Here is a 238,657-nt window from a genome sequence, read left to right as displayed (position 1 = left end):
TGTGAAGACAAGAAAGACAAGACAGATAATACCTGCATTCGTGTTATCTTTTACCTGCTGTGTGTATTGTTAATAGAAACATACTGAGCGACATCAATCAGAACTTTTGTGTGTTTGAACTGTTGAGATAAAAATCTAATGCAAAGCAGTAAAGTAGGAATTAAAAAGATAAGAAAGAGACAGAACAGACAGAATTGGACAGGCTGAATTTTATATTTGTTGCTTATGTTTTCAGTACTACTACTATAAGTCTGATTAAACACATCACTACCTCCTTGCAAACTAAGTTTTAAGACTGAACTGGATGATTTCTTCTTCGTTATACGTCTTGCTGTAAATCTTGTCTTGAACCAACCCATCTAATCAGTGATGGAATGTCACTTATGCATCCTGCAGCATTTACTCAAGGAATATTGCTTCATACTCTACTTCACTTGGAGGAAGTTTCCAACAACTATTGCAAATATGTAAGCAAGCATGTACATTGTGCCCATTTGCACACTCTGGAGTTGCGATGCATTAACCATCTGATGAATGTACATATCGATGCACATCATGAATGGATTTTGTTCGCTTGCCTTGTTCCTCACTTGTAAGTCGCTTTGGATAAAAGCATCTGCTAAATGAGGGCAGTGAGAGTAAGCTGTGAAGTTGTGGGCTGGACGGCTAACTTACTTGAAGCTCACTAAAGGATGGGAGGTGCAGATTTATCACTGCAAGTAACAGCTCTCATTCGGTCACTTCAATTATGGCTTCTTAAATAAGATACAAGTTATATACATGTAATGACTATTTTGTGTATGGTATATATTAATGTTACTTAATATTCCTTATAGACTATGAATGATCCATTGAAAATATATTTGGACACATTAACCTGTATTTGATTTACAAGATTATTGGTCATAATTGGAGCATTTCTGACTTGTTAAATTGCTGCCTAAGTTAAGGAATGTCTTCCTCTTTGCAATTTAACTTAATTTAAGTAGCACTGATCATTGCATTTTCTTCATCTTCTTGGCAAAGTAATTAGAGCGTTAAACTAAAGCAAATCAAAGACATATTCCTGATCCCATATGCCAGCAAAAAGTTTACCCTCAACTCAGTAAACACAGGAAAAGTATCACCACACATGTGATTTCGTGCTGCCCTGCCTCTGGAGTCCTGTGAGCAAGCAAGCCGGCACTTCTCAAAACAAAGTGGACATCGAGTAACCACGAGAGCGAAGCGTATCCATGGAGAGATTACAACTACAAAGGATTTACAGTCAGCTAATGACAGTCTCCATGATACACTATCTTGCAACACACCCACACACAGGTCACCCCGCCTGATATTTGCCATCACCATAGTAACGTCTCATTGGTAATGTTTTTGGAATTCCCCGCAGCGCGTGGTCCCTTACTCACACACGCTGATGATTCAGATAGGCCAGTTGTTCCTTTGGTACAGAGAAGAATGTAAGGGGAAAAAAGGGGAATAAGAGACAGACTGAATTGTGGTTTCCACTGCAAATTGTGAGTCACGAACACAAGGGAGGGACAGAGACAGAAAAAAAAAGAGACTATTCTGGGATGGCTGCTATAGCAACATAATAAGCAAGGGGGCAGGTACTTACAGTGATGTTTCCATAGCAATGCCCTGTGTGTGTATGGATAAATATCACATGCCACAAAGCTGCAAAGCAGTGAGGAGCTCGGCTCTGCTTTGGTACACAAAGTTGGTAATTGTTATTTTAGAGCAGATGCCCCTCAATCCCTCCCATTTCTCAAATGCCGTCCTGCCTTTTTATGTCTGTACATTAGTCTGATCTGAACGTACCGATGCTGGGAACACCTTTCACAGGTCGAGTCTTGCCATTGCCGTCGCGTATTGCAGCAACTAGGTTACTTAAAACTTGCCCTCAGGTGTATTTCTGTTGCAAGAGTTTCTCCTGCCTCTCCGCCCTGTGGCTAACGTCCTGGCTGTTGTGCCTCAGCACAAGCAGACACCTTTCTGAAGTGCACATTCCAGTCATAGCTGAAAATGCTCTTCACTTTCCATAGGTGGGATATAAACCACCAGCAAGCCAATACATGAAACGGCACTTACATTTCCCAAACAGGGTTAGGTTGTGCCTGCTAGTTCAGTGTGTTGATCCAGGTCTAAACTGCCTCTCACTTATCTGAACATTGCAACAGGAAGTCTATTAACGGTCCTGAAAAGAAGTGAAACAATGCAAGGTATTGTAAAGGGTGCAGAGTTTTAGGTATTATAACTGCAAATTGCCTGTTTACAACAAGGGACAATTGCACTTTTGCTTTATGAACAGATAATGGATAGCCCCAGGCTGATTTCAAGACTGACTGTTCAGTACACACCCAAAACCAAATGAAGCTGCTACTACTACTATTGCTGTTGTACAATGTCGAATTGTAAGCATTGCACCAACTGGAAAGTTATTATTAACATATTTGAAATTTCACTCGTTTGTTGTTCCATGGATCAATATTTCTGCCCAGGGTATTGCGTATTAGAGTTGTGCTTTGGTTTGACAACATCACTCCTCCTGTTCCACCTCCAGATTCTAGTAATATGAGCCAGAAGCCACTGTGGGGTTTCATGTCCAAAAGAGCAGGGGCAGTCTGTTTTCCCTCCGCTGTACCCCCGCTCTCCTCTCTCATGTCACGCACTTTCCTCTCCGCTCTCACACTGGCGGGCTCTGTTGTAGGACGACACGAACTCGGCAAGAAATGCACCATTAACAATCGCATCTCTAAACAATGATATGTTAAGGATGTTACTTGCAGGCATTGTCATGTGTATGGTTACTACGCAGTGTTGCCTTGTTTATCCCTGTCTTTCTCAACTATTTCCCCTCAGCAGGCTCACCTTTGACCTCCCTCATTCTATTCCAGTACTGAATTACTCTGCCGCATTTCACTGACGCAAAAATACGTGCAGCTCACACCCCTTTGGAAGAAACGCCCCTCACTCAAGGTTAAGATCTGAAGCTCACTTTTTCTTTTTTGTCTAATAATTTAACGGACACACCACGATGTACAATATTTAGATATGGATCTCCTTCACTGTTTTCATAATGTTCCTGTTTTACATGTCTGTTTCATTCACGTTCGTCTACCTAAAATGCAACAACAGGGCTTTAAGGTGAAGTAGTCCTGACTAAAGATCAATTATCCTGTTCCTATTCCTTTTGTTAAGGTTTAGTGCGTGTGTGTGTTTGTAGGACACACTCCAGACTAAAGTCTTGGGGAAACTCCATAAAACTTGGAGGGTGGAACCTGATATGTGTGGTGGCTGAGTGTTGTTTCTGTGCGCCTAGAGACGTCCCAACCACTCACGCACAATGTTGCGTGTACACTTGTATAGGCCATGAGGCCCAGACACTTTTGCAGAGCTGTAAACATGTCAGAAGGGAAGGCAAATATCTATTTAGGGGCTTTGTGGTCATAGTTACAAACAAACGTTGAAAAAAAAAAACCTTGTGCATTCCACTATCTAATCATAACTAATTATAACTCATGTCGTTTCAGACTCTAAAACCCATACGAGAGGTACTTCTGTAGCTTTAGCATATATCTGCAATCTAGTGAGATTGTGCAGAGAGAGATTGTGGATTTCTGCCTGCAACTCCCCAGTGTTAGCTCCCCCCTTTTCCAGATGAGCATGTTGCACTACCAGATGCTCAGCACATGCATACCATGCCTAAAGCTCCTACAGGGGGCTGACAGCCACACTGTGAATGTGGCGGTGAAACAATACAACCTCTCTGTGTCCCTCTCTCACCAGTGCTCCTCACTGCTGCAACTGCTTTTAAGACAAAATCCACCCCCACCGCACTCCACCCCAGTGCACGGACATAGAAAAAAAAAAAAAAATGGCCATGGAGCGAGGATCTGTAGAGAGGAAGGAAAACGAAGTAGTAGTGAGTGTGTGGCCAAGATAGAAATAAAGACCAGGGGGAGGAAGGTTGGCAGGACTGGAAGAGAAAATGTTGCTGTTGGCATCAGGTCTTGTATTGTTCTTGTGGTTTGCTTCAGTTTAGTTTTTTAACTCTGAAGTTACTAAACTTGAATAAAGGCCAGAATATCACATGGACTCGATATTGTTGCTTTTGATTTGGAAACTGGCCTCAAGTGCGCGTTTGCTCTGTTTCGCATGAATATGATATCTCATGAGATGATGAAAAGGCTTTTGTGGCACCACTCCTTCAGCAATCGAGGGGTTAGCCGTCAGCAGTGTTGTAACTGCAGCAATGCTGCGCATGAAGTCGAAGCTATTTGCTCAAGTTACAGCCCTCTTCCACCGTGATCCACAGGATGGGTGAGTCATGTGTTCAAGGACTTGGGCGCTCTCGCCGTTGTGGGAACATTTCCATTTTCTGATTTCCATGAGACCACAGAAACAAACTAAAATGGCCTCCCTGATTCAAAACTACGGTGGAAGATGGTTGCGCCAAAATGATCCGAAATCATGCTTAGTAAGTAGGAAAAAATGACACATCTGACTCACTCCCTGATGAGATTCCTCTCTTGTGCTTCTGTCACGTGTGTGTGTGTATAGAGAGGAAGAAAAGAGGCCCGCCCAGTGTCTTCTAAACTTCAGAATTTATGCAATATATTCAGAAATTCAGAGACTAATTCAGTTGATTTTGTTTAAAGCGTTACAGAACATCTCAAAACTGATATTGTGAACGCATAATATGACCAATTAACTGAGTTCATTACATCGCCTGCTCCAGGTGTCCTATTTAACCAACAGGTAGAATGAAAACAATGAAGCGCCCAACAAAGATCTCATCTCTCTCGTTATGGCAGAAGTGAAAGGACAGGCCTGCTGCAGGTGTGGGAACAGTCAACAATAACTGATCTGAAGTGTAACACAAATGTTCCTACCGCTGGGTGTGTCTGATGAGATCAAGTGCTTTGTCTTCACAGCCTAACATCGCATTTGAATACGGCTTCATAATGCACTGCTTCTGGAAGCGAATGAAAAAAGGTTTTAAGCTTCTGTTGAGTCAGATGGGAAAAGGATGACTGAATAAAAAAATGGCAGAGTAGTCTGCACTTATATGCAGCGCTTTCCTACCTAGGTGGTATTCAAATTTTACATTGTCTCATTCACTCATTCGCACACACCCATGGCAGAGCTGCCATGTCTCACCGGAGGCAACTTGGCGTTCAGTGTCTTGCCCAAGGACACTTACGACATGTGACAGGAGGAGCTGGGAATTGAGCCACTGATCCCATGATTGTTAGACAGCTGCTCTACCTCCTGAGCCACAGCCACCCTGGATGGTCTATTCCTCTTAATGAAAAGTGTTTCTTCTTTAATGATACCAACTTGCAGAAGTAGGCTCCGAAACACAGCATTTCTGCATTTGAGGAGGGTGTGGTGAAACCAAACAACAGATTTTTCTGTCACGCCAACTAAATACTACGCATTTGCAAAATACTGTATATAGTGCAGGGTGATTAACCTGAAGACAACTGGCTAATTTTGTACTTTTGAATCAGTGTGCAGGCTTTTCTCAGGGATGGAGTGCGTACATTGGTTTAATTAAAAGCAGTCACTAATACAACTAAACATGTTGATGACCTTTGGCCTTGTAGACCATGCACCCAAATGGATGTTCTTTATAAAAAAAATATTTTCCAGGCTTCCTCCTCTCCTTGGGGAAGCACAAGCAACATCAAAACAAGAACCCAGAGTTTAAAGCAGATGACATTCCTGTCTTAGCTTGAGCAAACCACAAAGCTCAGCCCAGTCATTTTCCCTCTGCTGGATGAGCTCCACACAATAAGCTTACCTAGTCTTTGCCTGCCGTCTGCAGGAACAAGAGAACCCTGCAACTCAGTGGAGTTTTAACTCAACAGGTCTACAAAAAAAAAAAAAAAAAAGACAGCAATGGAGTATCAGTGTAACCTTCAGTAACCTTCACACCAAGTTGAACAGTGTTTGACTGACCTCTGCTGGTCAAAAGTTTCAAATCTAGTGCATCTTCAACCACAAGGTGACATCAGTATGTTTAATTATTTTCTACATACCATATTTTCTGTGTTATAGGGTGCACTTAAAACCTTCAGTCATCTCAAAAATCAACAGTGTGCCTCATTATCCAGAGCGCCCTATAGGGCGGGAAATACGGTCTTTGTAAAAGTTATTTAACAATGACAATAATGCCGCATTACTCTAAGTGAGTTTATTCATCTTGGGGTGCTTCGAACAAAATGGATATTTTTAAAGAAATTAAATGCATTTGTAAATTTGTAGATTTTCACTCTCAAAACAAAACAAACATTTAGGCTAAAGTCATACACCAGACAAACTCATATGTAGCATTGTGGAAAACGCTTTATTTCGCACAACAAACAAAAAAAACCAGTTTGGGGCCCACTGAGACAAAATTCACTCTTCTTCAAACAGTCATTCCAAGTCAAAGTTGCAGTAAAGTAAGCACGTGGTGGCTGAAAGTTCATAGGTCTTTAGGTTTGTAGAGCAGAAGCGCAGAGTGCTTGTGTTCTGACTGTCCCAGTGTCCTCTCACTTGAAGATCTTGCCCTGGTTGAAGGATTTACCCACGTGCTTGAACTCTCCCTCCCAGGCGAAGTACTCCTTCACCATGGTCTTGCACTCCTCACTGTCTGGATTCAGCTTGCGCCAATCGTATGATTCATAGTCGATCTGCCAGTCTTCAGACAGCTGGAGGAGACAGAACGTTCTATGAATGAAGGTAAACTACATTTGTTTGATGAGTTCATAATCGCTCATTATTACGAAGCGACAAGATTCGGCACGCCTTCTTATCCAGGTGGGACTATTAGAACCATCACAAGCTGTGCTGAAACAGCGTTGAGCCCGATTTTCTTAGTCTTGCACATTGTGTTCAATTTTGAGTTGTAATGAATTTAGTCAGTGTCAGAAATTAAAACGACAGTAATGCATTAAACTACTCAAACTCAAAACGTTGAGCTTTTGTTGTCACCTGTGACCACAGCATGAACCAGCCTTTTACTCACTGAACAAGAGATGACTGGGATGAATATGGTCTCAAGTTTCTCTTCCCCCATCAGATTAAGACTTTGCGCCATGATTGGACACTGCCTTGCCCAATGACGAGGGGTTTTCCAACAACGGTCATAAGTTAAGATCCAAATACGTTTTTTTTGCTTAAGAAACGTATCTGGCATTACTGCAGTCCACACATAACACTCCACAAATTATTTAATGTTAGTTTGTTCACACAAACTGTGGAGGGTGGGGATACTGTCATACAAGTCTGTTTGCCATTTGAAATACTTACGGTGAAAGCCAGGTCCTGGCCTCTGAAGACCCAGATGCCAGAGATGCTGCTGTCGTTGTTGGTGCCAAATAAGATGACACTGGCAAAGGCGTTCTTTCTGAGTTTGTCCAGGCGCTGGAACATACCTGGTAAGATTGAGGACAGTTGATATATAGTGAAGATAGGAACAAGGATCAAGTGACTGACCTTTTAGAGATGACTACAGTGCAACACTACAGTACCCAAGGGTCAATTTGTGACCACAGCATGAACCAGCCTTTTACTCACTGAACAAGAGATGACTGGGATGAATATGGTCTTTGGTTTTTCTTCCCCTGTCAGATTAAGACTTGGTGCCATGAATAGACACTGCCTTGCCCAATGACAGGGGACAATCTGATTTTCCTGAAGTGACCCGACTTCTGATTGAAGCACATTACAATGCCGGCTGTGTAGGCCTGTTATACATTCACTGTTGTGTATTCTTATACTCATAACTTTATTCCAAAGTGGAGGCCCATGAAGCAGTAAGTTTTTGGAGCACAAGGTAAGTTTTTCAAATTGTAATCTAAGTGTAATCTATGAACATGACCTTCCCCGACTTCTCTGAAAATGCGGCTTTAATTAATATAAAAATAAAATGCTGCTAAAGAATCTAGATGAACATGTGTTCCTATACAGCCCTCTACAGTCCTAAATAGACATTTAAAAAAAAAAAAAAAAAAAAAAATCAATGTAGGTACATGAATAACAAGATGAAAGCCGACAGTTCACCAGGTTCACCAGCCTACAAACTTGGGTAGAAGAAATTCATGTCAACACATGAACCAGAAAAACGCCTCCTAACAAGTAGGACCAAAGCCAAACTTAAATCCTTTTCTGGAGTTTCTTTCTAACCTCTGAGCCACCCTGATGCATGAGATAACCAGTGGGACTGAAAGAAATTTGTGCCTTCACAAAAATGACTTTTCAAGTGCGACTACACCTTAACGTCATTTAGGTCATAGTGCTGGATAAAGTGGCTGCTGTGACTCACCTGTGATAAGGTTGCAGCTCTTGAAGGTAAGTGTAAGTTCCTCAGGGTATTTGTACTGGCCATACCAAATGGAGTACCCCTCACGGTCAAAGTGCTCCCAGAAGTGAGGAAGGGCTACTGTCAGGGTGTCTTCGTTGGAATATTTTCTCTTGAACTCATCCATGACAAATGGGCTTAAATAAAATAAAGAGAGAGTAGATTAGGTCCACTGTTATACATGTTGTTCTGGAGGAACAATAAAGCATGGAAAATTAAGTAGATGACAAAATTGTTGTACAGATTTTCACCAAAATATATGACAAAAAATAAAAAACTACACCAGACACATAAAACTTAAGGGGTCTACAGGACTGCATTATATCTCAGAGTAACTTTCAATACCCATAAGTTCTATCATATTTGTGGCCACAGCATGAACCAGCCTGTTACTCACTAAAACAGAGACGACTGGGATGAATATGGTCTTTGGTTTTTCTTCCCCTGTCAGATTAAGACTTAGGTGCCATGAATAGACACTGCCTTGCCCAATGACAGGGGACAATCAGATTTTCCTAAAGCTAGTCTGATTGAAGTACATTAAAATGCCAGCTGTTTAGGCCTTTCATGCACTCTGTTACGCAATGTTTAACAATAACTTTAAAGGGAATGCTTGCTGTACAGGTCTATTACTGTCCAACACATGGTCGGCAGATCAAACATCTTGTCCTGTAAATCACTGAATGTTTCACCATTTCACCAAATGCACCACCATTTCACCAAATGCACCATGGGGAAGCGCACACTAAGAGCTTCCTACCTCTTTGGCAGGTGTGCAAAGGGATCCTTGGCTTTGGGCTCAGCAGCCAAAACAGCATCACAGTCATCCATCTCCTCCTCTGGAGCAGGCTTCTTTTCTTCCTTTTTCTTTTCTTTCTTCTCCTGGGGCTTGGCTGGTTCTTTTGCTGCCTTCTCTTTCTTAGGAGGGGCCTCTTTCTTGGGCTGCATCTCGGCAAACTTCTTGGCTGGATGGACAGAATGCCAAGAAAGAAAAAATGTTTCATTGCATGTTCTGTTTCAACTTAACAGTTCTATTTTGAACTCCGGGACCCTTGGAAAACCAATTGTGAAATGTTACAAACTGAGATTTACTTTTTTTACAAGGATAATTTTGTATCAGTATTCCATTTGGTTAATGGGTATCAGCATTCATGGCAAGTGTTTGTCAAGTCAAACTGCATTACACTTCAGTTATCTTTATGCTATTCTACAGTTCTGGCCTTGTTTTGAGCAAGATTGCTTAACATGTGACTTCTGATCACATTGCTAGTGACTCACCATCAAACTGGGCCATCTTTTCACACAGCTTGACCTCTCCAAGAACAGCTTTGAACTGGGGCTGGTTGACACAGGTCACGAACCAGCGGGTCACATTAGGGTATGGCTGACGGAAAGAAGGCTCAAGGACCTACAGCGGACAGAAAGGCGTTCTACTTCAGTCATGAAATACTCTTAAGTCTTAATTACTGTCCACTGTGTGCAGCTGTGGGTTTGTCAAACCTGTTTGTAGAGCCAGAGCATGGAGCACACCACAGTGATGTCAGCAAGGCTAACCCTCTCTCCCACAAGGAAGGTACGGGTGTTCAGATGTTGGTTCAGCACAGTAAAGACCCGCTTGATATCCTCCTTCGCCTGCTCTGTGGCCTGGACAGATCCAGAAAGATGACTATGCAGGATTTTACATCATTTGTTGTCTGCTACATAAGCAAATACCGAGAATGTTGCTCTCTGGCCAACTGGCTCCCACCTTCCACCACAGCTACAATATAATAATTTAAGTCTTAACTAGGCCAGAAAATGCTGAGCTACATACCTGTTTGTTGAACTGCATGATTCCCAGAGTGGGGAAGACCCATGCGCTGGCTGGAGGGACAATCTCTGAGTCAGCAAAGCTCACCCACTGCAGCACCTGGGCTGCAGCCTGAGGGGTGGCACCACGAATGGCATCATTGCTCACTGCATGTGAAAAGAGAGAAATGTGTAAATCAATTTAAAAAACAAAAATAAAATAAAAAAGGTCATGTTAGAAATCTCACATTGCGTGCACCAAACACATACAATAAATAGGTACTCATTCCTTTTAATTTGAACACATGGAAATACAGTTACAAGTGCACACTAGTTTGACAAAAAGGTATACATGTGCAACAGAAACTGCTAACGTGTTACTTGTCCAATTGGTATAACAATGGTCGTATTCCAATTAGGCATGTATGTACCCGTGTGCTACACTTGCATTACCCTACATGGAATGGAGCCAATGTGGAGAGTTTCCAAATTAAACAGCACAAGATACAAAATTAACCACTGAATTAATAGGAAATTTGAGACTTACAGTAGTGAGCAATGGCGTTACTCTCAAACAGACAGAAGCCGTCATCCCCCTGGTAGGCAGGTACCTACAAATAAAGGCAGAGTTAAGGAAAAACACATTTTCTATGTTTTTATTCAGACATTTAAACAGTTCCATACCGTACCATATTCCCCTCACATGCATGACCAAATGCACGCCTTACAAAACAGTGATATAATCAAACCACAAGGCTTATCTACTTCAATACGACAATTTTCTAATGCGCCAACTTTAATATCTGCATTAACCACTTTAACAACATTCACTGTTGGCAATGAAGCATTACTATGAAACTTGAAACTCTGCTAGAGCTGTCCTCATTTAAGCAAGTCTAACATTTGCACCAACCTTGCCCAGAGGAAAGTTGCTGAGGAAAGCAGGAGTACGGTTCGTCTGCCCGAAGGTGAAGGCAGGGGGGCTGCTGGCAACTTTGAGCCGAGCGCCACTGTACTGGGCCGCAATCTGGGCCTTGAAGGCCCGCCAGTTCTCTGGGTATGTATACAGAGTCTGAAAGAAAGAGATAGAGAGTATACAGCAATGATTTACCAGGTACAAGCATTTAACAAGACTAATCTGTATGTTTCCACTCACTGCCCACCTGATTAGATACACCTGTAAACTCAAATGCAATCCAATACAGCAGCTCTGCCATGAATCCTACTTTTACTAGATTATAATTGGCGTTTTTTTGTCAGTAAGGTGATCCTGCTAGTATGTTTATTCTTGGGGTTACGTTGAAATGGAGTGCACCATTTAAGTTTCTACATTTCCAATAGAGACTGCTTGATGTGCCTTAAAAATACACTTACAGCAACAGCTCAGATATAACACTGCATGAACTCTGGTCTACATTATATTTGTCCCACTTAAAACTTTCAAAAGTGATAAATAAAACTGGATTATTTAGTTTCCAACCCAGTGAAGTAGTGACTTGCTTAAAGTGTTCTTGAAACAATGAATGATGCCACCCACGTCTAGGTGCTCGACCATTTAACACTGGACCAGGCAGGAAGGAGAACAGGGTGCAGATGGAAACGCTGAGAGATAAACTGTGATAAAAGCTGCCTGCTACAGCTACTTTAACTTCTGTTCATCGTGTAACAATCAAAAACCACGGGAACCTAAATTCACGTGGCTATTAGCTGGCTTCCAATGCTAACTAGTCACTACTGGTGCTAGAACCGGTCTTCGTTTGCAGCTTTAACCCATTACGACTAAAAGAAACCAGCTCTGAAGTTAACCAGCGTGTGCTGAATTGCCAAGGAAGGTCAAAAACATTTTAAAACTAAGATAAGTTATCACGGCTTGACAATTACTGCGCTAACGTGGCACAACGCTGGGCCAGTGGAGGGGCGTCATTCTGTCACAATGCAACGTCAGGATAGCAAATGCTAACCTTACCACGAACACTGAATGAAATTCTTGGCAAATACACTTTTTTTCGCCTGCATAACGACCTGAAACATTTGTTTACACCTAAAAATGCTCAATCGAGGTGCAGATGGGGTTGATTTCGGGTGGATTATGCCAGATAAGAATAAAGAAAGCTCCATATCTCCATTTTACTCACCCCTGCCGCCATCTTCAGGACGAGAGAAAGAAAGAGCGAGGGCGCGCTCGACTGACGTATTTACGGCCAGAAGACGTGCGCGCCCCGAGTTTGCGCGTTCACGTCGCGCCTCATGCTACAGGACATTTCAACGCAACTGATTTGATTGAAAAACGTAAATTAAGTACAGATGTCATCCAGCTGCAGCAGCTCATCACAAAAAAGGTCGATAGTCCTACAAGATATTAACTCATTCTAATACTTAAAAGATAGAAAACATTATACAAATGTAAGAACAAATACAACACTTTATTACAAATAACATACAAAGAATAATATATGGCTGAGATGGAAATGATGAATTCTATATAAAATAAGTAGTAAATAAAGTAAATGGATTACTTCTGTAATGTCTACCAAGTTCTTCTCAATTTAGCAAACATACTCATGTTTTTTCTTTTTGCACCACATCTAACAAATGTAGGCCGTGCAGCAAAGTAATGAATTAGCTATGGAGCTTCACAACCTACCACCACACTGTCTGAATCGCTGTAGAAAAATATTAATTTTAACAAAGAAACAACTAAGCTACTACATAAAAAGTTCCATGTGAAATTAGCTTCCTCTGGGGCGAATCAGCTCACAAGACCTGGAAATAAAGTTGAAGACAAGTTCAGGAATTATACACAAATAAACTATAAGATTTTATAAGCTGTGTGCCAAAGATTACTCTGTTGCAGCCACAGCAGCCAAAGTAAAACAATAAGTGGCCAATTTTGTCAGACTATGAAACAAGTTTTCCTCACTGTGCAGAATACTTCATATTACGCACAGCATTTTATTAATCCATGCCCATCTAATGCACACCTACTGCCTGTATAACAATGTTTTAAAGTGTAGTACTCACCCAGATAGTCATCCATGAGAGATCCAATAGCAAACTAAAAAAACAAGGATAAAGGTTGTTTTTAGTCTTTATACTAAAAATAACATTCAGCGTACCATTTCTAGTCCTACTATAAAAGTACTTACAATGTCATTTTTGTCCACTCTTGTTCCCACAATCTTTAGTCGGATCTCATCGTCTTGTTGGATTACAATGTCCTTTGGAAAGAGAAGACTCCTTTCATTTTAAATGCTATTTGACTCTAAGAGAAATGTATTCAAGTGAAATACAGGAGGCAGATAAAAAAATAACACTGAATATCCTCACCTCATCAACTGTCTTATAACAAGGAGGATTAGAGTTGGGGTCAAATTCCATTTCCGAGGGGATGGACTGCAAAAAAAAAAGAGGTTCTAGTCAGAAAAGCTAAGTAAGGCATAAATCTAATCTAAAAGTATCAACCATTTCAGTCAGGCACTATTGTGATGTTTGATAGACAGTGACTTACATGGCGAGAGATAAAGCAGGACATGGGACCAATTTCTGTGAACAATCCAACCTGCAAGAAAAGAGAATCATTTAAATCATGCAAAGCTATTATTCATCATTTCACAATCAACAACTAAGACTTCATTTAAGGGATATTTGCTTTTGATAAAATTAAAGCATGAAATACAATATTATGTTTCTAATTGTCAACTGATAATACATAAATAACCCTAGTTTAGTTTTAACTGATTAATTAATCATTCATTCATTCATTGTAACCAATGAAACTGTCAGAACATGTTGGCTAAAAGAATAACATGTTAGAGTACAGGTACCATGCTGTTCCTTTACCTTGTTAACCTGAGTGACCACAGCATCCACCACTTCCCCTTTGAAAGGACGGAATACTATGGCCTTGTACTTGACTGGATAGAGGACAAAGCCTCTGCCTGGCTGGATCACACCTGCTCCAATGTTGTCAATTGTGGTGACTGCAATGACGAAGCCATATCTAAGGGGGAGACACAAATTAATTAATACCATTGTATTCGTATTGCTGCATTGTACATCCAAGAATGTTAATGCAAGTCAGTGCCTTACTGCCCTGAACAGTTCTGTTGGTTCGATTATGACACAATATCTTACTCTTAAATGAGAAAAATAATCATCAATCAAAACCATCTTAAATGTTTTTATACAAGAAGGAACCACCTATTTGTTAATTTCAGACCTTCCCCTGAATATTGCACACAACTCTCTGCATTGGATTGTGATTCACTGTGCGTCAGTGCCATCTGAACAAACATAGAATACATGCAACATCGACACAATGGCAGGTTTCACACACTTTCGAGTCAAGTGACGATCTTTGCGCCCTTTAACCAATCAATTCAGAACAAATACGAATTCATTTGTGTGTTGCAAATGAGTGTTGAGTGTTGCAGCAACTCACTTGCCGGTGCAAGTACCCTCCACTTCTGTGAAAAGCTTCTGCTTCACGGTGTTGAGGAGATTAGGACCAAAATACCTCGGATGTAGTAAGATTTCATGCTCCAGAGAAATCTGTGGGCACAAACGTAGGTCCGTTGAAAGACAACGCGTCCACCATTAGTTACTGAGAGCACAGCTTTACGCGTGCTTTGTTTACATTTCCATGGCTGTTATGCTGTGGTGCTGCTGAATTTATTGTACTGAATGAAATGGATGCAGTTTACCTATTGTGCTTAGAAACTATCAACATCTTAGTAGAGACTAAACTTTTGTTTAGCTAACATCATATTAGCAATGCTAACCAAGATGAGATCACGCTGGGCAAACATCGACACACAAAACATCATCATTCTGCTATTCGCCGGCCCATATACAAATACAAACACGTATACTTACATGGTAAAACATCGCTGTTGAACTAATGAATTCAAACTCTATTAGTATTCTAGCCTATTGATAAATAATCCAACTTGTTTTTTAACTCAATGAATGAAAACACGACGCTTGTTCGTCTCTACCAGGTCTCTTCCGGGTTACGAGGTCAATGATGTGGACATTTGTTGCCCTGGGTTCTGTATGACAGGCATCATACGGCATTTAGTACAAATCTAGTTGCAAACTAAGCATCAGTCTAAATAATCTTAAACGTAAATGTGTTGTTCTTGTTACCGTGTCGTTGAAAAACTAGCTTAGCTTAGCAGACATATGATCACAATAAACAATACATGGCAGCCAGTGCGCACACATGCTGACCCCTGGCGGTGAGGAGGACTGATGTGTGCGGGTGGGACAGACAGCGGGCGTGATTCAGTGCTGTGCTGTGATTGGGTCGATTGACAGGTCGCGCACATTTAATAACAAAGCAAAACATCGGGTTTTAAGTAACAGAGTGGTGCGATGGTTGAAATATTATAAAACAGGCTGCATGTGATTGTAACTCAACGACACAAGCAGGTGAGCGAGAGAAGGAAAGAAACAAAAAAGCAACCTGCAAACCGAGCTGACTGACATGGCGAGCAACATCTTGAAGTTGTGCCGTCCTCCTGTGTGCACACAGCTTGTAAGTTGTAGTACTTTTGCGTGCATGCTTTAGTCTGTTTCTGTGTCTGCTTGAAACTTTGCTGTCCCCCGCCCAGGCGTCTCTCCGCTCGGGCTGCGTGCTGTGGAGGAAGCCGGCGGCTGGAACCAGACATGTCTCCAGCGATCAGCCAGAGAAAATCAGTCGTTATCCTGTCCCGTACAAGAAAGACCTGCCTTATGATATAGTTGAGCTTATGGAGGAAGTGGAGTCAAAGGTGAAAAGAGCCTGATGTGATCCATTTACCTGTTCAACACACTTTAAGTTGGATTTGCTGGCTGCTGAATGTTTGTTTTTTTCCAGGGGGGCTTCTTACCTAATGTCTTCAAAGTCCTGTCTCATAGACCTGCAGAGTTCAGAGCTTTCTTCGCATACTACAATGAACTGATGAACAAAGAAACAGGTGTGTTTGTGTTTATGTGTTCCAGTAATTCTCTGGATGCACCCTGAGGACCACATCTGGTCCTGACACGTCCCAGGCCCTCTATACAGTTCAGGGCTCAGTCATTCATGGAATGAATGGAAAACCACTTTAGGAGTGCAGATGGCACGGTACACACGGGAGCAGGTGTGATGCTGAGTCTGTTTCATCTGATGGTCAAATAGTGGCAGGTAGCACAGGTAACACTGAACAAGGTCTGGCAGGAGCAGCTCATCAGGTCGGGAAACTAACCTAACGATCATTCAGATCAGCAAGTCCTGTTTGGTGTGCCACATAACACATCTGGGTCAAAGCCAGCTGTGTGGTCTCGGCGTGTGGGTATTGAATAACCACAATTTGGCTTTTTGTCAGCTGTTTTTAGCCTTATCGGTTTTGCCCTTTACACTTCACTACAATTCTATTCTGAACAATAAAGCCACACTCCTTATATGACACTCCCGTTTCATATAGTTCTATTTCTCAGAAAGATTTTTACAGGTTTTTACGCTCTCTGAATATCTGTGGCTTAGTCCAAAACCAGGTTTACTGATTTATCTGATTTTGTTGAATAAAACCTTGCCCAGCTGTAAACTAAATGTCCCTCTTGGGTTGGAGAGACCACATCCAACTAATTTCCTAACTAACTCCAGTTTTCCAAGTAGGTCCTTAACTGCATCTTGTTATTCTTGTGTGTATGTGTCTTTAGTGTGTTTGTGTGTTTCTTATTTCACATGAACTTAATATCTGGTGACTTCCAGGCAGATTAACCAAGGCAGATCGTGAGCTGATTGTAGTGGCAACCAGCGCCCACAACAAGTGTCTTTACTGTGTAGTATCCCACAGTGCACTGCACCGCATCTACTCTAAGAACCCCACTCTTTCCGATCAGGTGATTGACCCAGTTTTGTGTTTTTGTAATACAACACTAACTGTGCTAATCAAGTCAAGTAATTTCACTCAGTGATAATTCTTCAGTGTGCCTAATTTGCTGTTTCACTTGTTTAACACAGGTTATTATCAATTATGAGATTGCGGAGTTGTCGCCTAGGGAACGTGCCATGCTCGACTTTGCTATGGCAGTGTGTCACTGCGACACTATCACAGAGCGGCATTTCCAGGCCTTGGAGGAGGTGGGCTTTGACCGTGAGGACGCGTGGGACATCGCTGCCATCGCTGCTTTCTTTGCCATGTCCAACCGGCTCGCCCACTTCTCTGACATGAGACCAAACGTAGAATTTTATAATATGGGCCGTATACCACGGGACAAGAGCAATGACAAGGTGGGAGGAGATGGCAAGTGAAAAGCAGCTATGTTATAGACATGATTATAAGAGGTTAAAGGTCATGTGCAACAGTGACAATCTCATTTCTGCTTTATAATATCGTCTCCCTCTTATATGAACAGTCAGACTTTATTATTAGATATGATGAAATTAAAGTTTAATTTCCATCTTAACACTGGAATTACTGTATATTCAGATCTTTATTCAGGCATGTAGAACAACTAGAAACTGTGAAATGAAGAAAGTGTCCTTTATTGGTATTTAATAAATGCTTTAAACCATTGCTGTATCAAAAGTGTTCCCTAAATATTGAGCAATCTGTGAAGCTCTCTTCTTTCTATGTTCCTTTTATGTGCTAAAAATATGCTTTGTTTGCGTAGTGAAACACATGATAAATAGTGAACTAAATTGCAGAATGTCAGAAACAGCTTTTCCTTGTTCTGTCCTCTTTGTTAACATGTTTAATACTGAGTAGTACTGTATGTACAGAAGTGATTAGCAGAATTGACAGCAATCTAAACATGCGTTCTTCCATATGTTTTCTAAATAAAGTATTCATTAAATAAAATCCTATTTTTCTTCATATCAAATAAAGATTTGATACTTTTTTAACTATACCTAAAATAATTATTATTCTTTGAAAACAATTCCAGTGAAGCATATACCTCACATTAAGTAGTAAAATGCAACCCTCTGTGGGCCAGCTGAAAGAAAACAAGCCTTCATTTTAGTGATCTGCTGCTTGTTGCCACCAGATGTCACCATAATAATGTGAGAGAGGCAAGACACCACTGGCATAACCAGGGAAGGGTACCAGGGCTGAGTAATAAAGAAGATGCACATTTATAGTAGTACAAACATGTGTAGGATCATACACGATGGGTGCACATTTTTGCTAGCTTCCTTGACTTGAATCGCATTCCTACTCCTACATACATTGGAGTTACACATTTTCCTACAAAGTTCATTTTGCTGAGAGCCTTCTGCTAATGAGATAGTGAAATTTATTCACAGTCCAAACTCGGTATTTACTTCAGTGGAATGGGATTCATAGGGTAAACACGCACACGCACATTAAATTCTTCTGTTGTACTATGTGAAAAAGAGCCTATTGATGTCCGTAAAGGTCATTTCATTGACAGTTTTCTCCCTGGGCCTCTGTTGTCCTGTCCTGTTCTTTTCACCCTGACAGAGCATCATATGTCTCAGAAGCGGCTCATATACTAGATCCTTACACAGCACCAACCCTCGTGACCCTCATGTCTGCTATTAATATTAAAAGGAGAAAACAGGCTCCAGACAAGGCTGATTTATGGTTCAGGGCTGCCCTGCATCCCTCATCCTGTAACTCTTCATGTCAAGAATAAAACAGAAAGGTGAACAGTTCTCAAGTATGGGCTTTCCCTCGTCTCTTATTACAGTCTGTCAGTACTCTTATAGACAAATCAATATGATGTTGTTCCTCCCGAGAGCCTGAAGAAGAGTCTCTGCACGGATTCTTTAATGTCGAATGGGGCACGAGTTAGGTATAGAGCAAAGTAAGAGGAGTGGTGAGGAAGTGGGTCAAGTTTAATAAAGGAGTGCTGCTTCACACCCGTGGAGTAGACATCATTTATTAAGCCTGGCTTCCATGCGGATGGATTTAAATATAACAGGAGTAAGATGTCTCACAGTGGGTTCTCCAAGAACTTACAGCAATGTCAAAGGAGACTGAGTGAGAAATTTGATTTAAAAAAAAAAGAGTATTACCATATTTTATTCAATTTCTGTACAATATTCAAACAACATTTCATATTTTTATAATCATTTGTATAAACATTATGCAAAGAGTTACTGTATCTGGTGAGAGATTGTATTTAACTGTTACCATGCACAGATCCTACAGATTTGATTCAGCCTAACAAGATATAATTTCTGCTGTTTAAAAATGCTGAAAATAATTTAAATGAATGCACTGACATTTGAATCTGTTCAAATGAAAAGACGTGTTTGTGGTCTTAAATGATTTGTATTGCTTGTGGTTCACAACTGTTGGATCAGGAGGTTTTCTTGTGTAGTAAATGAATCTTGACGGTTGGCTACAGAACGCATCTGCAACTGTAGGCATGTGGGAAATCTGTGGGAAATATGAGTGACTAGTTTGAAAAATGTGTGGCCTCTTATTCCCTGACTACTCTTCAAAACATCCATGACATTTTCTACAATGCTTTGGGAGGAAGGTCTGTTTTGGAGGATGTGTTTTTTCTTAAAATGATGCTTTATTCACACACAGGGGACACGTTGAAGAAGATGTAGGTGGACTGAATAACTAACGACATATTATGGGACATTAGCTACAATTAGACTATTATCATCCTCATTAAGATTAAGTCAGTTACTGTTAAGAATGTGTGTGAGCATGTGTACGCACGTACCATTGTGTTAATGTGGATACACATATTATTTACCTTCTCCAACAACATGTGTGTATGTGCCGTGGCATTCGCAGCTGGGGTCATTTGCAATCATTTGGTTTGATAGACTTTCCCATATAACTAAACTCAATCATGCAGCTGGGACACTGAGAATCACTGAGTATCACAGGAAATAGCCTATTTTCATTAAGACTTTCTTTTTTAAAAAGCATTTCTTTGAAGTATAAGAGATGAATAGATTTGATACGATGAGAGATGACACAAGATGTGTACAAAAGAAAAGTCAACTTGTACGTCTTGAATCTGACCAAGGCACCGGTACATCAGTCACATACTGTATGATGGTGATGAAAATGACAACACTGGCTCACAGATGAAGGTGTTGCAGCAGCCAAGGAAACACTAAGTAGCAGCCAGTAAGAATAGGAACAATCCACCTAATTGATATCTGCTAAAACACAAGGTAAACTCCAGCTCTTCTAAAGCCCACTGAAGCTGAAACTGTTTGTTTTGCCTCAAAGCACAGTCAAATATCCTCCACTACCAATCATCTGGTAACCTGAAAACCGAAGCAAATACTAGTTCAGCACACTGTTTCTCCACACGGCTGAAGCTCTTTCATGACCTCTCAGTCGACCGGTTCAAGAAGTGTTTCAGATTAGACTATTCCAGACTGATAATCCAAATGCACATTCACTCAGATTACTTCGTGCCTGCGGATTATGGGTCATGCATTATTGCGTATTTGCTGCTAAAAGAGAGCGAGTCATGGCCATGTGCTGTTTTTAGTTTTTTTGGTTTGTGTATCCTTGTTCTATATTAGTTCTTATTTCTGCAACATAGTCTGGATTTGCTTTTCATATGTTGGCCAACTGTGTGTTTAGTCTGACAGCGTCCTGCAGCCTGTTCTCTGAGCTCTTGACCCGGGACTACTGGTTCCACTACACTGAATGGAAGATTCATTATTTGCTGTGATGTGTTTGGTCTTCTGTTTTCACAGGTTTCAGATCATGAATCTAGGTTTTAATACGACTGGCTCAGAAGTCTGCTTTTTTTTCTGCGGTTGTCCTTGAAATTTGGCAACTTCAGTACTTGGCAGACTCTGTTATATTTGTCTTTGCAAATGCTGTGCTCATTTGTTTGGGTGTGCTATGAATATGAATATGAATCATTTCACTCATGTAATTGCCACCATGTCTCCACAGGGAGATTAACACATATCAAATATGAAACTCCCATTTTGCCTCCAGCCTGCAGATGGTGCCAAGTAAACTGTTCTCCAGACCTCTGGCCCACACAGAGAGGAGGACGGGCCCAGGTCTGACAACGAAACCCCGAGTAAAGTGAGAGGAGATAGATGGATGACAGGAATCACTGTCCAGCAAACCCTGGTGTGGCTCTCTCATTTGGCTGTGTGTACCATTAGCATTCATGTCTCTTTTTTTCCCACCCACTAAAATGAATCACAACTTATTACAGTAATTAAACTGTCACGAAAGAATGAATTAAATAACACCGTAATGAATTACTGAAACTGAAAAGGCACAGGAAGATAGAATGCAATCAAGAAAACAGAATTCATCAAAGGAGACCATAAAATGGAGAGCATTAAAAAAACTACGGCTCTTATTATTATTATTATTATTATTCTAATGCTCACATTAGCAACCATATTTACAATAATGACAACATTAACATATTGATGTGTAAAATATTTTCCATTTTTAATCATGTGGGTCTGCAGGAATGGCCGCAGAAGACAAACTGATTAGATTTCAGATTGAAATATAACCATCATTATATTAATTAATAAATATAAAAGAATACACATATCATATTTGTAATCATGTGTGTATTCAGATTATCTGTCACACAATTCTCTAGCAGTCTAATCTTGGAGTGTCCCCCGCTCCTCAAGTGCGGCCCCCCAATCAAAAGATTTTTTGATTCCACCCTGGTCAGAGTGAGACTGTTTGGACCTAAAGAACTGGACAGATGGCCTGGCAACATGCAGGACACCGAGGAGAAAGATGATCATTTGGTGTGGCCGCGGCGTCCAGCAGGGCTGTTTCTCAAGCTCCAGCCTCCAGGGAATCGTGGGAGTGGTGGATCGATTTGGGACTGCAATGAGAAAACGTGAAGAGAGAAGTTAAACTCCCGGGGTGACAGCCAGTATCTGCTGCGCCGCTGACACGTTTCCGAGCGTGTTGAGGAGGTAATAGAATTTGCTTGCTGAGCCGCGCCCACCTCCCATAAACACACACACAGTTCCACCCACCCACAATCCACCTGCCACACACACAGCAAGAGCATCATTTTTCTTTTAACTAATAATGCTGGCCCAGCAGTTCAGCAGGCGGAGGTCGTTGCCATATTGGCTGGTATTAAAATTGAGCTTCAACTCATAACTTCTTTATGGATTTCATTACTTTCCTGCCCTTTCCTCACTGTCCACTATAACTCCTTTGCCCTGTTCATGGTTTGGATTTCAAACATAATGTAGCTACAGTACATCATATACTGTGGTTGCATTAGTCATTATCACAGATTAGATTTTAATCTGTATTTCCAGAAATAAAGGAAAGCATCAGTTTTGCCTCATAACTTTTTGATTCCCTGGGAGGTTTACATCAGCTGCACACTGAGCTCAGCAGTCTGACCGTTTGACACTCTGAACGCGCAATCTGGTGTCGCTCGTGTCCCAGCTGTGCTCAGTGTGTGTGTGTGTGTGTGAACGTGTTCATGTTGATGACATGGTTGTGTTTGTAATGTACTCATGTTAAAAACACGTTAGAGAAATTCACTTTCAAACACAACAATTAGTTTATTAATCAGACAGTACTGTTTTTCCTTTGCAAGTCATTCTGACATAATTTAGTTGGATTTGTTTGTGTAAAATTATAATGTAGATTACGTGTTGAATGTATTAAAAATCACTAAAATTATTAAAATAATTATTGTTTCCTTTCATATTTTCTTTGTTTGCTGCACTGAGTGGATGTCGTGCTGCATTCGTGACATGAATAAAGAGTGAACTAGAACTGAGCCAGTGTGTTTGCATCACCTAAGCAGCAATTGTGGGCCATAAAAATCACAGAAGTGTTAATGCACACTGTTTGTCCCATGTCTAAATTTAAAGTGGCATCACAGTTAAATGGTGCAATTGTATTACATTTCTGTTGCATGACCAACGCAGCTGCTCATCTACAGTATTTCAAGTATTTCAAGTCAGCTCGGCCCAAATTACAACTATAGTATCTATTGAAGAATATATGATCACACAGTTTTATGTTTCATAGATCATAGATCCAAATCTTCTAAGGAATCTATTTTAAAAAGCTTGTTTAACATTCTGTGTATGTACTTTGATTGGCCTCGGTCTTGCATTATTTTACTCACTTTTAGTCCCATAATCCATTAATAAATGGTTGGAACGGTTAGAACACGGCACTTTAGTCTCTATGGGGGCTGCACATTCTTTTTTTAATTTTGTTTAGGGTAGTGTGTCTGACTCCAGAGTAGAAGGTTGTGTGTTCAAATCACCTCAGGGTCATGGGGTTAACTTATTAACTGGCTCGTTGGTCTAGGGGTATGATTCTCGCTTCGGGTGTGAGAGGTCCCGGGTTCAAATCCCGGACGAGCCCTTGTTTGGTCGCAGTAGCTCAGATGGTACTTGTTTAAAAACCCAAGGGTGAGTGGTTTGATTCCCAGTTCCTCCTGACTGCTCGCTGAGGTGTCCTTGGACAAGAGACTGAAACCCTGTAGTAGCGCCGAGCAGCTGTCCAACCAAGGGGATCAATAAAGGATTCATTATTATTATTATCCTTTCAATTATTATATATATATATATATATATATATATATATATAATAAATGAAAGGATAATAATATATATATATATATATATATATATGCACCTACTATTTTGCCTGTGTTGTCTAAATGATTCACACAATTAAAAGCTGAGAAGAATATTTTGTTGGCCTCACAAAAAAGAAACCAGAGATTCCTAAACCACACAGGGAAAACATGGCCCACATTTTTTGTGTTGCACGCCTTTTCGGCCTATTTCAACTCAGATTTCTATTTGATTTACTTTCCCATTCAATTTTGTATTTCTCTTCTTCGACTAAGACCAATTACAATTTTCTGAAAACCAACATTAATGAAAAAAGGGAATATACAATTTTGCTAAACATGCCATACCTTTGTTGTTATTATTACAACTGAGTCAAAACCAAGCTTATTCCAGTTTTACCTTGTATTATCTTCATATTTTGCCCTTAAGTAATCTGCATGATCTGTTTTCTTCCTATTTGGACGCTCTCAATAAAGCAGCATGCACTTCTAACTTGTGGATGAAGTTTAAAAGGCTTTAAACTACTTGGTGCTTTTTTTTCCCTCAGTAATTTCTGCAGCCGTACAAAGAGAAATCTAAGAAGCGGTTCAGCTATTATTTGTGTTTTAGCTCTCCCTCTATTGTACATCCCTGCAGATCCCCACAGATCTATCCACAGCCTGTTATACAGAGAATAAATAGACTTTAATTAACATACAGAGGCGAAAACTTACATTTGGAGTCATAGAGAAAGACAAAGAGAAATAAAAATGCTGGAAGGTGGAGGTGGAACTATACGTTTACAACTTTGTTGTTTAAAGCAATCACTTAGCTCCCTCTACAAAACACAGAGAAAAATTATTTACACCAGAGCCTTTCATAAATCTACAGTATGTTCTCCAGTGATATTATGGTGGACAGGCATGTTGTCGATTGTATGGTGTCACAGAATCCAGTGTCACATCGCTCTTCATTTTCCTTCAACGCTCATGTACAGTGAAGTCCAACAATTACAAAGTCCTGCTCTATATAAATCACTAAACACTGTTCATCGTACAGTATTTGAATTTACATTAGAAAGAATGGCACAGGTCAACATCAGCCGGCACAGTGCTTTATGATACAACATCCTGAATGTTTCACTGTTACACCGTGTCAGATCTTACACATTCTATTAGCTAAAATAAAAGAGTAAAGACAAAGTAAATCAAAATGAACATTACTAAATTGCATCTACACTTGTAAAGTTGTATCTAATGCGTTGTTGATGAAAGTAAAAGCCAAAAACAGTGAAACATCTTATTGTAGTTGCTAAGCTAACATCAGCACAGGGATGATACATCATCAGAAAACATCCGACTTCCCTACAAAGAGTTCAGAGGGTAAGTAGTCAGACTGAGGTCACAGTAGAGGTGCATACTGTGACTCTCTAGAAATATGGCCGTGTTTATTAGACAGAGTGGAGCCCAGGATGCAGAGACGCAGTCTTACAAGGCTCTCTGCAGCCGTCACCCCCAAAACAACCAAAACTTCACGGAGACAGTGTCTGCTCCCCGACCATCCAAATTATATATATAAAATCCAACACAAGAGGAGTGATTCATAAGAACTTCACAGAACAAAATGTATTTATGAAATAAACCCACTCACTGTTTCAATCTTGTTCTGACATACAGTGTTTTTCTCCAAAACCCTCTTTTATCTGACCATTTTTAATAACATAACTTTATTAAACTTTACTTCATTTAAGAAAAAAATCCACTACAGTAAATATTTATCTGAAAATGCTGTGGACAAATATAAGGAACTGATTCCATCTTTTATTTCAGAGCCATCTCCTAACATAGAGAAGGGCAGTTAACTTAACTTTCCTCCAGCACAAGTCGACTATCTTGTTGATAATACTGCAGCCTCACTCCAAACAATACTCAATACTGTTGTATTGAGTATTGTTTGGTTTCTTCTGGAGTGAACTATTGTTATTTACTGTGATAGTTTTCCCATTTAATTCCTTAAAAAGCTCCCAGTTAATCCAAAATGCTGCAGCCTGAGTTCTGACTGGAATTAGCGAGAGAGAATATACTTCTCTTATGTTAGTTTCTCTCTATTGGCCTGTGAAATACAGAATATAATTTAAAACACTTCATATAAATACATGTGAAACACTTGATAATCAAGCTCCATCATATCTTAAAAACCTCATAGTTCCATAGTTCAGGTTCAGGAGGCAGACACCCTCTGTACATTTTGGACTAGGCTTAAAACATTTCTTTTTCATAAAGCTTATAGTTAGAGATGACTCAGGTGACTCTCTTTGTTATGCTGCTATAGATTCATCTGCAGGGAGACCTCTGCTGATACACTGAGCCCCTCCTCTCTTCACTCCTATGCTCTCATCTATGCATTCAAATGCTACCATTGCATGTCATTAACTTTGTCTTTTCTCTGTCTCGTACTTGTGCTTCCTCCTCTCTTGTCTCGTCCTCTCTTTCTCTGTAGGTATCCTCGGCCTGGTTCTGGAGGTTTCTTCCTCTAAAGGGAGTTTTTCCTCTCCACTGTTGTCTAGTACTTGCTTAAGTGGGGTTTTTTGTTTTTCTATATAATCCTGTATACAGTTATATTTTGTAAGGTCTTAAACAGTAAACACTGTAAAGTGCTTTGAGATGACCTCTGTTGTGATTTGGCGGTAAACAAATAACATTTAATTAAATTGAATTAGATTTTATTGTATGTGTGGAGTTACATATACACAGGACTCAGCACTCAGATGGGGTGTGTTGCCGTCTTTTAATGAATGGAGCAGATAAAATGATAATATCCATACTATTTTCAGGGTAAACACAACCACAATGTCGCCACCTTGATATCTTACTCAGTGTAAAAAATACAATTACACATGACGCTCCTGTACAGCCCCAGTGATTCCACATTTTTCCACATCTGGATCTGAACAATTTGTCTCTGACATCAAGACAAAGCAAGACACTGCATTTTAATTACTTATATATGTCTTGAATTTGATAATGGAACAATAATAATGTGTATTTTTAAACATTTCCTCATTCATTGGGAGAGTTTTGTCTGCTGATTGGTTGACTACATAATTCAGCTGGTTGACAAAGTTGCACTAAATGATCATTTTTCTTATCAAACACCTTTTTAATCCCCAATCAGTCGCCTGCGTTCTTCCTTCGTTCCTTCTCCTCTGCTACTGCAACAACTATGTGAAGTCCTTGGAAACAGCCTCTATGAAGTTAGGTGCTGACATCAGGATGGTGAAGGTACAAATGATGGAGAAGAGAGAGAAGGCCACCAGACACAGGCGGTCAACCACTGCTGCTGCAAACTTCCACTCACTGCAGATAGCCTCAGCCTCGTCCTGATCCCGGAACCTCTGGGCTATGTATGACACCTCCTCCAGGATGCGCTGGATCTCTGGTGGGGGGATGCCAACTCCAATTCCTGGTCCAGCTCCTGTCCCCAGAGCCCCAACACTTCCAGGCGGGTCAGCCTCATCACTAAGAGATCCATGGGCACGTCCTCCAAGTGCTACCCCAGAGTCACTAGATGTTGGGCAGTGTGGACTCTCAACAGGGTGGTAATTGCTGAAGTAGAGGCTCATGGAGCCGTTGGAGGTGCCTGTAGGACATGGTGGGCAGGATGACTGTGAGTGGGGCACGCTGAGGCTTGGTACTGTTCCCAACTCTATGGAGCTGGTACTAGAGTGGTGCTGGGAGGTGTGATGGTACTTGTACCCAGGCCGCTTTCGCTCATCACCAGGTTGTTTCATACGTAGAAACCAGGCACACCAGTTCAACAGAACCACCCGAATCTGAAAGAAGAGAGTAAAAGTGTCTCACGCATACCCTCTAAAACTTTCCATGAATAATAAAACGTGATGATTATCTGATTAAATTAGTTTCACTCACCCACTTGGGCATCTTTCCTCCCTGAGGGTCATGATGGTGAAACTGCAGCACTATAACTGTAACCACCACAGACATTCCCACAATCATCATGGTGCTGGCAAAGTATTGAGCTACCCCGTTAAAAAGAAAGAAAAATATATGTTTTTAGTTTTACGCTCAGATAAGGAAGTACCTTTGTTTTTTTAAATAGTTTTTCTCATTTTCAGTTTTTTAAGTAGCCCATGGTTACACTTAATTAAAATGTACTAACAGGTAAAACATTAGGCTTAAAATAATTCCAAAAAATGGGTTGATTTCACACTTGAACATGAAAGGAAAGCAAGTCTGATCAATCTGTGCAATGAGTTGCATTGCCAAAGGGAAAAGATGCACATGAACTCAAACAGGGGGGAAAATAAAATCTGTGCAAAAAATGTGACAAAACAGAGAGCAGGGACAAACAAGCCCAAACAACAGTGGAGGAGAGAGAGACAGATTAGTGCAGGTTCACAGTTTTTATCCACACGAGGGGACAGGACTGACTGAACAATGTGCTCTTTCCTCGCATGTACACACACTCATCCACAGTATATCTGAGGGCATGCCCTCCTTTCTCCTGTTTGCAAATGACTGAACAAAGACACGCTAATGGCAAAATACTACTACACCTACTACTGCTGCCAAAATCAAAGTTCATATCGCCTCATGATCAGGTGTTGTGATTTTATTTATTAAGTAAGATGAAAGGGTAGATCAAGTTAAAGAGCAAGTTAAACATTGAAATTTATGTTAAATATGAAGTGGAAACATATTTGCTATGTCCTGCCTGTAATATAAGAGTGAGACCTTTGGTCAGGAACTGCATTGCTGTTTAAAAAGGAATGCGAACTAAACAGAAATAAATTAAATGTAATCTAAAATAAATTTATTTAACATATAGTAGGTCAAACTAAATTAATTCATATAAAATGCACACATTTGTCTTAGCAGGTGAATAAAGAGTTGAGGATAAAAGTCATATGGCCTGACTCTGGCAGCTGTGTTCAACGTTTGCTTTATACGTATATTTACAGTCGGGCTCAAGCAGCTACAATAACTCATATCAGCATTCAGCCACTGTGTTGTAAGGGGACATGAGTCATTTTAACAAGGCTACTAAACGTGTCCCAGTTGGCCTTGTGTTCAGGTCGGGGGAAATAAAAGAAATAACAGATTAAATGCTTTATTGATGACACATTTATCAAGCTCAGTGAGGGCAGTTAGTGGTAACTGTGTTCAGCATGATCAAATAGGACTCACATCAATATACTTGCAAGATATACAGTAACTATATAATACACTATATTTCACTGTGACCCGCTGAAAAAGGATGACACTTAACACGAAGGACTGCAGAGTGTTGGACTGAGTTCACTTTCTCTCACACACATAAAAGAAAATCCCCATTCTCTGTATGTGCCACTGCAGAATTAAAGAGCGTTAATCTTCCTAAGAGGTCTGGCTCTTCACTCCACAATACATTTGAAGTCTCTTTCTGAGAACTTTGACTTCAAAAGTTAGTCTCTCTCTCCTGTACTGCCCTCTTTCTCCCACCATCCATTATTTCTTCTTCTTCTATATATTTTTTTTTCTTTCTTGCCTCCCCAGTGGAGAATCAGACATTTCACAGTCCAGTAATGCTGCTGACAGCTTGAGTTCTGGCCACCCAATTTACACCATCCACCCTCGGGCTACTCAAACCAAAGCTCAATCATTCATAGTTTTTGTTATTTTTCAGGGCACTGTATGAGGTCAGGGAACAGCCTACATTGAAAACACTCAATATTTTACTTGTATTTCCACGATGTGCAAGAAATACTGAGGGGGACAGTTAGGCTACTGTAAATGCATTAGTAATGTCTGTGTGTTGATAGACTGAATCAATATTACTAGGTTGACTATTTTAGGAATCCTTTCCTCTCTGTTTATTAAATCTTTTCACAAGAGGTAAGTAACACTGCATCAGGTAAAACTTTCATCAGATATTACTTCAGTTCATAAATTTATGTCTGGATTTTATCTTCTTCTGTTACAATGACTCCTCCTCATTCATGCACACTTAAATGCGTTAGATGGGCTCACTTAGACACATAAATTCAACCCACCGATGAGAGGAACAGAGTCAGACGTTGCGGGCATGATCTCTGCTACCAGGAGCATGAAGACAGTCAGTGAAAGCAGCACAGTGATGCCTTGAGACAGATTGAGAGAGACACATATAGAGGAACAGAGAGCACATCATGAGCTAATACATAGGGATGCGATCATGGTCACTGGTATGTAAAATTATTCCTGTAGATATTTATGCATGTTATCAGTTTTGTTTTCATGACTACAGCCATCTGTCAGGCAGCTCCTCTGACATGTTCAAGGCAGGTTACTAACTACCTTATATTGAAATGCAATTATTCCAAGGTGATTTGACATCCACTAGATAATATGATAATATGATTCATAAGGACACGTTTATAAACAAATATGAATGCACCCATATGTGCATACTCTTTAAACTGTTTATGCACTAGTGTACAGTACTGTGCTTGTGTAAGTTTAATTCTTTAGATTAATTTTTGCATTATTTGACATTGCCTTTTTTTTCTAAATTACCTCCAACCGAATTTTCTTTAATGCAGTTTCCTGTTACCGATCAGCCAAACAGATTTTTCTGCAGCCAATACATATGTCTACCTATACAAAAACATACATGTTTAAATGTTCAGCATCCTCATCTCACCCAAAGAAATCTTTTCCCCAGAGTCTGCAGGTAGCAGGAAGACCAGCAGGGCCAAGCCTGAGATCAGTACACATGGAATGAGCAGATTGAGGCCATAATATAGAGTCCTGCGCCGCATGGTGACTGTAAATGTGACATCAGGGTAAGGCTCCTTACAGCACTCATAGTATAGCTCATTACGCTTTGCTGGCACACCTGAGGGAAAAGCAAATACAGTACAGGTAATGTTTTAGGTTTGAAGAACTTTACACGTGGCACTCCTGTGACATCACTAATATCTCAATGTGATAAATCAATATCTCCTTCCAGGGCTGTTGCTAGCACAGATGCATAAAAATGCTCAACAAGAAAAGAAAAAAATCATTGTTAAGTTTTAGTAGTTGAACTATCTCACCTCCAACTCTAGGGATTCAGTGTGCTACACTCACATATGGCCTGCCAACATTCTTATTGCATGCCATCTGGTGCTGTCTGACACCCACTCCCGGCTAACCATCACCAAGGGGCACAGGAACTGAGATCTGCTGCTACTCTGTCCCTGCTAGAACCACCCTGCTTGAGACGTCTTCCAAAAATTCTCCCCTTTCCAGTCCATCTAGTTACAAACATCCAAATGAATCATTTATATGTCAGTGATACATTTGACTGAGTCTTCAATGAGATCATAAAAACGGTCATAAAAATGACCCTCTGCAGAAGCTTTTTTTGTGCAACAACTTATTACAACCTACTGCTGCTTTTCTAATAGCAAATACCTGCAGGGCACACACACTTTGGTCTGCATACAAACATAGGCTCTCTTACCCACAAGGTCCCATTCACCATTGGATATGTAGGTGGATGTGTCCACATCTAGCATCTGGAGGTCCAGCAGCCAGCCGTTGTGCGTCCAGGAGCCAAACTTCAAGTCACACTTCTGAACGTCGAAGGGGAACCAACGCACGTCAATGTAGCAGGTGCTCTTCAAGATGCCAGGGGGGATGTACTGACAATAACCTGACGCGTTCACCAATACGTTGGTGTGGAAAGTGGCATCAAATCTCTCGTCCGCACTGGGAAAAGAGTAGCAGAGGGTGATAATGTGTGTAGACAACCACTTAATAATGTGTTGGTGAGGTAAAGCTCTATTTGCTCCATGCTGCTGATCACTTTATTGCCTTTTAAGTTGTTTTTGTCATTGTGCTTGGATACCACAACCAGGCAATTACTTGGAAATGGGTTTCGTCAATTTAAGTCTTTGCCTAACCGTACGAATAAGAGGAAAAAAATCACAAGAGATTAATTTTGTCATGTTTGTTACAATCAGCAAGAGCCTGCACATTTGGTTAAGACCAACTAAGGGATAAGACAAGTATTAGTTAAAAGTTAGGAGACTGTTTTGAAGAACATATATTTCTACACTTCTACCATTTGTTTTTGCTAAATAAAAATGAATTATTCAATCCTTTAGTTCAGTTCGTATCTTGTATGTATGTATTTGTTGTCTATTTGTGCAGGTTTCTCAGTCTCTCTGCAGTTTCTGCCGCAGTGTTGAACAGAGCAAAGTGATATATCTAGCCAGCCATCCTTGGAACAGCCAGCTTGCTGCTCCAGTCCTTCACCCTACATACACACAGTTGAAACTCAAATATGAAATCCAAGGTGCAGTGAAATTCATTATTCACTTTCATTCCTATGCTAAATACCAGAAACTGAGTCAGTGACACAAGAAAACACAACAGATGCCTCCTTCAAGGATCTGCAACTCACCATCACCTGGGATCATATATGGGGTGGATGCATGGACGGGATTTGTCAACTGTAGGAATGTGGCAAATGCGTCAGCACATTAAACAAAAGATTTTGCTCATAAAGCCGTTTATGAGTCGTCTCTGTGATCCCAAAACTGCAGGAATCTGTGGTGGTCAAATGGTTTTATCATTCTAAAAGAGGAATTATGAAAAATTTATACCAGGATATGAAGCTGGAAGTGATGGATGAGTGGACCAGGGTCATGGATGGGTAAGGTGTTTTACATTCACATGCATGCAACATGTACTGTACTCTAAGTGTCCACAGCATTTTGGTTATTCACCCTCTTTTGTCTATTTATACTCCATTTGTGTATTTGTGTGGTTGGGTAGGTTGTGTTGCTCTCTGCTCGTGACATCAACAACCACATAACAACACTTTCCCACCAATACAATACGTAAAGTTTCTAATTTCTACTGTACAGGATGGATGGATTTGGCTTCACTTAGCAGCTTGGATACAGCATCAAAAGCTAAAGAATTAACTGAACAAAACAGAATCTGGAGTTTCTGAAAGTCTTACCCCTACTACCTACCTCTGGGGATTTACAGTAAAGAAAATGCCTACACACACGTACAGCTACTTTAGCTCTGGCACTTAAACTGAACTCTAATTAAGTATTAAAGAGAAACTCCTCTCACGTTGGTGAGTGTGTGAACTTTAATAAAGTGCCAGAGGCGAAGTTTGAACTTCCAGAGAATTTAGGCAATGTCCTCCATTTTGTCTCTTTGTACAATGTGAGATCTGTTCTCATACAAATCGATTTACCACTGTAACAACTAGCTGGAAGAAAGTTCTCCTCTATCCCCCATGCATCTTCATGTTTCATTTTATATTTATGTTTCAAACGCTGCATTAACTGTTGTATTGTAAAAAAAATTTAAAATTAAAAATTATTGTGGTTGAGCAGATGAAGGGCATAATCCACTTCTACACACACTCACACAAATCAACACACACACACACTTGCAATAGAGATAATGTCAGTGTATCTGAAATGAGCCTCATTCAGCCCCAACAAAAGAACGCAACCTGCATCCTAACAGAATTTTTTTCTAGATGATCCTATTCCATTTGTCCCTGCCTTTGCACAGATTGAGTGATTTACCTTTCTCAGGGGGTTATGTGATGTAATTTATTTCTTTCCTGTGTTTGTAGCTATCAGCTGTGGCTCCAGGTGCTGGAGGAGGGATGTGTGGGCTGTCCGAGGCGGAGCCATGCAATGAATTATGCAAGCTTCTGCCTTACTTTATCTGAATGTGTGTGCTTTCCTGCAATCAGTGCTAGTGCATGTGTGTGTGTGTGTGTGTGTGTGTGTGTGTTGATGTATATGAGAAGGAAAGTATGTTATGTACAAGACTTTGATATTAAAAGTTTAATTGGAGCACACAGAGACACACATTATACTTTAAAAGATGAAAACACGACAGATGAGTGAGACAACCAGCAAAAGCAAAACAACTTTAAATAACGTTCCTCTTTTTGTAACTTGTAGCTTGTTTAAGTATCAGGAATAGATTTAATGAATATGATTCTTTGTAGAGGAAAACAACCTGTAATGCATTGCAGATATTAAAGATGCATACACCTGGACAAGTGATAGCCCTGGGAGAATGCTAAGTGGCTGTGTTTGTACAGTGCACACCAGCACGCATACACACAGACATAGAGACAGAGACACACACACACTGGTAAAAGAGTACTGTGGACATGGTGGAAACAGACTGACCGACAGCTACAATGGTGGCAGTGACAGGTTCCTGCACCATGGGACATGAGTCATAAAAGCTTTTTCCTCACTCGCTCAACACCTGCTGCTCCTCTCTCGCGAGCACAAACAAATGACAAAATGGAAGTCACAAAATGTACCTGAGGCAGAGAGAGCCGTGCAGGTTGGGATAAATGCACTTTTAAAGTCACAATATGACCTTGTTGCTACACTCACCTGTTAGAACAGGCTGACGCATAACTTAAGAACTACAGAGAACACTTTTCCTTAAAGTATCTTCTAATTTATCTTCTTTAGCAGTCAGCTAAACAGCCCCAGAGGGTCCTGACATAGGATTGTAAAACAGAAGTTAACTAGCTGGGAAGGATGCTGCAGGCAAGATGTACAGCACATTTATTCCTGAAGAATATAAGCAGAGAGCATATACACATGTGAATGAGTGCTAAATGAATTACATAAGCATCATGTGTTATACAATATGAGTGTTTTAAGTGTAAACTAAAGCATTTTATGTTATTACTGCCGTGTCACTAATTAAAACTAAATATAAAGATATTATTGATTAAACTTACACATTATTTTGCAACATTAGATCCTTATAATTGTTCACAAGCAGAATTGAGCTTATTCCATCTATTCATCCATTCAACTATCCGTCCATCTAAACCAAACAGCAACACAAAACAAATTAAAAAATACCCATTTCTTCAATTATTCCCTCTTCATCTTTATGGCCTGATAAAATGCTCCGTCTGCTCTGCACATCCACCTTCCAAGCTGGCAGAATTAGGATTCAGTCTGTGGTTTACCTGAGTTGGATGCCCTTGATGTGCCTCATCGATCCCTAGTCAAGTGAGACCATTAACCTTTCCCTCTAATGACAGATGAGGTCAACGACCTGCACAGTTGCTTTAGATCTAGATAGTCTTTATCTATTCTTTACTAAGTCATGCTCACCTGAAACAAAGACGAAACAGTTGCACACTGGCCATTATGGCGTAGACACATCATATCAGGAGAAGCCAAATACATTTAATTAGGTTGTATAACCATTTCTGTTTGTTAAAGTAACTACTAAAAAAAAAAACTGTCAGTAATAGTTGGTCTGAGCCGCGCATGGGACACGGTTCATTTATCCCCCTTTGATTTGAATTGGACAATCTCAGCTGTCTTGCCAGTATAAAAACCATTGCAAATATAGCAAATGACCAAATATTTTCCCCAGGCTGAAGGCAAGGATACGGTCTGACTGGTATAAATCCATGACTCACAGTAAAAATTATCAATGTGTGAAACATCTTTGTGAGACTGTGCGAGTTAGTGTGAGCACAATAATATGAAAATATGAAAAGCAATACGAGAGATTTCACACCGGGAGGATATGAGTTGAATGACTCATCACAGACAATATCTGATGGTTCTGTTTATCTCCCCTTTCTTTACTTTGAATAGATACTATGTTAAGCTGGTATCTGACCTAAACACTCCTAAACAGCATTAACTTGACATTAAAACTATTGGAACTAATTATTGGTTGGCTTGTCTGCAGCATGATAAAAAGCCTGAATGCATCTGCTATTCAGCACAGGAAGACTGTACTGCTGATTTTGGCTGATGGACATTATGTAATGATGTGTGTGCTTTTCCATTATTGTGTGTAATTTTGTGATAGTATGTGTGTGTGTGTGTCTGTGACTTTATTGCCTGCATGCATTTTTTTTGTATGCATCTGCCTGTGTGTGAAGATATTTTGAGATTAGTGTTAGAGGTGTGTGTGTGTGTGTGTGTGTGTGTGTGTGTGTGTGTGTTTCCAGCAATGATCCATATTGTTGCTGAAAATCGTAACTTCTCATCTCTCCTTAGGGGGCATGTAAACCTTCTGGCTTAGTTGTACAGCAGGCTACAGCTTCATGTTACTGTATCTCTGTCAAATTCAATGGAGTGAACAAAACCTTTCATTTATTTTACGGTTTAAGGTACTGATTTTCCTAGAATGAGAGAAAATATGAGAAGTGAACATCACACAGACACCAGCACAAGAGAAGGCGGTCAAGAAACTACCAATACATAAACAAGTAGACGGTGGGAAGAGGTGCAGAGTAATATTCTGACACCTTGACAGACAGGGACAGGTAGATGGGATGATGTATAAAGAGGAGGCTGTGAAGGCAGGGAACGATAAAATATGGAGACAAAGAGTTGATTGAATAGAGCGAATAATGGTGAGACAGTGAGTTATGAGAGAGAAGAAGGGAGACATAAATAGAATGAGATGAAAAGAGAGGTAGTAAGGTGGGGGGGGAGGTGTATGATGGAGGGCGAGAGGGAGGAGAGGAAGCACAGGCTAAAAGGCAGAGATGGGGAAAGAGAGGGGTGAGAGCGGGGAGATTAGAATGGGTAATCCTGGCAGATCTAAAAGCTGAGCTTTTAAAATTTGGGTTAATACCCCCAAACCTTTTGTTTTGTCCTTGTGTTCCCTGCAGTGTGTGTGTTTGTGTGTATGTACTGGGGAAATAGAGACATGCAGAGAAACATCTGGGGATCCTCTTCCATCCACTCAACATCAAAGAAGATCAACTACATGCACGTCTCTCCCTGAACCTCACTTTGTCTGTTCAAAACTATCTAAACAAAACTATCAAATCATACATACAATAGTCTGCATTCATCTCGTCCATTTTTGTTGCAACGCGATCACCTCACACTGAAGCGTGCAAGTGAAATGCATTTAAATGTTTTGGAGGAAAAAACACCTGGCCCACATTTCTAACCTCACACGGAGCCATGAACGGCAGAGTGAAGCAAACAGCACTGACCTGAATCACAAAATGCAAAGTTCACCCTCATTTACACAAAACAATGCAAACAGAATGCTTAAAAAACAAACACTTTTTATTATGTAAAAGAATTGTTAAGCGAAACCAACTAAAATCACATCACCAAAGTTTTTTCCAACTTTGCAGATACAGGATGTTTTATCTCCCTCCGCTGCCTGTGTCACTCAGTTTATGTTTGATTGGGTGTGATTGTTTATCATTTTTGGTCGTGGTTTGTGGAGATTAAATGCTGAATTTAATGTAATACCATCAAAAGGATTAAACTGGTGTTTCACACAGTCAAAAATAGAAATGGGAAGAAAGCATGCCGTGTCTGACAGGTGCAGTTATCTCCTGCTGAGCAGTAACAAGTCGGATTACAACACCTGCTTTTTGTGTAAAGTTTGACAATGAGATAAAAAAAAAATAGAAATTTCTAACAGACAAACTTTCCAATTTAATACAATAAATCTAATTAATTTAAGGTTGTAGTGAGAAGCAGCAGGCAGTTCTGACCTGTTGTAAAGAAGGATGTCAGGGGTCCAGATCTGGTCTGAAGGAAATCGCAGGTTCTGGACACCGGGGTAGTTTTCTGGGTTCCAGCTCAGGTAGATGTCTGTCCAGTACTGAGACAGAGAGACACTTATTAATGATATTAAATCATTGTTCTCACTTCTAATACAAATTGAGGGATAAAAAGACTCTTCCAGTTCTACCGTCAAAATTTAATTGATTGTGAAATTATCAAGAACAGGTTGTTCCTGAAAACATGCCCCTTGACCTTGCTGACCCTGCAGTTCAGACATTTTGGTAGAGGGTGGATTTTAAGGTTAACTTTTTAAAACATTACGTTAACTAGCGGGTTTTTGTTCCATTATTCAGGGTGGCAGTTTAAAAAAAAAAAAAGATGCAATGCCAACTGGATATACAGTAAACATTAGATTATAAATGTTCAAAAGTACAAATAATTATTACAGGACATAAGTTGGATCTTAATGTACAGAGTTAAGATGTAAAATAATCAAAAAGCACTTAATGCAGCGGGATTTTAACAGATTTTAACACAGTCACTGTGCATTTAGAAGATACGTGTGCAATAACGTCACAAATCAAGCTGAAGCACATTAAGTCGATGATAATGTGCCCTTCTCAAACTTTCACTCACCAGCTGCAGCCAGGCGTTGGTGATCAGTACTTGGTTCTTCTCATCCTGAGAACGCAAACAGAAAAAAGAGGAGGAAAGGAAACACAAAGTTTTACTTTTGTATGAAGAAAAAAAGAACAAGGCCACATTTAATGCAATGAGATGATTCAAATTTGTTTTTGGAGCAGTTACTCTGAAAATAAAATGGAAACTACCAAATAATGCACTTTATTTATTACAGCATTTAGAAAACTATGCATTTTTGCAAGCATCAGAATTTCTGCTTCCAGTGCAAAGTGAAGAAGTCAGGACAGGGATGGATTCTTTGCTTTAGAGCGGAGGGGTGGAAAGATGAGTGGGATCAAAGAAGTTTTTGTTTTTCAGCACACTGCACCTATTTATCTTTTTATCTGTCGTTTTGCTGTTTTTCTCTGATGAACATGTGGGCACACAGCTCTTCCACAGTGTTTCCTTCTGATGACCCAGATGACTTAGCAAAAGTCACAGCTGACGGCTATGATGGAAAATGTGCATCTCTTCAGAGATTTCAAACCCCTCTGTGGTTTTATGTGTGTGTCGATGTGTGTTAGCAATTTGACGACATGATTAAAATAGAATTGTGGGTCATAAATATTGTAACCTGGAAATATTAACTTCAGTCATTGAAGGTCAGACTGTCTGAAAGCCTGCAGCATCTGTGGATGATGAACATTTATAGTGAAAGAGACTTTAGTTCCTTAATCTACCTGCAATAAAATCATTATTGTCAGTCTCATTAAAAGGTCAATTATGTAACTGTTGCATATTAACAGTGAGATGTTCAGTTCCTCTTATAAGTTGTGATTATCTCTGTGTTTCTGTAAACACTTGTTTCATTGGTATCCCAGAGGATGTTAAGCTTATTGATGTACTAAAGAAAAGCTAGGCTAAAATATAAGGAAAGCACAGCTAGCGATAAACTGAAAGCCAAGCAGACATATGCTGTATACACTCAAACATGCACAAATAAATCATTTGTTGTGATTTTCTCTATAACACGCAGATAAATTATTGTTTTGTTCTGGGCAGTCATATTAAATGACCACCAGAAACCTCTCTGCAGAAACCTCTACTGTTCCATACAAGAGTATGTTGTGTGTGTGTGTTTTCTTTTATTTCTTAATTTCTGTTTGAACAGTCATCTAACACTTTAAATAAAAAACATGGTCAATTTGCTGACTTTTGTCTCATTTACCTGTTATGGCATTCTGCCCACTTAACCACTGTGTATAAACTAGTTACTTGTCCGGTCAGGGGGTCTAGAGTAAAATGAGTAAAATGTGTATAATTCCTTCATTTTCACTCAGATGAAACGACAAATATTATGGGAACAAGGGCAAACTGATGAAAAGCGTGAGTCCCTGAGGGAAAAACACGCTCACTTACATATAAAATCTGTTCTGACAAATGAAAGCAGACATGTCACTGGTATGAAAGTCACTGCATGAACCAAACTAAACTCTCTTCTCTCTGTGGACCAGCTCACTGACAACTATGTATTTAGCCTGGATCTCAGTGGTGGTTAATGAATCAAGGACTAATTTTGCTCTGGGGAGCAAAACGCCCTAAAGTGCCTCTTTGGAGCTGTCAATTAAGGTGCAGTTGCTGACAGTGATTGAAAGTAAATCAATGGCTGTGATGAACAGCATATGATGTACAGTATATTAGTGTGTGTGTATATTACATTTACACAGACACAGATCTGCTGCTGGATAGGTCATTAATGTTATAGCTTCAGACGTAAACATCAGAATAAAACTTAGGTAAAGGAAATGCACTAATCATATTTATGCCTTTGTGAATATAATTTTTCTTTTTCACATATTGCCTCTTATCTTACATTGGATTCTTCACTGTGTATGATGAATATAATGCTAAATAGCTGAAATGTAAATGTGGTGCAATTACCTTTCAGGTTTCCATTATAATGTTACACTGTATACACAATAAGAAAGTTTTATTTTTGCCACTCTTCCTACATAATGCATTGGCTAAACTGAACACACACACACACACACACACACACACACACACACACACACACACACACACACACTAGTTATTTCCTCACCACGTCGATGATCTGCAGCAGTGTGAGACCCAGCTCCACAACGATGGCAGCCGAGTCATTGGACACAGGTCTTTCTAGTCGATTGTAGTTGGCCAGCAGCTCCTTGTACAATCTCCTTTGGTGTTCCCCCTGCAGGGACCCTATAGGAGCCCAAGAGCAGAGCAAAGCTTGCATTGTTAAATCAAAGTGCTAAAATAAATTCAAGAAAAACTTTTTAAACACCATCAGTGTTTTGGCTTGGCCTATCCCTTTTCAGCAATTGTATCTTGGAACACATTCTTCCGCATTAGGCCCATATTCTAATCCAGTAAGTAGCTTTAATGGTCTTCCTAACCTTTTACCCTTCATTTGTTGGCACCGGGCTGCAGTCAGATTATATTTTACCTGAATAAACCTGAGTTTAAAACAGGCTGCCACATACTGTAGTTATTCAATCTCTGATTGGCTCCAAGATGTCCCAGGTTTGCACATTGCTTTCTTTAAACATGTTTTTGGAATGAGCAATGCATAAAAGAGATGTCTGTTGTTGAGCTGAACATTTTGATGAATTATGAATAAATACATGTGTGCCGACATCTGCTCACACTTCCACTGACTACCAACACACACACACACACACACACACACACACACACACATACACTTAGACTGGTAGGAGTGTGAAGTGTAGTCTTAACATCCAGGGTGATTAGGATGATGTGTTTGTTGGCCCAACTCTCATCACCATTATTGATCCTCTCTACCTAACCTTCCACGCCCATTTAGCACTATCCATTTGTCCCAAAATAAAGGGAGACACAAACACACACACACACTCTCACATACACATAATCACTCGTCATTGTTAATGACCTTGGAGTCGCTGAACAAAAAAAAAAAGAAAGAAATTCGTGGAAAAGGGCTGAAAAGTCACACAAATACTGTATTAATATTAACAAAATAAGTGCAGGCAGAAGGTGGATAGTGATACAGATCTGATTTTACTATGATGATTAGGGAGCTGTAAGTGATAAAACATAATTTTGATTAAAATGATTAAAACCACGAGTCAGGAAATTTGTGTAATACAACACATACAGTGACTTGATCGAGTGTGGCCTCCATTTCTTTTTTGTTGACCTCTCTGTGAAGCCAATTGTGCAGGTTGGACATAGTTTAGAATGGCACACTGTGTAAAGGGCACGGTCCCACAATTCATCCTGCACGTCAGGACAAAAACAAGCATTTAAGTGCAATGAACTTGCTCTAGACCTAAACAATAAAATTATGGTGAGGCATAGATCAAGGTAGAGGTATAAAACCATTTCTAAAGTGTGTTCCCAGGAGCAAAGTCAGTCAGTAACTGTGAAATTGAAGAAGTTTGTAACCAATGGAAATCCTCCTAGACTAATGGGGTAAGAAAGTCCTCAATCAGGGAAGTGACGGAGAACCCATGCCTGCACAAATCCTCTGCAGGGATAGGAGAACCTGCTGGTAGGATGATATGTCAGCATCAATCAAGCCTTTATGGTAGAGTGGTTAGACAGGAACCATTCAGGTAAAAGGCATACAGTACGACAGCTCGCTCTGAGTTTCTCTCTGATATTACAAGGGAAAGTATTCTCTGGTCTGATGAGACAAAAACTGAACGCTTTGACCCTGCTCACCATCTGGATAATACAGTCCCTATAGTGAAGTATGGTGGTGGCAGCATCATGTGGGGCGCTTTTTAAAGTGCAGAGACAAGAAGACGAGCGAAAAGCCCACAGATCACAGAATATCTGTAGAGAGACTTGAAGATTACAGATCACAGACTCTTCCTATCCAATCAAATAGAGCTTTTTTTTTTTTAACTTGGTTAATATGTCTTACATCTACATCTGCACTCTAATAGACAATGAATCTACAACAAAATAAAGTGTGCAAAAAGTCAGAAGGTGCCTAATAGTGTACTTTCTCAGTTCATTTCATGCACATGTATGAGGTTTAGGTCAATCTTTTCTAAAAAAACAGCTATTGGCTACTATGACCTGAACTTAGCATTAGCACCTGCTGTGCGAAAATGGTCTGTAGACCTAAAGAAAACGAAGACAAACTCTTTTGAAACTAGTCATTGGTTTAGAAAGGGTTTCATAAAGACTGTTACAGACAGTTGCATACATAGTATGATGCATATACAAATATAATTGACAAATTACAAACATGAAACAATTATTACTTGTCCTATATTCTTCACATACAGATCTATATTCTTCAACCAAGTTCATATGGTGCAGAACGTAGATCACCCTCATGAACAGACAGTACTTCCTTGTGTAAAATTACAGTGGACAATCCAATGAAAAGAGATGAAGGAAGCAAAGAGAAGACGTGAAGCACTGAAAGGAGAAGAAAAATGAAAGATCAAAGGCAGAAATGTAATGTGGCTGAGCAATAAGGAGCGGGGATTATAGAGAAGGAGGGGAGCAAGCTCTACAGCCCTGTAAAGCTGTGAAGAGGAGAGAAGTATGCCTTTGGCCCGGCATGGTGCTGATTGGCCCATTAAGACTGTAATGAGCGGAGTTATTGCAGGACTGCGCCTGGAACTAAGGAACTAAGAGAAGCTGCTCAGCACAGCAGAATATTTTACGCTGCTCCTTATGAGCCACGCAGCCTCTGACTCGCTCATCTGTCTGTCCAGGGTCCACTTCCTCAGGTGCAAGGTAGATTTGCAACAGACACACTTAAACACTCAAACATATTCACACCCATGGACATGGAAACATTTTTGCACCATATTATCTTAAGCATGTTCTGGTGGATACACAGGATACAACTGATTATGCAAAGGCACAATCTCAATAAATTAATACAAGGCACCACAAAGTCATAAATCTATCCATCTTCGTACGCCCAATAACATTTGCACACACACGTTCACACCAATTTAAATACAGCTTCATCTGGAGCTGCTCTCCTGCTAACATCTCTCCTGTGTCTCTCCTGTTTTATTACTATGAAATGTGAGCGGAGACCCAACAAACCCAACTAAACTAATAAAGTCGGTGTAGAATTGAAAGCTCAGTCTCTGTTGCTGCTAGTCTCATAAAACGGCGTTCAGAAAGAATTAAATTATGAATAAAATAAACCATTGTGTCAACTTTAACTCCCAAACTGTGTGCATCTTACGCCAGGGATGAAGGAATAGAGCCATGTTTTGTTTATGTCTTGTTTTTTTTGTGTGTGTTTTTTTTTTTTAAATCATCTCACTAATGAAGCTGAAATGAGAAGCGGGCTAGCAGACATCATCTTCCAAACACAGCGAGAGGTCTCATCAAACTCAAAGAGAATGAGAGGAAGAGGGAGCAGATAACTAAATGGCCTGTAAATGAGAACTTTAACTTATTAAATCTGACCACAGGATCAATGAAAATATAAACTATGTAACATGACTCCTAATGTTGTTGTAATATTGAAAAAATTTGACACTAAACTGAATCCCAATATCTGCTCTTCTTTACATGTCGTTGGACCTTTTAATATCCATCACATAAACACATAACCATTACTTCCATTAACATTACTTTCCCGTCACAAAGAAGAAATTGGTGTGTATGTGATGCTATATATATGCTAAACAAAAATGCTAATGATACACTAATGTCGATCAATACTGCATCGCTCTAACATCATACGAGTCATTACAGGAAATGTCAAAGGTCCCCAGTGTGTCCAGATGTGATCGATTAGAAGGTCACGGATTGGTTGAAATGAACATCTGTCAGCAGAACAGTACAACAGAAAGAACGCCCATTATTTAGAAATACAATAGTATGTTAAGGTCAAACTATTTAAATATATTATCATTAGCACACCGAGTCAAAATATTAATGAAAGTCTGTTATCAAAGAATGCAGTGAAATGACTGATCCAAAATATCCCACAGAAACAGATGACATTTGGTTGACACTGAAGTGTGCATAAATACCTGACCTCAGCACACTGAAGTAGCTCCAGGACGTCTGCATATAGAATTAGTTCTAGTTTAATAAGCTGAGCCAGACCGCTTCTGGGCACCTCAGCAACCCAGAGGGCATCAGCACCCAAGGGGACTTTTTATTTCAGCTCAGCGGCACCTTGCAAAATATTAATACATTCTGCATATTCACAAGGTGTCCTTTGAGACCAAGCCAATTTTGTGTGTGTGTGTTTCCTAGACATCAACATTTGTTAAGACTATTGAAGACTGTTGGACATGCAGATTAATGTAAAAGATAAATGGAAAGGAAAAATGTGAGAGCTTGTTCAAGAATGTGTCACACTACATTTCAATCAGGGAGAGGCTTTTATGATTTAAAGTTCCAAAGTAATTTAAATATTAAAGACCTTTTCTATAGGAGCAGAAGGAACACATACAGACAGGTACGTGGGTTGAGGAATTGAAAACAGCTACTACTGAGTCACAATGGGACAGCTGCAGGAATAAATCTGTTAAAAGAATAAAGGGAACGAATAACTTTGCTTAGAAGAACTCAAAGCATTCATTTCCATTGTATGGAAGCTCTGAGCGCGTATCAGACGGAAGGACGAGGACTGCTGATGAATGCTAGCGACGTTGAGATCGTCGTGTCCAATCACTGAAGCTGATGAAATAGAAGCTATGTCAACCCAGATGGTTTTAACAGAGCTTTGAATGTAGTGTATTCTCAACCTTCTAGCTTTTTTCCCCAAAGCTTTCAGCTGCTTCTCAGACTTCAACAAAAGTTACAAGGTAATTTTATGCTTTAAATTGGTTTGTATTGACAGGCATGTACATTGAGATCTATCAATACTAATCTACAGTGTCTGTTCAAAGCTAAATGTCTAATATGCAACTAAGATTATAACTGTAACTCATTACAATTGTAGAATTTCTTGCTTTCCTGCTTTTTTTCTGTTCTTTACCACTTTCACTGCTCCACTTTTCCTGAATGCCCTTATTTATTCATTTCCAAATGTTGTGATATCATTTCTCTCTTTGCATATTCTTCTTTTTACCTCTAGCCTTTTTTTTTTTTTTTTTACAGCATCTCTACCTGTCCAGTATTTACATCTCTTCTGCCTCCAGGGTTTCTGTTCACATTTCAAAGCCGGTTACATTGTGAGAAGAAATAAGCCTGAAGACCATTGTCAGTGCTGTCACTAGGTAGTTTGCATCATCTGCAAACAAATGGTGGGAATTTAATAGATGTGTCTGAGAGGTACTTGTGTTCCTGATGCAAACGCGAGCATGCAAACATAACTACAGGTGAATGGTGCAATGAGGCATATAATAGATAATGCGCCCGTGTGCACTATTCTTGAGTTTGTGACATCTCACACAGATTAACATTCACCAATACATTCACATCAATGTCTCATCTGAACATTTTTTTTACTGGGTCCATGTGTTTTGATGAGGCAACATTCTCCTCCTTTCTCTCGTACGCGCGCACACACAACTCATTGTCATAAACCCAAACAAAGACAAACCGAACAGGATGCTATTTCAGGCAGAGCACTTAACGAGCACCTCTTCCATCAGGGTGTTTTAGTGCCCCCGATGAGCCCGGCTAAACCCAGCCAGTCTCATCTGCTGTCCAACACACAGCACACACACGCATAGACACACAGCACGCAGAGGAATGATGACGGCTTTCCAAGATAATCCGTCATAGTTATGTGTATTACATAATCTATCATCAATTAGGACAGGATTTTAGTACTAATATGCTTTTGGGAAATGCCAGCACACTTCTAAGAGAGAAACATGATAAATGACTGGAAATTCGCTCTAAAATAATTGATTTGAAATCAATTAACTGGCATTCTTACATGCGATATATGCCTCGTGAGCATTACTGACATGCAAAAACAGCGGCTGAATATGAAGACTAGTGCAGAGCTGCTTAAAAGGAAAAGTCCTCATTCAACCAAAACTAATGCAAGGCCTCATTAGTCTGAGTTAGATGAGAGTTGGTGTCCTACAAAGAATTTATGAGAGAACTTTTGGTTTAGTAATTCCACCACAGCTGCTTAAAAACGAAAATAAATCCAGATATTGGGTCGTTTGTCCTCAATATCTGTGACTTAAAACAAGTCCAGTTGCCACTGAGCATTTGAGATATTTGTGCTCAAGTTTCAAAGTTCCCTTTATAAATGTATTATATTACAAATGTTACACTCAGGTTTTTTGTAAAGTCAAGGTCTAGCTGGATTCCCCAGCCGTTGTTCAACCGAGTGACATTGCCATACATGAGGTTAACAAGGGGGCATCCAGTGCAGCTGAAGTGCCTGAGGTTCCCACCATTGTAACATGAACCCTGATGAAGGGTACACAGATGTGGTGACTAAACGGTGAAGAACATAAGAATAGAAGTAAAAGGCTTTCACACAATTTCACTTCAGTTAAGCTCTAAAATTAACTTAGATGCTGACAGAAGTAATTTATTTTGAGGCTTGTTTCGTACAACACAAAAAAAAAAAAAAAAAAAAAGAAATCACACTGTAGTGAAACAAACCCCTCATTTGGAGTAATCTTATTTCACACGCTGGTAAACATGCTGCTAAATCTCAACACTTCATGCAAAAAGCCAAGTCTATTATCCGGTCTGGAACATAACAGGGCTCTGATCCCAGAATGCTGTGGGACAAAGAGACCAGAGGTATGAACCTGGAGGGGGGGGGGAACAGGGCTGCACAAAGAAATCGCTGACAGACCGCCGCTCCCTAAGGGCCTGGACAGTCAAACACCACAGCAGATACATCCACAGACATTCTGATGCAAATATCTTTTTAATGTGTCTGAGCGTGTGTGGAGAGGCAGAAGGAGGAAAAATAGGTAGTACTGCATAAACACAATAGAGAGATATCTCTGAGGAGCAACTGTAGAAACTGTACCGTCAGAAATGTTTGCTGAATATGATGTTCAACACTGGAATGAGAGGGACTACTACATGCATTTTATTTAACCTTGTTTTGCACTTCTAACTTGAAAATCTTATCATTTTACTTCAAATGGATCCCCAGAATAAATTATGAACCCTAAATCAAGCATGAAATAACCACTTTAAATATCTAATAACTATGTTAACGACGTTTAACATTTATTGTTTTAAAAAAATAAATCAATGTACAATAATTAGTACGAGTTAGTACCTGTTGTTCACAGCTGCTCCATCAGTATGAAAAGCTTCTCCTTTCGTTTATTAAATCCCTGCAGCCATCTTAAGGCAGCAGAACACAAATGTCATAAATCTACACCATCTGATTTGCAGTTAAGCACATTATGCACAGCTGTACTCCTGTCTTTGAGTTCACCAGGCTGCTGCAACGTTCCTCCACACAACACGAGCATCAGAGGCACTGAAAGGCATGAAAGTGCAAATGCTGTTTAGTTATGTTTATGATGTGGCCTTTTATATTGTGCTGTACAGAAGAACTGAAATTAAAATTCCAACGGCACTAGATTTGTTGTAGTATTTTTTCTTTATTCATTGTAGAGATATATGTAAAACAGTATGATGGACTGTAATGTAATGCTAATGTTTATTCTGACACTTCTTCAGACCTGTGAATGGGTCTTATCTATCAGAGGGTACTCATCTCTCCTCTCGATTGAACTTGACCTTGACAACCATTAGTTAACTGTCTATCACCCCAGGGCGAAGAAAAAAACTGGAGCCAGGCATTATAATGTATGGAGGACTGCAGCGAACCATTCGTCTGTGTCAGTATGAATGCATGAGTATGTAAGTAAAGTGACATTGTCCTGTACAGTGCCTACAAAAAGTATTCAGAGCCTTTAAAGGGGCAACAGCTGCCATTTGCACAGCATCTCCCCCTGTTTAAGCTGGTAACTCTTTCAGCAGTAACAGGTGTCTTGATGGTCTCCCTCACTAGACCCCTTCTTGCAGGGACACCCAGTTTTTGAGGACGACCCACTGTAGGTAGATTTATGCCCGTGCTCTATTCCTTCCATTACTAAGTGAAGGATTTAACTGTATTCAAACTGATATTCAGTGACTTGGACATTGTGTGTACGAATCTTCGAAGGTGAAAAAAATAAAATAAAATGTCATAATGTGGGGTCAAGGGAGGTCAGCAGCGAAGTATCCAGATGTTCAGCAACTGCATCTTACCCCAGGTGGCTAGCCTATTACCTAACCGGTACAAAATACAGACAGAGACTAGAGAGAGACAGTGAGGGGGAGAAAGTCTGAGAAATGAGACAATGAAAGCTGATAAGAGGCACTAAAAGAGGTGCCCTTTATCATATACTGCCACGCTTCCTGCAGTCTCACAGCTCTCACTTGCTTTTAGGCTTGTTCATGCTATGTTCCTTAGTCTCCAATACAATACCAGCTGGTAACAAAAGCTGTAAGAAGGGCTTTAATGAAACCTGTCAAAACTGGACAAAAGGCATGAGAAGGGCAGCATGTCACTGATAAGAAGTGATGCTTAAAGTCATTACTGATGAAGGTAAAGGCATCATCAAGGATACAGAGGGGACAGTGAAACAGAGATAGATGACGGACAGTAAGGGAAAAACAAGTACAGTTGTGTAAATACAAATTGTAGAACACTGAATACTAAATACAGCGTAAAATCACACGTTCCATTATAACAAACATATTCATCATACACACACACACACACACACTCTTACACTTCTTCTCTCTTCCAAGTCACCAGGGTGAGTGTTCATTATACGGACGCACAGTTTAAACTTTTGCCCACAACCTGTTGACGTTGTTAGTATTATCAATGAATGAACAGCAGCACTCACACCAACCACAACACTTGACGGAAATGCTGAACCAGTCAATTTTATATTAAAAAGTGCACGGCCTGGGAAAGTCTAAAGTATTGCTGACTATGGAAAAAATCCCGCAGACTCTTGGACTGGAGTGTGCAAGAGAGAAAAAGACTAAATGAGAGAGATGATGACATCAAAAGAGATAAGACACTGGAGTGAAAACAAGCAGATATTATTACAGACAACTTCAGGCCTGTGGGTCTGGTTTACACAAAGTGAAGGTCAGGAAATAAACTTCATCAGAGGGCGACAACAGATATTAGGAACACTGTAAATTTAGGCTGGACCCACTGTGTCCGACAAGTTATAAAATCACACTCCACTTTCAAAGAAAATAAATGATACAATTTCCTGTTTTGGCCTCGTCTTGTGTTTCCCTGGAGAGATTAAAGTCGGCTATCTATGGCACAGTGAACATGCACATACTAAGCCTAAAAGCGGCTAGATGGTTGTTTAATCCCCGTGCACAAAGCCTCCGGAGTCCATTCTCCTTCCAACAACCAAACATGACACATCGTGACAGAACATTATAAAGCAACACGCGGACATCCACTGTGTGTTAGACAGCATGTGAGCTGTAACGTCACTGACTGGAGTGTATGGCGTGGTGAGGACAGCGGAAGAGTTAGAAGTTTCCATATATGTGCATACTGTATATACACACATTGTCCCACTCTCTCCTCTATAGCCATTGAGTGGCAAACTGGTAACAACCGAGATGTTTCAGATGATGATGATGATGCAGTTAATGATGGGATGGGACTTAGGAGAGAATTAAAGTAATGCATGTGCATCCCATTGCACACGAATAGGCAAACATTAATGCTGCGACCGCCACACACCACACTCAACAACCATAAATGCAAGCAGACATGCACAATGTTTAAAAATAACTCTGTGTAATAAATCACCATTTCAAGCTGCCGTGAAGTGAACGCAGCCTCAAGGATGAAGTGTATATCGAACTAATTCACATCTCTTATTCAGATTTTCAGAATCCAGTGTTATTAAACAATATTGTGTGACTCTTTTAAATAATTTCAGTCTTTCACAGGCTCAAATCAAAAAACATAACATTTTACTATAAAAGCAACTTGGTTTTGTTTATCATTATGTGAAATGTTGAAACCACGGCCTAAATTCATCAAAATAGAACAAAACAGCACCTTCAGTTTTATTTACTTATTTACCTTAGTTTTAATTATGCAAAGGACTTTGCAAGAAAACTCAAATAAAATGGCAAAAATACAAACACACATATTGTTGAGAGTACATTTAGGACTGTTGATGCCAGCAGAAAACCAAACAAACAAGCAGAAACCCCCCATTCTACCTGCAAAAATGCTTTGAAAAGTGATTTCAGCACTGTGATAACGTTTTTAAAACACACTCATGTTCTTTCAGGAGAAAGTGCATCAAAAGAAATAAGCAAGGACCACAAAAAGCGACCATGCCCCAAACCCACCTTTGAAAAGGATGGCGGTCCAAATATAAAATCCAACCGAACATGGTCCCCAAAACTTGCAGCACCGCATCCTGGCAGCGCTCGGTGGACTCCGCCGGCCCCCAGCTGTGGGCTCTCAGCGTCGGCTAGACAGGGGGATGTGCTGCGGCTCGGAGCGATGAGGACATGAGGCTGTGGAGAGTCCAGCAGGAGGGAGACGGAGTGTGTGAGATGAAAACAGAAAGAAAGAAAGAAAGAAAGACCCGAATCGGCGTGGAGGAGTTGAGATTGGCGCGTTCACGTAGCTTCAGAAACACATTCCCTTACTTCCACCGCGCTGCGCATCAGCGGGGGCGCGCACCAGAGTTGGCCAGAAATGTGTCTGCTTGTAACTTCACATGTGAACTGAAGAATGATCAATAAGCACTGGAAGGAAGAGTGTCTGCTGACATCCAGTACAAACGCTTAGTGAGATTAGAGACTGTTGTTTTATAGAAACCAGCTGGAAATGTGTAGCTTGGTTTAATATTTCTTCTCTACACTCATCCTACATCCATGTCTTATATCCTGTCGTATGTCTGTCAGCTAGTACAACAACGAATTGCCATTCGATTTAAATTAAATCAATTAACTCACCTGTCCACAACCTGTGCTCACCTACATGTGATGGACTCACTCAGCTGGGAAAGTGACGTCATCAGTGCGCATTTGCGTGCGTGTCTGATGCAGCTCCACTTGTATTTGGATCAATACACACTGTTGACATTTAACTGTTCATGAGGTGCTGCACAAACACACAAATCTTCTCAGGAGTCAATTCAAAAAATGAATAAAAATGCACATTCACGTTAAACAGTGATGCCTTGTGATTTGTTTTGTTTATTTATTAGGTAGGTTTTGTTATGCCGATAATGAAAGGGTGAAAAATGTCCCTAGAGGATTGAGAATTGTGCAGAACAACAGGCAGATGAAGTTTTCAATTAGCCGGTGAACAAAGTGGAGCTTTAAGACCACAACAGAGCGAGAAGGATGGTAAAGACTGGAGTAAAGTAAGCACAGATCACCACCCAGCCCTCCTCCTCCTCTCACACAGCTGTAGACTGCAATTTCCCACTTCCTGGTGTTACAAAGAGGTTCATCAACTGCATTTTTGTCGTATTCGTCTCCCTTTTGTGCGAGCTTGGCTCCTAATCAAATGACCTATTTATTCCAATCCATAAATAATTTCAGCTGAAAATAGGATCCGACAGGCGACGAGGGGGGAACACTGCACATTTCCCCAAATGTTTTCGACGCCTGGCTCCGTTTCTCTCTCCTCTCAATGGAACAGGGCATATCATCTAAGAAACAGTGCTGTGCCAGTGGTATTAGACCGGCTCCTGCTATTTTTTGTACCCCACGTGTGTGTGTGTGTCTCATGGAGCCTCATCAGACAAGATTTATGCTGTTGGATGTGATTTGGTACAGAATTCCATATCTGTCTGTGCTGTAGATGGGCCGGCAGCCACAGTGGGCTCAGTGAAACCTCTGATCACAACCTTCATCCTTACGCTCGCGCTCTCCAGGCAAAATTATAGTCACAGAAAAAGGCAGTGACATTAAACTAATCCTCAACTGTGAAGTAAAAGCTAAAAGTTCTCATGAACTTACCACAAACTTTACTGAGGCTTAATGAAGAACTTTCAATTGTGCTGAAACAACAAACATAAAGTATATCAACAGGTCAAATGAGGAAAACTCCAATTAAAACAAATTATTATCCTTCTCTTAATTAAAAAAAAGATAATAATAATTGTTAAACTGAAACGTGACGTCATCCATGTAGCCAGGACTACCGTACACTTTATGAATGTGATCTCGCAGACTGTGGTTAGATGTGACAATTGTTTCGGTACATATGACAGAATGACATGTGTAACAAGAAAACAGGACAGATGAATACTGTCAAATCAATTTTAAAACTGGAAAAAGGCTTTGAAGTACAAACAGCTGACAACATTTATTGCTGTCACTGTCAGAGGAGGAATGGCAGTTTGTCAGGTTGATTGCATTGAATTATACTGCAGCATGAATATGCATCTTTCGTATGCTCAGTGACTCTCAGCGAGTCAGCGACCCTTAAGCACCATTCATGTGTTTTTCTCCCCGTGTGCTGCCTCGTCTTACATCCATTGTTGAGACTCTGGGCCCTTTGAACCACGCATCACACTTAAATATGATCCATCCGCTCTTTTCCAAACTCTAGTTGATACTTATCAGACACTTCTAGCAGCACGGTGGAGGTTTGGCACCATTAGGACTTGTCCAGTTTATTTAAAGGTGAAAGATCAGAGAAAAAACATAATGTTTGTAGATTTACTTTATATTTCCAGATTTTGTCTAAAGCCTGTCAGGTCTTCTCTCTGAGTTAGGACAGGGAGGGAATCTGCATCATAATCCAATGAATGAGATGTTCTCTGTTAATGGAGTTAAATGTTGCAGAGTTACTTTTTTCCTTCCTTTCTCTTTCTCTTTGCTTTTATTTCTCCACATTGCTCTCATCTTCTTCTACGACTTTGAACAAACCTAGCAGACACATACACATACTAACTGACATGTGAGACAGACCTAATACTAATATGTGATTGTACGAACACTGTGCTACAAATAAAAGCTACATTTCCAATTCTATATTTTGTTAAACGTCCCTCACACCCCCTCTCGCTGTTTCTAAATTAAATATTTGTAATATTCGCTTTTCCCAGTAGAGTGCTTGCGTGTGTGTGTGTGTGTGTGTGTGTGTGTGATAGAATGGGGTCACATGTGTTTTATAGTTTGTCTGAGTCTACCTTTGATGTGCGGAAGACACAAAAAAGCTTATGCTGTGACAGAGAGCGCCCAGGTCCCAGCGCTACCCAAGGTGTGTGAGTGTACATACTCACACACTCACACTTGTTATTTTGGATTGGTTTTTTGTTATGTTGTTAATGTTATAATTAACATTTTTTGCACTCTAAACATGTGTTTTTATATATAAATAGTGTGTCTTTGTCTTTTGCAAACAGCTCCGCCGTTGCCAACCAGTGATTTGTCTGTGTTTCACTGAACTGTGCAACTCAGTCTATTATGGCAAATCAAAGAAAGGTCAGCCTTCTCACACACTTGTGCATTTTTGTATTGCACACAAGGGTGCGGGAGACTCACACAGTCTGGGGAGCAAAACACAGTGGGGAAAAGAGAGACACAGATACAGTATGAGCAGGTTTATATCTTCAAAGAGGGGCTCATAAAATTACATGCATGGGAACACATTTACACACATTTCTTTCTACATTAAATATTTTAAAAAGTACACAGTGTGATTTTAATTTGTTGTCTAATTGTCTTTGTGAATCAAGTCTTTATTCTCAGTTCAGCTTTCAGGTCATTTTTAATATTACATCACAGGAAACCTCCCGCTCATACTTTAAAGGATCAGCTGTATAATGCAGCACCTTAACAAGTAGAAACCCAAATTAATACTCTCGGGAGCTGCTTTGAAATGTCTTTGAAAATGCCTTTCTCAATTCCAAAAACAGGTTTTAAATTGCCTTGCTATCCCTTTAGCTAATGATACATTGTACAGATTGTGTTCAATGTTCAATGCATCAGTTAAGTTATATAGTCTGAATAGAAACCTTTCATTTCTGAGATCCTTATTAAGTTCACAATTAAACGTGCCATCATGAGATGTCATTTCCTTTGCAATAGTCTTTTCGGAGAGATTTGCTTGTATCTACTGGTGTTTAAATAAGTTTCCAATCACAGCTTTCATCTTCCAATAAATTCTGTAAAGCAACAGAAGGGTTTTACCTCTGTTATTGTCCCTCAGTAGATAAACAACAGTGGTCAGTGGATTACTGTGCTGTACAGTATAACTGAAGCTAGGACTCCACCTAGTGGAATAAAACAAGATGCACATATATCAAAATACATTATTATTATGATTATGTACACAATCTTTTATGAGTAAACTTTCTAACAGTGTGCTATATTGATGTGGTGAGTGACATTAAAACCAGTCACATGTTTACCAGAAAAACACGTCTGCAGTGAGTTTGGTGGCTCACACAGCACCGTCTTTATGTTGAACGGCCAAACCTGTTCCTGAGGGAGAGCCCAGAAACGCGTGGGTTTGTGTGTGTTTGGATGGGCTGTCAGAGCTCTGGCACCCAGATAAGGACTTACCTTGAGCGGCCTGCCTGATGCTTAACTCTATTCATCCCCCTCGTTTGCCTGGAGGAAAATCTGTGAAAGAAACTCTTGTTTGTTTTCACATCCAGGCGACAGACTCTGGTTTGCTGAGGAGAGCTGTGAGGACAGTCAAACATTCGGTTGATCAGCCCGCTCACATCTCTCATACTGCAGGTAAATCACTAATTTCTTCTACATTTTATGGCAACTTTTATTTCACTTTTTAAATTTGCTTTTCTCACATATTCACAGTTACTGTGACGTATTCAAGAAGAACCCAGTAAATATGAATATAGACTCAGTAGTCACTTTATTAAGTAGCTGTATAAAATAAAACAACCCAATACAACAATTCTACTTTAAATGTTTATAAGGTGACAGAAACACGATAATTCACATGTTTATTATTTCATATGTTTATTATTATTATTGTTATTCTGGTGTGGTCTTTATTAAAATGTGTTTCTAATGTTTTGTATTTCTGTTCGGGTTAACTTTTTAAATGTATTTTAAATGTATTTTATTGCCCTGTAGACATGAAGTTTGTGATCCTCTTTGCTCTTGTGTGTGGTAAGTTTAATATTTCCATGCACCACATCGTGTTCTTGAATGTAAATTGTGTTTAATATACAGAAACAGTGCTATTTTATATTGTATATGTAAAAATAAAAAGAAATCCAATTTCCACTGCATGTAATTTACTGACTTGCACTTTTTAAACAATTAGGAGTTTTTGCTGCCCCGTTTGTCAAAGAACAGGAGGCGAAGCGATTCATCAGGCACAAGAGACAGTCAGGATACTGGGATCCGCACCACTCTCAGAATATGTGGGGTGTCACTGTTCAGGAACAGGTAGTACTGTGAACAGATGGAATAAGCCATGACCTATAGCAAATTAAAAGCCAGGAGGTTTTCAGGTGGTTTCTCTATGACAAGGTATGGTTCCTCCTCAGGCTAACGAGTACTGGACAGCACTTCGGACAGATGCCCAGTACTACATGGACTTAAGCAGCCTGATGTTTGACCGCTCTGTCGCTACGTGAGTGAAATGATCAGCAGTCAGCATTTGCATCCAATGTGCCCTACAGAACAGCAGTTCTATTACACTGTGATGATTTACTTTGCAAGTGGAAGCACCTTATGTGCCATCATTTGAAGCACCTTAAGTAGTGTGATCCATAAAACTTTATATATTTCTGAACAGTGCTAAGTTGTTTTTAACATCACTGATTGCATACTTGTGTTTTTCCCTCTTCTTCTTGTGTCTGTTATCTGTCTATGTTGCAGTGAAAACAACAGGCTGTATATGGAGATGCTGCGTAATGCCAGAGCTCACCTGGACAGCCAGACAGGTCAGCACAAATAGAAAGAAGAGGAACTCAGGAGATGAGAATTCACAATGTAAACAAGAACAATATGATGGTCCTGAGTTTTTAACAACATTAAAATGGATCCTAATGGTATGGAGTATATTTTAATATATGTGAAAGAATTGTCTTGTTCCTTTTTCTTTCAGTATTATACTTCCTATATATATTACTACTATGTATTAGTACAGATTAGAGGTTGAAATAGATAACACTTAAAAGACAGCAGAAGATAATTAACTGTGTCTGTCGATGAACGCACAAAACCAGGACATTAAGTTACAGCTACTTTGTTCATTTTCATGGATCAAAAAAACAATTAAGCAGAAGTAAGTTCCTAGTCCTTCATGTATTCTTGACTGTTGGGATATGTTTTATTTCTGTGTTTTACCACTGGGTGGTGCTGCCACCTGTGGATATTCACAATATCTAAATTACATTATGGAGAATTGTAATAGTCATTGATCAATGTGGAGGTAAGCAGGTCATACAGTAGGACAAATGAAGGATTGTGTATTAAAAACATGTTTATTAGTGGGATAAATTACTTCTGAGCTATACAAATACTGTTCTTTTAAGGAAGGTGTAAAAGTCCATACAGTTTTCATCATTTGGTTACACTTTATACTACTTTATACTACTAAATATTATTTATAACTAGATTGAGATATACATACATTGTGCAAGTAAGTATTTAACAGAAAAACTGATTACTTGATGTCTTCATTCCCCTGATGTAGACTAATATCCTCAAAGATTTGCTGTGTAAAAGATGGTAGCGCCTAAAAAAATGTGTTGGCTTGTTTAAATGTTGTAAATACCAAGAATTAGTTGTACTACTGTATGTATTTTGTGCTTACAGGGAAAATATATATATATTACAACACATACATATAGATCAATGGCAGTTTCACTGTACAAACATAAGAATGAGGAATTCAGCTACATAAAGAAATCGTACCAGTCATTAAAACCTGTAGTGTATTTTTTATAGTTTGATTTATGCAGAATGAAGTCAGTGGTTTTACTCTACTCTTATTTACTCTCATAAATAGCTTTCTAAAATGCTCAGCATGTGTAATCTGTGAGATTGCTGCATGCTTCTTCTAATTCTGTGGCTTGGCAACTGAAAAATCATTATGTATGCAAATCTATAAGCAAAGACATTATGGTGTCACAATAATTGAATATATTATGTATTAATGATATACTGATTATGTGATATGTTGCATAATTAAATACAACATGGTAAAAAAAATTATACATGTACTGACCTAATGACATAACAAATGTTATACAGTCAATCTAGAGAAGAAACCAAAGCAACTAAAAATCAAAAAGACGAGTTTTGTCTTTTTAAAAGCACCTGCAGTGGCTTCTTCCTGCTCAGTGGTAATAAATGTTTTATAGATCTTTGAAGGTGGGTCGTCAGTTTACTGTGAAAGGAGGATGTTGTCGCTACTAGTTTGACGGTGGATCCTCACTTGCAGTGGGAGGAGGGATTTTCAGGAACATCTGCAGGGCTGGAGTGAAGATGAGGATGGTGCCCAGAACTGAGACAGTGAGGAATGCCCAGAGGAAGATCCTGTCTAACACCTGGGCCACAAACTTCCAGTCTTGTACCACCTGGAAAAAAAAAGCAGAAACGGTGTGACATCAAATATCAGAGTTATGTTAATTATTTTAATTGTTCTTGATTAATAAACACACCTCGCGGATGAAGTGCTCTTTGCGGATATGTCTGCTGATGTAGCGCACTGAATAGATGGCCTTATCCAACATCATCGACCAGGCTTCATCTTCCTTCCCCTCAGAAGTCGCCTGTCCGTGGGCTCCGCTGTTCGTCCTCTGTCCAGATCTCCGACCTCCAGACCGAGGCTTCAGCTCAGGACTTTCAGGAGCCAGCTCAGGGTAGTGATAGCGATCAGTGTGTCCTCGCATGCAAAGCAACCTCGGCAGCTCCTGAAGGAAGAGGTTACGAACCCACGGCGACATGGGGTGGTAGGTGGCCGAGGAGCGATGGTGCACGTTGATGACAAAGACGGTGACGATGATCGACAGGGTGACGAAGATCATGATGAAGAGCAGGTATTCTCCAATCAGCGGGATCACCTTGGAGGAGGAGGGGATGATCTCCTCTATGACCAGGAGGAACACAGTGAGTGACACTAGAACAGAAGTAGAGAGTGACAGCTTCTCTCCTTCATCTGAGGGAAGGTAAAACACCAGGACAGTCAGGAAGGACAAACCCAAACACGGGATGATGAGGAAGAGGGTATAGAACAGCGGCAGCCTCTTCAGAATGAAGGAGTATGTGATGAAGGGGTACGAGTACAAGCCATCCTTTCTATTCCCTTTGGCACCCGTGGCACTAAGGATCTCCCACTCCCCATTATCAAAGAAGTCCTTCCGATCTACCTGGTTGTCTATCAGAACCAAGTCCACCATGTTGCCATCATAGGTCCAGGAGCCAAACTTCATGGAGCAGTTCTGACGGTCAAAAGGGAAGAAGGTGACGTCCATGGTGCAGGCGGATTTGTAACTTGCAGGTGGCGTCCAGGTGATGGCACCATTAAACTTGACAATGGCTTTGGTCATCAGGGAACCCTCGAACCTCCCATCAGCGCTGAAGACACACAGTGCAAACGTCAGACATCTTCAGAATCTCAATACCTGTTGATTATGTTGATGTTTTCTTTATGTCTAATCATTTATGTCATTTGAAACTTATCCCACTTCTCATAGAGGACGATGTCTGGGAGCCAGATGTTTTCAGAGGGAACTCTGATGGAAGTGATTCCTCCGTATTTCTCTGGATTCCAACGCAACTTGTAATCGATCCACTCCTGAAAAACAAACACAGGCCAAAAGATTCAGTATAATTGGACCTATCAAGAAAACGAAACAGATTTTATCTAGTCTCACGTTAGATTATAAAGTTAAATCATGATTAATTAATTTAATTCATTAAAACCAAATGGCCTCTGTTTATTTTTGTGTCTTTCTCACCTGACACAGCCAAACGTTAGTTGTCATCAGCTGGTTTTTCTCATCCTAAAACAGACACCAGACAAAAAAAGTGATACTGAAATGGGAGAAATAGCCAAACATGCAGATTGATTGATTGATTTATATCTCATATACAGCTAGTGTGTCTACAGACATATCAGTTAACATCAGTTTTGTTGAAGACATGCACATGTGCTAACAAAAAATAAGAATTATCTACAGAATAGTATGTGATGTAACATGTTTACAGTACAACCATTGTGCTCTGGACATCTGTCAAAGCTTTAGATTTGATTAGTGGAGCAGATGAGAAGCTTGGTTAAAAGTAAACAAAATCTTCCTGCCCTTTTCCTTTTCCATTACATTAGACAGAATATCATTGACCTGTCTCTGCCAGTTCCTTAGCAAACACGAAAAAGAGAAAGTTGAGACCAGAGTGCAGACGACCAAGCTCAACTAATACACAGTATACCTATAACAGGAGATAAATAGAAGAAGACAGCAATGGAGAGATGAAGAGTGGTTGACACAGATTTGTTTCCACATCACCAAAGTTTAACGGGACTTCCGAAAAATAAACTTGGCAAAAGTGACGTACTGTATTCACAGATGTGGCTGTTCAGTGTATCCAGACCAGGCCTCAGCTGTCAGAGTGAGTTGGATGTTTTGGTGATCACATAGAGCAGAGGTGAACCATAATCTAATACAGAGCCATGCTGCATCCCAGAAACACTCAGAGGGTGTTATTGGTTCTCTGTCTCCCTCTCTCTCTTTTTCTCTCTGTCTTTTCCAAAATCCAAAAGATCATCAGCATAAATCATTCTTCTCTGTACATCCACAAAGGTGCTTTGTTTCATTCATCATTGCTCGTCTTTTCCCAGCGCACGTGTCAGGTGTTAAGAATGAAGAGTTAAACTTAAACTGGTTGAGATTAATATTTCAAGCCGAGGAGAGTGGTTCCTCCATTTACATTCTCCATTTTATCCTTTGGAGCGCCTAAACCATCCCAACCTATCACAACAAGCCTCTGAAATATTAAAGGAACACTCCAGAGAAAGACTGTGTGGTTGGAGATATGACGGGAGTGTTCCTGATCTATTTCAGGACCAGGGAAAGCTCGGCTCCGCGGAGCTGCCAGAGGTTTGGTTTGGTTTCAGCACCATGCACAGTGAAATGCCTGAAACAAAAGAAGCTCAACACAACCACATCTCTGTTTCATTTTCACTTCAAAAGGAGTACGTGTTGAATTCTCCCCCTTGACACAGAGTTAGACATTTTTCTGTTGCCTTTTCTCTTCATGTTGCTCATTACAGAGCTTGTTTATTTGTTGAAACATATTTTCAGCTCTACAAATGACTTCTGAGAATATAATTTAATGTGATTTACAAATCTGCTGTACTGCACCTTTATACCTTTACTAAAATGGAAATCGAACAGTTCAAGGAAGGTTTAGAGAAAAAAGGGCGTGGATTTGTCTTGCTGTGTGTTTGTGCGTTCATCCTCACCACATCGACCAGCTGGGAAATCTTGAGGCCGAAGCGTACTTTGACAGTGTCGTTGGCACGCTGGATAGGCCGGACCCAGCGCTGGTAGCCTTGGAAAAGGTTTTTCAGCAGGGCGTCCTCCATCTCCGCCAAGGACACAAAGTCATTTGAAGCTGGAACAAGGACAAATACGGATTAACAACCACTCACTGTACTGAGTGGTAAGACGATAGAGTAAAGTTAATTTTGAACATTTGCCCTTGAACAGGGTCGACGTGTAAAGAAATATTTCACTTTAGTGTTTTATATTACTTAAACGTACATTAGCTAAACATAGCAGTAATCTTTTTATACATTAATTGTGTCTCATGTTACATAAGTGTTTGGACACAAATTAAAAGTTTGCAACTCTACAAACAAGTTTAGTCAGTAGTTTGCATGTTTACAGATCACCCCTCTATAGCAAAGTGCTTTGGGGAAACTGAAATAGAGGAATTTGCATTTGTTTTACAAAGAATTGTGCAAAAATCTATGTTTGGCTTGTTAACTTTGTAGTTTGTTTAGCTGGATTAACAGATTAACAGATAAACATAACAAATCAAAATATATGCAAAAAAGCTGCAAACAAATCCACATAGTTTCTAGTCCATATGAAGATATAGAGTCCAGTCCCCCAGCTGTGGACAGAAGCAGGTATTGAAGTCAAAATTGCATAGAGTTACAAATGTAGGGGGAGGAGGCACAGATAATATAACTGTGTCCAGGAGCTGGACAGTCAGCACATCGGCCGCCCTGAGGCAATATGATGTCTCTGCGGGGACAGAGACGGGGGATATTGACAAAGAGACGGCTATAATGTCAGACACAGGAGACATCAAGTTCAAGAGCCTAATGTGTGTGATGATGGCAGAGGCAGGAGCAGTGGGGCGACCTCTAACCTGCTGCTGGTTCCTCGTGTGGCTCCACATCTGTCTGACATCATCTGACTGGATGCACAGGTGAATAAATGTAATGTAACTCCACAGCAAATATAAAACCATCACATCAGAGAGCACTCACTGGGTCAAGGACTCGGTGAAGGGTGCAGAGAGTTGGACTCTGATATCTAACACCAGCGCTCCTGTCAGTCTGACTTCAACAAAACACACTCATGTTGAACTGATAAGCTGCTTAAAATCACTTCTGGGTGCTGCAGCAGTGAAGTGGAGCATGGTGAAAACTCTTTTAGTGACATATTCCAGAAATGTCAACACTTTTCTCAGCTCCAAATAGTTTTTAGGTTATCAATGTCTTTACAATAAAAAAACTAAAGCAATCGTTTTACTTTTTAAATCTACATTCTGCTGCATTTTACTATACAGTTGTCAGATGTCTTATCCGATATGAATATCGCCCCACATGATCTGTCTGTTGTCATCTTGCAGGCTGCTTCACCAAAAGAAACGAAACTGTGGATCAAAAACACAGTATAGTCTTTTCTTACCGGTGATCTTGGCGAGGGACAGCGAGCAGGACGTCGACAGGAGGAGGAGGAGGAGAACCGCCAACTTCATGGTGTCGTCCGGGTCCAGCTGAGCGCTCCCGCAGCTTCACGTTACTATCGACTGGTCCGCCGGAGGAGACTACTGTGCGCACAGTGTGGTGGCAGAGACGCCGAGATTTCCATCAGTAGTGCTAAATACCGTGAGAAACATGCCCTCTCCTGCAGTTTTTACAGAGGGAAGCGACCCGGTGTGAGGGCGCATGTGGCCGGTGTCCGTATCTTGTGACTCCAGTTGGGGAGAAGATCAGCTGTGCGCTAGAGGAGGGAGGGGGAGGGAGGGAGAAGTGCCCGAGTGGAGCCGTCATGTGGAGTTTAAAACCCCATCTGAACCACGAAGCAAGTTTGATGGTTAGTAAGTGCGGTGGTGCTGCTCATGAGTGGGTTTTATTGGAGAGTAGATATAATGAGATATAATGCGCATGAAATCACTGTTGTTCCTGATCTGGGCTGTGAGGGATGGGTTAAACTGAGACATTTTCCTTTAGAGTTTCTACATTATTTGCACATTTTCCAAAGGTTTCCAACAAATAACAAATGGATATGCAGCATTTCTTTCCCCTGCTATAAGCTGTGTAACAGGCCACAATCTAATTGGCAGATGTACTGAGACCAACTGTGTCTCATTTGCTGAGTGATGGATGTGCACATCACCGCCGCTGCTCATCTCGTCCACTGGAGAGCGCTAATGGGAACATTAACCCAGGACATCATGTCATCAGGGATTAAATCCCAATAAAGGCCTTCTGTGTGAGTTTAAGGTCTCCTGCAGACATGCTGTAAGTCATATTAAACAATATGTGTTTGATATGTCGTCTTTTTTCTCAATAACAGTCCAGACATGTTTCCAAGTTCACTATTTCAGGTTTTCTACACGACACCTGTTTACGTTTACTTTCATGCTTCACGTGTATCTGTTTACCATCTTATCACAACATGCATTGAACAGGCCCAGTCTCACTATTTCTCACATCGGTAGTGAACAAATACGGCTGTTCTTCCAAAGCTTTTATTCACTCTGGTGCAGAAGGAGGAGATTAGGTTTCAGCTACAGAAAGCAAACACTTAATATAAACATTAAAACTCACGACAGCCTCAGATATATTGAACACGGCTCCCGCAAGGAAGAAGGAGAAAAATAAAACGAGAGTGAGGAAAGAGAGACCATAAAATCAGACAACATACAGTAAACCCATTAACATCTGCCCAAACAAGCGTGCACACAAATGCTGATGGTGGAGGTGATTTACTGTATAAATCACAGCAGATAGCAACAACACCTGCAATAAATAAAAATGTGCTGCAAAATCCATACTGTGCTGCCACCTGACTTCTCACAGAGCGTGAAACAGGTTTAGTTGAGGTGAGAAATGTTCTGTTCATAGAATTGGAACAATGAGAATGTTATGTTTAAGTTTATGCATATTTTGATGACAATCTGTGATTAAACATACAGTTTTTGGTTAGAATGGAGAATTAATAATGTTGGTTTAGCAGCCTCAACATTTTAAGACATTGTGAGGGTGAGAAACGTTGGTCGATTGTTGTTGTCAATATGTAGTAGATCTATTTTAATGTCTTAGGATCATCATCCTGGTGCATCATTCAGCTTCCCCTGAGCTTCAGCTTGCACCCTGACGTTATCGCGTTGGTCCCTCATCCTCGATAGCTCCCTCTGTACTTTACCATCACTACACCACTGACAATTGTCAATAAAAATTAGAAAAGAAGTCACAATAAAAGCATTAAGCACAAGAATATCACACAAGGTGAAAAGTAAGAAACACGTGAGCAACCAAGCAGTGGAAACCAATGGAAATCCAGCAGACAAGGAAACTGATGAAACATGAAACCGTTTTCAGAGGAAAAAATGTCCCTGTCACTGTCAGAGTCCACAGACTTCGCCATGAACAGATTACATTGCGATTGTTTCTACTTCTAGTTCCATGAAAAAGTGTTGACAGTGAGGTCTGTGGATTATACAAAGCATCCGAGACAACGTTTCTGGAAAGATTCAGTGAAGAGCGTAGGAAACTGTGGAGCTTCCAACTGAACCCTCTAAAATCTAAATAAAAAAATCTCATCAATAAATACCTGAATATCTACCTGGTTAGATGATCTTAATTAGCAGAAATAACAGTAAAGACAGATAAAGATGGATCTGGGGAATTAATGTAAGTCCTTACAGGGACTGAAAAAATAAGCAGCACAGGCTCAGGCCCACTTGCACATCTTCTGCAGTTATTCAGGCATGAAGAACACATTTCCTCTTCAGTATTTTTATTCTATCGTCTCCTCTTCTTTCCCCTCTCTCTCTCTCTCTCTGTTTCTCTGTGTCACACACTACCGCTCCACCATGTTCCCCCATCTTTCCTTCTCCTTCATAGGCTGAAGTGACAGGGATAACGTGAGGCTGATTATCACAATGAAATTATCCTGATTTTCTGCTCCACTTGGAGCCATGGGGCGGGCAGCTGCTGCCTCCGAGATCGTCCCGTCCGCCTCGCCTCTAATCATTCGGAAACATAAATTCTCGCGGGCTGGAAACCTGCCGGCCCCTTCCCAGACGACTGTGTGCAGCTGCACAGTGTGAGTGTGTCTGTGTTAATGTATGTGTGTGTGTGTGTGTGTGTGAGGGAGAAAGTGAGACACAGAGGACAGAAAGTGAAGGGAGAATACTTTTTCTGCATCTGTGTGTGTGTGTGTGTGTTCACAAAATGTTAATGCTTGTCTGTGTGTGCGAAACTTCTCTTCTTGGCTCCACTTGGTGTTGTTTTTGTTTTCTCAGCTGTTGTTGGGCTCGTAATTAAAGTCTGCATAATTTGACTTGGTGCAGAAAAAATTAATAAATAGGAGGAAACAACCCCGTCTCCCAGGGCACGCGGGTTTAATCTTAATCTGTTTGTTATTGTAAGGGTTTAAAAAGAAACTGGTGATAAAGGCAGGAGGGGGATACAGCACAAGAAAATCAAATCTCACACAAGCTTCAAAGGAAAACACAAAGTCAGTGGTCGCTCACATTTTAATAGCAGTAGCCCACTAATGGTACCGCCAACACTTTAAGTAAAGGCCTGATAATCTCGTAACCTTTGAAATCTCAATGGAACCAAAAGTAGCTCTCAGGAAATAGAAACTTTTTCAAAACTCGGTCAACTTTTAAGTGATCCAATACAAAGATCCCCACTCATCAATAATGTAGGAGCTCAGCTATTTGATAGTTTAATCTTCTAAAAAGAGCCGCACAGTGAAGTAGATGGAAAGAGACTGACCAGATGAGAGGGAAACGGTCATTAGAAAGTTGATCAAAACTTACAACAGAGGAAAGGAAAGGAGAGTGAGGGATTAGGAAAACATGGCTACACAGTATAAACTCATTACAAGCTGCATTCTGCATTCTGGGATGGGGGGGAGCTTCAGGGTCACAGGTCAAATACACATTTTCTTCAGTTCGATACATCCGACACTGCTTGAGTGGAAAGAAATTAGCAGTTGAATGAGGTTTCTCACAAACCAGACTCACTCACACTAAATATTTATTGACCTCCTAACATGATACTTCAATCCAGACAGCTCACGCCGATTTTCCCTTTTGTTTTTCGTCCGGCTGACGTGACGAGGAGAAAGGGCCACTGATGGTTTGAAACTCCAGCCTGCGGAGCAGTGTTACACTCCTGTCTCCTTCAGATAACGTAGGAATGGCTAATGAGCGATAATCAAGTGCAACAGCCAGATTAAATAATAATAATGTGTGTGTGTGTGTGTCTTTTCTGTCACAACACTTTCAGTCCAGCGCCAGTTGGCAGAGAGAGAGAATGAACTCTAACCCACCACAGATGTTGTCATCAGATGTGAGTCAACTGTGCTTTGTGTGTTTGTGTGCGTCTTATCTGTAGTTGTGCATAAATGCATGAGTTCTTTTTTTTTTTCTGCGTGTATATGTGAGTGCTTGTGTGACGTCCGCACACGGATGACCTGTGTTGGTCCATGTGCCAGTATGTATGTATGTAAATCTGCTTTTGCTTATTTTTGTCTGTTCACATTATCATCCCTGTGCATGTTGTGTGTCTGTGGCTGCACATGTATGCTACATGTACATATGCATTCTAGTGATATAATTACTCCTCAGGGCTGTGCACCCTGGAGTGCCTACAGAGATGATGGTGTGTGTGTGTGTGTGTGTGTGTGAGAAGACGTTCCTGTCTTCATGTTACATCTAGAATCAAAGGAACGTGTAATCTTCAACTGCCTCCAGACAAGACGGACAAAAAAATGAGGCACCTTATTTCACATACCATGTGTCACATTACCATAAAGCTGCCGTGATGAGATCAAAACTGATCTCATGGCAGAAGACTTCACTCAGGTTCTTAATATACAGTACAGTGTTATCCACTTAGGTGAAGGACAGAGAATCGTATCATACTATCCACACAAACACCTAATGCAATAGAAACAATACATTTAATTGTAGGAAAACCCTGTCACAATTAACCGGCTGTGAGTTGAAGAACATCTTGCTGTGCAGTAGTTCAGTCCATAACCTGCCTCCCTTCTCACTTTATAATCCGGCAGAGCAGTTCCTGAGGAGCTGCAGTTGTGTCATGGTGGTGGATTTAAAACACAACACAATATACACAAACTCAATCAAAAGGTTAATCACAAATTATGAAATGTCTCCTTTTTGTCACATGGTGTCTCTAGTTATTACCATGGAAATATATATACAGTAAGCCTTTCTTCTTTGTTAGCCTAGTGGTAGCATGGTTAACTATGTATATTCCTAAAATAAGTCAGTCATTACTTTTTGAAACTGTCCAACTTGTATTACAGCAAAGAGCAAACTTTAGACAGTCTAACACGACAGCCGCGTCTTAAATGTCTTCGTGAAACCTTTTCTTGGCTCCAATCACTGTCCAAGGTGCTGAAACAGCACTGGCAGGACTCATCTCTGCCGTGGGCTCGTCACAGTGCTGATCCTCTCTCTGCCTTTAGAGCATGTCTCCTCAAGGTCTGCGGCTTTAACTATGTCCCAGGTTAAAATTATACCCAAAGGAAATGGCAAGAGCAAAGTTACACAAACTGAGTTTTCTTTGTAATTTATTTAAACTATTAAGGTTGTTTGAAGAATTTTGCAAAGCAGTGTTCTTATTCTCAGCTTGAAATGTGTTGGATCATTCATTTGTTGTAGATTGTGTCATTATTTCTGTCATATGTGGTAGCAGTGCCATACAAGTGCTGTTGTCAAAACACCATCGGTCAGGCTAGAAATGTGAAGTTAATGTGAAAAAATAACCAAATGCAACAGAAAAATGCAAACAGCCCCTTGATTCACGAAGGTACTGTATACATTTTTCCAAAAGATACACTTAATATTGACTTCCCAACTCAGAAACAGTCCCAGAAGCATTTAAAAAAATGCTTTATCTTAATTCTATGCCAATCCATCTATAAATATTCATCAGAGAGTAAAATTAGAAGCCTGCTCTTTGCGAGCACATGTGAGGGTGTGTTTGGTGTGCGCCATATTCAGCTTCAAGAGGCAGTCAGCTGTGTGTATGAGAGGACCCTGCATGTGTGCGAGTGTTCAGAAGGCTCCCATTGGAATGAATTATTTAGAGGAGAGTCTCCTTTACTTATCCACGGTGACTGGCCGCGGGCACGTACCGTTCTGCTCCTGACAACACAAGAGGCAACCCTAATTCACCATAAACCATTCTGCAGTATTCCCCTGTCTCACCCCAGCCCACCCCAGTGTTTCCATGCTAATGCAGGTGCACTGCAGATTACCCCCTATCATAGACTTGCTTCTCACAGGTCCCATCAAAGACCTTGACAAAAAGATTATAATCAAGTTAGGGTGAGGGTTAGGATTAGCCCGATGAAAACTGATTAAATGATAAAACTATTGAAGCAGACGGAATAACACACTTGATCATGAAATGTGAAAGGTATAAAATTAAAGTGAGTTGTTGGAGTTCTGCTGTCCAGGAGCTGGATGTTAACCATTGGCGTCAACAGTGAAGAATCATGTAAAATATTTATCCGTGTGGCTGACTTAATAATGTATTATCCCTCAATTTAGTACCCAGAGCTTTGCTGTGCTCTGCTTTGCTCTGTCACTGAGCACCAAGTCCAATCATTCAAGAAAGATTCAAAGCTTTATGAGAAAATCTAACGTACACAATCACAAATTCTGCTTAAAGTGGCTGCAGCTTTCAAGAAGCGGATGATTTGTCTGCATAATAATGTTGTAAAGGCTCATCAGAGCATTAAAGAATAAAAACATTGTCTTACTTTTTCATTCTCTGCTATATGTTTGAAGGGCAACTCAAGAGGTCGGAGGAGAGACATTAAGGAAAACTGCATACATCATGCAAATACTGGCCAAACACAGCGGAAGACGCTGGTTCTCAGGCTGATTTCTTCGTAATGTGGAAGTCTGGCATTAATGTGACCCTGTCAGGCAGCAGACTGAGACTGATGGGATACTGTGCTGACTGCTACTGCTGCATCTCCATATTTATAACTAGACTTCATCCTTTCCATAATCCGCATGTACCGATATCCATGCAGAAGAGACCGCAAATAGACTCACATAAACACACACGCATACTGTCGCTATCTCTCTGTGTGTGTTTTTCTCACTCTCACTTCCTCAGGTGGCATGTGTAGTCCCCTTCTACCCTTCTTGAACACACACACACACACACACACACACACACTCACACACACAGAAATGTGCACATGCTTATTCAATGCACACATGTAGGGATTAACTGTGAGTGGAAGAGTTGCTGGGAGCCACAGAGTGGGCCAATTCAAAGCCAGAGTCAGACTCCAATATGGCTTGAGGGGGGGAAAGGGCTGCAATTTGTTCCTTCACCACCCTGAACTTTCACTGTGTGTGTGTGTGTGTGTGTCAGTGCTGATAGGCACAGTCAGACTCACCCGTGACCTTTGATGGAGGGGGGTAAGGAACGATAAGTCAGGAAAAAGAGAGATGCTTCAAAGAAAAATGCTTTGCTGTGCTTTTTGCTTTTGAGTTGCTGTTTGTGCCACACGGAGCTTTGATTCATCCAACATACTGTATTTGTTCTTCAAATTCAAGAATCCTGAAGCAGAGATAATATGAATCATTTCTGCAGGATCAGAGTCTCTTTTTGCCTGTAAGCTACAGTCCCACTGACAATTTCCACTGACCTGCAGTATTTTGATGGCCTACTATGGCATTTGGTTTTTCACCCATTCCTAAATTCATCTCTCACTCCTTCTCCACCGTCATCTCCACCTCTTTTTACAGCTTCTGCCTTTCTCTTATCATACAGATGTTGGCCACTATAATCTGTTACTTTATTATTCCTCTTAAACAACAGTACCCTCCTCTCTGGGCAGGTGGTCACACAAACAGATTGTGGGACAGAGGGAAACTCACACAGACATCAAGGAAAAAAAAAACCTTCACATTTAGAGACATTTAGCCCATAATGTTGTGTTTGAAGTTACTTGAGACAATTTGATTACTTTAAGTCTTTTTCTTAGTTTATTCTACATTGTGCAATTTAAAGTGTTTGTATACATTTTTAGTTTGCACTGATGTGAATTCAGTTGGTGCATAATTAGACTTACAGTGACACCATATGGAATACATATCATCGTTAAGGGTGTAAAATGAGATACTGTCCCTCTCACAGGCCATGCATAACAAACTCCACATTTTACAAAGGTATGTACAAGGAAGATTTAGAGGTGAATGCAGGTATTTGACAACAAGAAATCTATCCTGAAGAAAAATGAAAGCATTCAAATGACCTTTACATCACTAAACCCTATGTACATATCATTACCAGTTGTCAAAAAGTGAAGTAGACATGATAAGAGGACATACTGTATAGTCTTTCTCAAAACTGTATTGTCCTTATTGCATTGGCATTCAATGACAAAGTGCTACTGCAAAACTCATAAAGGTATTCAGGCTCTTCTTTCGCAGTCATTCATATCTTAAGATACTACTACAGATACTAAGATACTACTACAGTAATTATAATGATAATTACTTAAGTGATTACCTGAAATGTCATTACACTGTCCAATAACAAAGATATTTTCAGTAAACCACAGAGTGAAAATGCAGAGAACAATGCACACAGTGGTAGAGGAGAGATACGCTGTAGGCAGTGGCAGGTCCTAGCATGGCACATGAGAGGTGAAAAACAGAGAGAGGCAAAGACGGACAGCAGATGTTAAAATTACAGTTGAAAAAAACTGTGATTTAGACAAGGAGACTGGAGAACAGCCTTGCGTGCACATAGAGTAGATGGCAAAGGAGAAATAGGGGAATCTGGGTAAGTCATATGTGGAAACAGCTGAGGGCTACTATAAGCAATGGCAGATGACTGGGATCCAGAGGAGAGTGAAAGATGGAAAGAGTAGAGACAAACAAAATAAAAATAAAAAGGGGGAAAACAAGAGAAGAGAGCCCAGATAGCTAAGAGATGGAGCAACAGGAACAATTCTTCCCAAAGTAATTCAAGTGGGTTACGGAGAGAGGCGGAGGTAGAATAAAAGAGAGAGTGAGGATGAAGATAAGTGCCTCATTTAAAGAAACTGATGAGTGGCTGAAGGAAAAGTCCCAGAGTTCCCAGCACACACACTGTCACAAAAACCCACAGGAAGATCCTGTCGATAACCATGGCAACGTATTTCCAATCATCCTCCACCTGTGGAGAGGAAAGTAGACAATTTAGGTACATGTACAATTGGAAGAAATGCACAATGATATCGTCTGTCTCTCCTTAAAAATACTTGAAAGTTATTTGCTAAATGATAATTGTGAATATTAAAGCAACAGCACCAATTGGCTGCTTGTAAGATAGGCCCAGGGGACCATCACTATTTGCTTCTATGAATCTGATTATAATTAGAGTTTATACACTATACTGTATGTGTATATATCAGGCCTACTCCTCAATCGGTCAGGTGTGGATAATAGGATCGTGACTGCACTGACCATAATGCCATTATGTGCCTATAGAGGAGGCAGTTTGGCCATTCTGTATGCATCAGCGACAAGAGCAAAGCTTTGCTAAAAAAAGATAGAGCTGAAGCAACAAACATATCAGGACCATCCAGAGTGCGAGAGAGGCATACGCAAAGCCCTCCATCTGTAACACGCAGATTTACGCTCCCTTTATATCCCCGTGTAAATGGTTTCTAAATCATGGACCGAGCTCAGTAGAAAACCACACACTGCTGAGATAACATACATACAATAAAGCTTTATTGTTACGTGTTTATGTTCATCTGTGTACATTGTGAGTACAGAATCTGTGCACAGAAATCTGGGGACAAAAATCCAGTTCTTTTATTTCAGGGTTAAACCGTGGTTTTTGGCTCACGATTAGTGGTTATGGCTAAGGCTCCTGTGATAGCCCCCACACATTTCCAATGACCTTGAGGATATGTCTTTCTCTTATTTTGTGCTTTTGTCTCTCTTTAGGTCCAGGCAGAATATTTATGGGGCAATTGCAACAGGGTACAACTAGCTAGACCATCCACAGATGCATTTAAGACCAGATGTCCCCCAGGCTTGTTTGTTCACTGACCCTTATGCACCACACCATGTTTGTTCGGTGTAATCTATGTTTAATTATCCCATACAGTAAATATGCTACTTCAGATTTACAGATTAATCATAACATGTCATGTCGTGTTGGCTTTAACACATCATTTAATCTTACATTAAAGCTGTAATGTTATTTTTTTCTTAAAAAGAGAGTGTGAACTATCCCGCTGTTCAGGGAATATTTTTGTCTACTAAGTGTGAAACTAAATCAGGGATTATTATTAGACCTTCCATTGCAAGATACATAATGTAATTACTCTGGGGGTAATCTCTGACAGCAACCATGAATTATTTTGATTACTCAATGATCTGCAATTCTTTTCTTCAATCCACAGTTTATAATGTCAAATATATTTAGCACTATCCCACAGTTCAAGGTATAAATGAAAAATACATTTTGCATTACACCACTAATAGTTCTACTGCCTAATTGAGAAACAGTTTAATCAACACAGGCAGGTGAAGCTTCCTTATTTACCTCCTTGGCTTTGTTGCGAGTCCTCATGTTCTCTGCAATGTACTTGACGCTCTCGATGGCCTGCTTGATCTCTGGTGACACCACGGAGAAGGCAACCACAGCGTTGACAGGTGATGGGGCATTTAGCGGCCTTGAGAGCTTAGGGAGCTCTGACTCCTGGGGTCCCTGGGCCTGTGGTGCCTGGGGAGGCGGAGGTGGCACCTTCAGTGGAGGGACAGGAGTCGGTACCTCCTTGCCTCTGTATGGGCATCTCCTGTTCATATCCCGCTTCATATCGCGGTTCATCTCGCCGTACTCCACACAGTTCATGGATCCACCAGCTGAGGAGGCCCCTCCTGCTCCAGAGCCACCATCCAGTGGTGGACACGCTACACCTCCAGTTATTCCTCCAACACTTACACTTCCTGATCCACTTCCTACACTGTTCTTTCGTTTCTTGTTTCCCCCACTGCTTCCTCCACCACCTCCTACTCCTGCCCCCCCTGTAATGACAGGGGTGGAGCATCCCTGGTCAATAGGTCGTCTCATCAGCATCACTCTTGGCAGTACCCCGAGGAACACAGACCTCACCCACTCTGGCATTGTGTGAGTCATGGGGGTGCGGTAGTGAACATTCAGCACAAAGACAGTAATAACAATGCTGAGTGTGACAAAAATCATGGTGAAGAGAAGATACTCGCCGATCAGAGGGATGACGAGTGACGTTGAAGGGATGGTCTCAGTTATGACCAGCAGGAAAACAGTGAGGAGAGAGAAGGACAGAGATACATAGGGTGACCTTCTCACCACAGTCAGATGGGAGGTAGAAGACCAGCACTGTAAGGAAGGAAATGAGGAGGCAGGGAATAATGAGATTGATGGTGTAGAAAAGCGGCAGGCGTCGGATGTAGAAGGAGTAGGTAATGTCTGGGTAGATCTCTTCACAGCAGTTATACTTGATGTCATGCTTGTATCCTGGTGCATCTATGATCTCCCACTCTCCACTTTCCCAGAAGTCTTTCAGGTTTACCTGGAGATATGCAAATATGAAGCAAATGTTATTTTAAGTGAACGGCTTAACAGTTGCAGTGTGAAAATGAGATGACTGACTAAAGGTTTTCTGAAGATATGAGAAAGATATGAAATGTATAGTAAAATAAAAACAGTTAGATGGCCAGGACTTTCTCCTTGTCTATATCTGACCTTTGAGCCAATGAGCACCAAGTCAATCTTGGCCTTGTCATAGGTCCAGGAGCCAAACTTCATGGAGCAGTTCTGGTAGTCAAAAGGGAAGTAGGTGATGTCCATGGGGCAGGAAGACTTAAAAATCGCTGGAGGAATCCAGGTGATGGTGCCATCGAACTTCAGAAGAGCCTTGGTCTTGTCTTCCACAAGAAAATCGCCTACAGCACTGTGAGAGAATATTATATATTATATAATAATAATCACTGAAAAGGGCAGAACTGTATAAACGAAAAGTAGAGAGATGCAAACTAAAAAGCAGGAGGTTAGTGAGAGCCATTTGATGAGTGGCTATAACATAAATAATGCAACAGAAATCTAGCATTAAGTGCATTAATGCACATAGTGCACTGATCATGGAGCTGGTTGCTTCTTGTCATCTGCGCATTAAAACCTACTTGTTGTACAAAACAATGTCTGGTCTCCAGATTTTATTGGATGGAACTCGTATGAACTCAATCCCGTCATATTCGGCAGGAACCCATCTGAGTTTGTAGTCATTCCAGACCTGCAAGTCAGAAACTTAGCATACTTCAGTGTGAACAAGTAATGTGACAGACATCTCATACAGGATCAACAGTACTCACATGTCTCAGCCACAGATTGGTCTCCATGATCTGATTGACTTCATCCTGTAGGGACAGAAAGGGTGACTTAGTCGGCAAGAGAAAAGGGACTTCGATGAATGGATGAGCAATATGCTGTTATATTGGTTTTTATATCGATTGTCTCTTCTTACCACTTTGACTAGTTGAGATATGGAAACCTCAAACTCCACTGTGACTGGATCAGATACATTCTCCACTGGTCGGATGAACTGGTTGTACCGTCGGAACAACCTCCGAAACAATCTGTCCTCTGCTTTAGATGAAAAACAGCCTAAAGAAACAGAAAAGAATTAGAAAAAGAACAAACGGAATAAAGAGATAAGCAATTATAATGACAAACAGCAGTGAATAATGGAATTTTACATTTCCTGTGTTAAATTGTGGGTGTTGAGATGTCTTCAAAGACCATCACTGCAAGTAAATTAAACTTCAATATATGTAAAAGCTCAGTCACTGAAAATAGTTAAACAAACAAAATATTAAAGGGACACAGTGTTTTTTTCATGATGATCGACAAAACCATTTTGTAGTCTTTCAAATAGAAATAGAAATAGAAATAGAGAAGCAGAACGACACAAAGAGAAACACAGGAGCAGTTATTGGTGGTAGTGGCATCAATATTCCTCACCATTCTTACTTTGATTTTTGAGATTTTTAAAAAAGGATCAGTTCATAAAAATCATCATTCAGTCATTTTGTTTGCGCCACAAACTAAATTCCATTCACCTCCACTCTTCTTGGGCCAGTGGATATCCGGAGAAAATAAAGACAAAGCTACTTGCATTTAGTTAGTTTGATTTGGGTGAAATGTCTGTTTGCTTTACACAGAGAGAGATGGGAGATCGAAGCATTTTGCTTACCTGTTTATTCAGTCAAGGCAAAGCCTGAAAGCTTTTGCGGCATCTCCACACACGAGATGCTTTTAAGCAAAAGAGAGCGTAGTGTTGTAGACGTGAGTGCCCTTTGCAAGGTTGGATTAGAGGTCATATTGTGGAAAACTGCCACTAGTAACACTAGTGCCAGGGATGGCACATAGACCCACGCCTGTCCAAGCAGAAAATGTTGCCTCCCTTGAGACAGAATACACTCTCACCGATAGCACAACTTCCGACTTCAATAATGGCTCCAAATCCTCTGTACATATCTGTACTAAATAATAGCAAAGGCCGACTTCTCCCATCACAGCTTTCAAAACAAGAAGTTTAACACAGTCCCAAACCATTTACATTTAGATATTTGGCAGACGCTTTTATCCAAAGCGATTTAAAAGGTACAAGGTAAAGGCAGGGTACGCGTAAGGAGGTCTTGCCTCAAGACCCCTACGGGAGGTAGGCCGGAGCTGGGATTTGAACCCCATGGGAGGGCCGGTGATCTTACAACTACACTATCCAGCTACCATCCCTCTATTCATGAAGATGCATGAATCATTTTAGAGATGGAGGAAAATGTGTTTCACCAAAAGGGCAAATGGGGCACAACCCACACAAATAGCCACAGTCATTGAAAAAGGTTTGTTTCCTTGGCAACAACTAAATAAAACATGGTCCGTCGATGGGACACTTTCTTTCTGTGCGGGTCAGTTAACTCTCTTCAAACCAGAAGGTTACAGCCTCACTAATGTGTTTATGTATCACTGTAACTGGTACAAGAAGCTGAACTGAAATACTGTGTGACAGTAGCTAAAATAGTTGTAGCGTGTGTCTGTTGTTGACTTCTAGAGACAGAAATGTATATATAATAAACTACAGTAGGTATGGTGCTTTGATATCATCTGAACCTATATGGTTGAACACATATTTCATTTTCACTGTCCGTACAGTTCTTCTGTTTATTGCTGCAGGGAGTACCACTAGATGAATATCTTGCAAAGATCCCAGATTACACTTTGTCTGGTGCCTTATTCTGAGATACTTCTTTGTTTGCTCATGTTCACAGCTCAGACTCACCAAGGCCAGGGAAATAACAATACAATCGACTTCTATCCCTTGTTCATTTTAGGGGCTCTGAATCTGATCTGAATGTGAAGCATGTCAGGAAACGTCCCAGCCTAACAGTGATTACACAGAAACACAGTGAAAACACCTCTTAAAACATTTACAGAGTACAATTTTAATTTACAAATTCCCAGGGGACTAACACAGCTCAGGGGTAGACTCAGCTTACTGAGCTAAAAATTCTATCTCTAGACTCACAATGCTTTGATAATTACAACATCTGGTGCACACAAAAAAGACCCAAAACAAAAAAAAAACACACATCTGACTCCAGACAATAATTAGCCCTAGATAAAGGTGTTAACTTAGAACATTAACAAAATGCTGGCTTCATTTGTGCCAAACATATTACGCATTTAATTTTATCTAAACCTCTATCACTATCTCTCATAAATCCACAGTGAGGTGTGAATCACACACAGTCTCATAATCAGTGCATACACAGCAGGGTGCAGACCAGTAGAGACAGAGGCTATTCAAGCCCCCTCAGAAAATCAGCTCGCACAGCTTTTCCCTTCCTACATTATTGCCTGAAACATTTTCAGACTTACCACCGCGACAAAAGCAATGTAACCGAGCTCTTTGGGGAAATAAATAAGAAGAGAAAGCCCAAAACGTTGTTTTGAAGTTTAGTCTTAAAAAAATTAACAAACAGATTTATGCCAAGAGGTTGACTGTCAAAACAAAACGCTTCCTGATGTAGTTCTAATCGATTTAAATTATACTATACAACTTTTTACCAATACATTTGTGAGGTCACAGCGAGAGGTACGTTGAGTCTTAAAGCTTAATGAAAAAGCCTCCCTCGAGAGACACTTAAGTAATTTCCGCTTTAGGTACCTGCCTTGAAAACTGCCCGCTGCTCCCTAATTCGCTGCTCTGCCAGAACCTTGTTTAAGCCTCTAATTGGCCAAGGGAAAACCAGGGCAATCACTATACATTCAGCTCAATTAATTGGACCTTTTGTTCACAGGGACAAAATAAATTGAACCAATTTTTTTTTTTCTTGCTCTGTTGACACGGTCACTCCCCTGCTCCCTTCTTTGTTCTGCCACTTAAGAGCTTAAGTAGCCTTAGTTTAAAGACAGTTAATTATAAACTTTGCTCTTTCACCTCAGCTGAATCCACACACGCTCGCTTCAACATGAGGGTATAATTTGAGTTAATTTATATGCACATGACAGTGACAAGAAGTTATTTATAAAAGATTTCTGATCAAGGATGCTTTCGATTAGTCTTCTTTCTTCTGCCCTGAGCTCATGTCATTTGTGTTCAACCAGCTGTGGAATAATATTTTCAACATTCCAGTTTCATAAAGTGTCAATTATAAATCAGTTATACCCAGATGTTTACTTTATAGCAGCAGCAATCAGTAAATGCTATTTGCTAATTAGAACTAGACACAAGTACAGTTAAGGATGATGATAATATCTAATAAATATTTTTACTTTGTGAAAAGTTAACAGAGCAGACATAGAGTTCATTTACTGGAAACTCAATAGTCGCTGAGATTGCAGTTTGGACTGAAATGGTGGACCAGCCCTTAATGTAATTATCCCTAGAACCACTTCATATGTCATTATAATTTCTCCCTAAGATAATAACAAAATATGCCTTCTATTTTTTCCAGTTTTAGCATGTTGTTAATCATCTCTGCTGATGAAAATCAGTTTGACAGTCACATTTCCTACACTCGTCTTTGTGGTATAACAAGAAAGTGATAAGCCTTTGTTCTGACGTGGATGAAACCAAGTCAAGCAGTCAGGCATGGCACCCTCAAATATCTGTGGTGATTTCGAATTAGCAAACCAAATAGTGAGACTGACTCTCATGACTACAGGAGTTTGAAGCTGCGGGAAGACCCATGGCCTGTGGGAGACTCTTTGATGAGGCATGTGCTTAACACGATGAGGCTAGAAGCGGGTGGTGGACACTTTGAAGGAGCTAATTACACTCCAATAATACATGGCTGACAGTGTATGCGAGTGCATGGAAAAGAGATACAACGAGAGAGAGCGACGGTGGTGAGAGGAGATAGGAGGAGGAAAGTGACAGCAAGAAAAAGCAGTGAAAAGCCAGATAGTGTGTTTTTGCTCTCCAGGGTTTTTGATGGCCTGACTCTGACATGCTGCATGACGCACTAGAGGATCCATGGTGATTACTGAGAGTGCTGTGACCATTCCTTAAAACATATGGCATGATGTGACCTATGTATGTCTTCATGTATGAGAGCTCGCCTACATACATAGTATATATATATATATATATATATATATATATATATATATATATGTAACTATGAGTGTATGTATCTGTGCAGCGTCTGCACATGTTCTGTGATGCATGAAATGCGATGGCTCCGTGCCTCCATGTTTTCATCTTAGAAGACTACACGACAACAAGCTAATGACGACCCTGCTTCACATGTGGGACTTTGGGAACAAAAATTACTTTCAGATACAACAAGTGCTTGTTTCATCTTGTATTTTATGTCACAGTGGAAGGAAACTGTGTCACATCAGGATATCGTGACACAGACGCTTATTTTGACGAATTCTATACTGCTATTGGTGACAATGACCAATACAGTACAGTGCACTGGTGTCAATGCCAGGAGAGAAGTTAAATGATGGAGTCCCTACTGCCGGGAAACTGTTAAGTCAGTCTTAGCATCTCTATTGCAAGCAGGTCAAAAAGTATGTAAATGTCCTGGGTTAATATCTATTGGCTACGTCACAGCAAGACTTCGCTTAAAACCAGCTAACCATCTTCACTATGTTTAAAAAATAGTGCGGTCTAGTTCTGATATAACAAATTCTCACAATAGCTCTCAAAGTTTCTAGGTACATTTTAAAAATCAAATGACAGATTACTTTGTGTGTGTAATCTGTCGTGAGAGCTCTCCTTAACAACTGGTTTAAGTTTACCTAAGCAAAATCTAAACATTTCTAGAGATGCTTTTTTGCAGGAGGACCTGGAAATATTTTGCATTAAAAAAAAAGCAAAACAAGAATTTTCTATTTAGTAACTTGGGCTTATTTTCCCAATTCAGTGATCTGCAATGAAATAATGGAAACATGTGGATCAAATGACATGACAGCCAGAGCACCCTGGTAGCTGAACGGTTACAGCACATGCCATGTAACTGCATCTGTGTCCCTGGTTGGAGTCTGACTGGTGACCTTTGGTGCATGTCATATCCCTTCTCTTCTCCAATGTTTCCTGTCTGTCTTCTTACTTGTACTATCAAATTAATGGCATAAATGCCTTAAAATAGCTTTAAAAAGACATGATGACCATAGTTGTTGCTTTTAACATGTTTCTTCCTTTTGAGTTTTACCAAATGGGACATTTAGTGATTACATTCCTCACACCAACCAAGAAAACCATCATGGTCCATGAAGAGAAAGGAAGTTTTTACACAAATGTTGTTAGGTTTCCATGAACAAAACAAAAATGCAAATTGGAAATGGATTAATGGCTTGATCGATCAATAGACGGCTTACTAGTGTACAGAAACATCAGGAAAGGGAGACAATGTTGACAATAAATGACAATGTTGCGGTATAGTCCTTTAAGAAATAAAGGCTTCAATTGTACTAGTTTTAAACACATTGGACAAATAATACAATACAAAACACACCATATACCAGGAGAAACAGAGACCAGTCCAAAGAAAACAGAGAGTGCAAAGTTGTAAATGTCCTTGTCCTCCATCTGAAATGTTGAGATTCCTATTTCCTGTCTCTTCCTCTGTCTGCCAGCATGACTCACTTCACTGCCAGCACTGAAGACCAGGACATCCCAGAGGAATCGGGCAGCAGGAGTGTGTGTGTGTTTGTGTGAAAAAGCGTGTGAAAGTGTGTGTGTGGTGGTAGTTGGAGGGGAGGATGATTAATCCATCCATAGGGGGTGGAATAGGGTCTCTGCTTGTGCCTGTGGTGGTTACACAGAATGTGTGCGAGGGGTTTGGTTGCAATAATCACACGACAATCGCGTTAAGAGGATCCTCAAGTCACCACACAGTCCTTAAGCCACGTGCACACTAACTTGCGCACACACAAACACACACACACACACACACGCTGATTGCCTGTCATACTTTACTGCTGCTGGGAGACAGACTAGAGAGCTGTTCTGTAGTTCGAAGCTTAGAAGAGCATTTAAGTCTGGCAGAGGAGCAAATATGCTTGATGATGCAAGCAAACTCCATACAAGCAGACTTAATGTAGATAAAGGCTACAGGGGCTTAACATGAACCATTTCGAATACTGCTGAAAGAAATAACATTTTGGCTTTTTGTTGGCCACACTACAGCCAACAAAGTCTGTTGGGATGACAACTTGCCCTTCATGCTCTACTGGGCAGACCTTGTTTAAAAAGCAGATTGTCTTCAGACTGTCAACACACAACTGCAGTCTATTAAAATGCGCAGTAAGGTGAGATCTGGGATAAAGCTTGAAACATAATGTACATTGGATCCACTATCTCTGTAGATGCAGGCCATCACTCGTGTTAATCACTCAAACCTTATGGACTCTATTCTGTCCTGAAATATGCTGATGTGCACACAATCCATCCCTCAGGCTGCAACTTTATTTTGAATGTCATAACTCCAATAACAACAATCCGATGCTGTACAGGTCTCTCACTTCTTACTCCCAAGCTACTCCAAGCGGCTTCTCTTTTGGACTAAAACACCCCAATCCTTTGGACTGCAGGATCAGCATTTCCTGTCCTGGGGAGAAGTCACCTGATCCTGGATGGCAGGAGACGATGCCTTCTGAAGCCCACTAATCGGGAACACCACTGGGAGTGTGTGTGTTGCAATATGTGTTTTTTTCCAGGCACTTATCTGCATCTGCACAGCCCCTGTTCAGAATCACACAAAAGCCGACACAGCCAATGAGGGATTGAGGGAAAGAGGGAAGAGAAGAGAGACAGAGCACAGAGGGAAGGTGAAGGCAAAATCCTTTCATACTGTATTTCTGGGGTTTTTTTCCTCAGACCAGCCAAGTTAACCGGCTCTAACTAGCAAGGACAAAGACTAGATTTCCTCTGTTCTCCTGTGAAAGTATTGACACTGTCATCCCTCCATGGCACCATTTTCTTGTTCCTTTTCAAATTTGCCTAGTTCAAGGGTAAAGCGACAAAGCAGTCGGCTGTGGATAAATCTCTCTAACTGACGATAATGACAGTGCGAGGCGGAGGAAGAGAGAAGCCGGTGAGTCTGACCCATGTGTCGTAGAAGACGCGTCCCATCTCTTTGACTCAAAATCTGCAACAGCTTGCATGACGTGTGAAGCCACTGTCTTTCGCAAAATGACTGAAGCATGACCTAAGGCACTTAGTTCTGCTCCCATGGGAGAACTCCATACACCACATTTCAGACAAACTTAAACTTAAACTTAAAGAAACATTAGAGCTCAGACACTTTTTGACTGGCAGGTGAGTGTAAAAACTACAGTCAGCACTGATGCAAAGAACAAAGATGCTGCCAAAAACGATATATCCACTTACCAGTCACTTTATCCTACACTTAGATGCAGTGCTCATTATCCTGTTTGCTCCCAATGGCAAAGAGGCCCTCCCAAGAAACCAGTCTCCAGGATCAAAACAACCATTCATCTACATCATCAGCATACAGCACAAAAGTTTTTCTCTAAAGCATTTATCTATTCTTTGTTCTGCTCAGGATCCCGCGAGAGCCGCTCAAGGGCCCCACTTCACAATCTGCTGTTTTAAAGCACACGGGGGACTTGAAGCCTTTCAGGCATTAAAGACTTAACATACACCTAAAAAGTGGGTGTATGTTTTTGGAAACAGGAAGAAAGGGTGATACAGACAATGTGCTACGGTGATGTAGCAGCGATTTTTAGGTTCAAAACTACAGACTCTAACCACCAGCATCCAGTTCAACCTTTTCATACAGCTCAGAGGCTATACTGTGATGTACTACCTAACCCTGACCTCTGACCTCTGTGGGTGGAGAAACCTCAGTACATGAGGAAGATGTAGGGATGGAATCAACATTGCCAGTCATCGGCCAGCTGTTGGAGAAACACATGCCTCATCCATATGTTGTCCCTTTTTAAGATGCATGTGCCACAGTGGAAAAGCTCTGAGCAAACTGAACCTAAACCCAGTGTAAGAATATAACACACTCAATACTTTGAGAACAATGTCTCAAATTTATTTACACACGTCATCCAACTTGCTTTCTAAACTGGAGTCAGAGCAGCTGTCTGCTTCTATCGAGCGTTTCCACTCGGCATTTGAAATAAACACAATTGATTATCCACTCAGAAGCGCAAAGGAGAGTTGACAGGAGGCGAGAGACGGTACCGATAACTTAAAAGTGACGTGAGAAAAGAAAGACAGACAGACCGACACCTCCAGTGCTGGGTACAATGGTACGTTTTTGCGCACCGATCCACGGCGCGCCGTGTCTTACCTTGCGCTGCGAGGAGCACCAGCAGGAAGACGGTGGTTAGTTTCCCGGAGAAATTCATCGATACATCAGCGCTTAGCGAAGCTTTCTGCAAAAAAAAAAGACGACGGTGATGACTGAAGTGTTGTCAGTAAGCTGGTACAGACGCTTGTGGAACCTTTGCAGGACCTTTTTCCTTTGCGCTCCCGAACGTGGTAAGGTTGGACTCACGGTGCGCTCCACCGACATGGACAACTTGTGCACGTCCCGCCTTCCCCCTCCCATCCTCCTTCCCTGCGTCCCACACCCACTCACCCACGGGCCAAACCTGATTCACAGTGACTCACAGGTGATAAGTTTGGAATAAGAAAACGGTTTTCTGCATAATCACGTCCAGCCCTGCACGTTAGTATGTTTGAATGAATGGAAGAAAGAAAAACACATGATCTACTGTTTCTGTCTCACTTGAGACAGTTTAAGAAAACCTACAATTGTACATTTGAACAACGTTTCTGAGGGAAAAGAAGCAGAAAGTTAACTTAAATGTCTTTAACCCACAGAACTAACACCACATCTACTCAATGTACTGTAGCTCTAAATTAAGATGCAGCAAACACAATAAGATCGTGTTTTTTTCAGTGCTGAGCTGTAAATGACCTATTTAGTTACTTAATTGATTTTGTAGGGATAACAATGCTCAGGCAGCTTAAAGTATTAGCTTCTGAGTGATAGAGCCTTGAAGGCTGCAGTCTGCCCAGTTCAAATAATGGAAAGCTATTAAAGCTCAGCAGCACTGCCTGAATTATTCTAGTGTATGCAAGTCTAGACTGACTACTGGGGAAAATGCAGCTATTGTAGGCTTTAGACATACAGTAATGGAAACATTGGGATTTATCTTCAGTCTGAATTTCTTGCTCTGTATTCTTGAATGAGTGGAGTGAAATGATCAAGCTATGAAAATAAAAACTTTTCAAGCTATGAAAATAAAAATGTATTTTACACTGACAATATAAAACGGGTATGCAACCAATGCACTATTTCCTCATTTTTTCTGTTGGTTGACTGATAGTTTGCACACAGTATGTTATTTTATAATCCACAAAATAACATGAGGTGCAGAAAATTATTCTGGTCTGGTTGATTAACATTTTATAGAACTATGTGTGCACATATGCAACATCTAAAGATGCATGCACAGGTGTTCATACACGTTTTAGCATTCTTATAAATCAAATTTGCATCTGCCCTGCCACAACATTTAAAAGAGACTACTGCACATACACCTGCCTCTAACATGGAATTTCCGCGCATATGCACTGTACATAATGACATTCACACAAAGGAAAACAGTTTGGAAGTCAAGTAATACCTCTTCTTGATAACAAGTAAATGACCATTATCACATCTATCAGGAGATAGACTGAGATGATTAGTGTCTTTTTAATGTAACAGGGAGTGTGAGGGGCATGTATGCATGTGTGAATTAAATTAAGACTTATGTAAATGCAAGCTGATGAATTCCTTTATTACATTTATTAATAAGCAGCACTCACTACTACTTTATAGGAGTTTAAGTTTCTTTATTGTGTTGCTCCTGGTTGAGTAGGCTTCAAATATCATGTGTTTAAAATGTTTCACAAATCACTGTTCTTTAAATCCAGACTGATAGTGACTGAAAGTGTAACACTGCAAACTAAGTTTCCTGTTGAGAGTTGTTTTGCTTCAGAATCAGAAAGAGAAATTATGGCAGAAAAACTCAGTAACAGTGTGAAACGAAGTAGCAAAAGAAGCATGTCCTGCTTCTCCACCCACCTGTCCTGGCCGGTGGGTGGAGACTCCTCCTCAGCTTTTCTCTGCATCTTCCCAAATCAAAAAACACAAAGGGGAGCAGAAAGTGAAGAGGTATCAGTGCTTCATTCTCTCTCTGAAAGAAGATTAATGAAATGATAGCAGATGGGAATAGTTCTAAGAGACAGCACATCTGCAGCACTGCAGGAATTAGTCAGGTTCACAGGAGGAGAATATTGCCCTACAATGTCACAATCAGTTGGCTGGTGTTTCGGTACCGCCTCCAGCCGAGCTGACATCAGAGAGGGGAAACGCTCTCCTACCTTATTTCTGTCTCACTCTGTAACTTCTCTCTCTGTCTTGTTTTTTTGTCCCTTTGTCTCTCGGTCAGACACACTGTTAAATAACAGCAGGCATCTGGTCAGACAGCTCAGACAAAGCACAAAGACCCCGAGGGGCTGGTGGAGACAGCAAAGGAGAAGGAAAAGGGCAAGTGCAGTTACAACAGTGTGTGTGTCAGGCAGAACTGTCCTGGTTCATTCATATCAGACTACTTCTTCATAGTGGAATCTTCGATTTGTTCCTGTTATTTCACTTTCTTTTTCTTTTTACAGCAGACACTGGTGTAACTCATGTTATCACTCGCTGTAGTATTTCATTCATTGCAGAGCCAGAGTCTATTGTACCTGCTGCAGCCGGCCACGGTCGGTTAAATGAGATCAAGGAGAAAGCCACAAGAGCGAGGAGGGTGAATAAGGCACTTTGTTGGGAACGTTTAAAGCTGAGGTTCAGGTTCCTTTCTTGTTCTCCTCACTTGTTCATTATGCGTTTTAATTACCTGTTACACAAACTGGTAAGATGTGTAATCTGAAGTAGCAGCAAGTGTCTGTGGCAAATTTAGCATCAACTTAATTGTTGAAAACACACTTGTCTAATTTTCTTCCCTTTAGGTGGGATTTAAGGCTGAATGAATAACTATTATTCATCAACAAATCCACTGTGAACCTTGAGAAAAAGTCATTCTAAGTGAATTACATTTTTTTTTTAGCATAATGACAACATTTTGTTTCAGCAAATAGTAAACATGTTGAATACACACACTGAATACATCAATACATTTATTTGATTTGTTGACTGACATAATCTTACAACAGTGGCTGCAGCATTATTTATAGTTGTGTTTAGGCGTCTAGGCACTAGTTAAGGTTACTGAAAGACTGTGGTCTGGTTGAATGTGGGTGTCCAGTTTGGCAGCCAGGTAAACATACGAGAAACAAGATAAATAATATATAAATCAACCATATCAAAACTGCCAGCACATTTAAATATTTACAACAATGTGACACATTTCCCATCCCAGTCAAATGACAGCGAAAACGTGCCACCATGTGCTAAAACTAGCCTATTAGCTCGATGCTAATACATAATGGAATTCTCCATTGCAGCGCTAACGGAGATTAACATCAGTAGTGATGTTATACAGTAGTGAGGGCTAAGCCCCCCTAAGGATGAAACCCTAGAACCGCCCTGAACTGAAGCATTGATGTCATGTATTTAATTGTTAATTTTAGGTCACAGAGATACTAACTAGAGTGGAATCTCAGATTTTATAACTGTATGGATATGTGTTCCCGACATCGTGCCATCTTCCGTTCCTTACCCTTTAACCCCATCTAAACAGTTTAGCCTTCTTCCCGTGATTTCTTCTGCTGGGTCTAATCCCTCTGTGACACCCACTGCCATCCTCTTTTATTAAAGCTCTCAGCGTCCCCTTTCCTCCCACAGCTTGTCCTGTTCTACCAGTCACGCTACTCTCTGTGACCCCGCTCAACCCTCTACCCCGGCACTCACTGCTCACTCCTCTTCTTTCTCTCTCTCCAGTTCCATTAACACCACAGAGAGTTTACTTCCTATTTTACATCCATCCCGTGCACACTACGGGCAGTCTGAATGGTCATGCTGTGGCCTGTTGCAGCCACTAGCAACTAATTAAAGTTCCTTCACTGCTTGAATCCCAGTTATCTGATTGAAGGGTTCTGCTGCTAATGAAACTGCACCGCATTTTTCCCATGAACCCTCTGTCATTCATTGTCTCTCACACTCTTCAATCTGTGTCATGTATCAGTGGCAGAACAGCCGTAAATGATAATGTTTCCGCTTCTTTACAAATCCATTCCGCTCAGTGTTTTTGTCATATTTGTCCATCTTGATCTCTGAATGATCAGCATTGTCATTTTCTGTTAATCAGCTGCAGCCCGAGGGATCGAACAGAGCCAGGCTAATCTGACTCATTATCTGGTCCACTCATGTTTGTCCACAATGATTGTCTGTCCCTCGTTTTACAGTCACAGATGATCTGCTCATCACAGCTGCACGTGGTTTTTAATCCATTTGAAATATTAATTTAGTGGCCAAACTGGAGAATCGTCATTATGAATCATTATTATGACCTTAATTTTAAGACAACTGCTGACATTCTTTACATTACTGGTGACCCTAGAAAGGTAAATCTCATTAATTTAAAGGTATTAGACTTAACATAAGGTGGGTATGCGCAAGATCACCAAGAGAATGACATAATGCCATAAACAAGCCGCCGTAAGGCCCTAGAGCGGTGGTTTCTGATCTTTTTGACTTGTGACACTTTAAATCAAAACAGTCTTGTTGTGGTCCCCTGATGCACTGGACTACCAGTTATGACAAGTTTATATAAAGAGAGATTCCTTTTGTTTACAAAGTTTATTGTACATAGAGTCCCAAAAAATGTAAATAATCTGATGGTCAGAAATAAGCAAATACAGTCATTATACCCTTGTTGTATGTAGCAAAAACATTTTCATTTCCAAGTTTGTTATTTTGTGCTTCTTTTTGTAACCCCTCAGAATTATGTTGTGACCCTTCAATTAATGACAGAGGAAAAATCCTGATCTGTGAAAATTTTGATGTGTAATTCTTAACTTAAACACATACAGTAGCTACTTATTACCGGAAAATACTCTCTAAAAGCTGTATATTTGCTGCAGCATTGTTCCAAATAAATCATGAATGTGTTGCTATTTTTATGATGAGTTATCACTGCTTGTAAAACTCTGCAGTGTCTCTTATAACCACTAGTGAGCAGCACTGTGATCTGTCAGCAGGTAGAAGACTCGAGGAGAGATTTATTGCTCCAGCAGGGACATTACAGAGTGACTCCTGAGCCCAGTTTAAAACCCTCTAAGTGTTTGGACCACGGCTGTGTGTACATCCCCTCAGCTCAGCGGCGCAGCAGCTCAGAGGGGAGGATCGATGGCCGCCAGAGTCAAGTGCACAGCAACTACACATTCTGAAATGCAGTGATGTAGTTCATAAATATCGACCACAAGGCTGAAATGGCAAGTATAAATCCTAAAGGAATGTCCTGTGATGGATAATGGGGGAGATGGAGGGCAGCAGCCGACTACAGGAAACAGATCAAACTGCTGACACTCACTGCTGCACCTGAGATAGAGGAGTAGAATTACAGCACTAGAACAGAATAGAATAGAATAGAAGTGTCTTCTATTTTTGACATAATCATATAAAAAATGTAAAATATATGGGTGTGTATTTATGCTTCTGTATATGTTGACCCATGTGCAAGTGCATGTGCATATTCTACATATCTACAATGGCAAGTATGTGAACCTTTTTGAATTTCATGGTTTTCTGTGTTAATTTATCATAAAACATGATCTGATCTTTATCTAAGTCAAAGAGTATTAACAAATATGATGTGCCTAAAATAATAACACAAAAAACTCTGTCTTTATTGAGAACCATGAAAGTATGTGAACCATTGAAATTTATAACTCCGTGACAGTAATGTCAACCAGATGCTTCCTGTAGCTGTGGATCAGACCTGTTCATCATTCAGGAGGAACTTTAGCCCATTCTTCCTGCAGAACTGCTTTAGCTCTGTCATATTCTTTGGACGTCTCATGTCTGTGGCTCTCTTCAAGCCGTTCCATAGCATCTCTATTGGGTTGAGGTCTGGACTCTGAATTGGCCACGCCAAAAGGCAGATTTTGTTTTTCTGAAGCCATTCTGTTGTGTGTTTTGGGTCATTGTCCTGTTGCATCACATAACTTCTACAGAGTTTCAGCTGACTTACAGACATTCTCACTATATTCTGAATTTTTTGATACACTTGGGAATTCATCTTCCCACGAATCACTGCAAGCTGGCCAGGCCCTGATTCAGCAAAGCAGGCCCAAATCATGATATTTCCTCCACCATACTTTACAATTGGGATGATGTTTACAGGATGATATACAGTGATCTTTTTATGCCAGATATAGTGCTGTGTGTTCTTTCCAAATAGTTCAATCTTAATTTCATCATGATGGAAGCTGCTGCTTCCATCATGAGGCACATAACTGTATTGTTCTTGTGCAGAGCAAACTCAAAAAGTTAGAGTGGTTTTTGTCAGTCAAAGTACCGTAGTAGAGTGTTCTAGTCCACACCTTTAAACAAATTTTCTTAACTTATGCACAACAATCTAATTAGCTTTTTTGAGGTCATTATTCCAAGGGGTTCACATACTTTTAAGTCGCACTGTGAGATATTAATGTTTTTTCATAATAAAGACATTAAAGATCAGAATTGTTTTGTGTTATCATTTAAGGCACATCATATTTGTTAATACTCTTGACTTAAGTGAAGATCAGATAATGTTTTATGCCAAATAAGTGAAATTCCAAAAGGTTCACATACTTTTTCTTTGACACTGTACATGCTGTGTATGGGTTTGTCTTGCAGAGAGGAAGAAATGCTTATTGATCTGTGACTACAGCATGAAGTGGTCTTTATGCCAGCTCCTCTGCTGGTCTAACACACTGCAGAAGTCTTGTGTGTGTTTATGGCCAACCTTCATCATCCCTGTCTCCTTTTATCATACCTCTCTCTCTTTCTCTGCCTGTCCCACCATGCTTGTTACTCCCCTCCCTTTACTTCCACTCGCACAGATACAGTTCTTCTGTCAGACCTGGAGACCACAACACCAACCCTTTCTGCATTTTTTGTCTGAATTGTTCGCTTCTTTCTGGTGGTGACACACTGTGAAATGGATGTAAAAACACAGATACACATTCTCACATTGGTCATTCCACACAATGGTACACTTTAAAACTAATTTTAGAGTTTTTTACTGCTTGCTATTTTAGTGAAACAATGGAGCACAATGACAACAACATGATGTTTGCTGGAAAAGTATGATGCATATGGCATAGGCAGTCAGAAAAAAAGCATCATAACACAAAACATTGTCCAGATATCTGACAATGTGCATGTGTGTATTCACTCACATGCTGGGTCCTTTTAGCAGTCTTACCGCCTCGCTGCCATGTTAAGCTAACAGAAGGTGAAGTTACAAACCCCAGGGATACAAGACTGTCTAATCAGCTGTATAATATTTAGCCTTGGCCTCAGAAAGTTCACACACACACACTAAGGAACTGTCCCGCCATCTACCCAGAGAGTGTGCTTACTTTTGAATCACCTCATGAGGCTAGAAATGCGTCAAATGGGGTAAAAGAGCCTGGAGGATTATCAAAGTTATACTTTGTTCCATCCTGCACAAGGTGATAGTCAACAAACATGTTAAACACACATTTGATAAGAGAGGAAGCGCTGGTCGAGGCAGTGCAATGCTTTAAAACCAGATAATGACAGAAAGTGAGACACACTTCAGTATAGAATGACCACTGGACATGCAGTGATTCATCATCGCTACTTATTGCTTTCATTTCTCTTTATTGATCCAGCAAGCAAGACATCAGATTGCATTAAAGCCCCTTCTCATAATTCTCTGCATTTATTGTCTGGACAGACATAATTCAACACAAACAGGTCACGCACTATGACTGGCCAGTGAGAAGGAAAAAAATAATAATGTTTCATCCCATCCACGGAGAAAATGAAGATAAACCAACTCAGCACAGTACACGTTTCCCTGGCTAATGTTGGTTCCAGTGGCAGATGACAGTGTTATGGTGATGACAATGTATTATACATCTGAGAAATAATTACAGGGCGAGTATTCAACATCTCTGAGAGCAGGCTGCGACAATATGACAGAGGAGACAAATAAAGAGTCTGTTTGGCTAATTTCCTCTAGGTCGGTGTGTATAAAATACCATCCAATGTTATTGCTGCTGGCTTCTTGGTGATGGATGCAGACAATCAACACCAGCCTCATGGTGATTGGTTTTACTTCTTGTTTTTTTTTTCTTGCACTATTGTAACATCTCTCCGTCACTGTAAATATGGCTGTTTTCAAATATCACTTGAGAAGGAGTCTGCAAGAGTATAAACAGACTCACATACACCCTTCCATTATTATTTCCAACAGTCCCACAGTAGGCTGTTCTGTGTCTCCTCTTGCTCCCATTTTCAGTGCAAATATGACCAAAGTGATTCGTCTTCTTGTCTTCGGGAGTCTGTTGTAAATATGAAGCCCATATTTTCATTAGAAATTCAAACCAAAATAATTCCAAACAGATACAAATAAAATTAAGTCCTGAGTTGCAGTTGCTTGCTGGCCAAGTAAACCTCTGTGAACAGTGATAGGGGTCCACACACTTGACATGATAAAGGTTTTGGTTTTAAAATACTGCTACATCTTAGTCTTAAACAATAGGCAGAGCATAATGACCGGAAAGTGGATTCACTTCACATTTTAAATGAAAAGATGACTCTGGTTTAATATCACTTGAATCTTATTTTTGTATTTTGATCATTGACTTTTTATAAATTATAATATCATTGAATACACAAGTCAAGTTAGCTTCCAAATGAATTCCATTCTGAAGCCTTGTTTCTCATCTCTCTACTGCCTAAATTTATTTTGGAGCTAGATGCAGCCACTCTATTAGCCCATTCCTCATACTTGCCCACTGAATGGTGGCCAACGCTATGGAAATCTGACCCAAGATGTTAAAAACCAGATTTATCCTTTAAGTGCACTGAAATAAATAGATCCCATTTCCTCAGTGAATGACAGATGAGTGGGGCCGAGGATGACAGAATGAGGAAAGGGATGGAAGCTGGGAGGGAGAGAAGGTGGTGAACGAGGGATAAAGTGCATCCTAATCATTTCCCAGTGAGGGTGTGGTGAAGGTGGACATGTGAGAGTTATGTGTTAAATCGCTGTCAGAACTCTGATTCTGGAAAGGCTCAAAGTTCATGTTGGAGCCACGTAAAGACCAGAGTTCCAGTTTCTGCTTTCAGTTATGATCGATGTCATCAATAATAGGGGTGTTATAACTCTGGAACAGGGGCTGCATGAAGAGGCCCACAGTCCCAACCACACACACACACACAAAGATCCACAGGAAGAGACGGTCAATCACCATGGCCACGTACTTCCAGTCTTCAATTATCTGCAGAGAGAGACAGAAGTTAAAAACAGAAAACCCAACATAGATACTTATGGATCTAATATATTAAATCAGGATAATCCCCTTGTTTGGCTCATTACACACTCACACACACAGATGTATATACAATAACACTTACCCCTTCATCATCATCCTCACTCTTCATCTTCTCAGCAATGTAGCGCACTCCGTCCACTGCATCCTCCACGTCGATGTTGCACTTGAGCGTCATCCTCTTCCTGAACTCCGTGTTCTCGGACAAGTCGCTGATCTTCCAGCCGTAGCGTTTGGCGGACTCCTCGTTGACGAAGAAGGACGAGGAAGAATCTGCCATTCCTGCAGGACTTCCAGTCCCTCCGTCTGCTCCGCGTAGCTTCTGATCAGAGTACGATCGCTGCTGGTGTTTTTTGCGGAACTTCTCACGGATGTTGGAGCTGCCAGGTCTCCGCATGAAGAGGTAAGAGGGAAGCTTGTACAGGAAGACACGCTTCACCCAGGGAGGCATAGTGTGTGTACTGGGGGACCGGTGGTGCACATTGAGGACACAAACGCTGGTGACAATGGAGAAGGTGACCAGCACCATTGTAAACATCAAGTACTTCCCAATCAGAGGCACTGCTAAAGATGTTGGTGGCACAATCTTTGAGATTAGGAGTAAAAACACAGTCAGAGCCAGGAGGACAGAGATGCAGAGAGTCATCTTCTCACCACAGTCTGATGGGAGGTAGAACACCAGAATAGCAAGGGATGTGATCAGGATGCAGGGGATGATCAGGTTGATGGTGTAGAACAGAGGCTTTCTCTTGATTATAAAGTCATAGGTGATATCCAGGTACTTGATGTCATTAGGGTCTTCGTTTTTGCGTCCAGGCAGCGAGACAATATCCCACTCACCGCTGGGTTTGAAGTCATCACGACTGGCGAAATCACTGAGTAGGATAAGATCAATCTCGGTGTGGTCGTAGGTCCAGGAGCGAAACTTGAGCGTGCAGTTTTGCTGGTCAAAGGGGAAGTCACGGACTTCGATTTTGCAGGCTGACTTGTAGATCGCTGGTGGGAGCCAGGCCACCTCACCGTTGTTGGACACCACAGCATTCGAGTAGTAGGAGACTTCATAAGTCCCGTCAGCACTGAGTGGATAAAAATGTGGATAAGAATGAACCAAATGGCAACAAATAACAAATTAAGCTAGAAAAATTACACGTTCAAGACATACTACGCTGGTGGAACTAGTCCTCCTGCAATATTATTCATGACTGTTAAAGTGTGTCTTCAGAATGACACATGCAAAGTTACATGACGTGTTTTTAATCTTAAGGGAAGTGATTAGCTTGGGACAAATCCAACAACAACCCCACAAAATCTGCTGAGACGGACTTTTCTTCATCTTACCAAGCAGATGCATTATAGATAAGTGGTCTATCAATTATAAAGTAGGTCAGAAATCCAACCATCACACTTATCTGCTGCTTTGGGGATGGAGTTAATATGTAGGCTAATTAAATATGCAGAGGACCCACATGCTTACTACGACCTCTGGTCACCCACGCTCTGCCTGGCACTGTGCTGACCACTTGCTATCATTTTGCTTCTTAAGCTGTTATGTTGTCAATGTGGTCTTCAGCTGACCAACAATCTGCGTTTGTTAAATTTTAATACTTACAAGCTCTGTATAAACAGTGGGTTAACACACTGACCAAAACACAAAAGCTACATGTGATTTCATCAAACTCACTTCGTCTCAGCTTCCCCCGGTGTCCTTCATTCAAATTGCAGCTTTAGTGAATGTACATATGTATTAACAGCTAAATATGTTTGGCTTAAAATAAATTACATAAAAAAACTTATTCCACAAAAAATACCCCTGTAATTAATAATAAATTATAATTATTTTTTTTATGTAGCTGTTTAGCATGTAGGCACCTGTAGGGTCTCTATTTTAGCCTTGTTTCTTTCAGTATCTCTCCATCACTCTTTCTGTGTAGAAATTGTAATCTCTTAACCAATAATAATCGCCTAGACAATGCTAACAATACATATTTGTGTTTTATCTTGTCCCGAAAAAGGTGCCAAGTGTGTTAAAAAAGGAGAACTAAGATGATAAAGGGAAGAGGAGAATAGGACACACACAATCTGCCACAAACCAGACGCACTTGTTGTAGAGGACGATGTCTGGGAGCCAGATGTGTTGTGACGGGAGTCGTATTTTCTTTATTCCTTCATACTCTTCGGGGTCCCACATTAATCTGTAATCATTCCAAACCTGATGAAGAAGTTGGCACATAAGCACACACACAAGTTAATAGATGCATTTAAAAGTCACTCACTTGCTCAAACACATGCATTAAAAATGATTGGTATGCAGATAAATAAAAACATGCATTGAATCATGTTACCAGATAAATAAATATCAGTTCTTGCCTACCGAGGCACGACTGGTACAGAAGTTGTAGACGAGTATTATAGACAAGCTGAGCTCACCAGTTAATCAGGTAATGTCTTAATTAAATTGTTGCCCCACCCCAAACCCTGATACATGATGGCTGTATACGACACTTGTTGTGTCACTAAGAGGCATCGTTTCGACGTGAACTGACATCACACTTATTTGAAGACTTACACATGAGAAAATGACAAGAGGAAGAGTGAAGGCACAAACCTGAGAGAGCCAGCAGTTGGTGGTCATGATCTGCTCCCTCTCATTCTGAAACACAGACAGACGGTTTATGGCTGCAGCTGTGTTCTTGGATTATGGTAAATTAGTAGGATTTGCCTCTATGAAACAATGTGTGTGGTTTGGATTTGTGTGTTTCCTCACCACGTTGATCAGCTGAGCCAAAGACACCTGGATGTAAACAGCAACTTGCTGGCTGTTGTTGACAGCTGGTCTGATCAGCTTGTTGTAGCGTTCTGGTGACAACAGTTGACTCACCAGCCGCTCCTCCACCTCCGCACACAAGGCAGCTGCAAACACGAACAATACATTGAGCACAGATGTAAAAAAAAAATAGTGGAAAATAACGACATATATCGCTATGTATAAGGTAAAAGATTAAGACAGATTACAGATTAAGTCTCATGCTCATGAGCCACTTTAAATATATTATTTCATCTGCTAAAAAAAGGCACATAATGTTTGTAGCTGGTCTCACTACCAGAAATCTGAAATGTAGAAATCTGAAAAAGAAAACAACAACTAGCTCATTTTGTTAGTGTATACAACAACAACATATCCCACACAGTCAAAACCTCATGTGAACTTACTCTATTTCAAAAGGCTAACATATCTTCTGGCTGTTATGTAATCGCATCCTGTTTGACGCCCTGCCGAAATGTCAAACTACAGCCTGCACAACAAATACACTTCTCCGATTTCAATCTCCCTACTTTCGTTATCTCAGTGGAGTGAGTGAATTGATGCGCTCATACAGTATGTGTGAGTCTCAGATGATTGCTGTGTAGTGACCAGACACCTTGGGCCAAATACACGAGGGAGATCTCTGAGTGATTCAGTTTGATAGATGTGCGTAGGTGGTGGTCTACGTCAGAGCAGCTGTTTGTAAACTGTTAATCTGATGTGACTCTGACTACAACTTCACCCACAACAATACAGTCTGATGGTACAGAGAGGTAAATACAGGTTTAGTAAGTTATTTTAGGTTAAACGGGTTAAAGTATCTTTAATAAATACATTTTAATTACTATCAAAAAACAACAACAACAAAACAGAAATTAAAGATAGGCTCAATTTATCAGCTCTTTATCTGGCTTTAAAGAGCTACTTTTTAACAGTATTAACCTTTAAGCATTATATTTGGCTTGTTTACTGTCAAAAAAAAAACAAATCAAAGATCTTGACACTAACAGAAGCACACACACGCATACTCAGAGCAGTAGTTGGTGAAGCAATGTTTAAATCTCGTGTTGTGAGGTCTCACCAATTAGGTGCTGCATGTTTTCCCAGCTGTAATGAGTGTGAAATGAAATTAGAGTGTGTGTGTGTGTTTGCGGGAGGGAAAAAGCCTCTGCAGGTCAGATGTAATATTACTATAAGGTGAGAATCTGATACGCATTCATTAATCTAACTGCCTACTTCCAAAGCGTTCATATATTATGTATATTGTATGTCAACATTGTGTGCAAGAATCAGTCCTAGTCATATTTGAACAGCACTGTAGGAAGAGTTTGTGTTGGTGTTCAAACACTACTGAACCAGCTGAAACATAATCATCCACACAGTAATTATCCAATGGGAGGCTCCTATCCATTTTCTTAGTTAAGTCAAGGTGGTGACTTTTTTTTATTTTGGACGGACAGTGTACATCTGAACTGAGATCAGCAACATATTTGTATCCCAAAATCCCCAAACTGCACCATTAGCAGCTTTGGACAGCTATGAAAATGTCTTATTTTGGCATTTGACTCACACTGGGTTTCAGCAAAGATGCAGCTGTCATATCAACACATATTCAAAGTAAGATATAAAAAATCTCAGACGTGTAAATATCAAACTGAAAAGGCGCTGAGCTTTAGAGGCGGGTGCTGGAAGACGAGGTCCACTGTGTTCTGCACTTGGTCAATTTAAATCGACTTCCAGCAGGCCTATTTTTGAAAAAAGAGACAGCTATGAGATGACACTAAACCTCTAGGGTAAATGTCTTTACAGAGTCTCGAAACACAGAGCTCTGTCTGTCAGGATTAGACAGAGACAAGAGACACGGAAGAGGAGACGAAGACAATAGGAAGGCACACACCACAACAAGCAACAGCAACATCAGAGTGTGGGACAAAACCATTCCCAGATTACTATAATCTCAGGATAAAACTAATCAGGATGATAACGTATCGTAGTGGTGACTCATGGGAAATCACAATGATTCATAAGTTCACTTGATGGGATCATAGCGTGTGAAAAATTAATTGTTCACATACAATATGAGTGAATAATGGTTTGCATGTTTCCTCCTGTGCGAATGAAAAGAAAATAGCGTGGTGTGGAGATTTCCATGGACACACGTTCTCTAAATGTCTCACGTTTGGAGGAAAATGCCCATGAATACATCCACAGTGCAGAATCCATTTAATGAAAGACTGCTATGTAATTCCACCCAGTTTACATTTTAAATGCACACATGGTCTCTGCTGCTAATGTAGAAGCTCCTGTGTTTGTGTTTCTCTGATTTCTAAGAGATGTCATATTCCCTTAAACATGTAAAGAGACTTAAAATAAATCCTGCACGTCCAGAAGTGTAGTATAGACTGTATGGAGGTATTAGGTTTGACAGATAAAACAGTAGATGAGATGTGTATGAGGCTGTTGTAAGTATAGATGGAGCATTAGGGGATCTACCTGCAGGTCTCATCACACACACACACACACACGCTCGTACACACATGCACACTCCTGTTCGACTGCACTCTCCACACCTCAATAATTCATTGACGCTAAAATAAAAATGCCATCATCTCACAAGCACAGAGAGCTCAGACACAATCACAGATGATTCTCCAAGTCTTTCTTAGCCAGATAAAATCAGCACGCTGTCTTCTTCACAACATGCAGGTACACGTAAAACCAAACAAAAGAACAAACACTAGGACACCCTGCTGGGGTCTGAGGGCTGCAGATGGATGGGCAGGCCGTGCCATCGGTGCAGAGAAAGAGACAGAAAACATCTAAATTCTGCATCCTGAAGGTGCTTTTTTTATTGTAGTGAATTATTCAGTGAGTTACCATCTGCGGTGGCCTTCTGAGGCAAAACTATTTAGGCTTCAGCTGTCTTTGGCTTTGCTCAGTACACTGACCGTATCAGTCCTGTTATAAAAGAAGCCATCTATGTGCATCCGCAGCCACTCGGTCAAGTTCCAGAAAGACGCTTCACATTGCTCACGGTGCAGCTACTGCCTGAGAGATCTTTGTGTTTTTTAGCATCTCACGGGATTTTTTTTGGTTGTTTGCCCTCAAACCTGTCATCAACACAGACATTCTTCCATCTGTGGGGATAAAACCCAAATGTTCTTTTACTACAATGATATTTTTATCTGTCACAACCTCTATGTTCTGTCTCCTTCTGTCCTGCTTTGTACTCTTCTTCCCATCAGTGACGGGGACATGTGCAGGGTGAGATCACAAGTGAGACAGTGACAGCAGTAAAAAGTGGCTTTCTTCTGTTTTCATCTTCCTCTGTGTTCATCCCACATCCCCACTAGTAAAGTGTGCACCAGTTTCTTCTAAAGACTCCTCTCTGATTTGAAAGTCACATTGATCTATATCTTCATCCGCCTGTTTGTCTTCTTCACTCAGAATCCAAACAAGTGAGCCAACGCAATGACTAATAGTTTACTACGTAGTGTGACTCACTGGTGTTGATGATACAAACATCTGTAGTTATGAAAAAGCAGTTTAGAAACTTTAGTTAAGAAGCAACCATCTTAGGATAACCCCAGGACAAAACTCAGTGTTTCTGCTCACCCACTTAGAAAGTTTCACCCAGAGGCCACAGAAAAGCAGAGTCAGGGTTGTTGCGAAGGGTTTGTGCAACATGCTAAACACAGATTGCGTGAGTCCCTCCTCTTGCACTCCTAGGCACTGTGCAAGTGTTTAATGAGCTAAACATTGAATCGGGGATAGTTGTGGCACACATTACATTTACTAAAAGATGCAGCTGATACTGAGAGAGACAGAAGGGACAGAAGGCAGCGTGTGATGAAGACCTAAAGATGTCAAATACATTAAGGTATAAGAATAAGAGTGTGGAAAATATAAGATGAATTAGAGTAACACACAAAGAGAGAAGACAGAGGGTGAAAAAGGAGCTGACAGGACAGAGGACGGCCACAACAGCGTGGCTGACTGCATTAAGTTATTGTGTTCTAGTAGCCAGGGTGACGTTTGATGGGAGTCGTGTGGCACCGCAACTGCAGACAGGTGATGGTGGAAGAGTCGCAGAAAGGTTGTGAGGGAAAGCAAATCAAGGAGCGATACAAGGGTAAAAACTGACCTTCACCTGCATCAACTCTGGATTTGTACTGTTAAAGTATCAGATAAATAAATTCAGTGAATTATACATAGACGTGGACATGTTGCTGTGTGACTGTAAACTCCCACTAGGTGTGAGTTTAAGTGTTTGTCTCCACAAACATACAAAATCACCATAAAATGATCAGTAAGTTTAATTATACAGAACTATTTATAACCACGATCATTTGTACACACTGAACAGTTAGTTTTTAATCTGATGGGCTATTGATTGAATCCAATAAACCTAAATTGTATGATCTAGGAAAACTATATATATGTAAAGGTCTATATATATATGTTCTGAGTAGGATTCCCCTCCATGCGGCTGCCTGATTCAGCACCATGGACAGCTCCCCATACATAAAGCCATATGAGGTTCATAGAAAACTAAAGACAAAAAGACTTCTACTTCACATCCACCTCTGATTCAAGTGTAGATTTCCATCAAGTAATCACTCCATTTAGATCCGTGTTATTATAATCTGAGGACCTTTGCCCATAATGCAGCCCATTAAACAGAGGGAGGCCCACTGAACACCATTATGAGATTTCATCAAGTAGCTTTAAGCGCCACTGGGTGTTTGCAATTAGAGCCCCATCATCCAACTGTTGAGTCATTAGAAGACCACAGTGCCTGATGGTTCACAAATGCTATTTGATGTGTTGGTTATATTAGAAGCTATGATTCCCGTCACACCACTACACATGTAAAGCATTATGACAAGGGGGGGGGGTTGTTGCGTAAAAATGAACAAGTAAATTGAGGCGTGCTGAAAAATCACGTGCCTGAGGTGAGTGACACGCGGAAAGGCCACTTCTTTTACCCACTGGCCTGTTTTCCAGTGGCCCCCCTGTTATCTTGAAGGTACAGTAAACTGTGGATTAAGCAAGTCCCCGAAATTGTGCTCACACAGCTCTGGTCTGTAGAAACGGTGTTGGTGTGTTTTTGAGCTGCAAAGTCCACGTGTGATGATACATTTCATTTAGAAATAGCACGCAGGCTGTGATATGTCACAGTGAATGGATAAATACTGTCTGATTAAAGCCTCATGCGCAAAGGGATCAAAGATTACTCACTTGCCACGGTGATAACCAGGAGAGCCAACGCTGCTTTCACCGGGGCTGCCATCGCTTCCCCCCCTCCAGTGCGACAGACGCGCGAAAACTTGCGGATTGGAGACTGTTCCTCGCGCGTTTTCTTCTCTTCTGAACTCGACGTTAAGTGAATAAAGAGTGAATTCGAAAAAAAGAAAAGGAAAAGCACAGGTTGGATTATGTCGGTCTCATTGCACTTGGCTTCGCAGGTGAAGGTCGGCAGCTGATTCTTGGAGACATGGAGAGGAGCAGTGTGAGCGCACCGACTCCACCGCTGCTCCTGGAGCTGTGATTGCGCGCAGCGGAAGTGGTCTGTAGAGAACAGAGCTCCCCTCTGATTGTTGAGCGGTGGTAATGGTTTTCAAGCAGTGGTTTTCTCGGGGATATGGGGTCACAAACTACTTGAGATGCGGCAATCCTGTTATCGTCAAAGCGGCCATTCTCCAGATAAAAGATTTAAGCGCCCCGGTCCTCACACAGCCCTGCCCGCCCGGCGCGCTCCCTCGTCGGGCGTCAGTTTCACTCTCTGCCGTCTTGATCGACGCTGTTTGACATGTGTGACCACAAGCAGGAAGCGATAAAAGTCAGAAACCTCCCCAAGGGAGGACTTTTAATACCCAGCAGCCACTGAAACCAATCTTATCTTCTCCAATCCAATGAGTCCCTTGATTGAAGTTTGACTTTATGTTAATAAAATCACACTTTCATGAAGCTCATAATGGAGCAGCTGCAGAAAGTCAAAGCTTTTTTTTTTTTTTTTTTTTATGTTGTTGGTTAAAACTACAAAAGAGAAACTTAATCTGTTCATTCATGAGAAAACAACATCACCAAAGTTGAGTGGAAGCTGTGCTTAAATAGGAAGTCGGTGAAGGTCATGTTATCTGCATTAATCACATTGTGGCTGAGCTGTGTGCTTCCTCACTGAGGCTAGTAATGGTGAGGGGGGGTGTGGTGGTGTAGGGGGGTCAAGACGTTATGTACAAGAAGAATAAAAACCCTTCGATGTCGGCAGCCCGTCATTTGAAATATAGGATAATCTAGTGAGTGTGGTGTTTTGTTGATCCCAGTGGGGCAATTGTCCATTGTGTATTCCCACCACCATCACCACAAGGAGGTCAAAGGTAATGCAGCTACAGGAGCACACAGCAGAGATGGGGGAGGAAACTCTTTCTAAAGGTCCCGACAATGACTCTGAACAAATTAGACAGCCCTGTTAGAGGCAACATCTGGTGTGAAAGTGCTGCAGTAAAAACACTGTGGCAGAAACTTTGTTTGCATCAGTTGTTTAAATTCATCGTAACACAAAGACAGGCCTGGTAATGACAACACCAGCAATAACTAATAACTAATTTACTGTGATGAAGCAGCCTCAGCTGGTGGTTCACGGGTCTGCACTGTGTGTGCATGTAGGTGTGGTGTGAATGTAAAAGCTGCAGGCCTCCTCAGTCCGCACACGTCAGTGCAGCAGAACCACCCTGGAGGTTCCTTTGGTGATACGAGGAGAGGAGAGGGCAGGTGGAGGACGTGGCCTTTAACGTGTTTTACAAAATGACTCCAGCTCATTATTTCACTGCATGGACAGAGAGGAGGAGAAGGAGCAAAGTGAAGGTGTGTGTGCTGTAGATTTTCAAATGCATCATTCATTCATGCCCTCTACAGTGACGCACACAATATCCTGCAAGACATTTTCTTTTTTTTTTTTCCATTACAACTCAAACATGTGTAGCGAAGAGAAAATCAGTCTTTCACCTGAATCTTCTTCCTCACGCAACTAATTCATATTATAGTTCATACATTCACACACACACACACACACACACACACACACACGTGTTTTATTAAAATTAACTCCATAGCCACAGCTGCAAATGCAACCAAATTTTGTTAGCCTTCCATTGCTCCCCATTATAACCACACTTCAGCAACATGTGAGCATCCGCCTCCCAATGTCCCCACCCGTCTGTACTAATGAACATTATCTCTGCATCCTAAAAGCAATGGAGAGGAGCAGGGGGGGGCAGATTTGATCAGAGCTACTTAGGGTTCACTGTGGGGTCTGCTGAGGCCCAGAAGAGCCAGCTAGCAAACACACACACACACACAGCACATATACAGTGTTAAGAAAAACTATGTGAACCTTTTGGAATTTCACGGTTTTCTGCATCAATTTGTCATAAAAATGTGATCTGATCTTCATCTGAGTCAAGAGTATTAACAAGTATAATTAAGTATGTGCCTAAAGTAATAATAAAAAAGATTCAGATCTTTCATGTCTTTATTGAGAACAACCATAAAAACCTCACAGTGCCAGTGGAAAAAGTATGTGAACACAAGCACAAGTTAAGGAAATTAGTTTGGAGGTGTGGACTAGAGCTCCTTCGACAGACAAAAAACAATCTAACTTCACTCCACACAAGAACAATATGCTTGTGTGAGCCGTGCCTCGCCAAAAGAAGCTTTCAGAGGATCTACAATCAAGAATAGTTGATTTACATGAAGCTGGACAGGGTTACGAAGTGATGTGAAAGACTTTAGAAATTCACCAGACTACAGTTAGACAAACAATCTACAAATGGAGACACTTCAGGTAAATAAACAACCCAGAGTGACAGACAAAGATTCGAAGGCATCATTGGAACTGGTTAACATCAGTGTTCATGAGTCTCCAGTAGGTAAAACATTGAACAAACAGGTTGTCTATGGTAGAACACCACGAAGGAAGAAGGTTACTAAAAAGAACATAGCTGCACGCCTGAAGTTAGCAAAGTTACTCTGTAATCGTACTAGAAGATAAAACATACAGTACATACACAGTACATAGTATAAATATAACCATATATTATATGCACAGCTCTATGTGTGTGGGTAATGAATTCTCCTCCTCCACACCTAAACTCAATAACATCTGCATCTATTTCCCAGCAGCTGCATCATCATATTGTATATCATTTGAGTGGATTAAGTTTGTTTTCCTTCCCAGCCTCTCTGTCATCTAACTGTGTGTTTGTTCGCCTGCAGGCAGCACAGTCAGAGACAGTGTGGCAGATTCCCCTCTGCGCTAATGTTATCATAAATTCATATCGCAAGGGGGCATTTGTGTTTTGGACTGACAGTATGAAATGGGGGTTTTGTAAAATCCAGACTGGTAGCCTGTCACAGCAGGTCACTGTCCTGCTCCGGTGGGGGAGGATCAGCCTGATGGGAGTTCCTGGATGCACAGTGATGAGCATGTCTTCATCTCTCTTTAGCTTTCTCTAATCTTCCTGTTGGTGCTTTGTGTTTCTCACCATTGGTCATAAACCTCACTCCTGTTTTCTCTTCGCATTCTTTGTCGTTGTCTTCCAGTGATGTTTCTGCTTCCTTCTCACCTCCATTTATCTCTTCACAGTGCTTCCCTCCCACTTTCTACTTTTAATTCCACATACACTGTCACTCCTCTCTCATCTCGTTTAAACCAAAGTGGAATAAAAAACCCTGCTGAGCTCCCAGTCGATGGTTTCTGTGATGGCCCCTGAGCCAATCCAGTGAGTGAGTGTGTTCTCAGTTCCAGTATTTCACATCCAGTAAGTGGTAGTCAAAGCATTCGTATTGGAAAAATCATTAGAGGCTGCACAACTTTTGGTGATGTGGAAAATTAGTCAAACTTTCAAAAGTCCTGATAATGTTCAGGGTTAGCAGGTTTGTACATACATGGCTGCACGGTCTCTGCAGCAGCTCCCCTCTATTGTCATCATTACTGAAGGCCAATTCTTAGCACAGCACATAATCCACAGGCAACAACAGTCTGAAAGACTTAGCCCCCGAACACGGGCTATGGTGGGGTTTCACAATCCAGCATGTTCCCATGACATAGACACTAAAGAAAAGGAAAGAGAAGGAACATGAGGAAGTTCATAGTTCATAGTTAATTGCATTAAAACAGCGGCAGGTGAGTTGGTTACAGCAGCAAAATTTGGCAGAAAAATTAATGCATCTCATTAAAGTTTCTCCAGTCAGTGAATTTGCTATTGGGACTAAAGTAAATTCACACAGATACAGTTTGTGCAGCTGACTGATAGCAAGCAGTCGTGACCGTGCTGACCCATGAACGAGCACAAAGCAAAGGAGGGAAATAATGGATGAAGCTCTCACAGCATTGCACCTTTATTTAACCTTTTTAGCCAACGTAGGAGGGGATCCAGAAAAGAGGAACAACTTAAAGACAATTCTGACATAAAAGCTGATGGTACAAATATGTGTCATGAAATATATTGTGTGAATTTGTGGACGTCTTGGCAACCATAGGAAAATCCAGCTATTTGACATTTAAGAATCAGGAGCAGTTCTGCAAGCGCCCTGTCATCACTAAGCCCCTACCAAATATTTCCCAAAGATTAAATTTGTTGTTCCACTTCCTTATGTGACTGGGCTTCAGGCTAAAAAATAGGTCACAAACACAGCAACAAATACATTTCCTGTGCATACCAGTGCACAATTTAAATGTACTGGTATACAGAGGCAGTACACTTACTCCAAAATTAAATATTATTATAGAGTGGTAACATTAGTAGCTGACGTATGCATACCTGAGTCAGGTTTCCGTGTGGCTTGCATCCAACCCCTCATCCTGAAATCACATCCACAAGCACATTTACACATATACTTCACATGCAGATGAATGTTCCTTAACCACGGACAAGACGAGGAGCAACAACGTGTACTTTGACATTCTCAATAAAAAATAAAAATCATATTACTGTCAATATTGTGCATGGTCATGTGATGTATTTCTTCACTGTCTATTCAATTATTGTTAGCATTTATTGGGACGCATCCTGGTAGCCAGGGGGATAAGCAGCATCTAATCAGAGCATTACTGGTTTGAATCTGGTCAGTGACTATTATCAGATGTCTTCTTCACTCGCTCCATGTTTTCTGTCACTCTCTATCAGCTATTGTCGTTTTTCCCCTCTTGCTTTTCTCCAAATGATCCACAATTTTGCACATAGTCTGCACAGCAGATGTTTGATGTTTGCTTGAAAGCATGCAGTTATAAATACTAACAATACAAAATAGCTCCCCCTGTTCAACCCAAATCAACCCGGACCACACAGATCTCTGTTAGGCCAGTAACTGGAGCCAATATCACCGTCAGAGGGTAACGTATGTAACTCATATTGGCCAATTTGTGGCCTTGACCCATTTGCCAACCTTCCTCGAAGAAGTAACTGGCACTTTTCCATTTTCATTGTGTCAAGCTTTGCCTTGGAACCAACACTTAAATACGGCAATAAATTGCATTACTATGGCCTGATCTGACACAGTGAGCAGACATAAACCCCCCCCAACAAAAAATGACCCCCAGACAAATCATCGAGCCAGGGGGCATCAGATGTGTTTTTCAGCCTCCTAAAGAATATAAAATCAATGGAGAGACCCGATGTAACCATGAAGGCTTTAATGAAAACTAAAGGGACAGAGAAGAGGACAAGATATAAAAATGGCAAATGTGTCTGATGTCACTTAAATCAAATTCATTCTAGTATTAGAGCATCAGTCACTTTCTTTACAGCACTGTGTGCATCTGTTTGCTTTCATCCATTTGAATGTTATTATTAAGTGTGAACAATCATGGATTCGTGCAGAAGTTCCTCGTCCACTGTCAATATGAAAACAAATCAGACGTCTCACAGCAAACTCTTTAGTTTTAGCCAGACTTGATGGTTAATTTTCAAATAGGATTTTAATCGGAATAGGATTTGGCTTAAATTCTAAAGATGGATGTGATTTTGTCAAAACATTTAGAGAAAACATATCAATGTTTACCTCTTTAAACTCAGATATAAGGCTGCACGAATGCTGGAAGCAAGAATATGACATTACTAAATTTTAAATCACAAACAAATGCATAACAAACGTTTGACTTTCTGTTGTTTTAACAATAAATCACAGCCAAAATGACATAAATCCATTATTGACATATAAATAATTTAATTTAATACATAATCATAATGCAGTACTTTGGATTTTATTTCTCTCAAGTGGTAAAATGTGATGTGTTTCTGAAACTCTTGTGTTATATAATATTATAGTCTAAAAGCCAGTGAATATGTGACTTGTCCGCATGGCTCACAACAGCTCCCTGAAAGCTTGGAAGATGACTAGAGGGTCCTATTGTGTTAGTGTGTACAGTATATCACACACTATGTATATATAATGCACTCTGCACCCCTCATTATGTCTCTTTCTCTCTCTCACACACACACCTCATATCTCACTAGTGACACTGATGACATCAGACAGCTCTGAACATGATGACATGGCCAGCAGCCGCCTGCTGTGCAGACGGGGAAATCCCTATGAAATAAATATCACACTCACCCACTCACTGACATGTTCACATTTAACCCTCACCCTACTGAGCGTGGAGAGCGAAAGATATAAAACAGGAAAAAGATGAAAGTAAAGATACAGTGCATGCGAGCGTCTACAGTACGTGAGTGTGTGACCATGTGTGTGACTATAAGTGAAGTAAGCAGAGCTTGGTGGCCTCAGCTTCTTTTTATATACAATCAGGATGGAGAATCCATGTACCCTGTCAGCTTGGGGCAGTCTGAACACACACACACACACACACACACACACACACACAATCTTACAGTACATTTGCACATTAAAAGTGTGGGCTGCCAGGAGAAGAGGAGCAGCTTTCCTGCCTTCGTTAAGGCGTCACAGGATGAAGTGAAGAAAGATTTATGCTTTAAGTCGGGGCAAAAAAAAGCATGACCAGCTGTAATATGGGTGTATTATTGTGTAAAACCGTCAAAAAATTGTTTAGGTTGATCCATGAAATGTTGGCTTACTGTTAACATTTGTGAGTGATTGAGCTTCACACAACTTACATAAAGCCACTCATTTAAAACAGGCTGTTAAGTTGTAGTGTAAAGATGCTGTTTTTGCAACAGCGCTAATAACACCTAAAATAAATACATTTTAAAAAATAAAATATAAATTCTGTTGATTCTTCGTGAAAAGTCTCTTCCCCTCTCTTTGACCTGAAACTTAAAGACCTGAATGAAGCCCCTCTTCTTCACAGCCACACTGACTGGAACATGACACCGGCCCCGGCACAGCCTGAGGACCCAGCAGCCAGTCACACATGAGTGACCAGAGTGCAACTAATCAGAAAGAGGAGGGCAAGAGTCTTTGCCGGTGGGACACCTCTTGGGCAGCTGCAGAATTACTGTAAGGTAAGTAAGTGCAAAAATGTGAGGTTCCTATTGTTGTTAAGAGTCTGAGTCAACTGTACAGCTGCATACCACCGCCATGTTTGGTGCTGCCTAGTGTGGAAAATTTCCACCACTGCTACTGTCAATCCTTCTGCAAGAGTCTTGAATGTTGGAACAAACATGGCGGTGGACTCACCTGCCATCTAACATTTGTCAGCCTCTGGCCTCATAAAACCCTGGTTAGGACACAAGAGAAAGCAAGACAAGACACATACTGTTTGTTCCCAGAGTTGAGTAACTGAGCAGACAGTTTTATGCAGAACACCCCTTCCACTTCACCGCTCCACAGCGGAAGCCAGTTAAAGGAGTGGGTGGTGATCATAGCATAGGCGAAGAGGGGGAAAGAACTAGGTGGAGGAGATGCATAAGTAAAAAGACAGGAGAAGAGGAGGAACAGTGTGACGAGACAGTAGAGAACAAGACAGAAAACAGTGCATGATGAGGACAGGAGGACAAGTAAAGTCAGAGGAGGGTAGGACAGAGGTGGTAGCGGAGAGATAAACAGGAGTAGAAAATGGACGCGATACAGTGGAAGAAAGGAAGCAAGAGATGCATAAAAGGAAGGGGGTTGAAGCAGCAAGAGATGAAAAACACAAATGGAGAGCAAAGGCAAACAGACTGAAAGACAAGGACAGGATGACAGTGAGTCATCAGGTCCAGTGGCTTCTCATTTATTTAAACATGAAAAATATACATATACAGTGCAAACACCCTGTCTGTCTCTTAAAGCGGCAGGAATTAAATGTCTTATTGCCTTTGATGTATGAAACTTGCTCAGTTGATTTTAGATATGACACATGATCTTACTTTTGACGAGAGAGAACGTTTCTCAATAAGCTCTTTCACGACTTAGAAAACCAGTGCCATAAAGATTTGTAGAAAAATGTATATAATATAAAATAAAATAAAATAAAAATAAGAAGATAGAAAATGTTCCTCGTCACATTCTTCACAAAAGTGCTTTGCAAAATGTCTCCAATGAAAAACAGGGACATCTGTGTTGACTGCACCTCTAGCAGTTATATGCATATTCCGCAGTAGATATTATATTTGTATGTACTATAACACTTGTTCTCTTCTGTTAAACCACAGAAGGCAGAAGAGAAGAGGCGTGTGCTGCCACGTGCAAAGCTGTGTGGGAACACACATGTACAAGAAAACTATAGCCCACTTATTACCTACAACTCAGACTGATAGGAGAATACTATACATCAACAATTTAGGGTCATCCGCAGTGATGTGACTGTTTACACATTGTAAACCAACAAGTGCAGAGTGATGGTCGTCATAAAAGAGCAGCAACACCACCTGGTGGCAACTTGAAGACGATGCAGTACCTCAACATGTCAATGATGGAACCGCCTGGAGCAGCAGTTTGTTTTCATTATCATGTTAAAGCACCGCTTCAAACTTAAACTAACCGGAAATCCAGCACAATCAAACCTTGTTTACTACACTGGTGCTGAATGTGCTGCGTAAAACCAACAAGAATCAATGTATACAAAATGTTAAGTTTAAAAAGTTCATATCAAGCCTTTTATTTGGTATACAGATATTCATAGATTTATACAGTATATATAGATATATGTATATATGCAACACATGTGCCACTGCAAATTCACAGACAGGGAAATAAAGGAAAACAAAAATATACACTGTGCTTAATTTCAAAGTAGTACTGTGAAGCGCTTATTATGAATGATGACCAAAACCATAATGATGAGGTAACTGCCAGGCAGAAAAACAATCACTTATAATGGTTGAATAACAATAATAATAATATTAATAATAATAATAATAATAATAATAATGTACTAAAACTAACTAATCAAAGAGGCAACCAAGAAGTATAGTGGCAGCATGGACCCTTAGTGTTAAACTAGAGAAAGGATTAAAGTCTATAACATACATACACAGAGTATGCATACAGACAAACGTACAAACAGGAAGTAAATTCAGTCATTCGTAGGAGCAAAAAACTCATTGCTCATGTCATTACTCTTCTGATACACAACAGAAACTCAGGCATGCTCCAGGACATCTAAAAATCTCTCTCTCATACACAGACATACTGAAAACGCACACAGTCATGTACCACAGCCCTGCATTATAAGGCTGATCAAACAAGATTTGCACAGTTGTTGTGCATGCATGTGTGTACACACACACACACACACACACACACACACACACACACACACACACACACGTGCACACGCACACACCACGGCAGGATGGTAGGTCAGGTAGGTTGTTGTTCACTAAAAGATACAAAGGCCTGCATTAATGTGACAGAGGGAAAAACAGCAGACAGCAAAATAAGGAGGTCAAGTGGGAGTCAACTGAAACTCAGGAGAAGGGACAGAGGATGAAAGGAATATGAAAAAGCAACAACAAGGTAAGGAAATAGTGTGTGTGTGTGTGTGTGTGTGTTTGTGTGCCTGTGTCCATGCATGCATGTGTATATCAATACATTGGGAGCAGGCAGTGCTGAACATGTCTGACAGACAATGAGGAGTATCTGGTTCCCTCATGTGGTCACTCCGAGTCTCTTTGGACCTCTGAGGCGTCGGCCCTACATATGGGACATGTCCGGTTGGCCTGGAGACAGAAACAGGGAACAGAAGCTCATAATATAAATGACACAAAATGCCCCGTTTCGTCTGTACATACACAGAGAGGAACAAAACTAAACTTGAACTCTTTACATCCCATTTCTCATGGAGGCTTTGTCTAGTGCCGTATGACTCTAAAATCATAAGACTGTGTTATGACTAACACAACAACTTGGTGTTCAAGAAGCTCTTTCAGCATTTTTAGTGGGAAATCACAAGTTTCCATTGGGGAGTTCTGAATGGTTTACAGACTCTTCTGACCAACTTAGAGATACATCTGATATTACATAAAATCTGTTAATCTTAAATAAGACTGAGGTTCTAATTGCTAACACCTTACACGTGTCACTCGATTTATTTGTTTGTGTTTTTAAACAACAGAAAATCATTTTTTTCCTCACAGTGACTTTTAGGATTTAAAAACACACCATTACTTGGTCATTTAGCACCTAACATATAAACGTATGTACATTTACACAAGATAAGATAAAATCACGGGTAGGATTCAGTGTGTCCCTCAGATGGACACACTAAACATTAGTGGCAGTACTTACCCTTAGCCATTTGTCGACACACTTCCCATGGAACTCATGGCTGCAGGGCAGGACTCGCAGCAGTTGGCGTGACTCAAAATCACTCATGCACACCACACACCTGCAAAACCACAGATATGATCGTGCAAACAACAGCAATACTAGCAACCAAACAGGGCTCCAAGCATTTTCAGTTACTAAACTACAGTGTCTGGAAGAAAATATTTTCCAGAGGCTGTCTGGACGTTGTGTGTTTACTGGCAGGTGTTATGATACTTACGTTGAAATTCTACTGCAAGAGTACTGAAACTGCTTACTAGTATTAATACACAATATGCAGGACAAGTTGTTAGCTGTGAGGAACATGTGTCCTTTTCATTTTATGATATGCTTTGGAGAAATTTGCAGCTATCATCAGCTTGCAAAAGCCAAATTCTGTCCATTAACTGCACTAAGTACAAGTCAGTTACTGAAACAGTAAATCCACCAAAATTCCCTCAGTTTGATCTTGAGAGACTTCAAGATCATTATTTGTGGTTGTAAAAGGGTGGCACTCACAGTGTTTGTTCGGACTGATGGTTATTTGGATTAAACCGATAGGAAGGAAGCTGTTCAATGTCTCCCTTGGTCAGCCCTCGAAGTTTGGCCTCTCCCAGGCGCTCAGCCAGGTTCAGAAGGGCCTGTGAGTGCAACATCACAGAGGTCAAAGTCTGACACACATAAAAACAAAGGGATGAAATTTCTAAAGACAAACCTCGTAATTTTCCACTTCTCCATCGTCTACATCAAGCTCTAGACTGATGGCTGGACCTGTAGGCTGGACTGGCAGCATTGATCTACAGAGGGAGAGATTTGATAAAAGAAATGTTCAAGTCCAGATTAGTTTGACAAGCTCTAAAAAAATGAAAATGACGGCAAGGAAAATGTATAGTAATTAACATAAAATAAGGACAACAGTCTGTTTAACTGACATCTGGTGTGGAAGAAAAACAGCAGCTGGTAAAAACTGAGGTGATTTGAACTACTTTGTGTACTGACAGGTGGTAATTCATAAAAATACATAATTTATTAGTAGATTAAAATGTTATATGAGCCAAAGCTGTCAAATAAGTGTAGTAGAGTAAAACTAAAATATTCAAATATTTGTAATTGAGCATAAGTAAAGTTAAATAAAAATTTACACTGCACTTAACTACAGTACTTAAGTAAGTATTCTTAGTTATTTAAAACCTCTAACGTTTATGCAGTGACTGCTGTGTTAAATGTTGTTAAAGTTTAAAGACCTCTGTAAAATATCTTATATTGGGAAAGACTTTCAAAATCTTTTTGTAAAACTTCGATTATTCAAATCTTCAACAAAATAAAAGAACGTGTTCATACTTTTTAAAATTAAATGTTTTGACATTACATTTTTATGATTTACTTGGAAATTCCCTTTTCTGTTCAGTTGTATAGGCAACCCAGCAGTATAAAACATGTTTTATTATTAATTAATTCTTCTACTGGTCTACTTACAGGAAGTAAGGCAGGAGGCTGGGGTGGTAAGGCGAAGGTGGCAGTGGCTGTTGTGAGCGGTACCGTCGCCCCGGGAGACGTCGAGGGATAAAGTTTGGATAGGACTAGGATGCAAAGGGCACAAAACGCATGTAAGATCAATAACACAGACAACCGGACTTCCTTCTTGCTAGGTCGAAACATTTCAATCCAACAAAAAGGAAGTCCAGTTGCCATGACTCAATTTCCAGATTCACCTGGACGACAGAGTCATTACTGACACCATTAACACAACTTCCATTTAGATTTTCCCCTGCTCTTGGGAAGAATATCTGTTTTATATATATATTTTATCAACATATTGAAATTGCTCACCACTCCAAAGAACTCCTGTGGCAGGGGGTCATGGGAGAGAAAGTGAAGCTGTGTGGAGTGTGGGGTTAGGGCAGGGTGGGTGGTCGGGGGATAGTGGAGCCCTGCACCCAAAGACAGGTGTTCTCCAAGCAGCTCCACGTCATTCTCTATCCGCTGTAATGGCTGTAACAGTCAAGCCACAAGAATCAATCAGACCTTTGTTCCTTGATTACTTACTTACTAAAAGCTGAAAAGTCACACACATATCATTTGACCGCTTTTAGGTTCGACTACAGAACACATTCGCTGTGGCATCGCTTCAATAAGCTTTTTAAGATTCTGTCACAACATTTATTCCCGTCCAGACTTCCAGGCATAAATTTTTCCACCAAGAGCTTGTATTGATGATGGGAGAGTCCGACCGCTGCACAGTCTTCGCCAGCACATCCCAAAGATTCTCAATGGGGTTAAGGTCTAGACTCTAGACTCTGTGGTGGAGTCATGTTCCCTGAACCAATCTTTCAATATTTGAGCCTGATAAATTCCGGCATTTTGAAATATGTCAATACCATCTGCGAAGAAAAAATCCATTGATGGAATAACCTGGTCTTTCAGTATATTAAAAGGTAGTCAGCTGACCTCATTCTTTGGACAGATAATGTTGCTGAACCTAGACCTGACAAACTGCAGCAACCCCAGATCATAGCACTGCCCCCACAGGCTTGTACAGTTGACACTATGCATGATGGGTGCATCACTTCACCTGTTTCCCTTCTTATCCTGATATGCCCATTACTCTGGAACAGGGTAAAACTGGACTCATCAGACCACATGACTTAGATGTTTTCTTTATTTGATTCATGCCAATAATTTGACCCTTCTTAAACAGATCAGCATCTTTTCCACGACCACAAGATGTGTATTCCGACATGGTTAAGAAATTAGAAGCTACTCACTGCATCAGTTAGGGTTAAATAACTTGTTGACAGCAGAAACATAATCATCTATGCAATAATTATCCATTAACTATTTGCTTAGTTAAATCAGGGTGGTGACTTTTTTTTGGGACAGGCAGTGTAAAAAATTGTTACCGAGTATGATACCCAATATGCACAATACTGACATTCTGGCAAATAGCCTGTGTATGACTGCTGATATTTTAGTAGATGTCCTAAATTATTAATAACTATACACTTTTAAACTACATACAAACACGAAAAAAGAGCAGCACAAAGTGTTTTAGCTCAAATGTATAAAATATGCTTCATGCATTTTGCTTACATTGTAAAGCACATTTTCTGTTGCATTTTTCAATACAGCAATCATAGACTGCATATATGGTCACTATTCTGCAGTGAAACCAAGTTTTATTATCATCAATTCGGAGGGAAAATGATCCACTCAGGGTGTTAGATAACACAACACGGGACGATAAAATCTTGTGAGTTCTCATGACTTTTTTTTTTTTTTTTTCATAATCTTTAAATTGATAACAAATCACAAAAGTTAAAACAAAGTCACCAAAACAACATATGGATTTGTACTCACAGATCGGGCCTGCTGTGTTGGATAAGGTCCAAACTGTCCAGGCTGAGGCAAGTGAGGTGGGTGATGGGAAAGATGTGCTGGGGGATGGGGGAGGTGAGGAGGGGGAAGCAGGAAGGCTGGGTCACTGGACAGCAGTGATGGGAACGGGTACGGCATGGGTAAGTGTTGCACTGAACATGTCTGAAGGACCTGGCAAAAAGAAACAAGATTTAATTTAGTAAGGCATGCTGCAAACAGAGTTTTGTCAAATAAATAAAGCTAATCAGTAACAGGAAATGTGCAACTGTGGAAACAGCTGGAATGAATCTCTTAGAGAAACACAAAAACACTCACAGGGGGAGGAACGCTGCAGACTGGATAGTGCTGTCCACTGAAAACCACTGAGCATGCTGGGATTTGCTGAGGGGCAGAGCGAGGCGGCAGGCCGGGTGGTGGCCCCGGAGGAGACACAGGATATGATACTGGAGCTGATCCCTAAATATGGAAATTAACAGGGCAAAGTCCTCAACGTTACTCACTCAAACGTTGACTTAAAGATAAGCGGCTGTAATTAGAAAACATTGCGCACATCCTTTCTGGATCAAATAAAGCACATCAGTGTGTCTCATACTAACCACAGTTGTGCTTTCGTGTTAAGAAGCACTTATTGAGTGTCATATAGGTCAAATGTCTAAAATTGCTGTTCTCAGTTTTAATTTTTGTTTTTGAGCTATTCAAATATTAAAATTAAACGGCAAATTCACACGGCATATCAAGCTAAAATGGAATACATTTTGTGGTTTTGTGATGTCATTTAAATGACATCAAATTGACTGTATTAAACAATTCGACTAAACTTAGTCTTGTAGCCAAATTTACATTTTATCTTTTAAGGCTGTAACAATTCTGAAAGACCAAACCATGATACACATGTCCACAATCTTATATTGAGGTTTCAAACGAACAAACTGAACCACTTTCCCCAATCATGGTCAAGTGATCACGCCTGCTGTGGAAGTCAGGCTATTTTTCCCCCCATTTTACAAACTGAACCATAGCTTAAAAATTAAGGTCTGAATTTGGAGAATAATTACACCCCTTACATGATGCTGTAAAATAAAATTAAATGCTTGTTGTCTTTCTGAAAAGACTGATGACACGTTGGAATTTTTTTCAAGGGTAAAGTTTCCACACCCACTAATAAAGTTTCCTCCGCCCCAGATAATTTACATTTTTTTATTAAATAACCCCCCTGGGGAAAAAAAAGCATAGAAGCCATGTAGGCTAATAGAGAGATACATTAACCAACTGAATTTTTAACCTACATGGTGGTGATGAATTTGCTTTCATAAAATTACAGGAAATGTACTTGGTGCTTTCAAGATCAAACAAACCACAGTAATACATTCAAATGAAATCACATTAGTCATTCTCTCTGTAGTCGACATCAACTGCGAATAGGTTTATAAACCCACGAGCAGCTGGATTTAATTTTCACTTTGCATTGTTTTTAGAAGACGTGTCAAAAAGTGTTGTGTGTGTCTCGTTTGTGTACTGAGGATCAACACTACCTTTCAGAATCACACGGTTATTAAGAGCAAACCTTATTTTCTTATTTCTGAGACATTACAAGAATAATTTTAGTCCTTTTTCAACTAGTGGATTTTTACTAATACACATACTAAGCAGGCCACATTATCTCTTGCACTCACCTGCTCATGGAGATCCAGCACCATACTGCTCTGTTGCTGGGAAGGGTGTGGGTGTTGTGGGTGAGCTGCAGGGTGCAGCAGCCGTGGAGAAAGGTTAGGGGACTGATGGAGAGGCCTCGGGGAGGGGTTTGGCGGATGGTAACCTGGACGTTCTTCAGACCCAGGACCAGGCCCAGGCCCTCTGGGAGGTTGCTGGCTGTAAGGTGGGTAGCCCTGAGGAGGAGCTGGGTGGCGATAGTTCTCATCCTGGTGGCCTGGCGACGGGCCATGGTGAGAGTGGAGGTGGTGGTGGTGATGGTGGTGTGCATTTGGGTGGTGATGGTGGTGGTTGCCATTGCCGTTGTAGTGGTGGTGGTTGTTGTGGGCGTGGTGGTGGTGGCGGGTCAGACGGTCTCTCCGACCACGCTGGCGTCTCATTGGAGGGCTAAGGTGGAAGAAAGAGCGGAAAACTAAAGAAGAGGCAGAAGGAGCCATGTGGTCACTCACATCACCATAAATACCAGGGCCGCCACCTACTGCAAAATGTTAAGTCAAAACAGAAAAAGACAGAAATGTGTTTTATCCATAAACCTTGTGCCTTCAGTGTACCATGTGCTCAAGAAAAACAGATTCTCTGAAAACACAGACTCACAAATAAAACAAGCAGGTACATCTTGAAGCAGGGGATGTTTGGCCTTTTTGCTTGAAACTTAAATTATTTGTAGATCAAAAATAATTTCACTCATGTATTAAGTTGACAAAAAAAGATCCACATAAGATATACTGATTAAATCCTATAAACTACAGTATACAGACTAAAAAACTAACACAATCAGCTATTTCACAATTTAAATAAAGATATTTCTAATTGATTTGTCATTATTTTGATAAAGGTAGAACATTTACCAGGTTGAATAATGAAGATAACTGTTATATTACCTGCGGCGGTTACGAACAGGCGTGTGGCATCTCTCTGGCATGAAGTGCGGGTGTTGCCTCCGGCTGGGAGGCAGCTCCCACGGACGAATGGGAGACGAAGGAGTAGAAGGAGGACCAGAGTTCAGATCCAACATGGACTGCTGGGAAAGACGCTGCCTTTTTGGGCTTGGGCTGTCTTCCATCTGCACAGAGAGTTTAGGGAGGACAGAATGGTTTGTCGGGAAAATAAAAACAAAAAGGGAGAGCATTAATAAAAAGCAATGACATTCAAACTGTTGTCAAAGCAAGACACAGCAGAGGAAACAGGCAAGTTTCATACTTACTTTGTCCCGATCCTCGCTGCACACATTATCTGGATGAAAATGTAGCACTCCTCCTGCAGGCCGCAGAGGAAAAAGCATAATCAGATAAGATAGGGCTGAGAAACATCAACATCACAAGACACATGGACATGCAACAACACAGACAACACACAGGCAGCTGATAGACTTTGATTTTATTTTCCATTCTGAGACCACAGTGGAAGCCAAAAAAGACGTTATCGTGACTGTACTGAGTTGCAGACTTAACACCACAGAATCCAGCACCGATAAGAAAAATGTGCGTCTCACTCCTTGATACGCAAACAGAGTCCTCTGTTCTCACTGAGAGTCGGACTTCCAAACAGGCTTTTAAATTTAGTGCTTAAAAAAGGCAGACAAGAGGAACCCATCTCTTTAAGATGTCACGTTAGTACTCTCCTCTGGTTCACATACAAATCATCCCCTCTGATCTAAAACCAAAACCCTGTACACACTGAAAAACAGAAACACAGATGTCTACAATCAAACATGCAGTATATAACACACCCACGCTTGTTGCTGGTTTTGCATCGCTGACATTAAATGGTTTGAATCCTGATAACAAATTCTGTCTCTGGACATCAACTTATAATCAGAGTAACTTGTCTCAAAGTTTCCATAATGTACAATCTAAAGAAGAAAACAGCGATAGACTCTCTGATTAGTCGACCGGAAGAGAAACATATGTTTGTTTGTTTTTATTTTGGTTTTAGAGCATTGAATATTAAATGTAAGTATTCTTGACTTATTATAAAATGATAAGTTATTTATTTAATAAATTGAAATAATTATTAGTTGCACAGCAGGTAGAATACCACAAACAAAACCATCATATAACTCTCAGAAACCAAACATTACCGGAAAGCCTGGGTTTAGAAGTGTAAGCAAGCATATGCTACCCTGAAGTGTCCCTAAGCAAGGCAGCAAACCATTTTTAGCTCTGCAACAGCAGCTCAGTACCGCAGGTCTTCCCTTATTTTAAGGTCTTTGTGTTAGACAAACAAATAACAGAACTCTCTCCAAAGATCAATAGACCATCACAAAAAATACTGCTTAATGACACGACTGAGATTAGTGTTTTCCAAAAAATGAAATACAAAAAAAAAAAGAAAAGAAAAATCACATCACTGGATAAAGCTGTAATGTCATAAACATAATCTCAGGAAAACACAATGCTCCCCCAGCTGTTTATCTGCCAGTCCACATGTGCAATCTGGATGCAGCATAACACGCAGACATTTCAGCGGCTTAAGAAGGATGTCCTTGAACTCAGTTGACAAGAGTTTCCTTTAAGCAGTCCCCCCAAAAAACCTTTAATCACCAAAAGGAGGAATAAAAATTCTGGTCTCTTCATATCTTTGTTTCCCCCTGTATGCCTCCCTCAACCAAACAGCCCCTTCAGCCTCCTTAGAAACAACAGATCTGAAAGTACCCCCCACCCCTTTCTTGTCTTCGCAAGGCGACTCCAGAGCCATATGAAGTCTGCCGATAGTGACAGCTCAAAGACACCCTGCTAGTGGCTGCAGAGAACACAGGGACAGTCGGTTGACTGACTAGCCCACAGTACATCCAACACACTGGGTTACATGTTTATTCATCTACCATTCCTTTTCCTTTAAACCTTATTGGATCCTGGGCCTGTGCCGCCCATGTGTTTTGTGCAGAACTAGGTCTGTTAATGCTGATTCACCCCAGAGGCCATAGGAGAGGGGATTGTGAGCCAGAGTGGACGGGTTCTGCTAGCGAGCACATATGACCTTGTTTCCTCCAAGCATGGCTGCTGGGGAAGACTGACACAATTTCTTTCACAACTGATAGTCTTTGAGTATTTGATGTTATCAAGTAGCAAATTCTTTATGTTCTTTAACTCAGTTTTAAAAAAGACCAGCTAAAAAGAGTCAAGTTATTTTACCCGAATAGACCGAACAGTTTTAATGAAGGCTTGTCAAAGCTCACTGTCACACTGGGTGGTAACATGACTGAAACTGAGGGGGTGAAAGAGGAGAAAAAGGATAAAAAAAAATGAAAAAAAAACAGAAGTCAGATGGGGACACATTTCTAACAACCCTACATCATGTCTAACATTGACATTTTCTGCATAAAGTGATACAATAATGGTGATATGCTAAATAACAAACAAACAAACAAGCAGAGTCAAATATGAAACCTGTGACACACTTAAACACGCACAAACACAAAAAACACACACAGACCCCAGCCATTAAGGAAGAGACACGTGCAGTTGCTAAGAGGAAGAAGGCAGCTCTTACAGCTGGGATACACACTTCTTAAGTCATTCATACAAACCCCTCTGTAGTCTCTCTGGGAAGCATGTGTTTCTGTGTGTGTCCTCTCTGTGTGGGTTATTTTGGGTGTTTGGCAACGGTGCCGCTATTAGTACAGAGGACCATTAAAAGCCTGCTTTCATTCATTCACTGCATTTTTTTTTGCCTTTGAGGGAATCCAATCTGGTATTACAGAAGATTTCTCCAGTGACTTAACAATAGCCAGCAATGGAAACATGCTCAACACTAAACAGACTGGTGCTAAAATCCCTGAAAGAAAACTCAAAGTGTGGTTACACTTTGAATTTTTTTTTTTGTCAAGTTCCCTTATTTCCTCATCTTATTTTTTTTATGTATTGGGGAGTTATCAATCAATTGTTAGTGAGTTTGGGTTGGATGAAGAACCATTTATGTGGTGGCCAATTTAAGACTTTACAATATCAGTCTCTACAGTGATCTGGAACAAAAAGATAAAATCAGGAGAAAGAGAATTAATTTCAAACAATTTCAAGGTTTTGTTTCAAGGTAAACTGCTTTTGTAAACTCAGAGAGTGTCGGATATCTAAACCACTGGACCAACACATCTTCTACGATCTTCACAGAAGTAACATAATATGACCTGTAGGCCTTCAGTACCACCATGCCTGGACTATCCAAAGGAAAATTCTGCCGTGCTAAATTCCTACTGAGGGCCAGGATAATTTGCACTGTGAGTATAAAGTCAGGCAGGGACATGAGACAAAGTTCACGAACCTAGTTTGATCTATTTGCCTGTGTAAATTCTATTCAAACCTCAACAGAATCACCTCTGTTACAGCAGCTGATCCAAGCTGACATATAGTTTCCCTTTCAAGCAACAGCTGGCAGTGAAAGCACCTCTCAGTTAACTGTCTGGAAGCCTGTTAAGCTGGTAGTGGTCTGCCTGCATCCCTCAGGGGGTGTATCCTGTGTTGGTGTGTAATGATGCATCTAGCTGTGTTGCAGGCCCTGTTTACTGAAGTCTGCTTACCGGCCCCAGGGTGTCTGTGAGCTCCGTGCGAGGAGTGGCGCTGCGCCCCTGCGGACAGGTAGCTCCCCTGGGCATGCTGCTGCTGGCTCTCCGGGTAGCTGCGACCACCGTGGTGTGGCGCCCAGCCGGGGTTGCTCTGCTGCGAGTAGCTCAAGCCTCCGCTGGCGTTCATCAAGCCTCCGTTCCCGACCGCGTTACCGCCTCCGTTGCTTCCAACACCGCCGTTCATACCGAAATGATAGAAGCCAGACCGAGACCGCGATCGAGTCCTCGGGGGGTCCATGGCTGGGGAAGAGGAGGAGGAGGAGGAGGGCGGTGGTGGATAAACGTGATGAAGGAGAGATGGGCGTCCAGGAACGGACAGGAGCCTCCCTCGTCAGACCGCTTCTCCGCGTCTCTCTATCCACCCGGTTACCTCTGATGACGACAGGTTACTGCGAGCGTTTTCTGGGGCATTTAAAGCTGTTGTTGTTATGTGAAGGGGTGAGATACCTGGAAGCAGCGGGATCAGGGAAGCACAGTCCTCATATGTCGCACAAGCACCAGCTGCACCGACTCCATCCACTCTTCCCCCAGATATCTGAACTGGTCAACTTAACTGAAGCCGCCTATTTGTTTCCCCAATTACGACGTTACATAAGTAAATACAGTAGTTATACGTGCATGGGGTAGAACAAAACTATAATCACAATATTATTTTCTCTAAGTTATCAGTGGGTTTCCTTGGTACAAGAACACCAGCTGAGTAAGTCTCGGGTTATCTATTGTCTTTTTCCCAGCGGAAAACTGTCCGGTTTTCCCTCAGTAAAATAAAGTAATTCTTTTGAAAATAGTCTTATTCAATTTGTTTTAATACGTGTGAATCAATCACCGACACACATGTTAACAAACAACAGCAACTTGAGTTAATATCGCTCTGAGCTCAGAGGCTAACTAGCCAAGTTAAATGCTGAACTCTATCCTTCAACACCATCAAGATGGCTAGCTGTCGAGCGTTAGCAAACTAAAGGAAACCAGCCGGTAGCTCTAAAGTTATTAGCATAAACTCGTGAATAAATTACAGCTAAACTGCACCGGAAAGCCTGCTCTAAGTGGTAAAGTTACACCCCTTTGCGTTGGCTAACTATACCTGCTCGTTCATTAGCATAATTTCGATTTTCCAGCTAGCCCAAGGCTAACAGGAAGCGGGGTCTAAGGGGGAAAACAAGTACAACAGTGCCGACATTACAAGCTAGCTAACGTCGCACTGTATCGATGTTACACTAGTCGCGAAACGGTGCTAGTCGCGGGCTATCTCGGACCGCATGAGAAAACAAATTGCTACCTGATCCGCCAAGTAAAGGTGGACAATATTTGTCCAATTTAAATCCCCTCTCGCGTTCGCTATCGACTGTTTTCTCTGGTCAGTGGGGAGTGTAGTGAGATCAATCAATGGGAGTTTCACATCTCTGTCGAGTCACCACCAATCGAGCGCAGAGAGACGTGTCGCTCCCAACAAAGCAAAACCCGCACTATGCTTCCAGGAAGAACACATAACTCCAAAAGCAGGACACATTTTAATTTCTACATCACATGTCAAAGCAAGATTTGCCTTGATTGTCAATGCTGAAGGTCGACGTGTAGCAGCTCGCACTCGGAGTTGACTACTTTGGTCGGACAAGCCTCGGGCAGCTGCTCAGCTCATTAATAATTCAGCAGCTTCAGACCAGAATACTATAAGACAACGCGCTGAAAGCTAAAAGCCACTGACTGCAAACAGCTTCACAGGCAAACAAGCTCGAAGTTTAAATGCACTGCACCTCAACCCCGACCTCCTCTAATGTATGAAACGTCTGACAGTGTTCACCATCTTTAAATGTATAAAAATAATCAATCAATTATCTGGGAATACACGTTTATTGTCTTTATGTTACAATATAAATATTAGTCTTTCCACAGGCCAACCACAGGTCTGTATCTTTGACCTGATTTCAAATATTTAATAATAGAAACTTAGGTTACAGTAAAACTATTTATACAATTAGCACATGATGTATAAAAGCAGGCACAGAGTGTAAAAACCTATGAATACTGTACATGTATAAAATGTTGTCCGTCTGTACAATATTAGCAGATTTTCTTAAGGTTAAATGTACCTTACCTAAATATACCAGCTTCCTTCAACTGTATTTCACAGTATTTGCATTGACAACAAATAAGTAATTCAATCAAAACACAGATACAAAATATTTTTCTTTTCCAATTACTTTCCTTAAAAATGACATCACACTTCATCTTCTTCTGTGGCGTACTCTTTGCTTTGGGGAAAGAAGACGTTCACTTCCAATGTCTAAGTCACCATGAGGATACAAGTCGCCACGTTTTATCCCCCCTCTCTTCTTCCACCTTTCTGCCTCTCTGCTTTTTCTGCTCTTTCTGCAACCTGCGTCATCCCTCATCTTTTTCTGTGGAGGGGAAGTGGATGACCTATGACTGTGGAGGGAGTATTTGAAGAGGTCTGCAGGGCAGGCTTCATCATCAGAGTTGCACAGGGACCTCCCCAGTAGTCCTCCTTCTCGCCTGGCTTGTGCCTCCCTCCTGAGCCTCTTAACCTCTCGTCTCTCTCTGCGCTTCTCTGGCCACGTCTTCCTCCTGCCAATTCGGTTACATGCTTCCAGTTTTGTCCTGCTCCTTCCTTGAACTAGCTGGCTTTCCTCACCACTCTCTCCTGTTGGTTCAGATGAGTGCTGCTGGTCTGATGGAGGCAGGGGTCCAGCATTCATGATCCCTGAAAACACATAAATTGATATCTTTCATGTTTGGATTAATAATAAACTAAATGTAACGTGAAAGGCATTGCTTACTGAGACAAACCCACTGAAATTATCAACAAACTCCTCAGTTCTACAGAGCATCTTTCAAACTGACCAGCTGCAGAGCCCATTCACCAACAGGTTTCCAATAAAGGAGTGTGTCAGTCTCATAAAAGACTTCCACCAAGGATGATCTTGTCTATTCTCACTTATGTCTCCTCAAACAGCACTCGTGAAATAAAAGTATTTGGGATGTTATTCAAGATGGAGCAGAGGAATAACTTCCAGGGCAAGTGAGTATCAAGAAATGATCGAGTAAGGGAATTGGGCTCCCCCCATGACTATTCACCTTGACATTTTGCCTTTAGCACTACACAGTGGGACAGAATTGGATGTTACATAAACCACAGAGGAATGAGCAGTTAGAAGAGATGAAGAAGCTTTTTTATCTGCTTGGAAATATGGCTTATTTCTTGCCATGAAAAACTTCACTCGACATGGTATCTCACCAATGTAATATAGTGTAGATAAGATAAAAGACGCTCTTAACACTGAGTTAGAATTTTATTGCCATCTCTTGCCTGCTATATTCATTAACTTTATTAGTATAGTATAACAATAATGTCATTAGATGTCTGTAAAAACGACTCATTGGAGGAGTATATGTGTCGTGTTTTCCAATTAAACAGAAATAAATTCCCAAGCCCTTATTTAAACAAAGGAATAAAGTAAAATATGCATAAAATGAAACAATTGTATGTAAATATCTGCAGTAAACTGCATGTACAATAAAGTGGTGCTTTGTCACCTTTGATCTTTTTCTGGATCCTGGTACGACAATGGAGGATGTCCTCCATGGTGTCATAGTAGCAAACATAAGGCAGTGAAGGAAAAGTCCCATTGACCATTCTCTTCTTTGTGCACTCCTGATACCGACAGAAAGAATAAAACACAGATGTAGGGAGACGGTTAGGCAACAGAATGAGAGTAAAAATATTCAACTGAAAGTAAGGGAGCAATAGGAAGAAAAAGACAGGTGCAGCAAAATTATACAACTTGAGAGAGGAAGAACATATTCTACAGATGTATCCTGAAGAAAGAGAGAGACAATAACAGATGTGAGACAGTAATAAAAAATAGACAAATAAAAGCAAAGGGATGATGGGTTAAGCATTAGAAAGAAAGAAGAGGAACATGGATTAAAAAAGTAAGGGTAGGGTTCCTTTCATTCACCACTTACAAAGCCGTAATGTCCCCTTTTAGAGCAGTTGTAACAATGTGCTTGGTATCTGTTATGTTTGTGGGTGTGGACTGTCTGTGGCCTAAAGGGCACCTCAAACTGAATCTGGAAAAAGGTCAAACAAAGGAACATTTTGTAAATTTTTAAGTTTTAATAATGCACGCCCATGAATACAGGCTCTAATTTTCACAAGGCTATTAAAAACATTCACCCTGTTTGCATAATTTCTACTCTCTAATTTAGAGCATAATACTATAAACAAAAAAGAGGTTATGTTTATACAGTTAGCCTATAGACCCTGCATCATGCTTAGCAGAGACTGTAAGAAGATGGAAGTAAAGCAAACATTTCAACTCACCGTCAAGTGATATTGTCTCCATGTATCAGGGCAGGCCTGAGGAAAACCGAGACATTTTCTTTTTTGAGCAAGAAGGCAAAAAAAGTGTTATTGTTTACCAAGATCAAACAGCACCTTACAAATGGGGCCCACGCACACCTGAGGCAAAATAATCCGTCAACACACAACTGACAAATCCTTTCAAAGTTGCTTCAACACAGTCACACAAGCGCTTAAAGAGACCTAACCCGAGGGTTAACAGACAAACTCACATCAGACAGGTGTCCTGTCATCCCACAACGCTGGCAATGTTGGTTCCACACTGGGGGCTTTTCACAGGGCTTCAGACCATGTGAAGGCAGTCCACAGGTGGGGCAGGGGCGTCTTGGACAGTCCCCCTGGGTATGGCCCTGGATCCCACAAAGTATACAGGTGGGATATTTCTGCAAACACACAGACAAAAAAATAAGTGGGTGCAAAAAACCACCAAAGGTGACCGTAGGATTATAACAACACTAACACAGATTGTGGCACAGTATAAGGGAAAAACTAAGAGAGGTAGTCAGAAACATAGTGAACATTTATATTAAATATCACAATAGAAAATATTAATGGTCTGTCATCAATTTCTAAATTTGACAGCATATTTATCACCAGCAGACATATATTTGATAATTAAAAAATAATAAAACAACCACTATAACACACCTACACAAACAGTATTTTACTACAATCTCTCGCTCACCTTTTGAATTCAGCTAAGTACTATGGGTATTTCCAACAATTATGATTGTTTAGATGACTACTGAACTGAACTGCCTGCTTACTATTAACAAACTGTGTGAAATTATTATATGAGAATATAGGAGAAGAAATGTAGATAAGGGTGTTGCTTTACCCTGTGGTAGTAGCACCGTTTGGCAAGGTGCCCCGTCCTGTTGCACATCTGACAGATCAGAGATCGATCGGGCACAAAATAGCGGCTAGCCATACACTGCAGCACCATGTTAGGTAATATGAGAAGACAAGGAAATGACAGACAAAAATCTAATTATGTTCATAATATTGAGTTTAAACTGCAATATTAAATCAAAACCAATTCTAATTTTGAAAACAGTTCTTTCCTCCTTCTGACACTTTTCTAATTGCTTTGCTGTTAAAAAAGTGTTACACTGTCCTGTAACTGCAATTATCTGTTTCAATTCACACACTGTCATGCATTTTTAAAATCTAGTTTTATGTATGCAAACTTTTATTATTTTAATTCATTTCTATAAAAAATATATAAAAAATATAAATAAAGAGCAGACAAAATACTGACTACAACAGATTTGCCAGATACTTGGATAAAGATAGTGGAAACATTTTTCTCTGAGTAAATGAGCTCCTAGTATTCATGGAAATTGATAAATATAAAAACTTACTTTGTCCTTCTCTGATACAGCCCAGGTGTCTTTTATTGATTTTCCATTTACATCTGTGATTAGGAAAGTAAAAAATGAATTTGTGTTAACCCACACATCATCTGCAGCTCTGATATAACTTCATCATCCGTCATTTTCAGGGAACTGTAACAAAATGTAAAAAAAAAAAAATCTAGGATCTACTGTATCAGGAGTTTTCTGAACCTATTTCCCTAGGTATTACGTCTTGTAAAAGCTCTCAGAGAAACCTAATGAGAAAAACTTGACATTCCCACAAAGAAGCTACCACAAAGGATAACACCTACAGGATGCGTAAGGAGAAAAGTAATGTGACTCTATTAGTGGTGGGGTTTTTTCTCATTTCAATTCACACTCCATTTATAGCAATAGCAGTGTGACTTTTTCTGTGTTAGAAGAAAATCAACATCCCCAACCACCTTGCATACCTTCATCTCCAGAGTCATCCTCAGAGCTGTTCCAGTAGCCCACGTTGAGCTGGATGCTTGAGTCTCCCACCTGCTCATCTCCTCCCAGGATCATCCATTCCTCGATGTCACCGTCTTCCTCCTGCTGCACCTGCTCAAGGGCAGGACTAGAAGCAGGACTAGAAGCAGGACTAGAAGCAGGACTAGAAGCAGGACTGGAGCTGCTGTCCTGCAGACCTCGTCCAGAACTGACAGAGTAAGCTAAGAGGAGCGGAGGTGAGCTTTCACTGCTGAGCCCTGCAACTTGTTTACTGCTGCTGTAATGTCTCTGGTCACTTAACTCGATTACCCCATCACCCTCTGAACTACAGTAGTCTTCAATAAAGAAGGGCTGATCTTCGCAGCCAGCTTCATCACCATCATCACCATCATCATCTCCGTGGTTCTTTAAATGGTCCATTGTACAACCTGACACGGCTGCAGCTGAACAGCGCCGCACAGCGACGGCAAGCAACACTGCTATCAAACACCGGTTGCTATCGACTCAATGACCACAGCTAACCGAGCAGAAATCAAAACTATCCAGTTAGGGAGTTATTTGTTTAATATTACATAATATTTGACATTCAGATGTATTCAATATATCTTCATATATGAGCTACCGTAGGCTAACCAGCGCTATGCTAACGTCAGTTAGCTAAGTGTAGCCGAGAGTTCATAGCTAAAATTAAGTTAAATTCACACACAACCGAGGCGAAGAAAGTCTATAAAGGCGATTTGCCCTTTTCACCCCACCTTATATGAGTTGCAACTTCGCACAAATCACAATATAAAGGTTTCCTTTGATAAACATTAAGGGATTGTTACATCCATGCATGTTTACATGTCTGAAGCGCTTTACCGGCGTTTCCGGAAAAGGTTGGACAACCAAAACTAAACCCTGCGTTAAAACACGGACTAGTTTCTTTCCCGGAGTTAATTTGGTAATGAAAGATGTGCATTTAAACCATCATTAGGAAAATAATTGTTATAAATCAGTGTTAAATTACTACTCTCTGTACGCAACAATATTATATTAGCTTTAATTATATTCGTTTTTTTAGGCTTTATTGTCAACTTACACGCCACAATGCAAATAATTTCTCTAGTTTCCAAGATTTATTTTAATTACAGCTGCATGCTGTAGTTGGTACATGGAAATTGAAGGCAATAAAATGACTTTGGTCAGATTACTTAGTGTGTGCTCTATGTGCTCTCAACCTCCACTCCCTGGGCTCATTATTGAATATAATCCAAAGAATAGAAACAAATAAACTGTAATTAAGGCATATATAAAACACGCTACAGTAACTTGATAAGCCTTAATGAAACCACTCAAAAGACAAGAATTGTCAATAAATGGTCAAAAGTATCGTAGGTATTAAAAAAAAAAGGTATCTCAATTAGTGTCTCATTTGTAGGCTATACTGTAGATTGGTGTAAAAACCACAAGGTATAGTATTTTATTTCAGTGTTTTACTACACCAATGTTTGTTTTTTTAACGTTCTGTTGTAATACAATCTGTATTTTCATCATTATCAATTCGAGATTTACTGGCAATTATTTACATTGGTGAGGCTACAACTTGACATTATGAATCTTAAAGTAAATAATTTAAAAGAGATGTGTTTGATATGAATTTGTCTAGCAGAGCCTGAGCTCAGACATTGTGAAGGAAAATAAAACGTAATGTAACAGGATTGTTTATTGTATTTCTGTCAAATCATGGCTACAACTCAGCTCACAAAAAAAAAAAAAACAGAGAAGTGAACCCGTGCGTCCAATCAAAGGCTGGTGCCACTGTCCAGCGCTCAGGTGCTGCAGACTCAAAAATGTATGTTTAAATGAAAATGTGTGGTTCTCGACACCGGCTACACTTTGCTCCACCCGCCGACTAGAGTTCAGCGGGAACACGGAGGTGTTTTACAATATAAAGTCCTTCAGCAGTCATGGAAGTGCGGTTTGGACAGGTGCCGCTCACGGTTACGCACAGTAAGTGTCATCAGTCCGTTTATTTGACAGTCATGTGAAGTCATGTAGCCTTTTAACTGGTGCCTCATCCATCCGCTCCGGTGCCCAGGGCACGGTGGAGTGAACCAGCTCGGCGGGGTCTTCATTAACGGGCGCCCGTTGCCGCACATGGTGAGACAGCGCATTGTGGATCTCGCGCAACGGGGCGTGCGTCCCTGTGAGATCTCCCGCCGCCTGCGGGTCAGTCACGGCTGTGTCAGCAAAATACTGGCCAGGTAAGTTCATGTACTCTGTTCATTGATTCATTAATAAATAGACAGGGATCTCTGTCAAGAAAGTCGACTTTTTTAATTTGAATGCAATTTATGCCAGAACTGTATGTTCCTGTTGCTTTTTCTCACCTCCAACTTGTAAATACTGCACCGATGCATGAATTCAGGCTCCAGGTGAAATGTTAAAATCTCCTGACAGAACTCAGCCTTGTTGATTCAGGTACAATGAAACAGGGAGCATCAGCCCAGGAGTGATTGGAGGATCTAAGCCCAAAGTGGCCACTCCCAGAGTTGTGCAAATGATCCTGAATCTGAAACACAGCAACCCCACCATGTTCGCCTGGGAGATCAGAGACAGGCTGCTCCTGGAGAGAGTGTGCGACCACGACAGTGTGCCCAGCATCAGCTCCATCAACAGGTACAGATGACCTCATGTGCATAGTATACCTGTGTTGGACACTAAAATGTGCATTGAGTGAATCTCCTCTGTCTCTGCAGGATCATCAGAAACAAAGTCCAGTCTGAGTCTTGTGGAGCTGGTGAGTTTTTCAGTTCCATCTCCGGTTTCTTGATCTGCCTGTCTATTTATCTAATGTTTCCTGACACTGACCTTTGCCCCTGAAGTGCCATCAGCATCATCTGTTGCCGTGGCAACATCCAATTCCTCAGAGTCCACCTACTCCATCAGTGGGATTGTAGGAATAAGAAAGTGCATCAAACACAAGAAAGGTAATGTGAATGGGAGAGTGATCGCTGTACTTGTGTGTTTGAGTTTTGTTTCTGTGTGATAGAATATTTTCCCAGAGAGCTCACAACATGGGGTTTGCACACATAAATCTATCAGATCCTTCCTTTTATTTGGTCCAAATTGTCACAGCAGTGCAGTGGAAAATGCACAGATGTTTTTGCTTCTGAGTGACTGAGTGATTTTAATCTGATGAGTGGATTCAATGATATAATATACATAAATTACATAAAAACAAACTATGCAAGCAAACAAGATCTAATTAAACTGATATTTCCAAGAACTTCAACTCAAAGTAAAACTCAAAGTAACTTTACAGTCACGGCCACTTTTAAATAAAAAGCATTTTTCGATTTGTCACTATTCTTAGTAAAACTATGTTAGTGTGCTGCATGGAGTTGGCACACAACTCAAGCTGGACCTGGCATCTAGGAGCTAATGGAAACCTCTGTTCTACATCCATGTTTCATTGTTTTCAGTGAAATCCACACTAGATTAGATACCTTATAAAGATGTTTTTGCAGAGCAGACAGCGAGATTATGGTGGATTCTCTGTGGGGCCAGACGACACAGCAGACTGATGAGTAAAGCTGGTGGTCCTGTGTTAATATTAGTCTGACTGAAGCAACTTTCTCAGCAGGAGATGCACCTCGACACCCCAGGCTTCTGTCCTCTCAGCCAGCAGGCTCTCTGCATGTCCCTGCCTCCCCCTCACCTCAGCCTCTCATTACAGGCCTGCTTGCACATCTACTCCTCCATCACTGGAACCATTAGATCAAGTATATTTGTATATATAAATATGCTTATTTAACACACCCACATGCATGTATTTCATCATTCTTCTAATTAGAACAAATGAAGATTTCACTGGGAGGATGGAGGTAGAAGAAAAAAGAAAAGTGAACGTTGACAGAAGCTATTTTGTTTTCCAGGAGGCAACATCTCCAGTAGCGTGGACCATGATCAGCCTTGTTCCTGTAATGATGTCTGGGGATGGTCTGACCCCTGCTTGACCCCGGTTTCCAGCCTGTTCTTTTATCCTAGCATACCAGCTAATCCTAATGCAGGTGGGTTAGTTCAGTCTGCATCAACATATGATCACTTACATCTAATAGGAGTTCAGCTCTGATGTCTGTTTGTTTGTTTCTCTCTTATGTCTTTTTGTTCAGGGCTTCCATTTCATTACAGCTGAGCAAGTCTGCAAGACTGGTTTTCAGAAGAAAGAACAGCATGTGTGACATCAAGATACAAAATAAAACACTGTTTCAGGGGTTTCAAAATAAAACTGAACTCATGCGACTTGTTTTTTTTTATGTTTTATTTACACAATATAGGGTGAAAAATTATTAGTTATTTCAGAGGCTTTACAGAGCTTTATTTTCCCCCTGTACATCACCACGGTGGCCATTTTCTCCTGAGCGGGGAGCATCATTAGGGGCCACATGATGGAGACCCAGCGGCTGTTTTCTCTCCTCGGTGTGTGTCTCCCTGGCCTTCCTTCCAGGATGAGCGATTAAAGGAGAAGATTGGAGCTATCAGGGGGACCATCAGGGTCAAAGTACACTGCTGAGAAAGAAATCTGTGGCCTGCAGTGGGCATTAGTCTATAGGAGGCACTAAGGGAACACACACAGTGCTTAATGTTTTAAAACTGTGAATGTGTACATAAGAGCACATGCACACACACACACACACACACACACACTCGTACACACATTAATTTAAATGGATTAGCAAATTATTGACACGATAACAAATAACAGATTATGTTTCAACAAAGGTCTTGGTATTGACACACTGGCTCGTTCGTTGTTTACTGATACCAAAAAACAATTTCTTGCTGTGATTAAAGGTCCACAGTACTAAATGTAGTGTGTTATCAGGATTGCATTGTCTGAACATCTAGTAGGAGATTGTAGGGGACAATAATTGTCAGTACTTTACTTCGTGGTTCCGTGTGTTAGCTCTCGTTAGTTATCGGCCCTGGTTCACTTTTACAAACAAAAAAACTTAACCGACTACTCTCCCTCTGGCAATCTGCCAGTATAATTGGCTGTTTTTAACCGATGGTTCATGCAGCACACCATGAGACATGCTGTGGTTGCTTGGAGAATAGCAACACATCTGTGTGCCCAGGCAACCAAAAGGGAGCTCTTATTTTTGGCTTGGACAACAAAACCAGTAGGGACATGACCAAAGACCTCAGGCTGTGTTCTGCAATAGATATAACATTGTGTGTGTGTGTGTGTGTGTGTGTGTGTGTGTGTGTGTGTTCTGAATAGATGTAAATTGTAAAGTTCTGACAAATGAAGGATGTGGCGCGCTGATCTTAACTGGTGTCATCCTGCAGTTAGTTTCATTTTTCCAGCCGCAGCACAGAGAATTTAAACCTTCAGTCACTACTGAACAGTCTCCACAGCAGTAACAATGTGCAGCTGCTGTCCAACCTGTGGTTTAAACAACCTGAGGGGCTCAGAAGAAGACAGTCATCGTTTTCCACTGTGTGGATCACACAGCATCTGTGATGAGTTCAAAGACTACCACGTTATCAGGATCTGCAGGAACTCGGCAGCAGAGGGTTGAAGTAAAAGGCTTTCTGTTGCTGCTGTTATCACAACACTTTGCAGCTGTGTATATTGGCTGCAGGAAGTGTTACAGTATATATACAGCTATCATAATGGCAAAAAAAAAGTAAAAATACTGTAACTGTAATGCAAACAGACTATTGTAACACAAGTGTTCCTTTAGAGAAGCTGCAACAAAAGCCAAGATATAAGTTAGGAGTTTCCTGCACCATTAAACAGCTCTGTGTATGTTTATGGCATGCTTCTCAGTGTGGTCACTGTTCTATTTCACCAGGAGAACCACATAATTTCACATGTAAGATCTCTCCAACAAAAGTCCTTAATCGATTGACATTATGACAGGAGGACTGCACCATGTTTGAATGTCTGGAGAGATTAACAACACAATGATTTATAAAATCAGGGGTTTTGCTGCTGCAGCTACACAATCGTGAGGTGCCTCATTTGAGCAAACATTTGCTAGATATTGTTTAACCCTCATTAAACAAAACTGAGTGAGTTTGCAGACTTTATGACTCTTCTGTAACTGTGCTACTGTTACACTATGCATTTTATTATCCAACTGTCACATGTGGCTGCTGTTCAGCATCTTCTTAAAGAGACATACAGACTAAATTTAGAGTGATAGTTTACAATAATCACGCTGTTAAAATGTTTATGAATTATATATTATATATTTTTGTATACTAGTTTTATTTACCATTCATACATCTTCTCAACATCTGTATTTCTTTCACTAAACTTCTTACTTCTTCTATTAAAGAATAGAAGAAGTAATTAATAAAAATAAAAATAGAAGAATCCTAATTAACTGATACTACATTCTCCTGCTTCTTTACACCGTGTGATATATTCAATAATTCATCTGGATTGCATATTAAGAGTAAGATTTAGCTCAGATCTTGTATTTGCGTGCATGGGCAGCACATGCTGTGCTTCACTGCTTGTGAATGTGCCATGTAAAGCTGTCTTACCTGAGTTATACCCCAAGTACAAAGTACAAAAGTGGATTTGTGTTTGGGATATTTTATGCTAACTACTTCCGTCTTAATAAATCACTTCAGCATTTCCTCATTCTCAGGCTGAAAACGGCACTAAGAGTGAAGAAAAGAGGGAGACAAAGTTATCAGATGAAACAAAGACTGCTATGAGAATTCACCAGGAAACAGAGGAAACAAATGTTCTCAGGACATAACTGAGTATATCCTCAGTATGAATGACTGCACTGCTGGATAAACAGACGTGAACTAGGACAAAGCTGAACCAAACCAGGTCAGACGGAGCACTAGACGATGTCTGTACACCCCAGAGTCGCCCACAAGAGGAGAGGAACCATCACAGCGCTGCCTCTCTACTACTCTGGACATCTGCTGAAGAAAACCAGCAAAGAGAAGGTGAAAAAGAGAAACCAGAGAATAAAGCAGCATCAACAAGATTAATGGTTTGACTAGGAGGAATTTTAACAGGAGCATGCTTGTTTAAGGAAATGTTGAGTGTTTGTGACTGAATTAAACTGTAGGTAGCCTCTGAAGTATTCTAAAATTTGATTTTAGACAATAAAAATACTTTTAAATATGTTTTATCAGCACATACAAAACATAAATGTACTATCCTGTAGTTGGTTTAGGTGAATGTAATTTCAGCTTCACAGAATATACTGGCAGGTAAATTATTCTAAATATGTTATCGTTCATAAAATGATGATTCCTTAGTTTCTTGAGTAAATGTGTTCAACTTTTTTTTTCAACACGGTTTGAAGAGACATTTTTCTCAACATTTCCAGGATTTCAAGAACTACTACGGAGAGCTCCGTGGAACCACGCTGTTTCTGTACAAAGATGACTCCCAGGATACAGTAATATTTTAATTCAACTAAGAACTTTGTTTTACAAATGATATAGAAAAGTCTGTTTAATTAATTAAACAGAGAAAGGAGCATGTGTTACAAGAGAAAAAACAAGAGAAGAACTATGAACAAAGACATAGAAGCCAGCGACCAACTACTACATTATTTAGATCAACTGATGCATGGTTCATTAATTAAGCATGTGAGGATACCAAGTGACAACTCCTGGGTCTCTTGATTGTTTACACAGTACATAGAGAAGCTGGACCTGGAGCAGCTGAAGTCCATGGAGTTAGATCCCCCCTATGAGAGGAAGGCTTCATCCATCTTCACTCTCACCCTGCACACAGAGGAGGTGCAGCTAAAGGTGTGCTGCACTGAAACAAAGAAGCTGACATGTTTCTCTCCTCGTTAAAATGCGTACAGTCTTGGGTCCATCATCATTATCATTGGGTTCACCAGTGTTCAGAAACTGGAAATCAAAAATGAATCATTTCTTAAATGTGTTTTATAAATAACTCTTTGTCCGTGTGTCTGTTGTACGTGCGGTAGATGGACAATCCTGACAAAGGAGAAGAGTGGAGGGCTTACATCCTGACTGTGGCCAAAGTAAGCAAACAAACATAAAGACATAAAGACCCGCATGAATCCCTTCACCTCCTGCTTTAACATTATATAACTATCAAATGTTAGAGGTTACTGGCAGCAAAGATCCACACTTCAGCTAAACCATTAACTCCACTCTTACTACCGGGTCCTGATTTCAAGTGTGTCCTCATTAAACCAATAAGTCTTAAATCTTCTTTTGTGAGTAAGTACCAGCCTACAGTATCTAAAAACCTCAGTTTCACACTAACGTCATAGAAATAGTAGTAGGTCTTAAGAGTAGCTGCAGCTGATTTGCTGTCCTAGGAATAAGAATACAAGATGAATGTCTCTGTTAGACTTTCAACAAAAACAGAACATTATTACTGATAAACTGTCATATCAGACATTCTTTTGAGCCTGGTTTATACAATAAACTGCCAGCTAAGTAGTATAATACTAACAGACGTCGACCACAGCAAACAACAATATCTGAGTATTTCTCTGTCAATCATTTGCAACGATTCAGTGCTTCTAGGGAAAAAATCTCCCTTAAGACTAAGAGTCAAATATTAATAGTAAGAACAAATAAGGTTAGAAGCAGGAGGTGGCCGTGATCTGTAAAGATTCTAGTTCATCCAGTGAGGTTATCCTGAAGTTGAGACAATAGGATTATGTATTTTTTCAACATATTACAGATTGTGTGGGACTGATGGTATTAATGATAACAGTGTGTGAACAGCGCTGTTTCCCTTACAGAAGGAGATTCCCAGTAAGCTGTGGCTGCTGCCTGGCCAGATGGTGCAGCTTCAGGAGGTTCTGGCTCAGGAGAGGAGAAGAAATCCCCCTGTCCCACGTCCGCCCCTCCCACACCGACCAGGCCTTCCACATGCATCCTCAGTGTTTTCCTCTCCTCCTTCACTCAAAACCCCTGACATGCCTGAGTAAGCAGTCCGTTTCCAGAAAATCTTCCTTTACAGACAAGCAAAATATGAAAAAATACAATTTATTATTTTATTCTTGCAGGTGTTTCTTCAATGTGACTCGGCAGAAGGCTGAGCAGATGTTGGAGGAAAAGCCAAACTATGGAAGCATCATCATCCGCCCATCCACCCTGGCAAACAACTTCGCCGTGACCCTCAGACTACAGATGCCGAGGTCTGATGATCCACGTAACCTCTAGAACATACCACTAAATACATACTAATAAAGGGGAATACTGTGTAATAAAACTACTCTGCAGAGTAGTTATAAATATCATGTTTTCTTTCTTCGTCTCACAAAAGCTCGTTCCACCATCACGTATGAATCTGGTTGTGTTATTTTTTATGTGTTTATTTGAATTCTGTTTTGTAATATCGGAATTAGCCAGATGTTTCATATAAACTTCATCATCTTCTTCTGTTTCAGCGGACCTGTCAACAAGAACTACAGAGTGACATCAACAAACTCAGGGTTTGTCATTGAACTGGACAATGCAGTAAGCCCCACAGCTTGTAGCACAATGTTAAACTAACCCAAATATCAATCAACTGACGAAGAAGAATTGAGATCAAACAGAGATTCACAAATTGGCTATTACACTGGGATATACACTACACAGCACTCATACTGTATATATATATATGGCAACATATATGTCATAATGTGACAGATTTGGCAGCCCACTGATTGTAAATACATTTCATTTTCACCTTTTTTTCCTGACTTGAGGAGTCACCTCATCTCTGTGCTGGCTTCTCTATAGGTGACAGTCTCCTCCTTGAATGATGTACTTCAATACTTTCTTGAAAAGACAGATTACCGTCTTCAACCCTACACAGCATCTCAGCCCTACGACACTTTCATCGGTACAGTATGCTACTTTGAGTACTTATACTGGCACATACAAGTACACAAATCCTAACAAAATGTACTGTATGTGTGTGTGTTAGAGGTAGCACCTGCTCCAAAGCACGTCAGCATCTCCTCCCCTACACCTAAAACAATACTCAAAGCACAAGTGGCACCCATGCTGAGATCGCAGTGCGGAAAGGAGCCCCCGCCCCCTCCAGCTGAGCCAGAGGAGGCTGAATATGTGGTTCCTGATGATGACAGGCCTCCTGATCACAAACTAAAGCTAGGTGAGAATGAGTGGCTAAACTAGTGTCATAAATCAAGAGTGACGTGTTTGTAACTTGTCAAGAGTTTACGTACACTTGTGATTGATAGTACTATCACTAAGAATAAACCGATTTAGTTAAATATCCCTTAGCAAGTTTGATCTTTAGCAAGTTAGATGTTAGATTTTATACATGACATATATCTGTCATATGGCATCTGTGACATTTGTATGTTTTTCTCCACACTAGCTCAGTTGAATGGAGAGCTTCTGCAAGTTTTAAAATTACGGAGGGAACCCATTTACAGTGATACTGGTGAAGAGAAAGTAGTCTCAAACCACTGAAACACCCGATTCATGCAAAGCAGGACTACAAAGGATGTGGAACGTACAAGCATCACCAAAATCATTAGCATTCATCCTGTGGTAGCCTTGAATATAATAAGAACTGTAACAAAGTTTCTGAAATTTCATCCACTAGATGTTTCAGTCTAAATCAATGACACTAGCACTAATGAAAAGAAATTTGTTACTGTCAGACTTTGCTGTCTTGCCAGAAAATTAAGCAATCATCTGCAGACTAGTAGAAATGTTAATCTGGAAAAGAAATGAGTCTATTTAGAGGCCAAATTCTAGAAGACTACGAATAAGTGTTGTTTGGCCAGATCTGGCACCTGAGATGTTTCTCTGGGGCTCCTTTAGCGATTTGGACATTATAACAACTCTGAACACTGAATATCATTACTGTGTGAAAGACAGTTTACAAGTCACTGTTTAAACCTGCAAGAGTTTTGATTTTGACAATTTTGTGAATCCAATTTTAAAGCTTAAAATTTCAACTAAAACTGAAACTAACACAGTTCGTTGTTTAGTGCTGGTTTGGTCTATGGGATCTCAATAGGCAGTGAAAAGACGTCTCTCACTATTTCTCAATGTCCTAAGGCAGTAAAGAGTTTATCTTTCTACACTGGACAGCATCATATTTACAAGAAAAACAGCAAAACCTCCATTTGATTTTGTTTTCTTTTAAATAACTTGTCACTGCAAGTTTAGTTTCAACTTCAGGTACAGATTGTTTTTGTCTTACAGCATTAGTGATTAAAACATGTAAAAAAAAAAAAAAAGAAGAAAAGAATGTAACACTGCATGAGCCAATTATTGAGCTGATCACATTTTGTGAAAAGGTTGATTTCACAAAACAACCATCTTCCAGGATGATCATAATCCTTTATTTTTCACACACAGAAGTAAGCCAACATAATAGTTTCTAATGTTATAATCATATTTTTTTTATAAGTTATTCCATTACAATTGTATTTTCTTTTTTTTTTTTAATCATTATTATGGATCAAGTTATAGGTTTAAAGTTTAAGGATCGTTCATCACTCAATAAAGACAGCAAGACTGTGAAAAATATTCAATAAAAAAGAAAAACAAAGACGCTCTCCCTTTTGTCTCCTCTTTCACTGTAGCGTTTCAAAGTACCTGTTTTCTTCATGTTCACCCCTAACCACTTGTTTCACATTACTTTAGACTCTCTTGTAGCAGCCTTTGTGCGAAAAAAGACAAATAAAATATCTGTAATAATATCTCAGGATTTAAAAAAGAAAAATAAAACTGAATAAATTAACAGGATTGTTCCCCCAGTGGAGACTCGCCTACATTGCTTCTGTTGTGACATTACTTCTCGGTGAGTGACAGCTGTAGGATCCTCTCCAGCTCCTCCTCTTCCTCCTTTTGCTTCCTACCAAGAAAAATCAGAAATAAAGCTCAATCACAATCCTGTGTCTTTCATTTTTTCATATCTGTTGAAAGGTGATAATATTTTACTAAACATCTTCCGCATCTGAAGCGGAACATTTACAACTACAGATAATTGTAATTGGTTTGATTTTTCAGCATATTACACTGATTCCCAGGAAACTAATTACTCAGTAGTTAATGTGACCTTATTTATGTAGTATGATTTTACCTGTATGCAGTGGCAGGAACACCTGTAGTGTATAGAAAGTGTTGGACATTTAATTGGAGCCATCTGACACACTTGTTGCTCCACCTGATGAAGGATGGAGGGTCTCCGTGTCTTATTAACTTTGCTTTTAAACTACCTGTATGACTTTTTGTTTACAGTTTTATTCATAACATTTTAATTGCAGCTGAACTAAGGATGTTTTTTAACCAGCTCTGTTTAGTCTGGATGACTCGAACATAAACAGCTGGATTTTTTTAAACTGCAAGTTTACAGCCTAATTCTTTACAAATTAAGAGCTTGTTAATAGTCAATTGTGTTTCAAGCTGCATACTGTAGCAATGTTGCACTCATTGGAATATTAACCAGCACAGAACAAGATCTTCTTCCTGTGTTTACTCTTTTGTCCTGAACTGTAGGTTTGAAAATGCTCTGTCTATATGTTTATTCCTCGCCCTCACCTGTCCATCTCTTCCTGCTCCCTGCACGATAGCTCCATGGCAATACGCAACTGCTCGTCAAAGCTTGTTGCTACACCAAAGTGTCCCGATAACCGTGGATCAGTCACTGCGTTGTATGAGACTGGAGAATTGGCGGTGGGGTCCAACGGGGACACAGAGGAGGGCTGGCTGGGATCAGCCATGTCTTCCCCTTCTCTGCTGGCCAGCGAGATGGACAGGGACTCCTGAATCGCCCTGAAAAAAGAAGACACTAAGGATAGTTTCGATTTAAGTGGAACAGTGACTGAACAAAGATGTGTGAATTCACAGGACAGCTTCGCTGCTGGGCTTCATTACATGATGACTGGGAATCTCCGTTCCCCAGAGAAGGTGAAGAGAAAAAGCTAATCACTGAACTCTATTTAGAGATGTTTAATTAAATCACTTCAGAAGCCAGAGATTCCCCTCAGTAAATAGGAAAGTGTTTAACTGCATGATGGTTTTACAGTAACAAGAAACTAAAAATTATACTGTTTAGAATATATTACATCAACAAAACAATCTAGCTTGGCTGTACTGAGTCCTGGTAAACCAACTAAAGATGAACCGAGCTTCCTGGATGACAGTCTCCAGCTCTGTGTAATTTAGGATTTGATTCTTCTTCATGTTTTCTCTCTACAAAGGTACAAATGTTTCAGAAAGAGTGAACCCCTAATACAGGTAAACTCTGAATATAAACTCACCTCTCCAGCTGGGAGTCTTCCTCATACAGTGGAGACTGGGGCACGGGGCGGCTGTTGGTCAGGGCCTCCCAGATGGTCACCTAACAACCAGATATAAATGACCCAACTGGCTTTAGATGTGAAGAAGCCAGAGAAACTATAATTTATATAAATAAATGTGGGACAAATTTTAGACATAATAAAAAGGATGCTTCTATCAGTGTCATTCAATAAAAGACAAAATATAAAAAAGGAATAATTAAGTCTTATGTCTGACATTTATCATATAACTCTGAGACTAATCATTTGGTCTGACCTGGTCACTCTCTGTTCCTGCGTCCAGCAGACTCTGCTGAATGGCGAACTGCAGCAGGTTGTCATCCTCGTCCCTCAGTGGTTCGCTGCGGCCCGGACCAAGGGTGGTGTAGTCTGGTGGGGGCTCAAATACTGAGGGGTCCACCTCACAGTGGAAGGGAGGAGTCGACACACCTGGAAGATCATTTCAACCACCACAGGAGACGCAATGACACAATGGTATCATTTCTTGATTCTGCATTATGATAGCAGCCACATCACTAGATGATGATTTTGCTGATGTTTTAATGTACAAATAGCATTTTTCAGGGCATAAAGTAATAACATCCAAACTTTGTTTGTTTGAGTCTACTTCTACTGTAGTTACCCGCTTCTCCAGAGCTCTCTGGTTTGTGAACCGTCACAGAGCTGACTGGCTCGTCGCAGCCACACAAGTTACTGAACGTCACTCTGGCGTTCAACACGTGAAACAGGGGAATCTCTGGAAGAGAGTGAGTAGTGTAAACATGCCTGCAAAAAAACATTACCAAACAATGGCATAGACAAAAAGCATGGACCACGCATGAAAAAGACTTGACCAAGCTGCTGTCATTATTTTAGTTTTAACACGGTAATATAACAAGCTACAGCTGTGTTGCAGCTACAAACCCACAGCCTGGAGCAGACCTGAAATCAGTGTTTTGATCAACATGTGGGCTACATATCAAGACATCCACCTAGCTACGCACAGGTAATTGCTCACACTGAGGTGACCTGGCACACCCACCTATCTTGACAGGGAAGCCTGGAGGTAAGCGCAGGGTGATGAAGTCACGCAGCTTGGCAAAGTGAGCATTGGAGATGGCCATGAGGTCAATGATGGGCGTCACCTGCTCTGCCAGGGAGAGAGGGTGAGTCTCACTTAACCACAGAGTGGCTTTAAACCTGGAGGCAGAGAAAAACAAAGATAGACGGTACTTTAACTAAGAATATAATGAAGACTGTAAAGTTCTGGTCACATCCATGCTATTGATTTGCTGTTGTAGCTATGGTTGGTGTTTGCTAGCATGGCTTTACCACACCTCTGGACTTTGCTGGTAAGCTCAACGGGACGTCCGATGTCTCGTCCATTGAGGTTGAACTCGGGGTTGAAGTACTCCTCAGCTGTGATGGCTGTGGGGTTGTGAGGACTGGCACACTGGGACACGTTACTCTGACAGAAATCCAAAAAGAGGGTTTTAAGTGATTCTGTGCTTCAAAGGATGCTGCAAGTGGCGTGGGTGGTGTGTGAGGATGTGAAGCACAGGTACTGTGATGAATCTTACCCCATTGTGGGCAGTATGTTGTTCAGCTATCCCCAGGAAGGACTGCAGAGGAGTCTTCGAGCCTAAGTGGAAATTATAACAGTAGAGCATCAACGCCCACTGCGAATTTGTTCTATTTTTACTCTAAACATTTCCCATTGAAAGCAAGACGAGCATCTGGAGTGTAATAAACTATTGTGCACAAAACTAACAACAGCAGTTTATATCATTAATTCAAAAAGAGATTTGTACTTATTACCATTAATATTTTGACTGCGTAGTTTGTGCTGAATCTATTTCTCTCAAGTAATTTTCCAAAAACAGTGGTTTTGCTGTAACAACCTATGTAGATCGTTTCTAAATATCCCAAGTGTGTGTTTGTGTGATCACCTTTGCTTCTTGATTTGTCCTGGTCTGAAAGATGCTCTGTCCTTGACCGAGTTACTAGCTCAACATTGGTAGCACTGTAAACCTGCAAACAGTTTTACACTTTGATTTCCCTTTTTCATCAGAATGTTTCTGTGAAATCTGTCTTGTGACCCAAGGCATACACTTTATTGTCACATATGCAAGAAATTTAATACACTGCACTGCACTGAAGAATATATAGTGAAAATAACATGATGCAGAGATTAGGACTGTGTTCTGGTCTGACTTTGACAGAGTGAAAAATTTTGTGTTAATCCTGGCATGAATAGTTTCTGATCTACAAATAACAATCCTGAATAAAACAAATTTTAATTAAAAAATTCATTCAATTCTAGAATTCATTTTATAATGAGGCCTCCCCTGGAAGGCGCCCAGTACAAATGAAATCTAACCTGGATTCAGATCAAACCAAATTACTTACTTACTACTTGTTTAACCTTCACTGATCTTCAGGACAATTCAGTCTGATGCTGAATAATTATTATGTAGTTGTTCCATACTGACTTCCTAAAGGTGTGGACTATGTGTTTCAGTCAGCTTTGCCACTACTATAAGAGCTATGTTATCACTTACCTTGGCTTCGTAGCCGCTGACCACCTCGCTCTTCTCAGAACGCCAGCCCCAGATTCCTGACTTGTTTCTAAACAATCACAGGGGTAAAATAAGAGCTTAAACTCAGTAAACCAGAGTCATTTTATCTAATGTCAAATAAGTTCCATTAAAAGCTTTTCTCAGAATTTAACTCCATGGAAAATGTCACATATAATTAAAAACAACTTTCCTGAACTCAAACACCAAATTACTTAAGTATTTTAAATAAAATAATGAAAGGTGAGGCAGATATCTGCACGCCTTACAAACACCAACAAGTCAAGAGTGTTATTGTGTGTTGCTACCGTTCGAAGGCAATGTTGCGTGTGTTGAGGTGCGTTGAGACGATGGGTGACGTCAGTCTTTGGGCCGTATTCTCCTGTGACGGTTGCATGGCTGCCAGGAGCGAGGGCACATCACGAGGAGACAACACAAGAGGCTCCGTGTAGACCACCTGTTTCTCATGGTCCACCTCCATGACCACTGCCCCATCATCTAGAAAACACGGAGACAGGTGAAAAAGAAAGGCAGAGGACACACCAGCTCGAACTAAGGTTCCGCTAGAAGAAAGACGAACAGACACAGAAAATGTGAAGGACCACACACACCTCCGCCTTTGAAGATATAGCTGCGTCGTCCTTTCAGCCAGGTCATGTGTTCGAAGCCCAGGAGCGTGGTGTCCACACGTAAACATGAGCCGCTCTTCCACACGCGATAGACGTCACTGGGACACACCTTTGACACCAAGGGTACTGAAAAAATGATAACAGAGGTAGGAATACAAATTAAAGTAAATTACTTGTTAAGATTACATAAGTTATGAATTTTCAACAGTACCTAAGACATCACTTATTGTAACAAATTTAAGACACACATTCAAGATGCTCCAGTATTTGTAATAGGTTACATTACAGCTTTCAGCAGCTGTCAACATACACGTTTTAAAAATCAGGGGGCCAGCGGCAGCTGCGGGAGCTGTCCAAAGGCTGTGGTGCTGAACCTGACCTCTGAGAAAATACATTAATAATAAAACACACTCACCCCAACTGGTGAACTCCCACTTCATCTCCACGTAAAAGTCCCGCGCCTAGATCAGACCGGGGAAACTTTTTTTTTTTAACTTGGACAGAAGGAAGCCTGAAACTTGTGAACACACTGGGGACATGCGGGGACAGCTAATGAAAATGATGTACTGACACAACAACTGACAAAAACAAAACACAAAACCTTTAACAAAGCTTCAAGCAGTGGTTGAGACACCCAGATTTACACTTGTGTGATGAGACTGACCAACTGTGAGGCTGTCCTACCTGTCTTAGCTTGCTGAGCAGCTCTGGGATGCCCGCCAGTCTCTCAGTGGCACGTTTAAAGTCTCTGTATTGAAGCACCAGCTGAACCAGCTCAGGGTCCCCGGTGCTCACCGCCTCCTGCAGGACTGAAACACACATCAGTGGGTGTTAACTTGTCCACTCAGCCCCCTCAGGACGTGAAGCTGAAAGCCACGACGGAGCACTCACTGGTCCAGCCCTGCGCGTTGCAGTGTGTCGGGTCTGCAGAGTGTCTCAGCAGCACCCTGGTGGACTCGAGGTGGCCCAGACATACAGCCAGCTCCAGCGGGGTGCGCCCTCTCGGATCCAGGCGCTCCACATCCTGCTGCAGAAACCAAACACAGAAGCAGCATCAGCGCAATGCAGTGCGACATAACAAACGCATCTGCAAAAAAAAAAACAAAAAACAAAACACACACACACACAGCAGCCACCAGCTGCACGGTACACTACACCTCACTTACCTCTTTCTTCTGTAGCTCTCGATCCAGCTCCAGATACTGATTGTTCCAGACCAGAACATGCAGGGGAAACGCTTCTTGAGCCATGGTTGTAGTAAAAGCTATTTTTCTAAATACGACTTCTCCAGCCGACAGATTGCGGTGACAGCACAGCTGGTTAGCTTGCTAGCTTGGTTAGTGGCAGAAAATAGGTAAACGCTGCAATCAAGAAGTCTGTTACTGGAAAAAACGGACACTTAGTAAATCTATCAAAGTAGCTAATGTTAGGTAGCAGGCAAACTACAATATCGTGCGTGCCTATTTAAATTAGTGGGCTGAGTTAGCTCGTCTAACTCAGCCCACTAATTTGATGTAGCTAGTTAACGTTACTAACAGCTAGCCGAGCTAACGCTAGCTAACTGGCTAATAACAACATTGTTTCCTGCTCCTCTCGGCACCAGTTTTCCATCATGCACAATGCAGCACGAGTAATCTAGCTGTCCACAAATGTACAACCGAGTCTGTTCATTTTTTTTTTTTTTTTGTCCACAGTGGGTGTGCTCTTCAGCTGGGGGAGATTTTCAGTATAATCGCCGGCTGATGAAGTTAGCTAGGTACCCGCTGCTCCTGCTGCAACCATCCCCTGTTTATATCGCAGGGTTTTTACAGTCTGTCAATATAAAACCACACACGGCCTTTATTCCACTTCCACATCCAGGTCACTCAAGTTGAACGCGTCCGACTGCGATGACAGCTGCAGCAGAGAGGACCCCGTCCTGTCTGGACCACGACCATCAAAACCCACCAGTCAGAGTCTGCTTCCCTACAATCAAGTACCTTTTTACAGCTGCAGCAACTTTCCTCCTTTCTTTAAAGCGTCGCTTTATTTCCAGGTTATGGAGAGAAGCTGGGTGGAGCGAGGGAGGAGCTGATATCTGATCTGATCCGACATGCAAACAACTGCGGGTTTAACTACACGGGTGAAACTCTCCTGAACGCATCTCTCTCCCCCTGTCAGTGAAAATCTGACCCGTTGTTTATCAGTTTTTATTTTTCTTGAAAAATAACACATAACATAACGTGAAAAAGGCTTCTGAAAATAATTACATTGCTACAGGATTCCCGTTTTGATTTTCTGAAAGAGGAAAACACATTTACACAAACGTATATATTTATATACTTATATTCATTTTAGGGGATATGGCCGGGAGAGCAGTCTGGGACAAGACCTGTGATACAGAACTACTACAAAAGAAATGAACAGCCCCCCCCCCCACACACAAAAAATATACAGTTTGACATTGAATTAGACAAGGTCATGAAAGTCAGTGAAAAGCAGATACACACATTTTTTCATCCATGAAAAGAAAAAACAAACATGTATCAAAGAGGGGTTGGGAGCAGTTTAATCTAGAATATTAACATTTCTTTCTAAATGTTGTCCCTGTACAAAAAACAAAGCAATAGGTGTTTGGAAATAATAGCACCTGAAATCTAACTTGTTTGAAAATGCACCATTTATCCGACACCTCATTCTTGGCTTCCCTCAAACACTTAATGCATCCTGCCCTTTGTTGGGGTGAGGTCTTGTTGCCATGATTGCCTTCTCACGCTGTCTTTATACCCTTTTCCACAACATCATACCCTCAATGTCCATGTCCACTATCTCAAGTACACCACTGGATTATTGTTGCACCCAAATACCTTACTAAGCTGATCACATAACTGGTGAACACAGGCCACTGCAGCGACTTACTTTATAAGTCACGATGTGAAAGACCTGTCACCTTAAGTCTTTTTTTACAACAAAAAACAAAATATCACCGCACAGCTATTGTGCATAAAGCATAAGTTAAAATGTAATGTTTACTCTCTTGTATCTGACAAAAAATCTATTTGGTGCATTGAAGTGTAGCAGAAATAAAAAAATGTTGAAATGAGTCACATTATAACTTTATGGGGATCGGCCCAAACAAAACAAGCATGAACCTCTCAGTCTCTTTCTCGAGCCAGGAGTTTGTGATGGGAGTCAAGACTGGTGTCTGATGAAGAGTTGACCACTTAGTTATTCAATGAATGTGTAGTCTAATACAGCTAATTAATTGCCCATGTTCTCCCACTCCTGGTATTAAAAAAGGCATGCTTTTTTCCTTTAAACACAACATTAATTCCCAAAAGAACAGCAAAAAAAAAAAAAAAAAAAAGCTCCTGAGTCTCTTTTTAGGTACACCGCCAAAACTGTTGAGAAGAAATATTGTTCCAGCTGTGACAACCTTTTTCACCAACTGCTTAAGTGACTTAGCCCTCCTAGTTCAGACCCCACCATTCATTTTATGTGAAACAGGTGCATGTGATCTCCCCTGCCTGCCTGTGTCCTTTGTGTCACACATTCACATCAGGATACACTCCCTCTGCTTTTGCACCTCGAATCACTCCTGCAGTGTGAGGAGGCAGGCGCTTAGGATATCCTCTGGATCAGTTTTTCATCTGATAGGCAGTAAAGGGTGTTGACAGACAGCTCAGAGATGAAGGCTTCACAGGCCTTGCGTGAGACACCTTTACAGCCCCGCAGGTCAAGCAGTGAGATGCAAGAGAGACGGCGGAGATACTTTAGACACGTGTCTGTCAGTTTACTGCAGCCTGGGAAACAAACAGGTATAAAGACAGTCAGTCAGTACTGGCAAAATAAAACAAATGCACTGTGTATGTCTGCATTTTCTTGCATTTTAGCTAAATCTCACCTCCCAGATTGAGTTCTGCGAGTGTGTTTCGGGTGGATGACCCAACTGCAGTCAGCAGGTTGATGGAGTGGTCGGTGAGGCTGTTACAGTGGGAAAGATCCAATTTTGTTAAATTGGGCATGTGGCGGATCACCAGGCGCACAGTGGAGTCACTGATGTCTAGGCCTGCCAGTCGCAAACACTGCATACTCCGCAACTGGCTGCGATTGTCACAGCCTGAAGAACAGGAGTCATTTGGGAATAAGAGAAAAAGATGCAAAAATTATTTAGAAGAGTTTAAAAATGAACAACAATCAAGTGAACAAAGAAGAAAGGAAATGGTTAGAAAACAACAGTAAGTTACTGGATGATGTCATGTATCTCTAGCAATTAAACTGAGGAGCCTCACCTGGAGGGATAACTAGATCCCTGATCTGAGAGTCTTTGACCCCATCTGCATACCGCAAATCCAGAGATCGGAGGAGAGGGCAACCAGAGGAGCAGAGAGCTGAAATAGATGCCCATGAACATCCTGCCAACATCAGATCCTTCAGCCCTGGAAATTCAGAAGATTTAAACATAGTGTATTCAATGTGACACGGCACACAATATGTTGGTGAGAACACGACTAAAGCAGCCCTAAATGGACAATATTGAAGAAAAAAAAACTAGAGATGTCCTGAGCTGAATCTGTTAACTTTCTAGATGTAGACATTTTAATAAAGGGCGTGTTACAATAAAGCTGATCTAAATCTGGTATTTTTATGATATTTATCTTTTATCACTTCAGTCTGGTGGAGCTGCGCCAAAGCTCTCCTTAATGACAGCTGCTTTCACTGATGCTTATTAATATCATTCTGTTGGTAACTTGACCAAAGGCCAAAATCAAACTTGTCTGTTGTTCTGATAAAGTGTCTGTGACCTTCTGTGAGGTAAGGCGAGGTAACACACATAACTAGTATAATGAATTAGAATATTTGTCAGTTATATGGTGTGTCATTGAGTAGGCTTCAGCTTCCATATATAAGATATATATTTAATTGGGATTTAGCAAAATAAAACAAGAGCGTTGGACTCATTATCGACAGATACACAGGAGATGATTAAAAACAAAACAAACAAACAAAAAAAAGAAGTAGTAACTACTACATATATAAATTAATACACAATATTCAACAAAATAAAGTGAGTGAGTGTGTATACGTACCAGGAAGGCGACCAACAAGCCAGTTAAGCTGCTTTTTAGAGATGTTGGTCCAAGAGAGGTCGAGTGTGACTGGCTGTCTCTTTATGATACCTGTTAGCGCCTGAGGAGTGATGGTACGGTTGATGCTCAGGTCAATCCGTGCCCAAAGCCGCTTGTCTAAACACCTATTGACACGCAAACACTCATTATATCCATCATCTGATACTAAACGTAGCTACATGGATAAACAGTATCTCACTATTCAAAATTTATTAAGAGACAAGATTTTAAAACATTCAGATTCAGCAATGAACCAGAATCTTGCAAGATTTTCATAAAACCAGACACCAGCTGCAGCGAGCACATTAACCCAGAAAAAACCAAACTTTCAATTTTAGCCATTATGGGATTATTATTAATTAGCTGCAGCTAATCTAATCTGCTGATATATGTAATTAAGGAAAGAGCGAAAAACAGATAAACACGACAAGACTGCAACCTTTGTTTCCCAGTGGTGTTTGCAAATTTAAAAAACAGGAGAAAAATTTTATGAAACATGTATGAGTATCTGAACTAATCAATATACACAGATCAGCCACAATATTAAACCCACCAAGTGGCTTTAATGCAACTACATATCCCCAAAGGCAGCAAGCTGCAGGGCACTGTGTATTCCAACACCTGTTGATCTTTTTTGTTCTTACCATGTATAAACTAAAAGCATGCACCACAACATGAAAACCACCAGATGTGGTTGACCAGCTTATTTTACCAACCACAAACCAGATATAAAAGGAATGGGTGGTCAGAACCTACCCTAATAAAAATACGATAGACAACAGCTCAAAAGTCTTACCATTTGTACCAGTTCTTGCAGACAGCCATGCAGACGCAGAGATCTGCTCGACTTAAGTAGCGGAAGACAGACACCCACACTTCCCTCTCACAGCTCGACCCGCTCCCATTACTGTCCCTGTCCGCATCGCCCCCTCCTTCTTGCAGGGCGGACAGAGGTATGCGAAAATGCGGAAGCTCTGAGGATGAGGACGAGGTGGCACCATGTCTCAATTTAGGCAGCCTGCTTAGCCTCATTCTTTTAGAGGTATCTGGCCTCTCTGGGTGGGAGGTACAAGAGTCTGTGTGTCCACTGTGAGAGTGTTGTGGTGTGTGCCTATTGGAGTGTTGATCAGGACAGGGGCCACGGTTTCTAATTGGGGGTCTGACCAGGGCTCTGGCCTGGCTGTGTATTGTGGAAGGTGCAGTTTGAGGGGCAATGGCCTCTAATTTGGGGACAATGGCTGATGGGTCCCGTTTGGCCCTTGTCGGCTTTTGGAGTGTCACTTTAACACATGAGCCCTCCTTGTCCCCCATTTGACAGTCCTGCTCCATCTCCTCTTCCTCATCGGGTTCTGCACCATTTTGGTTTGCCATCTCGCTCCCGTCCTCTTCTCTTTCTTTGGCTGCCTGTCCCTCTCGCCTCATCTGTGGCTGGTTCTCCTTATCCCCTCCCCTCCCACTGTTCTGCCCTCGGTCCTCTTCGTCATCATCACTGCTGCTGCTGCTATTGGTACTGCTGCTGTCGCTGTCTTCACTCTCCTCCTCCAACTCTCCGTGGCTTCTACCACCTATGATTCCTCGTCCAGCACCTCCTCCCCGCAGCCTTACCCCTCTTCCCCTCCCTCTGCGGGGCTCTCCCTTGGGAACAAGTACCAGACCGTGGGAAGACTGCTGTTGCTCAAAAGATCCTGTTCCTTCTGGAGTGCTATGGTAAGGGGAGCCACTCATCCAGGTGGATGGCCGGCCTCTGCCCTGAGATAGTCTGCTGGTTGGTGAGCGCAGGCGGGACAGCATACTGGGAGAGCGATCTAGAGCTGACTGTTTCTATTGAGAGGAAAAAGAAAGATGCCAAATAAGAAATGGATAATGCATGTTTTAAACAATGAAACCAGCGCAACAGCAGGCTCTGTGCAGTACTGTCTTTTGAACAATCTAAATATCAAATCTGTGCTAACTGTATTATATGTTTAAAGAAATCATCATCTCTAACAAATTACTTAGATATAACTACATGTATCAATTGTAGTGTTCAAAATAAATAAACAAACATTACAAAATTAAATACATACTTACCAAGAGTTTGCTGCGCTCCAGTTTTATCTGAAATAAACAGAGCAGGGTTAAGGTAATGAGATAAAACTCAAACATAGAAAAAAGTTTTAATAACATAACTACATTTAACAAAGTGTCAGCAGTTATATCTGTAGCATCTGCCAGTGTAATTTCAAAACTTTGATTTAGTTTTAATTTAACAATGTTTTTAGATTTTTAAGCTTTTCAGTGACTAAACTAGATTAAAATTCATACCTAAACAGAATTAGTAAAATAATACTTACTCCTGGGTCAACAAATTGTCAGTATGTGACATTGTTAAAAGATGCTAAAATCTATCAGTCACTATTTTATTTTGGTCATCAAAACACTGGATTGTTTTTAAAAAGCAAGTAAACACAGTTACAATCTCCACTTTACCCTCTTCTTAAGTCTAAGTTCCAGTGCACTTGCTCTTTTGCGGTTCTGTTGATGCTGCAGTAACAGTTTCTGAGAAGGTGGTGGGGCTGTGGGTCGGGATGGGGGTTTGCTTTGTTTCCCTCGGTTCTCCCCTTCACCCACACCAATGCCTTCCCGGTATGCAAGTTTGGACGGTGGAATTGAGGCTGAGCCCTCTGATTCTTCACTTTCCTCATCGCTGGAAGACTAGTGTGGGAAGAAAAGGCAAGTAGGGTGGTAGAAGAAAGGGTGACATTGTTCATTAAAGTTTAAACATCAACTATACAGAAACTGGTGGACATTACTAAAAAAGAAAACTTAGCTGAGAAATGAAAAAGTAGCCTGGATGAAAACAGAGTGAGAAGATATGCAATATGTACCTCTGATTCTGAACCCTTGCCTTGGTAACATTTGGGACATTCCCAGCAGCTGGGCAAATCTTTATTGATCTTCCCTTCCCCAGGTTCCTGAAACAGAGAACAATTAAAAGTTGAAAGTAAAGCTAAGACGCAAAATAACTGTGCCATGTATGAACTAGATAAGCTTTAAAATATCTGAAACAGATTACCTTAATGCATTGACGATGAGCAATCTGTGAGCAGACAGAGCACTCCATGAGCGAGTGAGTGCTTGGATTAGATTCATCAGATTCACCTTCTCCACATATGGCACACCGCGCTGTGTTTGGCAAGGCAGGCTGGAGGAATACAAACATGTCATTTACACAGGGGTAAAATAATATGGAAATTTAAGACCACGTTGATAAAACTCATTTGGTTTATTATACAAAAACAATGATGGCTATTCCAACTTACTGCTAGACACTGTCTCATGACACAGCTCTTCTTCATGCGTCCAGGTCCGCCAAACTTCCTCATATCGTGGCAGTACTGGCAAGTACCGCACTCCTTCCTGCAGCAAGCAGCACAGCGCTTGCACCTCACCCGTCTGCGTCTCAGAGCAGAGATGGATGAGCGTTTGGTGGGCCTCTGGCTGAGAGACTTGTGGAGAGTGGGACCCAAGCGAGGACGGTAAATAATGGGGGCAGGAGGAATGGGTGGCTGGTACCATGATGGCTGTAAACGAGTAAACAAGTAAGAGAGCAGTAATGGCAAAAAGTAAGTAAATAAAAACAGGTTTGATGAACCTGAATGAATGGCTTATTTAATAACAATTTCTATTAATGATATAATTCAAAATAAACTTAAAGTATATATTTTTAAGTAATTAATTTGCTAAATATTGTGTTATTTACTTTTGTGTTCAAATTGTGTAAAAGAATGTTCTCTGCTTACCCTTTTGGGCCATTTAACAATGGGCTCTCCAGTGTAGGACAGCTTGGGGTTATCACTGGCATGCTCCTTTAGAACAGTCTGGACAAGCGGAAAAAAAAATACTATATATAATACATATGTACATAATTTGCATGTAACAGCATCATAAAAGCAATAGTGGCATGTCTTTTGTTTGTCAGTCAATATCTGTTTGAATGTAGTGTAGCCAGTGTGAGTTCTCGGATGAAATGCACAAGGAAGCCTCACCCACCCTCATGTCCTCGAGCAGGTCTGCAGCATTCCTGATACCTGCAGGGACACACTTTTTGTTTGCAGGAAGCTCCTCCAGCTTCCCTAAGAGGTTCCACAGTCCCTCCAACTCAAACGGGGTCAACACATGTTCAGGTTTGGTAACCTGGGCTGCCTCATCTTCTTTGACTTCTTCTTCATTCAACTTGACCTCTTCATTTTCAGGATCACTCTCACCTCCACTGGAGTTGCCATTCCCAGTGTGACCATTTGTTTCGACGTCAGCCTGGGTCAGTCCTGAAAATGGGATGTAAGGGAAGGAAATTCACACCAATGATTATGTGCCATTTGTGTACATTTTTTTTTCTATGTCTGTGGGAATAAGAGAACAAAGAAGACAACAATGTGTTCTTGTGCTCATCTCACCTATACCAAGGGAGTATTTTTGGAACTCAGGGGTGAGGTGGGAAACACTGGTCATGCAGTAGAGGTATCTCTCCAAGACATACCAGCACATCTCGTAGTAAAAAGGGTAGCGGAACTTTGCTGGCACCTAGAGGTGACAACAAGAAACACATAAGAGGAAAGTGTTTGATACTTTTTGCATCTGTTTTAAGACTACCATGAGACTTGAACATATACTATGCAATGCCACACTTTGCTTTATATTTTATTTAACATAAATACATGTTTTCTGCTTAATTAAAAACTGCTTTTAGATTTCTTGTTCATCACTTGTTCATCACAATCACTTGTCACAACTTTGTTGTGGTTTACACTTGTGCTTTCAAAGATGTCGGCATTGTGTTACTGCAGTGGCTAAGGTGACAAAACACCTGTCAGCACACCTCCAAGCCCAGTGGATGATTTTCTCGAGCTGTGCAGTTTCAGTCTCTAAAAAACTGATGTAGCCAAACACAATGACTTGGGTCATAACCTCTCAGAGAAGTGTTGCTGGAAATTGCTTAATTTTGTGTCATTGTTACTGCAACATTAAATTTGAGACACCAGTGTCCAGATGGAGGCATAAGAGGTAATATGGTTATTTAAAGGTAAACATTAAATGATCTGGTGATCCATTAGGTCGACCAAGTAACAACTACGGCCATGACCATGATTATGACCATCCATTAAAAAAATTCACATCACGTTGTTGACAAATGATTGCGTCACCATAGTTTTTTGAGACTAAATACACAGATTAAAGCCATATTAACATTGACAATGTTGGGAGAATCAGGTTCAGTCCGAAAGCATTTTAAGAGTAATGCTTTGCAAATTCTCAAGCTCTGAGGCAATCATCAGTATGTGGCAAGACAGCGGATGCGTATCATATCAGCAGTAGTAAAACATCAACAGTCAATGTGAGATGTTTTTTACCCGTGTGCGATCTTCAATGCTGTAGATGTTGAGCTGCATGGGGATGTTAAAGCTGTGAAGGAAATTGCCACCGAACACCAAGGTGTCTTCTGGGGTGTACACAGCATGGATCCAGCCTAAAGAAATGCAAGACATAAGATGTTGGAGGCATGTAGGGGTCAAGTGTGCATCTATTTAGAGTCAGTAGAGACAGTGTAGGTCGCTGCAAATATGACATGTCTGTATGAGTCACTGCCTAAATTACAGTAACAAACCTGATGGGATTATGAAGGTGTTGCCCTGATTAAGCACTATCCTCTGACAGTCATGACACTTGTCCCCCAGGAAGATGTCTCCCTGTTTTCCAGATAGGACCCAGTTCTCATACATCTCCAGGTTCTGTGGTGTGGGTGGAATCAGCCAGAACACCTGCAAGTGACAGGTAAAAGGTTATATAGGGTAAATCTGAGGCCAACATCTGTGTATAGAAATATCCATGGCACAAGAACTTAAATAACAAGGGTGACTGTCAGGCCACCATACCTTTTTCTGACAGCATGACAGATTTAATGCTGTCAGAAAAAGGTTGTCATTAAAACTAAAACGTTTCCTGGCAAAATGTTGACATGTATGGTTGGTGCAACACCTAGACCAACCTTTCTTCCTCGCAAGATGTGGTACCATACTGATGTTCCTCCAAAGTCAATGTGGAAATCTGTGAAGCAGCCCTGCACACTCATGAGACAGTACCTGAGAGGTGTGGAGGAAGGAACGAGAATCAGCCAGGATAAAAGATTGCTTTTACTTCTATGTATAAACAAAACTTGTAAATACTGCATATTACATATACACAATTACTTTCTAGATTAAAGAGATCTGGTAGCAAATGACAAAGGCAGAACCCATGTGTCCACTAAATTTCAATAGTGTCCATCTATGTAAAGGTTTTTTTTTTTTTTTGTTTTTTTTTTAGGTGAGTGTCAAGGATTCATTATAGATAATTCTAGGTTAAAAGGATGAAATTAAAAAAAATCATGAGACATGAGATGGAAGTGATACATTTTCACTATTGCAAGAATTGTGTTCAGTAAATTCTGAGGTCTGATTTACTCACTTCTGTACTTTGGGATAATGCATGTCTATTATGGCATTAGTGGAGTCTCTCTGTCTCTCCTTGAGATGGCGTGGCCACATGTTGTCCACCCAGTCAATAAGGTCCACCTGCATAATAAGAAAAAGAAAATGGTCTAAAATATACATTCATATCATCTTGGGACTAAGCCAAAGCGCTAAAGCCATCAAAGCAAATGCATGATTGGATAACTAGCCAGTTTTTTTACTATTCAAAACATGATTTTCTGATCATGCACCCTCTTTGTTACTTAAGGTATATTTTAGTACAAATTCTAGCATGGCATTATCAAAGTGCACATCTTGATAGCTGTGAAACCATGAGGTGTGAAACTGTGCATCCTCACCGAAGACGGTCGTTTGACTAGATTCTCCAGCCTAGTGTGGCTAAACTCCAAGCTGATGACATTGTAAAGCTTTTCTCTTTCTGATGGTGGCGTCTCATAGTAACGTCGCCACTGAGCCATTGACATCTCGATTCCCTTCTGTGTGTTCACATCCATCACATCTACAATACGCCGACTACCTGTAAGACAATTAAAAAGGATTAAACAACTGACAACTTGGTAATTAAATCCAAATTTACTGTCCCAAAATATAACGAAGTAGCGTTAAGTTAAATAAGTGACACAACATATGAAGCGGTTCAGAAGTTTAAAAGAAATAAAATAATAACACACAATATCAGCCAACAGTAATTGTTTCTAATATTAACACCTTACAGAATAAAGATCACTTAAATTTTAGTATTAATTTAAATTTGATAGATACAAATTGAAAAAGAAAATAAAACTGAAGCTTACCAACAAACAACTTCACATCACTCACACTGAAATCAGGGTCTGGCATTCTGAAAAATGGAGGCAATTCCCCGTTATATTTTTTTTCCTCTGAGACACACAGTGAAATAGGTTCACTGACATATGCACTGAATTTATTTAAAACTGTAAAAAAATCTTTAATCTTAATCTCTAATAAAACTATTCAAGACTGCTGCTTACTGTATGCCAAGGTCATCAGTTGTTTTAAACACAATTGGGTCCCTGAGCCCTTCCCTCTGGATATATTCAAATGTGAAATCTAGAAAAGAGATGAACACAAAGTGACAAATGAAATTTACAAAGTGAAATCCTCAACAAACATAAATAGGCATTTGATAGATAGCCCACAAACTATGACCTGTCAGAAATGCTTTAATCAAAACATGTTCAACTTCAGTATGAAGCAACACTGCAGCTAGCTGCTAGCTTTAATTTCCTTCACATGATATTAGATATTTTCATGTGTGGTTTGATTAAAATAAAATTCCTGAAATCCTACCTTTACCATCCATGTATTTGACCATGTCCGAGTTAAATCTGTCACACTGCAACTTTTCATCCAGGTCAAACATTCGTTTGCCTTCAATTTCATCATCTGAAATTCCATCGTCTTGGTAGCGGCGCCGTGTACCTGTACGCTGGGGCCAAAATACATTTTCCGTTGACCTTTTTGTCAAGTATTAAAAACATGGTTTCTACAGAGCAAGTACAGGATGAGAGAGAAAAAATAACTGGCAGTGAAAAATCTAGTATGACAGAGATGGGCTAAGGCAGCCCATCAGACAGACGGCAAGCCTAATGTCAAGATCACATTTGAAAGGATGTATATTATGACGTAAATTATATGTCTTTAACAAAAACATAAAAGTTGTACACTCCACTCAACTCACAACCCAGATGATAACAGGTACCATTTGTTGACTTTTCCCAATCTACCTTTATGTATGCAAAAACAAAACAAGCTCTGATACACAACCAATAGCAATTATATTTAAGAGATGTTAAACAATTTAATGCATTTTTAAAATGTTTTAGTGTCTATTTGCTAAGACATGGGAGTTGTTCCTTATATCTCAATGGTAAAAAGGAATTAAACTTCCATTAGTGACAAGACTAACATTCTGATGAAAGACAAAGATTAAATAACTAATCAATAAAAGCTCATCAGTCAGCTGGCTACCAAATAATTTCATGTGTGAACTAAACAATACAGCATTACAATAGCAGGGGTTAATCTTCTACACTGTGCCCCCTTTAACCTCCCCTCCTAACATTCACCCAAACCATCACTGCTTGGCTAGACAGATGGATAAAGCACAATACCCTTGCTCTGAGATCTCCCCAACCCCCATCCCTTTATCACAACTGTGGTATTATCTAAACTCTAATGGTTCTTACTTACATAACAGGGGGCTGTACAATCCCCATTAAACTGTGGCTGAAAGTAATTTAAGATCAGGAAAGAAAAGCATGCATATAAAATAATAAAATAAACAATAACATTAATGACTTAGATTAAAGCAGCACTTTAAGTGCTTCAATTAAGTTGTTGTGTGTTAATATATATGTATAGACATGCATCAACAAACAAACCCCTCATTATACACATATTTAGAAATGTATATTTTGATATTATTAATCCCAAATCTAATATTAGTAACATTTCATTGTGTTCACACTGGGAAACTTAAAAGCAGCAGATTTATTCCTTTACATCAATGGGAAAAGATTTGAACGAGGTGAGACAAGGTCACAGCACAAAGGCTGTCAGGTTAGACAGTGAACTTGACCTCATCTTGACCCCAGAGTCTTAGGACAGGTTCATTGCCGTTATTAGGGTGCAGAGAGGACCACTGTCAATAGGCATTGTGTCAAACGAAAGTGGGTCACTGCAATCAACTGCAGTAATTTAATTCACTAAACTAAATGATGTGCATTACCAAGGCTAACACTGCACACATATGTCAAATGAAACAGTTGTACTGTGAACATAAAACAAGTGTTCCGGGAAGCTAACAGTTGGGTTAAGTTACTCACCAGGCGTTTGCTGTACCGTGTATGAGGATCCTCCATGATCTCTAAAAGACAAATAAAGTTGCGGGCACGTTGTTAAATAACACCGATTACTTAGCCAAACGCTGCTCAAGTGTTTAAGTGTGTTTTTACATTGTGTCGGACAGAAACACACGCCTCTCTCTCTCTTGAGTAGAGGCTAGCCGACAGCTCTGTTAACGTAAGCTAACAGTGTTGCATTAGCCAGCAAGCTAATGTTAGCAACACATACAAAATAACAAACGTTCGCATTAAAATTGTGTCACTACGCGTAGACAAGTGCCGACTAGAGCAACTATCTTACATCAGTAGTATTTTGAACCAATGTGTCTATTTAATAACGTTATTCAACTGGCGTTATTGGCTAACAGAAACTAGCTCAGTTGGCAATCCCTTTCATGAGTCGTCGGCTAACGTTCAGGTAGCTAGCTGACGTTAGCCTCTATACGGCAGTTGTAAGCTATTATCATTACCTCTGCGTTTTAACTCCTTTTAGTCGTGGTGGTCAAAAGTAATGTTTCCCGGCTACAGCGTCTACAGCCTCTCAGTGAAGTTTCCACCCATGTTATGTGCTAACAGCTGTGTGTATTGTTATGTTTATTATTGTGCGATAAAGTTAGAACGATTCGACGCTCCGAGCCGCCATTTTCAGCTGGTCATAAAACACACACACATACACACAAACCCCCCTAAAAAAAAAAAAGAAGCTGCTGATCCACCCTCTATTTACTCCACTGCCCCGAAACATTAGCATACACACGCTGTCATTGGACACAGCGTGTGCTCTTTAAACCAGATTAGAATATGTTAATACGTGAGTGTGCTCGGTTCGTCTTCCCCGGTTGGACGGTAGGGCTCCTAAATGCTTCATGATGCGTTCAGGCTCTGAGGAGGTGTACTTTACTGTTATTCCTCATAGACAATACGCTTCTGTCCAGTTTGTATGTATATTCAATATTATTGTCATATCAGTTTGAACAATTATATCACACTGCTTCTGCCAAAAAAAGCCACCCTCTAATATATAGATTTTGTAATATACATGTATCTATGTGTACTGTATGTGGCCTATAATTGCACAGTTGTCTTTAGTACTTGTACTTGATGTAATATCACTGGTACAAGGTACATTTAATAACTATTAAGGTATATAGCAAAAATATATGTACATATATATTCATAGAAATGTGTGTTTAATTCTATGACAATGTATGTAAACATCTACAGTATAGTGAAATGTTTAATATAGCTCTATGTTCATGTATATCAATCTATCAATATCTTTTTATGTTTAACCAAATTTATTATTCAGTGTTCTCTTTTAGATTATTATGCTTTAATCTTAAATTTCCCTCATGCGTCTCACAGTTTTCTATATATTTTTTTTAATCTATTTCCAAACACAGTTTATCCCCTAAACACGACACAGGAAAACAAACGCACCCTTGTGCAGACCCCGCCCCGCGGAGTGTTGATGTGCCGGGCCCACCTCTGGATAGGAAGAACAGCGAGATGGGGGAGGAAACGAGGTCAGGAGAGATGTTCTTATACACGGATGCTGTGTCGTGAGTCGCCATACATTACATGTAGCCTCCACGCACAATAAAACGGAAACAAATCACGTCTGATTCCCCAAAATAAAAAATGTATTGCACAGTAAACAGCCAGATACAAAGAGTCCCTCCGTGCGCACAGCAGCTCCAAACCTGCAACACACGAAGCGAAGCGCACAGCAACACTTGATGCAACGCACGCAAATCTTTTATTACATAACCGACTTTACTGGGTTAACACGAAGCCAGTGAGCGACTGACAGCCGCTGTTACAGAAAAGACCTTTATCACAAGCAGCTCAGCAGCACAGTCACAGCATACACAACAAAAAAAGAAAAATCACACAGTTGAGTCAAAATATCACAACAAACAAGTCAGAAAACACTGTTAATAAGGTAATTTATCCCAGAGCATAACTGAGTGAATACATTGATTTCTGGAGTCTGAATAAAAATAAATAAAATAAAACAAAAATGACGTCCATATATGTTTTAATCAGGTAAAATTAATCATTAGAAATAATGGCCTTATAGTTATACAGTGGTAAAAAAAAATAGGATATGAACCTTTTGGAATTTCATGGTTTTCTGCATGAATTTGTCATAAAATGTGAATTAATACCGAAAACCATGACATTTCAGAAGGTTCATATACTTTTTCTTGTCATTGTAGCTTCTTTAAAACATGATTTTTACTTTCTAAGCGCCACCAGGAGGCAGCAGATCGAAACCACTTGGCGGTGAACAACAGACTGAAATCTAAACATTTCTAACACGTTTTCAAACACTTCATACAGCAAGAGAATTAAATTTTAATCATTTACAGAAGGGTAAGTGCACATGACTGATATGGTTTGTGATTTTTTGTTGTTTTTTTAATATACTTTTAGGATTTTAAACAGAAATAAACGATGGTCAGGGTAGGAATCAGAGAGCACCTGGGGGATTTTTCTTTTTCTTGGGAAAATCCTCCTCCCTGGAAATAAAACACAGCAATACAAAAACAGTGTTTAAACATTTAGTGTCAAAGTAAAGAAAAGCAGAGTGTAAAAGGCTGATGCAGGTGTTTTACCTGTGTAAAACATTTTATGAGAAGAAGCTGTACAGATAGGAGAACACAACGATCCCAATTATGGCACAGCACAATGTAATCATCATTTTTTTCTGTGAATTAAATCAAAAATAGACAAATGTAAGATAATGATCATACAAATTAGTTACTAAAATACAACTCTTTATATTTATGGACACACCAGTTTGAGGAAATGATCAGGCAAAAGGAGAAGAGGTTCACAAAGGTTAGGGTGTGTGACTCTAATAGACAAATGCTGAGAAATGAGTCTTACTTACCTCCTCTTTTACACTCGTGCACCGCTCTTTAAAAGCTGTACTTTGCAACACAGTGGGTAACGTGTTGTATCAACAATCTGCTGACAACAGCATCCGAAAAGACACATTCACACAGCTCCACCATAACAAGCAGTCATCAAAAAGTTACATATTTACCTTGTATATAGCTCACAAATGGCTGCAGGGCAGACGTGCACGAGAGTGCAAAGAAACACTAGTCAACGAGTCATTAAAAAATATAAAATCTTTAATTTCTATTAAAATCATTGGCACCTGAAGTCAACAATCTACAACTGTTACATTGCAGCTCGTGCTAATGGATTAAGTGGTGTGAAGAAAAAGGCTTGAATAGAATCTTTGGGACGAACAACTGTCGACAGGAAAAGACAGCACTGGATCAAAAGACCATGTAGGGGTCCCTCTGACTTTCAAGGGCTCCCCACATAAATTTAATTAGAGGCAACATTCAAGCTCTGGTCTAACAGAAACAAATACTTTTCTCAGTGATGGAAGCTCTCGTGATGTACCAGGTGTTTTACAAAGCACGTCTGGATCCATGTTCATCAATACCTAATGATGAAAACAGATCACCCCCTGCTTTAAAGCCACTGGGTGACAACACATACACGGGTTCATTTATGTCCCTCTACCAAGAAAAAAAACTAGTGAAATGTTGGTGACCAATCAGGATTAAACTCAGTTGCCACTTTATTAGGTACTGTTAACTAAAACTAATGCACTAACACATTTGCTCTGCATTAAATTGTGACATGATTCATTTAGATCTTATTGATAAGACTTACTTCTAAACCTTTTAACAAAAACATGATAAACAATACAATATGAATGATGTTCAGTTTTTTCTGATATTTTTACTTTATGGTTGTCATTTGATTTTGTACTTTGTGGTGCTGTTGAGCAGTAAACTGTGACAACGACAACAACATATTAGTCAGTCTAAAAAGTATGACAATGAAATTAAAAAGCACCACAGACATCCTACAAAATGTCCATCAAGTTTAACACTCATATCGGCAAAGTTATGTTAACAAAAACTGAGCATTATAACTTTCATTAAGATCCGTTATTCCAGAGCTGTTCATTTAGACTGCATTTATTTCAGAACCTGTACCTAATAAACTAGCAACTGAGTTGTATGTTTACAGTAGAAATATTATGAGACCTAAAATATACCAGGAAATCAGATCATGCTCACCAATGAGCCACCAGCCAGGAGAGCTTACAGTAGTGTTTAGTGTGTCCATTTACACTGTATGTGTGACTAAAAACTAAGCCTATTCTGGCCCTTTTGGTAAACAAGCAAAGCCACTAGGTTCACTACCAGTCTCTCCGTACAGCCTTTGTTATTGAAACATTGTTTACAGCAGCTAAGAGAGGAGACAATCATGTGCATAACTGTAAAAGGGCAAGATGACTAACATTGTACCAGTTAGCTGAGATACAGAACAAATATCCAGGCATTTCTACCACGTTACAACATTCAGATACATCTTCCAGTGAGGAAAACATGTTTACACCCCTGAGCTTGTCTTTCTTTTATTATCTTAGCTCATCCTGCCCCTGAAATCTGTTTCACACAAGCACTATCCTTCACATTTCAAATAAGAACCACTAGGCTCTAAGACGATGAAGAATCATCAGTGAATATACACCAATCATCTTCAAGTTACAAGAACAATGATATTAGATACTGAGAATACAAAAAGTAATACATCTATTATTTAAACGATCATCTAAGCTTAATTACAGATATTTGACATACTGTATTTTGAAATGTAAAAGTGCTGGAAATCCACAAAACAAAACATAATCCTGTTACAGTGAACATACAGTAGCTAGCATTTCAATCACAAAATGTGTCAAGGCTCATAAAGGCAAGAAATAATGTTGAGGAGAGATGACGTCCAACTTGTTAGACAATAAAAAGAGTTAAGATAAATATTTTCAGCCTGATTCTTTGGCATTGAAAGCTGAACAACGAAATGTTTAGTGACACTGGAGTGACATTATGATCAGTTATTTTTTTTCATTTCCCTTTTAGCCTCCGCAAAGCAGGTATTGTATCTCATGTCAGCTCCAGTCTCATTTCCTCATTTGGAGCAGAGCATCCTCACACGGTCAAAGCTGTGTACGAGTCAAGCAAACCCTCATAGACCAGGAAGGATGATTGGGATGGGATCAGTAAAAGCAATTCCAAAGTAAAAACTAATGTTTTAATGCTCACAATTTTTGCAGGTCCACTTTTTCCCCAACAGTTAAAATGCCTTCCTTTACTAGTTAAAACAACGATCTATGGGTGAAAAATTATTATATCCACATGGAGTGATCAGTATCAGTCTTTCCTTTGGTGGGCTGGGTGATGGAGCAGATGATGAATAATCAGTAGGCAGCAAGACACAGTCCTGCTATAGTGTCTGGGTGAGGATTATGATGAGGATGATGACAACAACCACAGCGCAGATTGCACCAATTATGATCATCTTCTACAGAGAGAGAAACAAAATGGAGAATAGAGGTTTAATGATGAGATGCATGAGATGCACAGGATCGAAACTATCCCACAGACAAAACACCAGAAGAAACGGTGTGACTAACTCACTACTAGCACGCTTTGTTTGCTCAGCAGTAACCAGAGGCAGAAGAGGTAGAAAAACACACGCCCAAGAACATAAATACACACAAATCCACCTCATGCAAACCTTGCGGCTAGAAGGAAAATACACACGTATAAAGTCCAACAAAAAGAGCATGCAAACCCTTTCCCAAAGAGTGCCACATACCCACACCCACTGTGGATCTACAGCAGTTATTTGTTCCAGAGTTACTCACCCTCAGCTCTTTCACTCATAGCTCATTTCTTCAATCCCACTGACAAACCGATTATGAGAGCTATGATGGCCAACACTACCAGCACAATCACCACTATAATCACCGTTTTCTGTTGGGAACAACAAAGTACATATGGTACCATCAGGTCTAGCTTCAGTGGAGAACAACAAGTTTATTATTAATGTAAACATATGGGAACCAACTATGGTATCCACTATTGGATATAGCAGCTGTAGCAGTTTCACATGACAGCGTATAGAGTATAGAGCAACAATTCCCATATCAAATACTGTGTAGTCTCTTTGTAACTTGGTAACCACCCGCACTCTGCACATTAAGTCCGATACACCAGTTTCCTCTCCGACTTAAGTGAGTACAAATGGTTTATTCATACAGAACACGTACAGGTTAACAAAGCTAACAGCTACAAGCTTAAGCAAGATTAAAGATGCAGCATGTCACACAGATAATACAGGCAAAGCTGAAAGCTGAAGAGAAAGCACAGAAAGAAAATAATGAAGTGTTGAAACTGTATGTGTGAGTGTGTGTGTGTGTGTTTGAAGATGTCGTCTTGGTCCTGGATCTTGGTGCTAGGCAGGTCATGGGGGTGTTTATTGACAGGGGTCCACAAGCCACAGGGTGGAGACTCAGGAACACAGCATGTAGAAGATGGTTCGGGATCACCACACGTAACAAGGTAAACATCAGGGTTTTGATAGTGGGGATGATCTTCATTTTCTCAGGCAGATTTCCCAAAAGCATTCTAGTGTTCAAGTTTTATTCTATTCATTTTCACCTTTCGTATATTAGCTGGGGGTTTCGACCAAAGCCATGAGCTAAAATAAGCAAGGGCTCAGAGGCTGCATTAATGGAGGAGTGTTGAAGTACTGCATAGCCAAACTAAAATTAACACATCTTTAACATAATTTACTGGAAAATTAAAAACTCTTGTTGTACCAGCTGTGAGATAAACAGTAAAAATACAGCATTTTTCTTTAATTATTTACCAGAAATATGAAATATTCAGTGGCCAGTAAGTTGCAGCAAAAGTTCATGGTTCAGTTTTACTGTTAGGCAGTCTAGCATTTTAAGCTGGAGCTTTGCACATCTGCTGCTTCAGCTGTACCAAAATCATACAAGGTTCAGGACATTTTAGTGCAGTGTTTTCCTCTCTGAACCATTGTTGAACACTGGGTAAAAGCCACTTGTATAGGTGATAATGCAGTCTCATCAATAATGCAGCCGCGAGGAAGCAGAGGACACTTCGCTGACATCCCGGGTGCATGTTCACATTATTTGAGGGTCACCAGAATAACATGGATTCTTAAACTTAAATCACACTGTAATGTGATTTGTGCAAAGGCATGTAAAATTGACTGATCTAATTCAGTCTTAGACCTATGCCATCTATTTTTGTTTCAGATTTTGTATCACTCTTCCTTTAACTGCAAGTGTCAGATTTGTAACTATATTCTTCTGTACAATTAGTTATAGAATAAAACAATTTCCACTGCTTTTGAGAAACCGGACTGCTGTTCTTGACCATGTCCACTCACACGGCGAGCCTCTTGCTGAAACTTTGCAGCTTTCTTAGTATCTGCTACGGCCCGTTCCACAAAGCCCACTGACTGGTCCATGTTGCTCTCAATCCTGTCAATCATTCCACCCTAACATGGGGCGCGGTCAGAGATGGGTGAAAAGCAATAAAAGAAGATGAATAAAAAAAGCAGCTAGAGAGAGAAGGACAACCCAACAACAAGCGAAGCAATGTGTGTGCAGGGTGAGCGAGTGTGATCTGTCTGTGGTTAAATGTGTTAAACAGTAAAAAAAAAAGTGCAACTGTGTGTAGAAAACAAGCAGAATGAAGGAAGAGGGCACAGGCACAGTGATGCAGCAGTTGGCTCAAGTACATTACCTTGCATGCTTTGGTCTGATACCTTACAGCTTTTTTGGTCTGTTCTTTAGCAGCTGTGATATGGTCCACAGACTTGGATACATTCTGCTCTATATTGTCTATTATGTCACCCTGGAAACAAACACACAACAAAAAGAGTTTAATACAGAGGTACATTTTATAAAAGAAGCATTGAGAGGTAAGGACAATGCTGTGTTTCTCTGTAGCAAACCTTGACAAACTCAAAACTGGAAATAAAAATGGTTGAGAAAACAAGAGTCTCCTTAGAAATTACGCAACACAAACAGCAGGGGCGGGGCCCTTACCTCAAACAAGCCTTTCCCTCAGAAAGCATGGTGCAAGCAGCAAGAAATATGTGGTTATACTCAAGTATGTTCATACACAGAGTGACAGATTTATTCTAGGTGAGAAGTTTGCTCTGGTGCCTACAAGGAGGGCTGATTCATGGATCTTACTAAATGCATTCATGTTGGTTCCATCAATGTTGGGTGATGAGATGGAGGTGGAAGAGGCAGAATACATTACAGAGAGGTATATGAAAGGCATGTAGCTGGAAAAGAGGAAACAGAAAATGATTGAGATTGATAGTCAGGCCATAGCAGAGACAAGAGAGAAACAAGTTGATTGGGGAATAAAAAGTTGAATGTGAATGCAAAGAGTGAATAAATGAATGAATTTGGGAGATGGATTCTTTTAAGTAACTGGTGAGAGGATGAATTGATGGGCAGGTGGATGCAGAAGAGTGTACCTGGCTCTCCACCAGCATGGCAATGTCTACAAACATATCATGTAGTTCCTTGATGCTGCTCTCAAGACGGACAATGTCTTTGTGTCTGGATTCAATCTCACTCAGGGCTTGTTTCGAGATCCCAGAGTCCACAATCTGTAGAGAGGAGACATTTTCTGTTACACACAGACATACACATGTAAACGCTTTATCACCACATCTTAGTCTTGGTGTCACCTCTATTGGCTCATTGGTGTGGCCAAAACTGCATCTTCATCTAAAAAAAAGATGACTAGACAGCAAAGGAAGTGAATATGAGGTGTCGCATATAGCGACACAGAAAATGTTGAAATGTGAATTATCATAAAAAGGAAACAACAGTTTGTTTAATAAAACCTGTCAACTAAAAATATTTTTGTTATAAGTCATCTAACTTTCCATTTTGTTTCCACTTTAAAAACTAAACCAAATACAGTTTGGTGGTTGAATAAGTAAATCCTTAGTTTGAGAAATACAGATGAAATACATTTTAAATACATCTGTCTTTGTCTTAACACACGCTGCTGTAAAGAACTTTAACTTTATCAAACGCGGTCTGTACTAATTCAATTATTTAGGATTAAAAAATCTAAACAATTCATTCAATCATTAAAAAACGACAGAAAATGGTTACGTTCCATTCATTTTAGCACATATTTCTTGATTTTATTGCAACAACAGCAGGAATTTATAAGTTAATGTTTATAACTCTTTATAGCACATTTACACTTTAGCATATTCAAGGTGAGTAACTTTAAATAACAACAATCTACATATAATGTAGAACTGTAATTACTAAAACATGCTCACAAACAACAGCAAATGCTACATTTTCTATTCATGCTCAAGGTCAGGTTTAAACTTGCCCGTTGTGAGACACTGAATTCTTTAAATCTATGACTGTTGAGATAAATTTGATGTCTTCACATGGGAATGGGATGGGAAAAACTACTTTCCTGGCAAAATAAAAACTTTCTCAGCACTTTCAATGTGCTGTATTCTCCTTTATCAGCTGTTTAATGCAGCTCAAAGTTATACAACACAATAATCTCTCTCCGGATGTATCATTCTTGCAACCTGTGTTTAAGCGTTTACTGTGTTCTCAGTGGCAGTTCAAAATGTACTGCACCCTTGTCTGAAAAGTGAACTGCCAACAGGCCAAATCACAAGCAAAGCTAATCTTTAACTACAGTAGTTGATGCAAGGCATTTTGAGTTTTACTAAATGACTGACAACCTGAACAGCAGGCATTCATTAACAGTAGTACACATATACTGTTTACCATAAGCACCACTGTGCCTTTCTCAGCATTAAGTGACAAATTTACAGTTTCTCAGTTGACACACATCATGAACAGTGTGGAGGCAAAGTTAGTGTTAGAGTGCGGTTTACAACAGTGGAAATGCATGCTCACACACGCTCATGCTTACCCCTGCAGTGAACACAGCAGCATTACCACTTTCCAACATCTCCTCCAGTTCTTCATCGGTTGTTGCTCTCCCAGCTGTAAAAGAAAAGAACAAGGTTAATGAAAGAATATGTAGGACCTTCACATGATGTCATGTATGTCGGCATCACTCACTGATCTCTAGCTGTCGCTGAATACGTCCTTTACTCCTCTCCCTGAAGTCCACCTGGGCTTCATTATACTTTGTCATTACTTCCACAAACTTCCTAGAGAGCACTGCATGCTGGAAGACAGAAAAAAAATGTCCATCCAAATGGATTAGAACTTAAGGACAGAGGCAGGTGTCAAACATATCTTGTATGTTCACAAAAATCATACTTTGATCATGTCTTACTACTTCTACAGATGTTAAATGTGCAGTTAGGTTTTTATAGTACTGAACTGCAAAAGCACAATTTTCTGTATTTTAAATATGACATACAACTACTGTTCTAAATACAGTGTATGTAGTTATATTAAATATGATCAGTACTGATAATATCTGTATCTGAATACGATAACGCCAATGAAACCCATGTAAAACATCAGATTCTCGCAGAATGAAGAATTAAGAAATTAGCCCTTACGCACAATATCAAACATGTTCCAATTTTGCATATGGGATGGTTTCCTATAAAACCAGCACTAACTGCGAGCCACCTTGCATTTCAGAAGGACATGATTTACCTGTGATTTACGTATCCGCATGTCAGCTGACACCCTCTCCTGCTCTTCTGACTCCAAATTCCTCTCAATCGCTGAGGGATAAAGAAAACCAAGACACTGATTTATTTGTTGCAGTTTCAACTTGAATTCTTCATTTAATTTCCCATCTGACCGACAAGTTGTGTGAGGTAGTGGGAGGTAGACTCACTCTTGAGTTTGTTTCTTGCATTGTTGGCCATCTTCTTTATGTCATTAGTGATTGCCTCCAGGTCATCCTGTGTTTCTGTGAAAAAAAGAGCAATAAACTGCTGAAATGTTTGAACAAAGTGATTTTTGGCTAGACAAATCTAATTGTTAACGAAAATTCTTAAATTGATTAACATTTATTTAACAATACTATCATTTCAATCTGTGAAAAATTCAAAACTAAAACCTTAAAGCTGCCGCTGAGGAATTCTTATTGTTACTTTAATATTGCCTTAAGAAATTCCCATTTTAAGTCCAAAAACAAGAATATTTCTTAGCTCTTAGCAAAAGTCTTGTTTAATTTAGGACACAAAATGTCCAGTAAATAGCAGAAAAACTACAACACGAAGTGTAAAACCAAAAGTGATGTGAATACATTTTCAGAAAAGATTTTTTAAAAAGTGCTTATACGGGAAGAAAAGCAGGCAGCGGTGAAGTATCTTACTCTGATCTGATGTGGGAGCAGATAAGATGACCGAGTAAAGCTTTTTGACTTCAGCCACATTTTCGTCTATTTTATCAATACTTGTTCTGATGTCCTCGATCTGAAACATACAGAGAGCGCATCATAAATCTCAGATGACTATAATAAAAAAGAAAAAACACAAAATTTTGACCTTAAAAACTGTCAGAATAAGCCAAAGTAAAGTTTCCACACACTAACATGCTGACAGTAACACTCACCTGACAGAAGAACTCATCCATGAAGGCTGCGTTATCCACAGCGATCTCCACCTCGTCATCATCTTGATCACACGTCTAACAACAACAACAACAAAAAAGGCTCTGTCAGAAACCAGAGAGACTGTGTGATGGGTATTACGTGTTTTTCTAAAGCTATAAAAGATGTGTCATTAAGACTTGAGGATTAAAGGTTTGGACAGAGGTTTATTAAGTTCACCAGAGTAAAAACAGAAAAGCAGACAGCTCAGTGTTTCAGTACAGCTTCGTCCCTTCTTTTTTATTTTACTGTCATGCTGTTTGTGTCTTTCGGCTTGTGATTAATATCTTCTATAGATCTTTGGATTGTATTGTTGTTGAAAAAATTTACTTTACCTTTAAGAAAATATTCTTTGCTAAGAGTTTTATTTTCAGGAGTACTGCATGTGTCTTCTAGGACACTCAGATCACTATGGAGCATGAATACACCCTATGTTGCCAACAAACACAGAGACATCCTGTCAAACAAGAAGCCCGAGGCAAAATCATGGGTTCTGACCGTCCCCATTTGAAACCCTTTCATAACCCTGCCTTTGTACATTAGACAGGATGTGTGTTTGATTTGTGTCTTTAGATCTTAGATATTAATCAAAGCTTTGATAGCAAAGGCAGTACAGTTTCTGCAGCAACATAATACTTTTCAATATGTTGAACTTATATAAACAGCCTTTTAATAATATAAAAAAACTGATATATTTAACCAAATGGGCTAAACTTCTCAAACACATGCAACAATTTCCTATTAGTATTGTTGTCATATTGATGTTGCCAAGCAACCAGCAGAAACTCCAGTCAACAGTCTCAAACAATCAAAAGTCTGTCACATGATCATCAATAAAACCACAAACTACTGTTTTGACACTTTGTTTTTATGGACTAAAGAAACATAGCACTATGTGTGACTTATTGAACTTTAGAGGTGCTGGCAGGCAGATTTTCACATTCAGCCGTTTTCCTGTTTCCAGTCCACATGCTACACTAACATGCTGCTGACAGATTTATCATGTGCAATGATCAGGGTGGAAATTATATCAATATCTGCAGATCACCCTCAACAAGAGTAATTTCATTTCGTGAAAATATTTAACCATTCATTTAATCAGCTTCAACATGTAGCTATACAAGAACTACACCCATTAAAAGTGCAGTAAAGACATGAGTGTTTGCAGGAGGCAATACCACAAGAGCAATGCAGACCGACAGCTGATATTTTAATTTTTATAATTAATAATTTAAAGATTTTAAAGTGTAAAAAAAATATGCTTTTATAAGAAGTTTATATCTTGTCAGGGGCTGCTACTGAAATTGCTTCCTGGTGAGCCATCAAAGTGGACACATCAGCCAGAAATATTTGTTTGACCCCAATCAGTCGCCACCCAATAAATTTATCATCTATTTAAGTCATAAATACGTCACAAGAGATAGTCGGTAAACACAGAGCAGTGGTAGAGATTGACCACAAAGAGTTTCAGCACTGCTGGTGAATATTTACACAGTGAAGGTCTTGGGCCAGGCTCCAGGAACTCAACCCGTTTCCAAATGACTTAAGGAAAACTACAGCTGACGTACAGAGTCAACAGACATAACACCATGCTGTGACTGTGTTAGGTAGAGGGAAAAACGACAATGAGCGAGAAGGGACAGTAAGCACCATTTGTTTCCTCTTGTTGTTGACATTTAAAATGTGTTTTCATGATCATGAAGCTGATTAAAGCATAATTGCCATTTCCATGCAAAATAAAGATAAGATTTAAACAACTGAATTTAAGAAATAAAGCAAAGAAACGATTTAAATAAGGAAGTGTCAGCTTGAGTAATAAGATAGGATATTCAATCCTAGTTCCGAGTCTTAAAAAAAAAACACCCTCTAATCTCATAATCAGTTAACCATGTTCAAACAAAACCACTAAACATTTAATGTGTCTAGTTTCTCAATGTGAACATCTGCTGTTTATTTGTTATCTACTTTCTTTTATGGTTTTTATACAATCAGTGAAATGAAGCACTTTAAACAATATGAGTGACAATGACAAACAATGAATATGTTTTTGAGGCATTTTTAATGTTTTTATAAATAATAAAAAAAAAGAAAAAGAAATTAGCAACACCAAACATAAGCTGCTTTTCTGTGAACTAACATGTTCTGCAACAGCACCTGTTACATGTTCAATTGCCGAGTTTTAAACTTTAACCTTCTTCCCCTCGTCTAAAATTTGACTTGCAAATGCACCCTGGACTATTTGGTTCAGGCTGTAACCAACAACAGTTGTGAACACAGACTTAGACATCCAATGCACCGCTCTGACACACACACGTTATGCTCCCTCACGCACACATTTCTGCAGTAGCAGAGATAAGAACAAGCACTCATTTCCTTCCAGTGTCTCTCATTCAGCAGAAAATAAAAGGAAAGGGCCTGACAACTGTTACATGTGCTTCAACAAACTGGCAAATGCTACAGAAACAGAGGCTTTAGTGTAAAATCTTTGAGGCCATGTGTGAAGAAAACCCTTAGAAAATACCTTGTTTTCAGCAACTCAGTTCCTTATCTTCTGATTCAACTTGGCAACACCCATTATTGTTATAGGAATAGAATATAGCATTTGAAATTAACACATACCTCATACTGTATAACCTGCCTTCTCATTGCAGATAAAAATACATGTATTAATAATAAACATTACTCTCATATTGTTTCGGGCCTTGACATGGGGGTTGGAAGTTGTGTAACCATTCATGATTAAATGTGGCAGTGACAAAGCAGTATGATGTAGCTTATGTATAAAAAGGCATGTGTGCACTTATTACTGGAAGTAACATTAGTAACATTAACAACTTTTTTACAGAATTTTTACAGAATTTTCTGCAATGTTATCTAATGTTGATGGAAAACAAGGCACACCCTTGCATCATCCCATTCTGAAAATAAATATTTAAGCTGTGAACAAACTAGATTTAATGTGACTATGTGCAACTGTGCCAAAATGATCCCTGACAGACTGAACAGTACAACAGCAAATTAGATTTTCTATTTAGCTTTGACCAAAATCCCCCAAAATGCTACAATCTCATGCTTAGTTACATCAAGATTGTGTAATCGTCAAACCCTTATACAGTACACATTGGATAACATTTGAACAACAGGATATTAAGATTAGAAAGCAGAACAAATGGGCCGTATGAACGATGGAAATATCAGCTCAGACAATGTCTTTTTCCTTATATTCAAAACACTTCATCTGCACACAAAGCGCCATATGTTGCGTTGCATAATTCCCCTCAACGAGGCAATGACGAGACAGATGTTTTACACTGCAGCAGACACGTGATCCTGTGCTTCTCAAACACAACAAACTGACTGGCTCTAACACAGATGTTCACTGGAGCCCAAATTACTTCTATAAAGTCACATACAATGTGCAGCCGAATGATCAAACCTATGGAAAGAAAAATAGAGCTCTAAAATAACACATACACAACAAGTACAAAGACTGAGCTCATCCTTTTAGCCACTGCACTCCCACAGCAAAATGTACTTACACTGACTCACAAACGTAAGTATCAGAACCAATAACAAGTGATTCTAAACGTCATAACTATGAACAAACAAGGGCTCCGTGGAAAATCATGGCCCTTGTTTAATGTCCAACCCTCTTGATAATTTATGATTCCTGTGACTCCGTCATCTTAAAGAAACCGGTGATAAACTGTCAGACTTTGTCTCTCAGGATCATAAATGACGCAACATTATCAGCCATAATAACTTCAACTAGCTCAGCAGTAATACTTGAAGGTTTGGAACAATAGACAGCTGAAAATGACAAAACTGAGCTAAAAATTGACTGAACTAGTTGACCTGCAACAGATAATAAAATAATTCAATCATTTGAAGAAAAAAAAGGCCAAGCATAAAAATATTTGGCAGATTAATCAGTAATTACCATGACTGAGATGCGATGCTATGACTGGATTTTCCCATGGCATGATTTAGAAAATGAGCAACTAGCTATCACAACAGCAGGACAGAGACCGGAGGGGTCAGATTTAAAACAGCATGGTGACAGAAGCCAAAGTACTCCATCAGGACTTGTGTTAATGCAATGCTGAAATCTGACAAGGGATTTAAACACTAAACATGTGCCACAGAAGGAGCCATGTTAGTGCTGTTACAATTTTACCCATTCATTGTGCTGATATCTGAGCTGGGTGGGGAAGCAAAGTAACAACATTAGTCCACCAGGCCAGCTTCCCCTCAGCGTAGTGCACACACAGTACAGAAAAGGATATGGTTTTGACAGAAAGTACATTAGTAAATGGAACAGAAATCCTGAACAACAGAAACCTGTGAATTTACAGTAGCCTTCAGCCTTATAGTAGTAAAATATGGCAAACACAGCTACATTATCAAGTTATGTTCTTGGCATTTTTAAAATGTTCTTATCAAGTAAGCTAGCAGCTCACTAAGGGTGATGCAGTGGAATTGTAAACTGTACTGTACAACCTTAGCTCAGTGTTAAGCTTATATCCGGCTTTCTTCTTGTTCCTCTTTTCCAAAACTCCTAGATCTACAATATGTCAGGTGATGTGATCACACTGTTACCTTTCGTATGAACGTGTGCCCACACACAGGTTTCAATATATAGCCTAGATTACAGCCAGGAAGTTAAAAATTAGAAAGAAAACTATTGAAGGAAAACACAGATGGTTGGTAAGTGTGAAATAGGTGTAAAGCTAAAGACACTGAAGAGTTAAAAATAGAAAAAGTAAGTGAGATGGAGGCATCTAAAAACAAAACAAGTTTACAGCTTTGCAAGTTGTAACATATCCTGTCAACTTTCCAACAAATGACTAGCCTACTAACATGTTATCTGTTCATCCTTTCCCAGAAAAAAAAACAGATGTGTGAGAAACAGATGCCTGGGGGTGCTCTGCAGTGCAGCAATTTTAAACAGCAAATATTTGGCCAGGAGTTTCAGGTGGTTATAACAACAAAACCCAACTTGGGTTACATTAGGATCAAGGCCTCGCCCGACAGGCAGCAATGTCTTCACCACCTTTACTTTATTTACAGCAAAAGAAGTGTGTTTACTACAAATGATTAGACGTTTTATATAGAAAACATGGATAAGATCATTTGATGGTGATTATCTGATGACTAAGCACATAAGCTCTGATGTTCTTAAACCCAAGTTGAGTCGATCCAAACTCCTGAATCCTGAAACTATGACCATGTTTATTATATCAGTAATGGCATTTAATCAATATTCTCATGATAATTTACTATGCATTTTCAAATGCAAATTAATCCCAGTCATCATATAATATTGGACAATTTCCTTTAAACGTCATCACAGCCAAAAGGGACCTCTTCCGGAGGCTTGATCTGTGTGACCATAAACCCAAAGATATTCAATTTCTTTTGTCAATGGAAATTGAATAAGAGCCACAAATGCTCACATTAAAGAAGGATTTTCCTAGACAAACAACTAAGGGATTGAGTTTCTGTCCGTCAACTAATCATTTAGCTGATTATTAATAACAATTAACACATCATGATTGATCAGTCATATCATTTTCAGCTGTGACTGCCCTGTGTAGCTTAGTAAACTGATTAGTGTGTGTTTATACTGCATCCTATCATAAATAGAAACTGACATCAGGTAATGTGGCTCAATTTAAAACAGACTATTAATCCAACAACATTTCTTTAGTAATCTATGCCACTTCGCTGTGACACAATACAAAAGGACACATTACAGTTTAATCACATTTACCTAACATCCCCATTTTAAACAGATTTCCAACCTGCAGTGTTGCTACATCCATCATTGGGGTTATGCCATGACATGGTACTTTTATTTGAAATGGCTGTCACCTTGTGTGCCAAGCATTAACGTGAACGTCTTAATTTATAAATGAAAATAGTTTTTAAAGCTGTAAAGAAGGGTTTTGTTTATGTTAATATTTCATTTCTTTTTAAAATTGAGTGTTTTCAGAGGCCCATTGAAGTATAGAGAGAAAACACTGGAGACTAACTTATTTCCTCGACATTACTCACCGCTTTGAGTTGCTCCAATCGGTCCTTCATCTTTCAGGCGGCTAATTTAACACTTTAAAAACCAAAAGTTAACCAAAAATATAATGTCAACTGGCTCAAACTAGCCCCAGTCTCTGAACTCCTCAGCCAGCTGGCGAGCTAGCCGTCCCACAGACACCCACCGCCAGCAAGAGAGGAAATTAAACTCCCCAAAAGTCTTGACAAAGGTGTGTGAAGAAGCGCGTTTCTCTGCAAAGACGAGTCTTGCTGTCCTTTTTCCATACAATATGGCTGCTGGGTTTGAGGCCAGTGTTTTTTTCTTTGCTAAATCTCCTCGCCCAGGGGATTAAATCAGCAGTTGTGTGGAGCAGTATAATCTGTCTCCGTTGACCAGCACTAATCAGTCTAAAACGCACTTTCCTCCGACGACGCATGCGCACACAGGCCAGTGCTCGTAGGGATGAAGCCACGCCCTGAGCCACCTGCATTATTGATGCATTCAGGTGTTGTAGGAATAATAAACCTTACTATTCCACTATTTAAAACAACAACGTGCCTGTTTTTCATACACTGACCTTTCTGACAACTGTAAGATTTAAAACAATGCCGTGTTGCGTCATTACTGTGTATTTCTCTGATGTATTTTTTTTTTATTTTTAAAAAGTACAACTTTAAGGTAGCTCAAATCAACACAGCACACAAAGGCTGTGATCTAAAGTCCAGTTCTAACCATAGAAACAGCAGGTGGCAAAATAATTTCAACACAGGTTCAGTTCCTTGATTGTGCCACAGAGTTTCCTCTGCAGGAAGATGAAGACAGGCTGATGATGAAGGCAGCTATGAGTCCATTTTACATTGGAAAATGTGAAATGTACCAATCCTGTGCACACCAGCCCTCAATGTCATCTTTTAACGTCTTCTTAAATGGGCTAATTGTGATGATTGTATCAATGCAGTTGTGAACACAAAATTGGTGAAACCTTACAAATGTAAAAAAAAAAAAAAAAAAAAAGAAAAGAACTCACTAACATATCAAAATTACAATTGTATTTTGCTGAACAGCTGAATGTATTCAACAATAAAGGTACTCACTTTCATTAAAATGTCATATAAAGATGCTTTTCAAAAGACTAAACAATAGTTTATCTTCATAGCACGTTTTTGATTATCACATAGTAAAATGCAGAAATATGCATGATTTAAAACATATGCGTCAAAATGCATTGTAACACCGGTATACTGATACGTAGTAACCTCTACGCCTAAAAAACACATCACAGTGGAACAATTATTTATATATATATATCTCCTGTAGGTAAGAAGGTGAGGTCCACTGTGCTCACATCCAAAGAACTTGACTGACACCTGCTGGTCACCACTTTGTTAAGCAGGTTGCAATAAATGCACCTATAAGAAGAAACTGTATTGTGTTTATTTTCCTCTATGGAGATATTAAATCTCATTATACCTCATTGCATTACCCCCACCGCCCCTCTACACTGTACATTTTCTGTCAAGAGTACCCGTCATTGTCAGCCTTCCTGTAGCTCACTGTACTATCTCTGACCCAAGGATTAGGTGCCTTGCTTAAGATACCTGAAATCTAAAAACTTTTGAGGCTCAAGGGTAGTAGTCAGTTCAACCATATCATTTAATTATGTGACTTGCCAGTTTAAGAAATATGCAATCCGATTTTAAATAACATGGATAGTAAATCTTTTTGGTCAGTATTCAGAAATGTGACAAAAGACACTTTCAATTTATTACATCCGTCATTCATCTTTTAATATCAAACTATGTTATGGTATTGCATAAATCAAGAACTACTGCACACCAAAGGACTTTTGCAAATTACACACAGCTTAAATAATAAAATGACTGAAAAATGCAATTTAAATGTGTTCTTGTACTATGAACAGAGTAAATTGTACATGTATAAAGAAATAAAGTATGCAAAATTGCCCAGAACATGGGTACACTGGCGTACTAGTAAAGCAAAAATACACTCACGCGTAATATATTGAGAATGTTTTTATTCAAAGTTTATTCCCCTTAGTGCTTCCAGTACACCATACAACAGCATTATGTGAGCTGGGTAAGTGCAGTGGAGGGTGCTCGAAGATGAAGAGTAGCACGTTGGCATGCCACCGACAACACTAGGGCGGGTGTGTCTTATACAGTGAAATTAGAACAACTTTTTCCACCAAGTTTTCTTATTTTTAAAACAAACAAAAAATTCAAAAATAAAAAATCTGGAAAGGGATTTTACAGTAAAGGGGCGAAACTCCAACAATGTCTGTCCACAGCCAGGGGGGAGAGGGGAGGGTGACTCAGGTAACAGGTTAGAGGTCATCTTCTTCATCTGGGAGTGCTGTTTGTGATGCAACCTGAGAGTAGGAGACAGGATAAATAATTTAACACTCAACTGCAGCCCTGCTAAATTTATTGCCCTAAATTGACGTTGAGCTGGAAAAGTAATACTCACTTGAAGCTCTTCCTCATACTTAGCAGCGAGGGTTGGGTCCATCTGGACCTCTGGGGGAGCGAGAGCAGGCATTGCCACAAATTCCAGGTTGGGGTCACCGATCAACTTCCTTGCTAGCCACAGGAAAGGCTTCTCAAAGTTGTAGTTACTCTTGGCAGAAATGTCATAGTACTGGAAGCAGAGAAGTATGTAACAGTAGTGATTATTCAGGTAAAATAAAGACTCAAACCAGTGCTTTTAATAATCCACACATTTGGGCATGTAGTCTAAACATGTTTTTACCTGCAGATTCTTCTTGCGATGAAACACAATGCTCTTGGCCTTTACTTTCCTGTCTTTGATGTCCACCTTGTTGCCACAGAGGACGATGGGAATGTTCTCACACACACGGACCAGGTCACGATGCCAGTTGGGCACGTTCTTATAGGTGACTCGGGAGGTAACGTCAAACATGATGATAGCACATTGAGCTGTGGAGGCAACGAGAACATTTCAACCACTATTTGTTATTGGCGATTTACAGTCAAATAGTTAAGTAGAGTTAAAGCAAAAAGGTTATAACCAGAACTATTTAGGATAGTGAAGAGTACCTTGAATGTAGTATCCATCTCTCAGACCACCAAACTTCTCTTGACCAGCTGTGTCCCACACATTGTACTTGATGGCTCCTCTGTTTGTGTGGAACATCAGCGGGTGCACCTCAACTCCCAGAGTAGCTGAAATTACAAGCAAAATATGAATACTATTTCAGTTTTGCCTCATTTTAGGGGTAGAGGGGCAAATAAGTATCTCATAATTAAACATTAAGAGAACTCATTAAATTACAATTCCCAGAAATCTAAATTGACACACACACACCACAATATTGGTGTGAAAATGAAATGAAACTACATTAGCACCTCTATATTGCCAGCTAATCTAGATCAAGACTATAAGAACATAAAAAAAGTCTTAGCATAGATTTTTTAGTTTGTGTCAGAGACACATGGTAAAGTTGTCAGAGCTCTCTGGTGGACAAACTATGCAATGGTGAGTGAAATTCTCTCAAACCTAGATCAGCATTTCAGTACTGCAATGTCTTGTTTCCTACTAGCTAAACGAACATTAATATCATCTGTATCTTTTATCCAAGTGTCCACTAGAACGATCGTATGTTAAACTTGTACATTTTAACTCATTATCCGTAATCTACAATAGCTAACAAACTAGATAAAGGTTAGCGTTACTCACCGACATATTTCTTTTCAAACTCTCCTGTAATATGCCTCTTCACGAAGGTTGTTTTCCCGGTGCCTCCATCTCCCACCAACACCAGCTATTACAAAAGAAATGTGTTAGTTTAACCGTAGACTGGTTGGTACTGGATCAGCTAGTTGGCCGTTAGCACAACTAACGTACCACAAGTGTCCTAAGTTTTTAACTAAACTATATAAATTGTATAAAAGTGAGATTATATAGCAATACTTTACCTTAAACACCGCCACCGGTACACACTGTGCCATTGAGTCCGCCGTGGTTGCGATTTATCTGAGTCAAACAAAACAAGGCGGGATGGTTAGCACGTTTTCCGTTAGCGTTATCCTCTTGTCTACCAAGTTAATCGCCAGTAACGTTCAGCTAGCAGCGTTACCAGTCACCTAATCAGATGTTAAAGTCTGAAAATAAGACGCACTATTGGCTTAGTCATATTTTGTACAGTTATTATAACGCCACTTTGCAGCTAGCTAGCGTGTTACCTAGCGCTAGCAGCCAGTTCTAAGCCAAGCAAGCGTCCCGGTAACGTCTCGCTAGCATGTATCTGTTGATCATCGCTTAACGTTAAGGTTCTGTGTGGCAATCGATGCATTTAACGCTGAATCCTAAATAAAGAAAAAAAAAACACGACACCATCGCTTTTGCGGATGTATTTGAAGTGTATCGGCTGCTAACTAGCTTACTCACTAAGGTTAGTTTGAGTGCGCCATACGACGCGCAACCGCACTTTTTCTTATTCGACATGAACAATCAGACTGGAGACCATCGAGCTAACGCGTTTCATTTTGCGGCTGCTGTCCAAAACAAAATAAAACTAATGTAAAAAAGGCGGTTCGGCTAAATTGGTTTAATCAACAATGGCAAATATATCTTTAAGCTGGTCTCTAGAACAAAGCAGTGAAATGAGCATAGGGTGTGCATGCTAACCTAGCAGCTAGCAGCATGGAAGCCATTCTTTACGCGGAGCTAACGGCTGAGTTAGCTAAGAGTTAGCATATGAAAAACAATGGCCTAGTTTAGCTGCTCATCCCTCACGTGGTGACACTTTACAGCGCCACACGGACCCAAAACATACCTTCAGGTTTCTTATTGTTATGACGGACTTTCTCTATAAGCACAAACTTAAAAATTCAGGATGGCCCGTTGTGGGAGAAGAATATAGATACTCACCGGTGTCTTTGCGACGAGAGGAAAGAGTAAATGGCTGCGTTCGCGGGAGATTCAGCGTGGACTATGAGTCAGTTTCCGCCCCTATCACGTGACCACCGCAGCGGTAAAACGCAGTTCATTTTAAAGCTTGTTCCGTGATCTTATAGATCACGAACATACATCATGATTATTCTTCAAAACACACTCAGAATCCAGAAACACACACCGGTCTATGCCCTGAACAACTAGTACTGCATCAGAATAGTTTCATACCAGAATTTATGTTGTGGTGATGCACATTATGCTACCATGTCCTGTTAAATAACATCATTGTAAGGGCTGAAACTAATGCTTATTTTTTATTATTGACTGATAACCTTTTCAAGTGCTTGAAAAAGGATTACAGTTAATTTAATTAATTAATTGGCCACTTAAATGACAGCCTTTTAGTCTTATTTAATATAATTTAATCAATCTTCATTCATTATTTAATTATGGTTAAACTATGGCTGCAAGACTTATTTACACAACTAAATGAAAAAAATTTGTTGACTGAGTTTCATGCAACAGATGAATTGACAGTTAAAACTGCAGTTTACTTTTTTAAATAGCATCTGAAATATTACATACAATACTCTTCAATATACCATGTTTTTGAAGTGCAAGAGAAACTAGTGTATCACATACTGTGCATTGATTACATAGGTTACAGATTATAATGTCAACATCATAAAGTTAAGAACAATATCATTAATCATTTTAAACACAAAAAGGTGATTGTGCGTTTTCTCATTTCTGACAACAGAAGCAGAGGCTGCAAAGCTTCAGTGCTCATATGTAACTCACTGAAATAGCTGTAGAACTACATATAATCTCTTCAATGAATAAGAGGACATTCATATGTCTTTCATTTTCACGTATGATTAATCTTTATGGACACTGTGCGTATATGACTATTTCTATCTGTATAGGTAGTCTTCTTGTATGTTTGCTGCTATTTCAGCCTCCCATCTGTCTCCATTGTTGAGCAGCTTTTCCTTGTTGTACAGAAGCTCCTCATGCGTCTCTGTGGAATACTCAAAGTTGGGACCCTAAAGGAGGAAAAATAAACATTAAGGGTCTGTAGGTTTGACTGCACACGTGACATTGAGTTTTAAGGTACAACAAGGTTTTGATGTTTAGGACTGTTTGATAACAATAAATATTCTAATTTGTGAAATCTAGTAATTTATTCTAAATAACATGCATGATTATCGTACTGTATGTTCATAATTTCAGTTTGAGTCTGCATTTGATAAGTTCTCTTGTGAAAATGAAAATAGAGAATTGTAGTTGAAAAAGTAAATAAAAATGCACAATTGGGCACGTTTCAGACAACAAACGACTAATTTCTGCTCCATAAAATCTCCTATTCAGTAATATATTCTTACCTCAACAATGGCATCAACAGGGCAGGCTTCCTGACAGAAGCCACAGTAAATACACTTGGTCATATCGATGTCATAGCGAGTAGTTCTTCTGCTGCCATCAGCTCGAGTCTCAGCTTCAATGGTAATGGCCTAGGTTAAACACAGAAAGGAAAAGAGCAAGAAAAAACGGACAGCAGTTAATCAATCAGAGCCTAGTATCATGTAAGGTGAGATTAATTAAATAACAACATAAATACTGTCACAGATTTCAGTAGATGAATAGTTTTGACTTTTGGATTATCGTTGCAGTCTGTACCACATTGCAAATTCATTGCACACTGACTTCACATTCAACTTTTGCAAACGGGATCAAGCATGAACTTAGATTGTTATGGTCAAGACTTAAGGTCACCGTGACCTCATGTATGCAGAAACATATGATTGGATGCTTGTAAACTACAATGTCACTGCTTAGTGCAGGCAAACAACCACTGTGCAGTAATTTTAGTTGACATCATAGCTAGAAAAGTGCTCTGTGATTAAACTTTATATTGTCCTAATGTTCTGTGTTTACAGCAGGAACTCTCTTTGTGTTCACCTGAGCAGGGCAGATGGCCTCACACAGCTTACAGGCAATACAGCGTTCCTCTCCATTAGGGTAGCGACGGAGGGCGTGTTCTCCACGAAAGCGGGGAGACAGAGGGCCTTTCTCAAATGGATAGTTGATAGTAGCAGGCTCACGGAACAAGTAACTCATGGTCATCGCCAAACCTGGAGGGAGTGTCACCAGAGAATCAGAGAGAGTGTCACTCACTTAAAGGAGAATGCTGGTGTTGTTCTATACTTTTCTTATGGTGACAAAATCGAATCAAAAGAGTAAAACCAACATCGTCACTTCACTTACACTAGTAATTATTGGTGGATAAATGCGAATATACAGTGTGTAGAATTGACTCAATATTGGCTGTTTTCCTCATAATGAAGGAACATGGCATCCAGTGTAAGTGTGTGACTTTAAAGGTTTGTGGAGATCTATATGCACAGAAAAATAAACCATGCCAGGTTTTGGCTACACAGACAACACTTAAATGCAGGTTTGCAAAACTTTTTTCTTATTGCGAGACAAATAATTTTGTCTCGCAATAATAAGAAAAATATTGAATATGACTAGATTTGTCATGTAACCCCGTGCATGGCATGGGTGGTCTGCACAGAAATCACAATTTGTGTAACCTCTAAAGAGTTCTGTCCAAAGGAGGGTTGTGGCAGAGCGGTCAGTGATTGACCTCAGGTCTGTTGGCATCTCCTGAGCATTTACATATTCTGCAAATAGAATAAAAGGAGAACAGTGTTTGATGTTTGTTTAGATCGTTTCATATGATAAGAAAAACAAGGGTATGCATTTTCTCTATTGAGGATAAGTTCTTACTTTGTAGTGGTACTTACTATAACCTTCACTGGTCGCACTGAGACTGAAAGAGCGCATGACACCGGGGCCACATCCCAAAGTCCCTGGAGATACAAAAAGTGTGACGTGATGATGCCTGAATTTTCATTGAGGTGACTTAATAGTACTTCTTCAGCAGTACCTTGCTTTGAGTAGCAGTGGAGAAGACGCAGACTCAGTGCCGAAGACATCTGAGCAGAGAAGACAGGGGGAAAAGCAAACAGAAAAAAGCTGAGACTAACTGAACTAAAAACTGGAACAAAAATGCAGATTCGGGAATCCAATCTGAAAGCACTGGATGGGTGCCTGAGGGAGGAGAGTGACAGCTGACTGAGCACAACCATCCGGTAATCTGCGCCCCAAATCCCCGCTGTTACGTCAGCGATGTGCTACGTTTACGACATGTCGGGGAAAATGGAAAAACAGGAATAATTTCGGTTCTTACTAACCAAAAATACCAACCAACTAATACTTAAATAAATTGTAGTCACAATTAGTAATCTTGTTGTCATAACATACTGCCAACGATAAAAAGCCCTTTAGAAATTACTTTCGTTAAAAAGAGGACTCAAAGACTACAATTCACGCACAGTACGACACACGTGAACGCCTCACTATTAATAAAATGAATGAAGTTCCTCGACTGCTGGCGTTACATTAGCTTAACTAATTAATTAGTTAGTCCTTAAAACATCGCTGCTTATTTTATTTACACGGACCATACATGACCGTACTATCAAATATCACCATCATAATAATATTATCATAATAGCTTGTGAATCTATAATAATTTAGTAGAAGACCTGACTCAATATGGTTTCTGATCGTCAGCAGTACTCGTCTCTTGTTATTAACAAAGCTGCTAGTTCCTAAAACTAGCAGACTTACCTCTGAAGCAAGTTTTTGAGGAGCAACAACAGTGAGCGGTCCCTGAACAGTATTAATGCTGCGTTCAGGTGCTCCTCGGTAATGCTTCATTCTGAGTTTATCGCACAAAAGTTTCACTGTTGATGGTGTTTTCAGCTGTATTTAAATGAACTTTTTGCTCTAATAATTACAGCATTTTTACAGCAAGCAAAAGCAATGTAATAACTGTTGTCTAAACGTGCTTTACATTACTTAACCAGTTGGGGTTTTTACAGGCCACACACTCTGATGTAATGTTTGATGAATCACACTGGAACTACTGACTCAATCCTATGACAGTTAAAAATAGAGCTCCATTAATAGTCAGTATTACAGCTACATTGTTTGACAGAGGGATCAAACATTTGTAAACATTTGTAATACTGGAGGAAAGAGAGAGAAAGACGCACACACACACACACACACACACACACACAGAGAGAGAGAGAGAGAGAGAGAGAGAGAGAGAGAGGAAGTTTGTCTTGCTCTCCCATCACTAGAGGATGTCACACCTCACCACACTGGCAGCCAAGTGATCGAACATGACGGAAATGTAAACGGTAACTGCATTTAAATGTATATTCAAGATGTTTAACTGTTGATCTCATGTTTACATGAACTTGTGTTTGAGCTCATGACCCGGACTCACATAGGAGAGGTTGTACTTTTTAAAATGTTATTAATTACAGTGGCGAACAGTGCTTACTCAGCATCAAGACAGAGCAGCATGACTAACCACTACTCGTATTTTAGGACGGCGTTAAGTTATTGAACAAATTGCTAAATACTGGAGGCTCTGACACAGATCCACATCAGCTTCTCAGAGAGCACGACAGAGGACAAATTCACACGCCGAACTCTTGTCTTTTAGTAAGATGTTGAGTCCATCAAGTCCAACCCAGAAGAACCTCAGTGAGGAGGACAGTTCTGGATCCGATGCGGGGTCAGAGGTCAGTCTGGAACCTGAGACGGACCGGTTTGGCTTCATATTGGCCAATGGATCCACAGCTGGGTGAGAAGTTCTATTGTTGTGCTTCTGTCGTGTTAGCGCACGACTATTGTCACTGCTAACAAAACTAAGCATACTGCTTCTCTTTTTTCACTCTTTTCTCAAAGACACGTGTTAAAGAGGTCAAAGGAGACTCTAGAAAGCCTGAATACATATATTTTTAGACTAGCTATTGCCTATATGTCTATGGCTTGTAAACCTATCAAATGAAACCATTTACTTGTGGCTCCCTATGCAGGTTATATTCTAAGGCTGGACACAAGTTGTAGACATTTCAAACAACTAAAGATTTCCCTTCTCACACTGGGTCATTTAAGATCCTTTAGATTTTTTATTATTATTTTATTATTTAGTGTAAACACTGTGAACTCTGCTTTCTTTAAACACATTAAAATAAATTACTGTGTCAATGTCAGAACACAGAGCAGCTCCCAAGACATATTTTATTGGGCAGATAACTACTGTGATTAGTAAATAACATCAAAAGTCAATTAGCAAAGAGGTCTTAATAGGAAGAGCTGTAGTATCCAAACCACAGTGTAATCGCACAGCACTGGCCAAACAAGAACAAAATGTTTCTATTATAGACTAAAAAAGAAAACCTGTTTGCACAGAAAATAAAGTTTGAACTTCACACTGCAATGGGTGTATTAAAATAAAAACACAGCCACATGAAAGGACACCAAACCTGGTGTAGAAGACAGTTGTAATCAAGTTTAATTTAGAGAAAGGAGGGCAGCTATAAACCCAGAGGCTTTCACAGTCACAATCAGACCACAACTCTGTGAATGCAGTGAGAAACACTTCTTGAAGTAGGAGGAAAAACGTGCTGCAACTCTGCAACTACACCTCCTAGTGATACTGAATTCTACCAGCATCTAAAGTTCATGCAGAAAGAGTGAAATGTGCAGCTAAGATAGTGTGCATGACAATGGCAGCACTTAGGTATTAATACCGTCAAATAACAGTAGACAACAGTTACAGACTAGACTCAACTAGAAGTTGCATTTAAAAACGATGAAACTACAAATCTCGGTGGGAGAAGGTAGAAGTAGTGTAAAATCAGCATTAGACCTACTGAACAAATTGCTACCTGCAGTCTTTACACTTTCCCCATTGATAACATCCTGACCTGTTGCTATGGAGACTTCACATTGCTAACGTGCGGTTTTCCTGTTTCCTGTCTTGTTTTTCGAAACACTGTCTCTATATAATGACAATACACAAAAAGCTGCTGTGCACACCGACGTAAAGGTGTCTGTTAAATGATAGTTTTGAGAGTTTTAATACCACAGTGTCTGGACTAGACTAATAAAAGGCTTTAATTTTTGTTACAATATAGTTGCTCCATGTTTAAATGTATATCTGGTGTTTTGTGTGCTGTTTTGTGTCAGGAGTTTGGGCCCACCTCCTGAGTTGGTCAGACAGAGGGAGGCCAAATGGATCAACATTATTCAACAATGGGACCGCATCTTGTTGAAGAAGGCCAGTAAGGTGGGCCCCCTTTTAGACATGTTAAATGCAGTGTGAATTAACCCCCTCAAATTAAAGTTCAAAAATAGTACAACAATAAAATAAGATTTAAACATTTTTCAAGAAAAAGCATGTGAATAATAAGATCAGTGTTTAACTGATTCAGTCTCTGATTTTCCCCAATGCTGCCTAACTGTCGCTCTGTCACTGTTTAGCAGTCCACAGTTATCAGCCACACCTGTGCATTTCCTGCTATGACGAGTCAAAATGAGTGCTGTGAATTTTTTGTTGTTGTTGTTGTTTTTCTGACTGCTCTGATCTTGCGTACCTATTACCAATATCGCTGCAGGTCAAAGTGCAGTGTCAGAAAGGCATCCCTGCCTCGCTCAGAGCCAAGTGCTGGCCACTGCTCTGCGGAGCTACTGACAGGATGAAAGAAAACGAAAAGCTCTACCAGGCAAGAAAACCGAACACCGTCACTGTAGTAAATAAAAGACATATACTAGTGATCTGTAACCACTTTTAGGACATCACACTGAACTCTGTGAACCTCGTGAGAAAGTACTAATATTTTCTGACTGGTTAAAGGTGATTTAAAGGGGACTGGTTGTTTGATACAGAAGTAGCTTGATAAAGATGATGATGGTACCTGGCAAAGTTAGTTGTATTTTGTGACTAATATTTTAAAGACAAATATTGTTTGAAGATATTTTACTTCAAGTGCCATTTATCCCTGTGCCAGACTCTGGACTCGCAACCTGCTCTGCAGAGCTGGGTGGATGTGATCGAAAGAGACCTGGACCGCCAGTTCCCCTTCCATGAAATGTTCCTTTCCAAAGATGGACACGGGTAGGCAACATTTCTCTAACTCTCTCTTTTTTAGTCTATACTTAACAATGTGCTTTCTTTGTATAAACTCACCTCTGTAGTCAAGGGTGACTTTTATCTGTACATTTATATTTAAACCTTTGGTTTGTCTGTGTGTTTATAGGCAGCGTGGTTTGTTCCGAGTTTTGAAAGCCTACACTCAGTACCAACCAGAGGAGGGTTACTGCCAGGCACAGGGGCCGGTGACTGCGGTACTGCTGATGAACATGCCTGCTGAGGTAGCAAACAATAACACAGTTACCCTTGTGTTAAATAAAAATCGAATGAATCTGGATTTCATTGGAGAAACAAAGCTCCTTTCAGATATTGACTGTGTAACATTTTGTCAGTTTGCCCCATGAGACAAACAACATTTTAGAAGCACAAGACAAGACATTCAGCTTTAGTGGTATCTAACATTCACCTTCTGTAACTTTGGTAGGAGGCCTTCTGGTGTTTGGTGCAGATCAGTGAGCAGTACCTGCCTGGATATTACAGCCCTCTGTTGGTGAGGACATAGACATTGACACTGACACACAGACACAGAGACATGTCCAAAACCTTGTCATGCACATATAGTACATGTCAGTGACAAATGTACACATTGTGGTTTTCACTCCGAGCCTGCTGTGATTTGTTGTGTAGGAGGGAGTCCTGTTTGATGCGGCCATGCTGAGCTGGGTCTTGAAGAGGACATGTCCAGCTGCACACAAACACCTTCAGCAACATGGAGTGGAGCCGCTCATGTTCGCCACTGACTGGCTTATGTGTCTGTTCACACGGCACCTGCCATTCAACACTCTGCTCCGAGTCTGGGACCTGTTTTTCTGCTATGGTACATCTTCCTCACAGGCTCAGACTGATATAAAATCTTTTTTTTTTTTTTTCTAAAAGGGAGGAAATTAACCAAGCCATTTCTAATATACATCATACTGTTTTTTATGATTGTCTTAGCTTAAAAGGCTGAAACTAATGCAATATTTGAATACTAATATATTCATATTATATTGTAATTAATATATAATACACTTTTCGTTTGGGCAGGGGTGCGAGTGCTGCTTCAGGTGGCAGTGGTGCTGGTGCGTCGGGTGCTGGGCCGGGCGGACCAGAGGAAGCAGTGCCAGGGCCAGATGGAAACTCTGGAGAAGCTGAGGGGCGTCAGGGAACAAGTCCAAGAGGAAGATGACACCTTCATAGCAGAGGTAAGAATAAAACTCAGATACTAGCTAACAGTTACATTTATAGTTCTCTGTTAAGATTTACACCCTGGTTTAGAAACAAATCCAAACATCACATTTTGGGCTCTTCATCAAACCCAAACTGGCGAAGTACAGGTTCTTATCAAACCAAAGAAAGACGTGATAAAAGAGTGGAAATGCAACATGCTAACATAAAGTTGGGCACAATTTTCCTGTTTAATAGTGCAAAATGGAAAACCTAAAGGTCGCAGCTTAGCCTACACTTGAAGCCAGATCTTAGTTAATGGATAGAAACAACATCCCCTGAAGAAAGGTTCCTACTTATATACCTGTACCAACCAAATGATGCCAACAAACCCAGGATGTGACCCACATATTAATTAATCCTTTAAGTATCTAAATGGCTCCTACAAACAGGCTGATGGTGCTGCAGTTTGCATGCAATGGCCTTTGCAGTAACCTCCTTTCAATGCAACTTGTAGAGGATTTTGGCCCCAGTGCCCTTTACCACATCAAATGAGAGAATATGCTCTCCAGTAGATTCTAGATTCTAGATATAGACATTTGAAATGCACTAAGCCAGCTGATGATGTCTCAAAACCATGCACTGTGCTACTAGAACACGATTTAATGGTTTAACCTTTAATTTTTGACCCATCATCAACCTGAATTTTGAAAATTAATATTAAAACAAAGGTGACCTGCGTTGTTCCAGGTTTGCTCAGTGCCACTGTCAGCCAGAGATCTGGAAAAGCAGACAGCGAAGGAGTTGGAAAAGTGGAGGAAGGACAAACCCTCATCCACCTTTGATCCAAGAGGTCGTTGCCATGGGTTCCACATGGCATGGGCAAGGGCTCACCAGAAAAAGGAAGAACGGGACAGGAAGGAGAGGGAGAAAGGGAACCTGTCTGTCCCTATAGCACGTTCGGCCTCCACTCTGTCGCTGTCTCCAACCCTACTTCGCAAGAAGTGGAAGAGAGGGGGGAAAGTTAACGCAGGTGAATGGGAAGGGGGTGGCAAGGTTGTGAGGCACCTTTCGATGGGAGCAAAGGAGGACTGGAACAGCTGGACTGATTTAAATTTTGAGAAGGTGCAGGGGGTTCAGGAGGAGGAGGATGTAATTTCAGAGGAATGCAAGAAACAAAGAGAGCCAAACCTAACAGGACAAATGGAAGACAAGGAACCTTTAAAGACAGACAAAATCCAAAACATTCCAACAGTGCACATAGAAGAACCAGTAATAGTGAATGAACAGACTGAAATAGTGGAAACAAGAATCTCTGAACAGGAGGGAAACATACTGCTTTCACAACATACAGAAGGAGCAGATGTTGGGACAGAACTAAACCAAGATCTCATTATAGATCAGACTGTTGAAAACACCCATCAGCCTAATAAACAAACATCTGAGCATGAACAAGGAGAGGAGTTGGTTTCTTGCAGCGAGTCACAAGTCGAGGAACAGCAGAATCATCAAGGGCGGGACCAGGAAATGGAGGTCGAAGACATAAATGAAGAGACAGGAGAGCAGGTAGTGGTAGAAAGTGAAGATACAGCTGCTGTGCAGGGAAATCAGAGTGAGGCACAGAAAGATGATGGTGCAGATACAAACACAGAGAATCTACAAGTAAGTGGAGACTTACTGATTCAGGCTGGCATGAAACCAGAAGAGGGGACAGAAACAAACAACATACAGCAGCGACAGGTGGATACAGAATCTTCAGAAACAAGAACTGAAACAAGTCCAACCTCAGAGGCAGAAAGCAATACTAAAGCAATACCTGTGACCGAGCCACATTTTACAACAGAGACACAGCAACAGCAACAGGAAGAGGTGATCACAGCGACAGATACAAGCTCACCAGGGGATGTGTTTGAATCAAAATGCCACAGTCCTGAGTCATTAGCAGGAACAGAAATAGAAGAGACCCACACCCAAACAGAGACACGAAGCGATGTACTGACACACACTCTAGGAAAGGCAGAAAATGCAGCCACACAGAATGAAGGGGAGATTGAAAGAGTACAAAGAGAAACAGAACAACACATAGATTCAAATTTAGAGACGACGACAGAAGCAGAGACATTAATCCGGTCTTCACCTGAATGTAGTCAACAAGATGAATGCACTGACATAGTAAGTGAACCTGAGGGCGAAGCAGAAACACCTCCGACACATGACATAGAGGCAAGTGAAGCATTTGCTCAGTGTTCAGAGAAAGAGTGTGACAGAGCAGCATGTGAACTTACACACGAACAGGAAGAAAGATTTATGATGGTACATTCAGAAGAAAAGGTTGAAAGTGATCACACACAGACAGAGGAAACACCAACTGAAACCCAAACAAAGGTGGAGGATCCAGACTCTGTAACACCTCAACAGAAAGAGGAAGTAGTGGAGTTCATCATCACCAAGTCTCAACAGAGGATGAGTTCAGTAGAAACAACCTCTGAGGAACCGGAATCTGAACAACGGGCAAGCCAGGTCACTATGGCAGACACAGAAAATGATAAAGAAAGCACTGTAGGGGAGGACACCGTCATTATTGCTACTCCTAATGTGACGGACAATCCACATAGTGAAGAAGTCCCACAGGTTCAAGACCAAGAAAGCACTGTAGGCGCTGACACCGTCATTTCTACTCCTAATGTGACTGAAGATCCACATAGTGAAGAAGTCCCACAGGTTCAAGACCAAGAAAGCACTGTAGGAGAGGACACAGTCTTTATTTCTACTCCTAATGTGACGGACGATCCACATAGTGAAGACATCCCACAGGTGAAAGACCAAGAAAGCACTGTAGGGGAGGACACCGTCTTCATCTCTACTCCTAATGTGATGGACGATCTACATAGTGAAGATATCCCACAGGTTGAAGATCAAGGAAGCACTGTAGGAGAGGACACTGTCATTTCTACTCCTAGTGTGACAGATGATCCACATAGTGAAGAAGTCCCACAGGTCCAAGACCAAGAAAGCGATGTAGGAGCTGACACCGTCATTTCTACTCCTAATGTGACAGATGATCCACATAGTGAAGATGTCCCACAGGTTCAAGACCAAGAAAGCGATGTAGGAGCTGACACCGTCATTTCTACTCCTAATGTGACAGATGATCCACATAGTGAAGATGTCCCACAGGTTCAAGACCAAGAAAGCACTGTAGGAGAGGACGCCGTCTTCATTTCCACTCCTAAGGTGACTGACGATCCACATAGCAAAGACATCCCACAGGTTCAAGACAAAGAGTCTTCTCAGGCTGATCCAAATGCCGGTGACCTGACACAAATATCTCGACGCCGCAGTAGCCGGTCTTCTGGTGATTTCTGTGTCCGCAAATCTTCCACCTCTCATGGGTCCAGGTTAGCGCGTAAGCTCTCTGAAGACCTCTTCACCAGCCCACAGAAGACTAGCCAATCACAGTCTAGCCCTAATCACCCGGACGTTCAACAAAATAAATCACAGTCTAGTCCTCAAGCTGTAAACAAAATTCCTCCTGAAGTTACCCAGTCTTCACAAGTCAAGTCGCCACCGTCCACTCTGTCCCCGACAGAGGGGGCAGTGGCACCACAGGACCCACAAGCTCCACCAAAACGTTTTGGTCTCTTCCGCAGGCTGAGAGGTGAACAACCCAAAAAGGCAAAAGAAAAAGGGACACAAAAAATGCAAGTGCCCAAAATCTTGATTCAGGACTTCAGTGATGGGACGGGGAAACCGGTCGAAGAAGAGGATGAAGAGAAACTGAGCTCCAGGGAGAGGAGGAGGCGGCGGAGGGAAAGAGAGAGAAGAGAGAAAGAGGAGGAGAGGTTAAAGAAGAAGAAAGAAAAGGAGCTCGAGAAGGAGAAGGAGCGAGAGAGGAGGAAACCACAGACAAGGGGGAAAAGTTTTCAAGTGCAAAAAGAGAAAGGTAGTGATAACGTGCCTCACTTAGCAAAGACTGGCTCAAAGACGCTTAGACATTCTGCTACTTATGCTGAATCTTACTTTTGACAAATGTTTGTAATCATATCTGAATGGATGAGGCCTGGAGCATGTGGCTGTGGTTAAAGCTTTTAATTAGGCTCATCAGTATGTCTCCAGCAGAGCAACAAGTGCCTGTTGGGGCATCCGTTTGAGAAGCAGGAATCCGTATCCTCAATCTTTGTCATACTTGAACCTTTTGACATGTAAATAAAAGACATTATGTTTACATTCTTTGAAAAATAAGTTTGTTTTATTTGGAGGGACTTTTTCCACTGCATCTTGATTACAAGCTAAACACGCCAAATGGAAATAAACAAGAAGTGCTTCATGTGTAGTTTGAAAAATGTTCATGTGAATTTGGTGAATGTGGGTAAATGTAGTCCAGCATAGTTTAATGCCCACTTTCAAGGCCTGTCCATCTTTTTTATGTCACTCCGTCTGCTTAAGTGTCATCCTCACTGTCACTGGCCAGCACTTCCTGACCCGTCATTGGCTGAGTGCTCATCTGAGAAGTAGGGGGAAGCACCGATCCAAAGAACAGGGAGCAGAACTGTGAGAGAACAATACAGGAGGAGAAAATATTATAGGACTGTGCTTTATCTGACCATTTCTGCAAGTAACATCCGGTAATGTCACACCTCAGGCTTAGGGCAGACAAATCTAATATAGAAAATAACTCATGTCTGTCATGACTCAGCCTTGTCTGAGCAGTTCAGGACGTGTGCTACAGTAAAATCTAATACAGCGTTTGCTTTATTTTACTGTTATAACGTCTGGGATTGCTTAGTTATAAAATATGTTTAATTTTATCATTACCACAAAAAATTTACACTTGAGTCAATGGGTGTTATTCAATAGGAACTAATCAGGAAACCAATGGTGGAGAAAGAACGAGGCGGCTGACAAAATGATGACTTACACATCACATCAAATCATTTATTCCTGTCAGAGACCTCTTGAAGTGGAATTATCTTTGACGCACTCAGAGATTAGTTAGGTACTTTGTAAACTGGGGATGAAAAATAAAAATCTCCAGTCTTCACCAGGCTTCAGTAATTATTGTGCATTGCTACAAGACCAGAGTAAGAATGTTAAGAAGTTTTAAAAAGATTGTTAAAGAGCAGAAATCTGCTTAGAGGAGAAACATAATTTGAATTTAAACTGTATATGGTAAATAGTACAGAAAAACAAGGCAGTATCACGTAGCTGTAATTGTTATGGTGTGACTGATGTATTGAAATGGATTGTGCCTGATGTATTATTTGTCAAAAAACAAAACAAAACAAAACAAACAAACAAGACAACATGCAAGTGAATATTTGTTTTTCACTGCCGTTTAGTAACCCAGTGTAGGAAAAATACAAAGAACATATACTAATGATAAAATAATGTAATTATCATTTAACCTTTAATGTGTCTAGGGAAAAAGTATTCCACCCACAAAACATGCCACTTTTACTACTATGGAAACTAAACCATACCTTCTTATTAGGTGGTCTGTCGGAATCTGAGGCCTCATCTTCCTCCTCTTCCTCCTCCTCCTCACTGTGTAACCTTGTCCTGTGATTTGCTGCAACAGGCTGCTTTGAACATGTGGAATTAGCTAATGGGGGTGTGGGTGGACCTGTGGCTGAGGGATTTGGTGCAATACTTGTATCCATGGCAATGAGGTACGAGTCTATGTCGTCATTCATGAAGTCATCGGGAGGTGGCGGCGGTGGTGTGCGGGCTCTGAGAGGCGGAGGAATGCAGAAATATGACATGAATGAGGAAGTGAGAGAAGAAACTAAATTCTTCATACTAATCTTCACTAAAGATCACTTGCAGGTAAATCAATTCAGAATACAAAACTTTAGACTGATCCCAGATCAGATTACAGATTACATAGCATTTATAAACTTAATTCAGTAACATTTTCCCTGTCATTTTCATGCTCCTGTTTGCCTTTTCAATGTTATATCAATTCATCTGAACAATCTAATGCCATCCAATACAGCAGCTCTGCCATGAAGGAAGGTGACAGTTTCTATATAAAACTATATGGTTATTATTAAGGTCATAGTGGATGGTGGTAACTCACTGGAGTGCATTAAATGATGTGTTAGCCACCTAGTTTATATAAATCTCCTCTCCACTCATTCATCATTACTGAATTTCCCCAAGGGGATCAATATAGTATGGCATTGAAATGAATTTATCTTCTTAAGTTACAGCTTTGAGGACTGCTGTCACTGTTGATTTGAGAAGACTTCACAATCAAAGTTTAATTTGACTATGCCACAGGCCACATGCTAGCTAGATCACCTGCAGCTTTTGATCAGTCTACTCAACAATGAGAGGAAGCCAGAGAGGCCTGCTAGATGGATTTTTGTCCTTGAATATACTCTTGTCCACCAGGTGGCGAGGCATCTCTGCAGAGTAAATGCTGAGGATTTCCTCCCTGCTAGTAGAGCTGAAGAACCCGTTGGGATGAATGAAACTGTTTTATTTTCACATTCTTCTGTCATTGTTACCTTGTACTGTTGTTTTTATGAAGGCTGGGATCATCAGAAAGGGTGGCCAGAACAAAGCTCCCGTCCAGGACACTGTCTGTTACAGAAAGCACCACAGGGCTGACACACACACGCAAGCACGCACACACACACACACACACACACACACACACACACACACACACACACACACACACACACACACACACACACACACACACACACACACACACACATATATATATAATATAAATGTTAGTACATTCTGGAACCACAAAATGGTTGACTAACATCATCATCTTAGTTTGGGTATGCTTACCTGCCAGGCTCATCAAAGTACATAGAAATAGGGAGACCAGTGGACTCTGCAAACACTAACAAACCCTGGAGGAGAGATGACAATGAGCAAACATCACTGATGAGCAAATAAAGGCAAGAATTCAGGATACCATTACATATTTTAGCTGCACCAAATGACTTATCTCCTCCTCTGACCACTTTTCCACAACTCTCTCCTGAAGTATCCTCCTGTTGTTTCACTCTGTCATCCCTCCCTCCCTCCATCCTCATCTTACCCGTAACTCCTTCAGACAAAAGGTGACACTGTTGTGAGATTGAACGGCGAAATGGTCAAATTCATCTGAAGCCAGACACAGCTCTGTCAGCATGGCCTTGGACTGCTCTATAAGGGAAACCAAAACAAAAGTAACAGTGAAATGAGGATACAAGTAGACTTTAAGTTTCAAAACTTATAACTCTTTTAATCTCATAGACTCTCAAAGCAACATAAGCTATAATGTGACCTATTTACAATGAATGACTCATTAGGGCTGTGGGATCTGTAAACTTACTTGTGGCTTACTGCTGTATTACCATTAGACTAAAAAAATATATATTAAAAATATTAATTCTCATATAAGATGGTTATAAATAGGGTGCTGTGACTTTGTAAAACACACTTTACAACTTTACAAAATCCAATTAGCAAGTGTGTAAATGCTGAGTCAAAAAATAAGTCACCTCCTTCTTCATCTATGTGATTTCTGACCCACATACGTTCGTCACTCACTGATACAGTCACTTCTTCCAGAGAGGGAGGAAAGTGCATGACTGTGTCTACCAGAAGCCTGGGAAGGAGGAAAAACAGAGAGGCAGGAGGACAGAAAGAAGAAAAGCACAGGAGACATTGCACTCCATATGTAAACAGATGCTACAGAGAGCTTGTGTTGGCGAAAGACAAACTGCCAACACTTTGCTATTTTTAAAATGAAGAATGTAGAAAGATTTCACAGACCTGGGCTGGGCTATGAATATGTTGGCACAGCTGTCCTTATCAAACACTGCCTGTAAGCTTTCACTGTCCTGGAAAGACAGGTTATGTGTCTTCAGGAGGCCTGCAAATTAAATACCAACACACAAACACTTACATTTAGAATACAATGGAAAATGTTAATGATGTTCTACGATGAGTAAAATGTTAGTGAAAATTAGCTTGAATCTTTCTGAAGTCATCAATGTAAAGCTCCGTAAACCATCAGTGGAGGATGTGAAGCACTGATACCGTGTTTGCAGTGCAGAGTGAAGGTGAGGCGGTTCTTTTGCTCATCCAACTTGATGTGACACTTTTCCACTGTCTTCTCCAGAGATGCCAGAGACCTAAACACAGCCTGTACACTCTGAGTCACACATGGAAGAAAATAAGAAGGTCAAAAACTAAATAAAAGGAAGGAAGGAGACCATAACTGTGTTAACTGGCACCTTAAAATTCTGGTATTAACATAATTAGGCCAATACTTTTCACTTTTGCTGCAATGAAAACAACTTTTTTGTCGGATCAAGGGGCATTTTAGACACTCGCACACCTTTCTTTAATGACTAAAACTTTTGTTTCCACTTGTACAGTATATCTAAACACAGGAATACAGCAGCTCTATTCTGTAAAATGACTGCCATGTAAAACTGTTCAAGCAAGGAAGTTCAGAGGTTTGCAAAGTGTGCACAAAGATTACCACAGTGCAGTGCCATGGTAGCAACACAACAGTAAAAATAATGTCTGAACATGAGTAAAAAACACTGATGTCAATGGATTAACTAGTTGCTGCTTTATGTAAATAGATTGTAGTACATACAGCGACAGCCACAACATCAAATCCACCTGATGGTTTTAATGTTATGGTGGACATTGGTCAGCATGGGCAGTCTGACCTATTTACAGCTACATAGCCCTGCAAGCTGTGATGCACCCTATGTTCTGACACATGAATCACTATGGTTGCAATAAAATAGGTTAAGCAGTAGCTCATCTGACAGGGCCAGTGGATGTGTGACGCAAAAAGAAGGCTGGAAACCACTGACACAGATTAGAACATGAGATCCATTTCATCCATCCATTTCAGCGCACCTTTATTGCCATCTTGCAATGGAAGGCGTGTCCACTAGGGATGTGGTACCTGCGGAGGACAAATTGGCTTAACGCTGATGGATACTGTACATAAAAATGTGATGCCAGCCAGTGAATCGCTCTCTTTTCCTCTCACTAACACACATCTCAGTCCCATTTATACACATGCAAACAGTGTGCACCTGCTGAAGAAGAGTGGTGCGAACAGGAAGCAGGCATATGCCGACCGAGAGGAGTTCACAGACCGCAAGGCCAACTAGAGAGAGAATAAACCATATCAGCATTACTCATTGACACAAAGTGTGCACCAACAGGAAGCAACAAGATATATGCATTGAAGGAGGAAGTGCTGGTTAACAGTGTCAGAGCAGCTCACCCCATCCTCCTGAGGCTCTACATACAGCTCATCACCGATCCTGGACAGAGAGTGGATGGCTTTGGCCAGAACTGGACGGTACATACACACACACGTATCTTAATTAGAGTTAATGAATGCCATACAGTCGTGTTCTAGCTATAGTTATGGTGTAAAAGGTACGAATTGTTGTTGCTTTACCTTTTACGTTTCCTCCCGTTACGACGCAGTCCATTTCTGCTAAGTTGACACCAGGTCAGATACTTCAACGTTAAGTTAGCAAACTGCGGCTAAACATTACTTTAAATTAGCGGCTAAACACCAAGTCGTAAACAAGAGGGTTTTTTAATAGTGTGTAGATCACGCAGAAATCGTCATAGTGCCGAAAACACACTTCATTTAACTACCGCTTTGTTTTATTAATTTTATTTTCGATAGCTGCTCCACTAAGTAGCGCCTTTTCAGCCTTGTTTACTCCGCCATTACGCACTTCCGCTCTGTGGACCAATCAGACGGCTATGAAACCAAGGGGCGTGGTTCATTATACGCAAGCGCAATGGGCTCCTGAATGTAACATAATAAATGAGCAATAAATAATTAAAGAATGCATAATTTAACTTATTTTAAAACTGAATATTTATTCATTTGAAGACCTGATTGGGTATTTACAATGCCAGAATATAAACCTGATATGATGACAACTTTATTTATTTATGTATTTCTAATTTGATTTTAGTTGATTATCCTCTGCTTGTGGTAAAAAGTAACCAAGAACATTTACTGAAGTACTGTATTGCATGTTAGTACACTTCAAATATTTTGTTAGACGCCTGTACAATGTGTTACCTTGACTGATTGAACATGAACTTGTTTGATGTTTATTTCGACAAACCAAAATGAAATGGAGTTCACAGAGTTATAAACAAGGAGGTACTGCAAAGGTCATTCCAGGCATTTTTTATTTCTTTCATTCTGAGGACACATACTGTAAATAGCAGCTGCGCTTAAAACATTCCCTGTAATTAGCAGTAAAGGGTCACAGTGGGAAGAACGAGGGTGTGTGTGCACATGTGTCAGCGAGCAAGTCATGGGGAGAAATAGGAAGGAAGGGAGGGCTAACACAGAGATGTGCAGAGATGTACAGAGATAGGGAGAGTCACTGTCAGTCAGTGTGCAGTTATCTCACCTCACTGGTTTGTCTTGTTTGTCCGCTTCAGTGTGTAACTTCTGAGGAACGCTGCCCTGTATTGTCTCTCCTGGTGACATGATTGGCTATTGGAGAAGAGGTGTCACTAAAACAATATTCTTGTAATGAAACCACTGACGTTTGATGAAAGAGAGAGAGAGTTTGACAGGAGCAGAGGGGACACAAGTCAGAAATATTTTTGATTTTGTGTATCTGGGTTTTTTCTTCTTAGGATTTTGGAGGACTGGAAGGAGTATGACAACAAGACATTTATTAAAAAGAAGCAACTTACACTGAGAAAAAGAAGATTTTCTGTCCTAACAGAGTAAGTTGAACCTTACATGTCTTGATATTTGCAGCAAGAAACTGCGATGAAGATAATGGAAAAAGACTGGAACCTGAAAAAAGAGGAAAACAACCATAACAGGAGCAAAAGTTGGACAAAGGGTTGAGGTAATTTTCTTCTACAATATTATCATTTGTTACGGTCTCCAAGCTTTTTTAAAGAAAACATGACACAAGACTGCGTGGAATCCATCGCTGTTTGGTGGACTGTACTACAGTGTTTACATACACCTGTTGACATGTGACTTCTGGACTTGATACGCATCAGATTTATTTCTAAATGTCACAGTCACATAATCCAAAAGACAGTCAGGCCTTGCTGCAGTCCATGCTGCAGCGACTGAAGCTGCAGCCAGGAAGAGAGGGTCAGGAATTCCTTCACACACCTGCACCTGTAACAGTTGCTTCTACATGGGGGCAAGATGAAGAAAGTGCAGCACCCAACTTCCAGAAAGTCAACACCAGCCCAGTAAATGGCTTTCAGTTTGCTGTGGACAGTAATTCTGTGCCCGTAGGTAGGGAAATACAGCCACCAAGCCAGTGTGAAGTGGACAGGGGGATTTCCTTCCCCTTTCAGAAAGACAACGTTGATGATGACACCGGTGAGAAAAGGGTGTTTGGACATGTCGCATTGCCTGAAATCACTCCAACAGGAAGAGGGCAGCTGTTTCCTGCTAAATCACTTAAGGATTCAGATATCACTTCCTCTGAGAGGACTGATGGGGAAAGAGTGAGTTGTAGCAGTCCTGTTAGTCAGGATGCTGTCACAAGCACAGGGCAGAATCAAGACCATATGTGGTCTTTGAAACCCACAGATGCAAGTCTACAAGTGGGAAGTGGAGAGAATAAAATGGGAAATGGAGATTCAATGCAAAGTAAAGATGCACAGTTTGTCACAAGTAGCCCAAACAACAGCAGCTCTAGACGAAAACAGCGATCGTCTGAGAATAAAACGAGGAGATGGACGCAGAAGCTTAAGGAAAGATGGAGGGACAAGCAGGGGAAGCCTGGCAAAAAGGAAAAAGATGAACAAGGGGTCGACCAGAAAAGTGAGCAAGCAAAGGAGGTAAATATTATATTATACTTTTCTAATTTCATAATTTTAATAAAAATAAAATAAAAAGTGAAATTGCAACATATTTACATCACAGGTTTCGCCTCAACACCAGCTACCAACAGGTGAAAATATCATCAACACATCACATAACGAGGACGAAAGGACCCTTCCTTCACTAGGTAGCAGTGATCCTGGAAAAATCCCTCCTGCACACACGGAGGACAGCAGTCATGAGGGACGTAACAGGTAATCAACCATCACACTGTCCTCAAAATGTAAAATCACCCAAACCAGTACTGAAGTTTGTGTGACACAAGAATTCAGGCTTGACGCTAGTAAGATATGTGACATGTCTATGGAGAGAGTTATTAGTTTGGGCTTTTAATTGTTCCCTCTGACGTGCCAAACACACCTCAGTAACTGACAGCATCAGTCATCAAACATCTTCATTCACTTTTATATTGTGTCTCATGATATTTTTGCAACACATATGGGTGAAAGACATATTCTCACACTTTACTAAAGTGAAAGTAGAATCAATACAATGGAATGGGGCAATGTAAAAGTATTGTGTTATAAAAAGACAAAAAATATTTCAAAAAGTTCATAACAGCTATAAGCAAAAAAGACAAAAGCACACATTATGCATGTTTAATAAACTGTAGTCTAATTTACAGTAACGGTGCATGCTGTTCGCCACACTTTAATGGATAATAGAAGTCTGCAAACTAACTAGAAACTATAACTATAGATGTCAAAAAATGTAGTAGAGTCAACAGTAAAATATCTGACTCTGATACTCTACTCTACTGTGGAATAAAAGTATAAACCATGTACTCTGAGACTGACAGAATAAACCGTAAAGGATAATTATTTTCTTAGTAGGTAAACAATAAGACTGACATTATTCTATTTTTAATTACAGTCAACAAATCCCAATGAAATACTTAAACCAGTGAAGCATCTCTTTATACTCTCCTGACTTTTCCTACTCTGAGGTTCTCAGGTCAAAGTCTGATTAAAAGATTTGTTCCTACTGACAGCAAAACAAGTCAACAAAATAAATAAATTTTATAAGAAGCATTTCAAAGGTATGAGTGCGCAGGTCACACCTCCTACAACACCTGATTAGTGCATGCTGTGCTTGGAGTTAGGAAAAAAACTAGAATAGAGCGGCTCATATCCTAACGATAGGAACATGGTGGTGACAAAAATGCAAATCGACCACTGAAACTTTTAAAAACAGACCCTAACGAAGACAATCCCAGGATTACTTGAGCTATGTAAAAGAATACTATAGCAAAATAACAAGAAAAGGCTCAGTGGCATCAGAATGTATCTGGGAGTGAATCAAAGCAAATATCAGTGCCCATGTTGATCATGATGTAGGAATGTGCTGCCCTGTGTAGAGTGCTTTGGAAAACAATAGAGCTTTATAATAGAGAGGAATAACATCAGGTTTTGATCACACAGACAGTAACTGTTAGTATGATCAATTCACTTTTTATACATATAGTTTATTTATTTTCTTCTCTTATTGTAGATCTTATAGCGACTTTGAGTTTGGCCTGGGGTCATTTAGTCTGCTGGAGGAGATTGTCATGGGTCAAGAGTGGGCTAGGTTCCTAAACCCTAACCTATCCGCCACCTCAGTCGATCAGAGGCCATCAGAAGAACCACTGAGCCAATTCCAAACCCCATCAAATCCTCTCCTTTCAAACCAGCAAAGAGATGGGAACAACCAGTGGAGCCTCTGGAGTACTAAGACACCATCAGGTTCAAACTTTGGCATGACGCAGTTATCACCTGAAGCCTCCCTACCTGTGAGAATGGAGGTTTCAGAAGGGAAACAACAAGAGTCTGTTCACAGACAAGCTTATCGATCCGAGCCAATGGACGATGGTCCTCTGCAGCCTGCAGAGAGAGGTCTAGGAGTTCAACGTAGGCCCCCGTCCTTTGTACAGGTTAGATACCACTTATAATGCAATCACCATATACTCGTTAACTATTTGATATAAAAAACCCTCCTCTAATACATATTTTTTGTCATTATTTAAATACAGAAAACCATAAAACTGTTTACCTCTCCCTTGTTTTTATTATTAACTTTTTTTTGATCACCCTATTTTCTTTTTAGTTGCAGCATGCAGAAATTCTGGACAAGAGCCGAGCCCACCCCAACAGAAAGAGGCACCATCAGTCAGATGAGAGGGGAGCGGAGAGGCTTCAAACTGAGAAAATGTCAGACAGAGGTCAGAATGGAATCAGATATTTCAGGCATTTGAGTTGCAACAGGCCATATATTGTTTATTGTAGCGGATACATAAACATGGTTGACATTATATTTGTTAGGAAAGGGAAACTCATTTCTTTCTTTTGTCTCTGATTTTGTAGAGGTGCCTATATCTTCACCAAGCACAACCAGCAGCCATGAGAAGGATAAAACAGGAGGGCCACAAAATGATAACATCATGCCTTTATACACCCTAAACTCTCCTACCCCTGCCTCTCCATCCTCTCTTAATCCCTTTGCTCCTGCACCCCGGAGCGTCCTTAAACACTCCATATCCCAGGATTCAGAGTCCTCAATGGGAACAATGACTAAAAGGGTGAGATATTGGGAATGACAGCGCCTCCTTGTGGAAGTAAATATCATGTAAAGAAGTGAAACGTGCACATTGTGTCTTAAAAGAAGATCATTAGGCTTTTATTAATACACAATGGTTGCTAATTTAGGAAAATGTTTGTGTCAGTCTGACAGCTTAGTCTGCACAAAAACATTGCATTATATTGTCTGCTCTTGAAAACCACTAATGATTTTTAACATGTTACTGGGAAGTGCCTCAGAGTGTTTTGTAGTCCACTCATTTAGGAGTCTAGGATACCTTGCTCATAAATGTAATCAATCAATGGGGAATGTCCAGATAAACCAATAGTCCTTTATTAAGTCTTTCTTTGTCCATTGTCTTTTCTCTGTCATGCAGAGACGAGTTGAGGAGAACCGCCGTGTTCGTTTTGCAGAGCAGGTCGTCGCCATAGAGCCCCTGGAACTGGATTTTGATGCTATGGAGTCAGAGGAGGACTCAGGAGCAGAGGAGGACTCTGTGACAGAGCAGGAGTGCGTGGTGGAGCAGACACCGGTCGAGGAGGTGGCACCAGCACGCCGGCATGTCCTCCCTGCCTGGATACTGGCTCTGAAGAGGAAGAATCATGGGAGGAAAAAATGAGCATTTAGTTTCACAGACTTGTCTACCTTGAAATAAATGGCACACAAAATCAAATGAGGTTGATAAAGTTTGTCTCAACTGCAGTTTCATCTGGTTTGAAGGTGATTATCTTTCACTTGAAGACATTCAACAACTAAATGCCAGGTGAAGATGAGTTTGGTTGTGCACGCAGAAAGTTTGCCGAGTGGATTTTTCTCTGGACAATTAAAAGACTGCTGTGTGATATTGGTCCTCGTGCCTCTGCAAACCAACACCCATAAACCTTATAACTGCGCTAGGAGCTACAAGCATCTATTGAGATTGCACAGCAACGTTTGTCAACAGCTGAGAGAGATAAAAACTGCAAATTTGAAGGATTATCTGAAGAACTCTTTTTGTTTTGTGTACATTTCTTACCTGTTTTTTAAATCCATGCTCTCCTGTCTGTGCAGACTGGAATATATACTAGAACTTTTGGCTCAGCTACATAAGCATTTAGTCAGTTTGGTTACAGGAATAAATATTATTTACTAACTTTTACATTTTCTATTAAACAGTTTTTTTTTTTTTTTTTTTTTATGAAAGACGTTGTGTTTTCCTTCTCCTCCTACTTCAATCTTACACTGGACAGCTGCAGACTATTATTTGGTCTGATGTCAGTGTCACTGACTCATTCTCTGCAGTACATCCACTGTCTTTTGGTAATGGCTCCCTGTTCAGCCATCCTGGAAATTAACCCCAGAGGAGGAAAGAGATACGAGTTAGTGGTGAAGCCGAGGCTGCACGCTGTGGGTTTTTTCTGATTTCTCTCCAACTGTTTTTTACTGTATAAAATATACCATGTAGTTTTATATTATACTGTCATCCTCTGTTAAGTTGTAACTGACTGGACCAATAAGTGGTGCAACACTGCGCTTTGGGATTATTACATATTTTGTATTATAAAATTCAAATATATGAATAGTTTTATATTTTGGGAAATCGCCTAATTAGGTTTAATCTGAAAACCAGAAGCAAACTCTGTGTAAGCACAAAAAAATGGTTTAGTGCATAAATCCAGATTTGAAAATAGCATTTATTATTCACTATTTAATGTATATAGCAGAAACCATGTACAAAAACATTAATCTCATGCAATGAGAACACACACACACACACACACACACACACACACACACACACACACACACACACACACACTGCCCTTTGTGTTCATTTCTATCTAGACTGTTGGACACAGACACATATGGTGGCCATAAATCATATTCACTCCTCCCTTGGACGTTTTCACCTTTTATTGTTTAAACATATAGTAAAAAAAAAAAAAAGAAAAAAAAAAGAAATGGAACAGAAATTTAAACATAAAACAAAGATTCAGTAAAAAAGTTGTTCAAAAGCCCAAGTTAGGGTAATATAGGGGATGGATACAAGAACATTTCCAAGGCACTAAAAATCCCTTGGTTTCAATCCCTGCACGAGTCAAATGAATATTAACAGATGGTAAATATACCAGGTTGGCTGTTTTATGCTAAGCTTAACTAGCAGCTGCTATTAGAACAATAGCTTCATATTTACGACGTGAGGTTCAAATGCTTTTGTAGGAGTCACTTGGAGAAACTATTTGTTCATTCTCCCGACAGATGAGCTGATGACATAAGACGGACTACTTTGTACTTCTGTAATTCTGTGTATTTTGTCATTTCCATTACGTGCACTTACATTGATTTGTACCATTAAATTATTACATCCTTTTTCAGCTATCTTCTCTTGTCAATCATTGTCAAAGCCATTAAGAGGCTCTTTAGCTGATCTATTAGTGCCCTGCTTGCAGCCTATAGTGAAGGGGGTGGGGGGGGGGGTCAAAGAGAGAGAAACGGCCATGTTAATGTACAGGATGTGCTGGTGTCTGAGACAGAGAACTACATAAATGTCCAACATTAACCTTTTGGAGTAAACTAAAGAAATAATGAGAGGAAAACAGAATCCTAATGTCATTTTGAATCATCCAAACAAAAAAAAGTGGGACTGCATCGATCCAGTAATCTGTACAGTAACATCTCCCACTGCGCGTCATTGCCCAGAAGTGGACTAATAATGGCCCATTTGCAAACCTCAAGCCGCAAACACATTTATCCCCCGCCTCCATAACAAAGACGTTATTATTAGCTAGGTTTTTACATCATTAAGCGACTTTAGTGCTTTTTGTGGTGCAGGAGACAAAGAGGGACAGTGTGTGAGTGTGTGGACATGATGACAGAAGGCAAATACTCCAACATGTTATTCAAATAGTTTATTGTCAACCCTGTATTTCATATTGAACTTGTTTTACAAATTGGGGCTTATTTAGCTTAAAGTGGAAATGAAAAGCAGATTTATTCCGCTTTAATATCTTAAATAACAAAGAGAAAGGGAGAATGTATTTTAGTTTATACGCTGTAAAACATCTTACAATAGAAAAACAGTTCAAGTTTAATGGCAGCAGTGTCTGTCTTTAATGGCTTCTTCAAAGGCAAAAAGCATAACGAGTCTCTTGTAATATACAGTAGTGAGTGAAAGAAAAAGAGGAACGTCCATTTCTTCACGTTGCTGTTGTTGCCAATCAGAGAGCCTGATCAGAGGCAGACAAGGAAATGGCTCCAGAGTCACCTGAGCTCTTCATGGCTGTTTTGAGTGACAGCAGACTGCCGGGACTCTGAGTGAGGGATGCTTCTATCTGTGCCTCTGACACCTGGGTGGAGAAAATACGTGATGAACAGTTCACACGGCCTCATTAAGCTGTAAGTGTCCAAACGTACGAGTGGTCAAATACGTGCAGTGCTATCACAGAAAATACATTTACCTCTTCAAATTTCTTGGCCTTGTACTGCTCTGCTCCTTTCATGAAGTTCAGTAAGATGACGTCACAGAGGACCGAACCCTGCAGACACAGAAAGAGAAGCAATGAAAGCTGAGAGCAACAAGAAAAGAGCTTTTATTAAATCAATTTCTGCCTTATAAGAAACTTTTACCAGTCCAACCGAGGTGAAGGCCGCTACCAAGTTGATCAGTGTTGGGATTGTGTCAAACTTTCCTGCCTGGAAGAGATGAGGAAGAGACACAACAGTGGCCACATCGGGACTTCAACCATACATTTTATTAAATTCCCACATCTTTCTACAACTCACTTTGCCGGTGACCATCACATCAAAGCGGATGGCGTGCACTTTATGAAGCGTCCGAAATTCTGTGCCGTTCTCTGTCTTGAAATATTTGGCAAACCTGCACTCAAAAAAGAAAAATAGGAATGAAAAGGAGGAAAATAACTGAGCAGACAACAGGTGAGAACAGCTGTTGTTTGGTACCTGAAGTTGTAGCCTTTGGAGATGCTGTTCTTGGCGAACGGTGCGTCCAGTCGTGTGAAAGAGTACTTGGGTATACAGTACTCAATGTTCAGGTCCAGGTTACACTTCCACTCAATGTTTATTCCTATCTCTCCACCCTGAGAGAACAGTTTAACAAAAAGAGAGGCACACTGTGAGCTTCCTGTGCAGTCACACTATTTTAGGCTTAAAGATGAAGAAGCAGATGAGACCTTGTCTGCCAAGTCAGTCACATCCTGCCCCGTGTAGCTCAGCACGTCCCCAAGATGAAATATAGGACAGAAAGGGTTCGTCTTCGGATGGTAGACACAGTTCTTGATCTCATGAGACGTCATTGTCGGGGGAATGTTCCCTCTGACAGAGAATGATTTTAATACTAAAAACTACATTTTACGCATTAACTTGTTAATTTGTGTGCGTTGCACGTGTGACCCACCTGGTGACGTTGAAGAGCGGAAAGCGAATGCTGTTTTTGATGAAGATGGTGAAGTTTTTCACGTCCAGCATTGGTTCGCTGAGGAGGATGTTGACAGACAAGGAGGAGTGAGGATGACGATCAAGCGTTTTATTGAGAGAAATGTCTGGTGCTGATTTGACACGTCTGTGTACATTTGTGAGTAATTCTTACACTTTGACTTTGTCGTTCTCGGCTGGACACCATCCTTCAATCTCACACTGACCCTTAGTTTCATTGGAGGATTTAAGACAAACACCTGTTATTACACCTGTTGTGAGAGAGAGAGAGAGAAAGAAAGCGAGGTGAAATGTGGAGAATGTAGAAAGATGCACAAAGTACTGATTACAAATAATCAGAAATAAAATAAAATAGAACTTCATATTTCCAACAATTCAATGACATGCAGGTCAGGTTAAGTGGAGACTCGGAACTCTCTGTAGGTGTGAAGATGAGCATGAAGAGTGATGTGGGGTGAAGTAGACAGGTGCTGTCCAGGAGGGAAATGAGCCACATGACCAGTGTTAGCTGGAACAGGATGAGCAGTAAAAGATGAACAATGGGTGGATGAACACCAACTGAGGGATTGTTGCATCACCTCTCAGGTCACTGGTCCATTTTCTGGATTTAATGCCCGTTGTTGCGTCTTCCCTTTCTGAGAACTGAAATCGTATTTGACAATTTCAATAATTTGACTTACCATTGGAAAGGACGCTGCCAATACGCTTGGCGCAGTCTTGATCTGAATCACAAGGCAACATCTTCACAGAAGAGAAACACAGAAATGTGAATGCAATGCGGTTAAATACATTGGAATTAAATAAAAACATCTGAGAGATGGCTTGAGGTTGATTTGCATGCCGGCTCAGAGAAAAGGAAATATTCAATGATATTCCTGTAGCTCTGAGCCAGCACAAGTGGTTCAATCATAATTTGTAAACATTAAAATAATTTTAAACTGATTAGTGACCAATGAAAAAAGGCAAACACGTGGATTTTAAATGCGTTCTCACCTCTGCACATTTTCCTTGGAACTGATTTTCTGTGACGATGAGTTTGGTCATAATGCAGAAAACACCTGCACCCTGAAACACAGCAGAACATTTATTCAGTGATTCAGTACGATCACATAATGCTTCACATTGGAAAAACTGACCAGCACACATTTCATTTAACCTTAGAGATCTGTTACTGTTATGTGTCTCATGGGGCGAGAAAGTCGATCACACACCTGTGGGGGGAAGACGTAGTCAGCTACATCCATCACACGGTTGTGATGGTAACCAAAGCCTTTCACTTTTGTCATGACAGCGGACTCGATGCCGGTGTCAGTCACCTGATAAGCTTTCTCGTGGATGAAGACCCAACTGCAGGGACAGAGACACAACACAAGGCGTTTAACTGCAGGTCAAGAGTTCGATTAAAGGATAGCGGACTGAAGAGTCTCTGGTCATAAAGATGGTCTTCTGTCAAATTTGCCCTTAACATTTTGCTTTTATTAAATTGTTTTCCAAATTTGTGCTGGCCAGAGAGTAGCATGACAGTGACAGGCAGACGACAGAGCTATAGCATATATGATCTGTGAAAAACTCTGAAGGCAGATTTGAAGATTTTTGTAAAATGTCTTTAAATCATCTGGATAAAAAAAAAAAAATATTCTGTTTGCTGCATAACATTTCTTTTTTAATCTGTTTACCAAATTGTGACTGCATTTCCTATGTAGGGACTTGTAAATTCTCTTTCATCCTCTTCAAACACATGTATAAATTCATGCAACATATTCATGCATCAGTTTGGAAATATAAAATAATATCAACTAACATTACTGTAGACAATTATATGTGAAGGTAAAATGTTATTTTAATTATTTTGGTTCTTGGTGTAATAACTGAATATGACAAGAATAATATGGGCCAACTATACGTTTTCAAACATGTGACACTACCACCCTCTCCACCGTACCTCATCAACTCACATCATCATGATCTGCATGGCTCCACTGAGAGCGAGTGAGAAAGCACTTTTTTAATGAAACACGTCCTTTAACGAGACAAATTTCAGAGCTTTGGTTTGAAAAAGAACTGCACCCAGAATGCGCTGATGATAAGCCGCTCACACGCTTTACTAACCCCACGAAATATGCAATGATGAGCAGCTGCACGATCCTGTTGATGATGCCCACGGACCAGCTCTTGACCACCACGGACTTGGTGGTCTCGTAGGTGAAGAAGTTAGTGATGTAGCCATACACCAGGCCGCCCATGGTCGCTTGTCAGTCCGAGTCCGGTCAGAGATTGAAGACTTGGGGTCTTCCTGCGTCTGAGGGAAAAGTGCAACTCCTGTCCAGCCTCAACAGATGCCTCCTGAGAAGAGTGGTAGGAACTTGTTTGAATGTTAGAAATCTCACTGAGGTGAATCCGTCTTCACACTGACCCTGTCTGTCACTCGTTGGTGTGGCCTGTGTTCATGCTCTTCATTGTACATTTGATGGTTAATCCTCACTGTCTGTCCTCTCACTCACTGTCCTTGTTCCATTGGTTTATGGCACAAGCTGGACCTCCCCTCCCTCTACACACACGTGTCAAAGTGTCTCTTCTGTTCCTCCCTCACAAATCTCCCATGACTCTTCTGTCTTAAAAACACAGCAATGACACAGACACACGCGTACAATTGTCCAAGGGCATCAATCAATACGCCATACTTTGCTCGAGACACATTTCTGAAATCCCTTTAGTGAGTTTCTGACGTTTCCAGGATGCTTTTATCCGAAGCAGCTGGCAGCAGAGTGGCTTCATTCATATTTTAGTGTCAGTGAGTGACTCAGTGGCAATCAATTCACAAACCTGCTAATGTTACTTACAGCACATCACACGACACATCTAGAGCTGTTGAATAAAAAAATAAAGTTTTTATACTGCACTGCATGTTAATTTGAGAGAGGAGTTCTTTAACAGGCGCCATTAGAAACAGCGTTAGTGAAAAGGTTTCCATCTGTTCACTTCAGCCTGAGGCTGCACAGAGATTTACATCAGGTGGGTCCTTTGTGTGGCTTTCATCTGAGATCAATCTGTTTTAGTGGTTGTGTTTTTATTATTATTATTTTTTTTGTAAACCTTTTCAAATTCTTTTACAAAGTGAAGCAACATTTTACCAATTACATTTCTACCATTATTACTACATGCTATAGAATTCAAAACACCGAGGACTTTCTACTTTTACCTCTGCAGATCATATTAGAAGCAAATAAGGACCGAACTTGTTTGAGATGCATTTGTATTTTCTTGGAAGCTGCTGTGAAAAAAAAGTGTAAGCACTGAAACAGATTCAAGTGTCCAATATGTCTCCATTAAACATAATGTTCCATCCGAGTATACAAAAAAGAAATCTGATTCTATACTTGAGTCTAAATGCACTCTGATAAAAATTACAAACTGTGGCATTATTGACGGTTGTGCAATAATTGCGACATTTGATACGACTGCTTCTTAATACACTCACGAGCACGAGCAGCATTTACTGCCTCTCACATCAGAGATAATGTAATGATGCAGGGACAGCGTGTGCATGTGGGTAGATGCACGTGTCCTTTTTTTGAAGTGCGTCCATTATGTTTGTGGTCAACTAACAGTAATCGTTAAACACAACATACACATGTGCTATAAAGAGGAAACAAGCACACTGATACATGTTTATCATAACAACATAGTGTATGTATTCCTGGAACTGGCAGTAATAGTCTGAAACCTACACATCTACAAATATAAGAATGAAATATAACTAAGATGTACTAACAAGTAGCTGACGTATCTAGTGAAGTAAAAAATGGAAAGTATGTGAAAAAACATTACAATATACACAATAGGACACAAGTGATACAGGTGTGGACATAGAAAGGACGGTGATGTGGGAATTAGGAACACTGACGTGACACAAGTGGAGACCACATAGAGATGTTTGAGCAAAATATGGAATCAAGAAACATTGTCATAAATGTTGCAGGTAACTGTCAATAAATAAGGTTTGTTTTCAGGACGTCTGGTCAGCAGGGTGTGCCTCATCATCAAAACCATCCAAGTGGAAGTGAACCACAAACCTGGGAGTGTTTGGCTCTTAAAAACCACCCTCTTCACCCTAAATTAGAAGTCCTTTTACAAACCGCTGTGTACAAACCACTTTCTAATGTTCACCAGTGTCGCGATCCAACTTCCCCTGACAAACAATTGTAAACCAGCCTCCCTGGTTAAACGGGGCTGATGTGGGAAAACAACAGTGGATTGGTTTTCTATGAGAATTCAAATACTGTATATACAGAAAGAGCTTTTCCAACAAAAATGTTGATTTATTCATTTAATTGGCCACACACGCTTTAAGTTTATCCTTAAAACGCTTCAGCTTTAGTGTCCCAATACTCAGCATGCTGGCTCAGTGTCATGGGATCATGTGATACGATAAAGAAAACAGAAGGAACCAACAGGTAAAAGTTACGTTAGGTCACCAGACTGAACTGATGAGAGAATGTCATTTGTTAACGGGACACTAGAAAACATGAAAAATCTGAAACGTGTACTATAATAAATTCACAACATTCAGTTACCATGAAACACTTCCCAGACAGAGTGAACACAATCGATTTAAAGCCGGTTGTTTTCATCGTCATGCTGCAGAACGATCAAATGGTTACGAGAAACCAGCCAAGTCCGGAATTATTAAAAATGATTCACTTATTTATTATTTCAGCCTGAAAACAAGACATGACCAAACACAAAAAACACCTAACAGTGGGTTTTAAATGCTCTATACAGGAGACCAAAATGACTCTGCTCATCTCTGTCTCATCCACAAAAATGAACTATGAAGTCCTACAATCCTCAGTGCTATAAACCTACAAACACACATCTCCATGAGAGAGAGTGAGGAGAAAAAAAAAAAAAAACCTTCAAGGTTTCTGAGAAAAGTGGGACATCAGTTTTCCAACATTTCACTGAGCTGTCAATAGGAAATCCCAAAGAAATATCAAACAATACACGAGCTTTCAGATTCTGTGACAAGAGTTTGTAATCTTGAAGCAAAAATTTAAAAAATAATAAAAAAAGCAAAAAAACAAAAAACAAAAAAACAACTTGACTCTGTTGATTTGTCCGTTTGTGTGATATCCACAGAGAGAAATCCTTGGTCCTTGGTTTGTTTGTAAGACAAGAAAAATGTGTGTTTAGTCAGATTCTTCCTCTGAGCTGGCGGGTGTGGACACAGCCTCTTCCTCCTCTTCATCCGATTCCTGGTTTATAAAAATAAAAATAAATTATGAATAAAAAGACGGTCAATATTTGTAATTTGTAACCAAGACAAGTGGAAGAAGAAGATTAATTTCACTTTCTATTTAAAATCCATCCACCAGACTAAACACCTTCAGTTACAATGAATAAATCTAATGCTTTGTAACAATTTGACTAAGACACAAGTACAAATAAATAAAAATATTATAATATTTCCAGAAGCTCAGAATTTCTGCCTTTTCATTGTTCGGCAACATCTAGCTAAACAGTAACCAGGAGTTATGATGAAGACCATTAGACTGTATTTTTGTCAATCCAACATCTGTTACAGGTGCATCAATCTCAAATCTCCGTCTGTAAAAGACACATAAGCCATTTCTGTTGATTTCACATGTATCCTGTATCCAAGTCTCACTTCTCCCGACGTTACTTGAGGTTTAGTAGCTGTGTACCCACCATCTTTAGTACAGGACACCTGCTAGTCAAACTAAACTGGGAATTTTAAGAGCTAACAGTAACTATCTACATTGACCTTGTACAACTGGTAACAACCCTTGAAACCAACAAAATAAACTGATTTATGTAGCAAAGTATCTGTCAGACAACAGTGATGTAATGTAGTGAACAGAGAGAAACATATAGACGCAGGAAGGAAACATCTCATAATGGATTGTGCTGCAGCCTGTCTGATAACATGATAATGCTGTTTATCTCATCTGTCTTTACCTTCTTCCTCTTGGACTTGCTTTTGTGGTCAGAGTCTGATGAACTCTCCTCGCTGGTCTCGATGAACTCTCGGCTCTTGAAGCTGTCGTTGCCTCCACTCCTCTCTCTGTCCTTATCTCCTCCGGCTGACTTCCTCTTCTTCTCGTCCTTTTTACCAGATTTTTTACTCTCCCTAAGGAAGTGGAAAGGTTGACTTATGTAAGACCTCTCAAGACAATTTGTCTTTTTTTCTTCTTGAAAGTAAAGACGCTTACTTCTTGGAGCTAGAGGCCGATCCTCCGCCACCCTCTTTGTACTCTTGCTTTGCCTTGTCATACTGCCTTTTGGCCTCCCCTGCCTTTGTTTCCCACTCCTGATGCGAACACAGAAGCAGATATGAGGGAAAACATCAAGGGACAAATGGATAGAGGTTACATACAGATTCCTTCTCTGCATATGAAAAATTCAACGTGTTAGATGTAATGAAATCACTGCTGTGGAATATAATGCGTCTTAAGTCTAAATGTAAAGATAAAACTTTCAGCACTTTGATCTCTGTTCTCCTTCCTCACCTCTTTCTCATCTTTGCCCAGTTGTCTCCACATCTCTCCAGCCTTCTTGGAGATCTCTGTGATGGAGATGCCGGGGTTCTCCGACTTAATTCGTTCACGGCTGGAGTTGAGCCACAGCATGTAGGCACTCATTGGCCTCTTAGGGCCGCTGGTATCTTTCTGCTTCTTCTTCTCAGATTGAAGAAAGAAGAAAAATCAGCATGTGGAGATTCACAATACTATGGATGCAAAAAAATCCTGTCTTCTTTAAACACTTAATCCTCAATATTTTTTTGTCTCCCCTCTCTCACCTCTTTGCGTGGCTTCCTCTCTTTTTTCTCCTTCACCACTTTGGCTTTCTTGGCCTTCTTCTTCTTCGCACTCTCATCCTCACTTTCATCCCCTTCATCACTGCTGTCACTCGCTGAGGCATTGCTGTCGTACCTGATTCAAGGTGATGAAAATGGAAATGATTATGAGGGGGGAATACAACATTTGACCTTTCTTCTCAAATTTTGAAAATAGTGAAATACTAGGTCTGAGCAAAATTCTATATTAATTTTAACCAAACAATCAAAGCAGAACAGTTTTATTGTTATCTCCAATTCAGTTTATTTATTTAGCACCAAATCACAAGCAGACCCATAATCAAGGCATTTTACAATATGAGATTTAAGACCTTAGAGGATATAACAATACAACTATGAGGCATTATATAAAAACCCTGTCAATCACACTTGAGCAAGCACAAGCAGGTGTTCTGCCTCAGCAGAATAATGATGCTAATAAAGTAATTAAGTGAAAGTAACTTACTCTTCTGCAATGTCGTCATCTTCCTCTCCAGGGTTAAACGACTCATCTGCAGAGTGAACCAGGACAGAAAAGACACAGATTAAACATATTGTTCTTCTGAATTCAACATGCACCTCTGTCGTTCTGAGACTGTCGCTCACCGCTTTCACCGTCTGATTCGTCGCTGTCATTGCCCTCCTCTCTGATCTTGCCCTCAGCCTTCATCCTCTCCAGGTAGGCATCATGCTGGTCATCGTCTGAGTCACTGTACTCGTCAATGTTACCTTTCATGCCCTGAAAGTAAACTACAAAGTTAAAAAAACAAACGCAGCACTTCCTACAGTCTATTATATCAGATTAATTCTACTATATCAAGGCTTCAATTACGCAATTTAAAATGTCAGAAAGTAGAAAAGGAATTAATTCCACAGAGCTGATGGGCAAATCCCATGTTTTGTCAATTTAAGACTGAAAGATATTTCATGATACAAAAATCTCTTCACATCTGAGACGCCAGATAGAGCAAAGTTGGCATATCTGTTTGATTGTTACTGAAATTAATAATACAAATTATAGTTGTATCATCTGTACATATATTCTCTGTAATCATCTGCACCAACCTCAGGGTCGAAGGCCCACACAAAGGAGCAGAGTTTAAATTTGAGATTACTACATCTTAAAGGAAAGCTTAAAACAAATAACATATTTCTGTTACATAATTTTTTAAAAACCGTTTTATTTCCTTAAAATATGAAACACTATGTTGGATTGGATCTTGTTGAATTTCATGAGCTTTGCTGGCCACTCCAGCAAACCGTCCTCATTTTTATCCACTTCAGTGTAGCTTTTTTTTCCCCTTCAGTAAATTGCCAGTGGTTTAAAACAAGACTTTGTGCAGCACTCATTTTGGAAACCAAAACCAAACTATTTTCTCATCCTCCACCACATTCTTTCCCATCTCCATGCATTAGTATTTCAATCTGCCCCAGGGGACAGTCAGACAACAAGTCAGGAGACTCATTAAAACACCAACAGGAAATGGAGAGTAGGCGCATTCATTTTCATTGACCTGTTCTGCTGACCCCTGTCATCATGGCAATAGATGGCCTTGTTACCAGCAAAACCGACCTGGTGCTCTGGCTATGTTGTAAGATAGATCAGGAAGTTGTGTGTGCCAACAGAGAGCATTATGGGTAACTGCCCGTGTCAGGCAATGGTCATGATGAAAGTTGTGTCGAGTGTTGAAGCACACCAAAAGCCCCCGGCCACACATTAGTCAGCGCAACGCAAACCAACACACACAAAATAAGTTAAGAGTCACACATTCCTTCACCCCCCTATCCCATGATTAGTCATAAATCACTCAAGAATTATTAGGTTCAACACCAATCGCATTGGTCACATCAGGCCAAATCAAGATCATTGGACACAATCCTAAATAATGCCATGCAAACAGAAATCACTCCACACCGATTAGATCGAGTGCCTAATCCAAACGTGACGCCCATGACCATACCCACCTTCTTCTACAGGGTACAAGGACAGACATACAGGAGAAGGGCAACAAGCATCAATATCTGTAATGGAATTAATCTGATAAACGGTGTAATATCTTTGTGTTAGAAACTGGGAGATATTTAAAAGAGAAGAGCGTTACCTCCTTGAATCCTCTGTTCTTGATGTTGAGCTTCTTGGCGTTAACAAAGTCAAACAGTTTGCCGTACTCTTCTCTAAAGGAAAAGAACAAAAAAAGGTTTAGGTAGAGATTCATTAGATAAGTTCAGGGCTCTATGATATGATGCAGACCATCGCAATAAATGTTTACATTTATTTCATTGACTAAAACTTTTTTAAGGTAATAATTAGGATTAAGTGTTACATCAATGTCAGAAACTAAAAAAGATTCACATCTGTTAAAGTAAAAAACACAAAGTGACAGATCTTTACACACATTATATTAAGAATTATGTATACTTAAATATCAATAACCAGATTCCTTTGTGATCCGTGTAAACATATCACAGTGTGCATGAAACAGTAATTTATTGAGTTAGTGTCTGTCCTCACCTCTCAATGCTGCTGAAGGTGTACTGATTTCCCTGCTTGGTCTCAATCTCAAAGTCAAAGGACCGTGTTGTGGTGGTGCCTCGGGCAAAGTTGACGCAGGAGATCTCCTCAAAACGCAGGTGCACAGGTGGCTTGTGGACATAGATGAAGCCTCTCTCCAGAGGGTAGAGGAGGCCTGAGGACGCTTTATAGGAGCAAGTGATGCACTGAGCCCCAGAATGACTGTGGAAGAACGTAGGATGCTTAGCTGGATATATATATATATATAAATATAATATATGAAAGTGTGTTATGTGTGCGCATGAGGTGCGTACCCCTGAAAGTTTCCGGGTACAGTGATCTTGCGGTTAACCAGGGCCTTCATCACCCTGCTGACCATCTCGTACAGAGACCCGGACATGTTCTTACTGAGTTTACCCTCAAAACGACGCTCAACATCATCCCTGTTAAACAAAGAAACAGAAGGACAGGATAGCTATTTTAAAATTAGGGGCTTTCAAGCATTTTTAAGTATCAATGCAAAGAATGAAAGAAGTTGCTGGTGACACTGTAACACATGAAAATTAGTCCTCCTTTGCTTCCCTCTGGTGGATGCATGCTTTCAGAACATCTGTACTGAAGGTCACATACTCACTCGCTCATGTTGAGTGTGAGGCTGATGTTCTCTTCTTTGGAGAAAAGCAAAATAAGGAAGTGATAACGCGTCTGACCTTGCTTGATAGGAGGATCCAGACTGATCTATGAGGGCCACACAAACAAACCAAGAGTGAAATTGCTAAGAAAATTACAGGAACATGGAAGATGGAAGAAGGTGAAAAAAGCGTAACTGGCGTACAAACTTTATATAAAATTTTACGTGAATGCAGTGAAAACTATTAAACAAAGTCGACTTACAACAAAGAACATCTGTCTTTGGTCCTTGTGTGGCAGCAGGAACAGACGGAGGACAGTGGTGTAGGGAATCTTGTAGTCAAAGGTTTTACCATGGAGGTGAAGGAAAGTTGGATAGATACGAATGTCATATCTGAAGGAAGAAAAAGAGAAATGAGAGAAATCTATGGTGTAAACAATAGTATTCAATTCAACGTTATTTCTTTAGCGCCAAATACCAGAAGTCATCTCAAGGCACTTTACAGTATTTAAGGTTTAAGCCTTACAAAATATAACTATACAGAATTATATAGAAAACCCAACAAACTGACTTGAGCAAGCACAAGGCGACAGTGGAGAGGAAACAGAATTGTTGCTGACACTTTCATGTTTGGACATCTGTGGCTTTTCATTCTAATGCTGCAGCAATTATGTAATAACATAAGAGTGAATGTCTGGATGCCTGTTTTGTCTTTATGTGTTGATATTCTACCTTCCTCTGGGTGTGAGACACTGCAGCTCCTTGAAGATACACACAGCATCTCCTGTGGCCTGGATCACATCAGCCTTCGACAACACATTCTGGGCAAATGCCTGCAAGAGAAAACAAAAGTTCAGCACCATTATTAATGTGGCTTCTTAATTTAATAGAGCTAGAACTATAAGTAGACCTGCAAATAGAACAGTCTTTTCATACCTCTACAGGGTCTTGTCGTTCATCAGACTGGCTGGGCGGGACGTAGAACCGAACCTCCATGAGGGAGACTTCGGTGTCATCATTCTGGTGAAACTCCAGAGTGACCTCATTCTTTCCGGTGGCGCACTGGGACACGTTGGACAGTGGGACCTCGAATGCTGTATTGTCATTGACGTCGAACATTAACAGAGGCCCTGTTATAGGAGATGGGGAGGTAAGCGAGAAACGAGGAACCTTGGTTATAAAGAGAAAAAGTACGGTCTGGTTGATATCAAGACTTTGTATCTTCTAACTATCACACCTCATCTGGGTTTACTAAAACTACACATATTTTGTACCTGAGAATTTGGCTGTTCCCCAGTTCCAGCCCTTCACACACATGTCCTTCTCTGTCAGCTCCACCTTGTAGTTGGCTTTGAAAAAGTCAGAGATCTTCTCAAAGTCCTGTTGGATAAAGGACAACAGTTCAAAGAAAATGTGGGGTAACATGGAATAAATCAGAAAACAAGGTTGATGGGAGAGTAAAGCAGGAAAATTGGGGAAACCAAAAAGAGAAAGGTTCAATGTTAGCAAGCCAGTAAATGCACTAGCAGTGGAGGCAGCTTAACAAAACACCTCCCAGAAAGGGCGATGCAATGGTGGCTGATTAATCAAAATGTAATTATAACTGCGCCCGCCACTCTAGGCCTCCTGGGAACACTGGATGTAATCCATCCACCCTCTTCTGTTCCCCTCCCCTCCACCGCACCGCTGACAATCAGCCTGTTTATTTATCCTGCAGGCTCGCTTACAACTGGAACGGACTCACACACATGCATGCACAGCGACAAACATATGGTCAATCACACACACAGACAGTGTCCTGGTATTACACACACATGTGGAAGTGATTCGATGTGTGAGAGCGTGTGCACAAGAAAATGAGACGCTGTGGGAAACAGAGTTTACACACCTGGATATCTGCCTGTCCATGAGGTTATTTCAGCCAATTAGAGCCCAGAGAGTCAGTTTTTGTGTGTATACAGTATGTATGGGTGTGAGAGAGTTCCTTAGTGTGTTTGTTAGCCAGGATTAAGGAATTGTTTAGACGTGAGCAGATGTGTAAATGCACAAAATTGGAGTTTGTGCAGAAATGGCCTGTTGATGTGTCAATCTGTGTGTCCTCATCAGGTCTGCTGTGAAAGTTTTTTTTATTCCTCATTACAGCTTTGGCAAATTTGTTGTTGCCCAATGCATTTAATCATAATAAACACAGACTCCCCCACCACAGACACACGCATTCAAACAAACACACTGTTAGCCAACAAAGCCCCCCCCAGTTTGTCTTTTATTGCTACATTTTTTAGCCTCTTTCTCCCCTCATTAGTTAAGAACACACACTTGTTTCTTCAGCCTCAAGACTCCATGAACAGGCCTGGATATCACTTGAAATATTTTTTAAGCTAGTGCCAATATGACCAGAGTTTTGCTACTTGGCCTACAATATGTTGCTTTCTCTACAACAAGCCTTTTTACAAGACCTTTACCTAAATAAAAGACTAAACCTGGTGAGTTCATGTTTTGATTAAGAATTTTTCCCCATTTTGTACCTCAGTTTGATGCTTAGTGATATAGAAACATTTTAGTTTGTGTCACAAAAACGTTTGAGGTTTCTTGTAAGACCAATTACAGAAATACTACCACAAAGGGCAGCTGCATGCATTTAATGCCATACGTTATATGCAATCTGAAAAGGTAAATATGCTTCTACAGCCGTTGCTACTCCAGAAGACAATTACAGATCAGCTACATAACAGAGATATCAGATATTCAGCATCACGTTCTAGGACACTTCACATGATGAAATGAAGCATCTACTCAACTCGCTAACGGCTAAACCTGCAGCCAACTTCCGATTAGTGCGCTGGCTGTGGGATAATAAACAATGACATCACAGATTGTGCGCTGGGATGAGAGGATCCATCTTCAAAAAAATATGCTGATTAACCCCGAGAGACACCACTGCTCAAACAGATTCCAGGTTATACCCACTCCTCTGTCCCAGTCTTTCACTTGCGTGCTGACATTCCCCATACACTCAGAGCAGTGGGGGAGAAAAAGGAGGAGATAAAAACAAACATGACCACATTTTTTTTCCTTGTCTGTCTTATGAGCCAAATTGTTTCAGTGGATTGATATAAACACTGACTCACATGAGCCGATGATTACACTGTTTATGGAACACACATGCTAGCGCTGGTTTCCCTCATTAATCCCATTTGGGGAGAAGGGCCGACTCATTCACATACTTTCAATAGCAACACACACACACCCACTCAAGTGGTGGCCTTTTTGCAAGATGGTAGCATTTTTCCGTGAAAATGTCAGACGTGGGATGGAAGTTGTTTATACGTGGTTCCCTTACTTGTGTTACATCCTTTGTCATAAACACAGAGCTGAACAAACCAGCAGTGTGTCACTCTGTAATATTCCACTGTTGCTTTGTTCTCTGAGTAAGGTAACAATTATTTCCCAGAAAGAGAAAATACAACCAGGGAGAAAGATTGTGTTTCGAGATATTACGAAAGGAAAAATACAAACTGCGTCACAAGAAAGGAAAAAAAAAGCAGGAGCATGAGCAGCCTTCTAAACCTCAAAAAACTGTAAAGTAAGTGCTATTCTGCACACACCAACTAAGACTAAGAAATGTTATATAGATCCCGGAGATCTGTCCTGTGTGTACAGTAGAGAATACACTCACCGTGTCCCTGAAACCATCATATTTGTAGATGTGGCCAGTGCTGGTCCCCAGTTTGATGCCGTGACCTAAACACACTCGTCTCCACTGGGCCAGGTTGAGCTCACCAGCTGGGATGCTGTCCACCTTTCCCGTCTTGCTGCTCTTATAAACCACATTTTGCTTACTGAAACGCAGCCGACCATCATTCTGCAGCAACAGAGACAGAGAGATACAAATTAAAACAGACACAGGACTTGAATAAGCTTAAAAGAAAATCACCCAAGCAATTAGTCAACAGATAACTAACAATTAATCACACAACTACCCAGTCCATTCTTACAGGAGATAAATTGTTTGTTTTTTTAAAAAAAATCTAATTTCAGATCCAAAAGTTCTGAGATGTAGTGATAGAAATTCATAGTTTTGTCATTTACAACTGAAAGGCAATTGTATTAATCAGTGTGATTTTGTAATAAAAAAATATATATATAGCAAAACAAGGTTTTATTTAAAATATACATGTTTATTATAACCTGAAAATTACTGGAAATTTCTGTAATTTCCTTTCTTCTTTCCATTTACCTTAAATAAAGGTAAATAGAAATGTATTGATATTAGTACTGAGGTCTTTGCTCTCAGGCTTCATTTAACTGTTAGACTGAAACAAACTTTTGTGTACTGCACATTTCTATTTTTTAAGTAATCAATCTGAGTACTTATTGTATTATGAGCTGCTTATTAGTAAGAAACACAGAAATTAATAAATGTGACCACATCCACAGGCAAATTTCCAAGTATTTCCCAGACACATGTTGTGGATGATGATACTGACCCAGGAGCCTTTAACCTCTTGGTAAATCTCGTTGAACTCCAGTGTGTCTCCCATCTCAGCTAAAGGCGATGACTGATGCTCTGCAGACAGACAAAAGAGAATACATGAGATAAAATCAAACATTTTGGGCAGAAGGTAAAAAAAAAAAAAGCATACACATGTTTTTAAGTTAGAGTGGAATCAAGATGGGGTTTTGTATCGATGAAAACAGATTGGGCCAAACAAGCAGTCGGAATTTAGACTGCAGAAAAAAGAGAAACCTGCCACCCTGTGCTGTCGCAAAAACTAAAAACGGAGTTGTATTTTCTTTCTGTTCACTTTTGTCGTCTCTGTCTGATGTTAGCGCTCTCAGTTTACAATGAGCTGTAAGCTAGCTAACAGTGAATGTTACTGTCCGTTAGCAGTAAAATCTACACAGCGAAAGTTTCAACAAGGTTTCAAGTTTTCTTTGCACATAATAAGCTAAATAAAGGTTAATGTTAGGCCCTAGGTTTTATGAATATATACAATAACTAACATCCATGATACGCCACTAACAATGGCTAAGCTAACGTGGACAAAACATGATACGCTTCTTTTGACACATCGCGCTGCACCGACTTTGAGACTCCTCATAATAAAACACAGCACACGCTATAACACCGCCCAACAGGAACACACCGTGCATTAACTCGAGCGCTCCGGCAGAACTAGGCCGGTGTACAAGATATCAAACGATGTTCAGAGTTGACATTACAAACCAAATAGCTCAAAATAAAGCTAGTATGCGACATGTACGCAATTTACTTACAAATATCCCCAAATCAGTATTAAAATAAGCGACAAAAGACCATTTGTAAAACTTAATCTCTTACTGTGGATGCGATGAACAGCTTCGCCTGTTTCCCGCGTGTAGCATCGGGAGCTAGCCCTACGTCACAGGAAATAGTCCGGCGATATCCGTATTTACTTCCGGTTTGGCGAAGAGCTTTTATATTAATCATTAAAACCTCTGATAGAAAAGTAAAATAAAAAGTAGAGTTGTGTAGTCGCTGGAATATCGATCTACTCACGGCAAATCCTGCTTGAAAATTAAAAAATTGCTATTGAGTGCGCGGGGTCGAGCATGATGCAGTGACTACCCATAACCACTAGGTGGCACACAACACATCTCACAAAATAAACCAATAGCCTATTTTATTCTATTCTATTCTATTATTTTCTATTCTGTTATTTTCTATTCTACTCTATTCTATTCTAACGTCAACATTATAACACAGAACAGAATTGAACACATAGTATAACAGTAATAAAAGTGATGGATGTAGCATATATCTGTAGGGAGGTGAGTTAAGTCACAGTTTAAACAGACGATTTTATTTAGATTTAAAAACTTGGTAACACAGAGCAGTCTTAATCTGGCTGTGGGAATGGGAATGATCTGGATCAAACAAAACTCATCGGATTTCATGACCAGATGCTACAGAGCCTTGGGAGAAAAATAAACTATTTGGCACATCGACTTTTTGTCCAGTGTGTGCAGCTTTTCTACTCGGGCCTATGTAGGCTTATGCTTGGTAGTAATTTATATTCATTTGGATTCTCCAAATTGTATCCACTAGGCTACAGGATTATACTGAATTGATTATATTAAAACTTGTTAATTTCGACCCATTATAAGATGGGGGTTAAGGATAAAGCAGGATACATTAAAGCCCCCATCGTGCACACATTACATTTACCTATCGATTAATCAGTTGACGCACAGGGCACCTGAAGATTTTGGGGTGACCTGGAGCTGCTGATCCAACTTTCCAGGACACTGTCAGTTCACACGATTAGACTATTTATTCTGTAAGATTTCCACATTCACAGATTTGGGATATCTCGGTGATTACTGGGGAATTTTACCGAGAGGCCCCAGACAAAGTGCAGGGAGTGAGAGCGACTATCTTTTTAATTTAGGTTGGATCCAGGACAAACAGGAGAACAGCGTCAGTAGTGATGCTCGCCACGGTGTGGGCTGCTTTTGGTATGCTGACTGACAGCTGGAGGTGAGAGATGAAGATCGCCATAATCCCTTTGTCAATAAAAACTAAAACCTGAGGAATGAAGGGGGAAGAAAGGAAGACAGTGGAGCAGGCAAACACTTGTCTTCATTCTCCCTCTTTCTCAGACAAGAAAAAAAATAGACGACATCTTCCCTTACAGAGACTAATTCCGTGATCCATTAATAGGTTTATCGCAGTTTACAGCGGGCCTCTAAATTTACAAGGCCTAGGATTTTATAATATTTCTGTCGACAACTTTTAAACAGTCTGCAGGCTGCTCAGTGAATTCCTGTCTATTTTAATTCTCTAGTTTAACTTTTCTCTACATTTATTTTATTTATTTTTTTTTTTGTGATATTATTAAGCTAAACACTATAAATTATTTAAGTTAATTCTAAAAATTAATTTCAGAGGACTTCGGGCCTACTTTATGTTATGAACCCGAGGGCAAACATTGTCTTTATTTAAAATGAATTGTTTCATTTTGTGCCCACTCGGAGAAGCCTTATAATTAAAAACAATGAGATAACATAAAGGATAAATGTAAGAAATAAAGTATTTATACTTTCTCAGGGACTTGGTGAGAAAGTCACAACAGCCCATAATTCCTTGTTTCCTGGGTGATTGGAGGGTCGCGGGGTTGACGGGTCCTCCTGGTCTGATCCAGCACGACTCGCACCTTATTACAGGGAAGCAGATTAAAGATCAAACAGCTGCAGTCAGGTCGTGTTCAGGAAGATGACGAGTGGAGAGAGACAGAAATGAGTTATGACAAGTCCCGCGGTTCAGCGGCTCTGTCAAGTTGAGCTGTGATGCGTCAACCCGGTGAATCACCAGCACCGAGGAGGAGGATAACGAAAAAGGAGAGACGGGGATGGGGAGGAGGGGAGGAAGGGAAGGAGAGCACGGGGTAGAAGACGAGGAGGAGGAGGAGGAGGTACAAAAAGACTCCGCCGTCATTCAGTCTGTCACTCGGACCACACACACAAGCCAGCGGAGCTCCGGTACTTCGACTCCATCCTTCAGGCTCCTGAGGTGACATATTAGATACCATCAGTGGGCTGCATCCGCTCCCAGGATTAAATCGACATCACCTGTTTTTATTTCCTTCATCATCTCCAGAGGTGCCCGAGGAGGGAAGCAGGGAGCACGTTGAACAACAAAAGGAGAAGTTCGCGTTTGGATTAAGGAGCGAACTCATCTGTGGACGGCGGGGTCACCGGTTTCTGTCAGTGGAGCGAGGAAAAGGGATTAGAGAAAATGAAAAGCTTGTGCGGAGGTAAGTCCACGACTCTAGTACGTTTATGGAAGTTACATTTTTTTACTATTTATGAATAAACACACTTCTATCGTCAGATAAAACTGTAGCCTCCGTGCGTCCTTGTCCATGCGCCTGTGGAGATGTATTTTTCTCTCAAATCAATTTAACATTATAAGTTGCGAAAATGCTCAAATTTGAGAGCAGATTATTGTGGTAGCTCTGTGTGTTTCCCGTTTTTTTTGGCCACTTTCTAAAATTTCTCACATAGGGATTCATAGCGCAGCTATAACTAAAATACATAAATGTGTTCTGTTTAAAATGTTTCTGCAAAACTGGAAAGTAGTTATTAATTCAACATCCGAGATTAGGTGAAAGGGTGGTAAATCAGTTCTTTATTTAGTCAAACCTCAAATACAATCAAACAATAATAAACGCAATAAAGAACAGAAGATTTAAAAAACACACCCTGAATAAAACAGATCATCACAGAGGAGAAATGTATTATTTATTATTTATGTTTGTTTGAGGCAGAGAGCACAAAAAGACTGAAAAAGTGTGTGTGTGTGTGAAACAAAGAGTGTGGTGGTCTTATTCACAATAAAAAATGACACAGGTTGAGGGGGTCAGAGGCAGCTAAAGCCCCTGTCTAGTTAGCTGTCACTGATATGAGAAAGTACATGATTCACGTTAGTCAGGGTGTGAGAGGACACACACACACACACACACACACACACACACACATGCTGGTACACTCTTTTCCTCCTGGGACCACCTGTGTCTGTGAAAGGAAGGAAACGGAGGTGAAAGAAAGAGAGAAAGAAGAAGAAGAAGAAGCAGAAGCACTCGGGGATGGACGGTGTGAAGAAACGATGAGCTGAACAACAGCTTCCTCTCTTGCTCCGTCTCGCTCCCTCCTTTCCTTCCCACCTCTTGCCGTCCTCCCTCGCTCTCCTTCATCGTGTGAGCCGGCCGGCCATCAGCGAAATTTGGAGTAACTTTAGAAGGGCAATAAATAGAGAGCTGAGTGCAGAACAAACTGCTGCTCCCTCTGATACTCTGAGCAAATAAATAGACAGAGAGCCCAGCTGTTGAAGAACATGCCACCTTTTCTACACACACTTGCAGCGACACACTGCGTCTCCTGGGAAGACAAACAGAAAAACACACAAGTACAAACATTTTTTTTTTGCTTTTGCACATGCACACACATATTCTGTATTTGTATTTCTAGATAAGAAGCGAGACAGATGTGAGGACTCACTCGATGGCCTGTTAACCTAACCTTAACTATCACAAGTGTCCCCCCCCCCAACCTTTGCCCGAACCTAAACATAACCACAACCGAGTCTTAATCCTCAAACAGGCCTTTGAAGTTGTGGGGATCAAGCAAAATGTCCTCACAATGATAGTATGAAACAAAAAGTTTTGCACACAACCATAGAAAGACATGCACGCACACACACACACACACACACACACACACACACTCAGAGAATAGGCTTGTTATTGCCGGGAGGGTTGAATTAGTGTCGGTGTGTTTCAAATAAAAGCGATAGTGTGTGTTGGACCAGTGAGTTGAAACACACCAACAAACAAAGGAAGAGTGAAAAGAGAGACAGACACAGCGAGAAGGACGTGGAAAACAGAGGACAAGGTGACCATCTTTTAATCGGCTGAGCGCCATCGTCAGTTCTTTACACTGTATAATGTATACAGGGATGTTAAGATGTGATGTAGGTGAGAGAGTAAAGAGAGGTAGAGACAGATAAAAGTAACTAGACAGAGAGAGAGAGAGAGAGAGAGAGAGAGAGGAACTGGCGGGAGAGGGGTTAATGCAGTGCAGATTCCCGATTGACAAGTTAGCAGCACCCAGAGGGAAAGAGAGAGGAGAGAAGGGGGGAATGATATAAAATGAGTCGGTCACGCTTTGAACAGTTACACATGCTGTTTACATTTTTCCCAAATTAACATGGCCCCTCGCTTCACTAAACTCTCCCTCTCTCTCTCTCTCTCTCTCTCTCTCTCTCTCTCTCCACCAACTCCTTTTCCTCTCCCTCCTTCCTCTCAAATCCTCTCTTCCTCCCCCTCCTTCCCTCTGTCTCTATCCTTCACCACGCTTAAATATCTTTTTTCTTCTTGCCAGATCCACGTTAGGATCCTTCAGTAACGACACAGTGTAAAAATATTACTGTTACACGCGCAGATTATTATCAGTTCGATGCATGAACAGTGAGCAGTTTAATTGTTGCAGCTTTTCCGTTAGTTTGACAACGCCGTGCAATTTTGAAACACTCGTTTTAGATTTAAAACCCTTTTTCTGCCAGTTGAAAAATGTGGTGGAGTTGAAGTAGAAAGTAGTCTATGCTGAAATATTCAAATATGGGCATCACTTAAAATTAGTAGAGAGAGGTTTGGTTGCAAATAAATTCTGCAAAACATGAACAGGGGTAAAAAACAAACTAAACATTTAAAACAAGCAACACACCAAGTATTAATCACCTTCTCTTAAAGCAGTGACCGAGCAGAGGATTCACAATTCAGCAGCGAATCTCTCTCTCTCTCTTTGTTTTTCTTTGTATTATATTTTTAAGAGGCGACTATGAAATTAAGATGGGAGAGTAGCTGGGGTGAGGCTGGCAGGGCGGTTTAAGAGGTAAATTAAAAACCGAAGTTCTGAAAAAGGGGAAGGAGGGAATGAAAGACGTCGATGGAGCGAACGAGTGGAGCCAATTAGTGAAGGGAAGAGAAGGGAGCAGTAATTAGGGAGAAAAAGGAAGGAGACTTTAAAATGGAAGTTTTGATGTTTCACGAAGATTTAGAGGAAAAAAGGGGGACAGATGAAGCGACAACAAAATTGAAACCAAACATAGCGATAAAGAATGGAAGGGCTGGAACCCACGCATTAAAAAAAACATAAGGCAAAGATAGATGGGCTTATAAGGTGAAGACAGAGACAGGCAGCAAAGCGAAGAAGGGGAACTACACAGTGGATGTTGAGTTTACGACTAGTGAGAAATGTTTGCACAGAGAGTTTCTGGGCATAAAAATAATTTTTATTGGATTTTTTGAATGTGTGTTTTATTTAGCCTTTGTTTTTTGGGGTCATTGATGTTGTTTGGCAACCCTAGTGTGTGTCCAGTGCCAAGAGGATCAAGTTGAAATTCACTACGAACAAACTCCAGAAGAAGGGATCTCACTGGAGGAGAGATGTGTGTCGGCACATGCATGTGCGCATGTGCTTGAGTTACACAGTGGTTTGTTTTTTATGTATTTATTCAGCATTAATGTCCTTGCAAACATGGATCTACACTTGAGTACACAATCTAGATGCATGTATGTGTGTGTTGAGTTAGTGAAGGAATGCACATTTGATTGAGCACAGGCTGCACATAAATCGGGCCCTGTAACTGTACACAGGCGCACAACACCAACGCTGACCCCAGACTGTCAAACCCCCACTCACCCTCAATCACCCCCACTGACCTCACCGGCGGCCCAGCGCGTGTCTCAGTCCGCGTCCTCTGTGGTTGTGTCCCCCTCACGTTGCCTCTGTTGATACATGTTTTTGCCCCTGGCACCCTGCACAGATGTGTTTATGTTGAGGGTAAGTGTTTTGACAGAAGGAAAAATTGCCACCAGGTACAGTGCAGCAGAATCATTAAAAATCAATGGAAGGAACAACTCCTCTGGATTTGGCTCTGATGGCTCTTTTCTGTCAGCAAAGCCACGATGAGCCTGCAGCTCTGTCTCTGACGTGCTGGTGAGATGACAACAAATATGCGAGACAAGGCAGAGGATGGGGGCAAAGTGTGAGGAAGAAATGTGACAAAGTAAAAAATTAAATAGTGACTTAAAGTTTTTCATTTACAGCAAACAATAGCGACGGAGAAGGTTTATTCAGAACACAGAAGAAGCTGGTAGTTAAACTCCATAATAATTTAATCTGTCTTTTAAACTTTTCTTTTTTTAATACTAGAAAAGTTGGGTTTTTTTTCTAAAATGCAGTAAAAAATATAAACTTTATTTCAGGACAGAAGTATATTTACCACAGTGTTACATCACATTTTTTAATTGTTTAATATGTGCTCAGTCTTTTCTGGCTGCTCCACAGTCTGCGGTCGACGTCTGATTCTCCACACAGATCCGGTCAAGCATATGCACCATAACACCGTGCTGTTGTAGCACGTGAAGACTGGGGCCTGGTATTATCCTGCTGAAACATCCACTGACTTCCCAGAAAAACATGTTGCCCTAATGGCAGCTTATGTCTCTCTGAAATTATACCTTCACTCGTATGCAAGTCACCCACAGTGTGAGCGCGGATGCACCCCCGTACCGTCACACATGCATTGTTGGCAGGGATGTGTTTCCCCAAAACAAGCTGTAATATGGATTAATTTGACCACATAACACTCTTCCCCTCTCTTTTGATCCATCTGGAACGCGCTTGCTGGTTGTATGGTTTCCTCTTTGAGTAATAGAGTTTCAGGTTGCATTTCTGGATGCAGCGTTGGACTGGGTTAAGTGGCAGCGCGTTCTCCAGCTCATGTGGCTACGTCCATAATGGTAGCATGACCGTTTCTCATGCTGTGCTCTATCTGTTGAAAATTTACTACAATCTTGTAATGTCATTTTATTTTTTTAATTTATTGGCAACTTTCTCAGGACACTTGGCAGAAAGTGGTTGTTTGCTTACAAAAATTGAGCTTTTGGTTGGTGCTGCTCTTTATACTCTCACTTTTGTGATTTTAGTTTTTATTGCATTTTAGAAAAAGCCACTTTTTGTACAATTTTGCATAAAAAAGTTTCTTGATTACTGATTACTTATTAGCTTTCTTCTGGAGCTTTCAATAATTTCCCAAAGTTAAAGTTAATTCTTCTTGGTCGAATTAAACGTTGTCTGCTGATGTTGGGTGTCGTGAAGGAGAGACTTTGGTTGGTCATTCACTGTGTAAAAGGATTAGAAACTAATATGTGAAAACTGATTTGCACATCACACATGTTGGTAGAATGTGAGGAAAACCTTGTGTCGGCTCGTTATTCCAAAGTGGTTACGCTAACTGACTGCTTGTTTCATCAGTCTAAATGAGCTATAGATGCTACATTTCTTTCAGATGTCAGAAACTTCTGACATTACTATAATAAAGCTTAACATAAATAACTGTGTTGCCAACTCCGCTGCTCAGTGACATCACATCATTTTATCACAGTTATTTTTTGCTCCAGCAGTTCTTAAATTCTTGAATGAGATTAGGAAAATGCTGCTGTTCAGTCATGGAGCTCAAATCAAATAACTAGTATTTCCAGATTGTAGCTATATATCTTTCATGAAGTCTGGATAGAAAAATACACAATACAAATAAGATTAACATGTATGTGGGTTGATTACAATTCCAGCTTTTAGAGATGTGTCTGCTCACTTTCTAAATCTGTCTTCTACACAAAAGGACATTTTATCGCCGTGTTACATATGGACAACATGCAACTTGGTTAAATTTGTCACTTCTGTCCATAATGTCTTCTTCATCTGATGCAGTGGAGTTCTGCACAGAAACGCACTCTGATTAAAGTGTGAAGAGACAAGATGTGGCCTGCAGCTACGTGAGTTTTGATTTTGGAAAAACACTCAGATGAGGTTTCAACCATTTTTCCAAAATCGGGCTGCATGGCTTGATTCATTTTAAATCTTGTCAGAGTCTCGCAATGTATGTTCACCAAAAGCAAGACTTGACAATGCGCTGTCGCCATCCTAATCAGCAGTGCACTGGAAATGATACGTCTATTTGGGCCTGATTCATAACATCTTCCATGTACTGATGTTTCCCCTCTGTTTAAGACCTCTTTCAAGTGGTTAGAGAAACACAGGGCAACCTTTTTTGGCACTGGAGTTAGTTTTTCCTGGACCAGACTGGAGATATTTCCTTGCGCATGGTTTTCCCACAATACCAAATTCGGTTTAAGTGCTTGTTCAAAACCTCAAACGGTGGTGCATGCTGGGAAAGATGAGTCCTCAAACACTGGGTCACTGGTTTACCAACACAATGTCTGGAGTGTAAAATGTCAAGTGTGTAACACGGCTCTTTTTGCCCCTGAACGCAACCTTTTGCCCCAGAATTCACCTCTGAACTCTGACCATATGCTGACGTTTGATTTTGACCTATTTGGAGAGCAGAAGCTCTGGCGCCCGAACCTCATGCTCAGCTCTGTTTTGCAGATGGCCGCCAGACTCCTGAGTGCCAGATCTGACTTTACATCAATGAACAAACTGAAGATAAAAATATGATCTGTTGTGAATAATGGAGCTCCCCTGTGAGAGCATGTGTGTAAGTCTAATGGGTATGTGTGCCAAAATGTGTAGAGAGTCACACACACACATGCAGAAGTGCACAGCGGCAGGTCACGGTCGACCATTGTAGGGAACCCCTGTGTTGCTGTAATGCAATCCTCCCACGGAGAATGTTCTGGTTTCAACCCTGCCCTGCGGAGTGTGCTTCCAGTGCCAGGTATACAGACGCAGCCCCAAGCCTGCAGGGCTCACCTTGAAGTCAGTCTACACGCTGACTGCAGTGTCGTTACTCAATATAATGTTATATAATAACAACGTTTCTCCGAGTTTGAGCTATCTCAGTTTACTTGTACAGAAGAGCGGTTGTTTTTAGCCGCAGATGAGGATGCCTTTAGACATGTCAGCGCTCAATCAAAACAACAAGAGCCTCACGTCTGGCAATCATCTCCGAGCATGTGGCTGCAGACAAAAGGAAACGTTTTGGAACAGTTTGGGTTGATTTTTGCCAAGGAGAATTTTCTTTCTTCATCCCAGCCGACCGAAAGACTTTCTTTTGGTACCTGTTTATTCCTTTTGAATGTGAGCTCTCTCTCTCACGTTCAGAACCTGGCCTGTTTATTGTTGGTTACTGTGATGTTTAGATGCTAATGGGGGATGTTCAAAAGGGACAAGCCTGTGGTTTGATGAGCTCCAAATGTTAAGGCGTTGCTGAAAGACGCTAATTGCTTCAGACAGGTGATGATGCCTTTTTGTGGTGGAGGAGATTGGAGGATGCTTGGCTGACGGGGGTTATGCTAGTTGACTGATTTCAAGGTGTGTGTGGGAGCATGTGGGAGTTGCCCGAGCTCAGTCACAGCGATTTAGAAAATAGTCCGGGAGGATGCTTTGATGTCGCCGACTACTCGGGGTCAACAGTTAGTAGAAGAGTTGCCAGCTTTTCTTTCTTTTCAAGCAGCTGGTGTAGTGTTTGTTTAGGGTTTGTTCATGTCAGTTTCATGACAAGCATTTCTAATCCTATTTTAATTTGGAACTGCCAGTTTCCCAATCTGTCAACGGAGCTGTCAGTAAATCTGAAGACATTTTATGAATATGATGTTTTTAAGTGAGGTTGTGCTTGTTATGCCTGTTTGGGAGGAGAGTAGGTAACTCTGGAAATATATACTATCGGTTATTTGTTGTTAGAATTGCAATTTGTACCACAATCAAAGGGATTATCTAAAGTTGTCAGCGTACTCCCATTACCTTGTTTTCTCTTACTTGAGAGGACAAAAAGTGGATATGTTAATGCAATTACAACATTAATGCATTTGACTTACGTGTGAGTTTGCACTTGTGCATATCATAACTAGTTTTTCATAAGTAGGTTTGGAGTGCACACTGATACCTTAAATGTAAGCAGCTGAGTCGGACAAAAAGGTGTTTACTGCTTTAGGTGAAACCTTGTTTTTTTCAGAGCCAAGTAAATGTTATGCAAGATGTTTAAGCTCTTCACTTAAAGTCACTTATTCATCCTCAGGGGCCTTCCAGATGAAAGCGGGAGAAGAAAAGAGGCATAAGAGAGGGAGCAAAGGAGTTAATCGGGGTTAATTGGCTGCTGTTATTTTGACCCAAGGCAGAAAAGTGATAAGAGCGTTGAGGGGGGAAAAGAAGGGAGTGTGTGACGAGGGAAGGAAAGCCTGAGTGCAGTGTGACTGAGGAGAAACAGATTCAACTAGTGAAGCTTCAGGAGACTCGAGGTGTGTCCGAGAAAGACAGAGTGAGTGAAAGAGAGGGAGCTGACAGGGTCACACACATTGTGTAATACATATTTCACACCTGTTGAACAGCAGCATGTTTTGCCCACAATTACAAGCATGAATCACTGCCTGCTGTCTGGGTGTCAGGGGGATGAGAGAGAGAGGGAGAGAGGGAGAGAGAGGGAGAGAGGGAGAGCGCAGAGAGGATAGAAAAGGATGACAGAGAGCAGAGACAACGAAGGAAGTGCGCGTCGCGCTCGAGCGAGAGGCCAAGGAAGCGCTGAAAGAAAGAGTGAGAAAGGAAAGGGCGAGTGTGCGAAAGTGAAAGCGTCCAACGAGAGAAGGCACAAGGTGAAGAGAAGTGGACGTACAAGAAGTTCCTCAATGCTGAAAACCACCTTTCAGCTCCAATTTTCTCTGTTTGAAACCAGAGACAGAGGCACTAAAAGGTTTCCAGTGTTACAACCCCCTCTCTCTCACACACACAGACCCGCATACACATGCATACCAGCACACACACACACGCACACACACACGCACACACTCTCAGAATGATTGTATACACTCACAGCGACGTGAATTTAATCCACATATATAATTACAGCTACAAACATTCTCACAAACACTCACACAGTAACACAAAACACCTACACAAACACTCCCAAACCTAAACAAGAAGTCCGCAGCAAACATACAACTGATACACACACATTAATGTTTGTGATTGTAAAGAAAGCCACATGTCTTTGTTTTGGGTGGGGGGGGGGGTGCGGTATTGGTCAAGGAATGAACATGTGTGTGCGTGCGTGTCTTCGTGTGATTGCGTCGAATACGTTCAGCCAGGCCATTACTGCGAGGACGTTTCGGCTTGGTTGTAGGATGAAGGTCTAGGAGTAGGTTTGGGTTGGGTTTAGGCATGTGGATGTGATGGTTGAAGTTATGCTAAGGGGTTAAGGAATGCATTATGTCAGAGTGTCCTCCCAGCTATAGACAAATGTGTGTGTGTTTAAGCAGCTGTTTGCCTGACAGGCTGGTGCATTGAACATAGGAGCCATTTGTCTGACTGTCTGGAGCTATTAAGCAAGGTTTTATTTGAAGCCAGAGTAAACCTCCGACAGCCAGAAACCTCTAAAATTAGATTGGAAACGGAAAAAGCTTTATTGGCAGTGTCAGATGACTCTGACCTGGCAATATGTAAACAGACAAGACCATCTCCATAGAGACAAAGAAATAAACCAGAATATTGTAAAAATTCCCATAAACAATGTGATGGTGCAGCGACTGGAGCAAAGCTCGGAAACTGTTGCTGGAGGTCATTTTTGTCTGCCGAGCTCTCGAATCGCCAAATTCATTAAAAACTCCAAGTTAAATAATCACAAAACGACTGAGAAAATAATGGCTGAGATAAATTTCACCTCACTGTTATGGTTACAAATACCTTGGACTTGGACACCCGCGAACTGAATGTTATTAAAGAAACATCTTATACTGTTTCTCTGGGATTTAATCAGTCTTTTTAATCAATTTTTTAATTTCTCCACAGTCCAACACCATCTTGCCTTTCTGTTGGCTGCAGCCGTGGTGACGGCCCTGGATTCGTCACACAACCTGGCCAGCGAGAGGAGTTCAATAGAAAGCACGTACGAGCTGACCAAATACCTGGAGTATCAGCTCAAAGAAATCAAGGATGTCTATGTGAGTACGTTTTTGCGATGCCTGCTGCCGCTGTGACCCGGAGAAAGATTAGCTGCAGAAAATGGAAGACTAGATGGAGAAAATCAGTTTTATTCTTGTGTGATCATTTGTTCATTTATGTTTCTTGGCCCATTGAATATCACAGTAGCAACAAAGTGTTATAATGAATGAACCATGACCAAAAATATCCACTAAAGCTGCTCTTGTCTTCTCGTTCTCCTCCAGCTCACCTACCTGGGACCTCCATTTAATGATAAAGACTTTTCCCCTCCACGGCCCAACAGCACAGCTCTGTCTCTGCCAAGTGCTGCCACCCGCCTGGAGCTGTGGCACGGTCTCGAGAACCAAGCCCGGCTTGCTCAAAACCAGAAGGCGTACTCCGTACTGCTGGCAGCGGTCAGGGAGCTGGCCCGCTCCACCCTCTGCCCCTCCCTTAAGACCTCCCTGCTTCACTTCTGCACAGGCCTAGATGGACTGCTGGGCTCGATATCTGCCCTGATGACCACCCTAGGATACACTCCTCCTCCTCCATCAGCAAATGCAGGAAGTAACACTGGTGAGTTGCAGTACGCTCAGAGGGGGGCAGGAAGTAACCGACCAGCTCCCCTGATGAGCCAGAGCCTGTACAGGTCAAGAGCAGGGATGAGGGCGGAGTCTGGTCAGCGTAACAACCAGAAACGAAGCGGGATAAGGGTGGTCAGAGGAGAGAGCGAGGATGGTGTTGCTGTGGACGTGGAAAAAAGGAGAGGGAAAGAAGGGAGGAGAGGGGAGGAGAGCACAGCTGCAGGAAGGAGTGGTGGGTCAAGGGAGAAGGGAAGAGGGGAAAGCAGGAAGAGAGGAAAGAGAGAAGAGCCCAAGAGTGGGAAATGGACCATCAGCAAGGAAGAGGGAGTACAGGTGGAGAAAGTGGAGGAGCTGGAAGGAAAGGAAGGGATGGAGGTATGGGGAAGGAGGAGGAGGTTGCTGAGTATCAACGATGATGGAGAGGAGAGCGAATGGCAGCCTGATGCTGTTGTCAAAGCGTTGGACCCGGGCACAGAAATCTCCAGCTTCCTTCAACAACCAACCATCCAAATCCACAACCAGTACAGCTACAACCTGAACTCACATCACGCAGACACGCTGAGAAGCGAGGACGGGTTCATTGTGGAGAGAGACAGAAGTTTAATGGCGGAGGAGGAGAAGAAACTAACAAACATGGACGTCATCTCTTCTTACTCCGCTTTTCAGCATCAGCGCCGGCCTCCTCGCTCCCTCCTCCCCCCCACCCTCCAACCTCCTCTATCCACCCTGTCTCTCCTCTACCAGTTTGGAGCAAGCGAGGAGCACACCCTCGTCCCCCAGCCTCTATCTTTACGTAGGGGCACCTCCCTTCTGTCACCTCCTCTGGGTCCGCTACTCTCCTCCACCTCCTCCTCCTCTTCGCTCCTGTCGGTGAGGCCGACCATGAACGACTTCGCCAGGAAGGTGGAGGGGTTTTGGATACTGCGAGAGCTGCAGAGTTGGCTGTGGAGGTCAGCGAAAGACTTTAACCGCCTCAAGAAGAGACTCCGAGGCTGAGACACTGAGGCAGCACACACACAAACACACAAACACACAAACGAGCAGGATATCGGAAATCTATTGGTCGCACAAAATCTGAATGGAAACAAACTGACAGCTTTAGCAGACAAAAGCACATAAACACATTCATGCTTAACACATTCATTCATATCGTACTGGAATAAGTGAATGAAGGACAAATTGGCAGGTCACCAGAAGCGCTAATGGAATATAACACACACAAAGCCAACACATTACCAGCGATGTCACCCTCCTAATGCACATAGCAGCTCATTGAGCGAAGCACACTGAGACTGGGCTGAGTTACCGGACTTCACGGCTCATAGATCAACAGAAATACCACTGTAGGTGGTTACACACACACACACACACACACACGCAGGGGTAGACTCAATGACAGGCAGCAAGACAGACAGTGCAGCCATTGAGTGCAAACTGATTCAGTGACCCCAGATATGTGAATCAGCAAACATTCATTTTCTCTAAAAGGAAGGAGGAAACTTTTCTGAATGGGTAAAAGACAAAAGAAGATGGTGACATGGCCAGAGGGATGGAGTGGGCACAGAGGAGGAGCGGAAGCAGCAGAAAAGGAGAGGAAGACGGGAGGAGGCGTGAGTCAGGGAGATGAGCATTGGAAAGAACGGGCAGAGGGGTATTGCTGAGTAATCAGAAGTTGACTGGTCAGTTACAGTAACTCTACAACAGCGCTACACATACTGTTCAGACAGAGGAGCAGTCAAACACACACACTTATTGTGGAAATCGGTGCCTTAACACACCATTCGCTTCTGTTCACATCATTCACTTCACTCTTTTCACTATTTCACTCCATAGGAAAAAATGTAACACAATCTTAACGAGTCGTGTTCCTTTAAAAATAGATTTTTAGCACTTAAAGGAACATTTAGACATTTTAGGAACTGAGTTTTTCTTTGTGATCATTTTGAACACGGTGTTGATACAACTCTTATTTATTTGTTTGATATGAATCGTGTGAAGCCAGCAGTCGGTTAACTTAACACAAAGGCTGGAAACAGGTGAAACAGATAACCTAGTCATGCCACATTTTGTCCAATCGGACAACACGTTGTATCTCATTTGTTTAAACCGCACAAAAAGCAAAATGTAAAAGCGTTCTGGAGTATTTTTACTGCTCCTACGAGATACTCCAACACTGAATCCACCACGAAACTGTGAACTGTCCCTTTCATACTGAAGCATTAGGAAGGACCAGACCTTTGTACTCGTGCACCGAGGTCTTATAACATCACTACAGCTGCAAATTCTAGTCTCAGTAATGTCCCTTCTCACTATTACCATAAATAAAATAATATAAGTACAGTTTGCTCTAATGAAACATCATCACAAAGGTAATACTGAATACATTTCTCCTGGGAGTATAAATTAAACACCTGTGGCCTGATCATTACTGATATGTGTGTTAAGTGCTGCTCTGGCACTAACTACAGATGAAATCTGATCCCGTAAATAAAAACCTACATTGTCTGTACTTATGGCAGGACCTAACTTGTATTAATCATAAATCTGACTTCAGTCTTCATGCTCAGCTAAGATCTCCCAGTTTAACAATATTCTTCTTGTCTTACTCTTGTCTAGAAAGCTCGAGTTCCCCAAATGTCCGACTGTTCCTTTAAGTAACTTCACAGTACTAAACACAAACGTTGCCCACGTTGAGGTGACTTTTTCATTTCAACATTTACATCTGAATTCTTTTTTTTTTTTTTTGCAAAACAACTATTTCCACGTGTTTTTATTGTGCCTTGAATGATGTGGCTTATAGATCATATCTCTAAAATATTTATTGAACAAGATGTTTATTTATTTTTTTCTCCAGTGTGAAAATAGTGTATTGTAACTCAAGAGAGAATAAAAACTAGCTTTTGTACAGAGCGTGGTGTTATTGGTCACTGGGGAGCCCGTTGGGAGCAGAGACAAAAAAGAAATGCATATGGGATTTTTGTTTGTAATGGTTTTCGTTTTATAGGGATGGTTTTGGGTGATTGGCACAAGGGGAGAGGAGTTTGGGGTCAGGGCGTTTTCTGGAAAACAAAGGCCGGCTCACATTCATGGCAAAAAAATAGAGCGAGGGAGGTGGGGTATGAGAGCGTTTTTATTTGTCTGTCCGGGTGAAAATTTACGATCTCTCTTTTTTCCTTTCATCTCTCGTTTCCCACCTCCCACTGCATCACGCCTCCTCCCATTTGCCTTCCTCTCGCATCGCACTATCTCACGAAGCTCCTCTTCCCCGCACACCCCCAAAAACCGTCCCTGTGACATGTGACAGAGAGGGATTTACATAAGCACAAACAAGCGCAGGTACAAACACTGGCCCTCATAATCCCACCAAAGCCTGGCTCTCTTGTTGTGTCTGCGCCTCCATGAGCCATTCTCCCGGTCTCTGTCACCGCCTTTTATGTTTTTTATGGGTTTTTTTTTGCACGTCCCCTGTCTTCCACACCCACTCTTCACCTGTTATCTTTTTCCTTTCATTCTCTTGTTTGTCTTTATTGCTCTCCACTGCACTTTTCCCCATGTGCTCTGCACCTCTCTGGCTCTTTCTCCTTGCCTCAGGCCAGATATTAAAGGATCAATGAGAATCTCCTTTCCATCACCTCTGAGGTGCACACCTGTGCACAGTCACCCACGCCCCCCCCCCCCTTGATACGCACACAAACACACAAATGTGAACAAGCACACGCATGAACCTTTAAAAAGCAGCAGGAAGTGACTTATAAGGGAGGTCGACCGTGTCGGCGCTGACACATCATCACACACGTTCATGACTCTCACTACGTGGGGGAAAGGGTTAACACTGACGGAGACATGACACACACAGTATATGTACACACACGAGGCCGCACGTTTTCTATGTTCAGTAAGCAAAGACTGAGGGGCCGCCGGTAGTTAACAAAGACTGCTCTGTGTGTGTGTGTGTGTGTGTGTGTGTGTGTGTGTGTGTGCCCCTGTGTGGGCTTGCAAATTCAGCACGTGTGTGAATCATTATCTCTATGTGTCAGAACTTCGTTGGAATGAGGCTTGTCATGCATCGCTATCTAACAGCCATCGCTCATATTTGTCTTCTCTCTTTCTCTTTCTGTCTGTCTCTCTCTGTCAGTGAAGCAGAGACAAATTGCTGTTACTAATACGTAACAGGATAGCCGAGTCCTGTTAGTATGACTTAGCTGGCAAGCCCTCCGATAGGAACTGATACTGTGAGTGACAAGGCCTCGACATTACTGGCTCATTCGGTCTATCGGACAGCTGATGACAGAGCAACGCTCCGCTCTTCA

At 40.6% G+C, this 238,657-nt stretch overlaps 22 protein-coding genes, 1 non-coding gene and 1 pseudogene across 32 annotated transcripts; 8 read left to right on the top strand and 16 right to left on the bottom strand.

Annotated features, from left to right (window-relative positions):
• Positions 1 to 6,336: 6,336 nt before the first annotated feature.
• eef1g (eukaryotic translation elongation factor 1 gamma) lies at positions 6,337 to 12,379 on the bottom strand. The gene is made up of 10 exons (XM_026357883.1): positions 12,277 to 12,379; positions 11,055 to 11,213; positions 10,689 to 10,752; positions 10,167 to 10,309; positions 9,854 to 9,997; positions 9,632 to 9,761; positions 9,114 to 9,318; positions 8,318 to 8,490; positions 7,303 to 7,427; positions 6,337 to 6,701 (listed from the first exon to the last, which is right to left on the bottom strand). The coding sequence occupies exons 1-10, from the start codon at positions 12,286 to 12,288 to the stop codon at positions 6,543 to 6,545; spliced, it is 1,314 nt and encodes a 437-aa protein (XP_026213668.1). The 5' UTR covers positions 12,289 to 12,379; the 3' UTR covers positions 6,337 to 6,542.
• A 166-nt stretch (positions 12,380 to 12,545) lies between these two features.
• polr2gl (polymerase (RNA) II (DNA directed) polypeptide G-like) lies at positions 12,546 to 15,195 on the bottom strand. The gene is made up of 8 exons (XM_026357884.1): positions 15,017 to 15,195; positions 14,583 to 14,692; positions 13,982 to 14,141; positions 13,650 to 13,700; positions 13,469 to 13,534; positions 13,288 to 13,359; positions 13,163 to 13,196; positions 12,546 to 12,904 (listed from the first exon to the last, which is right to left on the bottom strand). The coding sequence occupies exons 1-8, from the start codon at positions 15,026 to 15,028 to the stop codon at positions 12,891 to 12,893; spliced, it is 519 nt and encodes a 172-aa protein (XP_026213669.1). The 5' UTR covers positions 15,029 to 15,195; the 3' UTR covers positions 12,546 to 12,890.
• A 217-nt stretch (positions 15,196 to 15,412) lies between these two features.
• Positions 15,413 to 17,961, top strand: si:ch211-175m2.5 (uncharacterized protein LOC568697 homolog). Its single transcript, XM_026357109.1, has 5 exons — positions 15,413 to 15,680; positions 15,757 to 15,915; positions 16,002 to 16,101; positions 16,878 to 17,008; positions 17,130 to 17,961. Exons 1-5 carry the CDS (start codon positions 15,630 to 15,632, stop codon positions 17,418 to 17,420), a joined length of 732 nt encoding a protein of 243 aa, XP_026212894.1. The 5' UTR covers positions 15,413 to 15,629; the 3' UTR covers positions 17,421 to 17,961.
• Positions 17,962 to 23,388: 5,427 nt separating this feature from the next.
• Positions 23,389 to 23,460, top strand: trnap-cgg. Its single transcript has one exon. It is a non-coding gene; the product is annotated as a tRNA-Pro (tRNA).
• Positions 23,461 to 26,329: 2,869 nt separating this feature from the next.
• Positions 26,330 to 50,639, bottom strand: LOC113160109 (neuronal acetylcholine receptor subunit alpha-7-like). The gene is made up of 9 exons (XM_026357171.1): positions 50,185 to 50,639; positions 39,926 to 40,065; positions 37,837 to 37,881; positions 37,188 to 37,297; positions 31,140 to 31,387; positions 30,336 to 30,530; positions 29,707 to 29,793; positions 27,584 to 27,693; positions 26,330 to 27,486 (listed from the first exon to the last, which is right to left on the bottom strand). Exons 1-9 carry the CDS (start codon positions 50,252 to 50,254, stop codon positions 26,875 to 26,877), a joined length of 1,617 nt encoding a protein of 538 aa, XP_026212956.1. The 5' UTR covers positions 50,255 to 50,639; the 3' UTR covers positions 26,330 to 26,874.
• A 4,272-nt stretch (positions 50,640 to 54,911) lies between these two features.
• LOC113160988 (uncharacterized protein C3orf85) lies at positions 54,912 to 56,013 on the top strand. Its single transcript, XM_026358459.1, has 4 exons — positions 54,912 to 54,945; positions 55,103 to 55,227; positions 55,329 to 55,414; positions 55,663 to 56,013. The coding sequence occupies exons 1-4, from the start codon at positions 54,912 to 54,914 to the stop codon at positions 55,739 to 55,741; spliced, it is 324 nt and encodes a 107-aa protein (XP_026214244.1). The 3' UTR covers positions 55,742 to 56,013.
• A 1,129-nt stretch (positions 56,014 to 57,142) lies between these two features.
• On the bottom strand, positions 57,143 to 61,788 carry LOC113160570 (neuronal acetylcholine receptor subunit non-alpha-2-like). Of its 2 annotated transcripts, none has more exons than XM_026357885.1 (6): positions 61,719 to 61,788; positions 60,257 to 60,408; positions 58,752 to 58,796; positions 58,479 to 58,588; positions 57,453 to 58,368; positions 57,143 to 57,368 (listed from the first exon to the last, which is right to left on the bottom strand). In XM_026357885.1, the coding sequence occupies exons 1-6, from the start codon at positions 61,786 to 61,788 to the stop codon at positions 57,204 to 57,206; spliced, it is 1,458 nt and encodes a 485-aa protein (XP_026213670.1). In that variant the 3' UTR covers positions 57,143 to 57,203. The 2 variants fall into 2 exon arrangements, with proteins under 2 accessions (XP_026213670.1, XP_026213671.1); XM_026357886.1 differs by lacking the exon at positions 61,719 to 61,788 and having other exon boundaries at positions 57,453 to 57,563; positions 57,645 to 58,368; positions 60,257 to 60,385.
• Positions 61,789 to 69,868: 8,080 nt separating this feature from the next.
• Positions 69,869 to 82,245, bottom strand: LOC113161076 (annotated as a pseudogene).
• An 8,915-nt stretch (positions 82,246 to 91,160) lies between these two features.
• LOC113161075 (neuronal acetylcholine receptor subunit beta-2-like) lies at positions 91,161 to 99,463 on the bottom strand. 2 transcript variants are annotated; one of them, XM_026358587.1, is made up of 6 exons: positions 99,412 to 99,463; positions 94,132 to 94,286; positions 93,973 to 94,017; positions 93,467 to 93,576; positions 91,453 to 92,443; positions 91,161 to 91,316 (listed from the first exon to the last, which is right to left on the bottom strand). In XM_026358587.1, the coding sequence occupies exons 1-6, from the start codon at positions 99,461 to 99,463 to the stop codon at positions 91,161 to 91,163; spliced, it is 1,509 nt and encodes a 502-aa protein (XP_026214372.1). The 2 variants fall into 2 exon arrangements, with proteins under 2 accessions (XP_026214372.1, XP_026214373.1); XM_026358588.1 differs by having other exon boundaries at positions 94,132 to 94,277.
• An 8,742-nt stretch (positions 99,464 to 108,205) lies between these two features.
• LOC113160703 (E3 ubiquitin-protein ligase RNF38-like) lies at positions 108,206 to 120,911 on the bottom strand. 2 transcript variants are annotated; one of them, XM_026358089.2, is made up of 13 exons: positions 119,978 to 120,911; positions 119,486 to 119,902; positions 116,174 to 116,226; positions 115,851 to 116,032; positions 114,933 to 115,356; positions 113,575 to 113,715; positions 113,242 to 113,430; positions 111,715 to 111,876; positions 111,361 to 111,464; positions 110,600 to 110,681; positions 110,404 to 110,525; positions 109,867 to 109,966; positions 108,206 to 109,298 (listed from the first exon to the last, which is right to left on the bottom strand). In XM_026358089.2, the coding sequence occupies exons 2-13, from the start codon at positions 119,766 to 119,768 to the stop codon at positions 109,236 to 109,238; spliced, it is 1,905 nt and encodes a 634-aa protein (XP_026213874.1). In that variant the 5' UTR covers positions 119,769 to 119,902; positions 119,978 to 120,911; the 3' UTR covers positions 108,206 to 109,235. The 2 variants fall into 2 exon arrangements, with proteins under 2 accessions (XP_026213874.1, XP_026213873.1); XM_026358088.2 differs by having other exon boundaries at positions 119,486 to 120,911.
• Positions 120,912 to 121,372: 461 nt separating this feature from the next.
• On the bottom strand, positions 121,373 to 126,600 carry LOC113160156 (zinc finger CCHC domain-containing protein 7-like). Its single transcript, XM_026357232.1, has 8 exons — positions 125,725 to 126,600; positions 125,279 to 125,331; positions 124,753 to 124,848; positions 124,127 to 124,297; positions 123,876 to 123,911; positions 123,518 to 123,622; positions 123,086 to 123,203; positions 121,373 to 122,252 (listed from the first exon to the last, which is right to left on the bottom strand). The coding sequence occupies exons 1-8, from the start codon at positions 126,161 to 126,163 to the stop codon at positions 121,756 to 121,758; spliced, it is 1,515 nt and encodes a 504-aa protein (XP_026213017.1). The 5' UTR covers positions 126,164 to 126,600; the 3' UTR covers positions 121,373 to 121,755.
• Positions 126,601 to 127,692: 1,092 nt separating this feature from the next.
• LOC113160938 (paired box protein Pax-5-like) lies at positions 127,693 to 129,923 on the top strand. The gene is made up of 7 exons (XM_026358403.1): positions 127,693 to 127,735; positions 127,824 to 127,989; positions 128,207 to 128,404; positions 128,485 to 128,525; positions 128,611 to 128,715; positions 129,664 to 129,798; positions 129,901 to 129,923. Exons 1-7 carry the CDS (start codon positions 127,693 to 127,695, stop codon positions 129,921 to 129,923), a joined length of 711 nt encoding a protein of 236 aa, XP_026214188.1.
• A 2,207-nt stretch (positions 129,924 to 132,130) lies between these two features.
• LOC113160015 (signal-transducing adaptor protein 1-like) lies at positions 132,131 to 136,938 on the top strand. The gene is made up of 10 exons (XM_026357030.1): positions 132,131 to 132,709; positions 133,099 to 133,170; positions 133,412 to 133,528; positions 133,714 to 133,770; positions 134,506 to 134,690; positions 134,773 to 134,904; positions 135,157 to 135,226; positions 135,494 to 135,596; positions 135,681 to 135,869; positions 136,098 to 136,938. Exons 1-10 carry the CDS (start codon positions 132,608 to 132,610, stop codon positions 136,190 to 136,192), a joined length of 1,122 nt encoding a protein of 373 aa, XP_026212815.1. The 5' UTR covers positions 132,131 to 132,607; the 3' UTR covers positions 136,193 to 136,938.
• A 119-nt stretch (positions 136,939 to 137,057) lies between these two features.
• Positions 137,058 to 144,271, bottom strand: ankrd13d (ankyrin repeat domain 13 family, member D). Its single transcript, XM_026357029.1, has 16 exons — positions 143,389 to 144,271; positions 143,114 to 143,249; positions 142,907 to 143,031; positions 142,638 to 142,683; positions 142,205 to 142,348; positions 141,902 to 142,091; positions 141,579 to 141,645; positions 140,967 to 141,048; positions 140,598 to 140,659; positions 140,355 to 140,485; positions 140,060 to 140,217; positions 139,661 to 139,774; positions 139,295 to 139,467; positions 139,000 to 139,079; positions 138,278 to 138,511; positions 137,058 to 137,591 (listed from the first exon to the last, which is right to left on the bottom strand). The coding sequence occupies exons 1-16, from the start codon at positions 143,470 to 143,472 to the stop codon at positions 137,528 to 137,530; spliced, it is 1,890 nt and encodes a 629-aa protein (XP_026212814.1). The 5' UTR covers positions 143,473 to 144,271; the 3' UTR covers positions 137,058 to 137,527.
• Positions 144,272 to 144,421: 150 nt separating this feature from the next.
• On the bottom strand, positions 144,422 to 157,386 carry kdm2ab (lysine (K)-specific demethylase 2Ab). The gene is made up of 23 exons (XM_026357028.1): positions 157,177 to 157,386; positions 156,689 to 156,729; positions 155,151 to 155,289; positions 154,832 to 154,910; positions 154,634 to 154,680; positions 154,178 to 154,356; positions 153,814 to 153,920; positions 153,356 to 153,449; positions 152,975 to 153,128; positions 152,721 to 152,836; positions 151,767 to 151,893; positions 151,363 to 151,637; positions 151,113 to 151,190; positions 150,633 to 150,893; positions 150,386 to 150,514; positions 150,198 to 150,284; positions 149,800 to 150,024; positions 149,401 to 149,427; positions 148,127 to 149,151; positions 147,292 to 147,455; positions 146,494 to 146,640; positions 146,106 to 146,321; positions 144,422 to 146,004 (listed from the first exon to the last, which is right to left on the bottom strand). The coding sequence occupies exons 2-23, from the start codon at positions 156,722 to 156,724 to the stop codon at positions 145,823 to 145,825; spliced, it is 3,894 nt and encodes a 1,297-aa protein (XP_026212813.1). The 5' UTR covers positions 156,725 to 156,729; positions 157,177 to 157,386; the 3' UTR covers positions 144,422 to 145,822.
• A 2,445-nt stretch (positions 157,387 to 159,831) lies between these two features.
• On the bottom strand, positions 159,832 to 174,668 carry stx3a (syntaxin 3A). 4 transcript variants are annotated; one of them, XM_026357738.1, is made up of 12 exons: positions 174,274 to 174,668; positions 168,180 to 168,254; positions 167,941 to 168,040; positions 167,458 to 167,532; positions 167,271 to 167,341; positions 166,719 to 166,827; positions 166,567 to 166,640; positions 165,119 to 165,253; positions 164,371 to 164,481; positions 164,012 to 164,122; positions 162,456 to 162,564; positions 159,832 to 162,109 (listed from the first exon to the last, which is right to left on the bottom strand). In XM_026357738.1, exons 1-11 carry the CDS (start codon positions 174,301 to 174,303, stop codon positions 162,478 to 162,480), a joined length of 978 nt encoding a protein of 325 aa, XP_026213523.1. In that variant the 5' UTR covers positions 174,304 to 174,668; the 3' UTR covers positions 159,832 to 162,109; positions 162,456 to 162,477. The 4 variants fall into 4 exon arrangements, with proteins under 4 accessions (XP_026213523.1, XP_026213522.1, XP_026213524.1 ...); XM_026357737.1 differs by lacking the exon at positions 164,012 to 164,122; XM_026357739.1 differs by lacking the exons at positions 162,456 to 162,564; positions 164,012 to 164,122.
• Positions 174,669 to 176,268: 1,600 nt separating this feature from the next.
• ran (RAN, member RAS oncogene family) lies at positions 176,269 to 179,267 on the bottom strand. The gene is made up of 7 exons (XM_026358667.1): positions 179,162 to 179,267; positions 178,207 to 178,264; positions 177,968 to 178,052; positions 177,328 to 177,453; positions 177,020 to 177,207; positions 176,738 to 176,908; positions 176,269 to 176,639 (listed from the first exon to the last, which is right to left on the bottom strand). Exons 2-7 carry the CDS (start codon positions 178,237 to 178,239, stop codon positions 176,595 to 176,597), a joined length of 648 nt encoding a protein of 215 aa, XP_026214452.1. The 5' UTR covers positions 178,240 to 178,264; positions 179,162 to 179,267; the 3' UTR covers positions 176,269 to 176,594.
• A 493-nt stretch (positions 179,268 to 179,760) lies between these two features.
• On the bottom strand, positions 179,761 to 182,926 carry ndufs8b (NADH:ubiquinone oxidoreductase core subunit S8b). 2 transcript variants are annotated; one of them, XM_026357988.1, is made up of 7 exons: positions 182,885 to 182,926; positions 182,139 to 182,187; positions 181,996 to 182,061; positions 181,783 to 181,872; positions 181,148 to 181,320; positions 180,571 to 180,699; positions 179,761 to 180,231 (listed from the first exon to the last, which is right to left on the bottom strand). In XM_026357988.1, exons 2-7 carry the CDS (start codon positions 182,185 to 182,187, stop codon positions 180,100 to 180,102), a joined length of 639 nt encoding a protein of 212 aa, XP_026213773.1. In that variant the 5' UTR covers positions 182,885 to 182,926; the 3' UTR covers positions 179,761 to 180,099. The 2 variants fall into 2 exon arrangements, with proteins under 2 accessions (XP_026213773.1, XP_026213772.1); XM_026357987.1 differs by having other exon boundaries at positions 182,139 to 182,926.
• A 406-nt stretch (positions 182,927 to 183,332) lies between these two features.
• Positions 183,333 to 191,473, top strand: tbc1d10c (TBC1 domain family, member 10C). Its single transcript, XM_026357309.1, has 10 exons — positions 183,333 to 183,462; positions 183,774 to 183,914; positions 185,306 to 185,405; positions 185,734 to 185,841; positions 186,127 to 186,233; positions 186,376 to 186,490; positions 186,694 to 186,759; positions 186,897 to 187,086; positions 187,296 to 187,453; positions 188,166 to 191,473. Exons 2-10 carry the CDS (start codon positions 183,778 to 183,780, stop codon positions 191,439 to 191,441), a joined length of 4,257 nt encoding a protein of 1,418 aa, XP_026213094.1. The 5' UTR covers positions 183,333 to 183,462; positions 183,774 to 183,777; the 3' UTR covers positions 191,442 to 191,473.
• A 169-nt stretch (positions 191,474 to 191,642) lies between these two features.
• Positions 191,643 to 197,151, bottom strand: rad9a (RAD9 checkpoint clamp component A). The gene is made up of 12 exons (XM_026357312.1): positions 196,864 to 197,151; positions 196,684 to 196,754; positions 196,490 to 196,563; positions 196,308 to 196,356; positions 195,468 to 195,582; positions 195,201 to 195,300; positions 194,927 to 195,033; positions 194,482 to 194,588; positions 194,226 to 194,290; positions 193,928 to 194,026; positions 192,896 to 193,145; positions 191,643 to 191,964 (listed from the first exon to the last, which is right to left on the bottom strand). The coding sequence occupies exons 1-12, from the start codon at positions 196,895 to 196,897 to the stop codon at positions 191,857 to 191,859; spliced, it is 1,179 nt and encodes a 392-aa protein (XP_026213097.1). The 5' UTR covers positions 196,898 to 197,151; the 3' UTR covers positions 191,643 to 191,856.
• Positions 196,673 to 204,212, top strand: zgc:113229 (uncharacterized protein LOC550612 homolog). 2 transcript variants are annotated; one of them, XM_026357311.1, is made up of 7 exons: positions 196,673 to 196,761; positions 198,208 to 199,259; positions 199,345 to 199,496; positions 200,794 to 201,214; positions 201,388 to 201,502; positions 201,645 to 201,859; positions 202,235 to 204,212. In XM_026357311.1, exons 2-7 carry the CDS (start codon positions 198,474 to 198,476, stop codon positions 202,475 to 202,477), a joined length of 1,932 nt encoding a protein of 643 aa, XP_026213096.1. In that variant the 5' UTR covers positions 196,673 to 196,761; positions 198,208 to 198,473; the 3' UTR covers positions 202,478 to 204,212. The 2 variants fall into 2 exon arrangements, with proteins under 2 accessions (XP_026213096.1, XP_026213095.1); XM_026357310.1 differs by having other exon boundaries at positions 198,081 to 199,259.
• An 843-nt stretch (positions 204,213 to 205,055) lies between these two features.
• On the bottom strand, positions 205,056 to 208,532 carry p2rx3a (purinergic receptor P2X, ligand-gated ion channel, 3a). The gene is made up of 12 exons (XM_026358076.1): positions 208,399 to 208,532; positions 207,501 to 207,636; positions 207,283 to 207,354; positions 206,970 to 207,030; positions 206,444 to 206,540; positions 206,252 to 206,329; positions 206,028 to 206,169; positions 205,798 to 205,934; positions 205,621 to 205,714; positions 205,465 to 205,530; positions 205,296 to 205,373; positions 205,056 to 205,184 (listed from the first exon to the last, which is right to left on the bottom strand). Exons 1-12 carry the CDS (start codon positions 208,530 to 208,532, stop codon positions 205,056 to 205,058), a joined length of 1,224 nt encoding a protein of 407 aa, XP_026213861.1.
• A 2,440-nt stretch (positions 208,533 to 210,972) lies between these two features.
• On the bottom strand, positions 210,973 to 221,717 carry ssrp1a (structure specific recognition protein 1a). 2 transcript variants are annotated; one of them, XM_026358111.1, is made up of 19 exons: positions 221,630 to 221,717; positions 220,776 to 220,855; positions 219,965 to 220,150; positions 217,563 to 217,668; positions 217,225 to 217,418; positions 217,021 to 217,121; positions 216,552 to 216,681; positions 216,292 to 216,395; positions 215,972 to 216,100; positions 215,658 to 215,879; positions 215,248 to 215,320; positions 215,111 to 215,116; positions 213,752 to 213,884; positions 213,612 to 213,657; positions 213,110 to 213,242; positions 212,820 to 212,987; positions 212,523 to 212,620; positions 212,269 to 212,440; positions 210,973 to 211,544 (listed from the first exon to the last, which is right to left on the bottom strand). In XM_026358111.1, exons 2-19 carry the CDS (start codon positions 220,827 to 220,829, stop codon positions 211,479 to 211,481), a joined length of 2,121 nt encoding a protein of 706 aa, XP_026213896.1. In that variant the 5' UTR covers positions 220,830 to 220,855; positions 221,630 to 221,717; the 3' UTR covers positions 210,973 to 211,478. The 2 variants fall into 2 exon arrangements, with proteins under 2 accessions (XP_026213896.1, XP_026213897.1); XM_026358112.1 differs by lacking the exon at positions 215,111 to 215,116.
• Positions 221,718 to 223,763: 2,046 nt separating this feature from the next.
• On the top strand, positions 223,764 to 237,222 carry clcf1 (cardiotrophin-like cytokine factor 1). The gene is made up of 4 exons (XM_026357185.1): positions 223,764 to 223,840; positions 223,928 to 224,084; positions 233,632 to 233,783; positions 234,009 to 237,222. The coding sequence occupies exons 2-4, from the start codon at positions 224,066 to 224,068 to the stop codon at positions 235,341 to 235,343; spliced, it is 1,506 nt and encodes a 501-aa protein (XP_026212970.1). The 5' UTR covers positions 223,764 to 223,840; positions 223,928 to 224,065; the 3' UTR covers positions 235,344 to 237,222.
• The last annotated feature ends 1,435 nt before the right edge of the window (positions 237,223 to 238,657 follow it).

The sequence above is a fragment of the Anabas testudineus genome, chromosome 10, assembly GCF_900324465.2.
Source record: "Anabas testudineus chromosome 10, fAnaTes1.2, whole genome shotgun sequence".
NCBI classification, from domain to species: Eukaryota; Metazoa; Chordata; class Actinopteri; order Anabantiformes; family Anabantidae; genus Anabas; species Anabas testudineus.
Note: the sequence above shows the minus strand (reverse complement) of the source record. Positions and strands in the feature narration are given on the sequence as shown.

Coding starts and splice junctions, on each gene's coding strand:
- polr2gl (XM_026357884.1), bottom strand. Junction 13,535..13,649: donor CCTGCTTTATCTCTCGCCAT/GTAAGTCACTGT, acceptor TTTTTTTTGCAG/TCCATCCCCTCGGAAATGGA. Junction 13,360..13,468: donor GTTATAAGACAGTTGATGAG/GTGAGGATATTC, acceptor CTCTTTCCAAAG/GACATTGTAATCCAACAAGA.
- LOC113160988 (XM_026358459.1), top strand. CDS start 54,912: ATGAAGTTTGTGATCCTCTTTGCTCTTGTGTGTG. Junction 55,228..55,328: donor GTGTCACTGTTCAGGAACAG/GTAGTACTGTGA, acceptor GTTCCTCCTCAG/GCTAACGAGTACTGGACAGC. Junction 55,415..55,662: donor TTTGACCGCTCTGTCGCTAC/GTGAGTGAAATG, acceptor TCTATGTTGCAG/TGAAAACAACAGGCTGTATA.
- LOC113161075 (XM_026358587.1), bottom strand. CDS start 99,463: ATGGCAGCCCCGGTGAAAGCAGCGTTGGCTCTCCTGGTTATCACCGTG. Junction 93,577..93,972: donor CCAACTGCTGGCTCTCTCAG/GTTTGTGCCTTC, acceptor CTTCTTCATCAG/GTTTGGAATGATTACAGATT. Junction 92,444..93,466: donor GACATCGTCCTCTACAACAA/GTGCGTCTGGTT, acceptor TTATCCACTCAG/TGCTGACGGGACTTATGAAG.
- tbc1d10c (XM_026357309.1), top strand. CDS start 183,778: ATGTTGAGTCCATCAAGTCCAACCCAGAAGAACCTCAGTGAGGAGGAC. Junction 185,842..186,126: donor AAAACGAAAAGCTCTACCAG/GCAAGAAAACCG, acceptor TCCCTGTGCCAG/ACTCTGGACTCGCAACCTGC. Junction 187,087..187,295: donor GGACCTGTTTTTCTGCTATG/GTACATCTTCCT, acceptor TCGTTTGGGCAG/GGGTGCGAGTGCTGCTTCAG.
- ankrd13d (XM_026357029.1), bottom strand. CDS start 143,472: ATGGCTCAAGAAGCGTTTCCCCTGCATGTTCTGGTCTGGAACAATCAG. Junction 143,032..143,113: donor CAACGCGCAGGGCTGGACCA/GTGAGTGCTCCG, acceptor TGTGTGTTTCAG/TCCTGCAGGAGGCGGTGAGC. Junction 142,092..142,204: donor CTATATCTTCAAAGGCGGAG/GTGTGTGTGGTC, acceptor CGTGTTTTCTAG/ATGATGGGGCAGTGGTCATG.
- clcf1 (XM_026357185.1), top strand. Junction 233,784..234,008: donor AAGAAATCAAGGATGTCTAT/GTGAGTACGTTT, acceptor GTTCTCCTCCAG/CTCACCTACCTGGGACCTCC.
- stx3a (XM_026357736.1), bottom strand. CDS start 174,303: ATGAAGGACCGATTGGAGCAACTCAAAGCG. Junction 166,828..167,270: donor TGCGGATACGTAAATCACAG/GTAAATCATGTC, acceptor TCTGTCTTCCAG/CATGCAGTGCTCTCTAGGAA. Junction 164,482..165,118: donor CCATGCTGGTGGAGAGCCAG/GTACACTCTTCT, acceptor GTTTGTTTCCAG/GGTGACATAATAGACAATAT.
- LOC113160570 (XM_026357885.1), bottom strand. CDS start 61,788: ATGAAGTTGGCGGTTCTCCTCCTCCTCCTCCTGTCGACGTCCTGCTCG. Junction 58,797..60,256: donor TTTCCCAGCTGGTCGATGTG/GTGAGGATGAAC, acceptor TGTCTGTTTTAG/GATGAGAAAAACCAGCTGAT. Junction 57,369..57,452: donor AAGAGCACTTCATCCGCGAG/GTGTGTTTATTA, acceptor TTTTTTTTCCAG/GTGGTACAAGACTGGAAGTT.
- LOC113160156 (XM_026357232.1), bottom strand. CDS start 126,163: ATGGACCATTTAAAGAACCACGGAGATGATGATGGTGATGATGGTGAT. Junction 123,204..123,517: donor AAAGGGGACATTACGGCTTT/GTAAGTGGTGAA, acceptor TGTCGGTATCAG/GAGTGCACAAAGAAGAGAAT. Junction 122,253..123,085: donor GATCCAGAAAAAGATCAAAG/GTGACAAAGCAC, acceptor ATGTGTTTTCAG/GGATCATGAATGCTGGACCC.
- LOC113160938 (XM_026358403.1), top strand. CDS start 127,693: ATGGAAGTGCGGTTTGGACAGGTGCCGCTCACGGTTACGCACA. Junction 127,736..127,823: donor GCCGCTCACGGTTACGCACA/GTAAGTGTCATC, acceptor TCCGGTGCCCAG/GGCACGGTGGAGTGAACCAG. Junction 129,799..129,900: donor ACCAGCTAATCCTAATGCAG/GTGGGTTAGTTC, acceptor CTTTTTGTTCAG/GGCTTCCATTTCATTACAGC.
- rad9a (XM_026357312.1), bottom strand. CDS start 196,897: ATGGACTGCGTCGTAACGGGAGGAAACGTAAAAG. Junction 195,034..195,200: donor ATATTCATAGCCCAGCCCAG/GTCTGTGAAATC, acceptor CCTCCTTCCCAG/GCTTCTGGTAGACACAGTCA. Junction 194,589..194,926: donor TCACATAGATGAAGAAGGAG/GTGACTTATTTT, acceptor TTTCCCTTATAG/AGCAGTCCAAGGCCATGCTG.
- eef1g (XM_026357883.1), bottom strand. Junction 10,753..11,054: donor GCAACTTTCCTCTGGGCAAG/GTTGGTGCAAAT, acceptor CTTTATTTGTAG/GTACCTGCCTACCAGGGGGA. Junction 6,702..7,302: donor GCCAGGACCTGGCTTTCACC/GTAAGTATTTCA, acceptor TGTCTCCTCCAG/CTGTCTGAAGACTGGCAGAT.
- p2rx3a (XM_026358076.1), bottom strand. CDS start 208,532: ATGGGCGGCCTGGTGTATGGCTACATCACTAACTTCTTCACCTACGAG. Junction 206,170..206,251: donor CCGCTCTTCAACGTCACCAG/GTGGGTCACACG, acceptor ATTCTCTGTCAG/AGGGAACATTCCCCCGACAA. Junction 205,531..205,620: donor ATGTGATGGTCACCGGCAAA/GTGAGTTGTAGA, acceptor CATCTCTTCCAG/GCAGGAAAGTTTGACACAAT.
- si:ch211-175m2.5 (XM_026357109.1), top strand. CDS start 15,630: ATGGCGAGCAACATCTTGAAGTTGTGCCGTCCTCCTGTGTGCACACAG. Junction 15,916..16,001: donor TGGAGGAAGTGGAGTCAAAG/GTGAAAAGAGCC, acceptor GTTTTTTTCCAG/GGGGGCTTCTTACCTAATGT. Junction 16,102..16,877: donor ACTGATGAACAAAGAAACAG/GTGTGTTTGTGT, acceptor GGTGACTTCCAG/GCAGATTAACCAAGGCAGAT.
- kdm2ab (XM_026357028.1), bottom strand. CDS start 156,724: ATGGAGGATCCTCATACACGGTACAGCAAACGCCTG. Junction 151,894..152,720: donor GCATTGAAGATCGCACACGG/GTAAAAAACATC, acceptor TGTCACCTCTAG/GTGCCAGCAAAGTTCCGCTA. Junction 146,641..147,291: donor GCTTGTTGGTCGCCTTCCTG/GTACGTATACAC, acceptor CTGAATTTCCAG/GGCTGAAGGATCTGATGTTG.
- zgc:113229 (XM_026357311.1), top strand. CDS start 198,474: ATGTCACAGTCACATAATCCAAAAGACAGTCAGGCCTTGCTGCAGTCC. Junction 199,260..199,344: donor AAAGTGAGCAAGCAAAGGAG/GTAAATATTATA, acceptor TTTACATCACAG/GTTTCGCCTCAACACCAGCT. Junction 201,503..201,644: donor TGAGAAAATGTCAGACAGAG/GTCAGAATGGAA, acceptor CTGATTTTGTAG/AGGTGCCTATATCTTCACCA.
- ssrp1a (XM_026358111.1), bottom strand. CDS start 220,829: ATGGGAGACACACTGGAGTTCAACGAGATTTACCAAGAGGTTAAAGGC. Junction 216,682..217,020: donor TGTCTCACACCCAGAGGAAG/GTAGAATATCAA, acceptor TTCTTCCTTCAG/ATATGACATTCGTATCTATC. Junction 213,243..213,611: donor GATGACGACATTGCAGAAGA/GTAAGTTACTTT, acceptor ACCTTGAATCAG/GTACGACAGCAATGCCTCAG.
- LOC113160703 (XM_026358088.2), bottom strand. CDS start 119,768: ATGGACCCCCCGAGGACTCGATCGCGGTCTCGGTCTGGCTTCTATCAT. Junction 113,716..114,932: donor TGCTGGATCTCCATGAGCAG/GTGAGTGCAAGA, acceptor TTCCATATTTAG/GGATCAGCTCCAGTATCATA. Junction 111,465..111,714: donor CACAGGAGTTCTTTGGAGTG/GTGAGCAATTTC, acceptor TTTGCATCCTAG/TCCTATCCAAACTTTATCCC.
- LOC113160109 (XM_026357171.1), bottom strand. CDS start 50,254: ATGCGGTGCTGCAAGTTTTGGGGACCATGTTCGGTTGGATTTTATATT. Junction 40,066..50,184: donor GACCGCCATCCTTTTCAAAG/GTGGGTTTGGGG, acceptor GGGCTCCTATAG/GGTCCCTGCAGGGGGAACAC. Junction 29,794..30,335: donor TGGGGAAAAGATTTCTTTGG/GTGAGATGAGGA, acceptor ATCTGTCTCAAG/GCATCACTGTGCTGCTTTCA.
- ran (XM_026358667.1), bottom strand. CDS start 178,239: ATGGCACAGTGTGTACCGGTGGCGGTGTTTAAG. Junction 176,909..177,019: donor ATCGCAAGAAGAATCTGCAG/GTAAAAACATGT, acceptor CTCTGCTTCCAG/TACTATGACATTTCTGCCAA. Junction 176,640..176,737: donor AGTATGAGGAAGAGCTTCAA/GTGAGTATTACT, acceptor TCCTACTCTCAG/GTTGCATCACAAACAGCACT.
- LOC113160015 (XM_026357030.1), top strand. CDS start 132,608: ATGTCTGTACACCCCAGAGTCGCCCACAAGAGGAGAGGAACCATCACA. Junction 132,710..133,098: donor AGAAAACCAGCAAAGAGAAG/GTGAAAAAGAGA, acceptor CAACATTTCCAG/GATTTCAAGAACTACTACGG. Junction 135,870..136,097: donor TGATCACAAACTAAAGCTAG/GTGAGAATGAGT, acceptor TCTCCACACTAG/CTCAGTTGAATGGAGAGCTT.
- ndufs8b (XM_026357987.1), bottom strand. CDS start 182,340: ATGGTTGTGCTCAGTCAGCTGTCACTCTCCTCCCTCAGGCACCCATCC. Junction 181,873..181,995: donor TGCGACCAGTGAAGGTTATA/GTAAGTACCACT, acceptor TTCTATTTGCAG/AATATGTAAATGCTCAGGAG. Junction 180,232..180,570: donor CTGTTGATGCCATTGTTGAG/GTAAGAATATAT, acceptor TTCCTCCTTTAG/GGTCCCAACTTTGAGTATTC.